The sequence below is a fragment of the Syngnathus typhle genome, linkage group LG17, assembly GCF_033458585.1.
Source record: "Syngnathus typhle isolate RoL2023-S1 ecotype Sweden linkage group LG17, RoL_Styp_1.0, whole genome shotgun sequence".
Taxonomy (NCBI): domain Eukaryota; kingdom Metazoa; phylum Chordata; class Actinopteri; order Syngnathiformes; family Syngnathidae; genus Syngnathus; species Syngnathus typhle.
Window position 1 is genome coordinate 745,641 of NC_083754.1, and position 239,833 is coordinate 985,473.

The window sequence follows — 239,833 nt, forward strand, 5'->3', positions numbered from 1 at the left end:
CCCATGTTGCGGGTATCCCCGTCCTTCAAATTTCAACTTGGCTTTCCCCGTATGCGTCCCAGTAGTTTTGTGTAAACACCTCTGTCGTCTGGTGTATTGGAGGTGTCAGGCACATTTGACAACAGGCGGAGCGACCGAGCGAGCGAGCGAGCGTCTTGCATTCCTAATGAACGTGAGAAAGTGGCTGGCCGAGGGAGCGACACGCATAATCAAACAGAGAGGGAGAGAGAGAGAGAGAGGGAGGGAGAGAGGGAAGGAAGGGGAAAAAGGAGGCGGCTTTAGGACAAGAGTGGTGGAAAAGCTGCGAGAAAGCCAGAGCCAGAGCCAGAGCCAGAGCCAGAGCCAGAGCCAGAGAGAGAGAGAGAGAGAGGTGTTAAAACGAGTGAGGGCTTCTCTCAAGCTCAGCAGCGCTCAGTCGGAGCCGGCCGGATGCTGCGTCTGGACCAATCGTCATCGCCACCATCAGCCTTCCCTCCCTGGGATGCGCGCCGGGCTGGAATGTTGTGCCATGGATGATAACGCCATGGAATTCCTCAGTCACAGCTAAAGAAGAAAAGAACGGCGAGCCCCGAAAGAAACGACATGACGGGACGGCGCGCCAGCCGGGACGGACCCCGCCGTGTGGGAGGCTCGTGAAGAACAAGAAGAAGAAGAAGGAGAAAAAGTAGACAAGCGGCAGTTGAGTTTTTTTGGTTTTCAATAATTAGGAAGGAAGACTCGTGGCTTTTCAAGCGTGGCGGAACAATGCGCGGCTTCATTCTGCTGCTCCTCAACGGAACCGCTTGTTTGGTAAGCAAGGCAAAGTCACACCGGGGACGGGGGGGCGGTTACGACGTGGCTGCTTCAAATCGACTCAAAAGTTGACAAACACAATGCGGAGAACAATCAAAGTCAGCATGGACATGCAAGACTGAAAGAAGTCGAGAAAAACGGCTCGGAAATGATGGCACATCCAACATGGCCGACTATTGCTGAGGACTATTTGCCTCACGTGGGGACTTTCAATTCTCCCCATGCTTGCATGACTCTTCTGGAAGTACTTTCACTTCCTACCATTATATAGATAGATAGATATCAAAATAAACAAGCCTATTGAGTAAAATGTCGAGAACATCTGTGGCAGTCAAAGATCCAGGTTGGAATGTCAGCACGCCTTCTTGTGTTTCTCTCCGATTGCGAGCATGAAAGGTCGGCGTCGTCTCTACGCGACTGACCAGTTGATGTCGGCCAATCAATTCATTGTGATTCTTTTTGCCTCAAAAGTCATTTGGGGCAAAATAGAAGAAACAAGTCCAACGAATAACGAATTGAAAAAAAGGAGAGCGAGAAACGGTCTCTTTTTGTTCACGCTTACGAATAAGGTTCAAGTGGGCTTCTGGCCTGAATGCGTCATCTTCACCATCCAATTGGTATTCAAAGAGCGCTGGCAAACATACGTTCATTCACCTGCGCTTTTTCTTATTCAGCCCTTCGTGTCATTGCTTTCAAATGGTGAAGATAGAAAGCGCGCTGTACATTTCCACGTGTTCCCTTCACTCAAGGTGACCTTTGGCTCAAATCCTCCGCAACCGCCATACATTCGAATCAAAGCAGCGAGCAACAAAGAAAGGCCAATTGACCCCGTGATCACAATTTAGGAGGAACTAGGAGTATTGGGTGTGACAGTTTCTACCAGCAGGGGGCGCCGATGATACTCATTAGCTCCAAGCTTGCAGTGAATGATTCCACTTGGATGTTTTATGGCGAGCCATCAAGCTACGCCACTGCAGCCGCACGCACGCACGCACGCACGCACGCACGCACGCACGCACGCACGCACGCACGCTATGGCCAACATTCTTCACAATTTAGAATGTGTTTCAAAGTGTCCTTTTGGGAGCTAGCAGAGAAAATCTCGGGGCTGTCGCAAAATAGCCAAGATTTGTCCAATTTAGCATTGTCGCTTTAGCAGATCTTCCGTCTGTTTTCAGACTTAAATGTGCTTACGTCCGTTCATGATAGATAAGCCGGCGAAATTTCAAGTTGGGGTGATCAATGAAAAAAAAATCAATCAATAAATCCTGACCTGAATCAATCCCTTTCTTGATTTCTATCAAATGTTGTCCAAGCTGGCGAGGCCCGATGCTTCAAATTTTGGGAAATGACTCATATGACCTTTTTGTGGGTGTACTCATGCTAGGCATAGTCTCCCAAATTTTAAATTGCCAAGTGAAAGTGGCTTGTTCAAATCCTTTATGATCCCAGTTTTTGTGCTCGATGGCCATTTTTCAAACTTCCTGTGCCTTTTCGGGCGGGCGGGCGGGCGGCTAGGCATGAAAAAAGTCTCTTTTTTTGTGGCTCTACTCATGGCAACCAAGCCCAGCAATGTTATTGTTGCTATTTTCTAGCTGTAATAACCAAATGCAGATTGTTTCAAATTGTGTGAGACAATTCAAAAATAGATGTCAAAAGTGCTTTTCCGACACATCTCCAGTTGGGCTCACTCACTCGCCTTTCATGTGTGCTTGCACAAGAAAAGCAAAAAAGAAAGCAATAAACTTGCCTTTAATGAGAAATCAGCTCTTTAGTCACACGAGGGAAGTTGAAAACATCCTCCTCCTCTTCTTGCTCGGAAGCCCGCGGGCTCAGCTGCCTCATTACGGAAAACCGAGGGGGGTGGGGGGCGACTAGGAAGAAAAAGAAGGAAGGAAGGCATGAATAGTCAGGTAATAGTAAAAAAAAAAAAAAAAAAAAAAGAAACATGGCAGACGACAACACACACACAAGTTCATGTGATAATGGAATTAACACTCATTTCTTGTAGCCCTTTCTCCTCAGTGCGAGAGGAAATAAACATCAGCAGGGAATCATGGGTAATTCATTAGTTCCATGACACTGATGAATTATGGAGCAATTAATGAATTAAGTCCATTAAGAAAAAAAAGAGTAATTAAAAAGAGGAGTGCATTTAAATTTCAATCTTTTCTGTCGTAACAGCGTGCAATTCCCCCAAGAGAGAGAGAAAGGCGGACTCTCCGGAGACGCTTGCAAAAGACACCACACGCGGCGGACACTTCATTCCATGCGGCCGCAACAAGATCCTATTGAGAAATTCCATTGTGTAGGAACAACAACATTTTCTTTGATACCGTCGTCGAGATATTTATGGCACATTGTGCTTGATGCCAGTGCTAAATTTATCGCGGCATCATCGAGTTAATTATTTCAATACGTATGGTACACCTTCATTTGATTTGGTGTGTATTTTTTCATTTCATTTTTATTTGATTGCAAATAATTGGATTGGATCGGAAAAGCATCGACGCACGGCAAATGGAATGGAGCACACCTTCCTTGAAACGGCCACTAAATGACTCGTATGCACTTTTCAACGCAAAGGCCCGAGGAATCCTTCAGTGAGCATGGTTAACTCACCTCAGTGTGGAAAATATTTCAATAAGCAAGTTTGTTGTGAAGGAAGCTCACGGAGAGACTACTTCTACTTTCCATTCTTAATTAAAGCTGCTGCTGCCGCTGCTGCTGCTAGTGCTGCTTTGGAGCACAGTGGGAGTAAACAGAACACTTTGTACCAGAACCAAAATGGCAATTTAATGTGCTGGTTCGAGTCGATGGCAAATTGCAGCTTGAGTTATTTTTAATGAAACCATCTTTTTCAACAAATGAATGGTGACTTTGACGAATGACGCTGAACTAACAAATATGGAGGATGTCCAAATCAAGAAGCACATTGCCGTTGGCCAATGATATTTCCAGAAATTGTTTGAAGCTCTCGACTGTCAACCGGCCAGCAACCGCAACATGACTGACGTATTGTCTAGCATTGGATTGTATGGCCTGGAAGTACGAGTTGACTACTGCTTCAGCATAGTTTAGCGATTGACTCTGGCGCCTGACCGCCATGAGTGCTTTCCTCGAGGATTAGCGGCGAAAACTAGGGGGCCCACCAGGCTCAATATTCGGCCCGCTCGACTAGGTGTTTCCATATGGATGGATGGACAAATAATGGAAATGGACTCATGTTTAATTGTGTCACGAATGGTAATATCACCGCATGGAAGCGTCCTTAAGAGAGCTGAGAAAGAGATGAGCCCCTCGACGCATGGGCAATGTATCCATCGCATTCTTTCTGCACATACATTACGAGCCAGGCTCAAATGGGCTTTTCAAAATAATTGTTGTCGCCGCCGCCGGCCGCCGCCGCCGGCCGCCGCCGCCGGCCGCCGCCGCCGCCGCTCCATATATCGGCAATTCCCCTGGCAGGAATCCCAGAGCACCTCTTAAAAGGCATCCATCCAACCAAGCTGGGCCGCTTTAATTGGAAAGGCCGGCTTTGAGGCGCAGGCCCGATGGGCTCAGAAGACGAGCGGCTCGCTCTTTGGCCGTTAAACGGCGGCGCAGCTGACAGCGCTCTACTTTCTGTCCAAACCCGGAGCGCGGCGGGTAAAAGGTCGTCGGGCTTGCCTTCAAGCACCGGGCCGCTGCTCTGGTGTGGTTTGGTCAGCATCCGGGTGGCGCCGGTGCACGACTCGGACGCTTTTAGCCTGCCCGGCTCCATTAACAAAACACCTGCTGCCTGCCTGCGTGCATAGCCCAAAGCGAGACGCCAAGATGAGTGTTGAGATTGAAGAATTGCTTGCGGCGTTTTGCTAAGGTATACTTGACAAGTTAGCGAGCAAGGGCTAGTGTGGTTTAAAGCTGCCCCCTATCAGGGGACCCTGTGGTCCCCTCCCTCCCTGCCTCCTGAACCGGTTGATATCTTATCACGCAGAAACGCGATAGCCAATTCGGAAGCGCTCGGCCGGCCGAGCAGACAAAACAAAAGCGTCTTCAGGGACCGCGCAAAGGCCGAACACGCCGGCTGAAGAGTTGGAAATGAAAAGGTGTGGCGTGTTAAGCGCCCAGAAAAGACGTAAATGATTCATCTGGAGTCAAATGTTACTGCCGAAATGACTTCTTTTTTTTTTTGACCTGCACACAATGCAGAGGAATAATTAGTTGTAAGGGCAAAAGGCATTTTCAGACTTTTAATGCTATAACACGGGAGAGCTCCGACGGCGGGTGAGCTTATTAGACGCGCGGGAGAAAGGCGAGCGAAGAAAGCGACACTTAAGACATCTGAGCCGCGCCGCTCTTTAATTAAAAATTGATGTCGTATTAGAGATGAAGATTTGAGCGCGGCGGAGATGACAAGCCAATGCTTATTCCACACCCCGGGACCGGCTTTCTAGAGCTCATCAGGCGCACTGTCAGCCTGATTCCATCACTTCATCTGCCGCTTTGATGGATGGATGGATGGATGGATGGATGGATGGAGCGAGCGAAAAGTGACATACAGCTTTCAAATGGTTAGCTCCACCCAAAAGAGGAGCGGATCTCCTTTTTGACATCGCATATGTCAATAAATCACATATTTGATGAAAGTCTGGGGAAAGGCAAAATATATTTGAGCTTAATGTGCTCGTGATAGCTCGGCAAAAAACGAAGCCTCATTTGATTGAAACCACCAATGTTGTCTGTTACCTCCGCCAAGCATAAAACCAAAAGGCCTATGGCCGGCGGCCTCCATTCATTCTCAGCCACGCTAACAGAGGTGAGGATGTGTTGACATGGTCTCCTCTTCTGTCGCCGCCGCCGCCGCCGCCTCTCTTCCTCGGCTGTCGGGCCTTTGCGATCCCGCCTTGGCTCTGGGCCACTAAACACTGTCGCCGCATCCACGCTTGTGTTTAGACAGCAGAAGAAGCGTAAACAAAGCGCAAAGAAAGAGCAAAGCTCACAGTGGACTGGAGTGCAGGCAACAGGCAACAGGCAACAGGCAACAGGCAACAGGCAGCAGGCTGCCTGCAATCGCACGCTTATACTTAATCGGCAAATAATGCCATGATTACACAGGCCGTTTGACTGCTTGCCACTCGGGGGGGGCTGCTTGTCAGCCCTCACCTGCTTGAGCTGAAATGATGATGGCTCAGATCCCACTTCAACCTTTCTCCTCCCGCCCGTGCTATTCGATGCCGAGCGAGCGTGACCCCGCGCGCCGCGGGAAGCGGCGTTAAAGCGCTGTCGCTGTCACGGTAACAGGCGGCTAATCGCCAGCCGGGAGGCAGGGTTGGGGTTGGGAGATTGCGCTCCCCGCAGAGAGTATAGGGGCCCGCCCGGGGGCCGCCCATCACTCGGGCTGAATGACTCGCAATTACCGCCGGGGACGGACGGAGTCGTCGCCGCCTGCCTGCCTGCATGGCTGCCTGCCTGCCTGCCTGCCTGCCTGCCTGCCTGCCTGCCTGCCTGCCTGCCTGCCTGCCTGCCTGCCTGCCTGCCTGCCTGCCTAGCTTCCTGCTAAGCTAAGCGCACGTGACAAATGGCAGCCAAAAGACACCGCTCGCTATGTGTTTACTTTGAAATTGGTGCAGTACCCACGCTGACGGATGATCCGTTGTTTTTGGGGGGTGTTCCTCGGGGCGTGGCTAACTCCAATTTGGTGGTTCCTTTCCTCCTTGTCACAGATGTCACCAGAATTCCTGTTAATCATTTTCGATACTCTTTGCTCTACTATGTTAGAAATCGGACATGCTGCGTCTGCTCTCCACTGTTTGCATTCCAACAAGATGTTCTTTCCCGCAGCAATCCATCCTAGCCCATTTTGCTTACGTAGCGCAAGTAAAAGTTAGAAAGCGTGCTGCTGATGGTTCAATCTTACACCTCATATACTCCCCCCCCCCCCCCGCGCTTTAATGCAAAGTGGCGGCAAACTTGTAGCCGTGTGCAGTCTTTCCGGAAGGATGTTAAGCATTAAAGTCATGCCCCTTGTAATATTCGACAATCCAAAAAAGAGAGGAGGAGTCAGGCCGCAGCCGCAGCGGCGAGGCCAGGCCAGGCCAGGCGAACTTTTTGAGATGATTCAGCGTTCCGCCGGGACGGACGCAAACTCTTCAAAAACACATCCAAATGAAACGTAAAAAGACAAAAGCAGTGCTTTTAAAGCACACAAGGTGAATTCAACTTTACTTAAAGGGAAAACACAGCCTTTGATTCTGCATTTTATCATGTGATGCTTTTTTGCTCACATGGTAGACTCCAAATATAAATTGGGACCCTGCTAAGACAAGCCACTATCAGATTTAGAACAGCGTGGTTATCATTTCTTTTGATTGACAGGTAATAAGAGGACAGGCCGTGCCAGATAACAAAAGAAGAAGAAGAAGAAGAAGAAAAAAAAAAGCGGTAGTCCTCTCATCTCGTACCAAAGGGCAAAACGGCGGGAATTCCTCGCTGTTGTTATGAGAGGAAATCCCGAGTTTTTTGGGCCAGACAGAAAATCGATAGCGGCCCGCCGTCCGCGGCACGTCGGAACAAATCCTGCCGGCCGCCTCGGATGGACGGAATGAAAACGAGTCCGAGTTAATCATCCCCGAGGAAGCCGCTGCTGTCAGGACAGTAGACGGAAAGGGAGCGGAGACGCATGCATAATGCATCAACGTCTCTGCGGGTTTACGCGCACGCACACACGCACACACACGCACACACACACACTTTATATTTGCATCGCTTATCATCTAAGTGAGAATTGACAAAATGCAAACGACCCGCTAATCCAGAGTTGGGCAAAGCATGGTTTGTGGTTTAAGATGTTGATTAAAATGCATTTAGTTGATTTATTTCATATACGTATGGATCAAATGATTTTTAGCGGCGCTCATCTCGTTATCTCTCCGTTTGTTTCCGCTCCTGGCACCTGCTTGTAGCGGCGACGCTTATCATTTAAGTGAAACGATGCGCACCTCGCTCCCAGAAGATCACTTTCCACGCACGCAAACTACCTGCTAATATAGATCATGGCGGCGGCGGCGGCGGCGTAATCCACCAATACTCCGCCGGGCGCGGAGATGTGTCCTCATCTCTCGGCTAAAATGAAGGGGGCAGGATTAGTTTCAACTAGTGTGTCACCCTAGTCCAGAATACACACACCGATTTCAAATAGCGAGAGAATTCCGACAAAACGGAAGCCAGAAGTAAACGGCGCTACTTTCCAGTGGGAAAAAACAAACAAACTTTCAAGTGGAAACATGAAGCCAGAATAAAAGGTTGCAATGCTACGGCGTCCCAGCCTGCCTCCACCAATCCGACCGACAAAGGGCCATTAAGCCAGAGCGTCGAGTCTTATCGACAACGCCTGCAGCGCACGCTTTCTATCTTCAGATACGAAGCGTACTATCTCAGCGCTGTCCATTTCAGCCTGGACAATGATATGGGCTCGACTTAGCTAAAACTTGAAAGACATTTCCTTCCACTGATTCACTTCAAGGATCAAATGGCCAAGCCAACATAGAGAAAGACTGAGAGCGTTGTCATTCTGCTCTTCTAAACAAGCATCCATTTCTTTGCACTTGTAACACCTTTGGTTGGTCGGTCCTCTGTTGGTCTCGTGAAAGTTCCATTCGGACAAATTGAAGCCAGGCTGCTAACAGGCCAACTCGTAATTCCTGCAGGCAGGCAGGCAGGCAGGCAGGCAGGCAAACAAAGACGTGATAGGTCATGGACACTCTGAGGGCTGCAACATAGCAGATTCAAAAAAAAAAAGACCGGCCGATCAATTTTATGAGCATTTTACAGCGCTGCCTCGGACGAAGATTTGTAAATGCGCCCGCGGAGCGGGCTCATCGACGTGTGAGAAACACCTTTGGAGAGCGTTTCTTAATAGCCCAGCTTTATTGTTTAACAGGATTATAGCCCACCCAGGCCGCCGTCTATATCGACCCGAGCGCCGGGCTAACGGAGCTTGAATTTTGGATTTTCTGTCCGAATCAATGGCGGGATCCCCCCCGGGGCACGGCTGCTGCGCGGCCGCTCTGGGAATAACTCACACCGCAGATGCTTTTTTGTTTTTTTGTTTCCTTTCACTCCCTCTTGCAGACAATCGAAACAAAGGAATTTAATAGCTGCTAAGTTGGTAGCCTTTCCACACGTTCTACAGTATTGCATTGATCAAATGTCAGCGACGCTTCCACGCGAGGTGCGAACGGTAAATGAAATATTGATTCAATGGTTTCATTTGTTTCGCCGCCACGTTCCTTCGGTGGGACGTACGGGCGGCTGGGAAGGCGCTAGCTAACCGCGTTCCTCCCTCCCTCCCTCCCTCCCTCCCTCCCTCCGTTGTCCACCAGGTGGCCCTGAGTCAGGAGGACGACTCGTCGGGCCCCAAGAGCTCCTCGCCCAAGACGGTGGGCCTCCTGAGCGGCCAGGCCGGCGTGTCGCCGCTGAGCCGCTGGATGCTTCACGGCAGAGGGCGAGCGGCCAACGCCACCTCCTTGGAGCTGCCCTACCGCACGCCGGCCGCCTTCTCCAAGCAGGAGTTTTCCAAGCAGGAGTTCTGGGAGATGCTGGGCAGCGAGCCGGCGGCGAAGGGGGACGCCTCCGGCTCGCGGGTCAAGCGGCGGCCCATCGTCAAGACGGGCAAGTTCAAAAAGATGTTCGGCTGGGGGGACTTCTACTCCAACATCAAGACGGTGCGGCTCAACCTGCTGATCACGGGCAAGATCGTGGACCACGGCAACGGCACCTTTAGCGTCTACTTCCGCCACAACTCCACAGGCCAGGGCAACATCTCGGTCAGCTTGGTGCCGCCCGTCAAAGCGGTGGAGTTCGACCTGGAGCGCCAGAGCGTGGTCTACCCCAAGGACTCCAAGATCTTCAACTGCCGCGTGGACTACGAGAAGGTGGACCGCAGCAAGCGCACCTCGCTGTGCAACTACGACCCGTCCAAGACCTGCTTCCAGGAGCAGATCCAGAGCCACGTCTCCTGGATTTGCTCAAAGCCTTTTAAAGTCATCTGCATCTACATTTCCTTTTACAGCACGGACTACCGCCTGGTCCAGAAGGTTTGCCCGGACTACAACTACCACAACGAGATGCCCTACTTGCCATCGGGCTAGGCGCGCGGGAGTGGCTGGATGGCTGGCTGGATGGCTGCTGGATGGATGGATGGATGGATGGATGGATGGATGGATGGATGGATGGATGGATGGATGGATGGAAGGATGGATGGATGGAAGGATGGATGGAAGGATGGATGGCGCCTTGCTTTTTCCATGCCACCCTGTAGCCTGTCTGGACTCAAAGATAGATCTATCTATATATACGTACACTAACTATATATATACTATATATATATGCAAAAGCCAAACAATAAACATATGCACAGAACGTGGCAGCCGGGTGGGGAACGTCAGCGTCAACAAGTTCTTACCTCAACACTAGTCGGTCTCCATCGAGTCCAGTCAAACAAATTAAGCCCAAAATTGCCAGAGCACGGTCCATTTGTATCAGCCTGTGCCTTTCTCAAAGAAGTAGGACATGGGATGCACACCCTCAACTGATTCCCGCCCTTCCGTCACCCAAACATGGCCCAGCAAAAGTGATGTGGTAGCAGAACCATTTGAGCATTTACTTTCCTCCCATTGAATGTATAAGGAATGCAAAAAGGCTCTTTATGAGTTCCGTTCCGACACAATTTCTACATTAGAAATTTGGGGACTTTTTTTTTTTTTAATAATGTGTACTGTACCAAAATAAAACGGCACCATTTAGTGGGGGGAAGGCAGGCTCATGTAATTCAAGTAACAGAGCACGCGCCCGAGTCTTTTGTCCCTGTGTGTGTGCAGGGGGAAAAGAAAAAAAAAAAAGATTACATTTTGTTGCCGTCAGGATTTCTGATTTCACGCCTCGATAACTTTGACTGTTACCAGCGAGATTGCTGCTTCCTAACAAACACGCTCGCTCGCTCGCTCGCTCGCACTGTTATCGGCCAGAAAACAAAAATATTATCATAATAATTGCGTCTAATTTAATCTCCCTTCGAACTAATTAAGCTTTCACCGAGGGGGCTCGGACGTATTCCTGGATGGCTGGCGGGACGTTATGTTGCGGGTCCAAGTTCAGCTGCGAGTTAAACAGGCTTATTAAGATAAACGGCCAGCCGGCCGGCGGCTGACGGCCAGCCGGCCGGCCGGCGGCTGACGGCCGTCATAAACAACAGCAGAGGCCACGACGGAGCCGTGAATTCGCCTGGCTGCCATCTGCTAATCATTTGGACAGCCCTCCAATAATCACAACCAAATTCCTATTATGACATTCAATTCCCAGAAAAGGGCAGCCTAAAGTTATTGCTTGCTTTCTTTTTATTAGCCCATCTTTGTTGATAATTACACCTTTGTTTGCCTTACGGAGCCGAAGCCGAATCAGCAAGAAACAAAAACACACACATCCGAGCAGAGTATGCCGCAGTGGCCGAGGAAGAACCTAATAAATTATGGTATATATATCTGCTGACTGGCGCTTTTTTCCCTTAAAAAAAAAAAAAAAAAAAAAAAAAAAAAAAAAAAAAAGATTGTCCTTTGCAGAGGCTTAAAATGCCCCATTGCTGGCTTTGCAACATAAGATAGTGTAAAGCATTTGTAAAGCTCAGCGGTTAAAAAGGCTCTTTGGACTGGAATCAACTCGAATTAATTCAGGAAGAATGGGAGGGAAAATAGAGCTTGAACAAATGTTTTCCTCAGCCCCGTGACCTCCCGGTGCCTCCCGTCAGCGAACACCGCCACTGTCCGACACCGCCCGCATCCGAGCCAGCTAATCTCCCCCGCCCGGTGAGTTTAGCGCCAAGAGCTCATATCGATCGATCGATCTATCGATCTATGGCGTCATGAAAGTGCACCCAACCTGTCCCGCATTCAAAATAAGACTGGATTGTGGCATCCCGTCCCACGCACGCACGCAGGCACGCACGCACGCAGGCACGCACGCACACACACACACACACACACACACTAGAGGAATGGCGGGTGGTAGCCCCATCCATCTTTAGTCAGGCCCAGTAGCCAAGTGCTGGGATTAGCAGCAATAGGCAGGCAGGCTCTGGACCTCCACGCTTGGCCTTAGAGACTGCCACACTTCAGCAAATGGACAGCAACAGAAAGAAAATCTGTAAACGCTCGTACTATATGAAAGAAAAAAGAAAAAAAAAAGACATATACTATATATAAATATAAAGACTCCGATATGAATAAAGTGGTATTTAAATGTGGGCTTTTTGGTTTTGTTTGTCACGTGGATGATCAAGTATAATGTGCAGATGATATGGCATTTACTGTGCTTTTTTCTTTTTTTTTTTCAGAAAACATTCACATTAAAGTGTTGAAAACCTTTGTCACAAATGTGCTTTATTTGCTTCCCTTCCCTGAAGACGACAATCACAATCCTATTTGAGGATCTTTTCTTCATTTATCTGGAGTGCCTTTGGGGCAGGCCGCTTGCTTTTGGCCCGTTCGACGGCCTCACTCACGGCACCGCAGTACTTAATAAGCGTGTTCCCGTTCATTCTTGGAAGCGTACAAAGAGGAGAACCTTGAAGTCGACGGAGGGAGGGAGGGAGGGAGGGAGGGCGGCCGGTGTTTTTCTGGGAAGATGCGACAGAAGGGACAACAACCATGCTGACTCATTGTTAGCTCCAGCAGCCTGCCGAATAGCAAGATGACGCCGTTGCATCGTTCCCATGACGATATGGACCTTTTTCATCGGGCAGCTCTTAATTTTGAAATATCGTCAAGGCGTGACCGGCATCTGGACGCATGAAAGCAACTCTTTCTCGGAGAGACTTTTCCCTCACCTTTGCAAATTTTAATTCCGGGAATGAAATGAATACTGGAGGGCGGCAAAGCATATTGCAGAGAGCCAATTAATCCGCTGTACATATCTCATCCCACAGGTCATAAGATTGGCTCCACCGCACAAGAAGGCTTTTTTCTCTTTTTCTAAACCTTCAAATAAATACACTTGTAGACTACAAATGTGCATGCGCTTAAAGCCACACCAAAACCTCACTGGCCATTTGGAGAACAATCTCAGCGACGTCAGTCAATCTACTTGCAGCTCATGTCGGACACACAATGGCAAGGGCGCAGAAAGTGCTGATGGGCTTTTTGCTAGCATCCAAATGCAATAGATTCTCATTGCTCACCACCCCCGTCTGCGTGCGCCATTCGTATGCACTTCTTGGATATTCCGCCTCGCGGGGCTCACACTCGGTCGGCCTCTTTACTACAGGCGAAAATGTTTAAATGCAAATGTGCCACAGCAGCCGCGTACGGAATATACATTTGGCCGCGCAAAAAGGAGGCCGCCCAGCCGGCCAGTCGGTAAATGAAGTGCTGGCGTGGCTCAGCATCTCAATGTGCCTTTTTACTCGCTCACCCATGAGAGAGCCGCGTACTCGGTATGCGCATGCTTTTAGCCGTATCAGACTTCAGAACAGAAGTAAAAAATACAATTAGAAAATGTCAATTATGGTTCATTTGCCAAATTGGATGAAACAGAAAACAAAAGGCAGCTCCATTTTGAGAAGCTTCAAAGCAGACTGACTGGCGGGCCGGGCCGGGCCGGGCCGGGCGCTCTCCCCTCGGGGAACCGACGCCCTCGGGGTCGACGGGACGGGACGAGACGCCCCGCCCGTCGCGCAAACTTGTCTGTCAAAAATGGCTTCTGCACACATCCCGAAACCATTTTTTTTTGGGTGGCAAATTCTCACAGAGCTCCTCGCGCCACTGCTTTGCCTCCCTCCCAAGGGGACTGCCAGCCAGGCAGCCAGCCATCCATCCAGCCAGCCAGCCAGCCCGCATCAAAATACTTTTCTTCAAAAAGTGTCAAATTCCAAAGTGTTTCCGATTTTTGAGGACCAACTACCTTGGCAGAGGCAAGAACTAAGCGGGCTAAAAAAAGAACAAAAATGCCATTAAAGAAGAAGGGGAGCAGTATTCCCTCTTCCAGCAGCAATCTTTTGTTTTGCCACCATTAGCACTAGATCCTCCAAACTTGTGCCGACTCAGCTTCACACAAACGTATTAGTCTTCATTTGCTCCCTGGCTTCCTTGTCAAATTCCATCGTTTGTTTCCTCTCGGCTGGAGAGCGGCAAACAAGGAGAGAGCGAGCGAGCGAGCGAGCGAGCGGGCGAGCGAGCAGCTTAGTGTTGTCATTTTTCAATAAAACAAAGATGCCACTTAATGCTTGGCGGAGGCACCTGAGACTTGAACCCTGCTGGGCCAAACAACGGCTGACGGAAAGCACGAGCAACATATGGATCCACCTGGTCAAGTTGTGGATGGGAATGATGAATCTTTTGCTCTTTCATGGGAAACGGCATACTTCCTGTACTTCGGCTTTTTGTTTTTTTTTATTGTGGGTTTACTCATGATCAACCTCTCCGCCAGATTTCACGTTGCTATGGGATACTGGGACTGAATAAAAAAAAAATAGAATGAAGCTGGCCACCTACATTATTTGGTCTTACATGTCAGAAGTGCATTCATCTGCTTTAGACAGATTTTCTTGCAAATCCATTGTCATTGAAAGGTCACAGTAAAGTGCGCTCTTGCAATTACCTTCCCATTTTGTTTTGTTTTTTTGAACTGAGCCTATCTCAAAGCCCGGGCCGCTGTTTGGCTTTGAAACCAAAAGAAAGTCTTTGCAACGATTATACGGCTCAGCGCTCAAGTGCTTCTTTGTACTGTGCGTCGCTCGCATACATTTGTAAATTGGAAGACTACAAACTGCTTCATTTTGGACATTTTGTACAATATTACAAAATCAATTCATTTGACAGCATTTATGATTGGCTCTTTTCTTTATGGATCCCCAATGAGCATCAACAATTGCCTTACCAATTCATGTTTTTATTTGTGCCATCGAAAATATGATGACAAACTTTCTTTCCATTTGATGGGCCCGGGTGGCAAGGGTGAAAAGGGGGATAGATAACAGGCCGTCGGGGGGGGGCAGATGCCGCTCGCCTTAGCGGGCCCGTAACTCACGGCCGACCTTCACCTTAATGATTCCGCCGCTCGTATTTTGCCTTTCAATGGTGCCATTGAGGCTTCTCGGGAGGGAGGGAGGGAGGGAGGCAACCCGTGACGGATGGGCTGGGATGGGCTGCCGCTTGGTTCATTCACCGCCCGACCGACCGACGTGCTTCTCCAAGCTAGTTTCAATTTAGGGTCCGGCTTTGAAGACGTGATGGCAGCAAGCAAGTCGGGCCGTCGGAATAACGAGCAGGGTCAAGGCTCCGGATCAAATCGTCAAAAACCCCTATCTCCATTCACTTTGCAACCTCGGCTATCGTCCTTGACTCCACTTGATCCGATTGAGTGATTCTGAGGCTCCGCTTGAAAAGCTTCCCTCGCAAAACACGCCGGGCGGGCGGGCGGGCGGGCGTACAGCGTGGGCTTATCCATGCCGACTGTTTTAGCATTTGTCTCCTGCCCGCGGATTCCGGAAGGGCACAAATCCGGCTAATCTCTTCTTCACATCTGTACAAGCCACCCAGAGCGGGGGGGGGGACCTGATCCCAGGTCAGGGCCAAACTTTTTCACAGAGCGCACACGGAGCAGTGCGGTAGGTAGGAAGGGGCCATCAAGACCCTAGCTCGGAAGCTGAGATATTCACCAGACACCTTCCACGTCTGTTTTTCCGCTTCACACAAAACAGCGACTTTGGTGGGAAACACACAACGACACAGCTGTGATTGCACCTCTGAACATGGGAAATGCATTTTTGCCTTCAACAACTAGCCTCCGCTCATTACCGCGCCCATTTCTTGTGGAGGAAAAGAGAAAAAAAAACGCCTTTGACAGGGCACCGTGACAGGGGTTCCGACTTAAAGACACAAAGATGAAGATGCGGCAGGGAGTGGAGGAGGGAGGGGAGAGGAGGGGAGGGGGGCTGATGGCGGCGGCGGAGTGCAAAGGGGGCAGGGGAAGGGATGTTTTATGAGGCCCTTAACATTTACTTCCCCTACGTTTCAATCCGCCGTGCCTATTAAGGGCGGCCGCTCCTCCCGTGTGTCGGCCATCCATCAAAGACAAAGCGACGGCAACCGCCGCCACATCTCGCTGCGATGGAGGGAGGGAGGGAGGGTCAGCCTTGGGGGAGGGCGGCTGTCGAGAGAAAGTGATCATCCGGGAAAAGACACAAAAGGCCGGAGGAGCCGAGCCGAGCCCAAGCAGCACTTTGTAGCCTCGGCCGATGCGCCGACAAACTCCAAGACCAGAGTTTGGCCATGAAAAACAGACCTGCACGTTTGGGTCAAGCTAGGACCGGGCGCCGCTATGAATGATCAACTCTCCCAGCGACACGCCATTAATCTAAATCGAGCAAAGCCGCAGCTAAACGCCGGCCGACCGATGGCGTAATAGATTTTCTGCCCTCTGGCCGACCCGAGACGAAGTCCGCGACGTGCCAGCTAATCCGACACCGACCGAGGCGCGAGCGCGGACATTTGCGGCTACGTTAATGACTCGCGTGTGGGCGATGATGATCAACGCGGTCGCGAACAGCTGCTCGGCGATGGCGCCCGCTCGCCGATGACCGTTTGTCTTCATTAACGCCGGGCGAGGAGAACCCTGGACCGCAAACGGCGCAGGTCAGCCAAGGAAACGAGCGGGCTTTGTTGCTTACAAGGAGAGAGGGCACGAGAGGAGGGGGAACGAGACAGAGATGAACGGCGAGAGAATGCTTTGCAGCATCCGGCAACCTTGTCTTCGGACCGCCGAACCCCCCCCCCCCCCCCCCTCCCCAGCCCCCCTGTAGCAATTAATCATCTGATAGCGAGCTTACTCAAGCGACAAGCATCTTCCCCCACATCCTAATTAAGCCGGTCGGGAGAGGAAGACTAGAGGAGAAAAAGCAACAACCAGGGAAGGAAGGATAGACGGACGGACGGGAATCCCAATCTCCAGGCCGAAAAGTAAAAATCAGTGCTGTGGCACTGAGGCCCATCCATCCATCCATCCATCCATCCATCCATCCATCCATCCATGCATCCATCCATCCATCCATCCATCCATCCATCCATCCATCCATCCATCCATCCATCCATCCATCCATCCATCCATCCATCCATCCATCCATCCATCCATCCATCCATCCATGCATCCATCCATCCATCCATCCATCCATCCATCCATCCATCCATCCATCCATCCATCCATCCATCCATCCCCAGACTCCACGCTGGTGCCAAGGTTACGCTTGTTTCTCTCCCAAGATATATAATGGTGTTTCCGTGGGGATTACATGCGTTGAACATAATCCAATCTTTTCCTAATCCCAATTAAACAGGAGCCACGTTACTACTTTGAATCCTTTTTCCTATTTTGCGCTTCTCAGTGCAAAGTGGAGTAAGCACGCCACGGCGACCGATAAAAAAGATATAAGAAAGGAGCAGAAGTGTTTTTTGTTGCAAGACGGCGAGGGGCCATTTTGCGGCCAGCTGCCAGCCAATTAGCTGAGCGCCTGTCCCAACATTCTTAGCATCTGCTAAAGCTAATGGCTCTGATCTCAGGGAGAACCAGCCGGGAGAAAATGTGCGCACATCCTGACACATTCTTCAGGGGAAACAAGATCTGGGAAGTCTATACTACACTCCATGCTTTTATAAAATTGGAATTTGCCTTTTGTCCTTTTTTTTGCAATGGCAACAGAAATGGAGTCCGTACGGCTCAACACCTATTTGTCAAGAGCGCGCGGCATTTGCTGCTCACCATCGACCCACCCGGTGAATAATTACCTTCGTCCACAGGTGGGGGGGGGGGGGGGGGTTACGGCGTGACGCATGGTCCTAACTAAAAAGAAGCCTGCTCGTCTCCCCCTTGTAAAATGCCTGGACCCTTTTTCATTTTTATGGATGGGGGGGGAGTAATATATGGTTGCATTTATGGGACAGGCCCTGACAGATTTAATATTTTAATTTGGTTTTACGGCCCGAACATCGGGCCTCGCGGGACTCTTTACGGCCGGCGAGAACGCTGCCCGCCCGCCCGCCCGCCCGCCCGGCCGACCGACCGACTGACGGCGACTTGAAAATGACACGCGCAGCCATCCCCCTCGTCCATCTCTAAACCCCTAGCCTCCCTCCCTCCCTCCCTCCCTCCCTCCCTCCCTCCCTCCCTCGCATCTCCATCAGCTCCCGCCTGGGCCATAACTCCGAGGCGTCGACGTGGCCATCGAGCAGACAGCCGAGATCTAATAGAGGCCAGATTGATGGTTGAAACAATTCAAGGGCTGCGGCACAGGGAACAACAGAGCTGTAGGCCTGGCTGAGAGATTGATGAATCAGAAGATGCGGCTCTAAACTTTTGCCGGCTCCGCCGATACGCCCGCCCGACGATGCTTCGGACTATTAGCGGCTGATAGCGTGGCGGCGGCGGCGGCGGCCGAGGGCTCGATTGATGAATGTGACGACTCTTCGGCTCTTCGCCCCGGATCGGTTGGTAATTTCAAAGCCGGGGAGAAAAGAACAAAACAAAAAAAACCTTCCACCACCACCACCACCACCACCATCATGAGAACTTTGATGAATTTTAATGGAAATCAATAGCGTTGGATGGAGCTTTCTCCAAGAGAGAACTTTAATCAAAAGAAATTCATTATTTTGTCATAGCGTCTCCAAAAAGAAAAAAAAGAAAAAACGTTAACCAATAATAAGCAAGCCCCCTGAATTAAAGCGCCTATTGTTTGACTCCAAATGAAATGTCTGCAAAGGTTGCCGCTGAGGTGTTATTTCCTCCTGGGGTTCCCAAGTGTTCCCATGGGAACTGGCAAATGAGCGAGCGTCTGCCCGTCCGTCCTGGCCCAGTGGAAGGCAGGCAGGCAGGCAGGCAGGCAGGCAGGCTGATCATCGATCTGTCTGAGCTCCACCAATCAATGGCTTGTTGAGTACTCCCAGCATTGCTGGATGGAACGTGGCCCAAAGTCCGACACAAATCAGCAGCTTAATTGATGGCTTAAAGGGCCCGCCCACTTGTGGATGGTGCTGAGCCTACCTTAGAGACCCGAGAGCAGAAATGGATTGCGTTCGGATCAGGACCGAAATGTACAATTTGAGTCAACTAGAAATAGTTGAGCGGCCGCATTTGCGCGACTCGTCACCATGTCGGGAGCGGACTCCCTCCCGACTTCGCCGAGGGTCCGATCGATAGGGCTGAGCTTTGATAGAGTGTTTGCCACCCGGCTGTCGGCCGAGCTCCTGCATCCCTAATCAGGGAGAAGATTCACAATGGCAGCTAACTAATGAGCGAGCCAGCCAGCCAGCGCCGGCGGCGGCGGCGGCGGAAGGGCTCTCGGGGAAAGGGAAGCCTTTTAGAGGCCACAAAAGTCCGATGGATACAATATGATGTCCCAGGAAATGCGTTGGAATGCTGCCGTGGTAACCTTGGCAACCAAGTTTGATCCAAACAAGCGGGGGAACGCTTCTCATCAAGATTAGGAATTCAAAGTGTCACATAATGGCGTTGGAATCATTCACCCTTTCAAATGACTGTGGGAGGGAGAAGGGGGAGCTCATCCTACACAGTCCACTCGCTTCCTCATCTTCCCAAAGCTCCCGTGAGGTTCCGGCAAATATTCAGCGACACGGCGTCTCCCATCCGAAGACGCCTTCATAATATTCATATGCCTTCCTAATAACGCCGACGCGGGAGTCAGATCATCTTCCTCATCGGCGGCGGCGGCGGCGGAGCTCGCGTTTAATCAAATCCAGAAGCGTGTCATTGCGCGCGTGCGTGCGTGCGTAAGTGTGTGCGTGCACACGCTTCAATCTCCACACATACACAAGCGGCACAAACACCCACAGGTCCAATCCATCATAGTTGCGGCAAACAAGGAGCCCAACGGCAGCTTGCCGACCGGACTCGCTCTCGTGTGTCTGGGCTCGGCGGTGAACCGGGACGTGGCGCTAGCTTGCCCGTGGCTCATCTCTTTTTTTAAAAAAAGCCAGTAAGGAGGATATCAACATCTCTCCCGGCAGGATATGAATCTGGCTGTCTATTCTGGCTATATGTATAAACTACAGGTGAAAGCTGGAATCATCTTCAAGCCGGCCAAAGCGTGTTTGTTGATGTCACTTTCACAAACATTTGTCGCGTACCAAAACGTATCGCACGTCTTCCTGCCGTTGCACCTGTGAGGAAGTCACATGAAAGCTTCTTGGGGGTTTTTTTTTGCTTCCATTCAGTAATCTCCGGCCGGTGAGCTGACTGTCACGGAATTCGAGTTGCCGCCGCCGTCGCGGTCACTCAAGACCGGCGGTATTCAGCGGAGCCCCCTCGGGGACGTCTGACAAAAGCCCAAAAGCGGCATTCGCCTACTCTGGATATGGAAATCCAAAACACAAGCTGCTCTGATCAGATTAGATGGGATCATCCACTCACACTCACTCTTATGTCCTCCTCCCTCCCATTCTACGGTCTTGTCATCCTCCTCCTCGGCCGCCGCTAATTCCTTACTTTTCCGCCGGAGACAAACACGCGACACAAAGGCCGTGTTGACACGTAAGAGAAGAAAGGCGGCGGCGGCGGCGGCGGCATCCGAAGGGCCAAGGGCCCGCTCGCTTGGCCGCTGAAACCAGAAAGGACATGGCTCATTTCCAAGCTCAGATTGCCTCGCTCCCATTTGTGACCCCACGTTTAGCGGCTATCGATGACCGGCCCACACAAACGCAGGCACGCTCGGGCAACAGGACCGTAAACAAGTTGTTTTAATGCAGCTGTCTCACACGGCCTTGAGCGGAGTTAACGGCGATTACAAAGAGGGGGCGGGCATTTATATCCCCCGTCTCCATGGCTACGCCGCCGCAAAATAAGGGCCGCCCGGCAGGCGCGGCGGGCCATTGATCGTCCGGCTCGGGCCACCGGGGACAACGGCGTTGACAATTCACCTGGCGGGCACGGATGAGCGCCACATCCTCCTCCTCCTCCTCCTTTTTCTCACCCGCCAGACTCCTGTCAGGTCGGCGCTCGTATAACTTGATTACTTTTTAATGCCCGGCGTAATTACTGCCGCCTGCTGTAATTGGGCAGAGATATGAGAACAATAAAGGGTGTCAGGACACAGAACAGGGTTTTAATTGCGGGTTAACCATATTTATTTTGCCACGCGCTCGCTCGCCTCGCCATCGGGACTCCGGACGGTTAAAGTCGAGATCCGATTAAGAGTCCGTAGACCGGAGAACGCGCCGACGATACGCTGCGCGTCGTTTCCAATTTTGTTTTGATGAATTGTCAATTCCATTCCAAAGATGACGGAAGCCAATCCAAGCATTTGTCCCCGCTGCTGCCGCTCCATCCGTCCGTTGTCGGAGCACCTACGCTAACATTCCGTCGAGACGACTCCGTGGTGAGAGAAGAGGAAGGCGTGCCTTCTCCTAAACAAGCCTTTTATCTCCTCAAAAGCCACAAAGATGTGCACACACTATGGGAGTGTAATCCAGTCTTTGCCCTGAGTCTCCTGTGGCTGTGCGCGCTTTGCTGTGCCGGTGAAATGAAAGCCGGCCTACGAATTTAATACCGGCGCTGGTGTCTTAATGAGAGAGGAAGGAAGGAAGGAAGGAAGCAAGGAAGGAAGCAGGAGGGAAAGGTAGGCAAAATCTCCAACAACCAGGAAGACGCAAACCATTGCGGTAAGATAACGAGGAGACCTTTAGCAATTAGCACGTGCCCAGGCAGGACCCCTGCAAAACAAACGCGCGGCTGGCAATAATGAGCGCCTTAATAGACTGGGCGAGCTCCCCCGAGCGTTGGCGAAACAGACTCCGCCGTTGCGGCGGCAGCGGAGATTTGAATATTTAATAACGCGGGAGGGACGTCAACAATGAAGGGAACGAGAAAGCCGAGCTCATTGACTCGCTCCCTGTGGTATTAATGAATTTGAAATGATTTTTTTTCCCCAAAGAGCCACAAAGCCGCTTTCAGGATAGCAAAACAACGAGGGTAGCCCCAAACTACGACAAAGCCACGACGCAGACTTCATCGGGGTGGCAAAACTCTGGCAGGAAGATTTGATGGAGATGTTAATTCTAGGTAGACATTTTTCCTCCTGCGGGACACGCGCGGCGGCGGCGGCGGCGGCGTACTTTCATCTCAATCTCTTTCTCCGTCCGTCCAACACATCCGTCATATTGTGCACTTACAAGGATCAAGCTAAGCCTGGCGCCGAGATTGGCTTTGCGTTTGTTTACACCAGCAGCCACATACAAAATAGGTGAGCGAGCGAGCCAGCCAGCCAGCCAGCCAGCCCGCCCCGCCGCCCGCCCGCCCAAACGTGGCGTCTTGGGCTTGTTGCTATGGAAACAGATGCAATACTTTTCTAATTACATACGGTAATTACGCCGCTTTCGGGGCACCGGAGACGACGACGCTAGTTTGGACTGGATCAAAATAGAAGGCGCAGCAAAGGAATGCGACAATATTTTCAATCAAGGGAATCGTTTTGGACCAAACTGAATTCAAAACTATTCTCATTCTTGGATCATAAGCAACAACCGCCAGCAACGACTCTCCCAAACTATCCTGTCAAACTATCCCTACTTTCCACAGACAGACGACATCTTACAGGTCCATCTGACGGGCCTGATGGAGTTTGGCCCTGTTCCAAACTTAGAGGACGTCTCCTCCAGGGCCGTCGCTCTCTCTTACCATCTGCTCCGTCCAGAAGGCCGGCGCCGGCGCTGAGCCGGAAGACGGAGAGCCTCAACCCGGCCGGCCGGCCGGCCCTGTCGCACCCGCACAGATCATAGCGGAGAAGACACTAAAAAGCGGGAGGAGATCAAAGGGTTTGTGTGGGGGAGCTGACGGAGGAGCACCGAGGTCCAGGAGGGCTTGAAGGGGTGGAAGGCGGCTTAGACGACGGAGGCACAGGGCAATGGGGGATGCTGTGCGGGGATTACCGGGCGCATCTGTCACAAAAGCGGTTGCTGCAGAGGACGAGTAAGCGGTAGCCCAAAACCTGCAGTCTGAAATATAGGAATGTGGAAGAAGCTTTAAAAAAAAAAAGTCTGAGCTCTGATGCGGAGACACAATAATTGTCGGATGAAGGATGGAACTCAAAAGGGGGATTTACCATTGGGGGGGCGGTGTGGAAAACCGGTTCAGCTTTCTGCCTCTGGACACCGAGATGATGACGACTTGAGTCAGGGAAAAAGACATCCAAGGAGTGACTCACAAGAGACCAACCCGAATTGCTGTAAGTGAAATGACTCAAACACTTGTTTGATGGTGCATAAAATGACGGGAGATAGCTTTCCAAATGGGACAAATGTCATGGCCACAAAACTTATCGAAGTACTAAAAGCGATGCTTTCCATTATTGGTATGTAATCAGCTTTGACGAACATGAACTTTTGTTTTTCTCGGCCATACTGTGTCACGCTGAGTCAACTTCCTGGCAGAGCCAGTTCACAGATGACAGGTCAAGAGCGGCGCTGCCAGAACAGCATGGTGGCTAATATCCGTTTTTTTTAATAGCATGTAAACCCCCGCAACCCTCTACCCCCCCCCCCCCCCCCCCCCCTCCTCCTGCCACGCTACAATTAGCACTTAGCAGCGAGCTCTGGGGAACCGAGGGGAAGCGAAAAGGCAACATTTGCACTGGGCTGGCTCCATTGCATCCTAGCCAGTCACTTCACTAGGTACGACTAAGCTGCATCCGCCATCAGAACGTTTGAAATATTGAAAAGATATTTCTGTAATGCATGGAGGGAAAGCACAATTTGGTCAGGGGTAATCAAACAGAAATAAATGAAACGTGCAAAACGACATTGTAGCTGTGTGCCATGTGAGACAGTGAGACACATTCATCTATCATTTGGTATACATTTGGCAGAATCCAGCCCTGCACATCCTCATTCCCGCATCCCTCTGACATAACAAACAGCTTCTGCCCAACACGTGAATTTAAAGCAGGGCCGCGTCGCAAATCGAGATGAGCAGAGAGAGACATCGATAAAGGCTGACAGAGTTTAAGAGGCAGACAACCTTTACAAAAAAAAAAAAAAAAAAAAAAGCGCCGGGCTTAATGTTCCGTCCGCGCGGCCCATAAAGTGGCGGTGATTTAGTCCGAGCCCCGCGGCGAGAACAAACAGCGGCGCCCGACATGCTGAGACGCCGCTTTGCTCTGCATGAATCTGTCGCTGCCTCCGTCATGAAAAGCGTCACAAATGATGGCGGCGATCTTGACCCGAGCGGGAGCACGCACAGGTGGGTGGGTGTTTCCCGCAGGCCTTTTGGGAGCTAACGGCCACGTCTCAACTCTCTGTGGAAAGTCAACTCGGCCACAAGTTGGACAAAGACTCCACCTTGACATTGAACACCAATGGATTGGAAACGATACTCAACCCTCGATACTATTTGTTCCGGCAGGTCGGAATACGGTCCTAATTGGGAATCTTTTATAGCCACAGCAAAATCCCACAGGAGAGCCGAGCCGGGCCGAGCCGAGCCGGCTAATCGGTCAACTTTCCCACTTGCTTTTTAATGGAAACCCAAAGGCCCGGAGCCATTTCCATTTGTCATTCACAATATTTTCCACTAAGCCATTTTCAGAGTTTCTATTAAGCTCAAAGCAAATCAAAGCGCAGCCAGTCGCCGCTGTAATAACAAGTGAAAAGGAGCCCTGCCTGATAAGGAGTCTCAAAATTCACATGTAAAAATATGGAAATGCATGCAATGCAAAGCACACACTGACCTCCACTGGCACGCCCAAAGTGACAAATCTCCCAAATGCTACCTGCTCTCTCATTAATATGCAAATGTGAGGAAATCAATCAAGCGAATTAATCCACAACGCTGCTCCGATTACCGACAGGCATCGAAAGCAGCCTCGACTCCAGTCAAGCGGGTCGGGAGAAAACGTCCAGAGGGTAAAATAGCATTCTCCACATTTTCCCGTTCAAATAAATTGTCGTTTTCACTTTTTTTTTTCTATCTGGCGGCCGCTAAGCTCCCGAGAGTTGACAGCGTAGCCGCGGCGCGCTATCCCGACGTGCTGATTGCTGCGCAATTTGTTCCTATTTAATCAGGCGGATGTTTTAGCAGATAAAATAGCGCTACTCTCACGACACCCTTCTTCAGAAGAGTAAAAAAAAAAAAGCAGCGCAATGTTACAACCGTTTCTTCTGCAGTGTTAGCTGCCTAAATTAGCCACAGTGCCATCTGATGCTTAGCTAAAGACGGGAATGATGTCGCGCTTGGAAAACAATGGTTTTAAAATGGATGAAGCCTCAAAGGAACGGCAGTAGGACAGCAAAGTTCAGCAGAGCGGCCAGCCGTCCTGGAAAGACGATTGCAACAAAAATCAAATAAACGTTGGCGTCAGATGGTTCGCTAATAATGGCGGGCTATAACGAGACCTGGGTGTACACATCAAAGGATGAACAAGGCGCCCGCCCGCCATTTCTTCCAAAAGAAGGAACGGACCCAAGAGAAGAACATCAAAGACTGTTTTGACTACCAACGCTGCAAAAGAAATGGAAGCACCAATGACGACACGAGCAACCTCGAGCTTGATTTCTTTTCTTCTGCCGTCCTTTCAATGTTCGGCCTTCCACTATATGTATGGTGTACACAATAGAAGATGGAAATGAAACGTTGAAGCAAACATCTGGGGTTTGATTGATTGGACTAAGTTTGGGTGAGCGACAAGATGAGTCCGTTTGTGTTGTCCTCACGGACGGACAGCCAAGGCGATGCTAGGCCAAGGTCACGGCATTCTGGGATGAGCGCGCCCGTCGTCTGTTTCTGTTGCGGCCGTGAAGCCCTGCTCATTACGTTCTCATGTCCCCGTTCAGCGGCGCTGATCTCTTTAATATTCCCCCCGGCAAACACCCACCGCTGCCGAGGGCTGCAATAAAAGCAGGTGGCTGGAGAGCAAAAAGGCGCAAACTCAAAGCCGTAATGAAATAACGCTGGGCTGGAAGTGTAGATCTCCGGCAAAGTGGGAAATATGCTCGGGAGGCTGAGCCATGTTGCCAGGCGACCGCTGCTTGAAATGGCGCCTGCGTCTGCGCTGACGGACAGATGGCGGAGGGAGGGGGGGAGGCAGGGACCGAGGCAAGAGTCTGGAGGCCCAGTGGATGGATGGATGGATGGATGGATGGATGGATGGATGGATGGATGGATGGATGGATGCATGGATGGATGGATGGATGGATGCATGGAAGGATGGATGGATGGATGCATGGATGCATGGATGCATGGATGCATGGATGGATGGATGGATGGATGGATGGATGGATGGATGCATGGATGCATGGATGGATGGATGGATGGATGGATGGATGGATGGATGGATGCATGGATGCATGGATGCATGGATGCATGGATGCATGGATGCCTCGTGCGTGTCGGGAAGCGCTTGTGACTCGGACTTCCCACTTGGGAACGGCCATAGGTCCGATTCACAATGCTCCACTTTTACACACCTGCCTCGCCTGGCAGTCCTTGACTGAGGGCATAAGTTCCAACCTCGGTTGTGAGAAAATCCACTCGCTTGTTGTCCCTGCACAGCTGCACATGGAGGGATTTTCATTTTCACACGACTTTTGCATCAAGGGGAGCCGTTCTGGGCTGGTCGTATATTGTTGTTTTATTATCCGCCGCTTCCTTCCATTTGGACTCGGCCGATGATTACTAAAAGTCTTCCACCTTTGGGAGCGTAAACCCTTAACGGATAATACATCTGACATATGAAAGAATTGGCCCGACACGATCCCATTTGTAATGGATTTTTTTCTTCTTCTCATTTGGAGAGGCTCTGGCTTTAAAGCAAAGTGGAATTCATTTGTTGCGTGCGCATGCGAGGCAGCTGAGCGTCACTTGACCGCGCGCGGCCCAACGTGCATAGCCAATACAGAGCCAGCCAGCCAGCCAACGGCGGCGGCGGCGGGGCCCCTGGAAATTGGCCCTCCTTCATTTCCGTTCAATGGCAGTATATATATTTCTCTTTTGCCTTCGCTCCCTTTGCTTTCTCATCATCGGGCTTTCTTATTTATTTAAAGCGAGGGTGGGCTGACGAGGCCAGAAAAGCCCACCTTCTGACAAAAGCGCTTGAATATCTGCTTCCGGTGAGCCGCAAACCAATATTGGGAACATCATGGTCCGCTCCGCGTGTAAATAGCGCAGCTCCACTCTCATTTATTAGCGACTCCTAAGACCCCAGCGCGATCTGGACCGGTATTGTTCGGGCTTGAAGGCCAGTCGGCGCTTTCCAGCCACAAAACGGTGCCACACTGACTGGCTAACGCTAGTGCAGGAAATGATTCTTATTAGAAACTTTTTTGCTTTGCTCTTTTTTGTCATGTTTAGCTCATACTAAGATAATAGTCGGCTGATGACCGGTTCTCCAAATCACAGCGTGAATTCTTCTCTTGGACACGCGCCATCAGCGCAAGTGTTTCACAAGTGTCTTTTCACCGAGTCCTTCATTATAATCAACGGCGGGCGCTGCTTTATTTATCATGCGCCTCACGTCGTCTGTCTGTAATGGATTCCCGGTGGAGCGGCGAGGCACGACTCCACGACCACCGCCAGCGTTCAACCTACTTTCTCGCTCAAAAGTGGATCATATTTCCAAAAAGATTTCAAAAGCTAATGCTAGCTACATGCAAATGTCGACGCCTGTTAGCTTGCTAGCTCGTTAGCGGGCCGCCATTGTTTTCTATGGAGGAATCACCGTTCCGATTTCATTTGGACCCGGTGAAAGGTGAGCAAGAGGCGTCAAAGTTTACAGACAGGCCCGACTAATTAGCGCAAGAGGGATATTTTTATTTACCCCCGACGGAGACAGACATAACTGGACCTGCACGCCAGAGGAGAGGGGGCAGCGGCAGCGGCAGCAGCAGCAGCAGCAGCAACAAAGAGGGAAAGAAAAGAAAAAAATCAGAGAAAGATGAGAGCAATTCTCACAAGGTGTGAAATTGGAGAATAAACAGAAGGCGAATGCAGGAGAACACAGGCGGTAAAAACAAAGCACACGGCATGGTGTCACTTTGGGCTTTTGATGGGAGATTTTTTGGGGGTTGTTTCTCCTCACTGTGTATGTACGTACGTGCGTGTGAGTGAGGCGCAGTCAATAAAGAAGATGTGCTGGGCTCAGGTGTGATGAGAATTCCGGATGACTTCTGAAGAAGGCGTTGGGAAAAGAAGGATGCGCCTGGCGCCTGCCTGCCTGCCTGCCTGCCTGCCTGCCTGCCTGCCTGCCTGCCTGCCTGCCTGGCTAACAGCGATTTCATCAAGTCACCGGCTTAAGCCAAGGGACTTGCTGTTCTCGCTTCCATTGATGAGAACAGGTCGGGCAAAGCCTGTTGAAGGGCGAGCCACCTCATGCGCATGCCGGCAAAATGAGGGATTTGGTGGCCCGCCTCAAATGTGAGCCAGCATCACACACACAAATGAAGCTTCTCTACTCTTGCCGCCATGTTTGACCGTCAAAATGACCCCGTGGCATCATCAGCAGACTTTGCTCGCCATTTTTGCTGATATATTTTCACGGACCGCCGCAAAAACAGCAGCGAGAAATAAGACGGCGGCATGGAGATGAAGGAGGCTTGAGGGAGCTCAGTCGCCGAGAGAAGGCCGCCGACGACAGACGGCGAAAGGACGGCGAAGGAGAGATTGTCTCCGAAGGGGGGTGCTTGTACGGACGGATGCCACGCAAACGAAGGTGTTAAGAACAGAAAGCGAGCGGGGGGAAATTGGATTTATCAGAGGCGCGAGGAATGCAATGTCAGACACCTCCCCGGGGGGAGGAAAGCTGAGACGCTTCGGTGGCGACGTGCCACGACTCGGAGCGGCGCGACTGCGCCGAAACCTCGGCGCCAGAGAGAAAAAGCACGCCAAGGTCGAGGCCGACGAGTCAACAAAACACTCCGGTTGACTAATAGAGTGTCACAGTGTTTGGCCTTAATTGCTGGCTGTCGCCGCGACGACAATAACTCTAGCAGAGGAGTATTTTGAATCGCGCAAAGAGGAGCACATTTAATGACATTCTGGTGGCCAAACTTTGACACCACTTGGCATAGGCGGAAAGGCTTGACAATCAAAGTGTCCAGGATAAGCGCTTCTGAGGAGAGCAGCAAAGTATCACAGCTGACATGGCAAGCAAGACGGCCGAGCAACTTCCCGTTCCGGTTAGTTTGTGCTTCCTGTCATACTTTTCCGCGGCTGCTCTCCAGGCCCACCAAGTGACTTGGTGTAAATATTGGATGAGGCCAAGCAGGTCCAAGACTAAATAAATAAGGCATGGTCGTGGCCTTTTGCTCCAAGAGCGCAGCCTCAGCTAGCCGCTACTCTTAGGTCCAGAGGGTGAATTTTAATCGGGCCAAGCCAAGACGTGCGTAGCTCTTAACGAGGCTTTCATTCACCGCAATGTTTAGAGCGGCTCGATGCGGATCAATTCTGCTTTGCTGCAAGTCGGGCTACAACTTTTTTCAGACAAAAAGTTAGGAAATTCATTTGGAACCCCAGAAGATTTCACATGAACGTCAGCTCAGATCGTGTGGCCAAAACTAGATTGACAAATATTTAGGAGTGCTTTCTAAATTGAGACGTGAAAAGTGCAAGTGATAATCTTAGCAATTTTTTTTTAAAGCAGCCAGCAGTTGTTTTACGATGCCGATTTTTCGGGACACTTTCCTTTTTAACTTGTGACCTTCTCACATCACCTAGCATCTCCCGTCCTCCCTCCTGGCATGTGTTAATGAGCAACATCTCAATGCGAGTCCATCACAGAGACTCATTACAGGAAGGCTGGCCAGGCCGCATTTTAATAAACAGACTAAGGCCGACGCTGAGCTTAACACGTAAACACGCTCAACCTTGAGGAGGCCAAATTATTTTGGCCCAAATAAATCAAGAGTTCACAGACCGGAACCTCCAGGCTGGGTAAATAACTCTGGATGAATGAACCAACAGGTAGGACATTTCTTTGGAAGACTTTGAAGAAAAAACGGTCTGTGTATTTCCATTGACAAATGATCAAATTATAATCCATACAAATACATTTGTTTTAAGGCCGTCTGCCTGTGCGCAAACGTCATCCACGGCGCCGATGTGCGCGTGCGCGCTTTGAACCGCCGGGGAAATACAATTCCATTCCGTTTGGAGGTTATCTTAATATACGAGCTTGTCTCCACCACGCTGCACGGCAGTTACGAGGCGGCCAAACACCCGCGGCGTGGCAATATCGCTCGGGCGCCTTTTCAGCACACAAAGCAATTAGCAGACTGCGCGAGCAAGACTCTTTCCCTCCACTAATATCAGCATCCGATGTTATTAGCACACTGTGGATTACTGTCTGTCTGTTTGTCTGCTTGTCTGTTTGTCTGTTTGTCTGTTTGCTTGATTGGTTGTGCCTGGCTCTCCTAATCGCTACGACAATCCTCCGGCAAAAGGATGAAGCGCCTCAAAATGGCGTCTGTGAGCAGGTACAGTATCACCTTTAAATCGGCAGGAAAAAAAAAAAAACGTACGACTCACTCAGTTGTGACAAATGGAGTGCGATCCTTCGGCGCGCTGGCCCGCTATCTGTCGGCGCCGCTGTGACGCCCGATCGCTCTTCACGTCGCTATCCATCCGCCCTGGAGGCCCGAGCACCCTTCACCTGTCAAATGCGAGAGGAGGACCGGGCGGGGTTAGCGTGACGGATGTGGAGGCCACGCATCTATCTGTAATAGCCTCTCACTCGCAGGATGATAAATGGACTTGAAATTGGAACATTTAGTAAGTCTTTATAGCAGCAGCAGCAGCAGCAGCAGACAATCGAGACAATTTGGGCTCATTTGACGTACACTTGTCTGGTTTCCCAATATTTCACTTATGTCCTCTGTTTAATGACAGCAATAAAGGAAATGTTACGTTTGGCCGCATTGAATTGAAAGCAAGTGAGCTGATGCACAAATAGAGCAGAAAAGCAGCCAGGAGTCTTTGACCTTTAGCCACAGAGAAATGTCATCCTCATTGGAGGAAAAATAAAGTCAATCGTTAATTGCAAATATTAAAAAGAAAATGTGTGACCAAACTGTCGACCTTTAGAAAAAAAATGCATCCTTTTTAATTTTAGTTCAAAAATAGAAATAGCCTTTTTACCCTTCCAAAAACTGTCAAATCTGGTGCTTGAACACCCCCCCCCCCCTTTTCCTCCTCCCTTGCTTCCCGATGAGACAGGGCCTCGTCACGGAGGAGGAGGGAGGCAGCGACAGGCTTGTACAGCATGCAAAACAAGGCCCCCCCCCCCCCCCCACACACACACACACACACAAAGACACGTCTACCAAAAGACACGATGACTACCAAATTCAGCTCGTGTGAGAGGAAGGTCAGACACACAGACAAGTTTAAGCGCTGCTCCAAAAGACGGACAGCACACTGATCAAACTGCATTATCCGTCCGTCCGTCCGTCCATCCATCCATCCATCCATCCATCCGTCCGTCCGTCCGTCCGTCCGTCCGTCCGTCCGTCCGTCCATCCATGCATCCACATCACAATATCCGTTAAAAAAAACGTACAATAGCGTACTGTATTATTGCCAATTATAGCAGAACATTCTTTCTAGGTTTTTCGACTGACTCAAAATAAGAAGAATGATAGCGATGACGGCAAACATAATGCAGAAGGAGACAAACACGCAAAGCATCTTTGCAAGGTCCATCTGCACCGTACTTGCTGAGCCCAGCCCAGCCCAGCCGAGTCGAGCCGCCGTTGACTTTGGCGCGCGCGCTGACACCAAACGAAACAAGTCATCACTTTGTCACGCCCGCGTTTCTTAGAGAGGAGAACGTGGGGATGCTTTTACACAACAGCTCTGCTTCAGCGGACTCCATTTCTCACTTTCTTCGCTTTGTGCTCATTACAGTATTTGATGAAACAGCATATCAATAGCAATAGGAAATCAATATCCGCTGCCAAGCATTGTGCATTGTTTGAGTAAGTTGCTGATGCATGCATCACCCTGCCGGCGGTCTTTTTGGACCCCCCGCGGGCGGCGCTGGTCAGCGTCCCGACGCCCTCGGGGTGCCGGCTTGGCCTTTAGTGACATTTGTCGTGTTTATCCGGCGGAAGCAGCAAACAGCGCTTGTGTACGTGTGTGCCTTTTGACCTCCATTCTCCAGAAATAAGCGGCTTTCTCGGAAAAGGCCTTCCGTGAACGTGTCGAGCACTCGCTCCACAGAAAGAAACATTGTGAGGGGGCGCCAATTATTGGCAACAGCCCCCCCAACCGCTTACTCTATTTGTCCTTCCTCCAACAACGATTTTGTCTTTGTTGATCTCGTTTGGTTGGTCCCGATGACGCTTTCGCCGGCTCCCCCGTGGCCAATCTCGCCGCCGCCGCAAATTAAACTGTCATAACGGCCATAACGACAATTAATGAGCGGGAATCTGCATGGGCGAGCACCTTGGGGCTCTCCAGCCATGATTTTGATGATCGATTCAGCCTTTTTGTAATACAGCGTGACTCACGCTAACAAAGACACGGAACTTGGCTTCAAAGACACCACATTGGCTCTTGGCTGTTTAACAAATGCATTCCAAAAAGCTGTTGGGTTGAGTGAAAACTCTAAAGTCTCTTGGACTTAAAACTCTTACGAATGGTCCATTGTAGACTCCAATTGTCTTTGAAATCAAAGACAAACGTTCTTGCATGTTTGCAAATAAACATTTCCTCAGTTCATCAACAACCCGAAATTGACCTCGTTGCTTACAAAAACATGTAACAGTGTCCAATTAAAAGAAACCAAAAAGAAACGGTGTCTTTGATGTCATTACAGCCATTAAACGTTCCAAAGTGTCTTTGATTGGTGACATTTCTTTTCTATGGATTTTCCAAAGCGAAAATTGTAATATGTGATGGTCTCTTGGATTCTTTAAAAACTCAACACAGCCTTTGATGTGTGCAAAAACTGGGCTGGCCACATTGATTGGAGCTCAGCGCACCGGATGAAAATGTGCTTCCAGTTAAGGTGCACGCACGGCACGGCACGGCACGGCACGGCACGGCACGGAACGACACGGCACGAGCATGCAGCGACAGTAATAAGCTGCATATTATCCAGAATGGTGATTAACGTGAAGTGTACCGTATTGCTAAACGGCCCGATAGAACATGGTGGAGAAACACTCTGATCTGAGGATTTAATTAAATTTCCTCAGGAGACAAAAATGGCTCCCACTGAAAATTAATGACTTCCTTTTATGGCACAATGTCCCAATGTGTGTGGGAGAAGACATTTGCCCAAGTGAAGACGAACAACGTCTTAACTCACCCATGGATGAAGTCGTCATTGAGGTAGGTGGCTGGCTGGCTTGCTGGGATGGCTGGCTGGGCTGGCTGGCTGGCTGGCTGGCTAGCGACAAAGTCACAAATGTCCAGCTCAAGTCTCAATTCTTAACTTGAGCCTTTTGAGCAACTCCCGAGTTACCATGGAAAAGAAAAAACAATTTCTAATCATTCATTAGTTGAAGCAAGTCTGACAATTGATGGACCGGTAGACGGGTGAAATGAACTGAAGTCCGAAAATAGCGGCGGCAATTTTTTCAATTAGCGCTGTTCAAATAATTACAACATGAAAGCTGTTTGTAATCTTTTACTCCTTTTGAGTAGCAAAATGAAGCAACCAAAGTAAAAGGAAGAGATTTTCACTCAAAGCTATAATAGCGTGTCACATAAAATAACTATAATAGCATTGAGCAAAAAAATCGCAAACATTGTGTACTAGATCTCATTAAATGGCACACCTGAGAGCTCGTCAGCCTCTGCCCAAGGGTTGTCGGCCATCTTGTCCAGGTTGTGGGGCGTCGCCATCTGGCTCCTCAGCATTTGTCTAGGCAACACACATACACATGCACTTGAGCTACAAATTCAAACGGTTACACCTCCTTCACAAAGTTGACAGAAAATCACGCCGTGTCTTACAAAGTGGAACTTGATGTTGACGCACGGTGCCACGGCGCAGCCCGGCAAACGGGCGCAACACGTCGCCCGCCCGCCCGCCCGCTGGCCCGCTTGCCGGCCCACGACGACATTCTATTACATTTATTGGATTCTTTCCAGATGAGTGGCACGAGAGCGAATCCCACCGAGTCGGCTTTATCTGCACTAACCTGCAAGTCTCCCCGGCGAGCGCCTGGCGGGCACAACAAAAGCGCTAAAGCAATTATGACGGCGCTTTATCGTCCGCGCTGACCGGCGGCGGCGGCTCGGCCCCCGCGCACGGGCGGCTTAGCGAGCATAAACACATCGACATAATGGCGGCCGAGTCTGAGGAGTTGTTGCGCCTGTTTGCAGATAACACGGCGGCGGCGGCGGCGGCGGCGGCGGCGGCGGCGGCGGCTTTGGGTTTGTCGCTCTGGCCCCAAACAATGCAAAACAAATATGGAGATGATTTGGGCAGATAACGGCAAGTTTAGTTCTATTTTCTCCTATCGACTATGAGACGTTTTTTTTGGTTGTTGTTGTTTTTTACAGCAGATGGAAGATGACGAGAGGTAAACACTCGGTCGGGCAACCGAGACTGTGAGCGACAAAAAACATGAGGGAGTTTGATGGGGCAAAAAATTGCATTGCGGCGAGGAAAAAAATGCCTGATGAATCTTGTAAATAGTGAGAATGCAAAATGAAGTTTTTGTAGAATCTCAATGTTTATCAAAGCATGTCATGTTTATTAGTGAGGAGTTCCTTTCAATGAAGGTCTGTTTGGCCTGGGCTCAAACAGACCTTTAATAAAGGCTTCCCCTTCCCTTCCCTTCCCGGCCGGGGCCGTTACACAACAGCAAAGCTTATAATTGACGTGGGTTGTTGCCTGGCCTGGCCTGGCCTGGCCTGGCCTGGCCTGGCCTGGCTTGGCCTCGGGGGAGCGGCTGCAATCATATTAATGAAGGAGGCGGCGGGCGTCACACCACGGCCAAACGGAATCTCAATAGCGACAACAATAAAGAGCTGCAGAGCGGGCTTCCATTAGATGCCGGCCGGTTACGAGCTCATTATTTAAAGCGACGGCTGCCGACAAGCCATCAGCCGTCTACCCGCCGTCATATGGGGACACGCACGGCTGGCCCAACTGTCTGTCTGTCTGTCTGTCTGTCTTTCTGATGAAGACGCCCACTTAAAGAGCAATTAAGATGCATTTCCCGGGTTCTCATTTCCCTCTTTGAGCATCAGTATTCAGCTCAATCTCACATCAGATGAAGGCGACTATATGTCTTTGTGTGTGTGAGGGACACTGAGACACACACACACACACACTTCATTTTACACTGTCCCTGAAGGCAACAATGGATGAATGGACAGACAAACGGAGGGACAAGAAAGCTCCGATTTCAGACTGCCCCTGAAGGCAACCCCTGACTCGACAAGAGATGATGTAATATTGCTGCCGAGTGGAGGGGGGGGGGGGGTTGGCGTAGTGTGTCCAACGTGGGGATTATTCCAAAGCTATGCAAACTTTCTATTTACTGCCTCTTTATGGTTGCCAGGGTTATTTATCTGCCCATAGGGAAAGTTGCAGGGAAAAGTAGGGAGGAGGAACGAGAGGATTTCAGGCTCATTATCTCAGCCACTAACAGGACAATGAATTCAGCCGCTTTATTGAACGCGTGCGTGCATTGATAGCACACACGGAAAAAGCTGCTTTGCGTGCACCGCATTCCGTCAATCTTTCATTTTTCGGATTAGTATTCAAATGTCCAGCTTCTTTATTATCAATCCATTCATTCTTCTCCAGATGTCTGCGGGCGAGAGGCGGGGTTCCCTCTCAACTGGTCGCCAGCTTCATTTTCAAATCATTATCACTGTCGTGTTCCTCTTCAATCCAGTTTATTTCTATCATCATTACTATGTCAGGATGCAATTTGTTTGATCGCCTGGCCTTAATTCACAGCATGATGCTGATGCTGCTGCTGCTGATGATGATGATAATGACGGCCTGAATGATTATTTATATATTTGAAGATGTCCGATGCCCAAGCGCTTGTCCAAAGGTCACAAAATGAGTTTGTACTTAGCAATTAGCGCAAATGAACGTCCCGTTCAAGTTCAAGTAAGCGGATAAGAGCTAACAGCAGCCTGGTGAGCTCATACTGCAGCAACCAAAAGAAGGGCTAGCGGAGGGGGGGGGGGGGGGGTGTTCTCTAGGAAGGGGCGCATCGCAGCTACACAAATATTAATAACTGTTATTTTGCATTAGCATTATTTTGTGCATCAACAGCTGTGACATGTAAGATTTGCAAACCCAATATGTTGAGCTAACTTTTTTTTTTTTCCCATTTAGCTCTCTGCGGTCAACGGCTGAACTTTCAGCGGGCGGGCGGGTCAAAATCTCGCTGGTTTGCCGTCGTCCACGTGCGTCACTCTCGTTAGTGTGTTAGCACGTTAGCGAGCCACATGGCGAGTGGGAACGGGACATCAGCGGGGCGCTTGCGAGACGTTGGAAACTCTCCGTCCTTTTTTGTCACTTATTCACCACCGCACGATCTATAAAAACACGCATTGTGTATTGTGTATTACGATGCTGCATAAAACACAGACACGCCACGCCGTGACACTCAATGAAGCTAAAGCTCATGCGCGTTGTGTGTGTGTGTGCGCGTGTCATCTTCCCCACTGTCTTGGCCACCTGCTCCAGACAACATCAACTCGATTCATTTATCTCACCGCAGGACACACACATGCACACGCCTTGCTTGGCTCACTAAGTGGGGTGCAGTTGTACGGACTCTCAGCTGAGATGAAAAGACGAGGGGGTAACGGAACAAGCGTCACACACTTAAAGTGCACGGAGGTTTCGACCTCGACACCTGGAGAACGATGGGCAAAAATGACCCCCCCCCCCCCCAGAAAGGAGCCAAACCATCAAAAACCCGACGGTGCATCCATTCATCGGGTGCGCAAAAAGAGTGAAGGGAAACACAAAGGAGAAGTGCGAGGCAAGCAGGAAATTGAATGTCAAGGACTCTTGTTTGCTCCTGACAGAGGAGCTGCGAGTGTTTGCCTGAAGGCGACGTGCGCACAAAAGGGGAGGACTGATAAAAAGTGGAAAAGGGGCAAGATGAATGGATAATTAATACAGATGGAGGGACAGAGAAGAAGAATAGCAGACACATTCTCATGTCCCATTTGGACAAAGCGCCAGCATTCTTCTCACTCATCCACGCACGCTATCTACATCCGGCTCCGCGAGTCACACTCCCGTTGACGGATGGACATAGGCCCATCTCCACTGAAGCAAGGGAACCGACCGCTCGCTTGTCTCTAATGTTTTGGTCATTTTGACAAACTTTTGCATTCCACCGTCATCGCATGAGTGTATTCTCATCTCATACCATCATATCAAAATGAGATCCAAGAAACCCATCAGATTGTCCTATCCAACTTTGCGTCCCTCACATCTTCACATCCTTCCTCCAAATCATGGCACCCTCCTCCTATCTTCTGACCACTGGATCTGATCAAGTCGTCATACGGCTGGCTTCATAGCCTTCTCACAATTGCACGGTGGTCACACGACGGGCCTCGCTCGCCGTAGCCTCATGGCTGCCTGCCGTCTTGCGCAGCGACCGACCGGTGTTACTGAAAGCAAAGTGCTAATGATGTATGTTTTTCTTCCGACAAATGCCAATTAGCTGAAGTTTGATGATAATCACGATGATGCTGATGATGACGAGCACATCCGACCTGAGGTAAATCACAAGCATAATGAAGAATTACGGTCTCTCTATCACTGCAATCAGGCTTTTGTTGTGCTAATTAAATTCAGCGGGATGAGTGCGAAGCGGAGCCCGCCGCCGGTTACCGGGCGGGAGGAGAAGATGGATCGGCGCTAAAGCTCTCACGCTCGTCCCTCCAGGCGCTCGCAGATTGGCTTTTTTTCTTTTTGCATGATTTATTGGATGACATCAATCTTTTCTCCATCTGTTTATGGACGGGCGTTGTGTTTAGCCATGCGTGGGTTCACGAAAAGAAAAACAAGTCCAAGTAAATGAATTACGCAGAACTCAGATTTCCAAAACGCACTCGCACCATAATAAGCATCTGTTTCGGAATTGGAGCATTCCCCCAGTGCAAGCGTAGCAATAGCTCACGGCGAGTCGTATCGCCACGCTTTCTATCCACTGCGAGATCCGGCTTACTGCTTTGATCGACACCATTGCCACGCATCATCCCGTGCGGTAAACACGCCCGGACGCTAATAATCGACTTGCGCTTGAAGAAAGCTAGAAAATGTCTCGTCACCGTGGGATGGATGGTGGGAACGTCATTTCGATTTCTTTGGGTGCCTAGGCATGATTGACAAGAAAGCCGACTTTGACTTGACTTTGAACTTGTCGCCACTTGACAGTGGTAAGAATGCGAAAAGTCGGATTGTGCTAATTGCTCATGGACAAGAGTTTTACCCGCCGCTACTTTAACGGAGTCGGTGGGTATTTTTGACGTCTTGCCATTCCCCACAATGCACCTGGCCCCGCCCACCCATGGCTTTCCCCCCGCCACTCGCCATCTGCTCACCTTCATCCTCCATCCATCTTAGTTACTTAGTCGGCATCTTCTGCGCTGGGAGCAGGTGCTCCTGCTTGACTCGCTTCTATTATTCACTCGGCGTGCCTATTAACGCTTTCGCATTCGGTTAGACTCGCTTAGCATCAAACACTCTTTGCTCCAACCACATGGAGCTCCAAGACGACTTGTCCTCGTGCTTTTTGAAGCGTTGAGATCAAGCTAGTCGGTTGAAGGAAGGGACGGACGGACGGACGGGACGAATCCGACAGGCTGCGTTTTGCAGTCGGCTCAGAATGAATTGGACTTGGTTCCGGTACAACTCTGCCAAATTGGACTTTGCAGTTGATGAAGCGGCCGCCGTGTATTTAATGATGACTGATTAGAAGCTGAGCATCATTCAAGTCAAATGTCATTTCTTCCCCTCACAGATAAACAAAGGGAGTCCCAAAGGCTGAGAATATGAAAATAGTGGCAGCACACCCGCTCCTCGGAGGTCGATAAATAACCATTACCAAAAGATGAATTCCTTTCCGACACGCTGCGCTCTCCTTTGCGCTACACCCTCTCGGGTCGATCGCAGCTATTTTCATATTATTGTCATTATTATTTTGGTTGTTTTAAAAAAGGTCAAAGTGATGTGACCGCTTCATAGTCATTTCTATTTAGTTCACATTGTTTGTTTGTATGCAAAGCGGTAGTAATCCTCGTAAAATCGATCTTCAACTGCGTTATTTCGAGTGGGAAATTTTGCTTGGTTTTTCAGTTTCCGCAAAGGACCCGAGGTCCCACACTTCAGCTTTTGTTCTGAAGTGTTCCTCTACCATATAATAAATGTAGCTAAGTATGGGTGGAATCATCTTTGGCGTGTTTGCCTCGAAGCGTGCGGCTAACCTTCCTCCCGTGTGAGGTGACAGCGTTGCTATCTGTGCAGGAAGACCCGGAGGGATCCCTTTGCATCCTGGGAAATCTCAGCTCCTTCGCTTTGCCGCGCTTTGCCGCGCTTTGCCTGCCTCCCGGGCAGAGAGGTCGCTAGAGAGGAGAGGAAAGCTCATCCGTCACTTATCAGTGGAAGTACCAGATTGGCACTACTTGGATTTTTCTTCCGCATGGCACACCTTGGCTTTTTTTGCCGCATGGCACGAGCATGAATCTACGGCCGCGTGATCCCAGTCAACAAACTGGAAACCAGTGGTGGAAAAAGTGAGAGCCACGCGGAAGACTCGGCCCGTCTTTGTGATGGGTTGACCTGGCTAACATGGATGCAGTTGAAGAGAATGCATGGCCGGCCGGCCGGCCGGCCGGCGCTTTTCGTCACCAAACACGCCGTTCGTCTGTTTCCTCCAATCGCTCGTTGGTAAGCACTTTGGAAGCTGACAGCGGCCATCCTTCACCGGGCTTCACCATATGCTGCGTGCGTGGCTGTCACCCAGGAGAGCGCCACACACACACACACACACGCACGCAGGCAGCCACGTCGCTCCAGATGCTCCCCCCCCCCCCGCACACACTGGTGCAGCAGCTATTTGCACAGGCATGTCACCAGAAGAGACAAAAATTGGACAGACACGCTCCGAGAAGTTGCTACTCTGCAGCCCATTGTGTGAATGGGACGGACTTTGCAGAGGCACGCCACGACTAGCATTGGTCTCGCAAGTTGGACTTGGTGGCCACGTGGCACTCAACCTGAGAAGTGCGGTCACGCAGGCACGAGCGGAGCCGAGCAAGCGAGCCGAGCGAGCAGCCAGTTGAAGTCAGAAGTGGGCGGCAGCGCGAGATGAAAGCCATTTGGGTTTGAATGGGAGATGAAGGGAGGCAGAAGAGAGGAAGTGGAGGAGATGACAGAGGATGGACGGACGGGGGAGGCTGGCTGGCTGGGATGGGATGGGGTGGGGGGGCTCTCAGATGCAGGACGGGACCATCTGGACCAGATCGGCGCCAGGTCTCCCGCAGTAAACACGAGGCCTCCAACAGATTTTTGGGTGCGCAGGCGGAGCGTCAGCAAACTGGAAGCGCCTTTCGCCACTGCGCCCATTTAGATTGACTTTGACGGTCTACTTTAGCACAAATTGGAGGAAAAAAAAAAAAACATCCTCATCGCACAGCAGATATTTACAGGTGAGGGGGCGGACCCCCAGGAGTCTCCCACCCCCCGTTCCTACCAGCTCATCCTCAAATCTACATCCCGACGAGACACGCCTCCGCACGCACATCTGCGTACGTACACACACAAAGGTTGGAAGCGGTTGAAAGGGAGAGGGGGGGGGAAAAAAAAAAAAAAAAACGGTAGAATTTCAAGTCACGTTCCTCCCGCCGGCTTCATTAGGATTGTTTTAAACAGCTTCTCAAACATTAATGCTTGGCCGCCTGGTGAACCGGGCATTAACAGGGCCGCCGGCCCTTCACCTCAGCCAGCGTGAGACAAAGAAGCACTTGACCTCCGCCCAACCGCCCGCCCGCCCGCCGCCCCCTGCGATACCGCCGGCAAACAGCAGGGGATTGTCCAACGAGGAGGATTAGAAAGAAAACAGGAGTGAGACGAATAACAATCGGGCGCTCGCTGAGGCCTCGCCGTACGAGATGATGGCTAAAAAGGGATTTTTAAGATCAAGGAGGTTTTTTAACTCATTCACTGCCGTTGAAAGATTCATTTTCACACATCAGCCAATATTGACAACGACAACAGCAATTAGCAGAGTGTGACTCACGAGGACGCCTTCCCCCCCGCCCGAAAAGTTTGTCGAGCGTCACGGCTGTGTGATGCCCGCATGGAGCTTTTAACACGTCACAGCGAGGGGGGGGGGGGCAATCTTTCTCCCCTCACTCTCTCATTTCCAGTGAGGAATTGGCGAGATGAAAGCAGGAGCCTTCATCAAGTGCCAATTAGCTGTCATATAGTGGCGCCATGCACACAACAATATGCTACGCAAGTGTTAAAACCTACTCTGCCTTATAGAAGGAAGTGCAGAGTGGGGCAAGACAGATTCCCCTCCCCATGCGGCCATGGGTAAGCGAGCTTTCTGCTTTTGCTCCGCCACTCTGCATATGCACGCCTCATAATCCACTGCTCCTGTTGGACAGCACCAGTGGAGAGAGAACCTGCCCAAAACCAATCTTGCGCATCTCATCAAAACCGGCTGCGAGCTCACTGCCAGCCAAAGCGGAGGGAGGATTGAAGGCAGCGGAGTGCGCCCGCCGCCGCCGCCGCCAATGTCCGTATTCCGGGAGGTCCTAGGCCTAATCCCCTCGCTGGCGGGCGGGCGGGCTGACAAGCAAATGCAGTGCGCGCACTCACACACACACACACACGCGTCAGCGCTTTGTTCATTGTTAGTGCTTCATTCACTGACACTGCACGGGATAAGCATTTTTCAGGACCTCAGACAAAGCCAAGCACTCACTACTGCCCCCAGTGGTCTGGTAGATAAAACACTGGCACAGTCCAAACAAATCAAATAGCTGCTCATCTTCATTCATTCCCATACAGTCAAAGTGGGGGTCGCGACAAAAACAATTGTATTTTGGAGCCAATATACGGTGAAACTTTTGTAATGCACTCGGACCTCCAAACACACACACACACAATTTTGGGGAGTTGGACATCCCTGTGGCCCAAAAGTTTGAGAAGCCCCCGTTTTTCAAAGGCGTTTGAAAGGCAGCCACGGAGACACGAGCTGCGCCAACGTCAGCTTGACTGAGACTTGACGGGCCAAGAGAACATTTGGCAAGATGAGGAGCCTCCGCCAGGCTAACTGGAGTCTCAGGTGGGACTTTGACAAGGAGGGGGACACATCATTTACTCCGCACCCAACTGTCACACTGACGCACGTGTGTGTGTGTGGGGGGGGGGGTTGTGTCAATGAATGTGCCTGTGTGTGCACAAGTGCATGTGCATGTGTGTGTGTCTACATTGATGTGCATGTGTGTGTACATTTGCATCTATAAGTATGCACGCGCGCATACGTGTGATCGCCAGGGTGTCATTAGGAAACAAGAAGCTGAGGATCGGAAACGCCGGCGCTCACTCTGCCAGTGATAGCAGGGGTGCGTGCGTGCCGTCAGAATACCAACAAGAGCTTGCTTGACATGAGGGAGGTGTGAGATGTTGGGGGGGGGGACAGGGGGCGCTATGCGCAAAAAAGACAACAAAATCTGTCAGGTATAGGAGGCTCAAAGGAATTAGATTTTTTTTTTCTTTGCAGAGCAGTTTGCAAATGAACAACTTCAAATAAATCTTTTAGCCAGCCTGCTACAAATATTTTCCATCTTCGCAATGTCCACGATTGCTCAATGTATTTGGCGATAGATACATATGGTCGGCAGCTCAACCCTAACGATGAAACACAATCAATCCGGAGTGGAGATTTGCAAGTCTAGAAGTTGCACTTCCCAGGCCGAGCCAGCCAGCCAGCCAGCCAGCCAGCCTGCCAGCGGCTTTCTCACCCTTCCAACCAGAGTGGAGGTGATGAGCGGGAGTGAGAAAAACCAGGCCCCCGCCGCCAGTTTTGGGGGGGGGGGGGGCTTGCTCGTCTGAGGGGGGATTTTAGCAGACAGCGGAAGCGCGTCCAAAGCCAGCCGAGCATCCATATTCCAAGCGAGAGGCACGCAGTTGGCAGAAGATGGTCGCAAGACGGGCTTGGGGCTTCGGTGTCGCACATCTGGGACATCCCTCTCATACTTTGAAGCGCTCGCTTGCATCCACTTTTCGCTCGCTCCCTCGCTCTTCCTTCACAAGCCATTGATGCACGCACGCACGCGGCGGTCCAATTAGCAACCAACGCTAGCTTGGAGTTTCTCTCCCTTTTTCTCTCTTTCTCAGGCCTAATGGGCAGTGAAGATGGAGCTCTCCAAACTGGTGTCCGCACAAACACAATTATCGACAGGCTTTCCGCTAGCATCGATAGCATCTGATTACGTCAAGACTGGACCGGAGCTTGTGTCTATTAGCCTAATCACTTTTTCTTCTGCGAGCTACTGCAGCGGCAATGTGGGGGTAATCACTGGTGCAAGGCGTGGTCCAGGGGGGGGGCGCTTAACAAGGAAGGTGTGTGTGAGATACAAACAACCTTGCCACTTTCCATGTGCGAGCGAGCCTCACACCTGAAGGCCGGAAGATTGGCATTAAGACACTGAGGGAAAGCATGAGGCCCTGCTGAGAGGATGCCACGACGTTGTCATGTGGGAGTGCGAGTGGCTATCGGGATCCGTGGCCTTCTGCTGGAATCCGTCTCCATTAGCAAGGAGCCAGCAAACGCAGCTAGAAACAGCACATCCATCCGCACGTGTGCTTCATTAGCGACAAAGCTCCCATATTCTGCTCTCTCACCAATGCGCTCGCTCCATCTTTGAATTGTGTGCGCAGGATCCCGAGCTCGGACCTACAGCGTGAAGCAAAGGCTCCCCAAGCGGGCCGCAGTCTTGTCACGCCAGGCGTGGCGAGCTGCCTGCCACTGCAAGCAATGCAGCTTTCCTTAATTAAGATACTTTGTTTTCATTTGTCCTCCTCTTTCCCTTCCCACAGTCCTAAATGGAATTGGATTCTAAATGATCCATAACCAATAGAGCAATCTTTACTAAAAGCGCCTCCGACGGTCGAGTCCGGGGCCCGGCGTCGTCCCCCCCCCCCTCCCGAGGGGATTGTGGGAAGATTGGAGCGACACGGCGCGCGCCATTTATGGCTGAGAGCCCCTGGAGACGCGAGCGGCGAGAAGATGTAGGAAATGAGATCCTCTTCATTTCACTGGGAGAGCCGAGCGGGGCTCTCCCTCGCTCGTTTAGCGGAGGCGAGGCGCGCGCAAATGGCCGAGCGAGCCAACGAGCGAGCGAGCGAGCGGGGAAGTCAAACAGCGTGCGCCAATGTCTGTTTATTGCACACCCCCTCCTTGGCATTACACCATCAACGCGGACGGCATAGTTGATCACCGGAGCCGGCGGCGGGATGAGAAGCGCCGTCGAGGTGTCAACTTTGTTAGCGTGAGGAAATGATTTCTTCTGCTCCACGCGGAAGAAATGCATTTATTGAACAGCACTTCCTCCTTTTCCTGACTAAGCCTGCTCTTTGATGCTTCCATCTTCTTTGCTATTTACAAAGATGGAGGTTGGGTTCATCATCCACGACAGCAAGTCAGTCGACTGCCTTTTGCCATTTGCGTCCTCGGTGCAAAATTTAAGACCATCCAATTGTCTTGATATTTCATTGCATCAAAGACACAAAATTGCTGATTAGGTATCTCTGGTGCATGTTGAGGTCATCACACTGAATTGGCATTGACGTAAGAAATGACGTTAGGCATAACATTGACTGATGTGAATAGAACACATACCTAAGACTAAATTGTCGTAGAAGTTAAAAAAGGAAAAAAAAGCAAAGGTAAAACAATTCTTCATCTGATCAACATGATGTTGACAGAGATGTTTTGCTCAAGCTCTGGTGTCGAGTTTGTTAAGAGGAAATTATTTCATACTTTCCAAAGCGCCCCCTCCCTCCCTACCCCATTTAAATCCATTTATTAAACACCTCCTCCTCCTCCTCCTCCTCCTCCTCCTCCCCAGAAAAGCCTGATAGCTGGCGAGAAGTCACATCTGCTCCTCTCTAATTCAATCCCACACAAGTTTGCTTTACCCCTGCTCGCTACATAACCTAATTAAAAGCAAAACGCAAGAATTTTGGGAGAGGCGCGCTCATTTCGCATTCATCAAGCGGACTGAGTGAGGGAAGAAGAAAAAACAATTTTTTTTTTTTAATTAAAATGAAAATTGCCCCCCCCAACACGACGTGGAATGATATATTTAGAGCCAGCCAGCCAGTCAGCCAGCCAGCCCATATGGCAATCAAGCGCTCTCATTATTAGACACAGTCGCAAGGGGATTGGACACGCGCCTCGCCTCGCCTCGCCTCCAATATTTACAAAGTTCAGGCCTCAGGTGCGACGCCACTTTTTCTTATTGGAAACAAATACGGACTCCATAACTCAGGTGCAATCAAGCGGCAGGGGGAAAAATAGGCTCCATTAATACCACAGTAGTTTGCGTAGTGGGGCTTCGTACTCATTCGTAGTACGAGTATCAGGCCGTGGGTGTTTCCGAGGCACGAGTCGGTATACGATACAATCTTCGCTCCGGGCTAGCGTCTCAAAAGAGGTCGTTGAAAATCAATAGGGTCCGCAGCGCAAGGATCAGCGAACGCAGCCGAGAAAACGTGTCCAAATCAATAAGCTCTCTTTCTTGTGATGTGATTGTTTTGGTAAACAAGCAGCTATGTATCTCACCATGACCTGTGATGAGAGACTTCACAGGCAGGGTGAGAAAAGCACCTAGACCCACCGGGCCGGCCGGCCGGCCAGCCAGCTTTCTATATTTATAGTCTTTATCTATGAGATATATATATATTTTTTTTTTTTTTATGTTCCTTTTCATATTTCCCTAAGTGCTGCTGGCTTCAAACTGGCCTTTCATCTTAATAAAGGCCCGCCGCCGCCGACATAAAATAAAACAACAGAGAGAACAATTTGACGGGGCCGAGCGTGAGACAAACATGGCGAACGGCAAAAGCACGTCGTCGCTCTTTACAGCCGCGACGTGACGGCTATAAACAAACGACCGAACGACCGAACGACCTTGAGCGCCGGCAAAACAGCTCCGGTCAATCAAAACAAACAGTATGCCTGTGCCAGCAAAACAATACTGGAAATGTAATGACATCCCACCAATCCCGAGCGCCTTCCCGCCAAGTTAAGCGGTCGCTGGAGAGAATGACGAGCGACGCTTAAAGGACCCTTTGAGGCCGCCGTAGCGTCGTAAACAATGCTGGAAAAATGCACTAAAGTCCAACTAATGATGCTAAAATACTTTGATTGGGGCCACAATGCTGCTATTTCTTTCCATAGAGTCCTGTGCACGGAAAAGTATTGTGCTCTAATGCATACAAAGAGAATCAACATTGACGTTCCTTTGAGAGCAGAAAACGATACCTGAGGCTTCATTGTCATCAATATACGTCACCGTCCGTACTTGTAGGATTCAGGAGCGAAATAAAACTTAAGGTCGAGGCAAACGCTTATTCTCGAATCAATACAAATATTAGGAAAATTGACTTTAAATTGATTTGATTGAATAGACCAGAAAATAGGTTGAAAAAAAAATCTGAATTTACACTTGCCGAATTTTGTAGAATGTAGCAATATAGAGCAAGAACTCATACAAGATAAAAGAATGGACGAGGCAATGACGAGCTATGCTTAAACGTGATACACACACACACACGCACACACAAGCGCATACACACAGGGGTGCACGCAACATCCGTTGTACAACTAAGTTGTAAAATGACAATAAAGGGCATTCACAGATGTTTCTATAAGCTTACGTTCTTCAGATACTTTGAGAGCGACAATCGCAACTTCCCTTGTTATTTTTGCCTCATTTGGTATCCTTGACAACACCGACGGCATCCTAGGAGCAAAAATCTGCTTGCAACAAACAGCCACATACAGTACACACACACATACATTTCAAAGCTGCCTAAATCTCTCATGTTGTGCAGCCTTTCAGTCATCACAAGGTTTGCGCTTGCGTCTTGTTTCATTCTCAAACTGCACATTCCGCACTTCCACGTGGCTGCCTAATTAGTGGCCTGAAAGAGAGAGCAAAACGAAAAAAAGTGACAGACTGGAGAGCGCGGCCAAAAAGCGAGTGAGACCCCTGTCTTTATTAGACGATCCGGGGAAAGGAGAGCAGAGCCAGGCCAGGCCAGGCGAGGCAAAGCCAGGCGAGGCCAGGCCAGGCGAGACGAGACGAGACGCTTCACTGGTGGCATTTGCAGCGAGTCCGACAATCAAATATGAATCAGAGCAGCAGCACTGATTTGCAATTAAAATGATCTGAGCCTACCTGCCTCTTAATTAGGGCCTGCAGCAATGACACGTCGTCAGTGTGCAGGGTGAAAGAGTTTAGAAAAAGGGAAAAAAAAAAAGGGCATAACAAGCCTGCAAGGAGATTGGACGACGAGCAGGTCGGGAGGGAGGGAGGGAGGTTGCAACCTGCCAATCAGGTTGCAGTGTGTCTGCTCAAAATCCATAGCTACCCAGCGAGAGGAAAAATAACCAAAATGGCTGACTTCCTGCTCAGTGGCCTTTTGTGCGGCCTGTCGGCACTGAGCACCAACGCTATAAACGCGCAGCGCGCACCTTTTTACAGCTCATAAGCGTCATCTAATGGGCCGATCATGTCCGTGCGCATTTCCTTCCTGGGCCGTCAGTAGCAGTCAATTTGCCGCAACGGCGCTGACAAGCACCTCGTCATTAGCTCTGCAAGGTTGACGTCGTCGGTGTTACACCATTTGCCACGTGCGGAAAAAAACCCCGAAATAAATAAAAGGCTAGCCGTCACGAAGCCCGCTCCGCCCGCCACCTTGACAGCCCGCCCGCCCGCCTGCCCGCCTCACACCTGGCTGATCCACTTAATCGATGCCACTTCACATCAGTCGTGATGGACGCGAGGAGAAAGAGCAGAACGCTCGGGGAATTAGCTCGGGTTGATTAAGGCCGCGCGCGCCTTACAGGAAGTGACCCCAAAAGTGGATGATGTCATCGATTGCAGTCACTTTCTATTCTGGAGAAGACGCTTTGATGTGCACCAGCACAAAGTGAAAGTGTCGGCGGCGCTCCCATGAGAACTTTCATCCCAAAAAGTGCTGCTTAAGTCCGAAAAGACCTGCTTTTTTTGTGCTGGCTGCCTGGTGTTTATTTTGAGTGTAATTCCACCGGCAACCACTTGATGGCGGCACGCCGTTTAGTTTGAATACGAGCGAAAAGAGCTCATCCTAGTTTCATCGTGCTTTTTACGGCAGCAAAAAAAGAGCCGGAGCGTTTTGGGGTTGAACGTGTCCTTGTTTTAAACACAACACTTCATCTGGCATTTTAACGTTAGCATTCTGCTCTACGCTTACTTGCAGCGGCAGACAGATGCGACAGCTGCCGGGCCATATGCGACAAGCCTCTTAGATCCTTACTCCTTAATTATGGCCTCCCGCGGGCGCAATATTGACATTTCAGCTCTTTTGTGCGCGCACGCACACACGCACGCACCCTCCAAAGTCGGAAGACTCGTAAGGGTAACGCCGCCGACGGGTTCCATGGCAGCGCATCAAGCGCGTTGGCAGACACGGACGGAGCTGACTCGTAGGTTTTGCCGGCAAAGTGTGTTTATTTTATTTGGGGTTTTTATTTTTCCCCTTTGTGGCTCTACGCATAAATGTAATCACCGCAATCACAAGATTATAAGCCGTCAGAGGATGCCAGGTGGGCTACATTCACTCAAAGTGCAAAATGGCTGACTTGCTGTACATTTTGGGGCATTCAGACTTTTTCATCGATCCTGTTTTGCGAACGTCAATCGCGAAAAGTGCTGTCGAGGGATTTTGATTCGATGCACTACTGAGAGGTTTCATCCAAAACGGCTGCTTCAAACCAAAACGGCGGAGCAAATGTCCAATTTTAGACATGGGTCCTTCTTACCATTTGAATTGCGTCAAATGAATGAAAATTGGTCTTTTCAGTTCCGGAAAAGTCACTGGTTGGCAAAGAAATGATGAAGCGCTTCACACTGCGTGCGTGCCCTTTAAAGGGTTAAGGAGTGATTACCACGGCCAATTAGACAAAAAGTGGCCACGCACCAAGGCGAGCGAGCGAGCGGGCGAGCGAGCCGCTTGAAAATGGCACTAGAGGAGCCTTCGCTTTGATAAGGCCACCGGCGGGCGAGGAAGACGAGCGGATGAGTTATAGGAAGGAGGCGCGTCGGGGGTCACTTCAGCCCGCCATGCTCCCAGATTCACGGCGGCCACGCTTAATGTCACTGCCGCCGCCGCCATCGCCGTGTACGTGTGTGTGTGTGTGTGTGCGTGTTTATAGTGCGGCTGGCTTTATCAGTCTGGCATTTCCTGCTCTCAGACGTAAGCAGCGGAAGAAGAAGCCATCTGATGACCTCACAGAGTGTGCAGAACACGCATGACCTTAACAGCGAGTCGGCAGCTTGGCAGGATAACACACGCTGGATGGCTTTAGTTCACAACTGAGGATACTTCCAAAAATGGCTCTTTCAGTTCTCCAAAATGTGACAAAATATTTCCCCCAATATAGAAACTTGGATGACTTTAAATACACATGTTTACGTTTATACCAAAATAGAAAATATGAATTCGAAAATATCCAACTACGCCTGTAATCTTGGTGAATTTTAATACTCAACATGAGGTGTACATATACTGCATTTGGAAGCAATAGAATTTAAAAAGCCCATTTTCAAAAAGAACAGCAGGATATTAAACACCCTGGGAATATAAATCCACTTCTCTAATCATGCATGATTAGCAAATCCAGACGCAGTGAATCATTAGTACTCGAGCACCGCAAACTGTACCGAGGTTTTTGTTTTTGCTAGTCTGTACTCCGCTTTGACACGTTTCACAGAGAGAGAGCGAGAGACTCCTCATTTGCGGACGGGCGTGTATAATGTGTTGCTGGATGGTAAAAAAGGATGGAAAGGTGCACGCAAAAAGAAGCTTTTAACGGGCAGCATTTAGAAGCTCCCTGCCAGGTAAACGTGCACGCAAAGTGCTAATTGGGGAGCGGAGTGACGTCGGGGACCGCGCGGGAGTCGCCCCTGTCGTACGGGAGTGCAACTCGTGGAGAAAAGCCAACTTATTAGTGCGGCTGGCAAATCATTTTCTCCGTCCTCCTGCTGCTGCTGCTGCTGCTGCTGCTGAAAAGAGCAGCGGTCGGTCAAGCAGGCGTGTGCAACCAGCCCGCGCTCCCACCAGGCCATGTCGTGGAAGGACTTTTCAAATGGTTTTTTGGGATACCCCGTTGAGGGGATTCCCCACTGGATTTGGCTCCAAAGCAAAATGGCCGACTTTCTGCTGTCATTTTCGGTGCCACTTGTTATGCTCCTTTTTCAGGGCGCAGTGCCGTTAGCCCAAAATGGCACTTGCAAACCAAAATGGACGACTTTATTAGGCATCCTGTCATGACCAAATTTCCTACTGATGTTCATTGTTTGTATACTGATGTATTCCTGAAGTACCTGCTTAACACTAGCTCAAAAAAAAAAAAAGAAAAAAGTCTATTTCGCACCAACCTGTTGACAAGCAAAGGTGTTGACTGACACACGCGCGCGGCGGCGTCAAGGGGGAGCTAAAGACAGACTTTGTTGTCGCGGCGGCGGGCTAATTAGCCAGCCCCGCGCTCCCCAGCTCGCTCAACGTGTTTGAAATCCGCTGGATGGAGATAATTGAGCTGGAGATGTGCTACACGACAATGTCACGCTGAAGGACGCATCATCACAGATGCACACGCGTTGTTATTAGCGTGAAAGGTATGTTTGCTCACTCTATTAGGCTCATATTGTGTGTGTGTGTGTGTTTTTTTTTTTTAAAGATGTCAATAATTGCTTCGAGGCGGTGAATAAATGCTGTGAGCTCTTCAAATTCATTGGGATGTTCCGACTCTCGTGTCGGCCACCTTTTCTAGTTGTGTGTGAATTTCCAAATGGATTTCAGCGTGCGCTATGAAAATCGATTTGGCCAGCCGGACGACATAGACGCGAGGCGGGGCGACGCAAGGCGAGGCGAGGTCTCTCCCCCCGAGACTCAAAACAAGGGTTTAATTTGCATTTTAATTACAAACTTCCATGTTGCGGCGTCAAAATAGATGCTCGCTCGCTCGCTCGCTGGCGTCGCCTCCAGCGCTGCTCGGTACGGACATGTGGCCTTTACCTACAACTCATGTCATGCCTCCTATTTATGTTGTGAAAAGTCTTCTTCTCCTTTTAGAATAAATGAAACAAGTCCCTGCTACAAGCTTCACTCGTCAACCTGGAATTCTGTGTAGTACGTGTCTAGTAACTCACGCGTGCCTGAGCTTAAAAGGAAAGTCGGCCATCTTGGCTTTGACGTGGCCATTTTGTGTTAAGAGCCGTCAGAAGCGCCACCGAAAAATGGCATCAAACAATCCATCAATAAAGACAGGTGGTCTGCATCAAAGCAGCATATTTTCTCATGATGGCAAGAATAACTAAGATGGATGGACGGAGCAAGCAATACGTAGACAGATGGCCGGCCCCACACCAGGTATGTCACCAACCAGTGTCAATATCGTTAGCGCTACATTTCCCAGCGGATGATTCACCCCTTAAGCCAGAATCACGTGCGTTCAAATGCTTAAGCGACGGCTTGGCATGAAGGAATTGACAATAAAGCTGACTCCGAAAAGAAGGTGAAAGAAAGACGCTGGCACTTTGACTGATCCGCTCTCAGTTTTGTACTGATCCCGCCGCGGGTTGCCCTCACATCTTCACCTTCACTCTTCAAACATCATTTTTGTGTGTGTCTTTCGACACCTCGTCTTCCTTGCCAAAATACACTTTCCAAAAAAAAGCCTTACCTACATCAAAGTCTCTGGCACATCTGTTTCGCTGGCTGACTCCGCCGTCGGGCCAGCTGGACCCTGCGTCCCAATCCCGCTTCCCGTCCGTCCGCTGCCGAGGCAGGCTTCTTGGCGAGGGCCGGCGTGGGCGGACCAGACGGCGACTTTGCATCTGTTTGGCGAGGGAAAACAACTGAGATGGAGCGACCGGTGCGGCTTTTTCACGTCGCTCCGTCTTAACCTGCCGAGGCGCGTTGGAGCCTGCGTTAGCTTACTAGTTGTATAGCACACTGCACTTGGAGGCTTCACGCTGTTTAATGCCTCTCTCACAAGAATTAAAAGACAATGACCTATTGCGTACACGTAACTTTGCCTCCAGCGAGCTTAATGTTGACAAGGCAAAAGACATCAAGCAATGAATATTTGAACACAAATGGTGTGTCAACACATGTAGATAATTGAAGTTTGAAATGGATCGGATCCGATTTCTTTCGATTTGTCATGCAGTAGTAGTTGGTTGCACGTGTAAATACAAAATCAGCAGCGATCCTCTTAAGCGCAGGTATTGACGAGGACATAGGCTAGCTAGCAAGCTTTTTGGACATTTCTGCCATCTGATTGCCATTTCCTTGGCATGTGCGTGTAAACGTGTTTAAATTTAGAAAGGACATTTATTTACTCTCAGAGCGGAGCACAAGCTACAAACACAAAGTGTGCGTGTGTGTGTGTGTGCGTGTGCGTGTGCGTGTGCGTGTGCGTGTGCGTGTGCGTGTGTGTGTGTGTGTGTGTGTGTGTGTGTTTACCACACTGCATGGATATCCATTTTGACCGTTATGGCCCGCTTTTAAAAGAAATGACTACTTTCGGCATTTGAATATGAGCATTTTGGAGCCAAATACAAAGCTTCAGGATCGTCTGGTTCTAGTGCGCTCGGCACTGACTCGGGCGCCGCTCCGACGTGAAAGGGAATTGGGCCTAAATGATTTTGACGCTTCGATCGGCGCCGCGGGGCCGCTCGGGCGGAGGGTTTTACGGCCAGGTCTCTGCGGGCCTTTAATGCGGCGCATTAACCTCGCGCGCGCGCACACACATTCAAAGTCTTGTGAGGTAATACAAGAGCATTAAGGCTATGTGTTTTGGATTTCTTAGGGCTGATAGCTTCTTTATTTAGCGGGCCACACCCAAAAATGACATTTCCCCTCATCCCTGCCATTATGCGGTGCAAATCGGTCCGACGGTTACGTCGTCAGCCAAGATAGTAGTACATCCGCAAAGCCATTTGGAGAGGGCAGCGACCGGATTCAACGCCATTCTGCTTTATTTGCATGCCCGTGACAAACCACTGACACGTTCTTCTCATCTGGCTTCCATCTCGGTAGACACGCGAGGAAAAAGGGAAGAAGCAATCACGCCAGCTCCTCCGCACGGTGACATTTGACTCTCTAATTCCTCCGTCTTTTACGGCTATCATTCAGTGCCGCTCTATTGCTCTTTTTGCGCAGCTTCCCTCTTGTAAATCCTCCCCTGGCCTCCATCTTTGTCTCCTGCAGCCATTGTGCCTGGAGAGCCATCAATCTTCCTCAATGAGTGCCAAGCAGTGCCAAGGCCAAGTTGGATTACTCCTGGCTCTGCTCACTTCAGCACATTGTCTACAGACGTATGTACACAGTAGATAGATAAACGTACAGTCGGGCGCGCTGAAGAAAATCACATTTCCTCCAGGTGAGCCAAAATACTTGCTTTCAATATCGCATTTACGTTGCTGCCAAATCTGGATCAGATCTGGAAGTGGCTTTGGAATTCCACCCGAAAGAAAGAATATCAGCCTCATTCCAAATGGTAGAAAAGTACAAGAAACTTCCGAGGTGTGCGTGTGTGTGTGTTGAAGCGTCAACACTCATAAAAGATCAGGGGGGAAAAAAATCAGGGCCGCGACCTTGCAGACCAAAGGGTTTTTTAACGAGCCGCCTCGCTGCCCTCCATGCTTCAGTTGGCTGGCTCATGCCAAGAATGCTGGCGCCGGTGCCAAACAGGGAAAGATTGGAACACGTGCCTTAAGTATCCTTCATTGTACACAAATAGAAATAGCTCCTACGCTGAGTGCGTATGCCATAGTGCACAGCTAAAAAAAAAAAACAACGTGGCTAGGGATTCAGCACGTTTGCGGCGGTGTAACTAAGATGAAGCTGTCAGTCGGTGAGTTCCTATGACAAAATCTTCACATGCAATTAAAACATTGACAGTTGGTGATAATATAGTGATTTTCCCCCAAAAAGGAGGCTTATCATCTCCTCAAAGGACAAACTGTTTATGTGCACTAACAAAATGAGATTTGTCCATCCTTCTGTACATATAGTGAAAGATCCTGACAAAGTCTTTTTCCACCACCAAGAGCTCATGTAAATGTAAATTGTGTATTTCAGGCTTTTGCTACCATGTGAATTGAATGTGCTGTGCACTGTCTGTCTGTCTGTCTGTCTGTCTGTCTGTCTGTCTGTCTGTCCCTCTGCAGATGGAAGCCAGGGAAGTCTTGGCCTTATTTACTTGTTGACATTGTGTAATTGCTGTTGCGCCACCTTTTGGGACATTTAAGGATATGTATGTGGAGACATGGATGGACATTTGAGGACATGACACTTGGGGTGCGTGAATAAAAGGGAGCCAGCCACGACAACAGGTGGCTGGCATTTGGGGTCCTTTCAACGCTTGCGCCTTGCGAAAGCCACACACATCAAATGGAGGCATTTATGCATTGGGGGACATTTCAGGTGATCCACGACATATCTCTTGCTCTTTGCCTAACAGACATTGAATATGGCTTTCCCAAAGGCAGCTTTTTGGGGTCAGCTTTTTCCCCGCTTCAAGCAAAGACGGGACGGACGTCAGCCGTGTGAAAGGGACGAGCAGAAAGGCCGCCGCCCTGGAGCATATGGACGACTGAGCTAGCGAGAAGTGAAAAGTGGAAGAAGCATCTACTTAAGGGAGGCGTTTATTTGTCTCGTGATTAGCGTGGCCTCCCCTTGGTCTTCTGCTGATGTCTCCTCTCGCCCGCAGAACAGTGATGTTGGCCTTCTCATGGATATTCATGCAGCCCATTAAAACTTGAGCGAGCGAGCGAGCGAGCGGGGGAAGCTCGCATTGCTTGTTGCGCCAGGGAGAGAGAAAAGAACACCAGCTGAGGGAGGAGGGAAGGAGGCACAGTGAGCCAAAAGGGAAGCGGAGCCGAGGTGGAAGGGCTACATGAGGGAGAGGGACCTTGTATTGTTCCCCTGTGAAGCCACGATGAGATTCCGGAAGCCCCTTTGACGCAGACGCGCTGCAAAATAACATTTCGCACCGGCCGGGCCTGCCCAAGCACAATATTACGACGGCACACGAGGACATGTGGAGAGATTTGGAGGGCGAGGAGAAAAGCGGGGACATTTGTGGACAGTATTCGATGCTGAAAGAGGAAAGGAGGGAGGGAAGGTTAGACATTGAGGTTGCGCGCGAGGCTGGTTAAGATCATCTGGCATGATTGAATACATTTGCAGAAGAATGCAGGTGGATTCCAAAAGCCGGCTTTCAAAGGTCAAAGATTGTCCAGAGGAAAGCCAAGCTCGGGGGAATCAATATGCTGCTGGCTGCTGCTTCTGCTTCTGCTGCTGCTGCTGCTGCTGCTGCTGCTGCTGCTGTTGGCGGGCCCCACGCCAAAACCATTTCATGTTCCAACTTGGACGCTCGCTTTGTGACAAAACTTCAATTTCACAAGCGTATGAACTATCGATTTTGCAGCCGCCGCACCTTCATTGTCCTCTGCCTGCTCCTTGTTTTCTGATTGGAATGTGGCGAACGGAGCAGTTCTCTTGTGAATTTCAGATTTTTGAGAGCACAAGAACACAAAGCTCCATATTTTGCCGTACGAGCCGCTGTGATGGCCGTTACTAAGCCTCTTCTGAGCCGCATTGTCTGGATTTTAATTGTCGGATTAGCCAAAACAATGCGCCACGATACATCGTCATTTTCCATGCACACAGAAGGAAAGGAATACGGCAAAAGGTGCAAATCCAAGCATATTGGACTTTTGCAAGAAAAAAGGTACAGCTCAAAGATGAATGAAATCCCTTTATGAAGTCTGACGCTGCAAGCAGGAAACTTCTTTGTAATTCAAACTTCAACTCTGGGTCAACTCAGACTCCATGGGGTTTTTTTTTCCTCACGTGTTCCCACAATGTCTGAAGTTATTCCAAAAGCCTTCACATTTGAATGACATCGCACCCTCCCTTAAACCAGCAAATGCCAAATCGGACCAGATATCTCTCCACCGTGACGGCGCTCCACTCGGTAATCCCACCATTAAAACGAGCGACGGCTATTAAATGGCAGATATTATCAGCAGCACAATTGCGTGTGACTTTTAGGCTGAGTTCATATTCCGTCGTGCAGTTGTTATCACTGGTCCAAAGTGAGCGTGCTCCCCTTCCAGATGACCTGTGCTCTTAAAAGACTCGCTTTCATCTGCGTCGCTCCTCCTCGGCCTACTCCACTATTATTAGATACCGGAACACCGCACAACTCTTTAGTCACCGCATGCATGATGTGATTCAGCAAAAAAAAAAAAAAAAAACATTTCAGCATGAAGAGCTGAAAGCGCCATTAGCGCCCCCGGTTCTGTTCCATCTGTCATTTGCCACAATAGCCGTGCAAAGTAAATCACAACTTGTTGCCTTGCCTTCTTCACAATAGGTATTCATCTAGCTTGGATATTAGGTGCATTTTGTTTTCCTAGCCAAATGGGCTGGCGAGGTTAGCATTAGCATTGCTGCCAATGTATTTTTGTGAAGGTACAAAAAGTCACGCGCTATCCCGTAATTAGCACTTTGGGCCACTTTGGCTGGGACAGTGACCCGAGAGAAGGGGTCAACCGGAGCGGAGCTCACCAGTCAGCAGGTTATTGCCACAAATTTGGAGGTTTGACTGGCGACAGCTTTACGACGCCTGAGTGGCCTCTACCACGCGCCGCCTGTCACGTTCTATTAGCTCAGCCCGCTTCCATTGGCCGGCCGCCTGTTCCCCCGGCCGGCGAAGCCTCCTCCCGTAAATAAAGCAAACGGCCGCGTCGTGTAGTAAATGAAGACTGGGGACCGTGCGGGCATGCGCCCGGGCGCTCGCTCGCTTGCGTGTCAAAACATCGCTCCGGATAATTTAACCTACAGGAGCGAGACCAATGCGCCGGCCCGCCCGGCTTGGCTCGTCCTTCATCAGTTTCACTTTGACTTATGCTACAGCGCCGGTTAAAAGGCTTCCGTGTAAATGCTTCAACACACACACACACACACACACACACATTTGCCCAGTTTACAAAAGAAAAGGTTGCGTCTTTTCGCAAGAGGTAGCAGGCAGGAGAAAAGGCCATCAGTCGAATGACTGTTTTCAACATCTGTTTCCTTCTTCTTAAGTGCAGGTGCATCTCTCGCACCCGCATGGCTAAGTGTGGAAAGGTCACAACGGGTTGCTTTCTTTTTTATGAATGTCATCAATAAAAAAAATTAAAAAACCATCTCTATAGGTTCCGCTGTAGATTTGTCGCGGGCTAGTGAAATGTGAAACCTATACTGGACTGGAGTGGATCACGTTGAACGAGAAAGATCGTTGGGACGACCGAGTGACACTGTACTTGGACGAGAGTGAGATTGTTTGCTTGACGCTCAGTAGCAGAAGGAGCGCAGCTGTCGGTGGCAATCGCACCATTGTTCTCTGAAATTAACTTTGTAAAGCTTCTGCCTGCGTGTGCGTGACCAGAAATGTCACTTGATTTGCATTTTTGCACCCACTGCTTTCTTGGATGTTAAAGCCAATGGCTTTTTGTTTTGTCATTAGGCATTTCTTTTCAATTTGGTTGGCTCCTCTCATCGTGATGACGCGTTCAACGTGGTGCGTTTCTCAAAAAGCAAGGTTTCAAGATGAACCCTGTAGTAGACGGACGGGACGAGAACTTTGAGAATAACGCGAGATAGTCTTTCATAAAAAGATGGATGAAAGGAGGCAATTCCGACCGACACTGTTTGGCAAGATGTGACATCTTATTTCTCATTAGGCGAGATCACACCTGAGCGGGCAATTATCATCTGCCATCAACCACACACATCTTGGATTAGCTCACAGCGAAGCGAGAACACAATTTCAGACTTCTTCTATATCAGTGCTTCTCAATTATTTTCTGTTACGCCCCCCCCTAGCAAGACGAAAACTATTCGCGCCCCCCCCGTGACTATCCTAACTTGTCTTGTAAGTCGTAAAATGTTGCACTGTCGCAAACGTCACAGAAGTAACAATGAGAGCGCCACTGCCCCCTGCTGGGAAGATGCGCAATTACACTTTATTCTAGTACTGCAAAAAAAAAGCCTGTTCCCCAGGGTCACACGCGCCCCCCCAGGTATAGCACGGCGCCCCCCAAGGGGGGCGCGCCCCACTATTTGAGAAGCACTGTTCTATATCCTGACACAAATTTCAGAGTCTATTCATCCATTTATTTTGTATTTTTATTTGTTAACATTTTTTGTCTCAACTCGATGTGTTTCAGTTGAATGCTGCTAGATGAACGTAGGTGAGTGAGGAGGTACTACTTGGTGTAAACATTTTGAGAAGCACTGCTGGCAAGACAACACGAGCCACAGCTCCACCTGCAGGCAGGAGGTGTCAAACAAATAGCTGGCCTTGAACTCTTGAAATGAAAGGCAGTCATCATGAGCCATCTAGAGCGGAAGAGGAGCTGAGGTGAGGCGAGGTGAGCTTTTTGAATGCAGTGCCAGCATCTTAATTGGGCTGCGAGGAGAAGTCAGCTTTGTTTGTTTGTTGATTTGCGCGGCAGATGTGAATCGGCATCGAGTCGCCCGCCGCATGTGGGACGTTGCCCATGTCGGTCGGCTGTCTTGGCAAATTCCAGCAGAGAAGAAGACGAACGCGATTAGCACCCCGCCCCCTTTTTGAAGATCATCCGACGAGAACAAAAACACTTGGGGGATGGAGCGAGGCTTGGCTGTGATGCTCGTCCAAAAGTTGCCCTGGTGGGATCTTTCATTTAAGGCGAACCAACAGAGGGGGGAGAAAAAAGGCAGAGGAGGAAATCTGGCAGCTGAAGAAAGGAAGAAGCTTGTTGTGACACCTGGATTGTTTTCATCGCCGGCGCCGCCCGCCGGCCGCCTTTCATCTCCACGCGCAGCAATATTCACGATTTTCCTTCTTCTGTCTTAAACACACACGGTCTGTCTCACGTTGTCTTGGCCGCCGGGACGTTTGGGAAGGCGTTCCATGCTTTGGCTCGCTACTCCAACGCAATTATCAAGAAAGAAATAAGCATAGCATGTGTGTCTGTACGTAGCCACAGAGAAAACAGAAAGTTTCATTAAAGCTGCAAAGTGCCACTCAACGCACGCACGCACATTAATAGGAGCTGCTTGCACATTCTTGACCTTATCCCGATTTTCACTTCAAATGTAATGTTAAAACAACATTTTGCAATTATGTTTTGCATTTGTTCCAATAAGTTATCAATATAATGTTTGCATTCCTTTTTAGAGCTATTTTGTCATTTCGATTGGATTTTTTAGGATTCCTTTTTTTCTCATTGTGCTTTATTTCTTTAGAATTCGGCATTTCTTTATTTATTTAAATGGACTGGTATTTTTGGAGCTATTTTTTAATTTAGGTTTGTCATGATTTGTATTTCACATGCATTTTTCTTGATGAAACTAATAAGACTGTTGAATACTTCTTAAAAAGGCAGATTGGACAATGGGTTGTCTCATAACTGCTGTAACGTGATGGCAATGCAAAACACCGTAATGGTGCCTTATGGTAGTCGAGTGACCGCCTCTGCAGTGTTTACGACCGCGGCCTGCGCACGTGTCACCTGCAGCTTGACGCGGCGGCGGCGATGTTTTTAATTAGCCCAAGCCTTTGGAAAAGCTGATGAGGGACTATTGAATTTGCACTTCAATTAGAGTGCTTATCAAGTGTAGATTACACAAGGCTCACACTCAATTACGACGCTGGCTGCAGCATGGGGGGGGGGGGGGGGGGAATGGGCGGCTGCAGCCAGGGAAGGTGGTGGGTGGGTGTCACTACAGCGGACCTTTGTTAAGAGTCAACATTCTGCACAGCTAATCCAACTCCAACCTTGTGTTTAGCAATTCAAAAAGAAAGAAAAAATGGAGAGAAACGAAACAGTTCGCCCCATTTTTTTCTTCTTCATTCAAATCGACATTCTGGCATGCATGCTTTAACCACCAGGGGCAGTATAATGTAACCACGCAAACTCCTCGGCAGTAATATCAGTGGTTCTTTGGAATATATGACAACCTATTGTTGTATATAGTTGGTCATTCTATACTCATCGTTTACTTATTTTTTGTATTTTGTTTCTTTTATTTTTTTGAATTTCGCTTAACTGGTTTCCTTTTTCACCCAGCATAGCTTAACTTGTTCATTAGTAGTTGGTGTTCATTTTTTACTTTGGGCAATTGGCATTTATTCTGTATTTCTTTCCATTTTCTTGCTCACTCACGCCTCTTGTCATTTGTTTAGTTTTTAATTTATTTGCTCTTTCCTTTGACATTTACGGAGGACATACTCCGACAAGGACGCGTGACAGCTTGCTGCTAATTTGCACCGTCTGATGCGCATTTGCCGGCGAAGCCTCTTTCAATGTGCTTAAGAGGAACGCGCTGTTCAGAAGAAGAAGAAGAAGAAGAAAAGGGAGGAAAAGACAACAATGTGTAAATTGTCTGATGGATTACAGCAGCGATGACTGAACGCCGAGACCGGATTTGTCTGCAAGGCGCCGATAAAAGGACGGCTCGGCTCCTTCGGTGCGTCAAGGACTTTGGAGTCGACGCGTTACCAAGACGGCAGAATGTGAATGAGGGCGGCTATTTATCACCAATGGTGTGCCCGGCCGGCCGGCCGGCCGGGGTCGCCGTTCATTTATCAACAGCACGTCAGGTGGAGGCCTTGATTTGTGCATTCAAACAATTCTATAGCGTTCGTTTGGAATGAATTTACAAAAAACAAAACAATTGGATACGCACAACATTGTGGAGCGAGCACGGAAATGGTGGATACCAAGCAACGAAATCCCAAAGACGTCAATATGTTGAAGTAAGCTTCAATAAAAGGTTAAACGCAAACAACTTTTCCCTGTCTGATTGTGTGTGTGTGTGTGTGTGTGTTATCTCCTCCTTTCAACCTACCTTTCCTCCCGCGGCTCTCACTCCTCCTCTGTAGCGTCAAAGAGCGTTCAGGTCTCCCACAGGACCCGAAGGCATGGCTCTCTTCCAAGCGTGCTCACATAATCACTTCAGACCTGCCAGTTTAGGCCGACATTTCCCTGAGGGACCCGCCGCCGCCGCCGCCGCCGTGCTGCAGGCCAAGCAAAATGGCCGCTCCCTGAGATGGATGGAAACAAGTGCATTTTTCGGCTTCATTCATATTTCACAAACACAATATTCATCAGACACAGAAGATATTAGTGCAAAAGTTTTTTGGACTCGAGTTCCTCTTTAAAATGGAACAAAACTAAACAAAGCATTCCCCTTCTTTTTTCTTTTCTCTCTCTCTTTTCTCAATTCCACCTCTCCCATTTTGGATCACTGCGTGGCCGGTTGATTACGTCGCAAAAGTCGACGGCCGCAGCCGTGCTCGTAGCGAGCCGGTAATTTGTTATGTGCAAAGTAGCATCCGCTAGCGGAGGGAAAAACGAAAAAGAATGAATATCAGCTGAAAGCAAGCCGCGCTGGCTTTGGCCCGCTCGCTGTCAGAGGTTGCGCTCACTTTGAGTGACTTGGGGGAAGCCGAATGAGCCTCCGGCGCCACTCCGGCGGCAGGGAACATTTGCATAGCAAAGGCTGGCGTCGGAGCTCCGGGGCTCTCACTGCCGTCTAATTACGCTCAAAGTGTGTGAACACGACGGTACACAATGGCACAGTAGTACACAATGGTGATCCCGCATTGTGGGTGGGTTGAGTGAATAATACCCTTTAGTAACAAGGTGCTTTTATTCACTTTGGACAGCCTTCCTTTTCGATGAAACTGGAAGGGAACAATTTAGAAACGGCATTTCCCAGACGCAAGTGGATATTTCTTCCAAATCATTTCTTCCCCTTTGTGTTGTCCTTTAAGAGAAACTACGCAACACCTGTGACAGCAAGCAAACAAAGTGATCCATGTGTCGAGCTGAAGCCAGCCAGACAGACAGAGCGGCTAGCTGTCCGTCTGTCTGTCTGTGTGTGTTTCAAGGTTTGGCCGGTGAAATAGTACGAGCACTCCAAGGAGAGACAAGGACACGCGGGGGCCGCACGCTCTTATTTGTCATTTTGCTTCATCTCCGCCTGGCCGGCCGCTGTAAACGTCTTTCAATAAAACCAGCCAGCGCTCACAGGCGCAGTTATCCGTCCTCCTGACGCAGGTTAGGGACGCGGCGACCCGGCACCGCCGGTCCAAGCATTTTTCTGCCGCTCATTAGGGATGCGGAGCTTTTAAAAGGAAAGCACACAAAAACAAGCTCTGCCGCTGCCATTTAAGTGGCACACGCACTTTTGAATGAAGTCTCATAACGTGACGGAGGCCGTGGCTTCGGAGGCTTTAACAGGCCCGTTCACACCATTAAAGCGGCGCAGGTGTAACACGGGCAGTGTCACGCGTCATCCTCCGCCGCCGCTGCCGCCGGCATTGTGCTCTTTTGTCCCGTGGTGACAAAGAAGCAGAATGCTTTGAACGGGCTTCACTTTGGTGACGAGCACACGCAGCATTTTGCCTATGAAATTAAAACAGAAATGAATTCAGCACTCTATTGATCTAATGTAGGTCAGAAAGAGAATTCGCTCCTATTTTCAAATGAAGAGCTGTATGGCTTCTGTTGGTTCACTTTGTGCTCCCGACTGAGTAACATTTGTTACGTTTGGCAGGGGGGGGAACAAGAACAACAAAAACACGTGAGCATCGAGCATGTGTAAACAACCGGAAGTGGTTTCACTTCGGTTTGATGTTCATTTAGTTGACGCTTGAGGACTAATTCCAGCGTCTACAATTTGATGCAATTGTAACACACCTGGAAGTGGTTTGACTCGGGTTCCTCTGTGAGCCGCAAAACATAGTTGCTTTCCTTCAACTTGAATCCCGAATTGTTGAGACGCACTAAATTATTTGGGATGTGCAAAACCTTGGATAACCCCCTTTTGGACACTCGGGACCACATTTGAAAAGAACAGTTGGACTGCATGGCCGGCCTCTTATGTTGTCTCTGAGAATTCGTCATATCTTCTTCGTCATATTTTCAGGCAGACAATGTATTACACTCGCGTGGACAAATCTCCACTCTGGCAAGGATCAAACATGGAAAAGGGACCAGCATGTGTTTGCTGTTGTTGTTTTTTTATCGTTCCGTCGGCCGATCCGAGCCTTTGGACCGCCTTCAAAGACCCTAACCCTGACAAAATCGATAATCCAATATGTTCCGTCAGCGGTAACAGATGATCAGAGGAGATAGGCGGCGCCATCTGCCGGGACTGCCAATAAGAAACCGGGAGACGGATGGAGGCAATAAGCGACCATGGCTTTCGATCTAAAAAGAGACATCTTTCGGACATTTAGCTCGCCACGCGAGGCCAACGTACAAAAAGTGACCATTTGGAGTCCCAACAATTCAGACAGTGGCCCCCGGGTATTCAGCTAATGATTTAAAGGCCAGCCCCGATTGAGTGTCGTTTCCATTCTTGTCGTCTTTTCCAGGCAGTGTGAAAAAGGCTTGTGCATAGTTGAGCTTGTTTTCTGGACTTGTATTTACTGCAAGCAGCTTGAGCGTGGCTGCCCGGCAGCGATCGCTCGCTCGCCGATGATGCTGCTGGTGGGCTAATTATGCGCCCTCTCCTGGCCGAGCAGCTAATTGACTTGAAAACGGATTGGAGGGGGAAAAAAAGGGAGTCGGACAATGGCGTTGGCTCCGCATGTTTCCAATTAGGCCTGCCTACCTACTTACCTACCTACCGGCGGCGGCGCTCGTCTCAAGTCTGGGCGAGAGAGGCGTGTGGGAGAATTAGGCCGAGCGGAGGGCTTTTTGTCCTCGCCGTGACATCATTACGAGCGCGTTGGCTCACATTAATGGCGCTTTGTGTCGGCGCCCTTTCCGTGATGAACAACGCGCTTTGACTGGCCCTAATGAAAAGCTCTAATAACATGCAAATGAGCTCATGAGCAGGAACAACGACAACAAACTTTCCACTGTGATGTTGTAATTGGGTTGCTTTCACTTCATTCTGATTTTGTTGTTGTTGTGATGCCAAAGCTGATTCTGTCTGACTTTCCACAACGTTAAAAGTTGTTTTGTCATTTAGAATCTTTCACAAATAAGACTTAGTTTTGCATTTTCTTCCTCAAGAAAATCTGACATTGTAACTCTTCGTTAGAATAAAAGACAAAACAATTTTTAGCTGCAGTCATTTGTGGTAATATTAGTAAAAAAAAGAAATAAAAAAATACTACTATGGCAACTCTTTAGTGTATCAATAAGAAGATTCTAAAATGCGAACTCTGCGTCAACTTTCCCCGGGTTCGCCCACGTCGCACGACAAACAATTACGCTGGCGCGGAACAACAAAACATCTCGTAATGAGACGAGCGGGCGATCATAACGGAAATATTCCCGGCGAATTTGTTTTCCATCTGCATATTAGCGGCGGGGCGGCATTTAGCCCGCTGGGCCTCATCTCGCCTCCGAGCGGACGTCGGCGTCCATCCGTCGGCTGTCATTAGACCTAATAGACGCGGCGGCGGTGGCGGCGGCGGCGCGCTCCGGCTCGCCTCAGTTATGGGATGCATTAAGGCCGCAATGAGCCCGCATCTTCTCCTCCACGTCTTCAAAGCCGGCCGGAGCGTGCGGCGCGCAAGACTTGTTTTGCACGCAATCTCTATTTAAATGTCTGTGATTGTGTGGCCTGCTTCTCTCTGCAATAAGGTGTAATGAAGCAGCCAGGGCGACGGACGGAAGGAAGGAGAATGAGAGCGTGTGCGCTACATTAGCGAGCGCTAAATTGCAAACACGGGCTGGAAATTAAGGACTCTGATTGTTTTGCTCATGTCCTCCATTAATCCTAATCATTGCTTGGATGCACTAGTAATAGAGGACATGTGACAGATGAGCAGATGCTGAATAAAGAGGAACTATGGCGTGTGGAAATTCTGCTGGTGCTTTTTGCCAGATTTATTTGCCATTTATTTTCCTAAGCGTTTTTCGAAGCCTTTCTGTTGTAGTTACCGTTTTTGCATTTACAAGGACTGACCAGTGGATGGCAGTGTTTAGAATGAAGCGCAAACACATTTAGACTAAGGCTTTTTCAGTGACTGATGCACAATAATGACATCACGGCTCAACAGGGATAGAAGAAGAACTGATTTTCCGTAGTGACCGATGGGAAACGTAGACACCGGGACCACGGAAGACACAGCTTGCCATTGTAGACACTGAGATCAAGACTCCATGTCGTGCCATTTGGTTCCAGGTCTTTGGCCCAACGGGCTGGATTTACTCTCAAGAGCTCCACAACACTCTGCTGCCCTCTAGTGAAGGCGTGCCAAAGAAGACGCTCATCTTCATCTGCGTTTTTAATTGAGGCGACAAAGGGTTCCGTCTCAGGGGACGGTGGCGGAACCCCAAAGCGCCGGAGTCCACAGCTACGCGACCTCCACGTCAGAGCTTTGCCCATCAACGCGAGATCATTAGGGATCCTTTAAAGAGCCGGACACCCACTCCAGTTTTCTCCACTGGACCTCCTATTAACCTCCCGCTCATTTAGCCGTAACGATCCAACGGGCACTCGTTAAAAGTAGCTTCCAAACAAAACAAAAAAAAAAGGAGGCACTTATGTTTGAAAATGCTGGCGCCGGTAAATGTTCCCTCCACACCTCATTGACGGCCTTCTCCGTTCTATTTTCCGAGCCTGAATAAATTCCATCGCCGCTGCTACTTATTCGTTAAGCGCGCCGCTGAATTACGAGCTCCCAAGGGCGCCCTTACGCTTTTGTTCTCGGCGACAGTGGCGGCCACGTCTTTAAAAAGAAGTCTTTTGGAGTGTGAAGACGTGCTGTCTATTCAGGCACACGCAGACAAAGCCCGGCCGGCGGTGTCCTCCGATCAACCCCGAAGAGAACGTTTCTCACCTCTAATGTCCATCAAGTCAGACAAGGGCCGAATCCTTCAAGCCAGACCTCCGTCCAAACGTACGTCAAACAAGTTGTTTGCTGCACAATTGGATCATTGGATTCCAGCATCTGGAAGAAAACAGCTATTTCAAATTCTGATACAGAAAATTGACATCAAGACTAAATCTACTATTTGAATGGCTGTGTTTGGTTAGCGCACGGCCGCCGTCAAATTGCGGCTAATCAGCTGTCGGCGGGAGAGGGAGCACACGGAGATGGGGGGGGGGGGTCTCTCCCCGCGGCGGCGCCCCGGGTCCAAAACAGGTTTGAAGTTTAATGATGCCAGCTGCCAACTCTGCCAGGCTGCGAGTGCTAACGAGCTGGCACCGGCGGCGGACTGGGCCGCGGCGCCCGCACCTGGAAATATAGCAGGCTTTTTTCGAGAGGGCGGGGCTGAGAGGGTATTGGCGATGGGCGGACGTCGGAGACGTCGCCACCAAGAGGCCCGCGTCTTCTCTTTGAAGAGTGCCGTATTTCCATATTTCATTACACGCCGCTGACTGACAAGGCCCAGCCAGATGTTCTATTTTCAGCTATTTAAATTCTGACCTGTTTACCAGTGGTGGGGGGAGAAAAAAGAAAAAGATTGTTTGAATGCTTCCTTTTCCCCTCTCTCATCAGTTCTTTTTCTCTATGGCTTATCCTGTTCTAGATGACATACTAAATCTGAAGATCTGAAGGGCAAAAGGCAGACTACTGGACCAGACATTTCTTGAGACTTTTTTTCTAGGTCCAGCCAGGATAGACATGCCCAAATCAATTTCACGTTGTCATGTGAAACCGACCCAAACTCGGCAGCAATTGACAATATTCATCTTTTTGAGCCTGCTGGAAATGGCTTTTAAAAGCAAAGTGGAAGATTATCAATGTTTTGAAGAAGGCTTGTTCTGGATTTGACATCGGTTTGAGGGCGGGCGGCATTTTACACGTCACCAAAGTGCTCAACAGCAAATAAACGAACGCAAGAAGTCATTTTGTGCATGTTTTCACAAAGGTATGTCATTCAAATCCCCAAAGTGTGGTTTGCTCACCTTTGTGAAGATGGAGTCCACTTAGGCAAGTAAAGTTGGTGGTGGAAGTCCATCACAACGACGCGGGCTCGGCCAGGTGTCAGGTGTCCAATTAAGCAACCATACGCGTCTGTACTACAATTAAGCCTCGGATGGATCGAGGTTTTGGGAGGACACCAATGTATTCAATCCTCGTGTACTTTCAACGAACTTTAAATGTTGTGTGAGGAAAAATACTCCGCGTTTTTTATGTGCGTGTACTTTAGAGCTCGGTGTCGTCGAGGCAATGACACGGACTTCTTCGCTATGACAGCAGCAGTGTTGCAAGAGTTCGTGCGCGATGTCTGCCGTCTAGTGGCCAAAGGTAGTATTACATCTTTAAATGGTTCAGTACCGCTAAACGTTTGAGGGGCCACTCCGAGTGGCGTGCGTGGTTTGTGTGACAAATAAACCAGAAATAATAATAAAAGTCGATTAATTAGCCAAGCAACTAAGGTGTAAATGCTATAAAACGTCCATTTAGATCGGATCCCAATTTTGTTCCATAATCACCAAGACAGACACTGTACTTTTTGTGTTCTTCACCTGCCTTTTTTTCCCAGTGAAGATGTTCCCTCTGCCACATAAAACACACAACAGCTAGCATCTGCGCTTTTGCCTGAGGACACAATTCATGCGGCACTGATAGTTTCAGGATCAAACCCGCGGCCTCGACACGTCTCGTCCCCGCACGCTACATAAAACAGCACCGAGTCGCTCGGCTTCAGCGTCCCTGAGATGTCAGTGATTCATCCCGGTGCTATTTCTCTCTAAACAGCTGCTAACCGCCGCCGCCGCCATCCCTCGTGAGGAAAATTTGACGACAGCCGTGACCTTTGGCGACGTGCCGCGCAATATGGCACTTTGTCGACTCATCGCGCCTGACAAAGCACGAGGATCAATAAGACTTTGTTGAGATAAAAGTTCTTTGACAAAGTCTCTTGGTCCACGCACATTCGTTTGGCTTTGAATGTTTCTTTGTTGTCCCTGTAGCAGGCTCCGATCTACAAACATCAGCAGCAACAAAGTCCCTCACACAAAGACTTGTGTGGGTTTCTCTGCAACCTTGGCTTTGCATTGTGGTGACCTCAATCCAAAGACCAGGTGCGCTGTAACGTTTCACTTTGCACCAGTGTTATTGTTTGCCCTTGGTTCCTCTTTCATGTATTAAACTGTCAATGTTTTAAGCACCATTATTTCCTGTATGGACAAAAGGAATGACTATCAGTTGGATAGCGCCCGCTATTGGTGCAAGGCAGTACAGCTCTAAGTGCACCTTGCCTTCTTTCAAGGCACTTGACAATTGGCAACCTGCTGCTGACCTGTGTGGGAAAGCATGAGCTGAGTTGAGTGGTTACCGTAGCAACGCAATTCCCTCAAAGGGTTTTGGTGATAAAAAACAGAAACAAATGACAAGCAATTTAATTAAGAGGCACTTTATTTGCACGGTGCAAAAACGATTTTTTTTGCATCCAATTTTTGGACTCATTTAGAAAATGATTTATTTTGGAAGACCTGCACCAGAAACATGCAGCATGCTAGTATTTTCCACCATTCACTTAAAAAAACTGTATTTTAGCGCAACCCGTTATGTCTAGAACACGGCTAATTCAGCTTCAAGCTTTTTTTGTACGAAACGCACTTGTCTTAGATAAAGCAGGCTTCTGCATTGTGCACGTGAAGGTGCCGGTGGATTTAACAGAGTGCTTCTGTTCAAACACAAAAGGTCTTCTTGACATTTTACACGGACAGCCACGTAGGCTGCTCGCGCTTCTCGGCTTTCCCGCATGCTGCGACGCCTCAGACACGGCGACGTGTTGACATTTACAAACTTATCAGACTGAAGAAGATCCTCTACAGTACTAGTATTCTTTCCTTTGCTTAATTGTTAGAAAAAGGAAATATTCAAGGCATCGCTTGCTTGCTTGCTAAGACTTTTTTTAGAAGGCACTCCCTTTGGATTTACGAGCTGATTCGACTGATAAGATTCTGGATGGCGGCCAGAAGAAGGTGAAATGAGGAGAGAGGAGGATGCAAGCCAGCAAATAAAAAGCAAACATGAGTGAACATGCTGCACAAGGACACAAAGAAAGAATTCCAATAAAAAGAAATAGACTCTTTTCTCTTGTCAGGAGGAGAAAGACTCCTTTCGCTTTATTGACGCACTCAAAAGTGAAGACGAGCACGCTTTCAAATAAAAGGAGACGCGATGATGAAACTTAAATATGACTCATGATGCGCGTCCAACAGTGCACTTGTGCGTTTGCTCCAGCGGACGAGAGACGCTTTAGAAGTCGGGACCTTGCTTCTTCAGTTTGCTGTAGTCCGTGTTGACTGTGTAGAACTGGAAATCGCAGAAGAGACCAAAAGTGGCTCAAACGCTTTCAACTGTCCCATGTGTTACAATTTCAAATGGAGCTGTCCACACTTCCAATGTGGTGGGTCCTATTGGCAGCAGTAATGTTCACTAAGAAGCACTTTAGCAAGCAAGTTGCAAATTATGATGTAATAATTGCCATTTAATTCTTAACCAACCTGACATCGAGTTGCAAACTGATTTTTGAGTTGTAGAATTAGCCATCTGTTTAAACCAACCTTGTACTGATCAGTCGGGGACATTTTGTTCCATGGCTCGGGGTTGTTCTTCCGATCCCAGCTGCAGAAATCAATTAAAAATGATTTGGTTTGAAAATTCAAGTCCAATACAGTGAATGCATGACAAAAACTATGCGAGGAACAATGAAAGTGTACACAATCCCAAATTCTTCCCATTGACTAGGTGCTTCACAATAAAAGTCCGAACAAAATAAAACTACAGCTCAGTTTACATTACCATTGAGAAAACTGTGTAAAATGAAAAAAAGATCAGAAAAACAACAAGTTATAAGAAGCAGTTTGCCTTTTAAACCGTCAACAATACAGACTGTTTGAAGTGACCATTAACGGAGCGATACTGCCACCTAGTGGTGGTTTCGAGGCATTGCTGAGATGTATAAGCGTGCAGTGTTATAAAAAGCATTTAGCAAATGAATTGGAATATTCGTTTTTTGTAGTATTAATTTCCTCTAAATTTGGTGAGCATGTTTACCACACATCTGGGTTCCTCAGGCCCAGGCGAGCCAGGTACGCCAAGGACATGACTGTGCCTCCACCGATGAAGATGAAGAGTGGAATCAACTGCAAGGAGCAAGCCAAAGAATAATGAAGAGGAAGAAAAAGAAAAAAAAAAAAGGCCATTTTCACGTTGGACCACTGACAAGTTGGTGACAAGCACAAACGTGAACACTAGAAATAACCACTTTCTTAACTTGATATACAATGACAGTCAGACCCATTGTTGAAGAAAATCATAACGTGTTTAGAAATATATATGTATATGAAAGAGCTATTTTCGAGTCGAGTAGTTTAATAATGACTACGTTTCAAGAGCTGTGCCTGCCACATGTGTAAACAGCAGCAGCAGCAGCAGCAGCAGCAGCGCCTGCTATTTACAACTTCGCACCTACTTGGCGTTAGTCTTATCAGGCACGGTGTGCGGCCGCCGTCTGGCCCGATTTCACTCCAAAGCATCCCTACATGCACGTTGAAGCACTTCAAATGCGTAATGGTACATGTTACGGGATAACACGATAAGATTGGGATGAATTGTTTACGACGCAAAGTTCAGCGCGTTTCAAAGCTAGCGTTGCTAAGCTAACCAAGGAAATCCACAGAATTCCGAAGCAAACATTGCGACATGGCAACGTTTTGCTCGGTTAAACTCGCTTTACTCACAGCCGGGTGGTTGATCAGTTGCTTGCGGACTGTAGCCAACATCCTGATGTAGGGTGTAGCTTCTCCCAATTTGTACACAGATGATGGATTAAAAGAAGTCTGGCCAAAAACGGAGTTGTTTAATCCGCCAGTTTGAGCCGAAGGAAGACAGGCAGGCAGGCAGTCAGGCGGGCAGGCGGCGCTCAAATAGGACGCCGAGGTGATTGCCTGACAAAAAGTTGCAAAAACGCTCAAGTGATCACTATAACTCGACTAGATTTTATACAGTAGGGAGGAAACAGTTTACGTCCTGAAAGGTTACATTTGTGCCGTTTTCTTAATTCATGGTTGGGTTCATATTTGGAGCTGTCAGAGGTTGCCATTGTTGAGGTTTCCTTCAAATGTGTCCTTTCAGGTATCTTCCATATTAAGACGTCACAGTCACACGTAATTTATATAAATGTATCAAAACGGCGTTTTAATGACGTTTTGCGTCGTGTCTTTAAATCATCAGAGGATGACTATCGTCAAGATCGAACGCTTGATGAGCGTGGCCACCAGAGTGACTGTACCACCAGTAAGCGGCAACAGGAGTCGCTGTCGCCAATGAATTGGAATACGATGAAAGGTGACTAGTTCCCTTTTAATGAAAGTATCCGATCATTTGTAGAAAAAAAACATTCAACCAAGACTCCTATGCTTTATAAATGACAATTGACATGGGTAATTATTGGCCTTGAACATGATACTGAAACATGATGCCATTTTTTGGTCAATTCGTGACTTGGAGAGGCTGAAATGTTTTGTCCTTGATGAATGCGTTAAAACGGAGGAGTTTGTATGAATTAAAAATGAGGTCATAGAAGTTGCAGCCTGTGTAAGAAGGTTCCGACTCGTGATGGGTGTCTTAGTATGTCGTCTTCTTGGGTCCTTTGCCAAATTTAGCGTCCAAACCAAGACCTGAAAAGTCCACAACAGAGGTGTCAAAAACAAACGAGTGACCCAACTACCCCAAGTTTTGAGATACTAGCCGCGTTTCTATTCATTTCAGTAAGGAAAGACAATCTGAGATGAGCAGGACTTACGTAACAAGCATGCTCACGGAGCAAATCAAACATGCAGGTCAAGGCATCTATATGTACACCCAACTAAATTGGCAATTTCTCTCACCGAGGAACACCAGGATGGTGCCGACCCACTGCATGTCGCTCATTTGATTCCCAAAGAGAAGGACGGAGCCCAGGATAGTGAAAAACTTCCTGGTGGTGGTGACGATGGAGCACGTCAAAGGTCCGAAGTAAACCACCGTCATGAAGATGAACGTCTGGCATCAAACAGTGTCGTTATTTTTGGACTATGCCATGGCAGCGTTGAATCAACTTTGAACGTTGGCTCACCTGGCCCAACGCACTGGTCAATCCAAACAGGAGGATGTTGTACAAGATGCTCGGGTAACGTTCAGTAAAGCTCAGGAAGTCCCACACCTCACCGGTCCACAGCACAACTGCGCACACGTACAGTAAGAGACCTTTTAGTCTCTTGGACAAAAATGATCAAAAGTAGTCTGGTTTTTTATATATGAACGAGACTAGCATGTAGATGCTGTGCGATCGATGTGACGGAAACATAAGTGGCGCCACCAAGTGGTGTGTAGAAATATTTCAGACTGCTGAAGACAATCACGGCTATCAATTGGCATTTGTAAAATTGCTCAAGTGACTTACCCAGTCCTAGGAGCACCGTGGACCACAGATTGATGTTGAGCATCATGTGGTTGGCGCTGGTTTGGAAGCGGGTCCTCATGTGGTCCTGAGCCACACCTGTCAGGCCATCCAGCGTGAGAGAAACTAGCTGTAAGAATAGGACCATTTCACTGTGGTCATGAACACAAAATGGAATCCATCTTCATGGTCATCAGAAATCTTCACATCAGAATGGTGTCAGAATTGCCAGCATAGAGTTCAAGGTGCAACTTTTTTTTTTTACTTTCGACCTACTCACCAAGAGGATCTCTCCGAAGCCAAAGATGTGGTCCTCCGCCACAGCTGAGCTCTTGTTGGGCTTGTATAGAAAGAGCGCTACCCCGCTCACGATCAGAAGCACGCACAAGTACTTGGCCATCGGGTAGCGCTTCCTCAAGATGGTCACCCCCAAGATCATCACTGCACATGTTGGAATAACTTTGTGAGCAGGAAAAGCTCTCCAAACACGCTAGGTGAGATGGTTCCAATTCCATCCCATTCAATTTGTCAGCTCACCTGGGATTGGCTTGCAAGATTTTCCCAGCACCTAAAATCAGGATATTGTTTTAGGAACTACAAACACTTCATCAAGTACATTTGAGGGACCTCTGGCTGACCTGTGTGGGGTAGTTGACATATTGTAAGGCAGAGTTACTGGACACCATGGCTCCCACGTAGGAGAGGGAACAAAGGGCGTACAGCCAGCTCCTGGTGAAGTCTGGCTTGGGACCCTCGAAGAACTGAATCACTGGGGTAAGAGGAAAAAGAAACACAGGAGAGAGAGAGATAGACAGAAGATTTCCCATATTTCCTGTTGGGCTAAATAGCCTGTGAAATTTGAACCAGCATCTTGCGCTCTATCCGAATACTTACGTATCCTGGCAAACAGTGCGTTAATGATGCACTGGATGAACACCAAGGTCCTGGCAAATCGAAACTTCTCCTTTTGGTCGCCGTGGCCATAATCACCTCTTGTACTGTCGTGAAAAATGCAATACAAAAGTTAGATACTTCATCTGGTGGTGAGGCTGCGATGCATTCTAGTTCAACCAAGTTCTTGCTAGATAAATACTGTGTGCATGACATTGTCGTCATGTGGAAACCAGATATGATTGCCGCACTTGCCACTTGGGCAACAGCATTCCGCCAGTGTCGTGGCCCACTTCCACCTGACGTTGTAAGAATCACCATATGAACAAATGCAAGTATTTCAAAAGTAAATCAAACTTTGGAATAGGAAGTAAGCATTTGAATAAGTTGTAATACTTGGAAAGAGAGCTCAATTGAATTGTCAATTGATCTAGTCCAATGATTCAGGAAGGATATCATTTGTTGTATTGCTGAAGGTTATTAATCCCGTGAGGGGAAAATGAAGACGAATAGTAGCTCCAACGTCAACTATCACAATGCAAACAGCTGTCAGGTAAACGCCACTGATCCTGGTTACTTACATGGTTTCTTGCAAAATTCCATAATAGAAATAACACACGAAGACGCCCAGAAAACACACGATGAAGCGCAAGCGCATGTTGTCCCACAGCGATGGGCCCCTGGATGCTCCTTTGCCCGAAGCCATGCCGTCCGCCACCAGTCCGGGTATGGAAACCGACACCCCCAGGCTCCCGGGCCCCGCAATAGCGACGTCCCGCTCCACTATAGCCGCGGTCACGAGCCGGAGTGGCTATTCAGCTTTTATAGTTTCACTTGTGCACCGCAAGTGTCATTTTATTGATTCTTATTCTGTCTAGTCCGCTGCAGAGGAATGTTGTTGTGATGACGATGTTGTGATTACAGGTTTCATTAAACTGCGTCCGGAAATGTGCCGTTGTGAAAAGACCTTAAAACGGTGTCCCTGAATTTGCCTGAATTTTAGTTTCTCATATTCTCGTCGACTCTTTGACGTAGACTAGATTTATCTTAACGCGCCTCGACCAAAACAACGGTTTTACTGGTGTTAGTTATGTTTTAGGCCTGACCACACATTTCTATCACGACGATGCAAAAGACAGCTGTTCAGTTAAAAACAAAAAGAAGAGGTCCTTTTGTTAAAAACGTCGCATGCCTTTTGACGTCGCAGTATGTGGATTGAGTGGATTGGTCCACAAACTAGAGATACAACTCTCATTGGCCAATCATGGCGCTTCTTGGGTAGAGATGGGCGGGACTAAGGTATTTAAAAACCGCAAATCCACGTGTCGTACGAGCATAGATCGGATGAATATGAAATTGGAATTTAAGAATACAATCCATTTAAATTTCAACGCTATTCAAATAAGGATTATTTCCCTGGTCACTCATATTCGATACACATCTCATATTCATGAATTCTGCCAGGGTACGTAAATGTATGAACACAACTAAACATCATCACAATTGTTAGAAGAAAGCTCTTAGTAAAGAATTGGTAAAAAGAATGCCAATCAAAAACAATAGGCTTGATTATATTACAGTAGCAAAGGCAAAACATTTTGGTATTCATCCACAAGTCTGCAATTGAGGTTCCAGTGACGAGGCAGTCAGCCCCCCCCCCCCCCCCCCCCCCCCCCAAATAAACTCAGACAAGTCTAGTCCAGCGTGACCCTCACTGCATGCCCAGCTGCCTGGTGGGAGATGCCTGGCCCGGGCAGCCGCTGACGGGCGAGACGGACAGGCCGCGGAAGAGCAGGTCCATGGAAGGCAGGAGGGGCTTGAGGAGGCTGACGGGGCAGAAAGCAGAGCCTCCGTGCGGGGTGAAGTTGACCTTATTGAGGTCGGGACAAGACGGCTGCAGGTGGACAGCCTCGTCCGGACAGGTGGACCTGCGGGGAAAGATAGTAATGTCAAAGCTCACAATTTGTCCACGGTTGGTAGAAACGACATTGTATAATGCACAATGGAGGGAACTCACATTGTGTCCCGACACACTCCAAGCGGCTCGCAGCCTTCCGGCGGCTGCCGCTGGAAGGAAAAACTTTGGTCGGGGCACGGCAACCGCGGCAGCCGCGAGGTGGGGGACGAGCACGCTGGCAACGCGGGAGGATGGAAAAGCGCGGAAGGAGACGGACAAACGACCTCACGAGTAGGAGACCCTGTCACACACACACACAGACAGACACGAATGATGGTTATGACAAATATTTGGAGAAGCCCGTGAACGCGAGCGCCTGACCTGGTGACTCGGACGGCGAGAAGAGCGAAGGGTTCAAAGAGCAGGGTGAGCTTGACGGCGACAGCAAGAAAGAATCTAAAGCGCACGGCGACTGCGAAGGAGACAACAAGGAAAGATCCAGCGGGCCCGGCGACGACTCGCTCTGGGAGCCGCTGCTGCACCTCTGGACCGGAGCGGGGGCCCTGTGCCCGTCCGGGATGTCCAACGGCTGCAGCAAAGCAAAGCGACACGTTGTTTTTATTTAATTCTATATTTCCCGCGACTCCCCCATTTTCATCTCAACTGCTCCCAATCAGGACCTCATGCTGGTCGTCCCGCTTCTCCGACACAAAGGCCTCCTCCAGCTCCAAGTTGAGGCCCTCGTCGCTTCGCCGCAGACGCGAGGCCAGTCCGCTCAACGGCACCTGAGGTGACGTCAGGAACAGTAACAATGCGGGCTGTCAAAAGAATCGAGCGATGGCTTTAGCAGTTGTACCTGGGTGACGCCCGCAGTCGGCGGACGGTGCCACGCTTCGTACCCTGGCGCAGAAGGAGCGGCGTGGCGGGATCGCTTCTGCAGCTGCTGCCTCAGCTTGGCCACCTGCAAGAAGAAGAGCATGACCCTGACCGTGATGATCACCATGATGAAGGTTCTTGCCTCCTTAAGGTGCTCAGCACTGCCCCACGATGCTGATCGCTTGTGACCGCCCAAACTTCTCCTGGCCCGCGTCTCCTCTGCCCAACAAAATGGCGTCTGCAAACAAAAGACAAGACAAGCAACTTTTATTTTCCACCACTGCACGTGGACTGTACCATCCTAACGTGACTGACTAATAAACGAACCGACCGATTGGCCGATCAACCCATGAAGTGATTTGCTGAGTAACCGGCTGACCGATTGATTGCGTAGCTGACAAATTGAAATTTCTCTATATGCTTTCTCCAAACTAATCCTTCGCCTCCGCCAACAGCCTCACAAAGGCTTTTTGCTTCCAACAAGTATGACAAACCAAACAGGTGTGTGTGTGTGTGTGTGTGTGCATGGTCCACTTGCCAGGATGCACCTCAACACAAGCACTTGCTCTCACGGTACAGTCGAGACAACATCTATGAATAGAATCTTCCAAACATTGCCATTCACACACACACAGTACCGTTTTCTTCACATGAACTCTGGATTTTCTAGCAGACGCTCTGCTGTCCATCGCCGACCTCCAAAGTCTGACTCTTCTAGTTCGGACCCCCCTGTGGGATCTTGGCGGACGATCTCATTCAAGTCAGCTTAGTGTCCGTCAGTCACATCCCACAAAAGAGAAAAGCTCTGTCTGTCTGTCTGTCTGTGGTGGTCGTCGTCGGTGTGGCGTCCGTGCGGCGGCTAAATAAGTCTGAGTGAGTCACGTCGTGACTTTGCCAGATAAAGTTACAGGCGTCACCTCGACACCTCGCGGCCACTGCCACTAGGGGGGTTCACGCGGCTATAAAAAGACCACAGCGCCATGCCTCATGTTAGTCATTGAGTTAAGTACAACAACTTCTAGTCCAAAGGCAACAGCATGACGGCTACAAAGTGGACCTGGCAAGAAAATAATTGTGCTTTGAAATACATGGATTGCGGAAGACGCACTTTGCATAGAAGCCGAGTCAAGGATGAAATCGGGCCAACGATGAGTTGGATGTTGGGATGCCACCAAGCTGGGGGCAGCAGACGCTGACTGGTGTGTGTGTGTGTGTGTGTGTGTGTGTGTGTGTGTGTGTGTGTGTGTGTGTGTGTGGAGGGGGGATGGGGTGTGCGTATAATGAGGTCAGGAGGGGTCTGCCTCGCCTCACAATGGAGCTAGGCAGAGGGGGTTCGCTCGCCTTTAAACTGTGCCCCGAAAACTCGGAGGCAAAGTTTCCCGGGTGGGCTGAGGTGACAAGAGCATGTGAGGGGGCTGTGTGGCTTCGGCAACCATTTTCATGCATGCTTGAGGTTTAGACACACCAAAACAAATATTTGGTTGTTTTTTTGGTTTCGTTTCAGTTGCTTGCCTTGGGTAGTTAAAAAAAAAAACCACCTGAAAGCCAAACATGAATTCAAGATGGCGGCGCGTGCACACGCAGCGACCTCTCTCGGTCCCAAACTTTGATCGCACAATTTGAGTGTCACCACAACATAAAACTGGCTCAATGTTCCAAATGAGTCAGAAATCAGCCAAAACGTTGTTTTTTGTTTGTTTTTCTTCATTGAATGTTGATTCTAATTCCTCAAGGGGCAAGTCTACGTCCACTCTGCTGGATCGACAATATCTTTGTGTTGCACACATCACACATGTTCAGGCATGCAAGGAGAGATAGCAAGCAGCGTGATAGAATCAGGTGCCCAATGACCGCTGCACTTTTTTTCAACTGGGGCAAGTACCTTGCTTAAGGACATCTCCATGCAAAGCCATGGAGCATGGATCCAACCCCTTTTTGATGGGACTTGAGCCTCCCACCACAGATAAGCTAGCAGCAAAATGACGCTCACCTGTGTGGCCTTATCGCAGAGTCCCGCCGGGCCCTCTTTGGGTTCTTTGGGCCACTGCCCCTGCAGGTACGGCGCCAGGATGGCATCTAAAGAGAGCGTCCGCCGCATGGTGGGCTTGGGCGGGCGGGCCGAGGTCCGCTCAGCTTTTTGGAGGGGGAGCATCGAGACAAAAAAGGCATGAAAAGAGTCTTACGACGGAGTTATTTACTAAATTGATCCCAGGCACTGGGTGAGTCCAAACACACACACACAATTGTGAACCTGGGCAACCCAAAAGTAGCCCGACACATAAAGCACAAAGCATCCTCTTATTCAACATTTTACTCAATTTTGACTGCACAATTGCAGCATCATTTACAATTTGGACTCATTTCAATTATATAGATATAGATATTTGTGATATACTTTCTACAATGAATCTTTCAGTGATATCACTAGTATTACGATACTCATCATTTGACCATGACTATTGTACAGAAAATATGTTTTGCAATGATTAAGAGAGAGAGAGAGAGAGAGAGAGAGAGAGAGAGAGAGAGAGAGGGAGGGAGAGGGAGGGAGAGGGAGGGAGAGGGAGGGAGAGGGAGGGAGAGGGAGGGAGAGAGAGGGAGAGAGAGGGAGAGAGAGGGAGAGAGAGGGAGAGAGAGGGAGAGAGAGGGAGAGAGAGGGAGCGAGAGGGAGCGAGAGGGAGAGAGAGAGAGAGAGAGAGAGAGAGAGAGAGAGAGAGAGAGAGAGAGAGAGAGAGAGAGAGAGAGAGAGAGAGAGAGAGAGAGAGAGAGAGAGAGAGAGAGAGAGAGAGAGAGAGAGAGATGGACTACGTATTATCTTGTGGACTGATGTTTATTTACCCGTCTTGGGGAGCAGCTGGTAGAGCACCATGGCCCGGAGGGGCAGCAGCGACACGCCGGAGTTGCTGCAGCCGCGAGAAGCTGCACCGCTTCGGCCTGACATCCCTCACAGGTCCGGTTAGGTTAGGTTAGGTTAGATTAGAAGGAAGTCACACGCACGTACACACACGCGCGCGGATACGCGCAGGGCAGGCAGGCAGGCAGGCAGGCTCCTTTCTTCACCTCTCGCGCAGTGATGCTCCCAAAATGCTTGCTTTGCTTGTCACGTTTTCATTTTTCTTCTCGTGGTGCCTGCTCTCAACACAAGTGACAGGAAGAAGTCGCGACATCATGCAAAAGTTTTGGGTCATCTGGCATCTGGTTGGTTGGTTGGTGCAAGTCAAGCGAGCTCCTATTGGTCGTCATCTGCACCCCCGAAAAAGTTTGGAGGTCCAACCCACTTCTTTTTACTTTCACGATTGTGGGGCCTCCTTTGTATGTGGCTGTGCAGGCAAGTCTAGCCAACCGATGTTCTGTCCAAATTGGAGAAAGTCTTTCTTTTGATTCCATTGAATTATTTAAAAGAATTGTTCATTTCCCTTTGAGGTATGAACATGACTGCAACAATTCATTATATTTTCAAAAGATGTATTTCAATAGGATGAAAATTGCAATCTTTTTTTCCAAAACAATAACAAAAAATCGCGAGTAAAGGAATTCATCTATTTTTCGGAAATATTTTTGTAGTTTGTATGAAAAAAAAGCAAATTATATTTCTTCATACATATTACTACAGTAATAATAATACATAAAGAGGCTGTAGGTGTCATTTTACCGTTTGCCACTAGATGGAGCCAAAGCGTGCTTGATTCCTTGACACAATTGCTGGACATAAATCACGCACGTAGGATCATGTAAAAGGCATTTATTGCAACACAAAACAATAATAATCATCATCATCCCAGGTTTGAAGCATACAAAGAAGGACATAGGCTGAACTAGGAGGTGTTGCATCATATCCACTGCTGCGTGTTTGTTTTTATTTTACACTCTTGACCTCTCTCTGGCTTGTGTGGTTGTGATTTGGGAAAAACAACAATAATGCTGCTGCTGCAGGAGAGAAAAAGAGTGGCAAGCGAGAATAATAACGACCAGAATTCCTGCTGTACATTCACAGAGACATTGGCGCTTGGGTCCAAGTGGGACTGAGCTAGGATCATCGGAAGGCGAGGAAAGGCGTCTCCTAGCCGGGGGACAGTGCGGGGCTGGGCTCGGCACTGATGTTGACCAGACACTCGCTGGACTTGAGGCTGGTCAGTGACTTGGAGCTTGGCAGTGACGCCAAAGAACCGCACAGGCCCAACATAGACGGCGTGTTGTCCTTTGCTGAAACGACACAACAAGTACGCACCATTGTACCAATCCGCACAACGGCCACCTAGTGGACTACGGTCGACTGCATCACGTGAGGTGAATCGTTATAGACGGATCAAGCCAAGTGCAACAATTGTAGTAAGCATGACATGGTGATAATTGACCTGCCGAGGTCCAGCCCGCGTCTCCGTTCTGCCTCTCGTCGCTTCTCTGAGAATCCGAGTTGAGGCTGAGCTCGGTGGAAAGTTGCTCCAAACTGCGGAAGCTCCTTCTGTGGGAAGCGCAAATACGAGTAGAATCGAGTACAAGAAACAAATGCCTTACAAATGGGACTACCTGCGGAAGAGTTGCACGTCACCCTGGTGGTCGCTGATGGCCGCCCACCGGTTGACGAGAGGGACGGAAAGCTTTTTTCCCAGGTGGGACGTGTCACAGGGCATGAGGGAGGAGCTTAACGAGAGACAGACAATATTACTCGAGCGTGTCTTGGTGACTGGCTTCTTCACCGGCCCACTTGTAGCACTTGGCCCTCAAATGCCTCACAGCTGAGCCTGCAGCTCCAGCACGACGGCCTCCAGCTCCTCCTTCTCGCGCTGACTCTGCAAAGTCAGCTCGTCCACTTTGGCCCTCAGACGCTTGTTGTCGCTTTCGACGTTCTTGAGCTGAGACTCGCGAAGGCGGACCAGCTCCTCCAAGTAGCCCTGAAGGAATCACACCAGGAAGGAAAGGGTTTGGGTTCTTTGCTTTCTTTCCTGTCCCCCACCAATATTCCTCACCTTCTGGGCATACACGATCTTAAATCGCTGCTCCATCTTGCGGCACTTGTTGCTCCAGCTCTCCTCGTCGGTGACCAGAGGGACGTAAGGATGCTCCGGGACGCTCTCCTCGCTGTTGCTGCTGTCGACGCTGCGTCGGTCCTCGTCGTCGCTCAGGCAGTCGTAGCTGCGGCCGGCCAGGCACTTAGGGCGCTGGTGCCAAGCTGACGGCTGCCATGAAGCCTTACCTCTGAGTGAACTTCAAGTAGGGCGTGTAGTCAATGACCGCCGGCGACTTGCCCTCCAGCGTTTCCCCCTTCAGGCAGAAACTACACGCGCAAAATGTCTTTGGTTTGTCAACCACTTGCTTTTCCTCTCCCAAGAGATAGCAAATGCGAAAAATAACAACCTGAAGTCAATGGCGCTCAGTCCGATGAGCATGCCGGTCAGCACCGTGGCCTCCTCCCTCAGCACGATGGCGCCGTCGTCGTAGAACCTCCTGTCAGCACAGAAGCCCGTCGGTCTTTGAACAAACAAACAGAGGCAGCGCATTCAAACTTGACTCGCATACATACATACCTGGTGGTTCTGGTGTCCTTCAAGGCGGTGGACACGTATTCCGAAAGCCGCTTCTCCATTAGCGCCACTCGAATCCACGCCCGGCCCTTGGAAACAAACAAACGACGACGCGTCAACGTCGGAACGACGCGCACGCACGCACGCCACGTGAGTAATCCTTGCCTTGGCTCGAGACGTGCTGATGTTCTCGATGTTCTCGATGCTGGCGATGCAGTTGTTCTGCACCTTGCCGCAGGCCAGCCGGATGTACTCCCAGAAGCTGCGCTGTCCATCTGAACTGAACCAGCTGGCCGAGCCTGGTCACCAGAAAGGACCATTGAAATGCACTTTCTCGTCATTGATCAAAATAACAATCAGCATCGTAAAAAAGGTCTGTTACCTTTAAAACGGTGGCTGAGGATGTGCTCCAAGATAGCAGCAAAGTTGACAAACTCTTCGGCCGAGTCGTCGATGGGCTCGGCCGTGTACTTTTCCAGGAGAGTCTTGACGGAAAACCTTGGCAGAAACACAAGAGGCTTCTTTAGCTGCCTAGCGTACAAATGTACTACTGTACTATGTGTACGCAGCAATGAAAGGGTGGTGGCGGCGGCGGCGGCGGCGGCAGCAGCTTTTTTATGTTGGTCGGGGTGGAGGAGGGGTACGCCATCTTGCGCCTGAGGTCACCCCAATTGTCTTATGTGGCGCACAAAGCACCCCTTCAGCGTTATCATGACAAGAAAACAATTAAGCCCCTGTCCTGTCCTGTCCTATCCTATCCTATCTTGTCCTGTCCTGTCCTCGCTCGCAGCCTTTGTGCTTCACACACTGGGCTTCCAAGTCTCTTTGTGCCCTGCCGATCAAAAAAGAAAAGGATCAAATCCTTCCCCCCCGATGGCAGCTATTTAGCGCCGCGGATCGACTTCTGCTCCGGATCCCCCAAAAGGCTGCGGCGCGCATGCGAGGAGTCGCCGGCCGGCCGGCCAGCCCAGCAGCCATGGGCAACACCAGCATCACCGAGGGCAAGACCGCCCTGGCTGTGGGAAGCACCTCCATTGCTAGGGGAAAGACCACCGTGGCCATGGGGAACTCCTCCATCTTCCGTGGAGTGACCACTACCTCCGTGGGAGATTCCACCATCCAGAGACAGAAGACCACCCTGGCGCTAGGACGGGCTAGCTTCAGCCGAGGGACAACCACCACCTCCTTCCGCAAAGCGCTCATGCCCAAGCGCAGGAACACCTAGATGGAGCCCACCCTGGGAGCCAGCCCTTCAAAGAGGAAGTCCAAAATAGACTCTGAGAGCGAGTGGAAGAGCAGCTATTCCTCCAGCAAGACCTCCTTCAGCAAAGGCAAAGTCTCCCTGCTGAGCAGCAAGTACGCCATCTCCTGGGGCCAATTCTCCATCTCCTGGAGCAGAAGCACGCTAACGTTGGGGAAGAGCGGAGTCGCCGTGGGCAAAACCTCGGTCACGCGAGGTGAGACCACCAGCTCCATCGCCACGCTGACTTTCACCCACGGGACCAAGTGCGCGTCCGTGGTCAGGACCACTCTCAGCAGGGGCGACAAGACCCACAGCCACGTCCACTGGAATTACCGGCCATGAATCCAGCAAATAAGCCAGCCTGGAGATGTCCTCACCCCCAAACATAAAGAAAGAAAGAACACCTGAACACGGCGCTCTGGTCTGTCGCTCTCAGGTCAGTCACGGTGCTCAGTTTGAGGGTGGATCAGCAAGTGGAAGAATCCGATGTCATCAAAGAAATGGTTTTAAGCGTGCCTGAGGAACGTGTGAAATGACAAGACTGCGCTTGAATGGACAACTTTCAATGTAGACTTTTCTCTTGAGCTTTGAAGCATACGTGATGGATGATGTGGCGAGTTAACTCGGCTCTGCTCTGCTCTGACGGTGTGGCTTAACTCTGCTCGGCTCGGCGACGCCTCCAAATGTGTAATGACTTGCCAATGGATAATAATAAAATGCATCTCAAGGAAAGACCTTTTTTGCAAACCTTGGAAACAATGGGGCAGAACAAAGTGACGTCCCCGCCAGATTGTACCCCGCCACCCCTGGCAACAATGTTCCCGGTGTCACCCAGACAATCGGGCGAGTGTCTGGAACGTCAGCGCCTGCCCCTGCCCCTCGCCAAAGGCACTTTGCAACCTACCAGCCGCCTCTGCGCATTCACGGCCACTCCCGAGTGGTATGCGGCCTTCCCGAGCCCACGTCCAGAAGCTCAACGAAGGCTTTATGCCGCTGCGGGCTCTCCGGGCATTCCGCTGGCGTTACTGCTGCGTCTGAGGGGCTTGCGGAGCGGCCGTTTGAGCTGGATGAGCGTGCCGCGCTCGACGCCGACCGACCACCTCCATGGGCAACACCAGCTTCACCGAGGGCAAGACGGCCCTGACGCTGGGCAACACCAGCATCAAGCGGGGCAAGAGCAAGCTGGCCCTGGGCAACTCCTCCATCTCTCGGGGCAAGAACACCACCTCGCTGGGCTCCTCCACCATTACCAGCGGCAAGACCAAGATCTCCTTGGGCGGCGCTTCCTTCAGCCGGGGAAGCACCACCACCTCCTTTCGGAAAGCCATCTTCCCCAAACGCAAGACGCTCTAGGCGGGGAGGGGGACACCTGCGGCGGACCTTCTCCGACGGGACACTGGATTCAATTCACTTTGGGGGCTTTGACTCTTTTCTGGACCGCATTGGATGAGTCAAACAGGTCAGGTCAGTGGTGTCTTATTTCCCTTCTGAATGAAAGTGCTTTGGAATGCTAAGCAGAGTTACCGTCGCTAGACGGACTGGAAGCGGGGGGAAAAAACAGGCCGAGCCAGAACCAAGACTGGGGAATTGCGTCAGCTAAAATCGGCTTCCAGAACCAAGAAAAGCCTTCTAAGCATGGCCCATGTCAAATGCGTATGACGGAGGAGGGCCTAAAATTCTCATTTTGCTTCGTCGATCTCAAGGGAAGCTAGCAGCGATGCTCTTGGTACCGTTGGACACAGAAAAACAACAGCTTGTCTTTCTGAAAAGCTTCTTTTGTCTTCACCCTCCTCGCCATACGCAACCCACTCTCACTCACGGCTCACTTGAAATGGCCTCTTGTTCTCCCGCCACACCCTTCTACTGTACACCGGAGCGGACCGGAGCCTCAAACACAATCTGTTCTTGTCGAGGTGGATTCTTGGAGTGGGCTCAAGCAGGCTGCCGCCCGCCCGCCCGCTCATTGGCTGATACAACAGGAGCCAAATTGTCCGACATTGTGTCGTGTTTGGATACACCAATGTTGATTCGTTGCAGACTCCCTCCTGCAAACTCTTCTGATCTGCTTTCTCTCCTTCTTCCAGCAGCAGCAGCAGCAGACGATGATGATGATGATGATGAAGCAGGGCCCACTCATCAGGTGGACTGTCTGAGGAGACGTCCAAGAGAATTAATGGCTGATGAATAATTCAAGAAGTTTGGGCCAAAGCCAAAATGGAAAGTCTAACTGGGGTCGTCTGTCCCCCTTTGGCCCATCTTACAGTAACGTGTCTCGGCAAGTGTTTGGTTGTCGGCGGACGTGCGGAAAGAACAAACAGGAGAGGTGGTCAGGAGCAATGTTTCGTAGGATGAAGGAGAACGAAGAACCTTTGGAAGCCCTCGCCATCTTTAAATCATACACCGGAGAGGGGAGAAATCAGGACACGACTATTCCAGACAAGCGGGAGAGATGAAGAAGAATGAAAAATTTGAAGAAGCTTCAAGTCGATTTAAATCAGAAACTGGAAGGGGGGGGGGGGGCAGAGCACAGCTACTACATTAGATAGATTCCCACTCAAAGTCAGAAGAGAAGATGTGAATAGGTCATGATGTTTCTAAATTGGGGTCTTGATTGACCATGCTATGATTCAGAGAACAGCTGAGAAGAAACAATTGCGGGGAAAAAAAAAAACATGCTGTGACTCGTGCTACATTTCACAAATTGCGTGGTGATGGATTGGATGACATTTTTCTACATTTCGCTGTCTGATGGGCGTTTTGTTTTTCTCCCTGCTGTCCCCTCTTTGGTCTCCCCGCTGTGGTTTTCTTCCTAGGTTCACCGAGTCCCTCCCCGCCCGCCACCGACGCCGTAAACAAAGCATCCAAAACGTCTTGTTAAAAGTTGCGTAAACCACCACCTGATCGCCCACCGGCAGTGGACATCAATTCTTTTCAACATGACGTCATTCGTGGCTTATGATGCCCTAATCACGACTTTATGGTTTAGGTTTGGTTTGGTTTTCTCTCAATTGACTTATTTTACCCGTTAACCGTAAGGGCACTTGTTAGAGCTACGCCCCCAAAAAAAAGAAGGACGTTCATTGAACAAAACGAAAGGGGATTTGGACAAGGGTCATTGGACATTGGTGTTAGGTTAGGACATTGGGTTTACGAGATAGGCTCACAAGGCTTTGGGGTTTAGGATTCCGGTTTTGGTCTTTGGTATTTTTTGTATAACCTCTGCAGCTAACAAACAGTGTGGGCGACAAATAGACCCTCGTCTTGTACCCACACAAAATAAGAAATTCAACTAAAAGTCCCCAAACTGGTGCTTACAGTCAAATTAAGCCCATTTAAAGAAAAGAATGTTCCTATTGTGTATTTGTGAACACCCCCTAATCACTAACATCTACTTAGCTAGTACGGTAGCAATTAGGCCACGTCGCCACTCTGACCAGCTGATGTGGGACCTCTGCCCCCCCCCCCCCCCACCCCGCCCATCCCATCCCACCCAGCGCCGCCTGACCCGTGACAACTACTTGAATCACCGGCCGGCGTGTGCGAGGAGGCAGCGGGGACTCGTGACTGCCGCTCATTTCAAAAGTGGAAAGAGAAAAAGCGTGTCAACAATACTGATGGTAATGGTTTGTTTGTGTGTCTCGTCCTTGTGCACTGTTTTCACTGTGGTTATTGACATTATAAAAAAAACACTGTAACGGATATTGGAACAGTCCTACGTCTTTTGTGTAAGCTTGCTAATCTCCCGAAAGAGGTTTCTTTTCTTTTTTCTTTGCACCATGTTTTTGCGTGCTTCACTGTTTGTGGCGCTAAAAAAAGCAGGCAGGTTGGATTATTAGAATAAAAACTCTTGATGATGTGTCTATTTGTGACTTTGTCTCGTTGTTCCTGAAAATTGCCTTTGAAGTGGCGCCCGTTGGGAATGAATAAATGTTAGCGTTCTTCTGCCAGTCCTCCAGGAGACGGACTCTAACCGTGCGACATGGTGTCCACAAAGAAGGCCTCGTGAGATACGCCGAGCGGACCAGAAGCTTGGCCGGCGACGGCCGTATAACGTGACGCATGCACAACGCTCAGCCATGACCTCTTGTGATGATGACGATAAATATAGGACACCTCAAAGGGGAATGATGGAGGGGGAGGAGCGATTGCACGCCCTTGTCCGATATAAGCGGTTGATAACGCTATGATGAAGGCGCTTTTCCTTCCTTCCTTCTTTCACTTGTGTTTATTAATAATATATAGGCATGAGTCAGCAGGTGATATTAAAAGGAAAGAAGTGACATTTAGAGTTCGGAAGGATTCAAGCAAATGTAAAGTTTACATGTGACAAAATTGGATATTTAATATAAAATGCAGCCATTATTCAGTGGGTCGGTTCAAAAGGAAATAGGAAATATTTAGGTGCAGTAATTGCCGCTGGACACTTGGTAGTTGTCACTTATTTTAATATCCAACTAAATGTGGTCTTAATTGCGCGGTCCCTTATTGGGGAGGAAGGATTATTCTGGATGCAGGTTGCGATATACCTGCACACCGTGATGAGGTTCTTCCTCTCCACGCCGACGCTCCGGGCGGACGCCTTCTTCGACGTCAGCCCCATAGCCATTGCTGTGTGCATGCAGCTGGGCTCCATTGGTCCATCCAGCAGGCGGGGTCGGGAGCTGTCCGCACCCGCACCTGCACCGGCACCCGCACCCGCCTTCCCTCCGCCGGGCTCTGTGTCAGACGTGCAGCCGCTGTCCTCTGCGGAAAGTCGGCCAACCAATGCTGCGGGATGCGGATGCTGCGGATGCTGCTGCTGCTGCTGCTGCTGAGGCTGGAGGTCGAAAGCATAAAGCGCACCAGGGTTAAACACACTAGTTCCGGTTGTGTGCTTCAGAATACTATGGAAAACTCACAGAATTGGTGTTATTCTCGCTTTATTTACAGGTTCACGCAAGATGTATCTGCAAGTCCATGGTGACCTGTGCCATATTTGATCTTATTAGGCGAAGGTTGTATGTTGGTGTTGCTTAGGCTGGAAGGTGGAACATCTTGGTTGCAGAACGTAGAAATACACCGGTTCCGGTTATGCGCTTCGAAATAAAACCATCCAGCTCACATGCACGCAGCACTTTCCCTTAGACTAGTTTTGCGCCTTTTCATATTTCCATGGATGAAAACAATACTTCCGGATTTGGAGCCGATTTGCCTGGCGAGGGGCGCAAAAGGTCGACATACGCTGCTTCCGGGTTTGCGCTTCAAAATCAAAGCTATTCAGACAACTTCCAAGTGTCTTCCAAGTCTGTAGAGGGCGCTGTAGAGAAATACTTCCGTTTTGTTTACAAACTGAAAGAACAAGATGGCGGAAGCGAACACCTCCAAGGAAGGCTCCTGCACTTTCTTGTTTAAAAAATCTACTAAGAAATTTTCGGGACGAAAAAGAAAGGCCAGCGACAGCGATAAAGGTACCGGTGTTGGTTGAAATAACACGCTAACGAATGGTAGTAATGCGTTAAGCTCTATTCTTTTCTACGTTACGATCCCATGCTCAGATCGGAGCAGTGATGAAGAGCTCAGCTCTGTGGTCAGAAAGGATCGGAACCAGACGCGAGAAAACCCGATGATTCAAAAGGTAACACATCTTCAAATATGACACATTCTGTTTCGTGAGCACGATTTAGTAGGTGCCTGCAAGTCGGCCACGCTAAAACTTGGCTTGAAATCTATTCAAATCCGAAATTGGATGTGTGTATACTGTACATCTCAGCCCTACTTTTCAGCTGGAAGTATTCCTATTTTCTGAATCTCTATTGCCTGATGGTTCCTTTGTGTCCAGTCCAAGAAAGTGGGGAAAGAAACCATGTCCTCCAGTGAAAGCGAAGATGACAAGCAGGACAAGAAGATAACGGTTTCCTACAAATCCAAACGTTCAGCTGTGAGTTGACAATATCATTGTTTTATCATTATTAACAATAGTGCATATCGATGTAGCATCAGCCCGTTCATTTGCACTGTGCTCCTTCAAAAAGAAACCAGAGGGCCCAGAGGATATGGGCGCTACATCGACATACCAACTGGATACAGAGCGGGACAAGGACGCTCAGGCCATCTTTGAGAGGAGCCAGAAAATCCAAGACGTAAGCCACATGTCTATATGCGTAGACTGACTTGGTTTAGCCACGGGTGTGGTCCAATTAAAGAGGAAGTCCTTTTTTTCATGATTGCTCCCGAATGAACCGAACCGAACCGCCTTGGTGCCCTTTCCAGGAGCTGACGGGGAAAGAGGACGATAAGATCTACCGCGGCATCAACAACTACCACAAATTTATCAAACCCAAAGATACTACCATGGGCAACGCGTCCTCTGGCATGGTCCGGTAGGTAACCATCGACGACTAATTAGGGCGGGGCTAGCTGGCTTTAAAACGTCCTCTGGCACGCTCCGGTAGGTAACCATCAGCTACAAATTAGGGCTGGGCTAGCTGGCTGGCTTCAAAATGAAATCTCAGCTATCGCCGGGTTTATCGCCGAACCCATCCCAACCGCGCAGTCCAACTGCTCATTTATGGCCGAACAAACAGGAAAGGACCCATCAGAGCCCCGGAGCACCTGCGAGCTACAGTCAGGTGGGACTACCAGCCGGACATCTGCAAGGACTATAAGGAGACCGGATTCTGTGGCTTTGGAGGTCAATAAAAGAAGGTCACGGAAATATCAATCAAGTCATAAGACAAGCTAGTTGCACCTTCTGGTTCTTATGTCAGACAGCTGCAAGTTCCTCCACGACCGATCCGACTACAAGCACGGCTGGCAGATTGAGAGGGAGCTGGAGGAGGGCAGTTATGGCGCCAACGGTGAGCTCTGAACGTGTCGTGCCACATGGTTTGTAATGGGGGAAAATAAGTCTGAATTCTTACCTATGCATCGTACTCTAGATGAGGAAAACTACGAGGTGAGCAGCGACGAAGAGGACTTGCCGTTCAAGTGTTTCATCTGCAGGGACTCCTACAAGAATCCCATCGTCACTAAGTAGGCAGCCCTTTTGGTTTAGCGCATGCATACTCCAAACTGATGCTATCTTTCTTTACCTTCTCTCAGGTGCCGTCATTACTTCTGCGAGGCCTGCGCTCTTCAGCACTACCGCAAGTCCAAGCGCTGCTACGTGTGCAACACTCAGACCAACGGCGTCTTCAACCCCGCCAAGGGTGAGGCCCTGCGCTTCAATCGCCTGCTCCTGCTTGGAATAGAATCTGATTTGGGCTGATGATTGAAGCATATTAGCAGGGATCAACTTTGATCTATGAAATCCGCTGGGGGGGGGAAACAAAGACTACAAATCAATCAGTCACCTACCACATGCTCATGTTCCTTTCAGACTTGCTGGCCAAGATAGAGAAACGCAAAGCCACCACCGACCTGCCACCGTCCGACGAAGATGACGACTGACATCTCCAGGGTTTCCCCTTGACTGTCTTTGTGTACATTGTCAATAAAGTTACTATATTTTTTAGCAAGCGGAAACATCGCTTTTATTGTCAAATCAGTAACATTCATCCAGTAAAGGAACATGCAAACGTGTGCGAGCCAGCGAGGTAGAGCATATTCTGTACAAAGCCTGAGAGGAGAAGGAGGCCGTTTTAAGACGAGAAACAAAAGGAGCGCAACGCCAAGCGGCTCAGAAGAGTAACGCCAACTTATTTACACTCAGACACGGGTTGGTCAGAAATCCCAGTCGTCCACGTCCAGGTGGCTGAGGCCCGACTCCAGGCTGGCCAGTCTGGACGCCGGCGGTGGCTGGGAGCTCTCGCTGCTGCCGATGGGCGACGCGGGCCTCAGCAGCTCGGGCAGCGCCTCCGAGGGCCTCCGCTTGATCTGAAAGATGCGGGCATACGGTCGCTGTTGAGGAAGGTTGGGCCAAACAGACTCCACTCTGAAATTCGTGTGCTCTACACACCTGCTTGAAGAAGGGATGACCTATGAGAGCGGAGGCGGAGGGTCTAAAGGGAAGGGGGAAAGAAAAAAAAAAAGTCACTTTTTCTGTAATCTTACAGATGACACTCAGTACCTCTTCTCCGGGTCCCTCTGAAGACACAACTCGACGAAGGCGTGAAAGTGCAGCGAGAAAGTGCGGTTGTACGGGTGTGCGGACGAGGAAATCGGTTCGCCATTGGAGTGGCGCACCCCGCCAACACTGCCGCCGCCGCCGCCTCCGCCTCCTCCTCCTGGCCCCTCGCCGATGCCCGAGTCGGCGCCGGAGCGCGATGGCTTCATGCAGAGCTCCTCCGGCGGGATGGTGGTGGTGTCCAGCAAGCACGGCACTGTCCCGTTGAGCTTCTCCAGTAACATCTGCGCAAGAGAAGCAGGAAAATAAGTCGGCGTCCGTTGTGAAATGTCCAAAATCGGGTGGGTGGTGTATCCGCTTACTTGCGTAGCCGGCATGTCTTTAAAGGGAACGTGTCCGTTAGCTAGCTCACACGCTGTGATGCCCAGGCTGTAGATATCGGAGCGAAAGTCATAGCCCCGCAGGTTCTGAAAGGGAAAAATGAATACACACCAGAGGAGGCGTGGGTTATGTGGTGGCTCACTGAGCTGGAGTGACGTCGCCGTACCTGTTGCAGCACTTCAGGGCTGAGCCACGGCAGCACCTTGACGCTGTTCTGCGGGAAGTCGTGCACCACCTTGGCCCGTCGGCCGTGTCGGATCAGGCTGAAGATGCTGCGGAGGCCAGACATGCGCACCTGGCCGTCGGCAGCAATCAGAACGTGGCTGGCCATTACGCTCCTGCATGAGACACATTTTGTCAGTGCTGGCTTTTGGTTCTGTTTGTACTTGATTCATGAATACAGATGTGTGAATATTGCTTTTGTGCCAACTTGATATTCCTCCTAATCTTGTCTCTTCATCCGCCGACCCGAGTACCTGTGCACATATCCCATTTGGTGGATGTACTCCAGCGCTTTGAGGATGCCCAGTAAGATGTATGCGATGGTGAGCTCGCTCATGCCGTCAGGGAAATACGTGCTGACCAGTTCTCTGGCTGACCCTGTGCAAAGAAAAGCGCTTTAGCTTAAGATCAGGGGATGCTTTGAGAATAATTGTCCATTTTTGTCTAAGTGAAGCCCTGCTTGTGATTTAGGGCAATACAAATCAACTTGACTTGATCCATGCACTGGCATGGCACCTCACCATACGCCATGAAGGGGCTGATGACCCACAACTCGTTCTCAGCGATGAAGACGCTCTTGTAGGGCAAAATACTGGGGTGGTGAAACAACTTGGACACGTGCAGCTCGGCCTACAGGAGTGTAGACACCGAGGTGGTTAAGAACACCGAGGCTTTTGAGTTCATTTCTTGAAGAGAAAGACAGGACGTCCGTCCACAGCAGACGGTATCTTTGCCATCATCTCTGACCTGCAGGTAGGCGACCATTTCGTTAGTACACGACTCCAGGTCGATGCGACGTACGGCCACGTGCTCCCCGGTGGGTTTGTACACAGCCCGGTTGACAGTCATCAGGTGGTCCAGGCCTCGGCCTGTTGAAGAGGGATTTGGTGCCAAAATGAGTTGAGGAGCATTTGTTCGACAAAAGCGGTGCTTTGGCACAACATTGGAGCAGCCGGATCATTACAAGACACCTTTTATATAGTTTCTGGATTTTCGCTGATCAAGCTCACATTGCTGAGGTTCATAAAATGAGAAGGGCCTACCGATAACGGCGAGCAACTGATAGGCGCTGCTGTCTGGGAGGAAGCTGCCCATGGTGTCTCCACGTGGAAGGGACCTCACGCTTTCCCTGCTGTCCTCATGGGCCTGGATGACACCACATCTTTTTGTCAAAACATACTGTGAACCGCTAAAATGTGAGAGCGCACGAGGGTCCGCCGTGTCAATCGTTCCAAGGTGACGTGAAGAACACACACACACATACATCCTGGTAACCTGTGTGAGTGGCTGTGCTGGCAGGCTAGATTTGCCCAAGTGGCGGCGTCGGGCGGAGCGGGCAGGCGGTGCCATGCACTGCCACAGCGGAGCACGCCATCCAACTCCTAAAAGGCGCACGACATTAGCAAATACTCGGTCGGGGCTAACATGCGTCCTATTTGATCGCAACACAGGCAGCCTTTTTGAAATCCTTTGAAAGACAAGAAATCAAAGAGAAGGGCTGGGCGATACGTCCTCAACTGACTCCTGATTTGAACCATTGTCCCCCCCCCCGCTCAAACAAAAGCTCATGACAAGGTCACTTGATTAGTCAGTAAGAATAGATGGAACGCTCAGCCCAATAGGAGATATCTTCAGAGTTGATGGCAAATCAATAGAAACAAACGCATTGGCTGCGAGCATCCTGGACGGTGAGTTGCACAATTCCGAGCACAACACTGGGGGGAAAAGGGAGGAGTTACTCATGCGTACTCAATGTGAAGACGCCTGTGGTCGCTTGGCTTCCTCATACAGTGACGAACCTGTGCGCATGCATGCATACAAAAGGCACGGGGGTGATGCCGTGACAAGACACTTACTTCCCTGTGAGAGACTTCCTGAGATTGCTCTGGGGTAAAAAGACCAACCGCATCAGTGACGTGAAGACAGCGATATGCACGCACGTGAACATACAGCACCTTATTGGCTAGTTTAGGGGACCGACCAACTTCCATCTGTCACCTCCAATAAGGTTTGCCTGTCCATAAACATCCTAAATTCAACCATAAATTTCACATTTGTTACCCTTAGTTCATACACCTCCGTGGGAAATGTGACAAAAAGTGAATTGTTTCCCATAAAAAAATAGTAGCAGGGTCTAGCAGGGTGCTGAGGCTCTGGTGGTGATTCTTTTTTTCTGCTTGTAGCTTTGAGCCTCACCTCCAAACAACTCCAAATCCCGCAGGCTCTCCACACTCAATTTCTCAGACACCCAGCGCTGACACAGAGATCGTTATAATACACGGACAAACAGGGAGAAAAAAAGGAAAGACCATTCAAGCAGGATGGAGGACAATTTCCACAGAATCACATGTGCAATGAACGATTAGGACTCACAGTGGCTCTTTGTACAACGTTCTCAATTGATTAACAGACGGAACAAGATTCAAATCTATTTGACTGGGAACAGAGGAAAGTTTCAAGAGAAGTATTGACGCAGTGTTTAAAGTCTGAAAGGTGAAACTGCCGACCGCGGTATCGGTACCGACTTTTTTCCGACATTTCAACCGCGGCTTGGTAGCATCCCTTCAACGTCCGGGAAGTGAAGGAGCTGACAAGGGATTCTTCCCTCTGCTTTCTACCTCTCAATGAAGTCAATGAAGTCAATGAACGTAATGATAGGACTTACAAGAAAAGACATTGATCCTTTTGTTTCATCTAATCTTGTAACCGGGTCCTGGGAATCCCTGTGAAAGCAACGTAAACGTGATTATATACATATATAGGTGAACGACTCCGAAGCTCGAAAATGCAACATCATAAAAATGAGTCAATCAGTCGCCGCAACTGCTCGGTTGTCATGGTGAAGTGCGCAGGCTAGCTGTGCTAACACCCGCTGAACTGTTAGCTAAACCCGCTAGCGACTCTTATTCATTTCGCTATAACGGTATACTTGGCGTTTTCACTCACCGTTTAATTCGTACAACGTTGGGGATCGCAACGAGTTGACTAAAATTCTACTTTGACGTAACTCGACGAGCTCGCCATCCTCCTCAGTTCTTCGGCGGTGACAGCTAACCGCTGTCGCGTATCATATACGTCATAGGTCATGTGGGAGGGTGCAAACACAGGAGGCGCAGATTGATGACAAAAGGCGTTGTTACTTCGCTGTATAAACAATTTTACGGCGCTTTTGTAGGAAATCAGCAAGCAGGTAAACTAAGGAAAAAACGGCGTGCGTGCCAAATGCAATATGTGATTTTCGTGTAAAATGCACATTGTTGTATCACCCCACATGCATGGAGATTGCATGTTCACACTCATTACGGCCTAAGTTCGTGGGCTGTCGAGCAAGCAAATGCTAATGCTAACTATCGTTATTGTGCACGTTGCGCATGGATTTGATATATTTTTAAAAAGCCCACCATATAACCATTTGTCTGGTTTTGGATGGTATTTGTTATCGTTTTGGATTTGGATTGTACGTCGTATATTACAATTCAGCAGGCGATTCATCGCAGTTCCAGTTGAATGTTTAAAGCTGTACGTAAGCGATCTATATTTAAAGTGGAATTGAGGTTGCTTGAACTGCAATACTGTAATTGTGTCCAGAACGCCGCTGAAGCAAAGAATTGTGATTAAATAAGTGCATTTAACATAGCGATTCAGGTAGCTTAACGCTGAACACTTTATTAGGTAGGGTGCCAAAATGGCGTCCAGTTCAATAATTTACAAATATTCCGTTTCGATTCACATGCTGTTAGAAAGGTATTGATAGAGCAACAAGTAAGCTCTTGCTGTTCCAAAGGGATCCGTCAATATTCTCATAGGCCTAACAATGTTTATAACGGTCTGCGTCAAACTCTAAGCAATGAATGATCATGTTATTGCCATTTGAATAAGTAAGGCAAACCATTCATTGAATTATATTCCACACAGCTCAGCCATGAATTGGAACAAAGGTGGTCCCGGTGTGAAGCGCGGCTTTGGCTTTGGGGGCTTTTCTCTTGGCGGTGGGAAGAAAGAAGACCCACCGCTCCCCCAGAAATCCCACGGGTCGTTCGGGCCTCCAGGATCCAGCGGCTACGGGAAGGGCCAACTGCCGTCTTTCTACAAGATCGGCACCAAACGAGGCAATTTTGACGAGGAAAATGCGTGAGTCTCCACTCCAATGTAGCAGGCAACACGCATGGAAACTAGGATGGAAATGAACATCTCCAAACCTTTCCCAACAAGGTACTTTGAGGACGACGAGGAGGAGTCCAGCAGCAACGTGGACCTGCCGTATATCCCGGCAGAGAACTCGCCCACGCGGCTGCAGATGAGGTCCGGCGACGGCTCGGACAGCGAGGACGATCCCCTCGACACATTTATGGCTGAGGTTGAGGTAAGTGTTATTTTCATTCCGTTTTGATGCTGCGTAGATTCTCTTTTTTTTTTCTTCCTCCCTGTTGTATAATTATTCAATCTTTTTGTCAACGTATGCTTTTCTCTCTTAGAACCAAGCGGCAAAGGACATTAAGAAAATCGAGGAAAAGTCGGCCAAGTAAGACCATCTTGAGTTTCTTTGTGTAGTTGTGTTTTTTTGTGTCTTTTAGCAAGAAGGAAAACGAGCACAACTCAAATAGATTGTTGTGTTGTGCGGCACAGGAGAAAAGAAAAAAGTCACATGCCAGCCTTTCCTTACTGCTTTTCTGCCTTCTATAGTACAGTAGAGCATTGGGGCCGCACTGAAAATAACAACGCTGCGAGAATTGTACATTGAAATATTTTGTTACCAGAACAAATCTGTCGTATATTTCGAAGATTTCCTGCTAATCCAGTATAACATTTGGACCTTTCTTGAAATTTCCACTGCGGCCCTAAGACTCCTTTGTACGGTAGTTAGCATACTATCAGGTAAGCATAGCGAGGCCGCAGGTCTGGGGGGTCTCCTTTGGGTGTACGAACGAGCCGCAGGGAAGTTTTTTTTTCTCCGCTTGTCATTTCAGGGGTATTCGTGATGACATTGAAGAAGAAGATGAACAAGTGAGTAGAGAGAACCTTTGCAATACTTGAACCATTTGATTGCATCAAGTGCCAAAAACATCCCCCTCTGCCTCTTAGCGGCACAGGGGCCATGTATTGGACATTCACCGTCTTTATTCTTGTCTTTTATTTTTCGTTGTGTGCAGACAGCAAAGCATGTTTAAGCGTAATAATGCAATATTGACGGACAGAACGTCGAGCGCGTGTCATCGGTGCCCGTTCAGTTGGAGACGCGCGTGGTTGTGCTTTCTGCAGGAGGCCTACTTCCGCTACATGGCCGAGAACCCCACCGCCGGCCTGACGCTGGAGGAGGAAGAGGAGAACGTGGACTACGACAGCGACGGCAACCCCATTGCCCCCGTCGCCAAGAAAATCATTCTGCCCCTGCCTCCTATCGACCACTCCGAGGTAGCGCACTGTAGTCCTAATTCCCAGTTGAGCAGTTGAAGTGATGCTTGAATAGAATCACGGGAGAATTGACGGTTCTCCCTAGATTGATTACCCGCCATTTGAGAAGAACTTCTACAACGAGCACGAGGAGCTCAGCAGCCTGACCGGAACTCAGGTGGTAGAACTTCGGCAAAAGCTCAACTTGCGAGTAAGTCGTCACGTTACTGCAAATGTCGTGACGGCAAAGAGGTGACGGCCGTTTGTAATGTCTCAGGTATCGGGAGCCGCACCACCCAAGCCGTGCACCAGCTTTGCCCACTTCAGCTTTGACGAGCAGCTGATGCATCAGATCCGCAAGTCCGAGTATACTCAACCCACCCCCATCCAGTGTCAGGTATAGCGAGAACCTCGAATGGATGTCGAGCTGGAAAAATGAGGCATTTTGGTCCATCCGCAGGGCGTGCCCATCGCTCTGTCGGGCCGCGACATGATCGGTATCGCCAAAACCGGCAGTGGCAAAACGGCGGCGTTTATCTGGCCTATGTTGGTGCACATCATGGACCAGAAGGAGCTGGAGCCCGGGGACGGACCCATCGGCGTCATCGTGTGCCCCACCCGGGAGCTGTGTCAGCAGGTAGGCCAAATTTGAAATTCATCTTTTGAGCAGAGACAGGCTGACAGAAAGATTGGCCTTTCGATTCAACCAGTTTCCCCCTGGAGCAAAGTTTGGGTCATTTTTCAGATCCACGCTGAATGCAAGCGCTTCGGCAAAGCGTACTCTCTGCGTTCTGTGGCAGTCTACGGAGGAGGCAGCATGTGGGAGCAGGCCAAGGCTCTGCAGGAAGGCGCAGAGATTGTGGTGTGCACTCCGGTAAACACAACGTCCAAACACGCACAGCAAGAAAATGGGACAATAAATTCAAGCGGAAATGGATGTTCTTTTTTTTTTTCTCTCCGCAGGGTCGCCTGATCGACCACGTTAAAAAGAAGGCCACGTCCCTGCAGAGAGTCTCGTACCTTGTGTTTGATGAGGCGGACCGCATGTTTGACATGGGCTTTGGTGGGTTCAAATTACAGGATAAAAAAAAATAAAAATATCCAAGTTAAATGTATTTGCTTCCACTTTTCTCCAGAGTATCAAGTTCGATCCATCGCCAGCTACGTGCGTCCAGACAGACAGAGTCAGGGCTTTTTCTTATTTACTATTCATGAAGCATTTTTTTTTTCCCCCACACTGAAATGTAATGAATCCGATTCCCGCCACAGCGCTTCTGTTCAGCGCCACGTTCCGGAAGAAGATTGAGAGGCTGGCCAGAGACATCCTGATGGATCCCATCCGCGTGGTGCAAGGAGATATCGGAGAGGTGCCTCGTAGTCATCATGGCAACCTTTACCAATTTTTTTGGATTGGGTTGCGCAGATGAGCTCAGATTCCTTTGAATACTTGATTTTGTATTTATTTCTGGAACAGGCCAACGAAGACATTACACAGGTGGTGGAAATGCTGTCGAGCGGCACGGACAAGTGGAGCTGGCTAACGCGGCGCCTGGTGGAGTTTACGTCCAGCGGCTCGGTGCTGATCTTCGTCACCAAGAAGTCCAATTCGGAGGAGCTGGCCACCAACCTGACGCAGGAGGGCTACAGCCTGGGCTTGCTGCACGGTGACATGGACCAGAGCGAGAGGAATAAGGTCATCAGCGACTTCAAGAAGAAGAACCTGCCAGTCTTGGTGGCCACCGACGTTGCCGGTGAGTTGACGCCATCGTATTGTGGTAGCGTAGCAGTCAAAAGTGGGCCTTGGTTGAGACAAAAGCTTGGGCAAAGGTCATTTGAGTTCACCGTCCTCCAGCCCGCGGTCTGGACATCCCGTCTATCCGCACGGTGGTCAACTACGACGTGGCGCGGGACATCGACACGCACACGCACCGCATTGGTCGAACGGGTAGAGCTGGCGAGAAGGGCGTGGCCTACACCCTGCTGACCGGCAAGGACACCACCTTTGCCGGGGACCTGGTGCGCAACCTGGAGGGCGCCAATCAGAATGTCTCCAAAGAACTCATGGACTTGGCCCTGCAGGTAAAAAACATAAAGCTTTCGAAGAGTTCAAATGGAATGAAATGATTGACATTCATGATCAATTCATTCTGCCTCATCGTCCTCACTTGACAAAATACAAAGTGTTACTTTTTCTAGCCCTAACTTAATGGTACCTTGTGCTCCTGTTTTGAATCCTAGAATCCATGGTTTAGGAAGTCCAGATTCAAAGGCGGTCAAGGAAAGAAGCTGAACATCGGTGGAGGAGGACTCGGTTACAAAGAGAGACCGGGATTGGGTGCTGACACTTCTGTGAGTGTGTGACCATTTCCGTAAATAACAGGTCATAAATGCAAACGAATCCACCGAGCGGTGAGCGATAAGCAAATCTATATTAAGCACACTTGTGCTTTGTTGACTTTGCAGGATCGCAGCAGCAGCAGCAGCACCAGCAGTGTGTTGTCTTCCTTGAGCGACTACGGGGGGTTCAACAAGAGTGGCGGCGGCGGCGGCGGCGGCGGTGGCGGCGGCGGGGCCATGGGAGACCGCATATCTGCCATGAGACAAGCCTTCCAGGTACAGTCAACTCAAAACTTTTTTTCTTTCTTCTTGTGACCATGGACCTTCATTCTGATGTGATCTTTCTCAGGCTCAATACAAGAGTCACTTTGTGGCGGCGTCAGGCAACCCGCCCAAGCTCAGCACCAAGTCCAACTGCTCGTCCGGCTGGACCAGTGCCGGCAGCCTGAGCTCTGTGCCTACCGAGTCGCCCAGCGGCGCAGTGCGAGCCCAGGCCGTCGCCGCCTCTTTTGCCATGCCGGGCTTCACCAGCGCCGGCTCGCTATGCAGCGTGCCCGCCGCCGCGCAAAGCAGCGTCCCGACGCCCTCGCGGGAACGCGGCGATCGTGATCGAGAAAGGGAGCGTAGCGGCCACCACAGCGATAGCCGCAACGGGGATGAAAGGAGGCGGGATAAAGAGGACAGAAAGAGCGAGAGGGACAGAGGAGACGGAGGCTTTGCCGTACCCGAGCCGCCCAAACGTAGAAGGAGCAGGTGGGACAACTAGTGGGGAAAACATTGCAGCCGCTGTATAAAGCCCGTCAAGACCGCTTGATCCGTAGCGTCAAGCAATAGTGCTGAACGCCACACATGACCTAAGGAGGCCCAAACATCTCATTGTGACCTCCACAGCTCTGGAAAAGAAACACTGGAGTTGCAAATGCGATACTTTGATTTGGAATTTGGGTGGTAGGTCGTGAGCAGGTTAGACAATGAAACAAAAATGATGATAAGTGCTTCAGATAAACGATTGATGCAAAACCAACAATTTTGCTGTGGGCTCTTCATTTCTTTCCAGAGCTGTACAAATTTGCATTTTGTCTGCACTCATCGATATTGCTTGCAAAATTTAAATTGGACCGCCCCCTCCCCCAAGGGCTCCTCCCTACAGTACACCTTATTCAGGTTAGTTCATGTTGTCCTCTCCCTGATTAAAAACTGGACTGGTTGTGTGTTTTTCTTTTTTTTTCATCAAACAAAGCTAATGTAACTGTTTGTTAATAGAAAGAAATGCTCTGTGAACATATCAAACATTTCTTGTATTTGAGTTGTAGTGAAGTGCCTTCCCCTGGTTTCTTCTGGTATGCTCTTCACCAGTCTTTCTCATGTTCATTCATTCATGCAGAATATGATGTTTTGATTATTAAAGACTCTCTTGAAAACACACCTGATGGTTTTTGTGGCGTACTTTCATGCGGTGGCGGCCAAACAGTTGATGACACTTTTGAATACACAATGTGTCATTGGCTTTCTTCTGTTTTATTTGACACAGTAAACAGCCTGATGATTCGTTTTGATCAATTGTTTACTATCTGCTGAAGTGCGGCGGGGCGGGGAGGGGAGGGGAAAGTGGAATCTTCACCATTTCAGCAGCGATGGAATAAAAACGAATGAAATACCTAAATACTTTACATTCAAGTTTACCAGCGAGGGTTCTTGGATATGAGTATTGGAAATATGACCCTACTTGTTTTTTGGAATTATAAAGCCATTAAAGCCATATGACGTTTGAGTTGGCTGATTACCGTCAATGCCTCTCAAGGAGAATCCAGCCAATGGCCTGCGACGTCCTCCTGCTGGGAGGGCGGGGGGGAGTAAAAAGCTGGCTGTTGAAAACCGACCGACAGAGGAAGACAGACGCACGCTCCCTCGCTCGCTCAAGCGCCCGCCCGCCCGCCCGCCCGCCCGCCCGCTCGCCTCACCGGCATCGCCTCGCCTCGCCTCGCCCACAACCAAAACCCACCCAGAGCGCTGAATTGAGACCACGTTCACCGGCCAGAGTCTCCCCTGAAAAACGCCCAGATGGTGAGTCCTCGGCTCGAATCCGCTCCAGCCCTCGCCCTCCTCCCTCCTCCCTCGCAAGGCTGTCGTTCTGCTCGGCCGAGATGAGGCGATGATGTCCGGGTCGGGGGATGCTCGTTGCTCGTTGCTAACCGTTCATTTTGCTCAATTAAAATGTCCCTTTTCAACACAATCGACACATTAAAACCAAGCAACCAAACAAGCACATCAGTTGGCGTTTTTAAGTTCATCCTTGAAATGATGTAGTTCGCCGGCAAAATAAAACCCTACGACAAAAGGGGATTTGAACGCAGCACCCTAAAATGTGCATTTTATGCTCCTCAATGTTGCCTATTATTAAGACGAGTCGTCCGTCCTTTTTCTGTTTAGGAAATGGCACCGTGTCGCCTCTCCAGTGTATCATGTGTTTGTTGCAATACCAGTTCCGTGCACAATGTTGTTGTAACAATCTGGCCCGCTTGCCTTTCCATTGCACAACGGAGCTACTACACAAAACCGCACACAGCGCCAAGTGCGCTGACACCTCATAAGTGCTCCAGCTTTATTCACAGTCATTGTCATTTAATGATGCACTAATTATTGCGGTTGTTCATGTGATACAATTTGTTTCCAATCATTTGGTCAATTTGGTACCTGATATTATGGACGTGACGTTTGCAGGCTGTGCAGTACATGGGTCTTTGCAAATACATCTTGTAAGAACACAACTGTTGCGTAGCATTATGAAAATGATACAACATACTCACCAGATGTCATTTTGTCTCATGTCAGCACATGCAAAAATCACTCATTTATTACATATGGTGGGTGATTTGCATGGATCAGAGAGCTGAGGGCATACATTGACCATTTGCTTGCCCAGCATGCTGTGGGTGCCATACGGCGCTGGGTTCAGAGCGCTATTTGATCGACTTTGATCGATTGCGTAGCTGCAGGCAAACAAAGGGATGTTACGGGACAACAAGCCCGCCTGCCTGCCTGCCCGCCTGCCTACCTGCTCTCACATGTCCACTGTGTGAACCAGTCAAGATGTGCTGTGAAATTGTTACGCTTGTATTTACGTGTTACGGCACTCTATCGGGTGGGGCTTGTTTGAAGAATTCCACGCCTGAGGGACTTTTATTCTTTTTCAGTGGGGAAATGTTCCCGTTGCATGTGATCAACGTGAAGCACTTTGCAGAGAAACAGGTTGCTCGGTCGCTTTCAACACAAACGCATCACTGTTCTAGCCTCGGTTCGAATGTTTTCCTCAGGAGTAAAGTAGCTTCGCATCGCTATTATATGCTGTTTAAAAATAGCATCCAACGTCAACAGAGCTGCACGCTTGGCTGAAGTTCTATCTGAACTTTTGGCAGGCTCCACAGACAGGAAGTCATTTGTGCAAAAATGCCGCATCACTCTTCTGGGAGGTTGTAAAGAGGAAGAAGGGGAGAAGATGTGATTACACTGTGAGACTGCTTAACTTCTAGTCAGAACGCAACGAAGCACTTTGCGGCAGCGGCGCTGTTGTTTCTGTGCATAGTCAGTCGCATAGCTGACTAGGCCGGCCGGGCCTGTACATGTTAGAGCCGTGATGGAATGCTGCTGTCAAATACAGACCACGGGTCTGCCATCTTCTGCCTTTGCTCTAGTATTGTTTGTACAGGAAAATCCGTCGATAAATGGAAGTGTACATCTTTCAAAGGCCTGTGTGGCTTAAATTCAAGTCTAAATAAGAGCATACGTCTTCAATTTGATTAAAATAGCCTTGAAAATGTCCCAAACAACAAGCAAAAATCCATCTGACTGAAAAATCCCAAAGGGGGATGGATGTTGTTCCACTCCAGACCTGTAGGTAGCAGTAATGTGCATTCTACAAAGTGGCTGCTAGTGTGCTATGAAAGTGCGCCTTGTTCTGTTGAGACAAAAAGCTGCTTTATTTCTATTCACTCTCTCCCCTCAACGGCGGCGTCCACCAGCGGCTGCTTTGTGCTTCCAAATTTACTGGCCGAGAAGAAGCGTAGTCGAGACTCTAGCCCGAGGAAGAGGCATGTCGTAAGCACTTCCTGCCATGCTTCAGTGCCTTGCATGTACATATAAGGAAACACAAACTGGCATGCTAGTTCCTACTGAGTCAGGCAGCTTGTTACTTGTTTACTTGTTGCGTCCAGACGCTACTCATTCCAACTGCTAGCATGTTGTCACTTGAGTAGCCAACCCAAGAAGCTGTCTTGCGATATATGGTACTGCCAGAAAGTCAGCATTTCGTCACTTCTCACGAGTGGCCTAGAAATGGAGCTCTTCAGATTCCAGTTGGACTAGCTGCCAAAGCATCCATCCCACAGCCCGTTTTCCTCCTGGTGTCGTCGTCACGCTCATTTACGTGTCGTTTTTTCCACACAGCCTACACGAGCGCCATTTGTGGCTTTTCCGCATGCAACTCTGTGAATGTGCCTCTCCTCCCTAGCCATACCTGTTAGCGGCGCTTTAGCCCGTAGCATACCTTTGTGCCATTTGGCACGGCGTAGCCCCGTCTGGCTTTTCTTGGGATTAAGCTTCCCCAAAGTGACGTGACGTAACACCCGAGACCTAATTAGCTCGATTGTGCAGAAGTACACCAGAGGTAAGGTGTCACTTGCAATCGCAAAGCCTGTCAAAGCTGTCTGAAAGAGAAGGACCCACCATGGAGTCGTTCTGCGTGTTTTCCAGGCTTCTGCGGTCTCGTGTCCGAGCCAGAGGTGGCGGCGGCGGTGGCGAGGGTCACACTTTTGCAACATAAAAGTGTCACTTGACTTGGCCAGTTTTATTTCAGAATGAAATCTCCTATAGTCTTGTGTGTGCCGAACGAACGTCCCCATGCTGAGTCACATGAGTGTCCAGATGTCCAGACTGGAGTAGATCCTCTCCCAAGGGGGTGGAGGGGGTTGTCAAGTTAACAGTTGGGTCAAAATAACAAGGGCACCGCGAGAACGTGTTTGTGAAACTAATGTGTGTCTTTCGAATGCTTTCTCAGGATAACAGAAACACTGAAGAGAAACCAGTCCAGCGGTCCAAGGTAAACAAATGTCTTTTCTTTTTTTGTGCTGAAAACACCCGATTGGCAAACACGACTGTGCGGTGAGATTGGGCTCCGCAGTATTTCATTGGTGCACACAAAGGAGCTTATGTAACAAAAGCAATTGAGAAGTTATTTACTTTGATGCCTTGGAGTTAGCAGTACAAGAGAATCCCATTGTCATCTTTGCCAAGTAGCACGCGCCTCATTGCTCAAGGTTCTTTCTCGTCTCGTGCGCTCTCCTTCTAGGAAGTGTGAACAATTGTTTCTTTTGCAATGTGTGCTCAGTCGTTCAGCTTCAAGGCGCACAAGGAGGTGTGCTCGTCCTGCGAGAAGACCGTCTACCCCATGGAACGACTGGTGGCCGACAACCAGGTCTTCCACTCCACGTGCTTCTGCTGCAAGCACTGCAACACCAAGCTCAGGTGAGTTTCATATGATTTGTTATTGCCCCAAATGGACACCCATTTCAATGGTTCTTGCGAGCAGCCTGGGAAACTTTGCCGCCCTGCAAGGCGAATTCTACTGCAAGCCTCACTTCAAGCAGCTGTTCAAGAGCAAAGGGAACTACGACGAGGGCTTCGGACGCAAGCAGCACAAAGAGCGTTGGGCCGCCAAGGAGACGGAAAACATCACCAAGACGGCGTGAATACGCAAAAAAACACCGAGTTTTCTTTTCTTTCTTTTTTTTTGCCCCCAAACTGGCCAAAACTTCCACCACCAGTGTTTTGTTCTTGTTCTGTTTAGTCCCAGCTAATTGATTGTGACCAAAAGCCTTCTCAGCAAAGGCGAGGGGAGATCTTACCATGCTGTAATTAGTTTCTTTCTTATCGTTGTTGTTTTTATAAATGACTTGCACCTATTTAATCACGTCAGCAGGTACACTGTTTTACACACACGCACACGCACGCACGCACGCACACACACACACACACACGCACTCGCACTCAGGTCAAAACTATCCAGGCTCTTTATTGGCAGTGTCACCCAAGGATTTTCTACAAACATGTTACAATAATGATCCGCAGCGGTCCCGAGCGCTCTGCGGGAATCAAACAGGGTACTGTAAAGTTACCTCGCGTCTTTTTGGAAATTCTTCTTCTTTCTTAAATGATTTTGCGTTTTGGGAGTGTCGGCCGTCCGTCTTCACTGCATGTGGTCGCATCCCATCGGCCTTATTTTAACCACTGGATGGGCCTTTAAAGTCATAACGATTGGTTTTATGTCGTATCCAAGCACTGGGATTGATTGATTGCTTGTTTAGTGAATTTATCTGTACATAGCGCTGTGGTCTGTTGTGGTTTGTGACCCCCCCCCCCTCCCCAATTGCCCCAAAACACCCACCACACATTGGTGCCATCTGTCATTTCAATCATTCCAATCATGTGAAACCTTCCCCAAATCCAGTTTACAATAGAAAAATCCCACGGCACTCTGACCCAAATGCAAGGGTGGAGCATTTAATGTCTCCGTGGCTGGCAAAGAACCAAGATGCTGACTGCCTAAGCCATTGGCACCTGGACCTATTGCCCCCTCTCTCTTTCAAAAGAGTAGCTAGCTAGCTAGCGCATGCTGCATGCATGACAGCCGGCCGGTGCAGACGTGCTGCTGACGTGGTGCTGGATCCATGGTCTGAGGAAGAATAGTCAATGACTGAACTTTTTTTTAATGCCTTTTTAGTCAAAGTTGACTCCGTTTGCGGTCTCCATTTTGGATTGACCGACAATTAAATCAAATTTTAATGTCTTGTGTAAAAGTAAAAGCTCCTTTTAGGGACTCGGCTGACACTTGAATGACTCGGTTGATTTTGTTACTGTGAATCGAGCATGCTGTGATCAATAAAACCGATTGATATTTGCATTTTTTTTTAAAGAGAAGCCTTAGAACTAATTATGTCTACATGTCCTGATCATGCCTTTCCAAACGTAGACGACATTTCCCACGTAACCAGCAGCCCCCCCCACCTCACGCCTCCACAAAATAATGTATAATACTTCTTACTCTGCTCTTACATCCTTTGTGTGTGTGTGTGATGACTTTTTAACCCTTGACTGCTTTAAAATCAAAGTTATTGTACTGTATGTGGAAAATGGTGTCTTTTGTTTTGTCTTGACACTCGCCAAGGTGCAACATCTGTGAACGTCACTTTGGTCAGGTGACAGGTGAAATGTATTGGTCTGTTCTCGTGGATTTTTCATTGTTTGAAATGTATGCTTTCTTATTTTTATGTTACACACTTGAGCTGCGGTTTGAGGTGGCCTTATAAGCAAAAGAACGCTCGGACTGCGCTTTGTAGTCTTCTTCCTGGTCCCTTGTTTTTATTTCACTTCTTATTACAATTTTAGCACCCTTCATTCTACGCCTCGATATTTTGAGCATTTGTCATGTTTTTCTTTTTTCTACATGCTTTTGGAGGAAAAAAAATAAAAATGCTGGTGTTGATTTTAATCCTTTGTCTCATTTTATGGCTGGGTCATCAAATTGCAAAATTACTCATCAGTTTAAATAGGACTGTGTAAAAGAGGAAAGCGGGCACGTCAAAATTTCATTGTATTTAGTTTCCAGTGTAGCTCTTAGATTTCCGAGTGTTCCCGGAGGCATCGCAGGCCTACGTCATAGTTGCTCCGCCCAACCAAGCGGCGGTGCGCGCCTTCGCATTCACACTTGACACGCATCGAAGAAGTAACTAGGCGCGTTCACAGCGTTCGTAATTTAATGATATATTTTGGACTACTCAGACAACAGATGATTGTGACACTTTGAGCGTCAAGGACGTCAGGTCGGTGGGATCCTTTTCCAGGATAGTTTGGAAGCTGATAAACGAGTTCCGGTGGTAATGTCTTTTTTTTTCTGTCTGGCAGGAAGTTGGAGGTAGTTTCTTGGAATTGATTTTGTGCTTTGTTTTGGTCGGGAAAAGTAATGATTGACTATTTGTTTCGTGCCAAGGTTTTTCGAGATCTGGTCTTTTGAAAGACAAAAGTTTGCTGTCGTTTAGATCAGTCACGAAGCAGCCGACATACTCAGAGAGCTAACGTGGTTTGACCCTAATCGGCTCCCGTCACCTCTCTGCCCGTTTTTTTATTTATTTGTTTTTTAATTGTGTTCCAACATGGACCCTATAAAAGTAATTAATTGAACGGGACACCTTATTTGTGCACCTCCAGATGTGTATCCGGAACGTGTTTTGCATGTTTTCACAACATGTCAGCCTCTGCAGCTCCTCCAAAGGATTGCTCCCCATCTAAATCCCCAACGTGACGCCCCCTTTCCTACCTGGGAATTGTCAATCACGGACCCCCTGTGGGCAACTCTACCTGGCGGCGCGTGCCCCTGCCCTCTGAGTGAGGAGGATGCGCGCGCACCACCACCTTGACACCTGTCATCGCGGGCGGGAGGAGGAGAGACTCTGGTGAGGAGATACCTGTGACGTCAGGCGTATTAATGATGCCACAACACTTCTCGAAAATGGCCTCATTAGCACTTGCATGGGATAAGTAAATTAGACTGAAGTTCAAGCCCAAAATGTCCACATTTTTGGTCAACATTGTGTCACCATTGTCACGTCCTAAATGCGTCATTGCAATTGAAACAGCGACTGAACTCTGAGTAAATAACTATCGGTAAAATACCAACGTCTGAAAGACTGACTCACTTATTAGCATTTATAAACTCTGAATATAAAACCAAATGAACCACTGCGTACTAAAACCATGAAAACGGCCAATGTTGGCTGTTTTGGAACCATTTTCCGTGTAGCAGGTTGGCGTGCAATGCGATAACAAGACGACTTCTTGTCATGAGATGAGTGGGGGAATAAGATGTCGACTGGGAAAACCCAGCTTCAGACTAAACAACTCCTTGGAATCCTTGTAAATCCCAGCGGTCCTGGAAACACGATACAAGGAAAATAAAGCTGGTATAGCAGAGTGGCTCGGTACAACTACTTCCTCCTCTGCATCCAAAATTCTCCACATTCCGCTTAGCAGCTAATGAGAATCAGGAGCCAAGTCAGCCGTCAACAGTGGGCATCTTCTAGCCTGCTCATTCCCAGCATTCCCTGAAGTGACCACCTCCGTGGCCTGTGAACACCTTCCTTGCTGCCGTTTATGCCAAGCGACGGATGCTTGAAAGCAACGTGCCAAAGGGCCGGCCGCTGGCGGACTCGCCCGCCATTCCTGTGGTTGGATTATTACCCAGAAGGCGACGGCTTGTTCTCAAGCCCACGGGTTCTGATGCCCTTTACGAGTTTACTGACGATGCATGCTATCGTAGCCTTTGGACAAAACAAGCGGGGTGTCAGATTAATTACTGGCAGTGCAGCACAGACAGTACACAACAGGGTAATCGCTGGCAGTGCACCGGCTATTGAATATTAGTTGCGGGCAGACGCTATTCAAAATGATACAGGCTCATTTTTGGGAGATAAAACAGGCCAGGCAAATAATGTTGAATTGAATCCATCCATTTTCTGAATTAAAGGCAGAATCATTTTTATTCATTGTGCTTTCAGTGTCAATTAGAAAAATCGTATTTTTCTCCATAATGGCCCAGCCTGACTGGTTTTACGTTGACCTCCGCCATGTTACATTCCCTCCCGCCGGTCGGCTTTTCTTGGCCAAGATGGCAGCCCTCTCACATCCTGACAATTGTTGCACTGTCTGCCTGATAACCTTTTGTCTTCTTACATCCTCCTGGAGGGAAAACATCACCAAAAAGCTTCATTTTCAACTCCAATGTTGTTGTTTTGTGCTTCCGCAGTTGGACTGGCAGCAATTGTGAAGCTTTGAAGACCCCGCCAGCGTCGCCGCAATGAGTAAGGACGTACACCGAAAGGCAGACAACGCAAAACACATCTATTTGGTTTTGCTTAAGAAAAAAACCTGCAGCCCCCGTCGGAGCGTCTAACCCAGACTCCTGCGCGTGAAGGATCGTGTTTCCTAAGAAGTGGACTTCTTCTTCTCCTGACTGATGTTGGTCCAAGCTACACAAAAGCAAATGTTTGCTCAACTTGCGAGGCAAAACACCTGCCGGCATTTCAAACGTGCCACATCAAAAAGCAGCTTTTGCTCAACGTTGATGACACGGAGGCAGCCAGCCAGGCAGCCAGCCAGCCAGCCACGCAGGCAGGCAGGCAGCCACGCAGGCAGGCAGGCAGGCAGGCAGGCTGGCAGCCACGCAGGCAGGGAATTATAGACACCAGCAGTGTGAAATTTGATACCCCGACACTTCATCTGAAAACGATCATTCATTTGAGAAAATAACATAGCAAATGTTTGTCGCCTTTGTTTTTGGCCAGATGAACGACAGGCACTCCACTCCATCATGAAGGACCTGGTGGCCCTGCAGATGACGCGGCGGCAACCCGTCCTACCGTATGATGGCGGTGGCGGTAAACTCAAGACACCCGCTCAGCCTACTCGACAGGTGGCTCATCACCAAATTGCTTTTCTTTATTTGCTTTTTTTTTTTGAGTTAAAGCTTTGTGTTTGTGTTCTCTCAGGAGAACATCAGGATCAAGTTTGAGTTTTCAGGCGAGAGGCGGTGAGTTTAGCTTGCGGCTACCGGCGCAACACAAGTACGCAAAGGTGCACACGCAGGAATTTAAAAAAATCGGGTCTTTCTAGGATCCTCATGTTTGAGCGACCCGTGCAGTTTGACGAAATCCAGCGCAAAGTCAAGCTGGCATTTGGCCAGCAGCTGGACCTCCATTACGTGATCAACGAGGTACGTCGACTATTGTCATGGTACGGGGGGGGGGGGCCTTGTTGACACGCTCGTTGCCTCCCTCCCTCCCTCCCGGCAGTTGACTGTCCCGCTGCGAGGCCAGGACGACCTGGACAAGGCCGTAGACCTGCTGGACCGAAGCGCCAGCATGAAGAGCATCCGGATCCTGCTGCTGGAACGGGAACGCGACAATGTGAGGCACATAAATGCAAGAGTTTGGAGAGCGGGCCGTTATTTGGCCAGCTTCTCTTCAGGGGAACATTAGAAAGAAGAAAATGCTTTCTCCCACACCACACCATGAGTGACTCGCTACTGCCTCCACAGGATTCAAGTTCTATAAGCAAGCACCTTTTTAAACTGATCTTCACGTTCCAGGCCCGGCACTTGCCTTGCACGCAAGTTCGAATCAAAGCCTCACAGTCCACCGGAGACGTCAGTGCTGCGTACTCGTCCTCTGAGCCTAGGGGGCGCCACTTGTCCACCGGTAAGCTGCCCGCGCTGTCCCTTTATGTCCGCAACAGGCTGCTCGATGCTTTTTTGGGATGAACAGGTTCCCAGAATGCGGGGCGCAGCTCGCCGCCACCGGGCTACGTGCCGGAACGCCAGCAGAGGATGGCCCGCCAAGGTTCCTACACCAGCGTCAACAGCGAGGGCGAGTTCATCCCGGAGACCGGTGACCAGTGTGTGAGTCGCATATCTTCTTTTGTATTGCTATTTTTGTTTTTGCTTAATCATGCTTCAGTTCAAATCCTGCTTTGTGATGATTTTCGGGTTGTTGTTTTGTTTGCCACGCAGGTTCTGGATCCCTGGAGCAGTGGTGAAAATTCCGTGTCTGGAAGCTGTCAGTCTCTGGATAGCAACTCAGACAGGTTGGCTGGCAATCCTTCATGTTACAAACCACAAGTAGGTTTTTACATTTAGTGTGTACCTCTTGTGCCCGGCACGGCACTGCACGGCACGGCACGGCACGGCAGCCCCTCCCTGAGGAAGTCTCGCATGCACAGAGCCAAGAGTTATCCCGACAACAGACAAGAGCTCTCGGGTGAGAAGCTGCACACAAAAAGCCACTACTTTAAAAAGCACCGACCGACCGACTTTTGTTCGTTCCCCTTCCAGACAGGGAGAAGCACGTTTACGAGCGCATCGTCGGCAAGGGGGGCACGTACCCTCGCCGCTACCACATCTTGCTTCATCAAAAAGACCTCAGCGAAGGTACTATGGCCACCAAGCGCCATATGTGTCATGTGGCGCCAGCGAGCACACTGCATTCAAAGGGCTGTTTCTCCCCCTTAGGGCGACGCACCTTTCCTCGCATCCGTCGCCCGCAAGTGAACCTCTTCACCCTGGTGCCTTCACGCCGCTCGCTCAACGGCAGCGAGGAAAGCATGGGCAGCCGGCAGCCGACGGACGGCCGGGGCAGGCTCCGACCGCCGCAGGAACGCCCCGTCGCCCATAAATGTACGACGTGCGGATGACATTGTGGTGCTGGTCAAAGAAAATGCGCAACAGGCGTCGTTGTGGCTCTCTCAGCGCCCAGTGCTCCCGTGACATGGCGGCGGGGCAAGCTCCTGGGCCAGGGGGCCTTTGGGCGGGTCTACCTGTGCTACGACGTGGACACGGGACGGGAGCTGGCCGCCAAGCAGGTCCACTTTGATCCTGACAGTCCAGAGACAAGCAAGGTGAGAAAGGAATGTTGACATTTCCATCCAATCAATTCCACCGGTGTTGTTGTAATGGTTATCGCTCGTGTCAAATACGTATTGGCCGTGATGCCGTTTGGTTCAACCTGAGCTGCAGGAGGTCAGCGTCTTGGAATGCGAGATCCAGCTGCTGAAGAACCTTCGCCACGAGCGCATCGTGCAGTACTACGGCTGTCTGAGGAACCGCACCGAGAAGACCCTCACCATCTTCATGGAGTACATGCCCGGCGTGAGTACGCACGCCATCTTTCATTGCATATGTTGCGCAAATGCCCGCTGGTCGGTAGAGGGCGCTGGATCATAAAATACAACTACTGATGATGACGATTAGAGTGATGTGGTCTCGCTTCGCTTCCTATCAGGGTTCTGTCAAAGACCAGTTGAAAGCTTACGGGGCGCTGACGGAGAGTGTGACGCGAAAGTATACCCGTCAGATCCTGGAGGGGATGTCCTATCTCCACAGCAACATGATTGTGCATCGAGACATCAAAGGTGACCTGGTCCTTAACGAATATTTTCTTTCAGAAACAAACGCCAACACGCAAGTGTGCTGTACATGACATCTTTTCGCTTGTCAGGGGCCAACATTCTGCGAGACTCTGAGGGCAACGTCAAGCTGGGTGACTTTGGGGCCAGCAAGCGCCTGCAGACCATCTGTATGTCCGGAAAGGGCATACGCTCCTTGACCGGCACCCCCTACTGGATGAGTCCCGAGGTTATCAGCGGGGAAGGCTATGGCAGGAAGGCCGACGTCTGGTGAGTCCACACGCAACAGGCGTTTTCGTGAATGGATTGAAAATGAAGATTTGAAAGTAAGACTTTCCAACCAAAAGTACCAGCACCTGCGTGTGGTGTGTCTCGCCAGGAGTCTGGGCTGCACGGTGGTGGAGATGCTGACGGAGAAGCCCCCGTGGGCCGAGTACGAGGCCATGGCGGCCATTTTCAAGATCGCCACGCAGCCCACCAAGCCTCTGCTGCCGGCGCGCACCTCCGAGCAGGCGCACGACTTTGTCCGGCGCATTTTTGTCGCGGCTGAGCGACGGCCCGGCGCCGAGGAGCTGCTCGGGCACCCTTTCTCGCAGGAGTAACTTGGATGGATGGATGGATGGATGGATGGATGGATGGAGCGTGTGGCAAAGGGGCAGGTGGGCTGTGCTAAACAAATGCTGTCGCTGCTTCAAACTGGAAATGTGATGATCACTGGCTGTCTTTCATTTGCTCTGCAGTGACATGCACATGTTTGGCTTGGAAGATCTTTTCACATTGGCATTAAGGAAAGGAATGCAAGTTTCTGACTTTGGAAGTTTGCACTGAAGCATTGATTGATGGGTTGGTTGTTGTTTCAGGGCTCGTGTAGTGTTGGAAAAGGCAGTAGAAGGTTGTTTGCGCCATCGAACCACGAATGAACCTGCTGCCCTTGTTACTGGATGCAGTGTGCAACAGCACCACTTGAGGTCGCCAGATCCTCTTTATGGTAACCTTAATGGAGGCTGATGATCACATTTCTATTTTAGTTTAGGGTTTAAAGGACAAAGGCCGTAAGAACAAAGCTTTAACAGTCAAACGTTATCTAACCAGATGCACTTTCTTTCAAAAAAGAAAGAAGACCGCCACCCATTCGATTTGTATTGACTTTAAACGTGATTTTTTTTTTTTTTAATTTATGCACCTATGCCTGTTCACTTGGATTTGATATATTTTATACCGGTATTTTGAAAAAGAATGGGTAGAAAGCAGCTGGTCTTGCAAATGTGCCAAAAATATGTATCTCCTTTCTTTCGATGTACATGCAGGGGAAAAAAACTGGCTGGCCGGGTTGTGTTCGGGGACACGGACAACATTTCGATCGAATGACATTGTTAAAAATGGACATTTGAATTTGCATTTCTATTCTCACCTTTCAGATATACTTCAAGAGCATGCGGGATGTTTGATGATTGAGCCAAAAGACGACTATGTTCACCATGGCCATGCGGCGGCTGCAACATTAGGTAGACCTGCACCATATCAATTGTTTTAGAAGCTATCCGTAACCACAATAATAACAGAAAACGTTTCAGATTAAATGGTTATTTTAAAGTGCAATAAAAATGAAGTTGCGTTGAAAAAGCACCATTGCTTTTCATTTTGGATGAGTATTTTGCCGCACAAAACAAAGTTTGAGTCATTCGCAGGTGTACCTAATGTTTTGCCTTGTGGCTGAATGTAGAGGCTAAATGCTCAAATGCTTTTGAACATGAGCTAGTTAACACATTTCTATATGATGTTCATGTATTTATCGACATTATCGTGACGAGACTTGCCGTGCAAGGTCAAAATGTATAAATGTATTTTACACAAAGCAGAGTTGAATTCATTTAATGTCTTCAAGTGTCTTCTAGAATAAAAGAAATGGTTTTGGAAAAGGGCTAGATGTGTTTTCTTTGATGACATAAAATTGGGCTGCAGAGTCATTTGGATTAATACAAATGGAGACAGTCTTGTTGAAGTTAAACTCTCATGAGTGTGCATGATGAAAATGTGCTTTCATGCACTTGCCTATGGAAATGAGTAATAAGCAACTATATGATGATTATATGACTTAGTGTTCCTAATTTTGTGTCCATTGTGCGCGCCCGCTCGGTTGGATAAATGTATCGAGGTACATCGAATAAGCAGCCATCTTTTTGACAGATAGAAAAAGAAAGGGGAACGCTGGTAGACGAGCACTAATGAGAGGTCTGCTCCGTCTGTAGCGGTTGCCACGGTTACGCCGGTTTATTTGACACTTCACGCGAAGACCCCCGACTCTCGTCCTCCCGAGGAGGTGTTTTTGCCAGTTACGAATAGAAGAGATGATTATTCCTGTGCCGCGGCTCAGCGTGACATTAGTCCAATCCAGTGCTTCTCAAATAGTGGGGCGCGCCCCCCTTGGGGGGCGCGGTGCTATTCCTGGGGGGGCGCGTGTGACCCTGGGGAACAGGCTTTTTTTTGGCAGTACTAGAATAAAGTGTAATTGCGCGTTTACTACAGCAGGGGGCAGTGGCGCTCTCATTGTTACTTCTGTCACGTTTGCGACAGTGCAACATTTTACGGCTTACAAGACAAGTTAGGATAGTCACGGTGGGGAGGGGGGCGCGAATAGTTTTCTTCTTGCTAGGGGGGGGCGTAACAGAAAATAATTGAGAAGCACTGGTCCAATCCAATCTGCCGTGACATAACAGCGTTTTTTTGCCATGTTTTTCTTTTTCCGGATCAAACCGTGCCACGGCGCCACCCAAAAAGTTGACCGGTGTCATCGGAAATATCGTGACGAATACGAAGGGAATTCTGCATCTCATTTTCAAGGGTAAATAGTTGGGAGTCATGTCTGACGTTAAAAAGCAAAGAAAGAGTGGGCCAAATGTTAGAGGAGGAAACAAGAAGGAAGGATAAGATGAAAGGGATGATGAATGTCCACCTCCCAATTGTAAATCTAAAGACATGATTGTATGTTTGGGCTCCACTACTATGTGTTGTTATGGCAGGAATGAAGGCTCTCAGGGTGGTTGGTGATGATGATGCTGCTGAAGGAATTCCAGCCTGATAACAAGTCCAGCTCCATCCAAACCTTTTGCTTCCCATCAGGTCCTGCAAGAAAGTAGGCGACAAGTGATGACCATGTTGCCGACGCAACATTCCCAGAAGGACACGGACAAACGGGTAGGATTTCTTTTGCCCTTCTACGATTTGAATTGTAGGCCTGGACATGTGGACGTGTAACGCAATGAGCTGACGTCGGTCGGTCAGAGTTACAATTTCAGACAACCTCTCTGTAGTAAAACAAGACAACTTGACTTAAGTCAATGTTTTCAGCTAGCTAGGCATGTTGCTTGTTTAGCCAATGCTAAGCTAGCGCACGTGGCAAACGTTGGCCCTCGTCTCTCTTGTCGGCGGCAACCTGTCAAAGAGGGTCTGTTCCATCTCAGAACAGCGCCAAGTGAGTGTCGCTGGGAAAGGATTGAAGGTGGAAAAGTTGAATTGTGTTGTGCTCAACTTGGCGCACACAATGGCGTCTTATCGCGGCGGCCGGCCAGCACAAGTGCGACGACGACGACGGTGGGCGCACATGGAGCTTGGATGGTGCTATTTTCAGAGCTGTGATGTGGCGTGAAACAGGCTGACGAGGGGGTCTGCACTCTGTCACTGACACCAAAGAGCACTGTCAAGCCGCGCTGCCAGCCGTCACAATGCATGACTAGACTTTCAAAATCAACTACACACGGACACGACACTTTAAGTTCAACGACGGAATTTGCTAGGTCCGTATTACCAAACAAAATTGCATCTCCTTCCTAAAAAGAATCTTTATTTTGCATTTCCCCAACATTAGACTTGAACCTGCGCTGTTCATGTTTGTATTGACTTTAAAAAGAAGTTGTTAGTATTACAGTAAATTAGACTAAAACTATTGATTTTTTTTTTTTTTTCAATTGTTGGAATTTGAAATTTTATGGAAAGCATTAAAAATGCAGTTTTATTGACTCCCGTGGAAGTCGATAACCTCTGAACATTAGTTCTAAATTCTATTCCTTTCTCACGCCACATTTCGGGCCTCAAATTTGAGCTCAATATGTTATGACAGACTCTTATTTTGAAAGTCCGACTGCTGGCTCTTTCCACTCCCTTGCGTCCTTGCCGACTTGACGCCGGCGGTTCGCGAGAACCCGAGGGGGACGGTGGAAAGCAGCATAGAGTAGATGGAACCGATGTTTGACCGACTTGAGCTTCTTCTTTCTTAGCTCACAAACTTGATGCAGAACGTCGTTTGAAAAAAAAAGCCGACAACTTCCCGGGTGTCATATGATGGTTTTTTTTTCAATTGCAGCAGGAATATCTGAAATGATCTGGACTTTGGTCTACTTTTCCTAATTTATCTCTTTGTCTGGCGCGTGGCATCCAGCATCCCTCGTCGCCCTGGCAACCAGTCTTCATTCTCTTCATTATCTTCCCGCAGGCAGGCAGCCGGGCAGGCAGCCAGGCGGGCAGGCAGCCACGCAGGCAGGCAGGCAGGCAGCCACGCAGGCAGCATCAGCATCCCTTTCCCCCCTGCGGCTTTGCATGTACTCATATTTAAATTGGACTCCACTTCCCGGTGCCGATTTAGTTGATGTGTTGTCATCATCGTCGCTGTCAAGATGCCCGTGAGACGCGGTCACGTCGCCCTCCAGAACACTTACCTTGATACCATCATCAGGAAATTCGACGAGCAAAGTAAGTCTCTGGACGTCTTGTTTGGGTGGCGCACGCGTGGGTCTTTCTTCGGCCATGTGACGTGCGGGTATGTCCACTTTCGATGACTTGTTTGAAATGACGAAGGGAAAGTCAAATAGCTCAAAAGCGATGCAGCATGCCACGGCTGAGAAAAGTGAGAGCTCGATAGATCAGCTCTCCCATTTTGCTCTTTGCTTTTGTCGGAATCCGTTTAGTTGGGGAAGGACACTGACTGAGACCATGTTTCTGAAATGCCTTGAACTTTGGGACTCGAATATCTCCAATGCAATTGAAGGGTCAGTCAGGACAAAGAAAAGGAACTCTTTTCAAATGTTACATTGTGAAAGAAGTGATTGGTGGAAAAACAAAGCCAAACTCTGAAATGAGTTGCCGCTTCATCACATGGAAATTTGACTGACGGCAGCTGGCACCCAGCGTGTGTTTTGCACCTCGTAAATTCACTTGCCTTTCAATTGGATGTCAGCCAGCGTGGCTAGCCGCAAATCCCCTTGCGCCTCCCGCGCTAGCTACATCACATGTTCCTTTGCTCCACATATTGCCACTTTGAAAGCCCTCGTTGCCACTTAGCCGTTGCTAAGCAGCACGCTCCCTCCCTCCCTCCCTCCCTCCCTCCCTCCCTCCCTCCCTCACACACACTGTATTTTCCTCCCAAAGCGGCAAAGGTGGCTGGCTACTTGCTCGCCAATCTTCTACCAATGTGCAAATTGGGAATGAAGTAGTAGTGAAAGAGGAGACGCAATTGGGGTCCAGCTGCTCCTCCTTCCTCCGTGCCCTCTCGGGAGTCATTGTGATGCTGATGTGAAGCGGCCTGGAAAGCTCCACTTCATTAGTTCCACTTCTTGAGTGTATTAATAGCTGCTGTCAATTGACAAACACAGTCAACATCCTGACACGAGTGGTCCGAAAAAGACGTCCAGTTTGAACTTCCCATTCAAATATCCGTCCTATTTCCTGGATTCAAATTTAAACGTTGGTCTCCTCAGACCAGAAGGAAGAAATATGTAGAAATATGTCTTGTACAAAAAATGCTAATAACCAAGGCTAGTCCGTAGCTTTTATGACACCTAGCATCGCCTCGCCTAGCCTGCTTTAGCAAAACTTTGAATTACTCCTCATAAAACCTGGAATGTAGCAAAAGATGTTTGGCGGCTAATGCTCTAGTGGTCCTTCCAGACCGCAAGTTTGTCATCGCCAACGCACGGACAAAGAACTGCGGAATCATCTTCTGCAACGAGGCCTTCTGTCAGATGTTCGGCTTCACGCGGGCTGAGATCATGCAGCAGCCTTGCACCTGCCAGTTCCTGGTCGGGCCCGGCACCATGAAGAGCGCCCTGGCCCAGCTCGCTCAGGCCCTGCTCGGATCGGAGGAGCGCAAGGTGGAAATCCTCTACTACGCCAAGGAAGGTAGGTACCGCCGAACCAATCCATCTTCTCGCGAAAATAGCTCGACTATTTTTAGGATCGCTTCTTAGGTCCAATGACATGTCCCTTAGCTGTAGGCTACTTTGAGCTCCATGTTTTGTGCTACATTTCGTCAACAAAAAAACAGGCACATGCAGGCCGTGCATGGTGGACATCGTTCCAGTGAAGAACGAGGAAGGCAATGTCATCATGTTCATCCTGGACTTCCAGGAACTGGTCGACCCGACGCTCAAGAAGTCGGCGTTCAGGCAGCGAGTCAGTCAAGGCTGGCTTTACTGTGAGGACATTCCAGCCGCTTTCTTATCATTTTGCCTCATTGTCGTCATGCTAGATTTGACTCTCTTTTGACTTTTCGCTTCATTTAACCCATTTTTTTTTTTTTTGTCCCTTTCAGGTCAGAATCGCAAGTTGAAAATGCGCCTGCCGGTCTTACGCTCCATGCGGCGGCAGTCTCTCTCCAAAGATCAGTTTGAAGGGGTAGTGGTGGACTACTTGCAGGTAGGACAGTTTGTTCCAATTGAGTGTCAATTTTTGTCCGCTTCCATCCATGCAAAAGTGCTGCAGGGAATTGTTTCAAGGGGAAAAAGCCATCAAGGAGATGAATGAAAAACAATTGAGCCGCTTGCTGGTGTTTGGACGTTTCTGCTGTGTTTTGTTGAGGGATGGCACTTCCTGACACGATCCATGAGCCACCAATCCGGAAACGCACTCGGTCACATCGGACACACTTTGCATTCCTTTATCTTGCTGCCTCGTGCTCCAACTTTTTTTTCCGATGGATTCGGCTGTGATGCCAGCACATTTATTGTGTGTGTGTATCTAAAAAGCAATCATGTGTATAAAATGTAATATTTGCATGAATTTCTTTTTAAGCAGCCCGACAGTGAGGACGTGCCCCTGAAGGATTTGCGCATACCATCTAAGGAGAGCTGCATGCAGTCCGAGACCGAGGCCCTGATAGAGCAAGACCGCGATCCTCCCTCTCCCGCCGCAAAGCGCCGTTCCCTTCTGACGGAGCGCTTGGACCCAGGCAGGGGGACCTTATCTCGAAGCAGCTCGCGCGAAAGCGTCCGCAGCCTGCGACGAGCCTCGTCTCTGGACGACATCGACGGCATGAAAGCGGAGCGGAGCGCTCGGCCCGGAGAAGTCCGCACCAACAGCAGTGAGTCTCAGAAGAGCTCTTTTCGAGCTTTAGGAAAATAAATACACTCACTCACTCACTCACTCACTCACTCACTCACTCACTCACTCACTCACTCACGACACCTACGAAATTTCTGCCTCGAAGTCCGGACGAACAGCAGCGAGTCTCAGAAGAGCTCCTTTCGAGCTTTAAGAAAATAAATACACTCACTCACGACACCTGCAAAATTTCTGCTTTGGCGGGCGGTGAAGAGAAACACCAAAGAAATAACCAAAACAATAACCGGTTCTCGTTTTGTGCAGATCTGAGGCCGAGCGTTGCCAACTCCACCTCAGACTCGGATCTAATGAGGCACCGGGCCATCGGGCGCATCCCGCAGGTGACGCTCACCTTCGGCTCGGAGCGCGTCCGACCGCCGTCCCCCGGCGAAATCGAGATCATCGCGCCCAGCAAAGTCAAAGACCGAACACAGAATGTCACAGAAAAGGTGACGCAGGTGACACAGGTGAGATCAGAAAGACATGTGCGCTTGTGTAATTGTAATCCAGATCGGATCCAGATCATCAGCATTTAACAAGCGTGTAAACACAACCTCCAAAATGATGGGATTTTTGGTGTGTGCTTTTTTCTGTAGGATCTTATTACATGAATCAAGTTTGAGCTGCTTTTACCTTTTAAGGTCCTACTTTCAGCAGACAAATGTTCAAGCCTTGGCACAAGTTCTCGCTATCATTTATCTTTCAGCTGGAGGTGAAAGTGACATTTCTATTTCTTTTTTCTGCTCCTCCACAACCTACTGTGAGAACAAGTCTAACACTCTCTTCCTTTTTCCTGTGTGTGTGTGTGACAGGTTTGGGTCATTAAGTATCACGTTTGCACGCACAAACACTCGTCTCGTATGTCTATAAATGGAGGGCCCCTCTGTCTTGTCGGCAGGGGTGCGAGATGGGAAGAAATAATGTCACCTGCGGTGTGACATGTGTCTTCGCTTGGTGCACACTGTGTCGCCTCCGCAGCACGACAGTGTCAAAAGCACTCGGACGCTTTTGTAATATCAAGCAAAGCAGCCGTGTGCCTGCCTGCCTGCCTGCAAACTCAAACTAGAGTTCTTGGATGGATTGCAAACCCTGTTCAATTTACCGACCAAGGCTGCCCACCTGCCCCTTGTTCACTTGCCCGTTTGGAGACCTTGCCCCTAGTTGATTTGCTGTCATTTTGGGCTTTGTTTATTTGCCTTGGCTGGTTGATTTGGTCAAAGTGAGTGTGCCGCCTGCCTGCCTGTGTTGTCTGCAACGTTGTCTGTCTGTCTGTCTGTCTGTCTGTCTGGCTGAGAGCGAGTGACCTTGGCCTTTTGGCTTAATGGACGTGGAGGACAGCGTTGCCGTGAATACACCTTGCAGGCGAACGCGCCACAGTGGCCCCCTCCCTAACAGTGGCCCCCTCCCTAAGAGTGAGAATGGCATGAAATTGCCTTGATGTTGCTTGTTGTTACGTCACGCTATGAATATTGCCGGCTGCTTAATTGAGTTTCGATTGGCTCCTTGCAAAAGAGAAATGAAGGTTGCCATTGATCCACGCCACTATGGATTGCTGTGCATAGCGTGATTGAACAGGGAAGCGGGGTGGGTGGGTGAGTGAGTGTGCATGCGTGCGTGTGTGTGTGCGAGCGTGGCACCCCCTCGCTTCCACAGAACAAATGTGAGGCTTTTATTTCCAAGTGCCAATCATTTCCCTTCAGTCCTGTCGCTCCTAAATCAGCTGTGTGTTTTCGACACCTAGTAGTTGACGTATGTTTCCAAATGATTCTTTTTGGATTTGGCTTTGCTGCCCAAATGCTCATTTTGGGTTCTGTTGACTTGTCTTAGTTGTACTTTGTTGCCAGCACTTTTGAACTGTGTTGAACTTTGGACGCCTAACGTTTCTCAGCGCCTCGATTGTACTTATGATGTCATATGGAGGCCATTTTTGGGTTGGGCCTAATCCAGAGGTACAGAGAGAAAGCAGAGGGGGAGGAATGTAGTTGAGGGAGAGATGTAGATGGATGAACAGAGGTTGCTCGCTCTCTCTCTCTCTCTCTCTCGCTCTCTCGCTCTCTCGCTCTCTGACTGTCTGGTTAGCATGAAGTGCACTTCAACATGAGCTTCAAGCAGAAACTACAGCCTGTGAGTACTTTGATTTGGATTTATAAATACACATACAGCTCCTTTATCTGCTGCTGAAGTGCTCTTCAGATGCTCCTCTTGTCCACGTGGAGCTGACAGGTGAGCGCAGGAAGGCAGGACACCCACCGACCGTCTCGCCACATGAGCTCATCCGCTTCTTTTTCCGGTGGGGGTTTGGCCCACTTGTCGTTTTGGGCTGCTTGGCCAACTTGACCTTTCTGACTTTTTCCTCTTAGCGACACTTTGGTGACGTTGTTGCCAACACGTTGTTGCCCCCAGTTGGCTTGTTGCAATTGTTTTTCTGGCCTTGCTGTTGTCTGGCTTGGCAAATTGGTTGTTTTTGTCTCAGTTAGCACCACTTGGTTTCCTTCAATTCCCAACTGGGCTTTGTCACGTGGGAGCGGTGTCAACTTGAGGCTATTAGGCATGCATGTTAATTTGGCTCGGCACGCCACGGGGGACTTGTGGCGCTCATTCCAAAATCGAGCGCATCAATAACTTGTTGGATGACTGAACCTTGTGTTGACACTCTCATTAGCATGTGGCCCTTCTACAGCAGGTACTGATGACCTACCAGGTCCAGGTACGTGTGTGTCGCTTAAGCACATGCTGGCCTTCTTTTGATTTCTATTGTCAAGCTCTGGCTATTTTAGAATGCGTGCAACTTTTCTCATTCTTTTTTTCTCAAGGTGGTTCTTTTCAGCTCGGACCTGGGCCAGTGGAAACAGTCCATTAATAGCCTTCTTGCGAATTCCCTGCTTATGTGATGTTGTCCTTGCGTCTTGCAAATGAGCCCGTTTTTTTCTTTTGGGCTTTTGACAACAACCTGAAAGGGCCTGGTTTGATTGCAACAGGTGCTGTCGCTGGGCGCCGACGTGCTTCCCGAATACAAGCTGCAGGCTCCGCGCATCCACCGCTGGACCATCCTGCACTACAGCCCCTTCAAGGCCATGTGGGACTGGCTCATTCTGCTGCTGGTCATCTACACGGCCATCTTCACGCCCTACTCGGCCGCCTTCCTCCTCAACGAGGTGGAGGAGGACCGGCGGCGGACGTGTGGCTACACGTGCAACCCTCTCAACGTGGTGGACCTGGTGGTGGACGTCATGTTCATCGTGGACATCCTCATCAACTTCCGGACCACCTACGTCAACCGCAACGACGAAGTGGTCAGCCACCCGGGCCGCATCGCCCAGCACTACTTCAAGGGATGGTTCCTCATCGACATCGTGGCCGCCATCCCCTTTGACCTGCTCATCTTCCGCTCCGGCTCGGAGGAGGTAAGGGGGGGGGGGGGATCACGCCGCGCAAAAAACACGGCGACGATTGACCGATTTGAGCACGTGTGGCCCCAGCCGCAGACGACCACGCTGATCGGCCTGCTGAAGACGGCCCGCCTGCTGCGTTTGGTGCGGGTGGCCCGCAAGCTGGACCGCTACTCTGAATACGGCGCCGCCGTGCTCTTCCTGCTCATGTGCACCTTCGCCTTGATCGCCCACTGGCTGGCGTGCATCTGGTACGCCATCGGCAACGTGGAGCGCACCAGCTCGGCCCGCGTGGGCGTCCTGAAGATCGGCTGGCTGGACAACCTGGCCGAGCAGATCGGCAAGCGCTACAACGACAGCGACGCGGCCTCGGGGCCGTCCATCAAGGACAAGTACGTCACGGCGCTCTACTTCACCTTCAGCAGCCTGACCAGCGTGGGCTTCGGAAACGTCTCGCCCAACACCAACCCGGAGAAGATCTTCTCCATCTGCGTCATGCTCATCGGATGTGAGTGCGTGCCTGTGTGCGTGGCTCTGCGCTCTTTCAGTCGTAAACGTGCCTTCTCCGCAGCTCTGATGTACGCCAGCATCTTCGGCAACGTGTCGGCCATCATCCAGAGGCTCTACTCGGGCACGGCGCGCTACCACACGCAGATGCTGCGGGTCAAAGAGTTCATCCGCTTCCATCAGATCCCTGGCGGCTTGCGCCAGCGTCTGGAGGAGTATTTCCAGCACGCCTGGTCCTACACCAACGGCATCGACATGAACGCTGTGAGGGTGCTCATTGGCTCTGGGAACAACTCAAAGCGTTGACCTTTTCATGTTCTTTGGCTTTCCCCACTGAAGGTGCTGAAGGGCTTCCCCGAGTGCCTGCAGGCGGACATCTGCCTGCACCTGAACCGCACGCTGATGCAGCAGTGCAAAGCCTTCCGAGGCGCCAACAAAGGTTGCCTGCGCGCCCTGGCCATCCGCTTCAAGACCACTCACGCGCCGCCCGGCGACACCCTGGTGCATAGCGGTGACATTCTCACCGCCCTTTATTTCATCTCCAGCGGCTCCATTGAGATCTTGCGCGATGACATGGTGGTGGCCATTCTGGGTGAGTGTGGCGTCTGTGTCGCCTCGTCTCGTCTCGCCTCCCCTGGCCTGGCCTGGCCTGGCCTGGCCTGGCCTGGCCTGGCCTGGGCACAACTCCATTTCATTCTTCCATTCCGCAGCACCATTGATCACCAATAGCGCTCCGCTCGGGCGCTTTCTGTTTCACTCCAACGTTCCCCACGCTTCTTTGCGCCTCACCAGGAAAGAACGACATCTTCGGCGAGTCCGTCAGCATGTACGGCAGGCCCGGCAAGTCCAGCGCCGATGTGCGGGCCCTGACGTACTGCGACCTTCACAAGATCCAGAGGGATGACCTCATGGAAGTTCTGGACATGTACCCTGACTTTGCAGACACTTTCTGGCACAACCTGGAGATCACCTTCAACCTGAGAGATGTGAGTGCCACCACATGGAGATGTTTAATGTGGGCCTACAAACTCTGCTTTGTATCAGGCAGATGGAATAAACCTGCCAACCCCAAGCAAGGACTCTGAATGTGGCTACCGCCGCAGCAGGCACCGCAGAGGCTCCCCGCGACGCCGCGACAGACCAGGTGAGCAGTGGCTAACCAAAAAAAGAAAATTCTCACCCAGTGAATATGGCATTTAAAAAAAAACAATCCTTCAGATGGGACGGACCGGGAGAAAACCTACCCCGAGCAGGCGTGTCCAATGGGCAACCGTCACAGAATGGCAACGCCGCGGTGGGACGAACAGTGCAGCAGCGAAACCTTTTCAAGCGAGTCCAGCGACGAGGAGATGAAGCGTATGAGGCGTAGCAGCAAGGGGGAGTTGTACCTCCCGCCGCCTGCAGGGGGTGCCAGAGACTACCCCTCGGCCGTCATGAACCTCCTGCCCCACAGCAGACCCCCCCCTGGCTTAGCCAAGCCCGTAGATCTTGCCGGCGGCGGGCCACCCTACTCTGGTAAAAAGTCCACCATATGTATGATTTTAGCTACCAAGATTTCAGATGGTATCCTCACAATGCACAGCCGCTGTTCCGGTCAACATGTCAGGACTTTACGGCTACTGGCCGGACCGCCGGGCCAGCCAGTACTCCGAGGCCCAGAGACGCTCGTCGTCGTCGGTGGCAGCCAGGACCGCTGGCTTCCAGCATGTCTCCTGTTCTGATGACCGGCCTAGCGAGCTCGGGTCAAGACTGGAAGTGTTGCAGACTCAGTTAAACCGGTGGGACTTGACTTTCACAACCCCCCCCCCCCCATATATATGGGAATCATAATAATGATGACGCCATTGGTAAAAAAAGCTATTTGAAGGGGGCACCCGGATTTGAACCGGGGACCTCTTGATCTGCAGTCAAATGCTCTACCACTGAGCTATACCCCCATCTGTCAGTCTGACTGATTCCAAATTGATCCATAGTTGAGATCATGCAACCAGGGCTGGGGAAATGAGTGAATGTTCTCAAAAGGTCAAACGACAGTGCTATATCACTGACGTCATCTATTGTGATGAGAATGTCATTGTGTTTGAATGAACGAGTCGGCGCAACAGCGGCATCTGGTGGACTGCCCTCGTATCAAAATACTTTGATTCCATGGAACCTGAGTTGACAATGCAATCCTACACTATCCAATCGTTCCTGTCTGTGTTGTTGCCGCAGGCTGGAGAGCCGAATGACGGCTGACATCACCGTCATCTTGCAGCTCCTTCAGCGGCAGATGGTGCCGCCCGCCTACAGCGCTGTATCACCCAGCCCCTTGGCCCCCGCCGCCGCCGCCGCCGCAGCTGCCCTGTACGGCGCCGTGCCACCGCCCACCCTCTGCACTGTCCCTCCCATGATGGACAGCGCCGCCCTGCTGCTACAGGTACTCATACGCACTGAATTCCCTGCATGTGGTTGCAAGCATGTCTAACATGCCCTGCTTACCGCCGCAGAGTCCAGAGTCTGAAACCAAGTCCAAGGACTCGCTGTCCAGCGGGATCCACGTGACGGCGGCCTCAGACGACACCATGTCCCTGACGCCACCCCAGCCTGAGGCCCCGGGGACGCTGGGCAGCAGCGGCCAGCGCTTCCCGTCCCTCCCTGAGCACCTGGAGGTCTCTTCAGAAGCGCCGGAGATCCAGAGGCACGTCTCGGATCCGGTTCTGCCGGGGAGCCCCGCGAGCTAGAAGGTGAACCTCCACCGCTGGACTCTTGGAGCTTCCTTACCAATTGGCATCACGGACACACTGCGGAGGGAGAAAAACAAAAACAACAACAACAACAACAACAACAACAACAACAACAGAATGACTAATAGCATCACGCCCGCCAAGAAACATTTTGAAAGATAAAGTTGTCATTTTAGAAAAGGGAGGGCAACAAAACACAATTTCACATCAGTTTAAAAGTTGTACCGTTTGAAGAATAAAGGCAAAATTCGTGAAACATTTGAGAGGGGAAAAAAGGGAATTTGTATGTATGTAAATAAGGGGGACATTTTGCGGGGTTATTAGAAAAAAATTCAATTATACATCAAAGTGTTTTGAAAGGATATTTTTTTTCACGTCATTGTCCATTCCTCTGTCTTTTGCACACATTGGAATGTTCCAAACTTCAAGGTTCCGTTCCACCTCACTGGACTGACTGACCCCTTTTTGACACTCAACAGCGCTCCTTACACACGTTGCCCCTCCCCCTAGACGCACACACACACACACCCGTTTTTTGAAAAATGTTGACATTGAAATAAACAGAGGAGATGTCTCGTACGTATGCTGGAGCACCTTAAATGGGAGAACAAAGACTAAATTCACTTCCTTTTGCATCCATATTGTTTTGCACATTTTTACAAAGGAAGATTAGCACGACACTCAAAATATGTAATTACGTTACAAGAATAAAAAGATCTATTTTTATGGCACCTGATTATTATATTGAGCCTGAGCTTTTTTCCCATCATTAAAGTGAGTATGTGTTATTGTGGTAACTTTGAAAACATAAGACTCTTTTTGTCTCAGAAAGAACATTTTTATTCATATTTGACTTTTCCATAGCTTTTATGACTTTCATCCCAAAACAACTTTTTTTTTTCTTCCTCTCTCTCTGACATGCTGTTGCTACTTCACCCAAACAGTGGCTGGATGTTGTGAGTGATGGGGGTCTGAAGCATTCTCTGTCACGACTCCATCGTGTCCATATTGTCATAGTTGGTGTCCTTGTGTCTGTGTGCTCGTCCCTCCCCTCGCCTCCCCTCCCCTCCCTCCCTCCCTCCCCTCCTGTGTGCCCATGATCCGTGTGAGCATTCTCACCTGCCTCTCATTACCTGTCACGTATTTAAGTCCTGTCTGCACGTCACAACCTTCCCGGATCATTTGTTGTCTCTCGTTGTTTCTGTCTTTGCCTTGGTGCTTTTCTGTTTGTCATCCCTGTGGGTCGGTTGGTCGGTCGGTCGGTCGGTCGGTCGGTCGGTCGGTCTGTTGTGTTAGTTTGCCGGTTCTGTTGGTCTTGTCTCATGTCTTGTCTCGGTCTCGTCGTCCCGTCTAACTAGCTTTTCCCTCAGTAAACCAAGCTGGTCCAAGCTGCGTTTGGTCGCCCTGCTCCATTGCCATCCGTGCCATTCTCATCTTGAATGTTTTGCTCTTATTTCCAGAGCAAAAAGCAGCAGCAGCTTATATCTTGAAAAACTCTTAAGTCAGACAGACGTAGGTGTGTGTTGACTGGAAGAGGAGGCAAACTGGAATGTCATTCACTGACTTGTTATTTAGCGCCGTGACACACCTTGGTTGCAGTTCTTTCCACCTCCGGGGCCCAAGGGGAAGCCCATGGGAAAGTGTCTGTGTGTGTGTGTGTTTGAGATCCTGTACAGTACATGGGCGTGTCAGTGTCAGACAATTCGAGTCCGCTTGCGCAACAAGCTTCAAGTTCCACTCGATGGCGGGAGGACACGACCGCGGCACCTATCAAAGTAAGAATGGGAGATTTATCAGACCCCTCGTCCGTTTGCCATTTTGGATAGGAAAGAGAGTGTGAAGAACAAATGATTAACCTGCCACATGTAAGTGAACGAAGGACATGGCTACCCGCAGCTCCCTTCAGCTTGACTTTGTTGTCAATTCCAGCGACGTATACATGAGACTTGAAAGGCATGGCGACTGGTTTGTCAGGATTTGGTTTTCCGGTGTGTGTGTGTGTCATTTCAATCTGAGAGAATCAAATGGATCTCAGTTCTGTGTGAGCCATAATTTCAGATCTCCCCTGAAGGCAACCCGAGTCAAAGGGAAGGAACTGCTTTGTCAGGCTTTTTGTTTGGGGTTTTCGACTATTTTGAAACTATGATTGAGCGTGTGAGGCTAATTGCGCCACTTTGCTTTTGGACTTTGGTGTTGAAACAATAAGCTCTCCAGAAGTTGCCATGCGTCTTTGCAAGCATGCTCAGGCTTGTCCGTGGCATTTACACTGCAGGCCAAAACTAAGCGCATATACCCACCGCAGGTGAGGAGCTGAAAGTCTTCGGTCACGCGTCATCGTCGTAAGAGGCGTGTGTTTGTCTTTAGCTGCAGGCATGGCCGACTCACCTCTCACCTGCGTCAAAGTGGACGAGGAGGAGATGTCGCTCAACACGGTCCCGGGCTCGGCGGCCATCCGCAAAAGCCGAAGGTGGGCGCCGCGGAAGAACGGCATCTGCGACGACAAGTATCACAGGCGGCTGGCCGTCTGCAGCATCATCTGCGGGGTCTCCTGCATCGGAATCCAAGCGCTCATCAACTCGGTCAAAGTAAATACGCCCGTAGGGAGAAGAGTTGGAAAGAAAGGAACGCAATGGAAAATATAACGACGATTAATTCTATTTCAGGCCGAGATGGAGCCCAAACAAGAGTTGGCGGCCAGGCTTTCGCGGCGTGCCAGGAGGCTGGGCATCATCTCCATCGTGGCGTTGATCTGCATTCTCATCCTGATACCGGTGCTCATGGCGCTTTTCTCCTACTTGCTCACGCTGAAAAACTGACAGGCAACCACGGTGGGCCACGTTTATCAAATGATCTTTATTTATTTGCAAAGACACGTATAAAACCAAGTACACAACATTTACACAGGACAAATGCTCGACACAATATGTAATAGCCAAGCTTGTAGAAAATAGTTCATCAATTAACCACCACGCTAAGGAAACGAGCGGCATTATTGCATTTGACACTTTCGAAGAAAGGTGGACGCTTGGATGCAAGACAAACACTCTAAGGCCGGCCGCCTTGTCAACCAAAACAAGAATGCAATAACGGTAATAAATAAGAGCTGCCATAACTGCCGTCCGTCGTCTTGTGGTAACCATAGCAACGGCAGGAAAAGTCAACAGGCGCCATCCGCCTGGTCGTCAACGAGCCACAAGTCAAGCTGCTTCAGTTTGGCGCACAGAAGCGAGTCGGCGTCGGGCGGCGGCAGGAGGGACGACTCGGCCCTGCCGTAGCCCCCCCGTCTAGTGCGGGATGATCCCTTGCCGCCGCTCGCTGGTACCTTCTTGGGCTTGCGGGCCTCGCCCACTTCGTGGAACTTCAGGAAGCGCTTCAAGCGGCGCTGGCCAAAGCGAGACTCGGAACCGTCGCGGCGGCTGAGCGGCACCTCGAAGACGGTTTCCAGTCGGCTGAGGCGCAAAAGAGACCGTGGGTGGGCATTCAACTCTTTGTGACCTTAATATTCAGAAAGGAATAATCATCCATTGGACATCATTGAGCTCACCTCTCAGGGACTTTGTTAAAGTTCTTGTTGGTGTAGATTTCCTCCAAGCTGAACTGCTTCTTCTTGAGCCTGTCAAAAAAAAAAAAAAAAAATCGGCTGTCATCCCAAAAGTTGTCGGCCCGGCCCGGCCCGGCGCACCCACCTGACGGCCTTGGGGAGGCCCATGGGCGTCAGATTGTTGGGAGTTTTGGGCAGCACCTTTCGAATGCGGATGGACGACACCTTGCCGTGATGCTGCTGATTCTGTGGCACCTGCAAGAGCGATAGCGTCTGAGCATTTAGGAGCTGCGGCGGAACGCCCTGGCCTGGCCGGACCTGGTCTGGTCTGGCCTGAGCAAGACGGCGGCGCCGCCTACCTTCAGCTCAGAGTCCGACAGAGATTTCTCTTCTCTCAGCGCTGCCGCCGCTTCGTCAAACTCGTGACCGGAGGATCCCGTGTCCTCGTCGTCGTCTTCGCTGGGCGTTCTGCTGTCGCTCCCGCCGCTTGCGATGCCATTTCAAATAGGTCAAGTGAAGACAAAAGGTGATTGAATGATTGACATTTTCTCTTAAGCAGATAACTTGGTGAGAGGTTGGAAGAGAAAGAAATGAAAAAGCTACCCGGCACACGCCTCTCGGGCGCCAAACGAGGAATCTGTCGTTGGGGAAGAAGCAGATGGGGCGGCCGCCGCCGCCGCGTCAGGCCCCGCCGCTCTTCCCTCGCCTTTCCCCGACAGGAAGGCCAGCGGGCTGGACAGGAAGCAGGAAGCCAGAGCCGACAGCGAGGAGCCAGGCGAGAGGGCGGGCGGCGGGTTCTGCCCGTCGCACGTGAAGGAGCGCCGGGACGGGAACACCTCCTTGCGTAGGCACAGCGGGGCGATCTCTCGCTCCACCTCCGCGCTACTCACCGTGTGGCGGCGGGCGCGCCGTGGACTGTCTGGAACGTGCGCCGGGACCAAAGCGAGCGGCGGCTGGTGAGGGTGCGAGGTAAACAGCGACGCGATCTCCGGGCACGAGCAGCTGCGCAACAGTCGGCCCGATGATGACGCACTTTGGCTGGCAGAGGTCGAGGTTGTCCCGTTGTGGGCCTGAAAGTGAGTGAAGCGGGAGCTCCTGGAGCCGAGCCGCTCCTCGTCAAGCGCCCCGTCGCGTAACCTGCCATGGGCGTTGAGGTTCAGCTGGCTACATTGTGACTGGTTCCCTTCAAAAGGAGTCCTTTCAAAGTAAAGTGCTTGTGTGGACAGCGCCGCTTGAGTCTTTGTGGCCTTTTTGGCTCTCTTGGTGAGGGCGCCGTTGCTTTTAGTCGCCGCCGCCGCCTGCGGCGGGACGCAAGAGGACGGCTGCGTGCCCAGCGACTTGCGTTTGCGGCTGCCATGGTTGCGCTGGTCTCCTTGCGCTTTGCGCCTGACATTGCGGCACTTGGCGGCAGGTTTGAGCGCCTCTTGTCCGCCTGAAACTGCGGACGGCATTTTCTGTTTGAGCGGCGGCGCTTCCCCGACATCCTTTTCACTCTTCAGTCTCTTCCTTTCGACCCGGACTCGGGCACTCGCCGTCCTTCCGGATGGCACGGAAAGCGAGTTAGTATGATGGCAGGCGGCGTCCACGCTGCGGGGAGATACGCAGTGAAGATGCTCCAGCTGAACGGTGCAGGAATGCAAGAGTGGCCTCTTCTCCACGTTTGCCTCCTCCATCACGTCAGCCGTCTTAACCGGAGGCTCCTCTAAGAGTGGGCGCTCCTGTCTCGACGGCACAGGTGAGGCGCTAAATAATCTCCGAGGACGGTCAGGGTCACTTCCGGTACACGCCCAGCTCTCATTTCCGTCCCCATTTTCCCGAGGGTATACGGACTCGTCCGGTTGAGCTTTTGGAGTCGATAAGTTTTTATCCTTGAATAGCTTGGCAGGACTCATGACTATTTGTGTGAAACTGGCCATCTTGGACTTGAAGGACTGGAACAGGGGGCCCGTCAACCAGCCGGCGGGGACACTCGCATCGGCGGCGGCGCGGTTCAGCAAATCCAAACTTTCCAACGGACGCTTGTTAGCGAAATCTTTGTCCCTGGATTCAAAGAGAGAAAAGGGCAAGATGTGAGAGTTGGGCGAGGAGAGAAGATGGCCACCAACTAATTGATTGCACTTACGGATTTTGGAACTCGGCTGCAGAGGTAAAATCACAGACGTCCTACAAAATTGATACACAGTTATGTGTCGGCCGAAAGGGCGTATTTATTGATTGATTGATTTTTACACGAGACAAGGATTGCTCAAACATACCCGCTGGTGTTTGTCATCTTCAATTGTGTTTTCAGCGCTCGGCTGCTCGGACTGAGACACTTGCACCTAAAAAGGCCAAACGCGGGGGAGATTAACGAACGTCATCGTCACGTCACACACGTGCGGCATTCCGTCTTGCACCGTATCGTTGTCTTGTCTCTTGAAGGACGGATTGTATGTGGACGGCGTCTCCGCCTCCTCCTGAGCTTGGATTGCTTGGATTGGACCACTCCTGTTGCGGCCCGTCGTGCCATCGCTTGCGCTGACCAAAGCAATTCAAGAGTGGACAACGTTAATGGACTGCAGGAATGGATAAATGACATTCATTTGACCCACATACACAAGTGGAACAACAGGAGGGGTGGGTTGTCGTGAGGGGCAACTATACCTGGGAGTGATGGAGGGAAGGGGGAGGAGGAGAGGTGGTGGAAGCTCACTGTGGGGGGGTGCACTACAGAAAGGATGGGGAGGCATTGCATCACCATCCATCGGGAAAAGCAGGTGGGGGCGCGAGTCGGAGGGGAGAGTCAACATGGCCTGGCTTGTTGTCTCTTGCTCCTCTGCAAACAACACCACCGCCACCACCACCACGTCGTCAGCGTCACTGCTGGCCCAAAACACTGGAGATGAACTACATGCTGCCGTAAACAGTTCGATTATCCTGTCCTTGAACAATTTCGACGCTATGAAAAAGGGTTGAATCTGCACATACAGAAGATTAGTTAGGTAAGTAATCCAGTGGAACCATGCGGGTGAGTTGGATTCATTGAGTGGATGTTGGAAATGGTGCAGAGAAAAATCACCAGCTGGTGGCCAAATAGCCCTTTGTAATAAGGACAGATTGCAAAACGACCATCAATTTTGAAACAACTGACCTGTTGAAATTGATTCCCCCCCCACCCAACAATAACATTTGACAGGTTATTATTTTAACGTGACGTCACTTCGTTTCGATGACTCACTGGATCAACCAAACATGAAAATTGAAATTTAAACACGGAAGTTTAGTCACAATGAGTATAATCAAGTTGCTATTGACATATTATAGGCAAATTAGTTGCATGATCACATTCTGTCAATGTGCTGGTTTACGCCGCTGAGCTAGGAGAGTGCCGTCTATTTGCTGGAATGGAGCCCGTGTCCAATGGTAACTTTTCGCGCGAGCAAGCTTTGCATAACGTGGACGGACGGGCGGGTTCGGAATCGGACACTCCAGACACCTCGACCCGAGCCCAGTGCTTTTTTTCGACTAATTGGTTTTCATTTTTTAACAACAAATCTCCCTTCTCGACGTTTATCCAGTCTTTTATTGCCAGAGTATAGTCGTATCCGGGAGCGGTCGTGTTGCATGTGTTTACTCCCTCGCAAGGAAGCCATCCTTTGCTTTAAGATGGGTGATGTGCATTTACAAAGAAACCAAATCTTACCATAAAAGTTGCGCTGGGCCGCAGCAGACAAGGCTTACTTGCTCATTGTAAGGAAGGCACGCCAGGCAGCGGTCAAAAGCAACAACCGATGGGTGGTGGGTGGTTTTTTTTATTTTTTTAAACAAACCCGTCTTTGGCAAATCACAGTCGAGTTTGTAGGTCGGCCGTAGAGCGCCGCCGTGCAGCTGGCCAATGAGAAAAGACCTTGTTACACGCTTGAGGAGGGTTGACCAATCAAGAAATAGATGTGGCTATTGGTATTTATTTACCTTTCATTTGACTTACACAGCGGCGATAAATGCTAACAAAAAAAAATAATTCAATATTTCCTAATAACACATGGAAAGTCAAGGGCATGGATGTGGGCTCTCAAGTATAGATGCTGCAATATGTAAAAGAAGACCACAGTGCAGTTTGTCCTATTGACGAGCTCTCTCGTTTATTGTTATGTCCAAATAACAAACAGCAATAGAGTACTCGGACGATTTATTTAAAAACATGTGGACATAAGAAAAGACGATGGATGCAGCACTGCATGGGCGGGCGCACGTGATCACGTGTAGAGCTCGAAGTCCAGTCTCTTGGAGTTGTAGAATTGGGAGCCTTCCTGGTCCAAGCGCCTGCAGTAAACGCCGCTGCTGAAGTAGCCTTCATCCACCCAATCCTGACAACACACCCCATGGGGATTAGTGAGGCGCGGGCGGGGACAGACAGAAGAGCAAAACAGAAGTAACCTAAAGGCTGACTTTCCAATCTGAGGGGTCTACCTGCATCTGCTGACTGGTGAAGGGTCCGTAGATCTCGGACTTGTCCTCGTTCTCCCACTTGTACTCCCACATGACTTCCTCGCTCACTGCCGAGAAACAAGGCAAGATTCAACGAAAGGCCACCGAGCACTCACTCGCGAGAGAAAACCGGCGTGCGTCAAACCTCTTTTGTCGTCCTCCTCTTCAGCCTGTGCGCCGTGCTTCTCGTCAAACTTGTCTCCGAACATGTCCAGTTCGTCTTCGTCCTCCTCCTTTGACTTGGGTCGCTTACTGCTCATATTCTTGAGCGTGTAGGCCAGCTTTTCCTTGGTTTGCTGGTAGATGCCGTACACGCCCGACGCCACCAGCCGATCGGCGAGAGACGTGAGGCGGTCCAGCTTCTCCGTGTCCCGCTTGTTCTCCGCCGCGTGGTCGCCGCCGGCGGCGTCTCGCAGTTTGCTCCTCTTCCGCCCGCCGAGGCCCCCCAGCCGTCGCAGCGCCGCCGCGACCGTCTCCCCCGGCAACAAGAGTTCCACCAAGGCTTCTGTGAGCTGCTGCTGCGTGAGGGAGGCCATGGGGTCCTCGGCCGGTTCGGCCTCCTCCTCCTCGTCGTCCTCATCTTCGTCGCCGTCCTTGTTTTCTCGCTGCTCCTCCCGCTTCTTCTCTTCCTCCGCTTCATCCTCATCGCCCACTCTGCGCTTGCGTTTCGCTCCGAGTCCTTTCTTCTTTTGTTTGAACGGTTGTTCTTTGATTTTCACCTAAAAAATACGCACCGTTATTGAATTTTCCGGGTCCCACGCGAAGCCCTCTAAGAACGCAGTTACCCAGTCAATGTTGTCCAGCCAATTGTCTCGGATCTGCTCTTCCTTTTTGACAAAGTAGTTCCCCTCCGAGTCAAAGTGTCCTTCCTCCATCTCCTCCTCCAGGTTGAAGGGCGTGATGGAAACGCCCTCGTCGTAATCAATGGTGGCGTTCTCTTGGCCTGGAACCCGCAATGCAGGTGAAGTACCCACTAAAAACAATCGCGCATCTTCCGGACAACCAAAGGGACTCACCGTCCACGTCGTCGCTGGCCAAAATGTCATATTTGTTGTTCTGGGTGACCTCCCCTTCGTCCTCCTCGTCACTGTCAAGGGAATGCTTGCCCTTGAACCTGGAGCCCGGGCCGCTCGGCACCTCAAGGGTTGGCTTCAGGACACACAGAAAGGACCGTTTATGACCATCTCACAAGAACATGTTTGGGGCATGCTTTTCAGTAACACATCACATCAATCAGTTAGAAGCCAACATACATCCCAAATCGACAAACTAAAGTTGGCAAAGGCAACCCATCACATCAGTTAGAAGCCAACATACATTCCAAATCGACAAACTCAAACTAAAGTTGGCAAACGCACCTTTTTGTTCGGCACCTCATCGTCCAGCTCCAACACCCCACCGTCACCATCCGCAAAAGTCACTTTCCGTTTGGACATGGTGCTTTAACAAAAGCCACACGTGCACACTTGTTATTCCCAAAAGACAAGAGTTGGTGTAAGGAGGGGAGAAAAGTGAGTTGAATATTGTCACAGCAATCACGTCAGCGATGTTGCTAACATGTTAGCTTGCAGCTGCAACGGCAGGCGAGGCATGCAGCGGCGTAAAGCACCAGCAGCTAATTTGCGCTCAAATGGAGCGCACTTTGATTGAAGATACAAACGCAAAGATCGCGTGATGAAACCGTCACTTCAAATACTTTTCAGAACCGCAAACCAAAAATAACGAAGAAATGTAACCTGATAACAATATAAACGACGTTCGTACTCTAATCTTCTTCGGTGCTTTCTTTTTCTTCGCCAAAACATTACGCAGCAGTTGTCTCTGCTAAGCTAGCAGCGTCACCACTTGGACGGAGGGTGAACTGTTGGTCTAAAATTGATCGTATAAAACATTTGTCGTATATGTGTCGTTTGTCATTATAATCAACAAATACGGTAAGTGTTTTTTAATATTATGACAAGAAATAGACACAATGAGCCATTTTGAAATCCGCACTAGTCTTCCACACACTTCAGACTCTTTTAGATGTGAAATTCTTTGAGGTCCAGTGGGATAAAGGGGATCAGTGCTTGTTAAGAATAGACGCAAAAGGGCCACGAAACAAGGGGCAAGCAAGATAAAGCCCACCTGACACTCATATGAGGGGAGGGAGGGAAGGTCTTCAGCACTGATAAAAATAAGTCACTTCTCTTTCCCACAAGGGGCAGCCGTGAGCAGAGTGGTGGAGGACCCACAGGCGTGGCTGCGCCCCACAGGTGTGGCTGCTCCTCACAGGTGTGGCTGATCAGGCAGGAAGGCTTTGAAGGAGCATGCTGCCAGCAAGCGAGTGCCTGCCTAGGTCATCTTCTCTATGGCTGTGCCTCGAGCAATGATCCATGTCAACCCTACTCGTTTGTCTATGCTGAGTCTCCGGTCTGGCTGTTTTCCACCAACTGACTTTTTGTACTTCCCTTCCAGCTCTTGGCCCTCCGACAGGCTCCGCTGTGCTCAGACCGAACCGCTGACGCTCCACCATCACAGGTCCAATTCCGTCCCCCTGGCTCGGACCCCCAGCGCTGTTGCTTCCTCGCTCCCTTCAATAGAGACTCCATCCACATCCATCTGGGACTCCTGATTGGTTTCTGCATGTGGGTCAAACAAATCGCCATGACAATTGGAGGCTCTAGGACAAGTGTCCTAAATGAGGATTTGACAGTTGGTGGTGCTGGTGGTGCAGCACATGACGCATTGGAGCAAATCATGAGTGTGACGCAGAATGCAGAAGCGCTCAAGCATCACTTCCAAGTGACACTTTTTTTGCTGGGTGATTGCGCAAGCGAGCGCTTCGGTGTCATTGTAGAGAACACAATGTGTGTCTGGGTTCTGTTACCAGGAAGTGGGTCGAGTTATTTATATTTCAGCACTCTGCACCGGCGCTCGCAGGAAGTAACCTGAAACTTTGAAATTCAAACATTTTTCGAGCGTCGTGAGGCGAAGAGGAGCGCTGAGGAAACGCTTAAATGTTTAGAGAAGAAAAGGAACGTTTAATGAGGGCGTGCAAGTGACCAGCCGGGGGACTCACCATTGCCAGAGGTAAGTCATTATTGTCTTCTATGTATTAAATGTGTTGAGATGATGTTGGAGGTTTGGGTAGCCATCAAAATCAAGCCTATTCTCTTCCTTTCAGGCTTGTTATGAAGCTCCACAAGAAGATTTTGACTCATTACCACTCCTGCACATCACTGGTTGACAAAGAAGGCTTTCTCTTCAAGAAGGTTCCCAACCAAAAATGCAAACAAAATTCCAAGCAAAATTTCAACTGATCCAATCATCCTTGCAGAAACAGCGAAGTGGCTCGTACCATCGCCGCTGGTTGGTCCTGAAAGGCAACCTGCTCTTCTACCAGGAGCGGCCCGCGGACCGCCACCTGCTGGGTGTCATCGTGCTGGAGGGATGCGCCGTGCGGCGAGTAGATGCCGACGGACGCTTCTGCTTCTCTTTACTCTTTCGAGGCCCCGAAGAAAAGAGCTACCAGTTTGCGGCGGCGGACGAGGGCACGCTGGCCAACTGGCTGCGGGCTTTGCTGTCGGCCAGCCACCGCTACTTGTCGCTGCTGCTGCGTGACCTCCACGTGCAGTATAACAATCTCACGCAAGATGGCGGAGGTAGCTGATAAGTGACACCATCATCATACCACTCCAATCTTTGAACTGAGTGTAAAATCAGAACCTTCTTTTGTTTTTGCAGAATTGAAGCACCATCAGGGCTACGATGGGTCTCCAGCCAGCAACTTGAACTTCGGACCAGCAGCAGCAGCAGCAGTCATGCAAAAATCTCCAAAGCCGTGGCACAGGTGGAATGCTCACGTCACACCCTTGAACGTTCCGACGGCGCTTTTGTTGGCCGAGTGGCCCCTGGTGGGTTGTAATGTGCGGGAGGAGTTTGGCCAGCTGCACCACCGTTACGGGCAAGACGTTAAGAAGGCCCGTGAAGAATGGCTGACCAGTCGGCAGCCACCGGAGGAGAACCTGCAAGAAGATCTTATCGACTTGACGTGAAACTTAAAGATTCTATAAGCGGAAGTGAGACATAAAAGAGAAAAACGGAACTTGTTATCTGTGTCAAAACATGTTTCCATCAGGGGAGGGCCAATTTAGTTTAATCACCAAGAAGAAGAAAAATAGGGTACTTGAAGATCCGCGCCATCGTACATTACTCATCCAACAAGGTGGTGACAGCGACGTGAGGCCGGGTTCAAAGGTCAGCCGCAAGACAAGTGACAGGAAGGATAAACAAACGAGACCGGACTGTGCAGCAGGTGGAGAAAGAGCAGTGGAAATATAAACAGCCAACAATAGCCCGGGCTGCTTTCTTAATCAAACGAGTCTGGATTAGTGCCGAGTAAATTTGGATCCAAAAAGACAAATAGGCCTCAAATCCCCCCTAGCAGCCATTTGCCACTCTTCATTGCACAGAGCCAAGTTAATTTGGCTATTTCCGTCACTCCCAGCTGTCCCCGTTCTCAAGCGAACGTCTGCTGCCATAGCAGGGAGGGAGGGAGGGAGGCAGGGGCTTTGCGGCGGCACTTAGATTCTCAAGTGCTGAGAGTCCAATTGGCAAACAGGTGCAAAAATGTAAAGTGGCACCTTTGCACAAAGATACGCTAAGAAAAGATCACAGGTTAACGGTGTGTTCAAGTGCCTGACACGTTGGCGTCTCATCACTTTCTGACTTGCGCCGGCTGGCTAGCTCCACTGATTTGTACTCGAGTCAAGAATGGGAGGGCTTTTCCCCATCGTTGCACCGAGTGGCATCGTTGAACAAAAAGCATGGTGCAACACTTGAAGACAAACAATATGCCCATACTCGGTAAAGTACAACGAATACTATTAACGCGTCTGACTGTATTTTGCTACTTCCCGTGGCTAAGGCGGGCACACCAGCTACAGCTTATAAAGAAGTTGCTTGGCACTTTGGAAGATGGTGGAACACTTTAATGGCCCTTCCATTCATTTCAATGGCGAAAGAGGATTTGAGCGCGGCAACTAAATCAAGTCACGGCCTAGCTTTTTTTCGTTTTGTTTTCTTAGGTTCCTTGTGTGAGATTTAGCTTCCAGTTGGAGACGTCGTCTAGAATGTACCATTTGTTTCGGTGTGACCTTATTGAACGTGATGATTCCATCAAGAGACACGGAAGCCGTGCACATACACGGTCAAGGCGACCCAATCGCCGATATCCCGTCGAGGACCCAAAAATAAAGGCGGCGAGGCTCGGCGTGGAACTCGAGGAGGGTCGGGACCAGGGCGGAGGGGGCGCTCTGTCTTCCGATCCTCCAAGCGTCCGTGTCCTCAATGTCCTTATTAGTCCACGTGGGACGGAGGACCTGCGGCAAGCTCCCTGGTTGACTTGATTGGAAGACGGAGCGGAGCGCCCGCGTCTATTTTGGCTCTCCTGTAAGCGGATCCGCCAACGCTGGCCTTGGCTCTCCTTGGCTTTCGCTCATCCGTCCGCTCGTCCCCAAGCATCCCCTCCTCTCGCTCTCTTTTTGAGCCCCCATCCAAACTTGAGGTTGTGGCTAAAGTTAGACGAGGGGGCCCGGGGCTATATAAGCCCCCCGGAGGCGGAGGACCGACGCGGCTTCACCCTCTCCTCTCTTTCTTCATCGTCCCAAAGCTCCACTCTCAGCGTCTCGAAATGGTGAGTAGCTGCCCCGCCCGTCTCATCCTATGTCCCTTTTTCCAGCCAGCAGTATGGAATTCTCTCTTTTTTTTTTTTTTTTTTCCTTGTTGCGTACTTTGGAGCAGGCTCATGCAAGCTTTGGAGATGCGAAATGTAACGATAAGACAGAAGCTTGTTGGGCCAGAGCATCCATTGTGTATACAGGAAAGTGAAAAGAAAACAAAGTGTTAACAGAAATGTAAATCAGGAGGAAAGTAAACTAAACAAGTAAGCAGGCAAACGTGATTGTCACGATTTGAAGGAAAAACTTTCTTCTCTTTAAGGAAGCGTGGAGTGACTTCCTCTGATTTCTTTTTTTCCCCCCATTTGCTGTGCAGGCACCCAAGAAGACCAAGAGGAGGCAGGGGGGCGGAGATGGCGGCTCCTCCAACGTGTTCTCCATGTTTGAGCAGAGTCAGATTCAGGAGTACAAGGAGGTGAGAGAGAGGAAAAAAAAAAAAGTCAAAGCTGAATTGGAGTTTATAGTTAAGGTTCCACGCTGACACTTAAACAAGCACGTCGTTTGCACTGTCTCACACCTCCCTCCCTCCTTTGACCTCCACCCACCCACCCACCCACCGTCCTGCTGTCACTCGCGGCCCTCACGCCAAAATTGCACCTGGGCACAGTGCCGTTCACACGGGCGACTGACTGTCTTAGATCGTGACGCCATCCTCGGGCAACGATTAGCGGGGCCGAGACCCCGCTCAAAGATCTTGAGTTTCAGCTGAGAAGATGGATCCCGCAGCTGCCGTCCCAAATTAACCCGAAAGGAAAGTCGCCGCAGGCGCTTTTAGGAATGTGACTCCAGTAAGAGGAGACTCTTATTGACAAGCATCCAGCGGGTTTTAGCTTTCCACAAGAAGGCACCAAATATATCTCGGGTGTCCTTCATCCATTTGTCTCCTCGCAGGCCTTCACAATCATCGACCAGAACAGAGACGGTATCATCAGCAAAGATGATTTGAGGGACGTTCTGGCTTCCCTGGGTGAGTCAAGATTTCTCCGCAACTAGCCTGGACTACCCGATCCTGAACTATGTCCTTCCCCGGCTGCAGGCCAGCTGAACACCAAGAATGAGGAGCTGGAGGCCATGATCAAGGAGGCCAGCGGCCCCATCAACTTCACCGTCTTCCTCACCATGTTCGGCGAGAAGCTGAAGGGTAGCTCTTTTGGATCTTGTCTACAGGCCTCGTTTATTTTTTTATTATTTTTTTTAATCAATGACTTTATTTCCGTGGCAGGCGCGGACCCCGAGGACGTTATTCTTGCCGCCTTCAAGGTCCTGGACCCCGAGGGTACCGGAACCATCAAGAAGGAGTTGTGAGTGTGAACTTTCACCACACGTGATTGAAATGAGGAATATTTATTTGTCAGTTCTTTGCTCAACACCTTGTGGTGAGGCTGCTCAAAAAGCCCATTGTGATTCATTTGTCCGTTTTGTGTCCTCAGCCTTGAGGAGCTCCTGACCACTCAGTGCGACAGGTTCTCCAAGGAGGAGGTAAAAGGATGGGACTCCGCTTTTGATTTATTAGCACGATTGTGTGACATTTTAGCAATTGCGACATCCAACACTTGCGCTTGTCGTTGCCAGATCAAGAACATGTGGGCCGCCTTCCCCCCTGACGTCGCGGGCAACGTGGACTACAAGAACATCTGCTACGTCATCACACACGGAGAGGAGAAGGAGGAGTAAGAAGACAGGATGAAAGACGACAAATCCCTTCGCTTTTTCCTGCCTTTCCTTTCCTTTCTTCTTCCCTGGCTCCTTCCATCCATCCCACCCTCCGTGGGGTCATATTCCCGCTTGTCTCTTCCAAAGTGGAGACCTGTGGGAGCTCACGGGACGTCTGTGTCGGCTTATGGGAGAACAGGGGAGGCTTTTCAATAAAAGAAACCTTTCACTTACGCCAGCCATCTTCTTTCCACACCTTCCTCTCGAGGTGACCCGGGGGGTCCTCATTCCCATTCCGAAGAGGTCCTCTGGTGCTGGAAGGGATGGCAAACGGAAGGGAGAGGAGAGACGTCCCCGAAAGAAAACATTGCCGTCTTCGGCGACGTTTCATCCTCTCCCCTTCCCGGCCGGCGTGGTTGTCACGTGATGTCAGCCTCCTCTTCCTCTGTAAACTGGTCCACGATGTCCCAATTCAACCTTGCCTTTCCTCTGTATTGAATAAAAAGGGACAAACTGTGAATAAAACCTCTTTCCTTTTGTACAAGAGTGTCTGTGCTCAGTGGCTCTCTGTCCAGGGGAATAGGGCAGGAAAATAATCAGATTGCTATTTGCCTAGGAACATCCATAGGTTGACCCAAAAGTACTCGGAGAGACGTTTTATCGACTTCCAACAATGCTTTGGCAAGTGACCTCAATGCAAATTTTTTGAAAGGATAGGACTTGCTTAATTACAAACTTTGTACAGCAATAATATTTGCAATGCGTTTACAAATTGCAGGTTTGGCGACCCCCAGTGGAAGTGCATGTTACTGCATATCAGCAGAGGTCTACACTAATAAAACGGATACATCTCTATAAAGGTGAGTGGAAATGAAAATTAAGAGTTAAGAGCAATTGAAAAGCCGTAGATGCGAGGCTAAATGCATATAAATATTTGAGCAACAGTTAAATACATTAGGTAGAGGTGGACAATAAGTACAAACTGAGTTGCTACATGGATGAATACAATTTATTAGAGCAAATTCCATGAGACCTAATGCAAAAAAAGCCTACAACTTGACCACTATGCTAGCAGACATGTTTAGAAGGATATATTTATATGTATGTACACTTTTTTCCCCCTTGCCTTGTCGTGGCATGCTACAAGGAGACACCCTCAACGTGTGGAAGGAGACAAGAGGGCAAAAGTCTATTTTTCCAGCACAGGTAAACTGTAAGAAAGGGGCAAAGATGTTTACAGAGTCTGAAGTTGCTGCTGTCCATAGGAAGTCATGACAGAATTGCTTTTTAATCTTCACAACACAAACAACCGAAATCATGACAACCATCTCACAAACGTCAAACTCTTTGTCTGAGTTCAGCACGACGATACAGAGGAATATCAGGGACATCCTGAAAAGGAACATGAACACCACAAGATTAACACTCCTATTTTCTAGGAGGCTAAATTTCGTAGAGCAATTCTTCCTTTTCTTGTGAATTTGGCACCCAAACTCCTCAGTACTACAAGAGGTCTACCTGGAGAGCAGAATAAATAAAAGAGCTGGAACACACGGAGTAGAAATAGAAGGCGGCGAAGAACAATGGCCTCACAGACAAAAAAGCCAGGCTTATTGCCGAGTACGTCCACTCCAAACAGTTCAATCAGAGTTCTCTTCACGGAAGGGGGGGGTGTCTCCTCTCCTCTCCTCTCTTTCCCCATTCAGACACGCAGGATCTCCAGACAGTTGTTATAGCAGATGGCGATCCAGTCGGGTTGCGTGGACGCCCACTGCACGTTGTTGATCTCGCCCTCGGCCGTGTATGCCAGGATGGGGTCTTCGATGGCGCGGGGCATCTGCTGGATGTCCCAGATCAGAGCCTGGTGGTCGTCGGCTACCGCGGGAGGAAGGAAAAAAAAAAGGAGAGGTAGAATACGTGTTTTTCCAAATGCTAGTCACGTGACTCGGCGAAGGAGCTGGTGCTTCTGGGCTTGTCTCGCACACCGACTGTCAAAACCGTCTACTCTGTACGCTGTGTAGATGTGTCATCTACCTGCGGTGCAGATGTGACACGAGGAGTGTGGCGCCCAGGCAATCCCATTGACGCAGGCGCGGTGGTTGTTGAGGCGAGCCACCGGCGTGCACGGCACACGTACGTCCAGGATGACAACCTGTTCCACAAAAAGGGCGTTCTCAAACAAATGGCATTTCAGTCTACCATTGGTATGCTACGAGGCTGACCTCCATTCCGTCCATGGCCATAGTGGCCAGGTAGTTGGGGTCCTGCTTGTTCCAGCAGAGGCGCAGCAGCGGGTGGTGCTGGGGATCCTCGTAGATGATGGTGCTGTGCTCCAGGTGGCGCAGGTCGAACATGCGCACCGAGCCGTCGGCGCCCACCGAGGCGAACATGTCACGGCCGCCGCCCGCCCGGCTAAAGGCGATGTCGTACACCTGCGGGCACGAGGATCACACGTGAGCTGGAGCATGTCATAAGGCCTTCAAATAAAAAGCTCTTTTATCCATCAAAATCAAGTTGCTTCGCCGAACCACTGGCCAACAACCGAGATCGCACCGACCTCTTTGTCATGGGCGATGAGCTGCGTCTTGACGTGTCCCGATACCAGGTTGACGCGACCTAGAACCTGACCTGTCTCCAGACCCCAGATGGTGCAGGTGGTGTCGATGCTGGATGTGCCTGCACAGGTGAAGAATTAGGATACATTTCCACAAGACAACGCCTCCAATTCTTCTTACCCAGAAGGTTAGGGTCCACCTCGTTCCAGTCGAAGGAGGTGAGCGGCGCGCAGAAGTCGGAGTTCTTGTTGTTGTTCAACAAACATTCAAGGCGTGTTTCCGTGTCGCTCACCTGCAATGCGGAGGAAATTCTCAGTACCTGTTACTTCAAAATAGAATTCCTTGTGGTTTGTAAAATAAGTCCGGTTTAGTGGTGTTTAAGAGGAACCATTTACATAGAAGAACTACTCGTCTCTGGTTATCATCACTCTTTTCCTTTTTCGACATCCTTGCTCCATACGCACAACCAAGGCATATCGTTTGCTCAACGTACCCTCCAGATGCGCAAGTAGTCCCCGCTGGTGGCCAGCAGGTCTGGATAGACCCCCTTAGTATCCGGGATCCACATGATCTTGGTGGTTGGGTACGGGTGGTCAAAGGTGTTCCGGCACACAAACTCCGAGCTCTCTTCTTCCAGACCCACGAGCTGGACCTGAACGTAAAGACACATGACATCCTATCAGAAATGATCACTGAAAATGCACAATGTATTCTTTCTTCAAATGATCTAAACGGGGTATTCCTGCAACCTTCCCAAATATTTGAATCAAGGTGTCACACAACCAACCCCCCCGAGACATTTCATGCAAATTCATATTGTCATTACCTCCCGATTAAAAGTAAAGGCTCTTTTCGACATTTTTAAATGAATATGAATTCGTCGTCGGACATTATTTCCCGTGAAACATCAGGATTCAGCTCCGCTGCATAACTATGATTGGTGCTCCGCTGCATAACTATGATTAGCATCCATCGCGTTACTATCTTTAGCCCGGGTTCTAGTCAACAGCCCCCAATGAGAGAAAACAAGAAATAAATGATGCACGCACCTTGTTGTTGTATTCTTCCACGAAGCTTCCTAGAGCCAAGCGAAAGCGTTTGTCCGGTCGTACGCTCCAGTTCATTGCGTAGACCGTCCATGGCGCCTCGTATTTGTAGATTTCTTTTCTCTTGCCGTGCAGCGACATCGTAGCGGAGCTGAGCTGAGCGGAGCTAACACGTTTGCGTTAGCTCACCGCAAATTAAGTCTCCCCTCGAGAAGCGCTCGCGACCACTTTTCTTCAACCAATGAGACTAATTAGTAGAATTTACGTTCGAGGCCGTCGTCGCGTCGCGAAATCGCTGATCTAATGCAGTATTACGGCCACTTTAGTCAACAAAGAATGTCAGCCATAGCCCGTTCGGATCCAACAAGCTTCATTAGTCTAGGACTGACTGGCTTCCGGTTAAGACTTACAACTTAAAAGCTCTATTTCTGGAAACTTCCGACTCAGGGTTTTCTCCCTGGTGCTGAAATGAGATGTTTTAATACTACTCATTTATCCGATCTCTTCTGAAAGTTTTATTAATCTTACAATTAGCATCTTAATTGAAAGCCTTGCCACATCAATTATAGCTCTGAAATTTCATTTGAATTATTAGGTTTTATACGGTGCTATCCAAGCTTTTAAATGGCGTCTTCCGATGTAGGTTTGTGGTGTAAAACAACAACAACAACAACAACAACAACAACAACAACAACAACAACAACAACAACAACAACACAACGCACTGTCAACCACATCCCGACGTCAGCTCGCGTTGATGACGTGTACGAACTCTCGCGTTGACGATGAAAGTCTCGCCACCTTAGTTTTACTTTGAGAGGTTAAATCCGTGCCAAGCTTCCACCAACCAGCCGTTGCACGAAATCAGGACATTTGGAGGCGGTTTTGCGATCAAACACCGCAACACAATTAGCGGTAAGACGTTACCGTTTTTGTCTTATTGTTTTGAATATTTTTTATCAAGTGTTACGGCGTCACTTTTCATTGGTGTGCTGGGGTGCTCGTTTTAGTTAGCATGCTAGCAGCAGAGCTGTCTGAAAGTGATATAGGGAATGGGGGGGCACTGGGGTCTAATTTCGTCGGGGTCAATCCCACAAAAATTGACAAGTGTCCAAGTTGAAAATGCGCATAAAAACAATGCTACACTTTTTGTTATTTTTGCTGTTAAAACGTGTTGTCGAGTATGTTGCGAGGATGCGCTTGCGACACAAGTTGAGCTTGACGACTCAAGTCGTATGTTGTTTTTTATTTTTATATAAAGGCAGGTATTGATTGATAAAAGTTCAATTTCCACCTTTGGATTAAAAAACATTTAAAAGGAAGGAAGCATAACTATGAACATCTTAGTCGTGTTTGACTTTATTCTATGAACTGTCAGGTGACTGGCAGACTCGAGACCCCTAATCAGTTTATTAAATACTTAAATTTTTTAAAACTTGGCTAAAATACGGGCCGGTTTTCTACACTCTCTTAGTGTTTAAGGCTAGATAGTATGTCATTTGGGAATGTCCCCTGGATCTAAACATTTCAAGCACGCTATAAAACTTTTAAAAGAAAGCTTTAAATCAGTCATTTTCAAAATGATCCTTAAACACTTTTCCCTCTCATTTGTTATGTCCAAATCATGCTCAGGCACCACCATGCAACGTTTGCCATTCCTCCTGCTGCTCTTTCTACTTGCCCTCCCCGTCTCCCGGGGGAACTACAATGACGACTTTGACGACGGCGAGGACCTGGCCGACTTCGACGACAACGACTTTGCCGAGTTTGAGGACATGAGCGAAGATGCGGGGCCCGAGGCGGACACCGTTCCGCCGTCGTCCATTCGGGGCGGCCCGTTCTCACAGCCTGACGAAGACGAGGATGAAGACGAGGCCACGGTAGAACTGGAGTACGGACAAGACGGTTTTGACGATTCGGATGCACAGGTGGGATTTATAAGTGAGAGGTGTGTGCGCGTGACTCCTAAATATATATATTTACTGAGATTTCTGTGATGTGTTTCTCAGGATCAGGACATTTACAGCAAATATGACCGGGAGGAGTTTGAGGTGATTGGCGACACGGAGAAGCCTGGCCACCCCATGAAAGACCCCCTCATAATCCACACGGTAAATCTCCTTTAACTCTCAAAGCCTACCCCCTCAGATTATTGTATTTGAGTCTATTGATCAAACGCTCCCTGAGTATAATGTACAGGGTTAGCTAATTTATGAATAAACATTACTATGTTTATTACTGGCATTGATGCCTCATGGAAACTGTTTGCTTGTTTTCAGGTTCCGGCCCATCTTCAAAATAGCTGGGAGAGCTACTACATGGAGATCCTGATGGTGACGGGCCTGCTGGCCTACATCATGAACTACATCATCGGCAAGAACAAGAACAGCCGCCTGGCTCAGTCCTGGTTCAACTCTCACAGGGAGCTGCTGGAGAGCAACTTTGCTCTTGTGGGTCAGTTGGCCGCGTTCATCTTCTTTTTTTCTTTTCTTTCTTCCATGCTGATGTCACAAGAGTCGTTTGTGCACACAGGCGACGACGGCACCAGCAAAGAAGCAGTGAGCACGGGGAAGCTCAATCAGGAAAATGAACACATCTACAACCTGTGGTGCTCCGGACGCGTCTGCTGTGAGGGCATGCTCATACAGCTTAAGGTAAAGTGGAGGGTGGTGTGTGTGTTTGTGCGTATGTGTTTCCATTTTTTTATTTTATTTTGTGCTTTCAGTTCCTGAAGAGACAGGACCTGCTTAACGTTCTGGCCAGGATGATGAGGCCCACCTGTGACCAAGTGGTTTGTATCAACTCGCTTTCCCGCTACACACGCTATGTGTTGTGAGAATGTGCTATTTGTTGTCCTATGTCTTTTTGTGTGTAGCAAATCAAAGTGACGCTGAATGACGAGGACATGGACACGTTTGTGTTTGCCGTGGGCACTAAGAAGGCGATGGGCCGCCTTCAGAAGGAGTTGCAGGACTTGGTGAGTACCTTTTTTCTCCACTAGATAGCGTAGCCCACTTAGTCGCTATGTGGAACCATCGATACAATTGGGGATTTTTCTTGTTTTTGCACAGAGTGAGTTCTGCGGCGACAAGCCAAAGTCCGGAGCCAAGTTCGGCCTCCCGGACTCTTTGGCGATTCTTACGGAGATGGGCGAGGTCACGGACGGCGTGATGGACAACAAGGTGACCTTTTTATGAAAACACTTTGATGGATCTTTGCATTTTTCTGGCATTGTGTCTGCGTGTGTTTCACAGATGGTTCATTATATCACCAACCACGCCGACAAGATCGAGTCCATCCATTTTTCGGACCAATTTTCTGGTCCAAAAGTTATGCAAGAGTTGAGTAGCGCATGACTTTAAGAAAACGATTTAATAGCAGTTTTGTTTGATATGTATGTTGTTTTCCAGGGAGGGTCAGCCCTTAAAGCTACCTGAAACCAAGAAGACACTGCTGTTTACATTTAATGGTCATCATTTATTCATTTTTGTTCAGAATGTTACCGACGAATTGACGTGGTCCCTAATTTTCTTTTTTTGCGTGTCGTGCAGTGCCTGGAATGGGCAACACGTCTCCCAAAGACATGGACGCTCTTCTGCCCCTCATGAACATGGTTATCTACAGCATCGACAAAGTCAAGAAGCTGCGTCTCAACAGGGAGGTAAATGCGGAGCAAACACCTGGTCGGTCACGCTTGCAAAGCAAACAGCACACATCAAACGCATGACAAGCATGGAAAACACTCCTCGCCTCCATTTCAAATGCAAAAGCTTCAAATGACTGTAAAGTCTTCCCGCCCGGTGTCCCGCACGCAGGGGAAAATGAAGGCAGACCGCAACCGGGCCCGCGTGGAGGAGAACTTCCTGAAGCAGACGCACGCTCAGCGCCAGGAGGCGGCGCAGACCCGACGCGAGGAGAAAAAGCGGGCCGAGAAGGAGAGGATCATGAACGAGGAGGACCCGGAGAGACAGCGCCGCTTGGAGGTCCCATGACAACCGATCAGCCTTTTGATTTTTCTGCTTGCCTCAAATCCGTCACACGGTCGGTCACTTTGGGATCATAAGCGATGACAATAAATGCCCACTTTTTCTTTGTTCAGGAAGCGGCTCAGAGACGAGAGCAGAAGAAGATCGAGAAGAAGCAGATGAAGATGAAGCAGATTAAAGTGAAAGCCATGTGAAGTTCGCCCATCACCGGCAACGGCTGGACATTTTGCCACCTCGCTGCTGCATCATCGTGTTTTTGTCTTGGTGGGCTTTTAAAAATTGTACCTGCTTTTAAATTGAAAGCATCACCACAGGGCTCTATTGATTTGTAATCATAACATTCATGTAATCTTCAATGACATTTTAACTTATCTGCTGTGAGGTCTGTTTCTAATGAAATATCTGCACAAAAGTCAATAAAGAAGTGCACTGGATGCTGCTGTTATGTTTCATTGACAAGGAGACACTGGCAAGGGTGTGGTGTTGCGCTAAATTGAACTATTGCGTCAACATGCTGAACTCAATTCGGTGTCATCGCAGCACCGCCCCGCCGCATGAACGATGTTCACGTTTCAAGATATTGCATCATACAACACTGGGAAATTGTGCAAACAAGTAGCAGGCCTTTACAATAAAAGGGAAAAAAAAATACATCACGGGAAAACTTTTGTCAAATTTGCCCGATCTCTATTTCGTCACATTACAGATAAGAACATTCAATCGCCTACATCTCTTTAGTAAGCACGTGATCTCTCACTCAAGTTCGGTTATATTGTTTTATTTTTTTAATATGCATTGGCAACTTTCCGTCCTTGATGCTGCCTATATATCAAAGTCAAAGTCAACCGTCCTTTATGCTGCCTATATCAAAGTCAAAGTCTGCTTTATTGTCAATCTCTCCACATGCCAAGACACACAAAGGTGCCCTGCAGCGCATAGTGAACACGGCTGGTAAGATTATTGGTGCTTCACTCCCCTCCTTGAAAGACATTTACATCTCACCCGCAAGGCCACCACGATTGTGAGTGATTATTATTATAATTATTATTATTATTATTTATTGTTTGTGCCTTCTTGTTTTTATATTGTGTCGTTTACTTGTATGTCTATCGTGTAATATGTCTCGTCACCGTGGGATAGAGAAAACGTCATTTCGGTTTCTTTGTGTGTCTTGACATGTGAAGAGATTGACAATAAAGCTGACTTTGAAAGAAATCGAAATGACGTTTCTTTCCACTATCCCACGGTGACGAGACACAGTACACGATAAACATACAAGTAAACAACACAAACAATGAATAATAAGAGTGATGAATAAATAATAAATATAAGAGGAGCAAAACGGAGCAAGTGTGCATACAGCAGACAGTCAGAATATAGCGCAAAAGTACAGTAAAGTATATAACCTTGTTAATATGAATACGACTGTTAGTGTGTGTGCACGTTGATAGGCTATTGGCACAAAAGGCCGCCTGAAATGGCTTGAAAAGGCAATTGCAATCAATTCTAGAAGATAGCCACCAGAGGACGCTCGACTTGTTTAGCAGCTTTAAGCCAACGGTTTGTCCGATTTAAAAACGCACATTCGATCGTGTTTTAATTTAAGTAAAAATAATTGGTCAAAATAAGATGAAATGACTCGTATCAATTCCTATTATAGATAACAGTTTATTGTCACTAACCGGCACGATAAATGTCAGTTTGCATTTTTATTTTGAGTGGAAAGTGCGTATGAGAAGCTGTTTGCCGCCTTTGCCTAGTCAGATGGAGAACAGGCGAGGCTTTCAGGTTTGTTGCGCGATGGCCGCTCTCTTCATAATATTAGGCATTTAGAGACTCAAAACAAGTCTCCAGTGCTCCGCGGGGGCTCGCGTTTGTCTCGACTACCAACCGGAATGTTAGCGGCATCATTTGGGCCCGCTACTTTCGCGTGAGCGTGGGTCTCGGAGCTGTCCCGTTTGTGTTTTGGTGGGTGGACTGTGTTTTTCTTGTTGCCCGGGCGGGCCTGTCGGCGGGCGGGCTGCTACTCTTGGATGAGCGCGCTCTGCGACTATCGGAGCTGAGAATCTTGCATTTTCAGCCGGAAACTAAATCCTTCAGTCCCGGAAAGACTTAGAGGCGACACCCGCTGTTTATAATATGGTATCGACAAATATGACTGGTTTGGCTTGCTACATTGATGCTAAGTAAGCGCTAACTGACGGTTGCGATAACTTGCCTTAGCATTAGCACACACCAAAAAGCTAAGAAATGTACCGCCTATCTGAAGCACTCGTATCGCCTATGATATGATATTTATGACCCGATTGACAACCCGATTCGAGTTTCGTTCTTTTACAATTTATATATTTTGTGCGAATAGGTCAACCAGGTGGCGATGTGTTGCTGCGTGTTAGCACGTTAGCATAGGTAGCCGAAGTAAACTAGTGCTCTGTGACGTAACCCGTTCATTGTTTTGACAGCGTCTTATCCGGAGCGGCGGACGTCAGCCATCTATCTTCTTTGATGTTTTCTTCCGCATTTATTCCCGATACACAAGCGGTTACTATTCATGCTTCGAGCGTGTCGTTGTTAGGGCTTGTTTGTCTTTCTACCTGCAGCACGAGTTGTTTAATGTTAGCTAGTCAAACCTGTGCACATATTTGCTTGGGTTCGTTTCCATCCCTACGTGCCATGTAAACAAATGTGTATTGGCAGCTGTAGGATGGATCCAGACAGTGGTGCAGACACACAAAAGGCTGTGAGTTTGCAGTGGAAGAGCTTCAAACTGGTCCAGGACCCGGCCATCAGACGGGTCGCGCAAAAGATCTACAGATACGATGGAGTGCATTTCAGCGTGCCTGTGAGTGTTTCTTTTCTTTCAACGTCACATGTTGGACGAATGGGTTCCATAGACCCAGTTATACCGTCGAGAGAATACGTCGTTTGACCCTTACAGACTTGGAAATGTTGATGTTGCACTCCATTACCTCAAGTGTTCAAAATGTCCCCAGGATTCTGGATTCCCGCCTGTGGGTGAACTGCGAGACCCAAGACCCCGCAGATTATGGTCCAGGTATACAGAGATGGTCCTGCCGGTGCCAAAGTTTAAGGTTGGGAGACCTCCACACATCTCAAAGCATGGCTCGTTCTGATGCGTCATCCCCACATTTTCTTTCTCTGCTCGATCCCCAGCTGGACGACTTCTACGTGGGTCCCATCCCCCTCAAGGAGGTGACCTTTGCCCGGCTCAACGACAACATCAAGGAGCCCTTCTTGGCCGAGATGTGCGCCAAGTTTGGCGAGGTAGAGGAGATGGAGATCCTGTTCCACCCCAAGACCAGAAAGCACCTGGGCCTGGCTCGGGTGTTGTTCACCAGCACACGTGGGGCCAAGGACACCGTCAAGCAGCTGCACAACACTTCGGTCATGGGTAACATCATCCACGCGCAGCTGGACATCAAAGGTGAGTTGGCAACAGATGGAAATCGTGGAGTCAATAATTGTGTGTTAAACCAATTCATCCTTCGTTAATACTGGAATGGGAGAAGAGAAAAAAAGGTGACATATTTTTGTCTGCAGGCCAGCAGAGGCAGAAGTATTACGACCTGATTGTGAACGGCTCCTACACGCCTCAGACGGTGCCCTTGGGGGGCAAGGCCTTAGTAGACTGCCTGGCACCGCAAACCCCCACGCAGCAGCAGCAGCAGCAGCAGCAGCAGCAGCAGCCTGATGTGGTAACCGTCACTCAGGATCAGGATATAAATTTCATTTCCTTCCCAAACGCTCACGCGTCATTCCTGTCCGCGCAGTCTTCTGATATCCGCCGGCGGCTCTCCAGCGAGTTGGCAGTGTTGGCGGCGGGCGTTCAGCAGGCGCTCAAGTCCGGAAACGTCACTCCCGGCTCGGCGGATACCGGTTTCGGCGAGCAGCGCCTGGACACGCCGCCGTCGTCGTCCGTGACGGGCGGCTACACCTCGGGGTCCTCGGCGTCCTCTCAGAGCGGAACACCCTACAGCTCCAGATCCGGGACGCCGTTCTCTCAGGAGTCTGGCTATTCGGGAACCGCAGTAAGCGGTGGATTCAAAGTGTCCCGCTACTCCGAGGACGCTCACGAACCTTCCTTGTACCACCGAGGTCGTCCCGGGTACCTTCCGCCCGCTTCGTACCGTCCCAACGAGCCGCCCTGCTATCCGCCGTATCCCAACGCGGGTGGTCCCCACGTGGCGCACCACTCCACCATGCCCCCGCCACTTCTGGGGTCCCAGTACGACCAGCCTCTCGTGACCGAGCGAGACAGAGACTCGGGAGGGCGCTACGGGACAGCGGGCAGCGTCTCCTCCAGGCGGGCGTCTTACCATCACCAGCAGGATGGCAACTCCTCCTCCTCCTCCTCATCATCCAAGTATCATTCCCATCACTCGCACCATCACTCGGAGCGTCGGGACGAGCGGGGATACCGACGCGACAGCGTGGGTTCGCGTGAACACGGACACCAGCGGCACCGGAACCACCACCACTCGCACAACCACCACGGCAGCCGCAGGAAGAGCAGCCGAGACCGGGAGCGGGACAGAGACCGCGAGCGGGACGGCGACCACTCCAGCAGCTCGGACCCCAGATACAATTCCAACTCGTACCGCTCCTCCTCCAACAGCATGTCCCCGCCGCCCTCGTCCTACTCTTCGTATGGCGCATCCAAAGATCCTGCCCCGGCGCCTCCTCAGGGATCGGATACGTCCACTCGCCTCCCTGAGAGGGCTGCGGCACCTTTGGCGGGTGCCCTGGCGCCGCCGCCGCCGCCACCTCCCCCGCCGCCCCCGCCGCTGCCACCGGCATCTGTCATTGCTGCCGCTGTGGCAGAGACACTGGGAGCGCTTGATTTCAAGCAGGAAAGTCCCGCTCGAGAGGAGCAGTGGACAAAGCCCAAACGCCGTCCCAGCACGCCGCCGATCCCGCCCAAAACACCACCGCCGCCACCTTTGTCCCCTTCCCATTCCTCCGGCGCCTCCTTATCCACTTCCCCTTCTTCCACCTCCCTCCCCCAACACCCTGCCGCCTCCGCTAGCCCACCAGCGGGTCGCCGACGCGGTTCTGGCTCACCGGAGCCGGACTCGACCAACGAAAGCTTACCGTTCGCCTACCACGGCAGCAGCCTGGACTCCCGCATTGAGATGCTCCTGAAGGAGCAGAAGGCCAAATTCTCCTTCCTGGCTTCTGACGAAGAAGAGGAAGAAGATAAGCAGAGGGGTGAACGCCTGACAAAAAAAGGGCGAGCGGGCAGCGCCGGGGGTGAGCGCCCTCGCGCCAACCAGACGGGCGACGACGGGGACAAGGCTAAAGGGGAGCGCGACGGCCTCAGGAAACGAGGAAAAGGGAGCGACGCTCGGAAAAGTCCCGCGGAGCCGCCGGCTCCCCCGCCCTCTTCTTCGGCGCGCTCGCCTCGCGTCCCGCTCCCAGACGAGCCCCCGCCGCCGGTCCACCCAGCAGAGACGGACGGCGTCGCAGACGAGTCAACGCGGGATGGGAGCGCTGACGAACCAAAAAGGACGGGGGCCCGCACGCCGCCTTACAATGGCCAGAGTCAGGTAAGCAAGCGCTCCATCATCTGCTCGTCCAACGCTTTTCTCCCTCTCAGAGAGCAGACATGGCAGCTGACACAGATGGATGCGAAGCAAAGTATCAGTCATTGCGTGAATGCTGAAAAGTCACTTTTTGAATGAATGGAGATGTTTTCTTTTTGACCCATGCCACTATTAAACGTCTCTCTCTTCTTTCAGTCCTCCCCTCGTTCCTCAGGAGAAGACATGGAAATCTCCTCGGAGGAGGAGGAGGGCGAGGTGTCCATCACGACGGTCACCAGCCACCAGCCTTCCATCACTTCCTGCTCCTCGCCGTCGTCCTCCCAGGCGGCCGTGCCGTCGCAGGCGGAGCCCTCGTCGTCGCCCATCTCTGAATCAACGCAGCACTTTGGTGCCTCCATGCACCCGCCCATCCCCTCTTACCCACCCCGCCTGCCGCCGCCGCCGCCGCCGGGCTACTCCCTGCAGCCGCCGCCGCCCCACATGGACCTGCACCCAGAGTACCCTCCTCCGCCCATGTCCCACCACATGTACGACTATGCCACCTCAATGGAACTGATGAACCAGTACACCGGCGGGGCGCCCATGTCCTTCCAGATGCATACGCACATGCTCAGTCGGCTGCACCAGATGCGCGCCTCGTCTTCTAACGGCACGCCGAGCGAGGCTGCCACGGGAGACTACTCGTCCTACCACCTGCACTCGCTGCAGCACCCGTTCATGGAACAAGAGGGGAGCGGGGCGCACTACGAGCAGGACCAGCGCTATATGCCGCCCCACATGCTTCCCTACCCTTACACCGATCCGCACGGCACCCAGATAGCTCCCCCTTCGCACCTGCCGCCTCCGGCGTGGTCGTCGCAAATGGTGGCCACGCACTACCCCTCCTACATGCCGCCGCCGCCGCCCGCCTACGACACGGTGCCGCCCGGCGAGGACGGCGAGTACCAGACCCCCGCCGCCGCCGCCGAGGAGGTAGCCGTCAACTCGGACAATCCTCACGAAGCCACCGTGCAAATGGCGCTGGCCACGCTCATCCAGGAGATGAAGAGCATCATGCAGAGGGACCTGAACCGCAAGATGGTGGAGAACATTGCTTTCGCCACATTTGACGAGTGGTGGGACCGAAAGGAAACCAAGGCTAAGGTTAGGAAGTAGCCCACTCGCCTACTGCATTTTGAGCAAGTTTGGGTTTTTTTTGCCTCTTCATGAGATTTTTTTTGTCTTCAGCCATTCCAAACCATGTCGGCCATGCGCGACGAGGAGAAAAAAGAGGAGAAGGTGAACCGTCCTCGGGAGCCCTTAATGTCTCTGGTGGACTGGGCCAAAAGTGGCGGCGTGGAGGGCTTTTCCCTGCGTGGAGCACTCAGGCTACCTTCTTTTAAGGTCAGTCACAATGGAACAAATGACAAGAAACATGATCTAGAATTGCATTGTTTGGTTTTTTTCTTTCTCTTTTCTACATAGGTGAAGAGGAAAGAACCTCAAGAGCTCACGGAAGGAGACATGAAAAGACCGCGCCCGTCGACGCCGCCTGACGAGGAAGACGAAGGTTCGCCCAGCTCATGTCGTGTCACGTCGGAAGCGGGGCGGGGCGTCTGACACTTTGACACTTGTCTGGTTCTCAGGCGCCAACGGGATCGTGCCGGACGTCGGCCGAGCGGGACGAGACAACAAGAGAAGGAAAAAGAAGCCCAGGAGTCGCAAACCTTGGGAGCTGGACAGCGAGGGAGAAGAGACGTCTGACGCCTCCTCCTCCGATAAGGTTCCGTGGCGGCCCGCCGACATGTGGAGTAGCGTTTCGGTTCACTTTTCTGGTCAACTTTTTTTCTTTGTTTTCTAGGATGATGGGGAAGTGGAGGCCAGTGACAAGTCTGATGGTAAATAACACAGGTCCCACAATTTGCACAATGGAAAAGAACAGACGCCACCTTTTGCTTCTTTTTAGATGACGCCCTCAGCGCCGACAGCGACGACGAGAGCCTCTCCTCCTCCTCCTCCGAGGGCTCTTCCTCCGAGGCATCCTCATCGTCTTCCTCTGAGGAGGAAGGAGAGATGCGTGACAGCGACACCATGGATGAGTCCACCATGGACAGCAGCACGTTGCTGGCAAAAGACGGCAGGTGTGTGGCAATGTTTTTTTTTTTTAATGCAGCAAAAGTGACTTCATTTTTTGCTCATTCTTTTTGCTTTTGTGCTCTTATTAGGGCGAAGATACTTACAAAGGCAGAGCTCAAACTTGGTAAGTCACTCACTTCCCAGGAAAGTGATAAACAGCAAATGAACTTTGGTGACAGCCAATCGGAAATGGATGTCTCATGTCTTCCAGGTGACACCAAAGCAGGACTCCCCTCCAAGCGACCGCCATCCCCGCCGTACCCTCGGCCTCCGTCCCCCGTGGTCCTGGTGCCCCCTCTCAAGAAGCGGCGAAAGACCGTCTCCTTCTCCACCGAGGAGAACGAAAGCAAAGATCTGTCGCCGTCTTTGCCACCGTCGCCCTCGCCAACGCCGCTCGACTCGCTCTCGCCCGCCCGACCGTTGGACGGTCGCGTCGGCGCCGGCCTGCGTCCCGCTCACGGCATTCAGCTTCTGCCCTTCGCCTCCAAACCGGGCCAGGCCAACGCGCTCATCGTGCCGCCGTGCGGGCGCTCTACGGATTCGGAGGATTCCAAAAAGGCGGCCCCTCAGATCCCCACCAAGGCGGCCGGAAAACGGGGCAAAGAGTCCCCCAGATCTTCTGCTCCCCCTGTCATGGTGTGCCGCACGGTGCAGAACCTCCCGCTGGACCACGCCTCCATGTGCAGGATGGCTTTCGAGGAGGCGCCCCCGTCGTCTCCTCTCAGCAAGCGAGGCCGCGGAAAGTCCCGAAGCGCCATCATCGCTTCTTCCCTTCGAGAAGAAGACGAGGACGAAGAGAAGGGACTGAGGCTCCGAGAGCAGCTGGGAGCGTCCAGCTTGCTGCAGCTGGCCTCGGCCGCTGACCTGTCGGTACTGGCCGACGTGGCCCTGAAGATGGACCCCGACGCCGGAGACTCTGAGGAGACGGAGACGTCGGACGAGGCCGAGGAGCAGAAGATGGAGGACGGTTTCTTCTCGCAGGAGGCTCTGTTGCGCATCATGAGCTTGGAGAGCGTGGTGGTCTTCATGGAGCACAACTACTGTAGAGCCCCTGTCCTCGCGGCACCGCCTGCCTCCAAGAAGACCTCCAAGCAGGAGTCCTCCGTCCTGCTCCCGGCCGACCTCAACTCCATTTCCGGGGTCCTGGAGGCGCCGGAGGAGGTCATCGGCGAGGCCCTTCCCTCCAGAGGCGACGCGGGAGAGTACTTGGGATTGCTCTCCGAGGAGTCCAATCAGACCAGCGCCGCCACGTTTGCTACAAAGAGGTTACAGGCCAGCAAAGCGCTGGCGCTTGAGAAGAGCAAAAAGAGGAGAAGTAAAGACAAGGAGAATCTGGAGCTTCTGCCCACAAAGCAACCCAAGGAGACGCCAGCGGGGAAGCAAAAGAAACGCAAACAAGAGGTGTGTGTGCGTGTGAGAGAGAGATGCTATTGGATTGTTCGGCTTTATTACGATTTTACGCATCGAGATGAGATGACACTGGTACTAAAAGCAGACCCGTGGTCATGTTGCCTCGCTGCGTTCAGGAATCAGAAGAGGACGTGGACGTAGAGGAGCTGGAGTCCGGTGAGCTGACCAGCACCGACTCGGAGGAGGAGTCCGCGGCGGAGGACGTGAGGAAGAGCGAACGGCTCTTCCTGCAGGAGGCCGGCTTGGCGTCCGCCAAAGCCGCGCCGGCCCCCGAGCCTCCGGCCATCAAGTACGAGAACCGCAGTGAATTTGAGCAGATGACCATCCTCTATGACATCTGGAACTCCGGCCTGGACGGCGAGGATCTGATGCTACTGAAGACGACGTACGAGAAGCTGCTGCAGAACGACCACAACTCCGACTGGCTCAACGACACCCACTGGGTGCAGCACACTGATATCCTTTGTAGTTTGCGTGCCGTGCCGTGCCGTAGGTCGCCCATGGCTTTGCCGGGCTCACGCTGTGACCTTAACGCTGAGCCGCACTGACCAACTTGCCCAACCCTCGGCGGAAGAAGAGGAACGCCGACGGGCAGTTGCGCGAACACGTGACGGGCTGCGCCAGGAGCGAAGGTTACTACGCCATCAGCCGCAAGGAGAAAGACGTCTACCTGGACTTGGACCTGCCCGAGCAGGTCATACGGGAGGTGGAGAATGTGGACAGCTCGGTAAGTTTGGGCCTCGCGAGCTTAGCGCCGGGATATGACACAGTATAAAAAAAACCTCAAGCCTTCTTTGCCCGACTTGATCTTGCATTACAAAGCGAAAGTGGCGCAAAAAGTAGACCGAGCCAGGTCGCAAATAGCCAACTCTTGAAAACAATGGCTGCATCCCCAAAAGGTTTGTAGTTCTTCAGATTGGCCACAAGAGAGCAGTAAAGCACTCTTCTATGAGTCCTGAATGACATGTTGAAGTTGCAAAGGCTTCTTCAATAAGTCATGGTAGAATGAGTTGCTTGCATGCATGCCTGCCGTGCTATCTTAAAACGTCTCGAGGAATTTAGGGAAGGAAAGTCTTGAGTGTGAGGAGAAAGAAAACCTTTCACTTGAGTCATATATCTCTCAGCCCTCTTATCGGATTTCAGTCAGTTCACAAGTTCACTGGATTCCTTGGCTGGAGGTCAAGGTTCTTGAGCGTTCCTCCAGTTCAAGGCCACTGCTAATCTTTTTTTCTTTTTCCTTCCCTCTAGGGCACCAACCGCGTGCTTTCAGAGCGCCGGTCGGAGCAGCGGCGCCTCCTCACCGTCATCGGCACGCCAGCCGTCATGGACTCTGACCTGCTCAAGCTCAATCAGCTCAAGGTACTTAGCACAGAAACCGCACACACTGCAACTGGCCCCGTTTGCAGACACCCCCAATGCGCATGACGTCTTCCGAATGTCACTTGGGTAGCGACAATGTTGCGCAAACTCTGCTAGTGAGCACAGGCAGGAAATTGGCACACAGTTTGCGTGAGAAGAATGCACGCCACTTCATTAAAAAAAAAGAAGAAAAAAAAGAGAGATTTGTCTTTCAGTTGTATTCTTTCATTTGATATATTTGTGTCTGTTTAGTTCCGCAAGAAGAAGCTTCGATTCGGACGCAGCAGAATTCACGAGTGGGGTCTCTTCGCCATGGAGGCCATCGCCGCCGACGAGATGGTCATCGAGTACGTGGGGCAGAACATAAGACAGGTGAGCCAGCCGCCTCCGAGCAGCACCGCTGCCGAAAGTCAGCCCAAACGCAATGTTTGTGTGCGTAGATGGTGGCGGACAATCGCGAGAAGCGCTACGCCCAGCAGGGCATCGGCAGCAGCTACTTGTTCCGAGTGGACCACGACACCATCATCGACGCCACCAAGTGTGGAAACCTGGCCCGCTTTATCAACCACTGCTGCACTGTGAGCCGAGACACTCGTCTTCATCCATGATGATGAGGAGAAAACCTTTGCTGAGCGTTACTTTCCATTTCAGCCCAACTGCTACGCCAAAGTGATCACCATCGAGTCCCAGAAGAAGATTGTCATCTACTCCAAGCAGGCCATCGCCGTCAACGAGGAGATCACGTACGACTACAAGTTCCCGCTGGAGGAGAACAAGATCCCGTGCTTGTGCGGCACCGAGAACTGTCGCGGGACGCTCAACTGAGGCTCCCGTCGCTCGCCACCCCGCCACTCGCACTTTTGGTGGATCCACGCACGCACGCACGCAGGCACGCACAAGGAAGTCAACACAAATTCAGGGTTTTAAAACTTTTAATCCCACACGTTCCGCTTCTGTTCTACAAGCTTCCTCCTTGCTTTGGGATTGTTTTGGATGCTATTATATGTTCTCTCAAATAAGCGTCCCTGTTATCCGGATCCTCAAGTTATCTGCCACTTCCAAACCAAAACAGTTAGTTAGTTGTTGGTGTTTCTTTGTTTTTTGGAAACATTATTTTGGTGCTGTTTCCGTTTTTGTTTTATTTCTCACGCCAAATCCCCTGCAGGTTTTGTTGTCGCCGTGTGTTTGCACAAGTGTTTTTAGCAGGCACGTTTTTTGCATTGGGTTATAAAAACAAAAATGGAAAGGGGGGGGGGGGGACGACAACTCCAGGTTATTTTTTTGCAGACGGGATATATCGTTCAAAAAAAGCGACTTCTTCAAAGTCTCTATGGAGTAGCAAAAAGCAAAAAGTCTTTCTGCTTTCATGGTTGAAGTGATGACAAAAAGAAAATGGATGTAAATAAGTGTTTGTTTCTCGTAGAAACGCACGGAGCTGTAAATAGACTCTCTCTCTCTTTCTCTCTCACTCCCTGTCCCTTGTTCTTTCTATCCACGCCAGGACACATGTACATACTTCAACTCGTTTATTTTGTATGGTTCTTCCTCGTTTTAATATTATTTGCAATCTTGTATTAATGCGTTGGACCCTTTATTAATGGTGCATTAAAATATTTTTTAAAGAAACGTTTTGCTTCTCTGTGTTTAATGTGAGCGCTTCCTGTCTTGACATGATGCACCTGCGCTGCTGCACTTATGTCAACAGGAAGTGATGGAATGTCACCCTCAAATGAGCCAAAGAGGTGATGACGCCTTTGCTTAGGTTGTTGCCAAATGTGGTCTGAAAGAAAGGCTTTGATTGCCATGATTTCACCAACCCTTCACAAGTGTCAACATGTCTGGGGCAAAAGTTCTCACACAGCGTGCTCAAGTGTAAAAGACCAAACATCAAGTTCAACTTTTGCTTGTTGCCCTTCAAATGTTGCAACACCAGTGAACTTTGACCTGATCTCCAGCTCCATTGTGTGGCGTTCGATTAGGGTCAGACTTTGAACAAAATACTTATCAGCCAAACATCGACAAATGTGCATTCATTCATTCATTCGTTCATTTTGTGAATTTCAAATACGTGTGCTTACACGTGCTTGTGATGAAAACTATATTCTTCGGTGGCAGGCACGTTGTAATATTTTTAGATGCTGTCCACAACGGGGGTGTAAAAATACAACACACATGCCACACACACAGACGACAATGATCTGTTCACATGGACCGGAACCCAATGCTGTAAATATGTCATCTATTTGAAGAAAAAAGTAGGTCAATTCCATGAAAAATGAAAAACCGATCGTGCAGAACACAATTATCCGAGGAAATGATCCAGAAATGTATATGAATAAATCAATCATCCAGATATTTAAATGTAAACTCTTATTTCTCATGATAAATAAATGAAGAAAGAAAGAAAGAAAGAAAGAAAGAAAGAAAGAAAGAAAGAAAGAAAAAAAGAAAAAAAGAAAGAAAGAAAGAAAGAAAGAAAGAAAGAAAGAAAGAAAGAAAGAAAGAAAGAAAGAAAGAAAGAAAGAAAGAAATTTTGACAAGATTCCTCTACAGCCGTGCCCCACCCCTCGCCCAATAAAGAAGAAGCACCGGCGGGGCTGTCCTGGGCTCATAAAGGGTAAAGGCATGCAACTGCAACTTGTTGCCTGCTCTTCTCTGCTCCTCCTCTGCTCTTCTCTGCTCTTCTCTGCTCTTCTCTGCTCCTCCTCGTGCTTGTCCTCCTTTTCAGTCGAACCGAGAAGCCGACTAGTCGCACGTCACCATGTCAGAGCGCCGCTCAGGGCTGGTGTACCTTATAACGGGGGGCTGCGGCTTCCTGGGTCGGCACCTGCTGCGAGTTCTGCTGGACTACGAGGGAGACGCGGTGGCAGAAGTTCGAGTATTTGACAAACACACGGAACCAGGACTCAGTGCGCTCGGAACCGGTAAGAGTGTGGACTTTTCAATGCGTTGATTTCAATCTTCAAACCAATCGTTTGTAAAGCTGAAATCAACTTGATTTTGGTGATACTTGAAAAACAAATTCTGTTCTTTATGAGCGGGTCATCTGCTCCATTGTTCAGTATAAAATGTACATGAGATGACTTTTCCATTATAATCATTCAAAAATCAGCCTTGACATGTTTCCAAGTGTTGCACTTTGCACTCACTGCTCGAGTTGCTCTAGCTGACCTTTAAACTTTCGCCCAGCGACCAATCAAACCTGCAACTGTCATTACATAATACCGATTTTCGGGGGTATTATTTCCATGCTATTTACATAGACGCACCAGTTGTAAAAAAGTCTTTTTAAATATAAGCAAAACGGTGCCTGTGTTGCGTGGTCACCGTGCAGAGATCCCCTCCGTGCAGGATGGACCACTCCCATGCCCTTTCCTGTCGGCCTGTCACCACCTATGTCAACGGGATAGCGCGTGTGTGTGTGTGTGTGTGTGTGTGTGTGTGTGTGTGTGTGTGTTTAGTGTCCGTGTTCAACCTTGGCTTCCCTGCGCTGAGCGGATAAATCTGTCAAGAAGCGGCATTCCGCTGTCACTGCAGCGTGAACTAGGTGTAGAATCCACTGACATGGACGGGAGGGATGCCTATGTGGAAAAAGGCTTTGTTCAGCCTTTCATTGTGTAAGGGCAAACATGCTGGAGGCCCCCTGTCACCAGAGACCTCAGCCCACAGCCACCGCACCCATCCTGGGCCTCACCAACTATCACGCATCACACCGATGTTGTTGTTGTTGTTGGAGGTGAGAAGCACTCATTTGTTCTTTCGGTTTGGTCCCTCAGGGCGGACCAAGGTGACCATCGTCCAGGGCGACATCACGGACTACGACAGCGTGCTGGAGGCATCCCGCGGCGCCCACGTCGTCATCCACAGCGCCAGTCTGGTGGATGTCTGGCACAAGGTCCCAGAAGGCCTCATTTACGCCGTCAATGTCACAGGTAAGTGCGTGCCCAGTCGCACCAATCGCTCCTTTCTAGGATTCACTAGCCAGCCACTGCAAAAGCAGTGAGACCTAGTGACCCGCTTCCTGATGGGTCTCCTTGTGTTATTGTTCCCATGGAGCTTGGCCTTGTGCCATTTTCAAGGACACCTATTCTGCTGGGGTGATCAAATCAAGCACTAAATGACATCATTCTGTTGCCCAAAAGGTCATGCTCAGGATATACTTGTTTCGTGAGACAGCTACTATCGGACGGCAGCTGACATCTTCATGACAGCTTCCACACAATGCTGTCAATTCCTGGCATGTCGTTGCCTCCATCGGGGAGAATGACTAAAACTCCAATTCAACTTGGTGGAAAAAAAGGACATTCCACCGCTGTCATTTTCTGCGTGATCGAAACAAGTGACAATTCCCATCCTAGCGGGAGCGCCTGAACGCGACACGATGCAATCGTCGTTTTTTGTTTGAGTTGTTTTTTGTTTTCTTCGTTATTGCTCTTACTGGCCACGTAGCGGAGAGCTTAACAGGTTGCAGACCAGGATGCAGCACCGCCGCAAAAACTCTTCAAAAGCGACTTTTAGGAACTTTAATCACAGCACTTGACAAGAGTTGAAGGAAATAGCATTGTCGGACTTAAGGGGTAACTTTTAGGTGGGGATGACTCTGTGGGTTTTTTGTTGTTGCATTTTTGAAATAGTTTCCCTCGCATGTAAGTGTGCTAACCCTTCATTATCATGGTGAAATCACGTTCCTGCATATTTCTCTTCACACTCTCTTGACCAAGAGTTTTCTTCTCCTCTGTCAGGAACGGAGAATGTGATTAACGCCTGCGTGGACAACAACATCTGCAGTCTCGTGTACACCAGCAGCATGGAAGTGATCGGACCCAACACCAACAGGGAACCCTTTGTCAGGTAGAACCTTTGAGCCAATCACGTTGCTGAGACATCATGGCTGTATTTCTAACTTGGATTCCAAATGGTGTCAAACTGGGGTATCTTAGTCAAGGCATGTTTTGGAACCCTCGGGTCCGCTTTCAGTTCTGCTCGTTCCGTTTGCGTGCAGCATAACGGCGAAATGCTGATAATAATAATAATTCATTACATTTGTATAGCGCTTTTCAAAAACCCAAAGACGCTTTGTCCACCGTGTTTGTGGTGAACTCTGGCATCTATGGACTGATCTGAGCTTGTTGACTCAAGAACAATGATCCATTTTGACATGCACAGTTCCTGTCACGATGACAAGAGAAGTGGACCAAACTAATTCCGCCTCAAAGTGACGCGTGTCTTTTTTTCTCTCAGTTGGTTCCTCAAGAGAGCAGTACGGAAATGTTTTTTTTCACCCTAGCTGTTTATTATTCCTGGAGTCAGCTATGACTGAATTCTTTTTTCCACCGTGATGACGTTTCTTTCCAGCGTGTCTGGCAGGTCACTTGTGTGTTACGCTGCAGCGATTCTGCGAGCGGACGACTTGATGCTCCTCCTGGTTTCCTCCCTAATTAGGCAGAAAGTAACCAAGACTGAGAAGTGACTCAGCGGCAACTCCTTTTTCTGCGTTCTTTCAGACTCACCCTTTCAGGCTAAGTACAATTACTCATTTGGAATGTGTGTCTGCGTAGGGGCAATGAAGACACACCCTATCAGGTGAAGCACACCATGGCTTACCCCAAGAGCAAGGCCAAGGCCGAAAAGATGGTCCTTGAAGCCAATGGAACAAAGGTAGCGCCTGAGAATGCTTCCGTTTTATCGAGTCACTCACGCCTGCCTATCAAAGTGGATCTTTCCGGCGGCTGAACTCGCACCCGAATACGACTCACTAGGTGCGGAACGGCGAGCCTTTGCACACGTGCTCTTTGAGGCCGACGGGCATCTACGGCGAGGGCCACGAGCTCATCAAAGACTTCTACAAGCTGGCCGTCAAAAGGGGAGGCCTGATCATCGGCGGCGTCCCCGACACCACCGAGCACGGCCGAGTCTACGTGGGTGAGTCTCGGAATAGACAGGGAACGTTCAACGGAGCGACCGCAAAGTCTGTATAGTCAGCTAACGACGTCCCCGCTCTGCGCAGGCAACGTGGCGTGGATGCACGTGCTGGCCGCCCGGGCCCTGCGCGAGCGTCCGCAGACCGTGGGCGGCGAGGCCTTCTTCTGCTACGACGACTCGCCCTACAAGAGCTACGAGAACTTCAACATGCTCTTCCTGTCCACCTTCAAGTTCCGCCGCGTGCGCATGCCGCTGTTGCTGCTGTGGTTCCTGGCCGTGCTCAACGACGTCCTGCGCTGGCTCCTGACTCCCTTCTGCAACTTTGCGCCCCTCCTCAACAGCTACACCCTGGCCGTGGCCATCACCTCCTTCACCGTGGGCACGGACAAAGCGCTGCGCCGCTTCCAGTACCGCCCGCTGTACGACTGGGACCAGTGTCGGGAGCGCACCCAGAAATGGGTGGACACCTTCCCCCTGGAGGAGCCAAAAAACACCTAATGCCCCCCCCCCCCCTTGTGCCGCTACAGTATTTTGTACCTCAGACTAACAGGGGCCAATAAAACTGCAAAGATTCATCCTTCACTTGATCAAGTTTGGTCAACAGAAACAAACACGCAGGCCTCAGTGTTGAAGAAGACTGGAATGTGGCCATAAAGATTCTCTAAGTATCGACGATGGTGATATGGCACCACGTGAAAATAGTAACTTCAACACTACACCCTTGCCTGTGGAGGGAGTATTTCAGTAAGGTTTGATGTGTCTGTGGAGTCAGACAATTCGACAATAGCAAACTGTGGGACCCTGTTATTTGAGTCGACGTTTTTGTGTTGTATTTTGAAGATATCAAATTGATTATAATGATTAACAAGTATGACAAATGCAAAAACAATTTGCAAGCAGCAGCCACATGTCTTTTCATGTGAGATTATTTTGCACTTCTTAATTTAAGAAATTCTATTTTTCCCCTGTAACAGTTTGACTTTTTAAGTCTCAAATAAAGTTGATTTAATATATTTGATTCATGGTGTTTGGTGTGTCTCGTTTCTTTGGGGATTCCATGATCTTGGCCCTTCATCTTTGGGAGTTCCCTCTTAGTGGTGGTAAGCAGGCACGCCTTCTCTTTGGTTTCATTCTGTGGTTTTTCCATGGAGACCATCACAACATCAACATGCTTCACAAAAATGCGTGGAGAGACCAGCCACATTATATTCAATGCTGTAGCCCAGATTTAAACCCCAAACTTTATATATCAGAAATAAAGCTGCTTCATCATTGTTTTTTAAATATAGTACAATATAGATCATACAAGTATATAAATATAATATAGACAAAGACCTGGCGAATGAAAAAAATAGCCTCATTATGAACTGCTTTGCTGTAAAAATAAGCAATGTTGGATGGATGGATGGATGGATGGATGGATGAATATAAAATCGGCCATCTGGCTGAAATAGGTAGAATCTGGCGCCATCTGTCGATCAGTCCCATGAGGTGCAGCATAGTGGCGTAGTGACGTCATCAGTCCGCCTGCTCTCCGTTAAGTTTGTTAGCGATTTAAAAGTATTAAATCGAAAACAAATATTAGTTGTAGCGTCCGATGGTTTGTCGTGGTGACATTTTTTAATTTAATAACCAAAACTCATCTGATGGGGTGGCACGCGCGCGTCCCCGTCTCCGTGGACGCGCACGTACGGAGCTGTCAGTCGGAAATGCGGGCGGCTGGCAGAGGATGTACCCGTGGTGCCTAACTTGGATGAATCAAACAAAAGAAGTCGTTTATTTCGCTTTGTATGGCTGTGGGAATAAAAACAACCCATGAGCACGTTGCACTTGGGAAAGGGTCGACGAGGTAACGCGGGCTAGCTAACGCAGACGGACGGCTGCTGCCGCTAGGAGAAGCTAATAACTAGCTGCTACGCTAGCTGGCGAACGCAACACCACCCGCTACCACCATCACCACCCGTAGCCGTAGCCGCAGCCGCAGCCGCCGAGCGTCCTCATCATCGCCATCTCTCCGGCGTGTCGCCTCCCCGCAGTTTTCCTTTCCTCTCCGCCGAGGAGCCTGGCGGAGGAGCCATCGCTGTGGCGGGCCAACGCGCGCCCAGGAACCCTCTGGACACCCGGGCGTACTCATCGCAGTGACAACGCCGGGCGTGGGTGAGTTGAGCTTTTGACGTGGGGTGGGGGGCGAGCCGAGCCGAGTCTCCGAGGCCGCGGAACCTGATCGGCCCGGCTGGCCGGGCCTCCTGGCACGTCGGATGCGCGTTAGCCAATTAGCCGCGCGTAAATCTTTCTTGCTGTGGGGCCAGACCTCCCACTGGGGGGCCTCTTTGAAAGTGTTTGTTAGCTTAGCATGTAGGCTCCGCTCCGCTTCGCACTGCACGATCAGCAGAATAGCGGATCAGCGCCCTGGTGATAAGTGTTGTGTCATTTTGAAACGCTTGACACGCATGATTCATTTAAGAGCACTCACTCGTGCAGAAGATGTTACTCTGGACACGCGACTTGCGCAGTGCACTGGCAGGCAGTCTGCTACAAAGTGGAATTACTCATTACATCCTTTCTATTTATAAGATCCTGCCTTGCATAAGAGGAAATGCTGCCTGGCATCTATTGTTGTATTGTTATGTTTGAGAGGACAACTTACTATCTGATTTGAGAGCGTGTATTTAGATGAACAGGTATGCCTGACAAGAATAATCATTTCATTGAATTCGTTGCTTATCATTTGTGTACAGTAGAAACAAATAGTATGATAAACATGAATGAATGAATGAATAAATGGCACCCTTGGACATGTGCGTTTCATGATGAATGCACACCCTCCTGACTCCAGTTATTCATGAAACCCACGTCTTGTACAATTGAAATAAACAGAAAGAGCAGAAAAAAGGCAAGTAATCCAGTATAAATAAGTTTCCAGCCTTGCGCAATGTGTGTCACATGATGAATGCAATCACTCCTCTTGCCAGTTATGAATATTTAATGCTATCGCTCTTACAGCCAGTTTGAAAAATGCCGACTTGCTTGCATCATAGAAATCAACAAATGATCTGCAGTCAAAACACAATGTTGGCAATGTTGACAATGTAACAAAAGAGCGCAAATGTTGTAACAGTGTAATCATTTGATTACTGAGCTGTATTTGCGATCTTGACTTAAGACAGTCGCTATGATCCCTTGATGTTTATTCGCCAATTCATTGTTGCAAATTGTGCACCCATGTTGCAGGAGAGCCCTCGTCGCAACATGGCCGAACTTTCCGCCTTATCGTCGCCGCCGCCGCCCACCTCGGTTGACGGCCACGCTCCTTCTGCCTCATCGGTGGCATCCAAATCTCTCTGCAATGACGTGAATTTAATTCGAAACACTCCCGCTGTGCCGTTGACACCACCGCTGCAGGGTTTGTCGTCTGCCGACAGCCCCCAGAAAGAGGAAGTGGCAGGGCCCGATGCTCCCGTTGAAGCAGATGTGCCGCAACAGGCATCCCTTTCCCCTGACCTCACTCCGGGTCCTAACCTTTACCCCAGCGTGCACATCACCCACAACCCTCCTCCCCCTGCTACAAATGATGTCCCTGTGGTGCCTCCAGTCGCGGCTCCCACGGTTGCGGCTCCCCCGGTCGCAGGACCCCTAGTCGCGGCCACCGAAGTCGTGGCACCCCCAGTCGCTGCACCCCCAGTTGTGGCTCCCCCAGTTGTGGCTCCCCCAGTTGTGGCTCCCCCAGTTGTGGCTCCCCCAGTCGCGGCACCCCCAGTCGCGGCACCCCCAGTCTTGGCACCCCCAGTCTTGGCACCCCCAGTCGCGGCACCCCCAGTCGCGGCACCCCCAGTCGCGGCACCCCCAGTCGCGGCACCCCCAGTCTCGGCACCCCCAGTCGCGGCCACCGAAGTCGCGGCACCCGCAGTCACTCCACCAGTGGCGCAGAAACCACAGCAAGCCCCCAAGAGTCCTCCCCCACCTGTGTACCCAAAGCCTCAAAGTCCCATCAAAGCACAGCCGCCCTGTAGCCCGCCTCCACGGGCGGGGCACCCCAGTCCCCCGGTACCTCACCCCGGTCCCACAGTGCCGCTCATTCAAGAACCTGCCCCACCCTGCACCCCGCCACCAAGGGCGGGGCACTCCAGCCCCACATTGCCGCTCATCCAAGAGCCCAGCTTTCCGGGCCCACCGGGCGGGCGGCGGCCGGCCCCCGACACCCTCAGCTACCTGGAGTCCGCTAGCCTGATGTCAGGGACGCTGGAGTCGCTGTCGGGCATCGGGGACGACGGCAGTTCGCTGGGCTCCGACTCGGAGATCAACGGCTTGGCGGTGAGGCGCACCGACAAGTACGGCTTCCTGGGCGGCAACCAGTTCAGCGAGGGGAGGTCAGTTGAACTTTTAGCAAAGTATTGCGCGCGTGTCTGGGTCACACGCTCTGAGAAGCTTGGTGGCCATGGATGCACTCGTTGGCGTCATCGCTTTGCCTCGCCATCTTTCTCCTGCTGCTCTAAACTTCCTTATGAAGCTGCCTTTGCTGTGACTCGCCTGCTGCTGCGTGTTTGTGACTCGTTCCCATGCACTGAGCTCGATGTCAGAAGCTGTCGGCGGCCCTCTCCATGAGCTCATTTCTCCTCCGCCTTTTATGAATACGCACGCTCGCTCGCTCGTATGGGCTATAGCGTCATGGTGCTGTTGCTGTATCGTCGCTTGGTTGTTTCAGCGACAAGGACGTGCGAGTGGAGGTGGCCCGACAGAGGGAGATGAAATGGCTGGACATGTTCAACAACTGGGACAAGTGGGTCAAGCATCGCTTCCAGAAGGTACACTTGAAGTTGTCACGGGAGCCATCTGAATCGTGATGGCGAGCGATACGACCGAGTGAAACTAATGTCCACGGTGCGCTTTTGTCACGTCGCAGATAAAGATGCGCTGCCGCAAAGGGATCCCGTCATCTCTCCGCTCCAAAGCCTGGCAGCTGCTGTCCAACAGCCAGGAGCTGCTGGATGCCAACCCTGGCAAGTTTGAGGTAGGCCCAAAGGACTGCACAATCAGCAATATGAGCGAGCGTGTTGTGACAACTCCATTTCGCAATCTAATCACGGCTCCATGCTAGCCATAGAAACTGCGTTGGTAGGGAAAACGGCACCACCGAGTTGGACTTCTGTGTGTCACAGTGACAGGCTGGTAAAGGGAAGTTGTGGTCGAGGAAGCCATAAGCTTCTTACCACGCCACCTAATCCCGCCTGTCAGAGCTGGAGTCATCTCCCCGGCCGGGCCTTTGTATCAACTTCCTTTGCGCCATCGGAAGCACTTCTCAAACGACCGACTGCTTTTGCCTTGCGCAGGAGCTGGAGCGAGAGCCGGGAGAGGCCAAGTGGTTGGACATCATCGAGAAAGATCTTCACAGGCAGTTTCCCTTCCACGAGATGTTTGCTGCGCGCGGAGGCCACGGGTCAGAATCGATTGATTGCTTGCTTGCTTGCTCCTTGCGCCGTTGACAATATTGTGGGTCGGCAGGCAACAAGATCTCTACCGCATTTTGAAGGCCTACACCGTCTACCGACCTGACGAGGGCTACTGCCAGGCGCAGGCTCCCGTGGCTGCCGTGCTCCTCATGCACATGCCCGCCGAGGTTAGTCAGCATTCTGACTGATTGATTTCCACCGTGCCCCTCGTCACAAGATGGCCGACAGTGATGCATGTGTGCGCTTGTGATCTCCAGCAAGCCTTCTGGTGCCTGGTGCAGATCTGCGAGAAGTTTCTCCCGGGCTACTACAGTGCCGGGCTGGTGAGTTGGTCGAAAACCTCCGTTTCAAGAGTTTTTATTCGCCATGTTTGAGCGTGCCAAACAAGGAATTTGACTTGGGTAAATCATAGCCTCTGTTCAACATTTAGGGGACTAACAACACTCAGGACGTGATGTGAAAAATGGCAAATGTTCTCAATGTGTTCTTTTGCCGACTCGTTGTGTTATGTCCCCCCCCCCCTTCAGGAAGCCATCCAGCTGGACGGCGAGATCTTTTTCTCGCTGCTGCGCCGCACGTGTCCCATGGCTTACAGACACCTGAAGAAGTTCAAGATCGACCCCATCCTCTACATGACCGAGTGGTTCATGTGCATCTTCTCGCGCACGCTGCCTTGGGCCTGCGTGCTGCGCGTATGGGACATGTTCTTCTGCGAAGGTACCAAATATGAGTCGTCTTGACACATTTCACTTTGTATTCCTATGGCGCAAGCTGCTGCTTGTGTACTTAAAGATTTTTTTTTAACGTTGTGGAATTTGATGGTCTCGTCTAGGTGTGAAAATAATTTTCCGCGTGGGCCTGGTGCTGCTCAAGCAGATGTTGGGCTCGGTGGACAAACTGCGGGAGGTGCAGGGCATGTACGAAACCATGGAGCGGCTCAGGGGCATCTCGCCAGACACCATCGGGGAGGATAGCCTGGTGCAGGAGGTGCGGAGTTCCTCTTTGCAGGGTTGTTCTTGACTGGAAACGCAGCCAGTACCTTTCTGACCATTCGCAGATGCACACCCAACAAAACAAAACAAAAGAACCTTTTCGGTGAACTCTTTGTTTATTCGGTCTTTGTCTTTGACTGCCCTCTGGCGGCCAAAATTTGCACAGCAGACACCCACTGTCTCAGTCCTCTTCTTTCTCTCAAAGGCTTCTTGTCTTGTCATCCAGGTGATCCTTCTCCAGGTGACGGAGGCGCTGATTGAGCGCGAGTGCACCGTTCAGGTGAGGAAATGGCGCGAGTCCCGAGGGGAGCTGACTCACCAGCCTGGCCGCCGCCTGCACGGCACCCGAGCCATCTTTGAACACAAGCGTCGCGCCGCCGCCATCAGCTCAGGGGGCAGCTTTTCCTTTCTGGGCAGCAGCGTCCCGCCGCCGCCGGGCCCCCTGCGGGCGTCGTCCTCCCTGCTCTCGCTCCCGGGCTTCCGCAAGTCCAGAAACCCATTCCACTCGCCCGGCAAGAAGAGCTCCTTTTCGGGGCCCTCCTTTTCTGACGGCACACGGCCGCAATCTCCCCCGGCCGCCGGCAGTCAGAAGCCGCCCATTCCTCCGCAAAGGGCGCCGCAAGTCCAGAGCCCCCTCGTGGGGACTGGTCCACAAAGCGGTCAAAGCGCACCGACGCCCAACGCTTTAGCTCCCTCCCCGAGGGTGGTCTCGGAGCAGATTACACCCACCATCCCCTCACCCACCGCCAACAACACGCCCCTGATGCCGGGCGCCGACGACGCCGGCAACAAGGGGGCGGCCGAGGCCACCCCGCCGGCCCGAGTGGAGGAGGACGGCCGCAAGAAGAAGAAGAGCAAGGAAGACAAAAAGAAGGAGCGCGAGGATGAGAAGAAGCGGCTGAAGGAAAAGAAGGACAAGGACAAGGCCGAGAAGGAGAGACTCAAGAAGGACAAGGAGCGTCTGGAGAAAGAGAAGAAAAAGGTGGGAAAAAAGAAGGACAAAGGTGCGGCGGGACCGGGGCCGGAGCATGGCAAAAACGGGGCGGCCGCCGCCGCAGCCAAAGATTCCCCCTCGTCGGAGCATGAAAAGAAAAAGGAGGCTGAGTAAGCAATTGGGTTTTCTTTGGAGACGGTTAGCCTCATAGCACAATTGTCAAAGTCGTTTTTGAAGGAAAACAGCAAAAATAACAACTTTAGTCCATTTGCTTCCATTCATCCTTTCACCTGGATGACTGAGAAATTTGCAAGCAGTTTAACATTTTTGTTACTCTTGTGACAATTATGCTAAGAAGCTAAAAGACTTCCTGGATGGGGCGGCATCCATCCATCCATCCATCCATCCATCCATCTGTCAAACAAGCGAGGATGCCATCTCTCGCTCGCTCCCCTTTTATCATAATAACTTGATTCTTTTAACAATGACAAACCACAGAAGATGTACATAGTACTAATTGGAATCAAAGCAGCGCCTCCAAAGACGTTCAGTTGGATGATGAGGATCACATCCAGTCTCCGGAAAAAAACGACCACCAAGCTATTTCTTGGCTGTTGTATTGCGAGCGTGCCTTAGTAGCGTTGCGTTACTGCGGTATGCGGGCCTCCTCCCCCTGCTGGCGATGGAGAGTATTGGAACCCTGTAGTGGTGCTTTTTGTGTGTTTTTAACGTAATCAAACGAGTGGGACTTTTTCAAAATACAATCTAATAGTTTGTAGTTTAGGCCTCAGTGCTTACACCTGAAAGAAGTATTTCATTGGTAAACAGCAGTGTTGGACGTGCACCTTGGAGGATTAGGGACACGTGGCATAGAAAAATATGGTGCCATGAGAATAGTCAAAAGTGTCATTCTTTGAGATTAGGAATACAAATGTATCCTCGTTATGCATTGTGCAGTATGATCGCAATGTTTTTCTTTACAATTTACAACTCCAAAATGACTTTTTTCTCCCGTTGGCTTCTGTTTTTTGCCGATCAAAAATGAAGGACTTTATTCGAGTAAAAATCTGACTTTTGCCTAGGTTTTCCCTCAAATGGATGTCTTGTAAAAATATGCTTTCTTTTCTTTGAAGACAGAAAAGACTTGTCGTAGTATATCTATTTTTTTCTTGTGAATGTGTCCTTGATCCTCCTTTGTAGAAAATTAGACCAATGAGTGTTACTTAAAAACTAATAGGCATTTCATTTATCCAAGTGTCAGAATGTGATCGGAAGACAATGAAGGATAATCTTTGCACTTGTCGTAGTTTGGAAAAATATTTCCTGTCAAGGTTGTTTCTGGGCAGGTTTCCCCACATTTCCTTTTTTTTTTTTTTTTTTTTTACTTGAGCGTGAGGTGGCCGTTGTGCCCACGTAGCATTAACCTCTCACCTTTTGATGTATTTATGTATAAAGTGGTTAATTTAATCAAATATAGTATATAATGATTATTAATATTAATGTTATTATTTTTCTAAGAGAGTTGTCGGACGCCTGGTTGACTGGAAGGTTGTTGCACGTCATCATTTATCCGTGTGTCAAGTTGTGGAACGTTTTGGGAGCGGAAGCTCTTTACTTCCTGCTTCTCGTGATGTATCTGTGGAATCTTAACTCGTTGCCATGACAACGGCCCATCAGTGCAGGCAGGACGAGCAACACTGACTCCCTTTTCGTCCTCGTCCTCTTGTTGTAATTGTTCTTGTTGTCGTGAAGGATTTTTGTGTACCTAACGTGTCCTCCCTCCCTCCCCTGCCAACACACTCCTAATCCCATGCGCACACACGTAGCGTTGACCCTGAACGCTTCTATGCAAACTATAACTGGACGCCAATTTCGCAATATGTCACCATGGTTACCAGGTGCGGACTTGAAAAGAAGTGTATTTCCGTTGGGTCCTTTATGCATTTCTGATCTGGAAAACGAGTTCCACACAGGAAAATATTTACAAAGGCTGTTGGTCTTCTTTTTTTTTTTTTTTTTTTTTAATGTGTGTTTTTGAGTTTACAAATCACTCTCTCACTCTGGTGAAAGTGAATTAATTGACGATGTTCTAGCTAATTGAATTCATTCCCTCACATTGACGTGATGTATTTAATTGATGAAAATGATGACATTTGTGATGAGTAATAAACCATAATATGTATATATTTGTTTTACTTGTTCATTTCATAAGACATTGGTGACAGCTGTCTAATGACGTCATCAAAGCTCGCCCTGATATTCAACGCACCAATCAGGAAGCTTCATGTCACAAAATGCGGAAGAAAACACGGGAGGGGGAAAAGAAGCTTCCCGACGTGGCGATCTTGTGTTGTAAACAAGTTAAAGACTCAAGGAATCCTGTCATATTCCTGCATGAGAATAAAATAATCTAGTCGAATTGATCGTGTTCAGCAAAGCAACTCGTGGCTATCTTTTCGGGCTATATATCCCGTGACATAAAATTGGACAGTGCAGCGTTCTTCTTTTGCGTAAAAGCCCAAATGGAGGACTGCGGTGCTCTTTTCGCCACCGAGAGGTACGGCAGTGGCGAGTCGTGGCACTACGTTGCAAAGGACGGAGCCATGGAGAGCACAAGGGACGGCAGGGAAGATGAACCGAGAGGAAGTTCATTCGGGGGGCTTTTGAAAGTACGGAAGCCTCGATCGTTTTAAGACATTTTGCTTGACTTCTTCATTTTTCCATTCAGAGCGTATTTCTGCCTCAAGGCTATCCAGAGAGTGTGAGTGGAGACTACTTGCAGTACCAGTTTTGGGATACTGTGCAGGTACAGATTTATTAGTATTGATAGCGAAATTGGGATCAATGATCAACCTCGTCATCCATCTCCTCAGGCCTTCTCGAGCTCTCTGTCAGGAACACTGGCCACCCAGGCGTCCCTCAGAGGCGTCGGCGTGGGAAACCAGGAAGCTACAGTCGCCGCGGCCACAGTCACCTGGCTGCTTAGAGGTCAATAGAATGCTTGTATGATATTGACACCTTTCCATCGTAATGTGTTTCCTCTTAGATGGAACCGGCATGTTGGGAAGGATCGTCTTTGCCTGGTTGAAAGGGTACATCTCAGCACTTCAGTCAGAGGTGGAAAAAGGGTCATCTTTGTTAATGGTGCGTCTGTTTTAGGAACAAGTTGGACTCTGAGGCCAAGAAATGGAGGTATGCTCAGGACTCAAATGTTTTATTGTGATCTCCCCGACCGACTCAATGTTTGTCAAGGCTTTTTGCAGACATTCTCAATGACGTCGCCATGTTCATGGAAATACTGGCCCCCTTCTTCCCGGCCTGGTTCACCTTCATTGCGTGCACGTCAGGCCTTTTCAAGGTCAATCAGTCGAGGATGGAAAATGGCTGTGACCGTTTGATTTACGTGTGTTTTTACTTTTCTTACCTCTTCAGGCTGTGGTGGGCGTAGCGGGCGGAGCCACCAGAGCTGCCCTGACCGTCCATCAAGCTCGTCGAAACAACATGGCCGACATCTCCGCCAAAGACGGCAGTCAGGTGCTTGGAAGGAAGGGTCCTAAAAAAAGAAAAATCTGTAATGTGCAACCTGTTGAATGTTTCAAACAAAATGGAATTCCAGGAGACTTTGGTAAATCTGGCCGGACTCCTGGTCAGTTTGATCCTCATTCCGCTCGTCACGGACAACCCAGCGTAAGTGCTAAATGTCCAGTTGTAATCCCGTAAATGAAGATATTGATTGGTTGATGATTTCTATCCGCCAGATTAACCATCAGCCTCTTCTTCCTCTTCACCGCCCTCCACCTGTTTGCCAACTATAAGGCGGTGCGTTCGGTGGTCATGGAAACGCTGAACGAGGAGCGGCTCGGCATCGCGCTGCGGCGCTTCCTCCACGACGGACGCGTGCTGACGCCAATGGAAGCCAATCGGCAGGAACCTGTCTTTTTGGGTATAAGAAGCGGGATCGGTGGCTGCGTATTTTTGCATCGTTGCTTAAAGGATAATGATGTTATTGCCCAGGGTTTAGGGAAACCTTACCTATCAAACTTGGCGTGAGGCTTCAGGAAGTTGTCCAAAGGTGACCCTCAATATTTCTTCTGATGCATATTTGTTCATTTTGGGGCTTTTGAAATATTTCTATCATACAATGTGACATCTTTTTTCTTCCTTAGCCCGGAGGAGTTGCGTTTGGCTTTGATGAGAAAGGGTGCGCCATTCCTGCTGGGCATCACAAACGGTACAAAAGAGTCGATGTCAATGGAGGGCGCCGTTGACATCTGTACATTTCTGTGCTCTCAGGCTGCGTACGCGTGTGTTTGGCAGCGCACGCACACACACGAGATGAAATCAGAGCCGCGTGTCAAGCCATTTGGCTCAGCGATGTGTTGAGTCCATCGAGACAACACGGAGGTTTGTCGGGAATGGTGCACAAGAGTTACAAGTTGATGGACACCGAGTTTGATGCTTTTCACAAAGGTGGGTTGACATGAGCGTTAGAAACAGGCGCTGTACAGGGTGTTTGATAAGATGATGGGTTCGATTGACAGGTTTGGAAGCCGCCGGGTGGGATGTGACGAGAACGCTGCTGGACTGGGACGAGTGGCGACTCGAGTGGAAGCCCAAAATCAGATAACGCCCGCAAATATCTCGGTGTGTCAGACGAAATATCTCATATGGTTCACAGTGACGTCAGTTTTTAATAAAATGTTTTTTTTTCCTCACAAAATGTGCCTATGAAAATTCATTGACTCCAACGCGTGGCCATGTTCTACTTTTGACCCCTAGTGGGTGTCATTCGTGAAATACTCCTACATAAAAGAACGAAGAAGAAAACAACAACATCCGCCAGGATACGATTTCTGGCCACCCCTCCAAAACAAAATCGATATCAAAAAATACATTTGGATTTAATGACTAACCTTATCTCCCTTCAATCGGCTTTATGATATAGATGGATTCATGTCTGAAAATATAAATAGAATCATCACGTCGGACTGAAAGCCTGTGTTAGTCTTAATTTGAAAAGCGGATATAGTTGACAGCTAGCTTGCTGCGTTGTGCTAGCAAAAGGATCAAAACAATTTCAACTTTTGCTAAATGGGCCGTTATAAGTGTGCGTACGGGTGTGAAAGCTCCGAGGACACTGACGAGAAGTATTTCAAGTGAGTTAGTCCGTTATCTGATTGATCGTTTCTGATTTCGCCTCAAATCCACTTTTAGTTAGCTGTGACAACTGTTTTGTAGGTTCCCACTGTGCAATGAGCGACGGCTGAAGAAATGGCTGGCCAATATGAAGTGGAAGGACTGGACACCTTCTCGCTTTTCGGTGCTATGTAGCAAACACTTTGAGGAGCAACACCTGGACCGAAGTGGCAAATGTGTCCAGCTTCGGGAAGATGCCGTGCCCACCATATTCCTGCCTCAAGATGAAGCAAGCAAAACCAAGGTTTGTTGAGTAAAGATCCCTCCTCTGTATAATGCAGATGACTACACTTGTAGCTCATGAAGCTCCATGAAATACTAAAATACCAGATTGTATTTGTATGTCTGCTAAAAGTGGTCAGATTGTCTTTAATGGTTGACTAAAGCCATGCTTTTCAAATGAATATTGTGACTCATCTCGTAGAATGCCAGTATCCCAAGAGGAAGAAGAAAAAAGGTAAACTTGACTGTTACCCAAGCAAATGTGGCGTCAATCAGCCTTGGAGTCAACATTGTTCCTTGTCTCCACTGTGGCAGCACGTGAGCACCAGAGCCTGTGCCGCAGCCTCGGCGACCACGAGCCGTGACGTGCCGGACGAAGAAGAGTTGGTGGATGCCGACATGGATGCGGAGGAGGTGCAGGAAGAAACGGCGGTCAGGTGGAGGATCATCATGGACCCGAAGCTCATCAAGATCACGTCCTTGCCGCATTTCTTTCATGGAGATTACTGCGCCAAGCAGGTCACCACACATGATCATGATGATATCATCACCGCGCCCAAACGTTATCTGGACAGTGATGAGTTCTAGATCCAATGTGACTACTCCCACTTCTATTACTTAAGTTTTATCCATTTTTATTTTGTTCTCAACAGGACGTTCAGTGGGCACCTGACACAAATGTGATGAGGACCTCCACCAAGGTTTGTTTACCTTTCTTCAGTTGACAAAAAGCCTTGGCAGATGTTTTTCACCTTATACATTGTCACTTTTAATCTCGATTAGTGATCGAGTTAAGTAATCGATTAGTTAAGTGTTTGAATGACCCGCATTCCATTCAAACTAATGCATTGATGTCTCTGCAATAGACAGATGGTCGAAATCCTCAAAAGATGATCGAGGTGAGTCTATTTCATTGATTATTATATCATAGCGTCTTTAGATTGACTGTGATTGGCTGGTGTCAGGTGACTGCGGCGTGGCAGTGGCTGGGCTTGGACGTACGAGGTCCTCTCCCTACGACGCTCAACGGCAACAAGTACTTGGTGACGCTGAGCGACTACTACTCCAAGTGGGTGGAGGCTGCGGCCGTGCCGTCCTATCTGCCCACGCACGTCGCCAAGCACGTCGCAGACGCCCTTGGCCACCTTGGCTTCCCCGTGCGGATCCTCTCCAGGCTCCCCTGCGAAGTCATTGGCCAGGTGAGTGACGTAAAGGTGTGACATCTTGACGGTGAAGCCGAGCAATGACGTGACTGCGTGACGTCAGATCAACGAAGAACTCACCAGCCAGATGAAAAATGACGTGGCGTTCGTGGTACAGCATCCGCAAACCGGTGCTGTTGATCTCCACACGCAGCATATGATTGACAGGTTTGTATCAGTGAACACAACATGAGTTTGAGAGATTGTGATATCGTGCCAGTATCAAGTGGTCGTTTTGGAAGGGAAAGTTTTTTTTCGTACTAATGAAGGATGTTTATTTGAAGCAAAACACTTTTACAGATTGGGGGGGGGGTAAGCCATGTTTATTTGTATTGTGTTGGCGCCCAGCATGGTGAGCGACCTGGTGGATGAGCATGCAGCCGACTGGGACGTCTTCCTTCCAGCAAAAGTGTTTGCTCTATGCTTCCAAGAACATTCTCACACCAAAGAGAGGCCCTTTGCCTTGCTCTGCTGCTGTGATTCACAACTCGTCCACTCTCCACTAGAACTTCCGGTGAGTTTTAATATCTATGATTTGTTTTGAAATGCTCTTAAAACGTCTTCTCTCTTGTCTCCCAGTACACAGATGCACAAATCCAAGAAAGCGCTTTCCTGGTGCAAAATGGAGCATCAAACATTGCACACGTTTGACTTCATTTTCCATTAGTTAATGAAGTTACTGTTGCACGACATTGTTAGAAAATAAAAAACTGAATTTCGAAACAAGTCGAGTTATTCATTTTGATTCGAGGTCAAATTGAGAATGGCCCATCTTGATGATGGATTGTAAACTGGCAAACCGCTGCCACCTATTGGCTGTAGTTAGAACTGCACGTTCGCCAAACGCTTTATGAAACAAAGCCTCGGTGAATATGCACTAAAATGATGTTTTCAAAAAGCAGTGAGGTAACAGGGCTTCCACGTTGGGACGCGTGACAAACATTTCATCATGGAAAGAAAACGTGCACGTCTGACGTCACACAAATGAAGCCGCATAGTTTGTCCATCAATGCGCGGGTTACATTCATGACGTAACGGATTATGTGCGAGATCGCTTTTCTACATGGAACACTGAGTTCATGTATTGATGCTTTGACATCAACGGGTAGTAGTTTTGAGTATCGATTGACATCCTTAAAGGGCGCCGGGATTCCTCCGGGAGGCGTTGACAAAGACGCCCCGTGGCCGGGGGGGGGGGGGGCAACTCGGAAATTCCGACGGGCGAGCTGAGAGTTTGAACGCCGCATCAGCTGTCGCTGTGCAGTTGAGGCGTTTTTTTTCTCTCCCTTTTCTTCCCCTCACTGTGCAATCGACCGCTAGACATGGTGAGTGAATTGAAACACTTGCCGATCACGATAATAGCTTCGATGACAAAACAACTCTTGGTCAGGCGGTGAATGTTTCTGATGTGTATTGAAAATCACGTCAAAGATCCGAGTGTGTGTGTGTGTCACCCACCATCAAGCCATTTCGACTTCCACAAGAAGCCTTGCTTTGTTTGGCTAACGGACTGGTAGCCTCTCATTGTTGGACACTTATTAATAATATTCAACATGGCTTTATTGATAAATCACTCCTTAGTGATAATGCTTCGTAAAAGCGTCTTGGCGTACAGAGCCGATTCTGCACAAGTGTTCAAATGTAATCAACACAACAAACTAGCTAGCTCAAGTTGTCAGCTTAGTTACCGCTTTGTTTTAAATAAACATTGTTTTGTTGATAACACGATTTGACCAGCGAGGCATTAAAAGCCACATAACGCAGAGTCGAGATGTTTGAAAAAGGATCTTGAGATTAACAGCTGCTTTAAATTTAGATTGCTGTGTGTGTTCGAGTGGCTAAGCTATAATAGCATTTGAGCTCGTCACGATCCACCTACTAACGCCTGTAGTCCATCAAACGACATATATTTAGGTTTGTTTTTTTAATCCAGGCTCTTTTTATTGTTGATACAATCACGCTCCACAATGCCGTATGATCGTATAGCTGCCGCTGATGAAGTTGTCCCTATCGAGTTGCTGAGTACACGGCGTTAGCTTCGTGCTAAGCTAATTAGCGTTAACTTTGATATCGTCCAACTGTAATGGCTTGATTTTACTATCTAAAGTTCTTATTCGCATTTTATTTACATTAAAATATGTATTAAGTATTTTTATATTGCGTGTCACCTATGAGAGCAAACATTTAAACGAAATCCGACACTGTTTATTGTAACGCAGAATAATGTGTTGCTTGTACTTTAAATGTTTTAAAAGAAATGTTTTTAGATTGGAAATCAATGTTTTATACATTTTATGATAGTATTTCATATCAAAATCGCTGTAAATAATGAAAGGATATCAATTGACCACATTAAAACTCGAACGAAAACTATTACTGGAGCGGTAAGGTTTGCCGTGAAATACTGCCACCTGCTGGCTTCGTATAGGTTTGGCAAGTCCGCATTTATTTGTGTGGGATCTTGTTTTTCGATTGGAAGCTCCATTTCACGTTGTCCATATTGCGATGGCTATACAAGAAAGCCAAAGAAAATGCATCACGAATGAGGTTCGATAACCTGTCTCGTGTCCGCCAGGATGTGTTCCTAATGATCCGGCGTCACAAGACGACCATCTTCACCGACGCCAAAGAGTCCACCTCGGTATACGAGCTGAAGCGTATTGTGGAAGGCATCCTCAAGCGGCCACCAGAGGACCAAAGGCTCTACAAGGTAAACTGACCAAGAGAGAAAGAAGACTTTCATTTCTAGGATATTTGGTGGAGAAACGCAAACTGTGCATGACTAGGTGACACTTAATTTGTCTACTTTGTCCAGGATGACACGGAGCTGGACGACACTCAGACGCTCGGAAACTGTGGCTTCACCAACCAGACGGCGCGGCCTCAGTCCCCCGGCACAGTGGGCTTAGCTTTCCGGCTCGGCGGTAAAAACCTTGTCAATATTTGTGTGCGTGCTGTGTGGTGGTCTTAAGTCCCCCCCCCCCCCGCCCACACACTTGTCTTCCTTACAGATGATTCATTTGAGCAGCTGAGGATGGAGCCCTTCTCCACCCCCCCTGAGCTCCCGGACGTCATGAAGCCGCAGGACTCTGGCAGCACAGCCAATGAGCAAACCGTTCAGTGAGGGAGGGGGGCACGCAGGAAATCCACAGGCGGGGGTGAGGGGGGGGGGGGGGGGATTTGGGGAAGTGGACGGACGACAAGATCTTCAACTGGACAGAAGCAAAAAGATTGGCTTGTTGTATGAGCGAGCGAGCGAGCGGTGCGTTTGTGTGCATGCTAGAAAACGTTGTCACAGCCCCGACTGGTCGCAACACTGCTCAACTCCAAGCAAGCAAGCAAGCACCGTACCTCCTATTTAATGATTCTTTCTGTCTGTCTGTCTGTCTGTCTGTCGGAGCTGTCGTTAAGCTGCCTTACTTCACTGTGAGCGTGTGCTTTGTTTATTTCTCGGCTTACTTTAGTGGCTTCAATGACAGCGTCGAGCAGGAGAGACCTTTTTACGCTTTTATGTTTGTAGCCCATTTAATCAGCAGGCTGGAGATATTTAGACTAAAGAAATGTACGCTTGTTGCCCCCACCCCCACCCCGTTTGAGCCCCATTGTTTACCCCACAATCTTAACAGATCAAATTTAGTTTTTGTTGTGTTTTTTTGCTTGTATACTATTTATACATTCATGCTGATTTTTTTTCCTCGTGTTAAAACAAAGAAATAAACACTTGAAAAGTAAATGTGAAACTATATGGTGGATGAATGTTGGAATTTCATCAACTTTGGGCCACTGTCTAAAGTTAAACTTGAAATGTCCCCGAGTACACCACAGCCCACTGTTTACTGCAACAATACTCGCAATTCCCCCACTTTGTGCTGTCCCCGAACGCCGCAGCGGTTAGCATTTAGCCACGTGGCTAACGCTACGGCGCAGGAGTGAGTGAGTGAACAAATGGACACCGACGCCTGTGTCCTAGCCGCATGCCGCGCTGTCCTGGACCTGCTGGAGCGGGACTGGCAGCCTCTATCCACCGCCGAGCTCGACCAGCGGCTGGACCAGGCCGTGGAGGACATGCTGGAGGCGGACCTGATCCACAAAGTCAAGCAAACAAGTGAACCTCCGCCAAGGAATGACTCCGCCACCGCATCCTCCAGTACCGGGGAGCAAGTGGCAGAAGAGGGGCGGGGGGACGACCAGGCGGTCGAGGTGAGCGAGCGCCTGCCTGCCTGCCTTATCACAGCCGCGGTCTTGTGTTCTTCCATGATCCGTCCGTCCTCACTCAGACTGTGACAGCCCTGCTGCGGAGCGCCCAATCCCGAAGCCGTGTCGCGGGCCGTGCCCGGCTGTCGCTGTCCCAGACCGTCCCGCTGTGTCTCAGTCTGCTGTCCAGCCATGTCAGCTACCGCACTTTGTCCCGGCTGTACCGTTTGGAGAAAGGCAACATCCACCGCATCTTCTTCTTCTTCTGCCGGTGTATCAACACGCTGCAGCAGGACCATATTCGTTGGCCCCTGGGTAAGATAGATAGATGGAAAGCAAGCTTGCTGTCTGTCTCCAATCCAAATCCAGCCCGTGCATGGTGGTTTGGATGTTTCCGCCGCAGGTGACGAGGTGGAGGCTGTTCTCTTCCCTTTCTCCGAAGAGCGGGCAGCGGAAGGCCGGCGCCTCCCTCGGGTGCTGGGAGTGTTGGGGCACGCTCGTATTCCCATCCGGACGCCGTGGGCAAAAGACAGGGGTGAGCCGCAAGCCAAGAGGCCCAAGAAGACGGAAGAGCGGCCCGCCGCCGCCTCTTGGCTCCGTCTCGAATTGGTGTGCGACCGCACAGGACGCTTCATCCACTGCCGCGTCGGGAACAGCCGGGACTCGGACGGAGGCGGCGCGCTGGCCTCTCGACTCGAGCGGGAATCTCACCTGATGCCTCCGGATTCGGTGCTGGTGGCCCGCGCCGGGTATCCGCTCTCGGCTCGCGTTTTGACGCCCTACCCGGGACCGGGCGGGACGAGGGAGCGGCGCTTCAACGCCGCGCTGGAGCCCCACTTTCATATTCTGGACAGGGCCGTGGCGGGCCTGACGGGACGATTCCCAAGACTCCGGCGGCTGGACGTGGGAAATGACAAGCAAGCCAGAGCGGTGGCGTTGAGCGCCTGCGTCCTCCACAACGTGCTGATGGACGTCGGTCACGCGCCCCAAGGAGAACTCCGAGAGGTGGGGGACTTTAGTCCAGATGGACAAGGCGAGGAGGATGAGGCGGGTGTACGCCTGCGGGATGGTGTCGCCCAAATGTTGCATTCTGGCAATTTCTGACAAACGTTTGATTTGCCATCGCACAAATATTTGTCCGTATGGCAAATTTCTCTTCATGTCCGAAAGGTTCCTATGTGGATGCTGGACATCGATCTATATTTTGTCTCGATGATTGTATTTGGAAGATGATTTTGCAAGCAGCAATAGGGGCGATCCCGTTTTTTGCCTGACGTGTTTGACACCTCCGCTAGCAAAAAAGGGACAGGATGTTGTTGTTCTTCAAAGATGTGATGTGGGTGGACGCATTTGTTAGTGCAGCTTAGTTAGTGCTCCCTCCCTCTGCCGAACATGTCTGCCGCGTGCTTGGCTCTCCTCTCCGCCCTGTGCTCGTTCTGCACAACTCAAACAGGTAAGACTCGTACCTGAGATGAGAATGGAACCTCAAATCTCATTCTTTTGTGTGTGTCTCAGTGGAGGGCAACGACGTGATATGGAGGCCCGTCGGCGGATCTGCGTCCATCCAATGCAAGCTTTCTCAACCGCTCCCGATAACACTCATGACTTTGTCTAAAGGCCTCAAGAAGAATTTTACCGTTGTCAGTAAGACGTCCCGAAAAACCACCGTCGCTCAGAATTTCAGCGGTAGGCTCCGGGCAGAGGGAGACTTGTTCAACGTGAACGTGCGCATCTCCAACCTGACCTCGGAAGACACCGGCTTGTACTGGTGTGGCCACGAGTGGTTTGATAACGAATTGTCGGAACATAAGAAAGACCTTGACCACGTCCCGGCCGTGCTGGTCGTTAGAGGTGAGCGTCACGACGATTGGGCGGGCCGGGCATTTAAATACATTTGATTTCCAATGTGTGCATGGATAATAGATGAGCAGCAGTGTGACAGTGGAAACCAAAATCTACTTGTGGGGCTGCTTGTGCTTTCGGCTGCTGTGCTATTTGGAGTCTTCATCGCCTTCCTCCTATGGAGCATACCCAAGGTGCGTGTGTGCGTTTGTCAAATATTTTGTTTCAACACAAATGTTTGTTGTTTTAGGAGACACAAACTCACTAGACTGAAGTAAAATGTAGGATTCATGCTTTCATGAATTGTGTCGCTCGTTTCAAACGCCGCATATTGCTCTCATTTCAGATGAAAAAGTGGCACGCCAAATATAGGCCACGGCACATTGCCAATGACGTCTACGAGGACATGCGCGGAACGCTGCGAGCTGAAAGACGCCCCGTTTAAAAAAAAAACAACAACAAAGAAGTTGATGGCAAAACTTGCTTGTGCATTTCATTAGGTACGGAAAAAAAAAAAAAGACTCCATTTATGAGTGATACTGTACCTCACTCAGGAACATTCCAAATGTTGAACAATGACTCAGTGAACTTCATGCAAGACCTGTCCGATGCCTCCCTCGCTCTTGTGATTTATCACCCTGTAATCTTTGTGGGCATCTTTCTGCATTCAAACCTCAAAGAAGGAAATGTTGATTTTTTTTTGTTGTTAGGCTTACTCTATTGATTAACTCCAATCACAAACATTTGTATTTCTGAAATAAACCAATATTCTTCATGTACTTGTATTGGCTGCTAAAAGGCTCATTTATACGCACGCTTACGGGACATTTGATCGGGGGTTCAGTTGAAATGCGCTATCCAATTTAGCAGGGGTGGGGTAAACTCTTAATAGACACTATTGTTGCACAAGGGCAATTGACAATTAAAAGTGAAGTATCACCTCATGTAAAAAATATTTGGGGAGCAAAAGAGTGTTGACGTCATTCTTTGAAGAAACGATTTCTTGCATTCTTTTTTCCAACGTGCACATTGGACTTGAAAGTACATCTACTAGGCTTGTGTGGACGCATTAGGCCATGAGTCAGTCCCGCAAAATGTTGCAGACAGACAAAATCAGGTGGCCACTTTTGAGTCAACTTTCAAATGTCACCAAAGCAACCTCTCGTCCTGTTTGCACCACGTTTTGTGGCTGCAAGCTGTGAATTTTCTGCCCGGGTGGCTAAGTGTTGAAGCCGGTGGGTTAAGTGTTACAATAACAACAACGTCTTGAGTTGAGCAAGCGGAAACCAAGACCCCCGCTCGCTCGCTCGCTCTTCACAGCCGAGGGGCCAAAAAACATAAATACCACAAAGGCGCATTGTGCACAGGCTAGCTGCAGCCTGCCATAACTTGTAACAGGAAACGGCAAATGACAATTTGAGGGCAAGATACTTTTTGCAAGAGATAATCAGCAGCCAGATGCTGGCAGTCCAATGAAGATGTGACTCAACCTATTTCTTGGATTGGAATTTCAAGTTGTTTTGAGCTTGACAGGTGTGACAAACCTTTCCCGCCGTTCATTTGATCTGTACCTGCAGTGCTGGAGCTCGACTTTAATCCTTGAAATAACTCCAAACTCTTTTGTTTTGCCCTTGAATTGGAAGTAAAGCCCCCGAAAGTGTGACTGGCAACAGGTGAATGTTGACACAAAGCACACACATGTCTTTTTCTTCTTGCTAATCACATCTTGTCTTTTATTGAAATGTTGAATGGACGGATGAACTACCAAAGGTGAGGCTCGTAAACATGGAAAAGCTGAGGAGCGTTTGGGGAGCCAAACCACTCCTGCACATGCCGCATGGGCGTGCGTGCGTACGTGCGTGCGTGCGTGCGTCATGACGCAGGAGCGCAGGTGTGATTGTGTCCATTCCCGTCTGTCTTTTTCTTTTCCTTTCTTTTCTTCTCTCTCCCTCCGTCCCTCCCAAGAGGCTTGCAGTGGACTGGAATACGCTTGGCAACTTAACACGGTCCAATTCAAGTCAGGAGGGAAGAAGATTGTAATTTAAACACCAACATTTTTTAATCTCATAGATTTCTGGAGGAAACGCCTGCCACCATGAAGAAATCTTTCTACACAGGTAAATGTGTGATGATGACACCGCTGTATGTTGCTGTTGTTGTTGTTGTCATTGTCCGTTATTTCTTTCCACTCCCTGATTTATCCCAGATCGGTATTGAAATGTTGACCGGCTTTTTTATGTAAAGTTTAATTTTGCAAATGTCATCCATCATGTGTGCTCACCAAGCGGGCGCCCGCTCAACTTGATTTATTTAAGCCAGCTGCAGAAAGTAAGAGGCATCTAGGGATCATCTGTTTCTTTTGTTTTAGTTTCTTTCATCTCTTTTGTTGATTTGCAAACTCGAAATTTGTTCAAAATGCTTTCTCTTTCGATGAAGGGCAGCTTTAGAGAAACTACACAAGATAAGAAGAGCCAGAAAGTGGGAGTTATTTGAGTCGAGGCGTTCACAACTCAACTGCTAAGTTGGCTCACCTGTTGTTTTCTTCCTGAGGTTCTAAAAGTTAAAAATACTCTTTATTTATTCAAGTGATGAATTGGGGCAGTGTCAAGTTGTTGTTGTTGTTGTTTTAAAAAACAAATCTATTTCAAGCACTCCCAACAATATCCGCTTTTACGGCTAGTGAACAATGAAACGCTCGTCCACTAGATGGCAGTAAATACAATTAACTTGAGTATTGGACAGCTAGCTACACGTCATAAGAGTGAAAAGTTTCCAGTATTAAGAATGAAAGCTCGCAACAACAAAACGACTTTGTCAGTCACGACAAGTGCCACAAAGTCCGCACGCACGCACATCCTGATTGAGACATCCATCTTCCGCCTCACCTTTTCTTATCAGCCAGCCCTCGTCCTCCTCCTCCTCCTCCTGCTCCTGCCTCATCTCGCGCCCATCCGCTGAACCTCATTGACCTCCTCCTCCAGCTAAGCTCCGACTCAGTCCAATGTACACAAGGTCTATCGTATGGAATGCCGCACTCCTCGGGCTCCTCTTCCCAGAGTCTTTGTGCAATCGAGCGTTTGACACTTTTCCATTGGAGCCAAGTGCAAGTTGGCTCATGCCAACTCTTTCTCCTTCCTCCTTGTGTGTGTGTGTGTTTTGTGCTCTGTGTGTGCAGGTGCCACATTCCTTTTTGTGCAATTGTAATCCCAACATGGCAGTCAATAGTGTAGAGCAGCAACCTGATCAGCTGTTCTCCCCGATTTCCCCTTTTCCACTTCTTGCAGTCCATATCTAAAATGCAATTCTTTATCTCGGTTGCAATTGCATGAATGATTCGACAGCCCCTCCCCGTGCTTTGGATCAATGAGTACCCTGTATACAGGACTGTGCATGCACACAAACACTCCAAGTACCTACGTATTTCCCAAACACTGGTGGTATGTGCTTTTCTGTTCCACTCCACTCCACTCCACACAAACATGAACATGCACCTCCAGGTGGACGACAAAAGCCTCCTTCTTGTCTCACGTTAGGGCTGTTTATACAACACTTGAAGTGGGAGCCCGTAGCTATTGTTATATGGGAACATGAAAGTCAAGCTATAAAAGTATGCGCTGATGGATGGATGGATGGATGGATGGATGGGTGGGTGGGTGGATGGATGGATGGATGGATGGATGGATGGCCTAACCTTCATGGATGGCTGCTGGATGGATGGATGGATGGATGGATGGATGGATGGATGGATGGATGGACGGATGGATGGACGGATGGATGGATGGCCTAACCATCAACTTGACTTGCCCGTGGATAATAGAATGATGGAATGCATTGGACATGCACATAGAAATGATGGTGCACGACACGATCACTCTGCCCTTATGGAATAAGCATAATAGTTAAACCGCGATTAAAGAGAGATTGAAATGATCAAAGTTCACCTTCATTTAAAATGATGCCATGTGAATCCAATCATTCGTGGAGCCTTTTTCCACCTCGTGTGTTTATTATTAGCAGCAAAGAATGCGGCCGCAGCTTTACACGGATAGTTGTAGCTTGGCTCCAAGCCCGGAGGGAGCCAGCCCGCCCGTAAAAAGATAATGGCGGGTTCTGATCTTCGGCAGGACACGTGCGTTGACATCTTACATGTGTGTATTACAAGATGGATGCACCCGCAGGCGTTTAGTTGACGGTTTGAGAGTATGAACGAGATTGTTTACTTTCAACTAGGCGCGCTATTTTACCTTGCTTCAAAGCAGGTTGACATCACTTTGCGAACAAGCACACGTTTCCGGAGGGAGGTGGATCGTCATAAAGCTCGGTGGACGTCTTAAGTGACTTGAAAAGGAAGTCCGATCCTTATCTGCCTTGTCCACGTTGTTTTATTGGCTGCTTTATTACTATTCTCGATTCGCGTCGTGTTTGTACTGTACAGAAAGGTGTGTTTGCAGCGGTGGAGTTCAGAGTCAACGATGAAAGCCTTCCTTGTCTGCGTATCTGCTCGCTAGCTAGCTAGCTGGAGCTACAAGCGACAAGATCATTTAGGAAGGGTGACTGTGAAGTCGTAAAGGTAGTTACTAGCCACGCCTGATTTAGCGTGCACTAACTCACGAACTGCCAGTCCATTTCAAATTGATATTCGACGTCTATAGCCGTCAATGGCCTGCTAGTTGACGTCTATAGCCGTCATTGGCAGTGAATGAGTCTTTGAAAACAACATTGCTGCCTAAGCTACCGCTAGTTAGCTTATGTGCATGTGCGTCGTTGAAACCGTACTGCATTAAAATACTGTCTAAAAAATCTCAGCATGCGTGATCACAAGGCACTCCTCCATTCTTCTCTGCTTTGCCTTCATTCACAACACGTGTATGTGTGTGTGTGTGTGTGTGTGTGTGTGTGTGTGTGTGTGCAGAATGTGAGTGAGTGCTTTTGTATTTCAAGTGCGACTAAGTGCCGCAGCCCGTCCCCTCTGTTTATCTTCACTCGTCATCTGAGGCCAATCACTTTGCCCTTGACATGTTTGTCCAGGCCATGCACACGTATGCATATACACACACGTGCACTCGCACACACACACACACACACTCTTATAAACTGTCATCTCCTCTTTTCTTATTGTACTAGCTTGCAATTGCAATAGCTAGCAATTGCAATTAAGGGTGATGCAGGAATGTTAGCAGCGAGCTCATTCCTTGCAATAGTTGTTGTTGCCGTGTCTCTAAGTTGAAAGCTAGTCAGCTATGTAGCTAAGTGGATGCCGATGTGCTCCACATCCGCCCGCCCGCCCGCACGTCAAGAATGGACATCAAACAGGTGAGGCAGGCCCCAAGCAATGGCACACAGGCGTTCATTCATGTTGAAAATATGCCTGTGTGTTTTTCTGCAAGTTGGAACACTGCCTCTTTTGTGCCTCTCATGTGACTCCGCTGACCTCAGTTTTACATCCCATTGTCATTGGGCAAATATAATCAACCAAGAGCTTTGCAAATCCATTTCAAGAGGAACGAGTCATATCCATCCATCCATCCATCCCCTTGGCGGGAGATGACTTGAAGTTGCGCTAAATGTGTGTTTGCCCGGATTTGTGTCGCTTCAGACAAGACCGAGCAGGTGAGCAAAGTCACGCACGCATGCAAAGTGAAATGCATAGCGAGGTTATTGTGCAGGTGCCACTCATTTCCACGCACACGTTTGACTGACAGAAAGATATTGAGCGGCCTGGCCTGCCTGTCAGTCCTTTGCTCTCAGCGCTGGCTCCAGGAGGCATGGTGCTAGGTGCGTTACATCACTTTGGTGCCAAAACAACACCTTATCAACACATGTTGGAATAATTACAGACGTAGCCTGCACGGGCGGCCATGGCGGCCATGGCGGCCATGGCGGCCATGCTTTGATGCACATAGCCAGGAGCAAGAAGAGTAGTAAAGTATTGGCACGGTGGTATTTGTGGCTGCAGCTGCGTGCTGTCAACTCTACAACTAGACTATATTTATGGATGACTCTTTGGGGAATGCTTTCAATTGGATGCTTTGAGTGTGGGAATTCTATTCTTCAGATCTAGGAGGGCTTACTGACTCATCCTCTTTTTTTGCTGGTCATTTCCCCCAAAGGATAGAATGCAGGGAAATGATTCTTCTTGTGTATTCACAGGACGGTCGTCCGGCGCGCGATCAAGGAGGACAGACAAAGATAGCGGCAGCATCCTCAGCCCTGGTAAGTGCTGCCTGCCGTGCTTTCTCATTCGGTGACTCATTTTTGTCTTTTGGCACGTCCACCAAAGATGCGGCGAAGACACGTGGTCTTTGCAGAGAACCTACTTTTGTGCGTGCAGCATCAGCACAGAGAAGAGGAAGGAACAAGTGAAATACACACGTTGACATGTGCAGGATGTGAACTCATCCCATAAACACCTGATGGCTAATGGGGCAACATCTCTATAAATGAATCGTGCTCATGTGTGTGTCACCGGTGATCGTTAGGTGTGTGCGTGTAGGTGTGCAAATGACATCACGCTAATTGCAATGTCCCATGTTGTGTTTAATAGCCTCATACAGTGACGCTTCTCGGAATGAATTACTTTCCGGTGATTATCTCTTGCGCATTTGTTGAGCGCCGGGAAATGCTTAAAGATAAGAAGCATATTATGGGATGCCAGCCAGCGCACTCACATATTTGCCTCCCGTGGACCAGTTAAAATGTCCACATGAAAAAAGACAAGTCAATAGAAACACGTGTACACATGCCAATGACAGCCAGCTACTTTCAGGTGTTGACCACAAGAGGTCGCCAGAACGCAGCGCATCTTTGCTCGCTGCATTTTCCCACATGATGAAAGAAAGCCTTGTCTCATAAAAAGTCTTTGAAAACATGCATTAGATTATATGAACTGCGCCACACTTGATTACTCCCCCCCCCCCCGTCTCATACAAATGCATGCTCAACAAAACAACATGTTGAAGTGATTTTACCGCTTTTAATACTTTCCATGTTATGTAACTAAACAACCAATGTGCCAAAGCACTCTTTCTATTAGACAGGTTGTGTGAAAGAAACTACCAGCCAACAAATGTCCGTATACACCAAGATGCCACAAGATGGCACCAAAGACCTACTTTTCTCTTAGACATGGTTTTACAGCAACTAATGTGGGGGAAAAAAAACAGGCGCTCGCCACGTGACCTCTGACCTCCAACACAGTGTGAGGGATGTGCGAAGGGGTCAAGTGTCACTGCTGTGTTCTCTTTGGCTGTCTCTTGTTGCAGCAATCACTTTCATATCATTTGACACGCCATGCATGGCAGGGAAGTGTGACGAAGGCAAGGGCCTTGCAAAAATAGCCCGTCACATGCTTCCGACGGACACAATGCTGCTTCAGTCTTTCCACGGCACCATCTGAAGGGAGCAACATATGACCTGCACATGGGCCGTGTCGTCACACTGAAGGAATCAAAGCGGGGAGAGGACCGAGCACAGCAGAGGAGGGAGGGAGGGAGGGAGGGAGGGCGGAAGGGAAGTCCAAAAAAAGACGGGGAGGGAGTGAGAGCGAGGGACACCAAGAGAGAGAGAGAGAGAGCGAGTGGAGTCAAAGTGCAGACGCTACATGTGGCTCTGGAGGGAGTGATCTGGTTATGGAGGGGGACAAATTCTCAGGTAGGACACATGTTTCTTCACTCACTGGAGTCAACGACGTCGTGGTTGAGCGCTTTCCGGTGTCTCTCTGCGCCGCTATACTTTCCACTCTGTTTTTTTTTTCCATTGTCTCATTCTGTCCTCTTTGCTGACTGACTGACTGACTGACTGACTGACTGCATGCTTTCTTTCGGCGGGGGGGGCTGTGCAGGCTTAACAGACGGAGGGATCCATCTCCCAGAAGTTTTCTGTCTGGGCCATGTCTCTCCCTCTTGCTCTTTGGGGCTTTTTGTGGCCGTTTCAACCATGAACAGGAAAGAGTCGTGTTTGAACAGTACTACTCTTGTCCCTCGTGGCTCTGCGGGTCACTGGCTTCTCTCTGGCCAACAGGATGTAGAAAGCCTGAGTCAGCCCGCCTTGCAAATAAGACTCCAATAAGATTCACACGCACACAAAAGCCTGCTAAATGGACTTTGTCATCCGTGTTATTTAGCGGTCATGGAAGCTGTAGTCATCGAGAGCCGAAGAATGAGTCGAGTGGAAATGGTCCAAAAGCGTCTGCGGCAGCATGTGTGTGTCATTCCACATTCAGGGCCAAATTTGGAGGTACACCAATATGATTGAATGACTTCAAATCCTAAAATAAATCAATAAAATGATTAGTGAAGTCAAATTAATCAAATCAAATGAAAAGAAAACAGCAATGAATACTGTGTCTTTTATTTCAAGTGGCTACAATTTACAATGCCATGTATAATGCAAAAAACAAAACAAAACAAAAAAACAACAACAACTCCACTCAGTCGCAAGGAGCTCAGGAGCCAGACACTTTCCCAAGGAATTGAGGCAAATTCAAAAAACAGGAGCAAAGATTTATTTCAGCACACGGGCAGAAATGTGACCCTCAAATGGGGACTGCTCATGTTGCTCCAAATTGGACACGGAACGTGATCACATGTCATCCACTTGGCGAATCATCACAAAGTATAGTCCTATTATTTCTGCGTATCCTCAATCTTTTCCCGGGCCTTCTGGCTAATCTGCAGCTGACCCAAAGGCCCAAGTGCGAGAAAAGGCCATCAGTGAATTGGATTCAAAATTTGTCATTTCAATTCCTCCCCCAATTCGTTTCTGTCCAAGCGGCTGAACTCTGCAGCCGTGTGGCTTCCTGGAGCCCAGGGATGTGTTTTGGTCGTTGCCATGGCGATGAGCTGAGTAGAACAATATGTGAGGCTAACAAAGAACTGTAACGCTGCCTTGTCGACTCCATCCATGAAGTTATTACCCGGCGGAGAGGTGGAGGCGGGGGAAAAATAGAAAAGAAGAGAGTCCCATTGATAATCATCTCCGTGCAGCGAGGGATTGAGGGAGGGAGGGAGGGAGGGAGGGAGGCAGGGTGGCTTCATGTTGCCAACAGGTGCTGCATTTGATGAAGAAGCTGAAAGCTAGCTAGCTATTGCACATTTTGTATGTATAAAAAAAGCAGCTGCTGTCAGTACAGCTGTGCATGCACTCATGCGGTTGGGCCACTTGGTCATTGGAATACTTTCCACTGACATTCATCAGCAGAAGTGGCAGAATACGGCACATTATTAGATCTTGAAGAACAAGTCGACGTGGATCAACATTTTGGAACACGTCAAGAAGCAAAAATGTCTTGAAGCTTTTTTCTGTGCATACTTTTGGCTATAATTGAATGGACAACGTACTGCTGGGCCATGGGATCTTTTGCTATAATTCTATCTATCTATCTATCTATCTATCTATCTATCTATCTATCTATCTATCTATCTATCTATCTATCTATCTATCTATCTATCTATCTATCTATCTATCTATCTATCTATCTATCTATCTATCTATCTATCTATCTATCTATCTATCTATCTATCTATCTATCTATCTATCTATCTATCTATCTATCTATCTATCTATCTATCTATCTATCTATCTATCTATCTATCTATCTATCTCTATCTATCTATCTATCTATCTATCTATCTATCTATCTATCTATCTATCTATCTATCTATCTATCTATCTATCTATCTATCTATCTATCTATCTATCTATCTTCTATCTATCTATCTCTCTATCTCTCTATCTCTCTCTCTCTCTCTCCTCTCTCTCTCTATCTCTCTCTCTCTCTCTCTCTCCATCTCTTCTCTCTCTCTCTCTCTCTCTCTCTCTCTCTCTCTCTCCTCTCTCTCTCTCTCTTCTCTCTCTCTCTCTCTCTCTCTCTCTCTCTCTCTCTCTCTCTCTCTCTCTCTCTCTCTCTCTCTCTCCTCTCTCCCTCTCTCTCTCCCTCTCTCTCTTCTCTCTCTCTCTCTCTCTCTCTCTCTCTCTCTCTCTCTCTCTCTCTCTCTCTCTCTCTCTCTCTCTCTCTCTCTCTCTCTCTCTCTCTCTCTCTCTCCTCTCTCTCCTCTCTCTCTCTCTCTCTCTCTCTCTCTATGAAAACAAAAATGCCTGACGGATGGAAACGGAACTTCTCTCCATTGCCATTTGTTCATTTGCTAGTTAGCGGAACGAACGGACTTTGCGTGCCGGCCGTGCCCATTTGGCATTTGCGAGCGACAGCCGCGCTCAGCCTGGCGTCCGTCCATTTCTATATATTGATCCGTTGAGTGCAAGAGAACACCGACTGCTGTACATTTTGTCTTTCATCGAAAGCAAATGTTGTCAGACAAGTGATTCAATTGCTCCTAGGCAGAAATGTCCTCCCTCCACCCTGTCACTGTCCATCCTCTCAGCTATCTCCCATATTTTGCCATTTTTGTGTCCATTTTCTGCTTGCAAAGTGAATGGACTAAAAGTGCGCTAGCTTGCCCAATATGCATGTCTAATGCTTTCCGTCCCACCGGTCAAAAATGATTGGAAGTACAAATGTACACGCACAAGCAGCAACGACCGAGAAAAAACAACAACAACTTTCTAGTAGTTGTACCAGTGTGACACTTGTTACAGCAGATTGGATTAACCCAGTCTGGAAGGAAGTGGCCTTGTCACCAACTTGCCTGTGTGTGTGTGTGTGTGTGTGTGTGTGTGTGTGTGTGGTTAAAAGGAGAGTCAGTGGCTGGGCCCATCGAGTCATAGCGCCGGGGTCACGTGTCGCCCGCCGACTTATGCATTTGCTGGGATGAGGGTGTGTCCCAGAGTGGGATTCTCCATTTTGGAGATGGCTTTAGGGTACGACACGGTTGGTTGCCCGTAGCAACAAGGATTATTTGGAAGCGTCGCGCTGAGCCCTGCAGAAAAAATAAATGGCGGAAAATGTCTTTTAAGTCAGAAAGATTCCTAGAATGAGTTGAACAGAAGCTTATTTAGTTTTGTGAGTTCAGGCGCCAATTGAAGCTGTGCCAAACAATTGACATCTGGCTCCCTCCCTTCAAGTGTTGATGGTCCAGCCAGCCAGCCAGCCAGCCAGCCAGCCAGCCAGCCAGCCAGCCAGCCAGCCAGCCAGCCATATGTGTGGCCGCAAAGATCAGCGCAGATGACACTTTCTTTTTTTTCATATTTTGCACAGTCCAGTGGCAGACAAATGGGATGCAAGTTGTTTTTTTGCAAATGTCAGTATTTTTCGGCTCATAAATCTGCACGCTCCGAGGCCCTTCTGTGTTGATGATGAGTAAATAGACTACACACTGCTTCCAATGTAAGCAGTGTGTTGGCAGTGAGCTTGACCATCGTGCAAGATTCCAATGATGAGACAGGCAAGTGCTGGGCGCTCCTTGACCTCCAAAGGTGCTGCTGGTGCTGCTGCTTTAACAGCCATGGATGCCACTGATGAAAAGCTCCAGATCAACATCTGCTCCATCAGCTGACAAGAGGAGCTTTCGGTCATGTGACCACAGGAAACAAGCCTGTGAATAAACCGTGCAAGTGGGAGGGAGGGAGGGAGGAAAAGGAAGGGGAGGCTAGAGAAGTTGTGAAAAAACTACGTAGTACGTGAGCAGAGTGAGAGAAGAGAGACGTGAGCTTGGATCTGCTGTTTTCTTTTCTTCCCTCTCTCCCTCCCTCGCTCGCTCGCTTGCTCTCCCTCCTTCTGCTGTCCCTTGCGTCGGATTCCAAATTGGGATTTGTTTAAAATCTGGAGCGCTCCTCTGGACGACGTTTCCTTGCTGGGTGAAAGGGAAGCCTCGCATGATAAATCCACTCCCCCGGAAAAAAAAAAATGTCTGATTCCGCCGTCAACGCTCACTTGGAGGGCATCATATCAGACTTTGAAGGTTAGTTGCGTTCTTGCTTTCTGCCTGCAAACATGTTTGATTGGGACTGGACTGCATTCGGAAAATGTCTGCTTGTGGTCGGTGGAAGGGAAAAGTGTTTGTTAAAGCTTGTTGTGAAGTTGTAGCTGCAAAAAAAAAGAAAAAAGGCTGCAATCAGCCTTTCTCCTCAGGGAACCTGACTCACAACATGGGATGGATGGATAGATGGATGGATGGATGGATGCTGCTGCTTGCTTTCTTTCCTATGATTATCACTGAGTGGGCTGCTCCCCTTCAAAATAGCATTTATACTTGATGACCAATTGACATGAATGTCTTTTTGACCTGTGGAAATGCTTTTCTCTAGCTCCCAAATTGCCGGTCGGTGCATTCAGTGGAGCGCTTCCGAATTTGCTTCTCAACAAAATAATTGATAATGATGATTGGGCTATGATTTTGGAAAAAGCGCAGCCCCAGCTGTTTGGCGGCCACGTTTGTGGTGTTTTCTTGATTTGATGCGATGACTCACCAGCTCAAACCTCACGCCCGTGTTGCACAATTTGAAATGACGTAAGACTGGAGCAGCTTCCATCTTAGAATGTGTGGTTTTTTTTGGTTTTTTTTTCTAAATATGGAGTAACTCTTCTTCATTCTATGAGAAAAGTCAACTTTGGATTTGGCCGGCGTGGAGGGAACACCTGGTCGGCAGCCACTCCCCTCCTCTTTGTTTTCATCACTTCCCCCTCGTCATCATCTGCCTGTCCATCCCTTCTTCTTCCTCTCTCAGCAGCTTGTCCCTCCTCAACAAGTTGACTTTGGCGCCCGCCTCCAGCATCTGCCTCCCGTCCTTCCTCGCCACTTGGAAAGGCACCCACACCTGCCTGTCCAGGGCGGCTTCTCCGTCAACGCCGGTTCTTGTTCAAACGTTAACCGAGCGAGCGGAAAGATGAATGGCGTCCCGTCCTGGAGGAAAAACAAGCAAGGCCAACTGTGGTGGTGGTGGTGGTGGTGGTGGTGGCATGTTGGGCGTGCGGTTTCAAATCATGCTTTTAGTCTGGTGACACATAATGGGCCAGTGTTGTTGTCAGTGAAGTTTGTACTTCCCCTGGATGGGCTTTTTTGCGTGCTGACTCATGAATTGGAGCCGTGTGAGAAGAGCGCACGCAGCGCATACAGGGCAGGGCAGCGCAATGGCGGCGCGAGCCCAGCAGCAAGCAGACATCTGGCTTGGATTGATTTCTTTTGTCGCTGCAGCTGCCACTTATCTCTTTCCTTCTTGCTTTTGGGAGACTCGTCGACTCAGGGAGAGGAAATTCCACTGGAGCTCTCCACTTGCAAGTGGGCTTGGTGTCGGAGCAGATCCCATACGAGGGCTGACCCACTTTACTTTCATAACAAGTGGACCATGCATTTGCCACCTCGCTCTTCTATCATTCCGCTATGAGAGAGAGTAAGAGAGAAGTCTTTGTTTCTTGTTTGAATGCAGGGAAGCGTTGACACTTCCCTCTTTTTAGAAGCATAGTGAACATGTTGGTTAACAATGGAAAAAACATTGAGTGGTGCGGTTGAGAGCCAAAAACAGAAGATGGGGACATTTGCAGAAGTTTGTCCTCCATTCTTGAGCTTTGTCTTACGGTGAAAGCACAAAGGCTGAGCCTAGAGCGGGTGAGGCCTTCATGGGGCATCTCCGTCCGTCCGTCCGTCCGTCCGTCCGTCCTTATCAGGTGGCGGCGTTCCACTCGCCATGCAGCCAAGGCACCTTTCCTCTCCGTGACGCCACTTGACATCCTCAGTTGTTGGTCTGATTTAGCCAAGGGTGGGCGCACCATCTCCTCCACAACATCCTGCAATCTGGTTTCGCTGAAGCTGTTTTGGTCGAATCCCGCTTGGCTCCCTATTTGGTGCAGTCTGCAAGCACGTTTACGCTACGTATAGTGCGCACAAGTGGAACAGGCATGAGCGCGGCCAGCTCTGGCGTGAGCCCGCCTCAACCTCATCTGCAGTGTTTAACCTTGCTCTCCAGCTGTGTTTAAACAGGCGTGTGCACGCACGCTGACAAGTAGGTCCTCCCTCCCTCCCTCCCTCGGCAAGGCATTCGGCGTGTTCGCTTTCAGTCATGGCACAGCGGAGTCACCGCAGTTAGCTCAACAGCAGGCAAACATGTGATTATAGCACAGTCTTGGTCAAAGAGTCCATGCTAAAGGCTTGCCACTCTTGTTCTTCTTCTTCTTGTTTACAATGGACACACAATGCATTCACTATATAAGATACTATAAAGTCCCACAGGGAATTCGAACAATGTCAAAGATGGCAAAATGTTGCGTAAGGTTCCATTTTTAAATCAGCTTTGGTTGGCGTCAATGAGACATATTTGGTTGATGATTGGAAATTCCGAGACTATATGCTGCTGATTCACACACAGCGTTTTTTTCTTTTGGTTTTCTCCACTTTGCAAGGAGTGAATACGGTGACCAACCAGCTGCTTCTCTGCTGACTCACTTGCTTCTTTCCTAACATCAAGCACAGAAGCCCTGGGAAAAGAGCAAATATTCCAGGAAGAACATCTTCTCCCATGCTGGTGGTGCCGAGAGGCCCAGATGCCTGCCTGCCTGCCTGCCTGGCTGGCTGGCTGGCTGGCTGGCTGGCTGCCTGCCTGTCTGTCTGACTGGCTGGCTGGCTGCCTGCCTGCGTGGCTGTCTGCCTGCCTGCCTGCGTGGCTGCCTGCCTGCCCGCCTGCGTGGCTGCCTGCCTGCCTGCGTAGGCTGGCTATTTATTTAGGAGCGAGAATTATTGCTGTAGTGGAGGCAAGCCAGGTGTCACCCGCCTCACATGTGTCACCGAGCAAACTGTGGCTACAGAGTGCATTTGGAAACATTTTCACTTGTAACAAAACCTCTCCACTTCACTAGTGGCATTTTTAACAGTAAACTATGACGTTGTTCTTCTCTTAATACGCATTAATATGCAGTACACTATAAATATGTCAAGAAACAATACATGCAGATGCAGAGGAGTATTGACAATGTTTGAATGACATCATTATTTCAACGAACAGCGGAGGCGCGCAAGCAAGGCGACGTCTGTTAGGGATGTCAGGCTGTATTGTGTGACGTCATCAGACGAGCCGAGTCAGTTGAATGCACGCAAACAACGTCTGCGCATGCGTAATCTGATCCACAGGTGTCCGCAGCCACTTAAATGTCCCCCCTTTATCATTTTTCGTGCCATTTTTACATTTGCAAGAGTCCGGTCGGTCGACATTTGCGTTTCTTGTGATTTGGACGAGAGTGTGCCAAATCTTGGAATTTCCAGCGCAATGCTGTCGACTTATTTGAAGCGTGTCAAGAGAGGTGAGCTTCGCGTTTGTGATCTCATGTTTGCTTGAACAGAGGGCGGCTGTTGAAGTTGGAGCAAAAAAAAACCAAAAAAAAAAACAAAAACAGCGTTGCAGCATGGAGGTGCTATATATTAATTTTGCACGCACTTTTGTTCCTTTGGTTTATGGTCTGTGTGGTTTACAAGTCGCTTCTGTTCTTCTGGGTCGAATGGAAAATAGGAATACGACAGCACAAAGTGAAGGATCCTCCCTTCTCTCTGTTGGAGGCCCAAATACAAGTGTTTCCGGCCGAATGTCGTTTTTAGATGATGTTTGCTTTGCTCTGCTGAACTTTTTTGCATATTTCTGGTGGGATGGCTTCAAGCCCTTTGTTTCCTGGCTAACCAGAACTATTTTGTTTTCCAGCTCTGAAACGGTCATTTGAAGTGGAGGAAACGGATTCATCCACGCACCACTCGCCTCTGTCCCGTCGCACCGCCAACAATCCCCTCCGCTCATCGCTCTCCTCCACGTCCAGCCAAAGGAGTTATGACCTTAGTTCCCGCAACTCTGACTACTACGCCCCCAAATCATCTCCCTCCGCCGACGCCTCCAATCCACGCTCCCCCAAAACGGGCATGAGGCGTACGGAGTTATCGGGGGCCCGCAACCCCGACGCGGCGGCGGCGGCGGCGTCTTCTCGCCGCACGGAAATCTCCATCGAGGTCTCCTCCAAGCAGATCGACAACTCGCCCAGTGCCGGCATCACTCGTTTTGGCCTCAGGCGACCCGAGGCGAGCCTGGGCAGTCGGAGCGCCCCGCCTGACGGTTCCCCCAATCCCGTCTCCGGTTCCACGAGCAGACGAGCCAACGAGCCACCCGCGCCTCCCAGGAGGGTGGACTCCCAGCCCTCGTCCGTCGCGCCGGTCTCTCGGATCCCCGAGCCGCTTCAGAGAAGAGCGGAGCAGCAGCAGCAGCAGCAGCAGCCGTCGTCCACCTTGGGCGCGGTGGAGGTGACCCGGAGGCCTGAGATTCCCAGCTTCAGACAAGCGGACGCAGGAGTGGAGAACAACAACCACCTGCCACCTCCTGCGCCCAGTGCGCCTCTGCCCTGCCTGGCTGACGGCAGCAGGAGCAGGGTGGACTGGCTGCCAGACACCCCCATGACGACTCCACCTACGGAGCGTGAGTAACTCAAAAGCACTTTTCTATTTCCCTCCTACCTCTTGTAACGTTGTCATTAGAAAGGCACTTGGAGATCCAAGCATTTTTGCTTTGCAATCTTTGAGCTTACACAGCCTTAGTAGCGTTGTGACAATTTCAGCTGTCCTTTAGCACCACCGTGTGGACAAAATGTGTTTGGTATCTTCTGTTGCCAGCGGGCATGACTTCAAATTGAACAATGGTCCAATGTTGGTTGTAGTTTGTGTTTGGGCTAGATGTTTGACCTTTTTTTTTTTTTAAATTTTGTTTGCTTTCTCCGTTGAGTCATTTTTGTGCCGCTATCTGGGCTCCAGCTGGAGCGGGCGGACTTGTTGTGTTGCAAGGAAGCAGGCCGGCAGGCCGGCAGGCTGGCAGGCAGCACAAGCGGCCGAGAGGTGATACATTCCAAATCTGGAAGCCATAAAACATCGTTAACGCCTCCATTTTACACTCGTAGGCAGTGTTTCTGACCGTCCGTTTCCTCAAATAGATAAAATAACAGCGATGGGCTGGCCAACCCAAAAACTATGTCGGTGCGGGTGAAAAGGAAAAGTTCCGAGACAGCGGGCTCTTACGACTTCCTACTCGCTTATGCATGTGAATGGAAAGAAACATCGAAACAAATACTATTGTAAGGTGGTGGAAATTTTGCTAAAGCTTTCCAATAGGTCAACTTTCAATATCACACAAAAGCCTTTTGTAGCCACTCCTTGAACTCACTTGTGCAATCGGGTTCTATTCATAGACTGTTGATGATTGACCCTATCTGTTTTGCATAGCAAGGTACAAGTTGCGTGGAAAATCCTCGATTCATAGCTACGCAAGAATGCCAACCAAGCACGACGTGCATGGTGCAGTCTTACTGTAATGGGCAACAATACCTTAACCTAGTTAGCCAAATCCTTCCTTCTAATTCAAGCAATACCGGTTGCAAAAATGACATTGTTTTTTTTTTTTTTTGGTCGCTATGCAAACAGATAGGGCGTCTCGGCTTTCAAATCCAAGTCGAGGTCTGCTTAATTGTCAATGTCTTCACATGTCAAGACACACAAAGAGATGGGAATGACCTTTCCCACTATCCAAGTAAACGGCACAAAGTCCAAACAATGAATACATATTGATACTTTGAGTTGGATTCATGATGATGACTCATTGTCCCGTGACTTGTTGGGTCTTGTGCTGGCTAAACAGGATATATTTTTTTTTCTTTTCTATTCTTTGAAAGGCTCCCTTTGTGTTGAAAGAACAAAGAAGCCTGGGTGTGCTAAGAAATCATGGCTAGCACAAGCAGGCTATCTTATATTTCACACAGATTATGGTGAAAACCCTTTCATGCCCCCCCCCCCCCCCCCCCCGTGTTAAATCGATTGAAAGTCACCATATGGTCATTATTTGAAATTTTATTTGTTCAGTCGACATCTCGAAAAAAATGAATGAAAATACATGCTAGAAAAGACAAGGACAGCAGTTACAGCAGATTGATACAGTGCTTTTTTTTCCGACATTCATCAAGTATTTGCAGTTTGCGATGATCACTGCCAGCTTAATGTTTCAGCCAACACCGTGTCATTTCTGAGAATAAATCGAGCTTGGATTCCCGGGGCCACGGTCAGATTGGAGCGATACTCGTAAACATCGTGGACGTCGTCGAGAGCGTCGGGCGCCGCTTGGAATTTTGTGGCCCACTGCCACTGCCACCATTCGTAATCTCGAGTGGATTTAAGTGGGTTGGCGTAGAAGGCCACCCAGGACTTGCTAAACTCCTTTTTCCAATTTGCGAATGACTTATCGACAAACAAGCGAGCGCAAGCCTTGCCGTCCTTCACAAACAGTTGGAGACTTGCCTGGTGGCCGCTTAAGGGGACTTTGTCTGGATTTGCAAACTGGGCTCCTCTGCAGATCTCCTCGGCCGCTGTTGTCCACAAACAGCACTTTGTTTTTGTCTTGTGGAGGCGGGCCTGGAGGCCGCCATTGAGGCGTACCGAGGTGTCGACGTCGCCCCATTGGCTACGGATCACTTTTGAAAACATGGCTTCCTGGCTGTTATTGTCCTTGTACAGTACCACCATGGCACCTTCCATAACGTGGTTTATCGGGACACCCCTCCAAAGAATCCGAGCTCTTCCGTTTTCCCCAGTTGTCACTTCAAGTCGAACACAGTCTCGACTACGTAGTCCTAGCCAGGATCGCGGATCGAGACCATGGCTTCCGGCGGGGTCCGGAATGTCGACGACGCAATGAGGCGGCGCCGGCCCCGGCTTTCCTTTGGGCGGCAGCGGCGCCGGCCTGAGCTTTCTTTTGGGCGGCAGCGGCTTTCCTTTCAAGTGTTTCTCCTCCACGATCATGTACAAGAGCAGTCCCAGGCAAGCCAGGTCCTGCCATCTGATTGTGAGGCGCCATAAGCGCGACTGGTCGACGTGGCTTCCAAAGTCTTCGGCGAGCTCCGCCAAGAAGTTGCGTTGCTGCGCTCCCACTGCAAACGCTCTGATTTGCCTGAGCAGGTTGGCGGTGATGTGGTACGTGTAGGCGGGATCGTAACGCGTGTTAGTAACGTGCGAGTTTCCGTAATGCTGCGTGAGGTAAACTTGGTCTACGGTCTGGCCGTCTTGCTCCCTCACTCGGAATACGATCCGGCCTCTGTTTCCTCTTTCCCTGTACTCGGCGTCGGGCGGCTCGAGGACGTAATCGGGAAGATCCGATTGGCCTCGGTTGACGTTGCCGACGGTGTAGTAGCGGTATCGGAAGTCCCCCCGAGGCAGCGGGTTCAAAAGCCTCTCGTAGTTTCCGTAGTGATGCGAACCGTACGTTCCGAGGTCGGGGTCAAAGGTGAGTCGTATGACGTCGCTGTCGTCCATCTCCACGGTGTTGGCGAACCAGTGGAGCAGCAGCAGGCTGTGTTTGGGCACGGCTTGGCCAAAGTTGACTTCTTTCAAATCGTCGATAGAGTTGAGCCTCCGAATGGCGCAGCGGACGTCGGCGCGGATGCAAAGAAGCAGAGCGGCGGCACACCAGAGCGCCAGTCCTGCCGACGCCTTCATCATCAAGCGATGGCCCGCTCGCTCGCTCGTGCTGTCGATTTGTCAAATGCAAAGCTGAAAGGGTTCCAAAGAAAGCCTTAGTTAGCGATTGACATGCTGCAAATCAAGGAGTTGGCAGACACCAAATAGCTTTCAATGTAATGTGACACCAAAGAGTGTTGTTGTCGTCCGTCATGTCAATTGAAAAAGACAAACGGGCAGCTCTTACCGAGGCTGTCGGCTGCTGCTGCTGCTGCTGTCGTCTCGTTTCCTCTCGTCCTCTTCCCTGTCTGAGCTCTGTTGCCCTGCTGCTTTAAAGCTCCTCCGCTTACTATTATCTGAGAATTGAAACTGGGCACTGAGCCAGACAAACTGTTTACTTTCACTTTCCTTTCTCATGAATTTGGAATCTAGTGGGATTGCTTGAACATGGCCATACTTTGGACTATGACATCACCTTGTCATTTGCACTCTGAAATGAGGAAATAACACGGTTAGCTTGATGAATATCACCCATTATGCTTAGACATATCAAGCGTGTGTGTGCGCGTGTGTGTGTGCGCGCGTGCGTGACGGTGTGTGAGCATGTGTTGCTGCGTGCATGCATGTAGCCTGAATATTCCAATTTTTAGTGAGTTTTTGATTAAAAAAAAAATAAAAAATTGACATAAGGATATCTTGCACTTAATTTTGGCTTGTATTAAGCCCCCCCCCCCCCCCCCCCCCCCACCCGAGTAGTGCCTATGAAAAAGAAATGACGCTCATTGCACCATTTATAGGTCATCACTGAAGTCCAACTTAGAATTCTGTTTCGGTTCAAATGTATTCATTGTTGCATTTTCTTTAGCAACCAGCAGGGGGTGCTGTTGCATTATATACTATCAACACCTGGCATTTATTAAAGCCTATTTATTGCTAGTGCAGCATTTTAGTTGAACAATGTGCTTTTCCACCAACGTGATGTGCTTGCTTTTGTTTTTTTCTGTGGTCCCTTCCCACTTGTTTCCTTTCCAATACGCTATTTGGAACTTATTTGCTATTCCCGAGCACGCTCTGCACACGTATCATTCAGAGCAACCAAAATATTGCCTGCACAAATTCAAACTGTACCTTTTAATGATGGCCTAAAATCTTGGCAGTGGACTGTAAAACAAAGCAAGCGTGTCATGAACTCATCATGTTACATCAGGTGTTTTACAAAGATGGCCGGACGGTCGGGGCCGCCGGCCCGGCACGGTTGCCCCAAAACTCTTTGGATCGCCGACCATCCAGAGCTTGGGCTCCTTCCCATTGGCTTGCTCCTTAAAATCAAACAAGCAAGTTCCAAAGGTGGTGAAGCTTGAATCTGCTGTTTGTTCTGGTGTCATGGCAACGGCGCGCCCAAGTGTGCTCCTGGGATCTGAGCGCTTTGTTGGGAGAAGAATCGGGATCAAAACGATGAATTAGCTCGTAAATTGTCGTCAGCGCGTGTCGACGCGTGGAGCATTTGGACCCAAGTTGCTCATGCAAGCTGCTCGGGCCGGCACAGTTCAAGTTTGCTCCTTTGGGGGCTAGATAAAGGAAGTGTCTGTCTCCCGTTGCGTCTCGGTTCACATGACAAGCCAGGGTGGGCGGGGCCAGCGGCCAGCTTCCACAGCCACAGCCACACAAGAGTTAGAGGCCTCTTACGAGCGAGCGAGCGAGCGAGCGAGCGCTGCACGACAGCCAGCCAGGGAGGGACAAGGCTTTCACGCACGGTAAGTCTTGCTTTTTCTTCATGCTTCACAGGAGGATCATTGGGCTTTTTCCAAATGAGGCTGACTGACCTTGTGCAGATGAATGTCTGGAAGGAAAAGAGCATGCAAGAGCTTCTATCAGTGGCGTTGAAGTATGGTGCGCACATTATTGTTGCATGAATACCGAGGCAGGCATTCCATTGTGCTTCAGCACCCGCTTGTCTTCTCAATTGACTAGTATTAGCTACACGCTGTTCCTGTTCTCATGGGGATCCATTACCAGATCACTTAACGAGCACGCAGAGCTACATAGGGGTAGTAGTGTGGAGCTACCGACGTGTGTGTGTGTGTGTGTGTGTGTGTGTGTGGTATGTCAGGTCAGATCATTTTTTTATTTTCGTGTCGTATGGAGGCAAATAATGTCAGTTGCCCATAACGTGGCCTGTTCTTTTTTTAAGATCACAAACTAGGTGGCATGGACCGAACAGCGCCTCTGCTGGTTGCAGCCGAATACTGCGGTCCGACGCCATGAATCAATTGATTCCTCGCAATCGACCAAATTCCATCCCTGTTGTCAACGGCGCCACAATGTGACCCGAGCGAGCGCTTTGCTGTTGCTTGAGTGGTTTGGCCCGCCGTCTCTGGTTTGCCTCAGCAGCAGCAGCAGCAGCACGTCGGCATTGTCGGGCCGCTGACCTTTGGCCACTCTTTGATGGGACGCTGAAAAGGTCACCTTTTGTGTACGTCTGCATTATGTCAGCCAGCCAAGATTGAGAAACGGCCCTTGGAGGTTAGATTCCATGCCACCACTCCACCGATAGCCTTTGACCCTTGAACTCTGGCTCACTTGGGGTCACTCTAATGGTATTTTGCAGTCCCTGTCGGAGAGTAACTAATCAACTGCTTGTTGAGCATCAAAACAGGGGGTTAGGTTTAGCAAGGCGTTAGCAGATGCTAATGTTTGATGGCAACTTCAATTCATTGTGGTGACTTGAAGGCAGAACCAACCGCATATTTGCTGGGATCTCAATGGAAACAAATGTTCAGATGAGACGAGGCTTTGGGAAAATAAATAAAGGACCACGACGCCGTGTTTAGAAAGAGAGGCCGTAAAAAAACATTTTAGAGCAGAGTAAAGATCCAAAGGACCCATTTAGTGGCTATGTCGACTAATGTGTGTTTGACATGGCGATACTTTGGAGAAAACAGCCTACTTAAAAGATTGGACCAACTTTTAGGATAGCTTGGAGTTCATATCGGATTTCAATCGCTGACGACTGTCGACGCTGGTTCAGCCTGTTTCCTTTTGTCTCCATTCCTCCCTTCAGATGTGCTTTGCACAAAAGATCAAGCCAACAGTTTGTCATTAAAGGACATGCATGACTCATTGTAGGCCCTGCAGTGACCTTTGACCCGCTCACCAACGCTGCCCAAATCAACATATTGGCTCAGTGGCTTTGACCACATCTGCTCGTCTGTTTTTTTTTGTGGTCATCTTTTCTCCTCTCTGCTGCTCAACGACTCTCTTCCGTTTCGCTTCCCTTATCTGTCTCTGGCTCATCAGATTGCCTTCCTACTCTGCACTATCCCCCCCCCCCCCCCCCCCCACCCGAAATGCCTTTGCGGCACAGCAGTAGGCCGAGCAAAATTTGCAACAACAAGAAAAAAAGCAATGCAAGCCAATCGTCCTGGAATTGAAGCGAGAGAGAAAATTCTGCCGTGCCTGTAATTGAAAACAGTATCAGCGATGAGTCATCCTGTTTTTCGACTGTTATTATGCTGTTGCGTTTTTTTTTTTTTTTAATAAACGGAAACAACGCCAGCCCTCCCATAAGGGAATCCGATCCGGGGGAAATCCCTTCAGGAACTAAAGAGGAGTGACATCAATGCAATGAAAGCTATAAAGGTTATCTTGCAGATGCCTTTGGGGCGGGGGGGGGCTGAGGTAATCTTCCGACTCCGCTTACTCGCTTTTGATCGTGCGTGGTCAGCCGATGAATCATCTGGAATGATTACGTGGCTTCAGAAAGGCACTTTTCGACAATTTGGCCAATTTTCTTTCCAAAATTGGCAGGTAGGTCTGATGTACTGTAACAATTACGCCATTTCATGGGCAATGCTAACGGAACACTCCATTTCTGCGGTGTGGTCGGTCCGCTGTCACGCCCGTTTGAAGCAGCCGTGCAAATAAAATCCACCAGGGCAGGGCCAAACACTTGTCATGTTCTGCTCAACATTGGGGTCCTGCTCCAGACACCTGGTGCTACTGCCTCACAACCATGTCATGTCTGTACAACCAGTGAATTGGTTTCAGCCAGTAAAAGTATCGGTAGCTAGAATCGGTAGTCTCCTGGGGTACTCGATACCCAAAACCCGCTGCTATCTGTACTTGCCGAGCGACACCATCGGTTGCTAGTTAAGAGATTTTTTTTTAATGCTCATATTGTGTTTTATTAACATTTTCTTTGTAGCGGTAGAAAGCATCAAAGCTCAAAAAGTTTGACATTTCGGGACAGGTTCATCGTAAATCAAGTATACGACTGCCGGGAGGGGAGCCCCCCCCCCCCCTTCTGCATCGAGAAGAAATAGTGAGCTAGAGCAGCAGATCGAGAGTGAGGAATGCAGGAGGTGTGGCGCAGAGGGCAGTAAGTCACCTTAAATTGCTGACTGACTGCTGCAACAGGATGGGGAAGGAAGGAAGTGAGTGGCGCTGGAGGCCATGGAAAGCGAGCTGTGGGACGGACACGCAAAGGAACCAATGCAATACCAGTCCCTGAGTGATGCCCAATTGAGCGGAGCGGACGGACAAACGCTCTGGGCTTGACTGGAATCCAACGGCTGATAAAGCTGGCCTCTGCTCATGTGTGCCTTCCTATGCTGATAACGGCGGCGGCGGCGGCTCAGGTTTCATTTCCATCTGCACATCAAGTGACAGTATTGAGGAGCGCCAGGCCGCGTTGATATTTTCAAATCAATGAAAATGTTCACGGCTCACATCAGCGTCGGGCTGGTGACCATTTGCTGACCCGATACAGAGCGTAAAAGTGTCTCCGCAGGTCAACGATGCAGTCTTTGGTGGATGCCTCCGAAGCCGTTTATTACATTTAACGTCGTCTGCTGCTCGACAGATTACTAGGTTGTTTCTTTTTCTTTTTTTTATTGCCGGTATCAAGAGCAGACCTGCACGTGTCTTAGAAATTGAGCATCTTCCAGATGTTCTCTCTGGTACACACCGCTTCCAGTTTCTGCTCCCATTGATGTCAAATGAATGAAAGGAAATGTATTTTCTCTTTGTAGGCTCAGAGGTGATTGGCAGCTACACCAGCACCAGCACCAGCAGCAGCAGCAGCATCAGCAGCAGCGCCATGACCGACACGGCGGTACCTGACGCCACGGTGGCGGCAGCGTACAGCGACAGAGCACCCACGGGCCCTGTGGTGGACTTCACTTACGTGGGGATTGACGCCATCTTGGAGCAGATGAGGAGGAAGGCCATGAAGCAAGGCTTTGAGCTCAACATCATGGTTGTAGGTAAGAGAGAGAGAGAGAGAGAGACGTCGCTCGCTCGCTCGCTCTTACATGGTTTGTTTGCGGCGCTCAGTCAAGGCTAAAATGTCATCCAGCAGCTGTCAGAATTGGAGTCTGTTGCTTTTGCTCTCTAATCAAGATGTGGGTGCTGTCAAAAGGAGCTGTAATCAGCATGCAGACAGGCAAACTACAAGCAGGGCCGTTTTGAATGTCTGCTCTGAACTTTGCCGATGCAAACATACAGCCGCAGTTTGGAATGGCCACTTTCTCCATTGCTGTGCCTTTTTCTATTTGCACACAGGACAAAGTGGCCTGGGCAAGTCTACTCTGATGAACACGCTGTTCAAGTCCAAAGTCAGCCGCAAGTCTGTGACGGCCACCGCCCAGGAGAAGATCCCCAAGACCATCGAAATCAAATCCATCAGTCACGGTAGAGTGACAATTTGGAGCCAGCACCTTGAAGCATCCCCTCACCTTATCTCGTTTGTACAGACATCGAGGAGAAGGGAGTGAGAATGAAGCTGACGGTTATTGACACACCTGGCTTTGGAGATCAGATCAACAATGAGAACTGGTACATTTCAGTTTGGCTTTCTTTTTCTTCTCCAATCTCTGATTTTTTTTCTCTTCCCCCTCCAGCTGGCAGCCCATCATGAGATTTATTAACGACCAGTACGAGGCATATCTGCAGGAGGAGATAAACATCAACAGGAAGAAGAGGATCCCGGACTCCAGAGTCCACTGTTGCATATACTTCATCCCGCCTACTGGACACTGGTGAGGAGGAGGGGGGAGCACCACAGAGCTAATGTGCTTGGAGGCTTACCTTACTTGTCAGCGCTTTTCCTGTGTAGTTTCGTGTGGAGCGTTTTTTTTTTTTGAGAACGCACACACACATTTCCTGACATATCCCACGCGGAGGGAAACCTGCAGCAGCCGTTGCTGGAGGACACATCTGGTTCTCATCCATTTGCTTACTGTGTGGGGCCGGCTGTGCATGCACAATAAATTGGCTGCGCAGTCTCGTGTATTCATGGCGTAATTGGCTGTGCGGGTTTAGCGCGTACGAGCGTCGGGACAGCGGAAGATGCTGTTGGAGATTGTCACATGGGCAAACCAGCAGCAGCAGCTCAGTGTTGGTCGAATGGAAAGAGAAAGGCTGAGAATGCGCACACTCAATTTGGCACTTAGCCGAGCTGCTGCCATTCACTGCAGGAGCGCCTTCAACGGCCTCACTAGTCCTCCACACACACACACAGGCACACACAGGCATCATGAGAGAAAAGTAGGTCACGAACGTGTCTGACCTCTGCTGGAGCATGTGTGTACTGCATATTCATTGACTCCTTTCGACCCAGTCTGCGGCCTCTGGACGTGGAGTTCATGAGGCGTCTCAGTAAGGTGGTCAACATCGTTCCGGTGATTGCCAAAGCGGATACGCTCACCTTAGAGGAGCGGGACTTCTTTAAAAAGAAGGTAACGTCCACACCCGCTCCGCTCCGTTGGCGCTTTGCGAAGCGTAACGTGTTCGCCGACCGGAGCAGATCAGGGAAGAGCTGCGAGCCAACGGGATCGACATCTACCCTCAGAAAGAGTTTGACGAGGACACCGAGGACCGAACGATCAACGAGAAGATCAGGGTGAGCGCCTGAGGCTTTTCAAAGTGTTCCTCAAAGTGCCGCCATTTGACATCTTGCCCGCCCGCGTGTGCAGGAGATGATTCCGTTTGCCGTCGTGGGCAGCGATCAAGAATACCAAGTCAACGGCAGGAGGTTGCTGGGGAGGAAGACCAAGTGGGGAACCATTGAAGGTAGCGCTTTTGCTAAAAGGCTGGAATGTCACAAGGCAAGACGGAAAAAGGCGTTTTAAAAGCGGCTGACGCGGGCCTCATGAGTGCCGTTGCTGCCGTTATTAATCATAAGAATATCAGATGTTTTGTTTTTAAAGTGGTTACTAATGAATGTTTTTCTCCATCAGTGGAAAACATAGCCCACTGCGAGTTTGCCTATTTGCGGGATCTACTCATCAGGTGAGCCAATATTCCGTACATTGAGGTTTCCAGTTCTGCCCGCCACACGCCGATGTCACCTCTTGCCCCTTTCCAGAACCCACATGCAGAACATTAAGGACATCACCAGCAGCATCCACTACGAAGTGTACCGCGTGAGGCGCCTCAACGAGAACAACACGGCCATGACTCACAGCAACGGCGTGCCCGACCGTCACCTCACCGCCCACGAGATCTAGAACCCACCCGATCCGAGACTCAAGTCCCTAATTTGCCCCTTCCCGTACAGAAACAAGCCAGCCTGCCGAGAGTGGCTGTCGTTTGCTTGCGGTGACTTTTTCTTACAGTGGTGGACAACAAGAGTGAGACAATCTTTTTTTTCTTTTTCCTACCCGCAGTTGCTGCAACTTTTACTTTTTTTGTAACACCAACAATCCTTATGGATTCACTCCAAGTGCCAAAAAGGAGCCGACACTCCAAACTAATCATCCACCTTTTTATCTTTCCCGCGTGTCTCGTAAGGTGGTCTTTGGGTGCACGAAAAAAAGGGCACATATGTCTGCATTGCGCTCATTTCCTGCCACAAAATGCCTTTGTGCTTTGGTTACACGTGGCTGGCTTCCTGTTAAACATGGACCTTGGTGTCGTTTGAATTCGGACTTCAAAGTGCCACTCTGGGAAAAATATCCAATAAGAGTGACTACGTATTTATGCACCCACCATGTCAAATGTGAATACTGTTGGTCCATTTCTTCACATCGTTTCCAAAACAGTCGTGCGAGGCTCAGTCGACGGAGGATGTTTAGGATGCAGCGTTGGCTGCATTTAAACACGCTCCCATTGGTCTTAAACACGTCAAGCCCATTTGAGTCGATATAGCGAGCGGCTATGCCACTTTCATTCTTGCTTCCTGCTGTCATATTCTTGTGTATTCTTTGTTTGTTTTTTTTACCTGTATTATTGATAACAAAGTGTCCTTTATCTTATTTTAAGAAATAAAGATTGTTGTAATTATGCACCACGTTTTTTTGTTCCCCCCCAACACTGTCTGATCCATGACCTTCAAAAAAAAAAAAGCAGCTCGATTTCTCTTTCTGCATTGGTCTTTGCCTGAAGCGTCTGCAGACCGGGTGAGTTCATTTGTTTGCAGAAGTAATTGTCATAGTGGAGTGTTTTTTAATTGGCATGTCATTAAGCACTTACAAGATTAGCCTTCCAAAGCAATATGGCTGCGCTCTCCCAAATCAATCAAAAATGCAATGGCTATTGATCTGTGCTTTATAAATAACCTCCTTGTTTATCATCCTTTCGCCTTTTTCCCAAGAGCATTTTTTTTGCTCTGCTCTTGAGAAAAAAAAACAGTCAGTGCTGATTGCATGGGGAAGATCTATTGATTAGAAAGGTCATGTCTGGGTTGGTCTGTCTGAGGTCTTGACCTTTTGACCTCACAGCATTTGCTCTCATCACAGTTTTGGGAAAAAAAGCCAAAGCAATATTCCATATTTCCAATGTGCCATTTGAAACTTTGGCTCACTGTCAGTTGATGCCCCAGCAACTTAAAGGTCACGTCGCCCCCCCCCCCCATGGCTTAATGAAGCGCAATCCTCTCATGAGCGCCGGAGCTCCGCATTTGTCACGTTAACTCTGGCTTTTGCGCCATCCCTCTGCTGCGCTTTTCATGCCGTGCCAGTCCGTACGTCGACCTGAGGAGGAACTCAGAATACAATTTTACATGCATGATTCCGTAATATGAGCATTGTCCGACCCATTACACGCTGTCCCAAGGGAGCCTCTCACCACGCACGCACACAAGCTGTACACTTGACTGATGCGTGTGATGTAAACAAACACACTCTGAGTTGCGCACACACACACACATTGGCCCGCCTCAGGCTCCGTGTGCCGCCTCCCCAGAGAGTCTGCCGGCTTTACTTTTATTGCCCGTATTGATCACGCCTCTGGCACGGCGCGTGGATCAATATGTGGGATTAGAGAGGAAAGTTAAACAGGACCACCCCGGCCAAACCCCCCCCCCCCCCCCCTTTTGCAATCACCAATGTCAATGTCAGTGTCGGAGAAAAAAAAAAGACATCTAATCCGAGCCACTTTGAAGTGATTTACAGAGCAGCACTCTAAAGCAGTAAATCCATCTTGCTTTTTCCTTGCAGCATCGCATTGAAGGAGCAAGCCTCTTTGCCTTCCTTCTCAGACACAAGACAGTGATTAGGAGTCTTATAGCCGCTATGCGCCGTCTTCTCAGGCACTTATTGTCATTCCTCACGCTCACCTTGTATTGTCCCATTCATCGCGGTTGTCTTCTCTTTTGCTCCTTCATCCCGTTCACCTCTCCCAAAAGCCTCCCGTTCTCTCCAAACATCCTCGTCTCATTTCCCACGAGCCTGGAATAGATTATCTGTGGGGATAATTAAGACCGGCGGAATAACTAAGTGGGCAAAAATGGTAATTAATGAATTATAAATGTGTTTATGATGGGCCGAGCGTAGAATAGCGCTTGCGTCGGCGCTGACAGGAAGATTGATGCTCCTATTCATCACCACATTGCCGGTAATAACCCAGGTTATTATAGTTAACTAAATTGAATGAAATAACTAAAAGAGAGTTGGCCACTTGGGGGCGGTACAGCACAATCATATAGAATTTAAGAAAAAAAACAATACTGTATACATGTGTTGCTCCACCCTTTGCGTTCAAATCTCCATGAGCCCATCTATGGCGTTTTTGCACTGTGTTAGCATGACGCTAGTGGATGTCACTCAAAAACGTCAGCGCCTTTCTTGGAGCCCTTTTCAAACTCCTCACATGCCTGCACACTGACTGCAGTCCATTGAATGCATGTTCCTGCCAAGCGACTCTCATCCAGCCTGCGAGCAGCCCAACCAGCGTGATCACATTTGCGATTAGCGCCACAGAGGCCAGTTCTGCCTGAGCACTTTCCTCGCCAGCAGCGGACAAATGAGGCATCCAGGCAGCGTTCTCCACCCATGCCACTTTGGAGGTCACCGACAGGAAGGAGTCGTTCATCACTCTGACACGTGCAGGCAGGGAGGGGCTGCTGCAATAATAACCTCATTACATATAGTGCTAATCCGACAAACATGTTTGGGATTAATGCACTCCCTTTAACGCTGATTTTAATGAACGCACGCACGTTAGTCTTTTTCTGATGGCAACAAAACGTCTGTGTCACTGCTGCTTACCTGTTTCCTGTGCACCTAATCAAGACAAATATGGAAATATTGTTGGGCCGAGTGTCTAGATAAGACTCATTATGATGGATATCAGAATCAGCTTTATTGAAATGGTGAAATTGTCATCATGACAGGAATTTTTGTCAGGGTCAGTCGCTTGATGCTAACCCCAATTTTTGCCAACCGCTGAAGAAGCTGGCCCATGTGGAGTTGCGTGTGAAAGTGCAAGATTTCACGCAGCAGGGTTATTTATGAGCGTCTTGCTGGAGATGCATGGCCTCGGCGCCTGATTAGTGTCTCCCCGCCTCTCCTCTCACTTCCCTGCTCACGCTCTATCATCTTGTAGGCTGATTCATTCTTGAGATCTGGGTGATTATCCAGATGTTGGTGACACCATCTTCCGTATGGCCGTGACGCATACTGTGTGTGCAGACGGCCTGATAATTGGCCGAACGTAACCAGCATCACTCTGCTTTTTAATTACATTCACGTGGAAAATAATCTTCCCCACTTCAATTGGATGGCCTAAATGTGTTACCTGTACTCAGTTGAGTGTAAGAAAAGCATTTGCTGCGTGGTTCTTGAGCACCTCCACAGCATCGAAAGATAAAGCTAGGGTGTCGTGTGATTAATGGGGCTTGAAGAAAAGGGAAAAGTTCCTGCATACGTTTGCATTCATCTGTGAGAAATGCCGTTTCGAGTTTTCCGCTGAAATCTTGCATATCCTTCAGTAATACGTTGGCAAATATGGCAGTTGTCAAACATATATTTCTTTTGTGTGATACTTTATTTTTCAATTTGAATGACTAAATTACTATCTAATCGTTATGGATGTTTTTAATCAAGGCTGGTGCTGTAAGCCTCCTTGAACATATGTCAGATGAACTGTATAATGTTTCAAAATTAAAGCAGCTTTGAGTGGCACTGAATTTTCCTGAATCAGTAAAGTTTTCTTGTCCTGTCCTTGACTTAATTGAATGTTTGTTTAATAGAAGAATAAAGTGTAAAATAACCTTTGGGAATTTGTTGGACTATAACACCCCCCACACACAAAAGATTCCCTAAAAATAGCGCCCTCGTGTGGTGTAAAGTATCAGTGCATGTCTCATGTTGCGCCGGTGACGCGTCAGTGTTTATCTCACGACCTCGTTGCTCCTGCACGTCTCACGCGCATGCGCACTCCCTCCCCCAGTCGTGTAAAAAAAAAGAGGGTCGACAACAAGTACACGCCGGCTAGAAGCGCATCCCCCCCCCTCACCCCCCCCCCCCCCCCAGAGCAGAGAAGAGAGTGATGAAGGGGGCTGCAGTTGTCATGGCAACGCCTGGGTGGTGGGGGTGGAGCCTTGAGCGCGTTTGTTTTGTTATTGAAGGTCACGTGTGAGGCCAAGCTCCGCCTGCACAACACACACACACACACACACACACACAGCAAAGTGCGGTGCTGCTCGGATCGGTCACTTACTACAAAATGGCTGCACAGGCTCCACCGCCGCCGCCACCGCCGTCGCCGCCGCCGACATCGACGACGACGAGGAGAAGGAAGCACGACTGAACGCTTAGACGGTAGGATGTTTTTCCCTTCCATTCAATCCGAGCATGTGGCCGTCCACAAATGTCTTTTCGGCCGTGCAAAATGCGCAATTCCTCGGGTGAATACGTCAGCGATCATGCAAGAATGTTTCCAATGCAGCCAGCCCACTTTTGACATGCCGTCCAAATGAGCGAGCGCTCTTTCATTATTTTTGAGCTCGAGCGGACAATTTTGCAGGTTGCACGCTTGATACGATTCGAGGACGTCGTGTGTTTCCATGCATTGACAGTGAGACTCTGCTTCAACTTTTTTTCGAAGCAGTTTTGAATCAACTCGAGATAAAAGCCACGCAGAGCGAGTGCTTAGCACGTCGGCATCGCACTTGTCCTCGAGGTTGCGAGTTCGAGTCTCGTTTCCGACGACTCGAGTTTTCATGTGGGTTGACTCTACACTTTTGCGCTCCATCAATTATGATATATCATTTGATTATCAGCAGCGTGATGAGCTCTGAGGCCGGCCTTACCTACTGTGTGGAGTTGTGCATGCTTTGCCGACAGATCGCAATGTTGTACTTGACAGGCCATTAACCAATGAAACCATGTCATTTTGCTTATCTTTGTTATAGGCCACTTATATAGATAGCAATATTGTACTTGACGGGCCTTTAACCAATGAAACGATATTGTCCTTGTCATTTTCTATATCTTTCTTATAGGCCACTTATACTGTTATTGACTACTAATGACACAGGTCAAAAGCAAACCTGAATCTGAGATCGTTCTATGTGTCCTAAATGTATTTTATTTTATTTATTTTTACCTATTTTCACTTCAGTTAGACTTATAAAAGCATGCACATTACGGACTCATTTATAGCTATGATGTTTCAAAGGAAAATTCCTCCTGTTGCTCAACCTAACCCTTTGTTGATATATATGTTACTAAATATAATACTAGATTACATTTGAAACTGTCCTAACAAATAAACCTTCAAAGTTGTCCCTAAAATGCCGATGAACATTCAAGAGATAGAATCTTCATCATCATCGTCATCCAGTCAATGGGCAAGTCGGCGGCAGCACCCGGATGCTCGCAAAGGGCGGCCCGGCTGACGTCAGCCGCTACTTTGCTAATGTGGCGCACGTCCCAATTTGGGGGTTCGGAAAAGGCGGCCGCAAAAGGCAAACAGAGAGTTGAAAGCGGGTCGGTACGGAGAGGCCAAGTTGCGGGGTCGTCCGAGCCAAGTGTATTCACAGGGAGGCGGGGCTCCAGAACGCCAACAGACCTCGAAATACTTCGATTAGTCTGGAGCTTAGGTCGGGCAGAGAGCCCAAGGCTGAGGGGTATGCCGTGCCGTGCCGTGCCGTGCCCTGCCATGCCGTGCTGTGCCGTGCTGTGCCGTGCCGTGCCCTGCCATGCCGTGCTGTGCCGTGCTGTGCCGTGCCGTGCTGCCAGTCTTGCTGGGTTTTGGTGTCGGCACTCCGATGCTTTCTTGAGTGGTCAGCGCGATTGATCTTCCATGCTCACAAAGGCCCACTATTGCTGTCTTCCAAATCAAAGCCACTTCCCTGTTTCCAACAACCGACTTTCTTTTCGGTTTGTCAATGTGTTTGCCCGCGGGGCTGGCTAAATAAGGGTTCTGTTAGACAAGCACGCTTGGGTCGGCTGGGTCGGGTCAGGTACAGGGACTGTCCTTGGAAGACACATTGTCCAAATATGCTTCCATTACGCCATCTGATGGTGCACGCCATCAAGTTAGCCTCTGGGCTTTTGTTTGGAGCGCTTTTTTTCTTTTCTTTCCTTTCCTTTCCTGCTTGTCAGAAGGCATTAGAGAGGTTGCCTCTGTTCACAATTGCTTGATGCTAGGCTAGGAGCTCGCTTGAGTCTTTGTTTGAGCAGAATTGCAGCGTTGCTTTTGCAGCTGCTGCAAAACGTTCCTCCAAAAGGTTTGCCAGGCAGGCTCATGTTTGGTCTGCAGCTTCGGCATTTCTGGCACCACGCCGAGCCTGCCCGCCTGCGTGGCTGCCTGCGTGGCTGCCTGGCTGCGTGGCTGCGTGGCTGCCTGCCGTGGCCCGCCCCTCCCCCACACGTGCAACGGAAGCGACCCTATCAAACGCTGAAGAGACAGACAGAAGCCTTTCCATCTTCACAGGAATGAAAGACATTAAACAGACGCACGTTTCGCCTTGTGCACGCCCCCCCCCCCCCATTCTGCCCCCCCACTCTGCCTGCTGACGTGAGGCCGGCCTCGGCGCGTGCGTGCATGTTTCTGTTTTGATTGTGCCTGCCTTGGGCCTCCCGGCGAGCGTCTGCTTTTAAGAGGGCCGTTCTCCCATTGTTCTGATGGGACACGCCGATGCTCAGCTCATGGGCCGCCGAGCCATGCGCACAGTAGAGCCGCCAACGTAAACGCACTGTGTAGCCCAGGGGTGGGCAAACTACGGCCCGCGGGCCACATCCGGCCCACGGGACCGTTTAATCCGGCCCGCCAACCCTGAACAAATTGTATTACTAAACTTTTTTTTTTTTTTGGTCATTTTGCCTGCAATGACTGCGTTTCGCCAGTAGATGGCGAAGCGCTCGCCTGCGCATTTACTACCGGAAGCCGTGTCAGAAAGCTCGGTGCACACTCACAAGTGCGTGTACGTACTCAGTAGTACGGACATGGTGCACTCTCGCTCTATTCTTATCAGTCCCGAATTTAGAGCGTGGGCTGTGACGACAGCATTCTTGTAATTCGCGCGCTGAGCTTTCAGATGCAGTTTTGCGCTAAAGCCACCCACAAACCTTCCCCTGGAATCCTTCCATTAAAATGAGTGGCCCGAAGAAAAGAAGTGAGTGCCGAATGTTAAAAGAGAGTGGCCAATTTGGCCCGACGTACGCGACGTGACGTTCAGCCACATCAACATCAACCCGTCACAGATCGAGGTAAACGGACCAACACCTCGCATCTCTCCTAAGAATTTCCACAACAAATTTTACTCCAGACTATGACGCACTAGCAAAAAAGGGAGACCAACAACACTGTTCCCACTGAAAATGAACGGGAGGCTCTCAAGTTTATTGTAAAAAAAATGCATTTTGAATATGATTTGTACACATAGCAGGGATTGAAACTAGCGACCATTCTCATTTTCAAACAATGCAGGATGCTCAAGGACATTGATGCACCACCTATTTGCGACTAATCTTAACCTGTAAACTTCTTAAGGCTTACTTTAAGGAAGTGTTTCCCGTTTCCTCACCTCTGTTACCAGGTGTTTGTGAGTTAAAACTCTGCTCTGATTTTCAGATACCCCTCACCGTGTTGCTGTTTTGATTACTTTATTTGGATGTATGCTTTCACCGATTCTTCAAGAATTCAAGAATATTTGGTCAGAATGTTTGCCGTTTGATGTGATCTCATAAGATAAACATCTTTCATTAATCTGACCTGCAGGCACTGAAGTGATGGAGACTGCTATTCATAATAACGTGTCGTATTTTATGAGAATCACTGATAGCAGTTTTTTAGTGAATTATTATTATTATTATTTTTAATGCTGTTAATAAATGCATTTGTTTTCAAAAAACTTGTTTGGAATATCCATGCTTTACTACCTACTAAAGGCCAAAATCTTTTATGCAATGACCTTTGCAGGTCGCTTATATGACTTCACACAAAGCCTACCTCCATCTGCTCCTGGTTCGGCCCTCCGGTCCAAATTTAGAACCCAGTTCGGCCCGCGAGTCAAAAAGTTTGCCCACCCCTGGTGTAGCCCATCGCTGTGACCTTTCCGTCTTTTGAAATCAAAGCCATTGAGCCCAGAGCTGATGGCATATCCAAGATAGGTGCAAAGGTGACTGTAGCCTTGAATGATTCCAACGTCTTCTGATGTTTCAGCTGAGAGAAGAAGCCGCAAATACAAGTATTCGAGAAGCGTTTGATGGAAGAGAAGAAAAAGAAAAGGCCAGCAGAGAAGAACAAGAAGGAAGTTGCTTCCAAAAAGGTGGGTGAGCCCTCTCTTTGCGTACAACTGACAATCAGACTGACTGACGGCTGTCAATCAAGATGACACACTTCCAAATGATAATATATGAGGAGCCCTTGTTTGTCTTTGAATATATTTCCGTCCTCTTCTTTCAGGACACTGAACAGACAACCAAAGGTGAGCTGATGCTGAATCATATCAACAACAACAAAATTGGACTTGTCTGTAATTTAACGAAAGTCAAAGCGACGTTGACAAATGGATGATGTGACCTGACTTTCCGACTGTATTAAAAAGTCCAAGGCCGAGTGACGAGTTGCTGTCACTCTGCGTGGGTTCGCTTGAATTGGAAATCAATTACGTTTGAGGAGAAGCGCTGAGATCAATACCTGCTTCGCAAATCCGTTCACTAACGAACGCCATGAGGTGATTTCATAGAAGATCACATTGTAGAGAAAAGTCCATCTGCGACCTAATGAGTCGATCATATGATGTTGGTGCACAGCATACAGGGAGGGGGGGGGAGCTAATTAGGAGCCCAGGGATCTTGTGGAGTCTGAATAAGCAGATACCCTGAGCGCCGCCGCCGCCATAGTAACAGAACGTGCCCGCACCCTGGGACCGACCGACCGACCGAGCCAGCCAGCAGGAAGGAGCCGAAAGATGGAATGACTTGTTGTGCTTCTAGTCTTGCAAGTGAAGTGAAAGAACCACCCATGCCTCTGGTTGAGTACGAAGGGAGAGAAAAAAAGAAGCTAGCGAGGAAAAGAAAGAGACTGAACGGAGCACACACTCTGCTTTCCTGTTTGCCTGAGGGGGCCCATTGTGGGATCCACCGACCCGACCTGACCCGTCTGTGTGTGTGTGTGTGAGTGACACCAAGTCGGAGTCGCTTGTCCCCGTGTGACCGGCAACAGTTACAAACCTCAGGTTTTTCTTGCTCAGCGTCTCTTATGATCTTCAGAGAGCCTACTTGGACTGTCTAGTTCTTTGCAAGCATATTGCAGCGGAGCGACCCCCCCCCCCCCCCCCAACCCTCGCAAAAAAACCCCTGCAAAACAGGTTTAGCGAAACTGAATTTTAAAACCTTCAACACGATGACTTCGGTACTTCCTGGTGCGCAAGCATTTGATTTGAAATAGGGCTAAGCTTGCCCAGGATGGCCACTTTCCTTGCCAAAGTTGTAGAAAATAGTCTGGACACTCTTTGAACAAACCACACCGCTCGGCTGTTTTTAGTTCAATCCACGTCGCTGGTTTTTGGGCGGCCATGTTTCTATTCCCAGTTGAGCACGTTTTGGCTGAATATTTTGTGATTTCTTTTTTTTTCGGGCGGGGGGGGGGCAAAAATAGGCAGGTTTGCTGTCAGACAGTGCAGCGCGTTCTTTTTCAATGTCTTGGCCGGAGGCCGGGCCGGACGTGGCGCGGTGCTCTCATTTCCCATTTGTGACATTGCGATCATCACATCAATGTAGGCCCTTTGATTCACTTCTTGCGACCTTTTCCCACTCATTCGGAATTCACAGCTTTAAGGTAATCAAATCTGCCGTTGTCAGATGATTGTAATGTCAAATGAGCAATATTAGTCACACGAGCTCCCCCGATTCCCAACTGAACCATAGGCCCGAAATGATGAACGCAGCAACAGCATGCACTTGCGGCCTTGGCTTTGCAGATTAAAAGCTCAGCTTTGGGAAGCTCCTAATCACTCCCTAAGCAATGTTTGCGGAAGTTTCAACGCGTCTGCTGGCCGAACGGAAGCGTGGACGGACGGGGCGCCGGTGCGGTCGGCCGATCCGCACGCTTTTCAGTACTTTTGCCTTTAAGCTGAGCCAGGATGAATAGTGACGAAGCAAATGGCTAGTGGAGAATTGCATGACAGCTGTTGTTCAAAGCAAAGCTTTGACAGTAGTTTGACGTCTTAAACATCTTTGCTATCCCAAAGATTCCCAAGCCCTTTCAAGTGGCAAATGAGGAAGCCTCATCCGTGTGAGGCGCGCATAGCCTGCAGGCCGCCGCTGCCGCCGTTGGATGTGCATTTTTGATGAGCCGCCAATTCTCCCGTGCGCCGACCGACGATGCTGTTTTGCAAATAGGAGAAGGTGACTAAAGACAGAGGGCTGTGCTCGGGGGACTTTCAAATGAGGATTTGTTTTTTGCTGCCTGTCTTGACATTATTTTGACGCAGCGGTTGGCTTCTTTTGACTGGACAGCAACGTGGCGTTGTGCAGGCAAGTAGCGTTCTAATTGTAAGCGGATTTTCGACCTAAGCTGCTTTCCGCCAGTGAGACTGGAGCTTGCAGTGGCGTTTGCAGAGGGGGCCGAGTCTCTTGTTTTCACGCCTTCCTGTACCTCGTTCCCTCCGTTCCCGTGGATCCGCTCGCTGGCTGGCTCCCGCTCCCTCCCTCCCTCCCTCCCTCGCGCCTGCCTTCGTTTTATTTCTCCTCTGTGATTGGCTGGGAGAGCAGCTGGCCCCACTTTCCCCTTCCCCCAAAGCTTCCAGAAGAATCGACGTCACGCGTCAGAGTCTCGACGGTGTAAAATCAGCCTCCATACATTTGATTGAAGCGAGCTTTTACATGGAAGTGGCGGTCCGTCTCGCCTTGTGTGAGGAGAGCGTCCAAATAGTGAATCAGGGCGGTTCGATGACATCTGATGAGACGCTTCAGCCGCCAGATGCAGGGGGAACCGGAGCATTCCAAGGTTGTAGCCCACCGGGGGGCAGCGACTGATACGGCACAAATACACACTCTCCGACTGACGATCAAAATGCAACCGTCCGGCTGGCCGGCCGGCGTCCTGTCCTCCCCTCAGTGTGGGCCTCAGCGTTGCATAACGCTTTTGTTTGTGTGTCTTGGGGCTGGCCTGGTGTGTGTGAGTTAGTCATTGCTTCGATGCGCACACTTGGAAGCTGAGCCAATGGCAGAGCGCCGCTCTTCCTCACTCATTTCAAAGTGTTTATTCTACGCCTGTCGTTTATCAGCACCAGGAAAAGAGGGAGGGAGGGAGGGAGGGAGGGAGGGAGGGAGGGCAAAAGATGCCCGTTGGCTCAATTTACATCCAATAATCTCCTCGTGGACGCTGCTTTATGACCGACTGTCTGTTTACATTCGACTTTACCATCGTCCGTATTATGTAATGTGGCCATTAGCCATCGTCTTCAATGGCCATAATCTCCGTGACCCGCCAGGAGATAATCCTATTTGACCTCGGGCCGGGGGACCTCCTGACCTCGTACCTCTTCTACGCTATTGAATTGTTCCCACCGTAAGATAGATGTGCTGTCAGATGGTTAGCAGCGCGTCTGCTTTTTTGTGCAAACAGTGCCGGACTCCGCCAAGCTCCAGCCCGTCCCTCCTGTCCCGCCCGTACCCCCGAGCAGCGGCGATGGCAAGCGCGCCCCTGGCGCCGCTTGCCAGCAGCCTCCGCAGCAGCAGCAGCAGCAGCAGCGTCACCCGGCCAGAGAGGTGCCCCCGCGCTTCCGCCAGCACGAGCACAAGCAGCTGCTGAAGAGGGGCCAGCCGCTCCCGCCCGGGACCCTGACGCTCGCCGCCGCCGCCGGCGCCGCCGGCCACCTGGAGTCCTCCTTTGCAAAGCTGCCCACAGGTAAGCAGAGATTTCTTCTGCTCAAGGTGTTTCAACACCGCTCTTTTATTTTCACTCGCAAGAAAAAAGGCAGAGTCAACACAGCTGGCACGTTTGTGTCTTTTCCTTCCTTGCGGAGAGTGAAGCCCATCCATTTCCATTCTGGGGCCTTTTCTGTCGACGCTTTGACCAAAGCAGCTCCGTCTCCGTGGCAATCAGACGCTTATCCCCCACCTCCTCCTCCTCCTCCTCCCACACTTTGCGGACTATTTCCTGTTTTGGGGGGAAGAGGCTTGTACGGAGCTAGCTAGTTGGCTGGACATCTCGCTGGGCCTGGTTTGGCATCACTCGAAAGCCCGAGGAAGAGAAAGATTGGTGGAGCGAGGCGAGCCTGGCCGAGGTCCAGCGCTGTGGGCTGGAGTGAGTCACGGCTTACGGTAAAAGCTAGCGCTTGTCTCCTCCCTCCCTGCCTCCCTCCCTCCCTCCCTCCCTCCCCTGTTCCATAGGCCTCCCCGGTTCTCCTTTCACTAGTGCTCTGTGTCAGCAGTGGCTGAAGGCACGGCGATTCTTTACTTTGCTTTGGCGACATCAACAAAAAAGGTCTTCTCGTGCAGAAGACGGATGGAGTCGATGTGCTCTTGTGATGACGCCAGAGCGTCGGGGATTCCCTTCTGATGTGATTAAACATTGACTCTCCATTAAGAGCGGCGCTTGATGTTTGCTATCTGGGCCGCAAACTGGCCCCGCCTCCTCCTTCGCAAACAGCATCGCAGCACGTAGCGTGTAGCTGGCCACGGGCGAGCGAGGATTAGTCCACGCTACATGTATGTCTGTCGGCTTTGCCATTATTCCGACAGAGTCGCTGCGTTGCCATTGGCTCGGCTCGCACTCTGTATCCTGAGGCTCTTTGATGGAGAGGAGGAGGAGGAGGAGGAGGAGGAGGAGGAGGAGGAGGAGGCGGCGTGTGCGAGGCAGCTATTTTAAGACTGGCATGTTGGAGAAAGCCCTTGACCTGGTTTATCCTTTCAGGGGGGGAGGGGAATGGAAAACATGACAACATGCATGTGAACTTGGAGAAATGCATGCCTCCCTCTCCCTCCTGTCACTCTCCTGGTTATTGAGCTATTTGCCTCAATTAGGAAGCATTTTTTTCTTTCCTGAGGTGTTGTTGTTGTGCTGGCTGGCTGACAGCATGCATGCTCAGCTCAGCTCAGCGACAAAGCATCCGGTCCGCGGGGGACTTCATTAAGCCGGCCCGGATCAGTCCATCTGAGTGAGGGCCGCACATCCCTCCTGGATGACTTCCTCCTTCCATCACTCTACGAGCATCTCGCAGACGTCATCTCTTGTCTTTGGCTGCGTCATTATAAAATGAGAATTGGGATTATTTGAAGACAACGCTATTTTTTCCAAATAACATTTATTGACATTGATTTCATTCATTTGTTTCCGACTTCTTTTTCATGCAAACAGTAGATCCACAGTACTGGCAGTTTTCACCGAATGGCACTCCCAGTCCGGAGCCTCTCTCCCTTCCATCTGCACAATCATGAGGTTCAGTGGGCAGAACCTCCAGCATAGCATAGCAGCACTGTTTTCCACTAAACATTGATGTATTGTGTTGTGGTGCGTGGGCACTGGTATCACTAGTGCACAATGGCAGCCTTGATCCGGGGAGCCGCTGACATTTTTTTTCTTCCCTTCTCTTCCTCCCCATTGCCAAGCTCTCAGCTCCTGCTTCTCCTGTTTCCTCCATGCCTTCCATTAATTGACAAGCACGTCATCCTCTGTTGCGTTGCTCTGCTTTGACGCTTCTCCGGTGACATGTTTGAGTCCAGATGCGCGTGAACTTGCTTATTTGAATCCAACGATCGCCAGAGCAGCTTTTTAGAGCTGCAACCTTGGCTGCTCTATGTTCATTAAGAAGAAACCTTTATTATCGTGACGTCATGCCGCTTGCACGTGGTTTTTGCTTGTGCTATTCAAAGAGGTTTGCAATTGTGCACGCTGGTCGGTGCTAATTGCACAATGAGTGAGTGGTCTTGGTTCAATATTTGGGGCCATTGAGTGAAAAGTTCAAAGCTCCGAGGCTGTGTTTAGAAGAGCCCCGCTTTTGTTTGGTTTGACCTCCTCATGCCATTTGAGTGCTTGGCGCTCCATCCATCCAGCAGTACTGCTCCCTCCCTCCTTCCCTCCCTCCATATTACTTGGACTGTCTGTCCCCTCCCCTCCCCCAGCCTGCTTTCTTTTTAGGGCTTCCATTTCCAGCGAGGGAGCGTATCCGTCGTCGAGATAGGAATAGAGCATGATATAAATAAAGCCAGGGGGGGGGGGGGGGCAATAGATTGAGTCGGCGAGACCCAGCCAAAGCAATGTTGGAGGGAGGGAGGGAGGGAGGATGTGGGGTGAGGAAGGAAGGAAGGGAGGGAGAGAGAGAGGGGGAGAGAGAGAGGGGTGTCTCACGCCGCCGCGCAAGAGCTGTGCAACTTCTTGGCAGCATTTCAGAGGCTCGGTGAGGCAAGCAGACATATTGAGACAAGGATGTCGCACAAAACCTAGTTCCTTGCACGATGGTCGGGAGGCACCTCTCCACAGGTATTTGGGCGCGGGGGGCGCGGCGGAGGGAGCTCACGCTCGTCCTTTCCTTTGCTCCATGCTTGCTTGCTGTGCAGTTATTTTTGCAGCGCCAGGGCATTGTGGGCACGCGCGACACACTTGCGCTGCGCTCCTCCGCAAATGTCATGGCGAGTCAGGCGTGCATGCTTTTACACGTTGCAGGCAGAGACGCTAGCTCAGCTTTTTGGCTCCAATTCAGGACTGAGAAAATGGCGGTCCCGCTCCTCTTAGTGGAGTGACGCTGGAGAAAGGCTGCGTTGCGTATCAGAAGCACAGTGGCCCCTTTTCGCCTCACTCTCGCGCTGCTTTCTCTCCTCCTTCCTTCCTTTCTTCCTTCCTACTTCCAGCGTTAAAAAGTATGCCAGAAGGCAAATGCTCAGTGCAATGCGATTGCCGAGAAAGCTTGAGCTAGATCAATTGATTGATGATGTGGCGTCGGTCGGGGTGCTGATCAATGCACACACCGACCGCACTTGTGTTTGCATCAGTGTTGTGGAAGCGGGCGGTCCAAGAGAAAATAATAGCGTATTACTTTGAATCGTCAAAGCAGTTTTTTATTTAAAAAGAAAAATGTATATGTTCACTGTTTCTTTTTTGAAATATTTTTAGAATCACAAAAATGATATATTTGCTGCTGCAATTAGAAAACCCAAAACAGCCAATTAATCCGATGTTTAATCCGATTGGTTAAACATGCCTATTTACGGATCGATTCTAGTTTGTTCTGAAGCGCTGTTTGCGATGGAAACTAAGTTGAACTGTCGAATGTTTTTCAGTCACGGAGCTTGCGATTAAGAATAGAAGCGGACTTGTTCCGTTGCCATGGTCTCTCACGTTCTGTGTGGGCGTGATGACGTACCCAAGTTGAAACCCCTTCCTCAGCCGATTGTCTTGTTTTGTGCTTCTCTCCAGAACTGCCCCCACAGAGCAGCCCGGGAACCCGGTATGAGAATCCCCTTTGGGGCCACCCGCCAGGCGACAGGAGCGCTGCAACTTGCGGCCATCAACTGATCATTGACCAGAAGGACGCGGAGGCTTGGCCTTCAATTACGCTCAGCCAGAACAAGGCCCGTCAAGGACGATGCTCTTTGGACACTGAGCCCGGTCACATGACCAGCAACAGTAGCACTTGCAGTACCGACAGTAGTAGTAGTAATAATAGCGATTGGTGTTGTCGTCCGACGATGGCCACAGGGGCCAATAGCCAGACGGGCCACTTCCCTGTCAACCACCTCAGCAGTAAGGCCAACACTGGACTCAGCCCTGCCAATCATACTGGAAGCAACATGCACTCAAGCCAGGTTGCAGCCAATCGCTGGGGCTCCGGCTCCGGCTCCGGACCGTCTCAGTCCTCCGCCGGCGGTGAAGGGAAAAATGACGGCAGCAGAGGATGGGGCTCTTTGCCGTCCTCCAACTGTAACTTGAACTTGAACCCTAACGCTAACCCGTCGGCGTGGCCCGTGTTGGGCCACGATGCGGCAGGGCCAGGCAGCTCAGGGGGAGCCAACGTCATTTCACCCCCTCAAGCCGCTCCGAACTTCTGTAATCCCACTGGCCCGCCGCCGCCGCCGCCATCGAGCCAGACCAGCGCCTATCCCGGAGCCAACCCTAACAGTAACTCCTCGGGTATTGGCAGTGCCTGGGGTAGCATCATGACCTCTGACGCGTCAGAGTCGCACCCTTCGCCATCCACAAATGTGTCTTTCAGTTCAGAACCTCAGAACCTTAAAACTGACGGACCAAATCACACAAATAAGCCGGAACAAGCGAGTCCCGCCCGCCACCTGCCCACTTGGGGCAATGCATCCGCGGGCCCGCCTCCAATGGGGGCCAAGCAGGTCAACGGAGAAGATGGCGCATCTTCGGGATGGGGCCTCGACGGTGACTCCAAGGCGCCGTCCTCTAAAGACTCCGGCTGGGGCCAGGCTGGAAGCGGCTCGGCAACTCCCGGAGCCTGGGGCGAACAGTCCGGCGGAGACTGGGCCAAGAAGCAAAGTGAAAATGCCCAAGCGGGCTGGGACGGCCCCAGCTCGCCTCCCCAGGACCCGGCGGCGGCGGCGCAGAGCGGCTCTTGGAACCGAGCGGTGAGCACGACCGCTGCCAGCGAAGGAAGCGGCGACAGCACGGAAGGACATCCCCGATCCAAACAGCATTCGTCCCAAGATACCCCCGCTCCTCTCTTGCCTGCCCAGGATCTCGACCCCAGGGTCTTATGTAATACGGGCTGGGGGCAGACCCCCGTCCGCCAGCACACGTCGTGGGACATGGACAATACTAAAAGCAAGAATGACATTGCCAGCGAATCCTGGGACTCTCAGAGTGGTCCCGAAGCCCAGGGGCCTTGCAATACTAACATGGGTCCCCCGCAAAGAACTGACAGCGGGAGCAAAAGCGAGGGAGCTTCGGGTTGGGGAGGAAATACAGCTGCTTCTGCTGCCGCTGCCGCTGCTGCTAGCAACCATCCCAGCCCCGGCTGGGGAGATCAACCCAACACCGTTAAGCCCCCCAGTGGCCCAGGTGGCTGGGGAAACCTGCCGAAAGGTGTGCCCGCCTCCGCTATCCCCAAGAATCAGTCTTGGGGTGACGAGAGGTCGTCGGGGTGGGAGGAGTCTCACGGCAAGCCGACGAGCCAGAACTGGGGAGAGCAACCTAAAGCCTCCCACAGCTGGGGCAATAGCGCAGCGAGCAACTCTGCAAATGACTGGGGAGAACCCGAAGAGAGGAAAAAGAATCCAAGCAACTCTTCCTGGGACGGAGAAAGTCCAGCAGGGGGCTGGAAGGAAAGTCCTCGAGGCTGGGGGGGCGGAATGCAAGGCGCCACAGGTGCCGGGGGCAAAGCGGGCTGGGGAGAGCCCGTTACTCCGCGGCCCGGCGGCCCTCCCCAGGGCTGGGTGGCAAAATCTCAGGACGGACCCGCCGGCGCGGCGGCGGGGGCCGTCGGCTCTTGGAGCGGCGCGGCCTCAGTCAAACTGGACCGGACCGGCGGCAAAGCCGAGTCGTCTGCCGAAGCCACGGGTTGGGAAGAACCCTCGCCGCCGTCCATCCGACGCAAGATGGAGATAGACGACGGGACCTCGGCCTGGGGCGATCCTGGTACCTACAACAAATCCGTCAATCTGTGGGACAGAAACAATCCAGCTCAAGCTAAAGCTAGCGCTGGAGGCAATAACGCTGGCGCTCATCCCCACAATCAGGCCTATCAAGGACCACCTGCACCTTTACACGCTCACGGGCCAAATTCCCAAAACCCAGGGCCCACTGGCGGGGGCGGACCCATGGATCCCGCTTTGCAGCACCAGTCGGGCTCATCTCACAACAGGATTGCGCAAGGTAAGAGATTTAGCAAAGGTGTTTTCCTAACCCAATTGATGCTTGGAAAGCAAACGGGATTGATGCGCACATGAAGCAGACATTCATTTCTCGTGTCCAGATTCTCCTTTCACTTCTAATTTGAAGTCAAACACAAGCTGGTGAGGTAGTTAGGGCAGCACGCTCTTAAGCTCCAAGCTGTTGATGGACTTAAAGGTCAAATCTTGACCTTGCTGCTGTTGATGGACTTAAAGGTCAAATCTTGACCTTGCTGCTGGCCCCTTTTACATCTAATTAGCTACCCAAAGGAGATAAGCAGTGCGGTCCAATCTCAGCGAGGCTGGTCACATGACACAATATCAGCTGCCATCATCTTGTGCCTGCGTGCGTGTGTGTGTGTGTGTGTGTGTGTGTGTGTGTGTGTGTGCGCCTGACTAACCTCGTGGCGAGCAAAGGAAGTAGAGGAATGGTGTTTACAAAAGCGCCTTTTGAAAAATGATGAGACGGGGCTGACTGGCTGACTAGCTAGCTGACTGGCTGACATCTGTGTTGAGGGGAGAAAGTCCCCAGTTGAAGCATGTTTGGGAGAGCGCCCCCTGCTGTTTGACACGTGATGTTGCGGTTTTATACATGTGCAGCTCATGGCTTTTTGAAAGAGAAGAACGTTTTTTTCGGTTGGGTCCATCCAAGTGAAAATGAAGCTAGCCTTCAGCATAGGCTCTCTTCCTGCGCTAATCTCCCCCTGGCACCATCGTGGCAAGACCGACCAGGCTGCTGTGCCAGTTCTTAAATGACCGACTTCCCCTCCTGTTCACCTGTTGTTTAACCAAACACAAAATCAATACATTGATAAAAAGATGAATTGCTTGTCAAGTGGCTTTTCTCTGAATGCAAAAAAAAGAGAGAGAGAGAGAGAGAGATCCAGGAGGTCATGAATAAACCCACTCTGGTCGGTCCAGACAGAAACTGTGTTTACTATGATCTTTCTGTGTCCACCGCCAGGCTGGGGAGAACTTTCCAGCTCTCACAACAAAGCAGAAAGCTCTTGGGGGGAAAGTGCACATTCAACAGTCAACGTGGACAAGGGTACGTCGGCCTGGGGAAAACCCATCGGGGGCTGGGGCGATGGCAACCCGGACAACTACAGTAGGGGGAACCCAGCTATGACAGCCGCATCTTGCAAACCCGGTAAATTACGAACCTCCTTTTTTTTTTTTTTAATGTTACTGTCCTGCATGTTGTTATTGTTCCTGCTGGAGGCTTCTCTCAGGATGCGTCAAGGTCATCATCGACCGCTTACGGCCAAGCGCGGCTTTTTCCACAAAGCTACCCTGCCCTCTAGTGGCCCCAAAACTACGGCAAGGCCCGTTTTTAACACGCCTCTTTGTTTTTGAATCCCCAGCCTCCAAAGCTATGCAAGATGGATGGGGAGGCGGAGGTGAAGAGTCGCTCCTCTCAGGAGGTCAGTGGGATGCGGACGACGGAGACATGTGGAGCAGCACTGCTTCCCAGGAGGGCAACACCTCCACCAACTCTTGGGGAAACGCAGCCAAAAAGATGCCGCAAAAGGCATGAGGACCTTTTTGGACAGCATCTAACCAAAAGTGTGTTTGACTGTGATCTTCTGTCATTCCAGGTCAAAGTTCCAGGGAAGCCAGAAGATACCTGGATTATGAATCGTCTTATCAAACAGCTGACAGACATGGGCTTCCCGGTAAGGCTTTTTTTTATTTGATATCCAATCGGCATTCACGTTTTGTCATTGGAAAATAGATCTTTTGTTTGTCATTTGCTTGTCAGCGGGATCCGGCAGAGGAGGCTTTAAAGAGCAACAACATGAACCTGGACCAGGCCATGAGCGCCCTGCTGGAGAAGAAGACGGAACTGGACAAGCGGGGGGGAATGGGGATGGCCGCCGGACACGACTACAACAACGGGCTTCTCAACAAAGCCATGAGCTGTCCTCGACCTCCGCATCTCTCCAAAGAAGCCTCCACGGATCCCCGCTCACCCTTCTCGGACAAAGTGAGTCGGTCGGTGGTCGGTGCCGACGTCCGCTGCGAAATGCTAACGGGTGGGCTCGTCCGTTCAGCAAATGCAGAGTGGAATGTTTGGCGGTGGTGGAGCAGCACAAGCCCGGGCCATGCCTCAGCCGCCGCCTCCTCAGCCGCCAGTGCCGCCTCTCGGCCCTTCTCAGCAGCCGCCGAGTCTACGCGCTCAAGTGCCTCAGTTTCTCTCCCCTCAGGTAGGTCCGTGGCGGCGGCGCCGCCCGAAGCTTTCAAAGGCCTTTTCCCCACACGCAGCGTATCGATCCACCCGCAGGTTCAAGCACAGCTCTTACAGTTTGCAGCAAAAAATATCGGTCTGAATCCTGCACTTTTAACCTCGCCAATAAATCCTCAACACATGACTCTCCTGAATCAACTCTACCAGCTGCAACTGGTGAGTGGCGTTCGGACTCCTCGCCATTTTCAACACGGCTTCTGAGACAGACTCCTTCAAACGGGGCATCTGCTTGACTTGCAGGCTTACCAGCGTTTACAAATTCAGCAGCAGATGTTACAGGCCCAGCGCAACGTTTCTGGACCCATTCGACAACAAGAGCAGCAAGTGAGTTCCCGCTCAAATGGTTTTCGCTTTGAGAAAGCGTTCTTGAGCCGTTCCCATCCTTCTCCTTCCAGGTTGCACGTACAATCAATAACATGCAGCAGCAGATCCAACAGCACCAACGGCAGCTGGCCCAGGCGCTGCTAATCAAGCAGCAGCAGCAGCAACAACAGCAGCAGCAGCAGCCTCCCCCCCACTCCCACGCGGGCCTACATCACGGCGGGACCAAAAGCAACCTGGACTCGTTTCCGGGCCACCTCCAGGCGCCGGGCCTTCCCGACCTGCAGACCAAAGAGCCGCCGCAGTCTTCTCCAAACCCTTACAGCCCGTATTCGCTCTGTAGGTGGATTGATTGCTCGCTCCTTGAGATGAATGCAAATCAATTGTGTGTGTCTTTGTCCAACCCAGCTGGACTGAATCCAAACATGAATGTAAACTGCGTGGAGGTGGCCATGTCCGCCAAGGAGCCAGCCCAGCCCCAGTCGCGCCTTTCGCAGTGGACGCACCCCAACACTATGGAAAGCCTCTCTGGAAGCTCCTCCCCCTTGGAACCCAAACACGGTGAGGAGCGAGGCCAAAGCGTAGCCGCCAACTTTGAGCCAACTCGCTGTTGCGCGTTTCAGGTACCAACCTGGGTCCGCCTGGCAAGGCTGCTCAACTGGATGACTCTTACAGTCCTTATAACCTGATGTCCAGCTCCGAGTCCCCCGGCAGCCCCCTTGTGGCCCCCGACAGCTGGGGGCCGAAGGGGAGCAGCGGCGACAAGATGGCCAACGGGACAAACATCAACTGGCCGCCGGGTACGACAATGTCCGGCGCGCGGCGCCTGCCTGCCGTGGCGGCAGCATTTCAACTTGGACTTTTGCAGAGTTCTGCCCGGGCGTGCCCTGGAAGGGTCTCCAGAATATCGACCCAGAGACGGACCCCAACATGACGCCGGGCAGCGTCCCGAGCGGTCCCACCATCAACACTAACATCCAAGATGTCAACCGCTACCTGCTGCGAGACCGAAGTGCGGGTGAGAGTCCTTATCAAACGTCATGTCATGTTCCATCTGGATTTTGCCTGCTCTGCTTCTTCACTTCTCTTCACCGTTCCTTGTCTGCTTTTCCTTCATGGCATTTTCTCTCTGCTGCTTTTTCTTTTTCCTTTTGTTTGTCTGTGCGCTGGCTTCCGTCTCTTCGGCCTCAGGCTCTTCCCCCACTTCATCTCAGAACGAGGCTCTGCCTCCCTCCTCTGATTGGTCAGTCAGTGCCTACACTAGCTCGTTCAGTCTGTCGTCCCCGGAGATGGACGAAACAGGTACACGGATAAAGCCCGCCCCCAACTGCAAATCAATCCTGTCCTTTCCCTTCTCGTAATCAAACACCGTGACCCTCCCGTCATTTCACCTGATTGAATAGGTCACATTAGACGGAGTTTCCATTTGGCCAGCTTGCCGCCCGCCGTGGTGTTGGTGACCCCCCCCCCCCCCCCCTCCTCCTGGTGCATGGGAACAAACACGGACGGGAGAGCATAACTTGTCGCATTCATTGTTTGAGTTTGCATGAGCAAGCAGGTTGCATCTGGTGGAAGGCAAAGGTGTTACATGACTAACTTTGCCCTGGAAAGCGATGAGCATGGAAACCCCTTTTGGGGAGCTCACAACTAACTCCATGCGTCGACGACGTACTCGACGACGCTAAGTGCCGTTGATGCCTGAGCGAACGAGCTCTTGTCATTCTTCTCCTTGTCTCCTTCCTTTTGGTTGTGTAGGTAAACTGTCGGAGATGAAATCCACTTGGTCGCCGGCTCCCGTCTCGCACAGTCAAGCTTCGCTTTCCCACGACATGTGGAAAGTGCCGCAGGGACCCCGGAGCAGCTCCACGGCCCCCTCCCGCCCGCCGCCCGGCCTCACAAACGCCAAGTCGTCGTCCTCCACGTGGGGGGGGAACTCTCTGGGTCTCTCCCAAGGCTGGAGCAGCTCTTACACCACGGGTGGGTTGGCGAGCCCCAAAAAGAAGAAGAAGAAGAAGAAGCTACTTCTCATTGTGACACGTGCTCTTTCTTCACTTGCAGCGGGCACCACGTGGAGTACAGACAGCGGCAGCAGGACCAGTAGCTGGTTGGTTCTGAGGAACCTGACCCCACAGGTAAGAAGAGCACTGGACGCATGCAAAGGAGGGGCACCGTTGACCCCCCCCCCCCCCTCTCTGGCTCTCTGCGGCAGATTGACGGTTCGACTCTGCGCACGCTGTGCATGCAGCACGGCCCGCTCATCACATTCCACCTCAACCTGACACAGGGCAACGCTGTGGTGCGCTACAGCTCCAAGGACGAAGCTGCCAAGGCTCAGAAGTCCCTGCACATGTACGTATGGGTCAGCTCCCAGGCCATCGCCCCCCTAACCCTAACCCCCCCCGCGTCTCATTGCTGTGTCTGCGTCCAGGTGCGTGCTGGGGAACACCACCATCCTGGCCGAGTTTGCCGGAGAAGAGGAAGTCAATCGCTTCTTTGCACAGGGCCAGTCGCTGGGCGGGACCACCAGCTGGCAGGCCGCTACGGGCGCCGCCAATCAGAGCAGGATGGGCGGCTCCGGCTCGGGAGCCTCTCACCCCATCGGGCACGCGCCCCACTGGAACAACAACAATGGAGGCTCAAAGGCGGGCGGAGAGCTGCTGTGGGGCGGCGTGCAGCAGTATTCCAGCCTGTGGGGGCCCCCTAGTGGAGAGGAGGCTCGGGTCATGGGGAGCCCCAGCCCCATCAATACGCTGCTGCCCGGAGACCTGCTGAGCGGGGAGTCCATGTAAGGACAACGGAGCAAAAACCTTGAAGAAGACAAAAAAAAGAAAAAAAAATCAATATGGAGATAATCAGCGTGAAGGTGAGAGGAGTTCATATCCTCGCCCGCCGCTCCACTTTGTCGCCTTCCTCTGCTTCTTCTTGTCGTCGTCGTTGTCAAGTGACAGTTCTGCCAAGTGGCACTTGGAGACCCAGGAAGATGTCTTTCAGTCATTTCAAGAAAAACACTTTCTACACATCTTGAACTCCGCTTAATCCCTCTCTGCCTTTCCGAGGCAATCGTACCGCACCTCAGAGACCCGCGACGAGGCGTCATTCCCAAAGTCCAAAAGAAAAACGGCGTCAATCAGAGCCTCTCCTCGGCTGACTCGCACCACTAATATTGGCCTTAACCTCGTTCCCGCCCCGCGGACGGACGGACGGACGGACGGACCCTTGCACACAGCCCCTTATCTCTGAGCCAGTCAGTCGAGCGCTTGCTACACTTCTACAAACAGCGCAGAGCCCCACACACACGCACATACATGAACGCTCTCAAAGGGACTGATGCAACTTGTTCAAGCCATTTATTTTTCTAGTGCAGTTAGTTTTCTTTCCGGAAGCATTGCAAAGAAATTTCAAAAAAGGTTTCTTTTTCTTCTCCCCCCCCCCAGACTTATTTATTCACCTTAGCGGGATGTTTGGGTACATGTGACAGACTAACAAAATGAACCACCGCTATTAGAATGACCATGCACTTCAACCGGCAGTCTGACCTTTTCAAAAAGTGTGTGTGTGTGTGTGTGTGTGTGTGTGTGTGTGTGTGTGGGTGTCCACCGACGTGCAATATAAGCCACAACAAACTGTCCCTTCCTTCCTTCCTTCCTTCCTTCCTTCCTTCCTTCCTTCCTTCCTTCCTTCCTTCCTTCCTTCCTTCCTTCCTTCCTTCCTTCCTTCCTTCCTTCCTTCCTTCCTTCCTTCCTTCCTTCCTTCCTTCCTTCCTTCCTTCCTTCCTTCCTTCCTTCCTTCCTTTCTTCCTTCCTTCCTTCCTTCCTTCCTTCCTTCCGTCCATGCGCCCTACTGATGGAGAAAAGAACCACAACCTGCAGCACCGCAGACTGCCACTAAATACTGTCAACCCCTCTGGCTGCCAACATGTGTGTGTGTGTGTGTGTGTGTGTGTGTGTGGAAAGAGAAGGCATCAAACCAAAACAAGCCACTTGTTTTTACTATACCCCCCGCCCCCCGTCCCCTTCTTTGTCTTCTCGTTTGGCCCTAATGAATGAAGTCCATGTGAAAGACCTGGTCTGATCTAGCACTTAAGAGGAGTTTGCCCCGCCCAGAGCCACTGTGCCCCACCCGCCCCCTTCAAGGAGAATGACTGACTTCAAACTTAACACGAATGTGAAGATGTCCGTGGGGGCCCAGAATGAACATGGTAGCAGGAGAATGATGGTGGAAGGGGGCAGCCGGGAGTTTTTTGGTTTTGTTTCCCCCCACCCGCCTTGTTTTGTGGAGAGGCGTGTTGTACTGGCGTCATGGGCGGCCAGCCAGCCGGCGTCCTGGCGTGGCCGCTGAGTGCCTGCCTGCCTGCTTGCACTCTGCAAGCGGACCTCAACTGCCTCCCTCTGTCTCTCCCCCCACCGCCGCCGCCGCCGCCGCCACCCCCAATTTCCCTTCTCTTCCTCCAGTTGGAGAGCAGCCTGCCTGTATTCCGTGTATTACTACTATTCCACTACAACTACTACTACTTCTATAACTACTACTACTGCTGCCCTCAGCAACCTCCACTTCCACTCTGAGATGGAGGCATTATTATTATTATTATTTTTTTTTTTTATATAAATCACATGTTACTGTTGTTTGCTGTTACTCTTTGTTTCATTGCGGATTGATGATCTCATGGCTTTATGCAGTGTTCAGCCCCTCACTCCCATCGAAACGGACAACTTGTAAACACGTGGGCCCGCTTCCTGCGTCCGTCCAGCGAGGATGAGTTGGTTGGTGGTCCGTCCTCCCTCAGCATACGACGCACTCACGCGCACTCCGCCACACACTGGTGCTTTATGTTTCACCTTTGGGAGCACTCAGTTCTACTTGGACCCACCTCCACTGAGACGCAGCCTTCCATTTCTATGCAAAGAACAAGGAGGTGTGAACTCGCAGCCATTGACAAGCCCCGCCCCCAGCCATCCCTCTGCCAAACGTCACCACTCACTCCATTTGCCACCTTTACTACCAAGGCAGCTTCCCGTCAAAAAGACCACCTGGACGCCCACTCGCGCTTGAGAACCTTCTTCAGACTCGTGCCAACTGACATCCAAATATCAAGGTCATGCGACGACGCCTCCTCACTTCATGGTGGGAGGAGGAGGAGGAGCCGCCCATGCTGCTCTTTTTTTCATCATGAGAAGGTGGTTATGTGTCTGTGCACTGTTTATGGCGGGTACATCTCTTTTGAAAACCAAAAAACAGGATTTCTTTTTATTTTATTTTTTTTTTGCATAAACATAAAAGAAAATGACAAAAAAATGTTTTAGAGCTGTGCACTCCAAATCTGAGGTGTGTTTTCTGCAAGCTGTCGCCTTCTCAAGCTCACGCTGGAGCGATTTGGTCCTCCAGCCTGAGGGTAGAGCCAGCTTGAAACGGGAACACGTCTCAAGTTCGGTACCAAGTCTTACATTTCTTTTATTATTTCATTTGTTTCATGTGTGTTTTCTCTCTCTCTCTTTTTGAGTCACTTTTTAGACTGATCATTCAACAAAACAATCACTAATGCCTGTGTTCGTTTTTTTTTTTTTTTTTTTTTTTTCTTTGGTGTGTGTGTATGTGTGCATTTTTACTCCACACTGGATTAGAATCAAGGAACGGGACAGTTAGAGCGGGTGAGCGGTAGTTGCCGTTTGGTCTCAGATGCGCCTTGGAATTGTCGGTGCAGCACCAGCACTCAGAGCCCCGCCCACTTTTCCTCCCACTTAACTTGTGTCGGAGGTCAAATGTGCTCTTGTTTTTTTAATGAGAAACGAAGTAGTTGCACGAACTCAACGGTGACTGGAACAAAGAAACAAACATACTGAAGCGTCTCAATCATTGATCAGACAAATGGGCTGGCTAAGAATGGGCTACGCCACGCTCAATTTGAAGCAAGTGTCTTTCAACCAATGTTTTTATTTGTGTCTCTTTGGTTGGGGGCTAAGTCGAAAACGTTTTTGTTTCTACAATTAACATGGCTGAAAAATATCTGACAGGGTTCCCTAGCCCTATTCTAAACCAATGCCTGGGTGGAATATGCACATGCTAGTTTACACACGTCACGGGTATGTGTGTGTCTGTATGTGTGGCCCCTTGTACCCTCCCCAACATTGAAGAGATCATTAACATATCAGAAGAATAGAAAAAATAATAACAACAAATACTTGAATCAAAAGAAGCGCCAATAATGTAATGTGAACACTTTTTCTAGTTGTTTGTTTTTTTTTGTTTCCAAATCAAGAAATGTTGAAAAGGATTGACTTTGAAAAGGCAAAAGAAACGTGTGTATGTACGTATGTGTGTTGCGTGGGAGTGTTTGCACAAGGCTGCTTGTAGTGTAGGCCGCTGCGAGCGTGTCGGCCATTTTGTTAGTCAACTCAGTATTGTTGTGACTCTAGCGAGCCTCTCTAGCGAGCGTTGCACTGAGCGTCCTCATCCAGCTAAACCCAACCAACGACATGACACAAGTACCCGAGGGGGACCGTTCTCGTGTACGTGTTTACTCAAGGACTACAACAACAACAAAACGGAGAGAGAAAAAAAAAATACGTGTGCGTATCTTGTTTTGTCTTCAATGTAATGTTTATCTACCTTTAGTGGCTTTCATTGTGGTCAATAATCCAAGGAAAGTATGGGTCGTTGGCTCAGTGGCATAGTGGTAGAGTGTCCGCCCTGAGACC

The 239,833-nt window shown here is 49.8% G+C and overlaps 28 protein-coding genes, 2 long non-coding RNA genes and 1 other non-coding gene across 60 annotated transcripts; 20 read left to right on the forward strand and 11 right to left on the reverse strand.

The window, feature by feature from the left end:
• Window positions 1-322: 322 nt before the first annotated feature.
• On the forward strand, window positions 323-12,150 carry LOC133170349 (neurexophilin-1). The gene is made up of 2 exons (XM_061303191.1): window positions 323-789; window positions 9,156-12,150. Exons 1-2 carry the CDS (start codon window positions 745-747, stop codon window positions 9,921-9,923), a joined length of 813 nt encoding a protein of 270 aa, XP_061159175.1. The 5' UTR covers window positions 323-744; the 3' UTR covers window positions 9,924-12,150.
• LOC133170351 (uncharacterized) lies at window positions 2,548-51,998 on the reverse strand. Its single transcript, XR_009718563.1, has 4 exons — window positions 51,793-51,998; window positions 33,600-33,685; window positions 33,128-33,260; window positions 2,548-2,666 (listed from the first exon to the last, which is right to left on the reverse strand). It is a non-coding gene; the product is annotated as an uncharacterized LOC133170351 (long non-coding RNA).
• Window positions 51,999-69,169: 17,171 nt separating this feature from the next.
• On the reverse strand, window positions 69,170-70,962 carry ndufa4a (NDUFA4 mitochondrial complex associated a). Its single transcript, XM_061304274.1, has 4 exons — window positions 70,826-70,962; window positions 70,140-70,228; window positions 69,647-69,707; window positions 69,170-69,395 (listed from the first exon to the last, which is right to left on the reverse strand). The coding sequence occupies exons 1-4, from the start codon at window positions 70,865-70,867 to the stop codon at window positions 69,339-69,341; spliced, it is 249 nt and encodes an 82-aa protein (XP_061160258.1). The 5' UTR covers window positions 70,868-70,962; the 3' UTR covers window positions 69,170-69,338.
• Window positions 69,170-74,571, reverse strand: slc35b1 (solute carrier family 35 member B1). 2 transcript variants are annotated; one of them, XM_061304273.1, is made up of 12 exons: window positions 73,998-74,571; window positions 73,420-73,523; window positions 73,164-73,294; window positions 73,063-73,093; window positions 72,806-72,966; window positions 72,529-72,655; window positions 72,202-72,308; window positions 71,975-72,128; window positions 71,127-71,764; window positions 70,826-71,032; window positions 69,647-69,707; window positions 69,170-69,395 (listed from the first exon to the last, which is right to left on the reverse strand). In XM_061304273.1, the coding sequence occupies exons 1-9, from the start codon at window positions 74,120-74,122 to the stop codon at window positions 71,712-71,714; spliced, it is 993 nt and encodes a 330-aa protein (XP_061160257.1). In that variant the 5' UTR covers window positions 74,123-74,571; the 3' UTR covers window positions 69,170-69,395; window positions 69,647-69,707; window positions 70,826-71,032; window positions 71,127-71,711. The 2 variants fall into 2 exon arrangements, with proteins under 2 accessions (XP_061160257.1, XP_061160256.1); XM_061304272.1 differs by having other exon boundaries at window positions 70,826-71,764.
• A 518-nt stretch (window positions 74,572-75,089) lies between these two features.
• fam117aa (family with sequence similarity 117 member Aa) lies at window positions 75,090-79,341 on the reverse strand. Of its 2 annotated transcripts, XM_061304288.1 has the most exons (8): window positions 79,028-79,341; window positions 78,180-78,322; window positions 76,332-76,427; window positions 76,170-76,274; window positions 75,994-76,098; window positions 75,695-75,902; window positions 75,434-75,614; window positions 75,090-75,344 (listed from the first exon to the last, which is right to left on the reverse strand). In XM_061304288.1, exons 1-8 carry the CDS (start codon window positions 79,128-79,130, stop codon window positions 75,128-75,130), a joined length of 1,158 nt encoding a protein of 385 aa, XP_061160272.1. In that variant the 5' UTR covers window positions 79,131-79,341; the 3' UTR covers window positions 75,090-75,127. The 2 variants fall into 2 exon arrangements, with proteins under 2 accessions (XP_061160272.1, XP_061160273.1); XM_061304289.1 differs by lacking the exons at window positions 78,180-78,322; window positions 79,028-79,341 and adding an exon at window positions 76,828-77,066.
• Window positions 79,342-79,916: 575 nt separating this feature from the next.
• rundc3aa (RUN domain containing 3Aa) lies at window positions 79,917-89,988 on the reverse strand. 2 transcript variants are annotated; one of them, XM_061304286.1, is made up of 12 exons: window positions 89,854-89,988; window positions 87,481-87,770; window positions 82,094-82,209; window positions 81,877-82,010; window positions 81,715-81,800; window positions 81,545-81,634; window positions 81,384-81,464; window positions 81,157-81,322; window positions 80,924-81,081; window positions 80,717-80,830; window positions 80,545-80,651; window positions 79,917-80,392 (listed from the first exon to the last, which is right to left on the reverse strand). In XM_061304286.1, the coding sequence occupies exons 2-12, from the start codon at window positions 87,585-87,587 to the stop codon at window positions 80,250-80,252; spliced, it is 1,302 nt and encodes a 433-aa protein (XP_061160270.1). In that variant the 5' UTR covers window positions 87,588-87,770; window positions 89,854-89,988; the 3' UTR covers window positions 79,917-80,249. The 2 variants fall into 2 exon arrangements, with proteins under 2 accessions (XP_061160270.1, XP_061160271.1); XM_061304287.1 differs by lacking the exon at window positions 89,854-89,988 and adding an exon at window positions 87,853-88,291.
• LOC133171017 (uncharacterized) lies at window positions 84,297-86,810 on the forward strand. Its single transcript, XR_009718654.1, has 2 exons — window positions 84,297-84,413; window positions 85,768-86,810. It is a non-coding gene; the product is annotated as an uncharacterized LOC133171017 (long non-coding RNA).
• Window positions 88,243-90,450, forward strand: rnf113a (ring finger protein 113A). Its single transcript, XM_061304290.1, has 10 exons — window positions 88,243-88,401; window positions 88,489-88,568; window positions 88,773-88,871; window positions 88,966-89,073; window positions 89,204-89,313; window positions 89,518-89,624; window positions 89,701-89,790; window positions 89,872-89,965; window positions 90,035-90,141; window positions 90,312-90,450. Exons 1-10 carry the CDS (start codon window positions 88,296-88,298, stop codon window positions 90,380-90,382), a joined length of 972 nt encoding a protein of 323 aa, XP_061160274.1. The 5' UTR covers window positions 88,243-88,295; the 3' UTR covers window positions 90,383-90,450.
• On the reverse strand, window positions 90,290-94,703 carry strada (STE20 related adaptor alpha). Of its 8 annotated transcripts, XM_061304279.1 has the most exons (14): window positions 94,548-94,703; window positions 94,267-94,324; window positions 93,798-93,855; window positions 92,877-92,983; window positions 92,645-92,747; window positions 92,349-92,470; window positions 92,123-92,231; window positions 91,856-91,979; window positions 91,546-91,717; window positions 91,361-91,465; window positions 91,002-91,282; window positions 90,891-90,933; window positions 90,639-90,808; window positions 90,290-90,408 (listed from the first exon to the last, which is right to left on the reverse strand). In XM_061304279.1, the coding sequence occupies exons 2-13, from the start codon at window positions 94,276-94,278 to the stop codon at window positions 90,656-90,658; spliced, it is 1,389 nt and encodes a 462-aa protein (XP_061160263.1). In that variant the 5' UTR covers window positions 94,279-94,324; window positions 94,548-94,703; the 3' UTR covers window positions 90,290-90,408; window positions 90,639-90,655. The 8 variants fall into 8 exon arrangements, with proteins under 8 accessions (XP_061160263.1, XP_061160262.1, XP_061160265.1 ...); XM_061304278.1 differs by lacking the exon at window positions 90,290-90,408 and having other exon boundaries at window positions 90,440-90,808; XM_061304281.1 differs by lacking the exons at window positions 90,290-90,408; window positions 92,877-92,983 and adding an exon at window positions 93,458-93,486 and having other exon boundaries at window positions 90,440-90,808.
• Window positions 94,670-100,754, forward strand: ddx42 (DEAD (Asp-Glu-Ala-Asp) box helicase 42). 2 transcript variants are annotated; one of them, XM_061304275.1, is made up of 18 exons: window positions 94,670-94,791; window positions 95,517-95,732; window positions 95,814-95,964; window positions 96,077-96,123; window positions 96,569-96,605; window positions 96,861-97,013; window positions 97,099-97,203; window positions 97,270-97,389; window positions 97,453-97,629; window positions 97,738-97,866; window positions 97,956-98,055; window positions 98,129-98,176; window positions 98,262-98,359; window positions 98,467-98,743; window positions 98,845-99,071; window positions 99,231-99,341; window positions 99,456-99,605; window positions 99,679-100,754. In XM_061304275.1, the coding sequence occupies exons 2-18, from the start codon at window positions 95,524-95,526 to the stop codon at window positions 100,093-100,095; spliced, it is 2,556 nt and encodes an 851-aa protein (XP_061160259.1). In that variant the 5' UTR covers window positions 94,670-94,791; window positions 95,517-95,523; the 3' UTR covers window positions 100,096-100,754. The 2 variants fall into 2 exon arrangements, with proteins under 2 accessions (XP_061160259.1, XP_061160260.1); XM_061304276.1 differs by lacking the exons at window positions 94,670-94,791; window positions 95,517-95,732; window positions 96,569-96,605 and having other exon boundaries at window positions 95,870-95,964.
• Window positions 100,755-101,258: 504 nt separating this feature from the next.
• limd2 (LIM domain containing 2) lies at window positions 101,259-106,872 on the forward strand. Its single transcript, XM_061303034.1, has 4 exons — window positions 101,259-101,393; window positions 104,383-104,424; window positions 104,713-104,849; window positions 104,914-106,872. The coding sequence occupies exons 1-4, from the start codon at window positions 101,391-101,393 to the stop codon at window positions 105,071-105,073; spliced, it is 342 nt and encodes a 113-aa protein (XP_061159018.1). The 5' UTR covers window positions 101,259-101,390; the 3' UTR covers window positions 105,074-106,872.
• Window positions 106,873-107,042: 170 nt separating this feature from the next.
• map3k3 (mitogen-activated protein kinase kinase kinase 3) lies at window positions 107,043-114,253 on the forward strand. Its single transcript, XM_061303033.1, has 18 exons — window positions 107,043-107,203; window positions 107,589-107,833; window positions 109,183-109,237; window positions 109,721-109,848; window positions 109,925-109,965; window positions 110,049-110,148; window positions 110,228-110,341; window positions 110,524-110,632; window positions 110,699-110,832; window positions 110,944-111,017; window positions 111,123-111,190; window positions 111,265-111,360; window positions 111,442-111,606; window positions 111,679-111,827; window positions 111,946-112,077; window positions 112,211-112,340; window positions 112,427-112,604; window positions 112,714-114,253. The coding sequence occupies exons 3-18, from the start codon at window positions 109,234-109,236 to the stop codon at window positions 112,934-112,936; spliced, it is 1,845 nt and encodes a 614-aa protein (XP_061159017.1). The 5' UTR covers window positions 107,043-107,203; window positions 107,589-107,833; window positions 109,183-109,233; the 3' UTR covers window positions 112,937-114,253.
• A 2,291-nt stretch (window positions 114,254-116,544) lies between these two features.
• Window positions 116,545-127,063, forward strand: kcnh6a (potassium voltage-gated channel, subfamily H (eag-related), member 6a). Of its 2 annotated transcripts, none has more exons than XM_061303258.1 (16): window positions 116,545-117,080; window positions 118,275-118,505; window positions 118,651-118,800; window positions 118,918-119,021; window positions 119,397-119,685; window positions 119,970-120,172; window positions 122,684-123,109; window positions 123,185-123,602; window positions 123,666-123,865; window positions 123,941-124,193; window positions 124,394-124,587; window positions 124,646-124,745; window positions 124,820-125,116; window positions 125,184-125,379; window positions 125,816-126,020; window positions 126,091-127,063. In XM_061303258.1, exons 1-16 carry the CDS (start codon window positions 117,005-117,007, stop codon window positions 126,322-126,324), a joined length of 3,576 nt encoding a protein of 1,191 aa, XP_061159242.1. In that variant the 5' UTR covers window positions 116,545-117,004; the 3' UTR covers window positions 126,325-127,063. The 2 variants fall into 2 exon arrangements, with proteins under 2 accessions (XP_061159242.1, XP_061159243.1); XM_061303259.1 differs by having other exon boundaries at window positions 119,400-119,685.
• trnac-gca (transfer RNA cysteine (anticodon GCA)) lies at window positions 125,467-125,538 on the reverse strand. The gene has a single exon. It is a non-coding gene; the product is annotated as a tRNA-Cys (tRNA).
• Window positions 127,064-127,939: 876 nt separating the features above from the next.
• On the forward strand, window positions 127,940-129,439 carry LOC133170381 (transmembrane protein 265-like). Of its 2 annotated transcripts, none has more exons than XM_061303261.1 (3): window positions 127,940-128,102; window positions 128,692-128,912; window positions 128,991-129,439. In XM_061303261.1, exons 1-3 carry the CDS (start codon window positions 128,069-128,071, stop codon window positions 129,141-129,143), a joined length of 408 nt encoding a protein of 135 aa, XP_061159245.1. In that variant the 5' UTR covers window positions 127,940-128,068; the 3' UTR covers window positions 129,144-129,439. The 2 variants fall into 2 exon arrangements, with proteins under 2 accessions (XP_061159245.1, XP_061159247.1); XM_061303263.1 differs by having other exon boundaries at window positions 128,056-128,192.
• Window positions 129,162-133,662, reverse strand: prr14 (proline rich 14). The gene is made up of 10 exons (XM_061303260.1): window positions 133,551-133,662; window positions 132,512-132,730; window positions 132,265-132,385; window positions 132,124-132,189; window positions 131,991-132,031; window positions 130,472-131,908; window positions 130,228-130,354; window positions 130,014-130,123; window positions 129,872-129,940; window positions 129,162-129,776 (listed from the first exon to the last, which is right to left on the reverse strand). The coding sequence occupies exons 2-10, from the start codon at window positions 132,655-132,657 to the stop codon at window positions 129,485-129,487; spliced, it is 2,409 nt and encodes an 802-aa protein (XP_061159244.1). The 5' UTR covers window positions 132,658-132,730; window positions 133,551-133,662; the 3' UTR covers window positions 129,162-129,484.
• A 301-nt stretch (window positions 133,663-133,963) lies between these two features.
• Window positions 133,964-137,431, reverse strand: cd2bp2 (CD2 (cytoplasmic tail) binding protein 2). 4 transcript variants are annotated; one of them, XM_061302805.1, is made up of 7 exons: window positions 137,397-137,431; window positions 135,694-135,775; window positions 135,352-135,484; window positions 135,121-135,278; window positions 134,481-135,054; window positions 134,318-134,403; window positions 133,964-134,214 (listed from the first exon to the last, which is right to left on the reverse strand). In XM_061302805.1, exons 1-7 carry the CDS (start codon window positions 137,414-137,416, stop codon window positions 134,104-134,106), a joined length of 1,164 nt encoding a protein of 387 aa, XP_061158789.1. In that variant the 5' UTR covers window positions 137,417-137,431; the 3' UTR covers window positions 133,964-134,103. The 4 variants fall into 4 exon arrangements, with proteins under 4 accessions (XP_061158789.1, XP_061158790.1, XP_061158788.1 ...); XM_061302806.1 differs by lacking the exon at window positions 137,397-137,431 and adding an exon at window positions 136,463-136,488; XM_061302804.1 differs by lacking the exon at window positions 137,397-137,431 and adding an exon at window positions 136,100-136,166.
• On the forward strand, window positions 136,487-138,422 carry pheta2 (PH domain containing endocytic trafficking adaptor 2). 2 transcript variants are annotated; one of them, XM_061302811.1, is made up of 5 exons: window positions 136,487-136,609; window positions 136,793-137,407; window positions 137,502-137,589; window positions 137,655-137,979; window positions 138,062-138,422. In XM_061302811.1, exons 3-5 carry the CDS (start codon window positions 137,509-137,511, stop codon window positions 138,370-138,372), a joined length of 717 nt encoding a protein of 238 aa, XP_061158795.1. In that variant the 5' UTR covers window positions 136,487-136,609; window positions 136,793-137,407; window positions 137,502-137,508; the 3' UTR covers window positions 138,373-138,422. The 2 variants fall into 2 exon arrangements, with proteins under 2 accessions (XP_061158795.1, XP_061158794.1); XM_061302810.1 differs by having other exon boundaries at window positions 136,553-136,673.
• Window positions 138,423-139,852: 1,430 nt separating this feature from the next.
• Window positions 139,853-142,252, forward strand: mylpfa (myosin light chain, phosphorylatable, fast skeletal muscle a). The gene is made up of 7 exons (XM_061302812.1): window positions 139,853-140,012; window positions 140,372-140,470; window positions 140,947-141,022; window positions 141,092-141,196; window positions 141,278-141,356; window positions 141,486-141,534; window positions 141,628-142,252. Exons 1-7 carry the CDS (start codon window positions 140,010-140,012, stop codon window positions 141,727-141,729), a joined length of 513 nt encoding a protein of 170 aa, XP_061158796.1. The 5' UTR covers window positions 139,853-140,009; the 3' UTR covers window positions 141,730-142,252.
• A 443-nt stretch (window positions 142,253-142,695) lies between these two features.
• On the reverse strand, window positions 142,696-145,941 carry dcaf7 (ddb1 and cul4 associated factor 7). 2 transcript variants are annotated; one of them, XM_061302808.1, is made up of 7 exons: window positions 145,313-145,941; window positions 144,757-144,915; window positions 144,444-144,555; window positions 144,266-144,384; window positions 143,931-144,140; window positions 143,743-143,860; window positions 142,696-143,586 (listed from the first exon to the last, which is right to left on the reverse strand). In XM_061302808.1, exons 1-7 carry the CDS (start codon window positions 145,448-145,450, stop codon window positions 143,411-143,413), a joined length of 1,032 nt encoding a protein of 343 aa, XP_061158792.1. In that variant the 5' UTR covers window positions 145,451-145,941; the 3' UTR covers window positions 142,696-143,410. The 2 variants fall into 2 exon arrangements, with proteins under 2 accessions (XP_061158792.1, XP_061158793.1); XM_061302809.1 differs by having other exon boundaries at window positions 142,696-143,583; window positions 145,313-145,935.
• A 129-nt stretch (window positions 145,942-146,070) lies between these two features.
• On the forward strand, window positions 146,071-149,729 carry ccdc47 (coiled-coil domain containing 47). Its single transcript, XM_061302803.1, has 13 exons — window positions 146,071-146,224; window positions 146,942-147,237; window positions 147,319-147,420; window positions 147,589-147,763; window positions 147,842-147,963; window positions 148,035-148,100; window positions 148,185-148,286; window positions 148,381-148,491; window positions 148,564-148,649; window positions 148,720-148,778; window positions 148,861-148,970; window positions 149,125-149,292; window positions 149,409-149,729. The coding sequence occupies exons 2-13, from the start codon at window positions 146,950-146,952 to the stop codon at window positions 149,487-149,489; spliced, it is 1,470 nt and encodes a 489-aa protein (XP_061158787.1). The 5' UTR covers window positions 146,071-146,224; window positions 146,942-146,949; the 3' UTR covers window positions 149,490-149,729.
• Window positions 149,730-150,940: 1,211 nt separating this feature from the next.
• On the forward strand, window positions 150,941-161,369 carry setd1a (SET domain containing 1A, histone lysine methyltransferase). Of its 3 annotated transcripts, none has more exons than XM_061303169.1 (20): window positions 150,941-151,083; window positions 151,993-152,137; window positions 152,289-152,387; window positions 152,470-152,740; window positions 152,857-153,011; window positions 153,087-154,862; window positions 155,055-156,002; window positions 156,087-156,242; window positions 156,324-156,408; window positions 156,485-156,621; window positions 156,700-156,736; window positions 156,805-156,979; window positions 157,064-157,098; window positions 157,186-158,375; window positions 158,501-158,840; window positions 158,930-159,111; window positions 159,633-159,743; window positions 159,996-160,115; window positions 160,184-160,321; window positions 160,395-161,369. In XM_061303169.1, the coding sequence occupies exons 2-20, from the start codon at window positions 152,000-152,002 to the stop codon at window positions 160,566-160,568; spliced, it is 6,267 nt and encodes a 2,088-aa protein (XP_061159153.1). In that variant the 5' UTR covers window positions 150,941-151,083; window positions 151,993-151,999; the 3' UTR covers window positions 160,569-161,369. The 3 variants fall into 3 exon arrangements, with proteins under 3 accessions (XP_061159153.1, XP_061159154.1, XP_061159155.1); XM_061303170.1 differs by lacking the exon at window positions 150,941-151,083 and adding an exon at window positions 151,090-151,263; XM_061303171.1 differs by lacking the exon at window positions 150,941-151,083 and adding an exon at window positions 151,282-151,437.
• A 943-nt stretch (window positions 161,370-162,312) lies between these two features.
• On the forward strand, window positions 162,313-166,683 carry hsd3b7 (hydroxy-delta-5-steroid dehydrogenase, 3 beta- and steroid delta-isomerase). The gene is made up of 6 exons (XM_061303172.1): window positions 162,313-162,667; window positions 163,520-163,675; window positions 164,486-164,594; window positions 165,302-165,401; window positions 165,503-165,665; window positions 165,751-166,683. The coding sequence occupies exons 1-6, from the start codon at window positions 162,505-162,507 to the stop codon at window positions 166,161-166,163; spliced, it is 1,104 nt and encodes a 367-aa protein (XP_061159156.1). The 5' UTR covers window positions 162,313-162,504; the 3' UTR covers window positions 166,164-166,683.
• Window positions 166,684-167,338: 655 nt separating this feature from the next.
• Window positions 167,339-175,220, forward strand: LOC133170701 (TBC1 domain family member 10B-like). The gene is made up of 10 exons (XM_061303816.1): window positions 167,339-167,822; window positions 168,897-170,032; window positions 170,368-170,467; window positions 170,566-170,673; window positions 170,993-171,099; window positions 171,165-171,279; window positions 171,370-171,435; window positions 171,640-171,829; window positions 171,945-172,099; window positions 172,331-175,220. Exons 2-10 carry the CDS (start codon window positions 168,915-168,917, stop codon window positions 173,210-173,212), a joined length of 2,841 nt encoding a protein of 946 aa, XP_061159800.1. The 5' UTR covers window positions 167,339-167,822; window positions 168,897-168,914; the 3' UTR covers window positions 173,213-175,220.
• A 95-nt stretch (window positions 175,221-175,315) lies between these two features.
• rusf1 (RUS family member 1) lies at window positions 175,316-177,758 on the forward strand. Of its 2 annotated transcripts, none has more exons than XM_061303532.1 (13): window positions 175,316-175,707; window positions 175,767-175,844; window positions 175,912-176,026; window positions 176,085-176,130; window positions 176,198-176,230; window positions 176,291-176,396; window positions 176,471-176,572; window positions 176,655-176,725; window positions 176,797-176,981; window positions 177,053-177,110; window positions 177,205-177,269; window positions 177,332-177,508; window positions 177,580-177,758. In XM_061303532.1, exons 1-13 carry the CDS (start codon window positions 175,561-175,563, stop codon window positions 177,663-177,665), a joined length of 1,269 nt encoding a protein of 422 aa, XP_061159516.1. In that variant the 5' UTR covers window positions 175,316-175,560; the 3' UTR covers window positions 177,666-177,758. The 2 variants fall into 2 exon arrangements, with proteins under 2 accessions (XP_061159516.1, XP_061159517.1); XM_061303533.1 differs by having other exon boundaries at window positions 177,205-177,239.
• Window positions 177,759-177,889: 131 nt separating this feature from the next.
• LOC133170537 (uncharacterized) lies at window positions 177,890-180,384 on the forward strand. Of its 2 annotated transcripts, XM_061303535.1 has the most exons (10): window positions 177,890-178,194; window positions 178,277-178,478; window positions 178,659-178,691; window positions 178,772-178,975; window positions 179,110-179,157; window positions 179,323-179,355; window positions 179,422-179,655; window positions 179,723-179,826; window positions 180,007-180,172; window positions 180,238-180,384. In XM_061303535.1, exons 1-10 carry the CDS (start codon window positions 178,130-178,132, stop codon window positions 180,307-180,309), a joined length of 1,161 nt encoding a protein of 386 aa, XP_061159519.1. In that variant the 5' UTR covers window positions 177,890-178,129; the 3' UTR covers window positions 180,310-180,384. The 2 variants fall into 2 exon arrangements, with proteins under 2 accessions (XP_061159519.1, XP_061159520.1); XM_061303536.1 differs by lacking the exon at window positions 178,659-178,691.
• A 446-nt stretch (window positions 180,385-180,830) lies between these two features.
• On the forward strand, window positions 180,831-183,391 carry LOC133170539 (elongin-B-like). The gene is made up of 4 exons (XM_061303539.1): window positions 180,831-180,983; window positions 182,234-182,368; window positions 182,474-182,582; window positions 182,670-183,391. The coding sequence occupies exons 1-4, from the start codon at window positions 180,981-180,983 to the stop codon at window positions 182,780-182,782; spliced, it is 360 nt and encodes a 119-aa protein (XP_061159523.1). The 5' UTR covers window positions 180,831-180,980; the 3' UTR covers window positions 182,783-183,391.
• Window positions 183,392-183,466: 75 nt separating this feature from the next.
• On the forward strand, window positions 183,467-186,479 carry LOC133170536 (uncharacterized). The gene is made up of 6 exons (XM_061303534.1): window positions 183,467-183,858; window positions 183,936-184,167; window positions 184,256-185,305; window positions 185,368-185,703; window positions 185,776-185,888; window positions 186,041-186,479. The coding sequence occupies exons 1-3, from the start codon at window positions 183,604-183,606 to the stop codon at window positions 184,954-184,956; spliced, it is 1,188 nt and encodes a 395-aa protein (XP_061159518.1). The 5' UTR covers window positions 183,467-183,603; the 3' UTR covers window positions 184,957-185,305; window positions 185,368-185,703; window positions 185,776-185,888; window positions 186,041-186,479.
• Window positions 186,480-187,581: 1,102 nt separating this feature from the next.
• On the forward strand, window positions 187,582-213,331 carry LOC133170532 (septin-9-like). Of its 8 annotated transcripts, XM_061303524.1 has the most exons (13): window positions 187,582-187,811; window positions 191,845-191,907; window positions 191,975-192,053; window positions 201,271-202,029; window positions 210,077-210,310; window positions 210,609-210,737; window positions 210,800-210,881; window positions 210,947-211,084; window positions 211,666-211,783; window positions 211,852-211,947; window positions 212,021-212,117; window positions 212,285-212,336; window positions 212,413-213,331. In XM_061303524.1, exons 3-13 carry the CDS (start codon window positions 191,975-191,977, stop codon window positions 212,552-212,554), a joined length of 1,926 nt encoding a protein of 641 aa, XP_061159508.1. In that variant the 5' UTR covers window positions 187,582-187,811; window positions 191,845-191,907; the 3' UTR covers window positions 212,555-213,331. The 8 variants fall into 8 exon arrangements, with proteins under 8 accessions (XP_061159508.1, XP_061159507.1, XP_061159506.1 ...); XM_061303523.1 differs by lacking the exon at window positions 191,975-192,053; XM_061303522.1 differs by lacking the exons at window positions 187,582-187,811; window positions 191,975-192,053 and adding an exon at window positions 191,244-191,304.
• On the reverse strand, window positions 203,430-205,443 carry LOC133170534 (uncharacterized). Its single transcript, XM_061303531.1, has 2 exons — window positions 205,294-205,443; window positions 203,430-205,139 (listed from the first exon to the last, which is right to left on the reverse strand). Exon 2 carries the CDS (start codon window positions 205,086-205,088, stop codon window positions 203,580-203,582), a length of 1,509 nt encoding a protein of 502 aa, XP_061159515.1. The 5' UTR covers window positions 205,089-205,139; window positions 205,294-205,443; the 3' UTR covers window positions 203,430-203,579.
• A 3,609-nt stretch (window positions 213,332-216,940) lies between the features above and the next one.
• LOC133170531 (trinucleotide repeat-containing gene 6C protein-like) lies at window positions 216,941-238,395 on the forward strand. The gene is made up of 20 exons (XM_061303521.1): window positions 216,941-217,087; window positions 220,938-221,043; window positions 221,181-221,202; window positions 224,349-224,630; window positions 228,138-230,555; window positions 231,537-231,722; window positions 231,937-232,103; window positions 232,171-232,248; window positions 232,335-232,559; window positions 232,627-232,779; window positions 232,857-232,976; window positions 233,061-233,144; window positions 233,216-233,480; window positions 233,550-233,702; window positions 233,765-233,941; window positions 234,010-234,159; window positions 234,897-235,118; window positions 235,200-235,273; window positions 235,351-235,490; window positions 235,570-238,395. The coding sequence occupies exons 2-20, from the start codon at window positions 220,981-220,983 to the stop codon at window positions 235,928-235,930; spliced, it is 5,340 nt and encodes a 1,779-aa protein (XP_061159505.1). The 5' UTR covers window positions 216,941-217,087; window positions 220,938-220,980; the 3' UTR covers window positions 235,931-238,395.
• The last annotated feature ends 1,438 nt before the right edge of the window (window positions 238,396-239,833 follow it).

Bases quoted from the DNA above. Each gene is read 5' to 3' on its own strand.
- LOC133170349 (XM_061303191.1), top strand. From the start codon at position 745: ATGCGCGGCTTCATTCTGCTGCTCCTCAACGGAACCGCTTGTTTG. The intron at 790-9,155 runs GTAAGCAAGGCA...GTTGTCCACCAG, and splicing joins TCAACGGAACCGCTTGTTTG to GTGGCCCTGAGTCAGGAGGA.
- ndufa4a (XM_061304274.1), bottom strand. From the start codon at position 70,867: ATGTTGGCTACAGTCCGCAAGCAACTGATCAACCACCCGGCT. The intron at 70,229-70,825 runs GTGAGTAAAGCG...TGCTCCTTGCAG, and splicing joins AACTGATCAACCACCCGGCT to TTGATTCCACTCTTCATCTT. The intron at 69,708-70,139 runs GTAAACATGCTC...TGATTTCTGCAG, and splicing joins CTGAGGAACCCAGATGTGTG to CTGGGATCGGAAGAACAACC.
- slc35b1 (XM_061304273.1), bottom strand. From the start codon at position 74,122: ATGGCTTCGGGCAAAGGAGCATCCAGGGGCCCATCGCTGTGGGACAAC. The intron at 73,295-73,419 runs GTAAGTATTCGG...CTCTTACCCCAG, and splicing joins CGCACTGTTTGCCAGGATAC to TGATTCAGTTCTTCGAGGGT. The intron at 72,656-72,805 runs GTGAGTAGGTCG...CTATTCTTACAG, and splicing joins GCTTCGGAGAGATCCTCTTG to CTAGTTTCTCTCACGCTGGA.
- fam117aa (XM_061304288.1), bottom strand. From the start codon at position 79,130: ATGTCAGGCCGAAGCGGTGCAGCTTCTCGCGGCTGCAGCAACTCCGGC. The intron at 75,615-75,694 runs GTCAGGCGCTCG...TGTGTGTGACAG, and splicing joins CTCGCCGTCCGAGTCACCAG to GGTCTCCTACTCGTGAGGTC. The intron at 75,345-75,433 runs GTGAGTTCCCTC...CTTTCCCCGCAG, and splicing joins GGAGTGTGTCGGGACACAAT to GTCCACCTGTCCGGACGAGG.
- rundc3aa (XM_061304286.1), bottom strand. From the start codon at position 87,587: ATGGAGCCCAGCTGCATGCACACAGCAATGGCTATGGGGCTGACGTCG. The intron at 82,210-87,480 runs GTATATCGCAAC...GTTTCTGCCAAG, and splicing joins AACCTCATCACGGTGTGCAG to GTTTTCCGTCAAGACTCTCC. The intron at 81,323-81,383 runs GTAAGGCTTCAT...GGCCGGCCGCAG, and splicing joins TACTTGAAGTTCACTCAGAG to CTACGACTGCCTGAGCGACG.
- rnf113a (XM_061304290.1), top strand. From the start codon at position 88,296: ATGGCGGAAGCGAACACCTCCAAGGAAGGCTCCTGCACTTTCTTGTTT. The intron at 89,074-89,203 runs GTAAGCCACATG...TGCCCTTTCCAG, and splicing joins GGAGCCAGAAAATCCAAGAC to GAGCTGACGGGGAAAGAGGA. The intron at 89,314-89,517 runs GTAGGTAACCAT...CCGAACAAACAG, and splicing joins GCGTCCTCTGGCATGGTCCG to GAAAGGACCCATCAGAGCCC.
- strada (XM_061304279.1), bottom strand. The intron at 90,934-91,001 runs GTACTGAGTGTC...CCTTCCCTTTAG, and splicing joins CAGAGGGACCCGGAGAAGAG to ACCCTCCGCCTCCGCTCTCA. The intron at 90,809-90,890 runs GTGTGTAGAGCA...CGCATCTTTCAG, and splicing joins GTCATCCCTTCTTCAAGCAG to ATCAAGCGGAGGCCCTCGGA.
- ddx42 (XM_061304275.1), top strand. From the start codon at position 95,524: ATGAATTGGAACAAAGGTGGTCCCGGTGTGAAGCGCGGCTTTGGCTTT. The intron at 96,124-96,568 runs GTAAGACCATCT...TTGTCATTTCAG, and splicing joins ATCGAGGAAAAGTCGGCCAA to GGGTATTCGTGATGACATTG. The intron at 99,606-99,678 runs GTACAGTCAACT...GATCTTTCTCAG, and splicing joins CCATGAGACAAGCCTTCCAG to GCTCAATACAAGAGTCACTT.
- limd2 (XM_061303034.1), top strand. The intron at 104,425-104,712 runs GTAAACAAATGT...ATGTGTGCTCAG, and splicing joins AACCAGTCCAGCGGTCCAAG to TCGTTCAGCTTCAAGGCGCA. The intron at 104,850-104,913 runs GTGAGTTTCATA...TCTTGCGAGCAG, and splicing joins CACTGCAACACCAAGCTCAG to CCTGGGAAACTTTGCCGCCC.
- map3k3 (XM_061303033.1), top strand. The intron at 109,849-109,924 runs GTGGCTCATCAC...GTGTTCTCTCAG, and splicing joins CCGCTCAGCCTACTCGACAG to GAGAACATCAGGATCAAGTT. The intron at 110,149-110,227 runs GTACGTCGACTA...CCCTCCCGGCAG, and splicing joins TCCATTACGTGATCAACGAG to TTGACTGTCCCGCTGCGAGG.
- kcnh6a (XM_061303258.1), top strand. From the start codon at position 117,005: ATGCCCGTGAGACGCGGTCACGTCGCCCTCCAGAACACTTACCTTGAT. The intron at 118,801-118,917 runs GTGAGGACATTC...TGTCCCTTTCAG, and splicing joins CAGTCAAGGCTGGCTTTACT to GTCAGAATCGCAAGTTGAAA. The intron at 126,021-126,090 runs GTACTCATACGC...TTACCGCCGCAG, and splicing joins GCGCCGCCCTGCTGCTACAG to AGTCCAGAGTCTGAAACCAA.
- LOC133170381 (XM_061303261.1), top strand. From the start codon at position 128,069: ATGGCGGGAGGACACGACCGCGGCACCTATCAAA. The intron at 128,103-128,691 runs GTAAGAATGGGA...GTTTGTCTTTAG, and splicing joins CGACCGCGGCACCTATCAAA to CTGCAGGCATGGCCGACTCA. The intron at 128,913-128,990 runs GTAAATACGCCC...ATTCTATTTCAG, and splicing joins CGCTCATCAACTCGGTCAAA to GCCGAGATGGAGCCCAAACA.
- prr14 (XM_061303260.1), bottom strand. From the start codon at position 132,657: ATGTTGACTCTCCCCTCCGACTCGCGCCCCCACCTGCTTTTCCCGATG. The intron at 132,386-132,511 runs GTATAGTTGCCC...TGCTTTGGTCAG, and splicing joins CTTCCCTCCATCACTCCCAG to CGCAAGCGATGGCACGACGG. The intron at 129,941-130,013 runs GTGGGTGCGCCG...TTTTTTTGACAG, and splicing joins GGCCTCCCCAAGGCCGTCAG to GCTCAAGAAGAAGCAGTTCA.
- cd2bp2 (XM_061302804.1), bottom strand. From the start codon at position 136,140: ATGTTTTGGCGAAGAAAAAGAAAGCACCGAAGAAGATTAGA. The intron at 135,279-135,351 runs GTGAGTCCCTTT...TGCGGGTTCCAG, and splicing joins GGCCAGCGACGACGTGGACG to GCCAAGAGAACGCCACCATT. The intron at 134,215-134,317 runs GTAGACCCCTCA...GTGTGTTGTCAG, and splicing joins TCACCAGTCAGCAGATGCAG to GATTGGGTGGATGAAGGCTA.
- pheta2 (XM_061302811.1), top strand. From the start codon at position 137,509: ATGAAGCTCCACAAGAAGATTTTGACTCATTACCACTCCTGCACATCA. The intron at 137,590-137,654 runs GTTCCCAACCAA...TCATCCTTGCAG, and splicing joins AAGGCTTTCTCTTCAAGAAG to AAACAGCGAAGTGGCTCGTA. The intron at 137,980-138,061 runs GTAGCTGATAAG...TTGTTTTTGCAG, and splicing joins TCTCACGCAAGATGGCGGAG to AATTGAAGCACCATCAGGGC.
- mylpfa (XM_061302812.1), top strand. The intron at 140,471-140,946 runs GTGAGAGAGAGG...GTCTCCTCGCAG, and splicing joins AGATTCAGGAGTACAAGGAG to GCCTTCACAATCATCGACCA. The intron at 141,535-141,627 runs GTAAAAGGATGG...TGTCGTTGCCAG, and splicing joins ACAGGTTCTCCAAGGAGGAG to ATCAAGAACATGTGGGCCGC.
- dcaf7 (XM_061302808.1), bottom strand. From the start codon at position 145,450: ATGTCGCTGCACGGCAAGAGAAAAGAAATCTACAAATACGAGGCGCCA. The intron at 144,385-144,443 runs GTAAGAAGAATT...TCACCTGTGCAG, and splicing joins GGTGGACCCTAACCTTCTGG to GCACATCCAGCATCGACACC. The intron at 143,861-143,930 runs GTCAGCCTCGTA...TTTGTGGAACAG, and splicing joins TGGCCATGGACGGAATGGAG to GTTGTCATCCTGGACGTACG.
- ccdc47 (XM_061302803.1), top strand. From the start codon at position 146,950: ATGCAACGTTTGCCATTCCTCCTGCTGCTCTTTCTACTTGCCCTCCCC. The intron at 147,421-147,588 runs GTAAATCTCCTT...GCTTGTTTTCAG, and splicing joins ACCCCCTCATAATCCACACG to GTTCCGGCCCATCTTCAAAA. The intron at 149,293-149,408 runs GTCCCATGACAA...TTCTTTGTTCAG, and splicing joins AGAGACAGCGCCGCTTGGAG to GAAGCGGCTCAGAGACGAGA.
- setd1a (XM_061303169.1), top strand. From the start codon at position 152,000: ATGGATCCAGACAGTGGTGCAGACACACAAAAGGCTGTGAGTTTGCAG. The intron at 156,003-156,086 runs GTTAGGAAGTAG...TTTTGTCTTCAG, and splicing joins GAAAGGAAACCAAGGCTAAG to CCATTCCAAACCATGTCGGC. The intron at 160,116-160,183 runs GTGAGCCAGCCG...TTGTGTGCGTAG, and splicing joins TGGGGCAGAACATAAGACAG to ATGGTGGCGGACAATCGCGA.
- hsd3b7 (XM_061303172.1), top strand. From the start codon at position 162,505: ATGTCAGAGCGCCGCTCAGGGCTGGTGTACCTTATAACGGGGGGCTGC. The intron at 163,676-164,485 runs GTAAGTGCGTGC...CTCCTCTGTCAG, and splicing joins TTACGCCGTCAATGTCACAG to GAACGGAGAATGTGATTAAC. The intron at 165,666-165,750 runs GTGAGTCTCGGA...CGCTCTGCGCAG, and splicing joins GCACGGCCGAGTCTACGTGG to GCAACGTGGCGTGGATGCAC.
- LOC133170701 (XM_061303816.1), top strand. From the start codon at position 168,915: ATGGCCGAACTTTCCGCCTTATCGTCGCCGCCGCCGCCCACCTCGGTT. The intron at 171,100-171,164 runs GTCAGAATCGAT...GTGGGTCGGCAG, and splicing joins GCTGCGCGCGGAGGCCACGG to GCAACAAGATCTCTACCGCA. The intron at 171,436-171,639 runs GTGAGTTGGTCG...CCCCCCCTTCAG, and splicing joins GCTACTACAGTGCCGGGCTG to GAAGCCATCCAGCTGGACGG.
- rusf1 (XM_061303532.1), top strand. From the start codon at position 175,561: ATGGAGGACTGCGGTGCTCTTTTCGCCACCGAGAGGTACGGCAGTGGC. The intron at 176,027-176,084 runs GTCAATAGAATG...GTTTCCTCTTAG, and splicing joins AGTCACCTGGCTGCTTAGAG to ATGGAACCGGCATGTTGGGA. The intron at 176,726-176,796 runs GTAAGTGCTAAA...TCTATCCGCCAG, and splicing joins CTCGTCACGGACAACCCAGC to ATTAACCATCAGCCTCTTCT.
- LOC133170537 (XM_061303535.1), top strand. From the start codon at position 178,130: ATGGGCCGTTATAAGTGTGCGTACGGGTGTGAAAGCTCCGAGGACACT. The intron at 178,976-179,109 runs GTCACCACACAT...TGTTCTCAACAG, and splicing joins GAGATTACTGCGCCAAGCAG to GACGTTCAGTGGGCACCTGA. The intron at 179,827-180,006 runs GTTTGTATCAGT...GTTGGCGCCCAG, and splicing joins ACGCAGCATATGATTGACAG to CATGGTGAGCGACCTGGTGG.
- LOC133170539 (XM_061303539.1), top strand. The intron at 182,369-182,473 runs GTAAACTGACCA...TACTTTGTCCAG, and splicing joins AGGACCAAAGGCTCTACAAG to GATGACACGGAGCTGGACGA. The intron at 182,583-182,669 runs GTAAAAACCTTG...TCTTCCTTACAG, and splicing joins CTTAGCTTTCCGGCTCGGCG to ATGATTCATTTGAGCAGCTG.
- LOC133170536 (XM_061303534.1), top strand. From the start codon at position 183,604: ATGGACACCGACGCCTGTGTCCTAGCCGCATGCCGCGCTGTCCTGGAC. The intron at 183,859-183,935 runs GTGAGCGAGCGC...GTCCTCACTCAG, and splicing joins GGGACGACCAGGCGGTCGAG to ACTGTGACAGCCCTGCTGCG. The intron at 184,168-184,255 runs GTAAGATAGATA...TTTCCGCCGCAG, and splicing joins CCATATTCGTTGGCCCCTGG to GTGACGAGGTGGAGGCTGTT.
- LOC133170532 (XM_061303522.1), top strand. From the start codon at position 191,259: ATGTGTGTTTGCCCGGATTTGTGTCGCTTCAGACAAGACCGAGCAG. The intron at 210,311-210,608 runs GTAAGAGAGAGA...ATTTGCACACAG, and splicing joins GCTCAACATCATGGTTGTAG to GACAAAGTGGCCTGGGCAAG. The intron at 212,337-212,412 runs GTGAGCCAATAT...GCCCCTTTCCAG, and splicing joins TTGCGGGATCTACTCATCAG to AACCCACATGCAGAACATTA.
- LOC133170534 (XM_061303531.1), bottom strand. From the start codon at position 205,088: ATGATGAAGGCGTCGGCAGGACTGGCGCTCTGGTGTGCCGCCGCTCTG.
- LOC133170531 (XM_061303521.1), top strand. From the start codon at position 220,981: ATGGAAGAGAAGAAAAAGAAAAGGCCAGCAGAGAAGAACAAGAAGGAA. The intron at 224,631-228,137 runs GTAAGCAGAGAT...GCTTCTCTCCAG, and splicing joins CTTTGCAAAGCTGCCCACAG to AACTGCCCCCACAGAGCAGC. The intron at 232,560-232,626 runs GTGAGTCGGTCG...TCGTCCGTTCAG, and splicing joins GCTCACCCTTCTCGGACAAA to CAAATGCAGAGTGGAATGTT.